The sequence below is a fragment of the Pipistrellus hanaki genome (assembly GCF_964339955.1).
Source record: "Pipistrellus hanaki genome assembly, chromosome: 17".
In the NCBI taxonomy this organism is placed as follows: Eukaryota; Metazoa; Chordata; class Mammalia; order Chiroptera; family Vespertilionidae; genus Pipistrellus; species Pipistrellus hanaki.
Window position 1 is genome coordinate 44,136,495 of NC_140519.1, and position 288,358 is coordinate 44,424,852.

The 288,358-nt window shown below is 40.5% G+C and overlaps 5 protein-coding genes and 1 long non-coding RNA gene across 8 annotated transcripts; 2 read left to right on the plus strand and 4 right to left on the minus strand.

Moving 5' to 3' along the window:
• Positions 1 to 2,324: 2,324 nt before the first annotated feature.
• Positions 2,325 to 22,457, minus strand: LRRC69 (leucine rich repeat containing 69). Its single transcript, XM_084864760.1, has 7 exons — positions 22,021 to 22,457; positions 16,136 to 16,262; positions 13,926 to 13,998; positions 10,602 to 10,797; positions 7,969 to 8,040; positions 5,991 to 6,092; positions 2,325 to 2,619 (listed from the first exon to the last, which is right to left on the minus strand). The coding sequence occupies exons 1-7, from the start codon at positions 22,240 to 22,242 to the stop codon at positions 2,500 to 2,502; spliced, it is 912 nt and encodes a 303-aa protein (XP_084720886.1). The 5' UTR covers positions 22,243 to 22,457; the 3' UTR covers positions 2,325 to 2,499.
• Positions 22,458 to 30,521: 8,064 nt separating this feature from the next.
• Positions 30,522 to 39,323, minus strand: OTUD6B (OTU deubiquitinase 6B). The gene is made up of 7 exons (XM_084864761.1): positions 39,187 to 39,323; positions 38,053 to 38,204; positions 35,560 to 35,640; positions 33,586 to 33,898; positions 32,421 to 32,482; positions 31,516 to 31,622; positions 30,522 to 30,747 (listed from the first exon to the last, which is right to left on the minus strand). Exons 1-7 carry the CDS (start codon positions 39,266 to 39,268, stop codon positions 30,663 to 30,665), a joined length of 882 nt encoding a protein of 293 aa, XP_084720887.1. The 5' UTR covers positions 39,269 to 39,323; the 3' UTR covers positions 30,522 to 30,662.
• Positions 39,324 to 46,361: 7,038 nt separating this feature from the next.
• Positions 46,362 to 150,100, plus strand: SNTG1 (syntrophin gamma 1; the record flags this gene model as incomplete). 2 transcript variants are annotated; one of them, XM_084864728.1, is made up of 22 exons in its annotated part: positions 46,362 to 47,071; positions 47,373 to 47,506; positions 47,917 to 48,673; positions 80,487 to 80,562; positions 87,585 to 87,710; positions 97,541 to 97,594; positions 101,480 to 101,614; positions 105,905 to 105,961; positions 106,438 to 106,495; positions 107,330 to 107,373; positions 107,465 to 107,506; positions 117,383 to 117,485; positions 121,023 to 121,105; positions 122,137 to 122,267; positions 125,531 to 125,660; positions 132,911 to 132,949; positions 138,469 to 138,585; positions 139,882 to 139,953; positions 142,649 to 142,801; positions 145,741 to 145,833; positions 147,800 to 147,910; positions 149,942 to 150,100. In XM_084864728.1, the coding sequence occupies exons 6-22, from the start codon at positions 97,568 to 97,570 to the stop codon at positions 150,098 to 150,100; spliced, it is 1,554 nt and encodes a 517-aa protein (XP_084720854.1). In that variant the 5' UTR covers positions 46,362 to 47,071; positions 47,373 to 47,506; positions 47,917 to 48,673; positions 80,487 to 80,562; positions 87,585 to 87,710; positions 97,541 to 97,567. The 2 variants fall into 2 exon arrangements, with proteins under 2 accessions (XP_084720854.1, XP_084720855.1); XM_084864729.1 differs by lacking the exons at positions 46,362 to 47,071; positions 47,373 to 47,506; positions 47,917 to 48,673; ... (6 more) ...; positions 107,330 to 107,373; positions 107,465 to 107,506 and adding an exon at positions 113,478 to 113,632.
• An 8,453-nt stretch (positions 150,101 to 158,553) lies between these two features.
• Positions 158,554 to 201,089, minus strand: PCMTD1 (protein-L-isoaspartate (D-aspartate) O-methyltransferase domain containing 1). Of its 2 annotated transcripts, XM_084864739.1 has the most exons (6): positions 200,846 to 201,089; positions 184,751 to 185,185; positions 176,772 to 176,874; positions 165,620 to 165,791; positions 162,802 to 162,925; positions 158,554 to 161,607 (listed from the first exon to the last, which is right to left on the minus strand). In XM_084864739.1, the coding sequence occupies exons 2-6, from the start codon at positions 185,055 to 185,057 to the stop codon at positions 161,243 to 161,245; spliced, it is 1,071 nt and encodes a 356-aa protein (XP_084720865.1). In that variant the 5' UTR covers positions 185,058 to 185,185; positions 200,846 to 201,089; the 3' UTR covers positions 158,554 to 161,242. The 2 variants fall into 2 exon arrangements, with proteins under 2 accessions (XP_084720865.1, XP_084720866.1); XM_084864740.1 differs by lacking the exons at positions 184,751 to 185,185; positions 200,846 to 201,089 and adding an exon at positions 170,668 to 170,858 and having other exon boundaries at positions 176,772 to 176,859.
• Positions 201,090 to 201,228: 139 nt separating this feature from the next.
• On the plus strand, positions 201,229 to 235,083 carry LOC311612051. The gene is made up of 7 exons (XR_014793205.1): positions 201,229 to 201,352; positions 213,572 to 213,672; positions 215,249 to 217,244; positions 217,864 to 217,898; positions 221,880 to 221,925; positions 222,484 to 222,586; positions 228,597 to 235,083. It is a non-coding gene; the product is annotated as an uncharacterized lncRNA (long non-coding RNA).
• On the minus strand, positions 208,639 to 211,825 carry PPDPFL (pancreatic progenitor cell differentiation and proliferation factor like). The gene is made up of 5 exons (XM_084864772.1): positions 211,666 to 211,825; positions 211,379 to 211,475; positions 209,964 to 210,029; positions 209,548 to 209,647; positions 208,639 to 208,807 (listed from the first exon to the last, which is right to left on the minus strand). Exons 2-5 carry the CDS (start codon positions 211,431 to 211,433, stop codon positions 208,795 to 208,797), a joined length of 234 nt encoding a protein of 77 aa, XP_084720898.1. The 5' UTR covers positions 211,434 to 211,475; positions 211,666 to 211,825; the 3' UTR covers positions 208,639 to 208,794.
• Positions 235,084 to 288,358: the final 53,275 nt, after the last annotated feature.

Consider the following 288,358-nt stretch of genomic DNA (forward strand, 5'->3'; position numbering starts at 1 on the left):
CATATATGTACACAAGGTCTTTGGTTGATTACTCCCACCCACTCATTCACCCACCTACCCATTCACCCCTGCCTTCCTTATGGGCTTCTGCATTCTGTTCCATGCTTCCACATCTGTGGATCTACTCCGTTCATCTGTTTATTTTGTTACTTGGGTTCCACATGTGAGTGAGATCATGGGATACTTACCTTTCTCTGACTGACTTATTTCACTTAGCATGATACTCTCCAGGTCCCTCCATGCTGTCCCAAAGGGTAAGAGATTCAAGAGGTTCTTTTTTTAAGCAACACTAAATTTCTTGATGTCAGAGTCATGATATTTTTTTTTTAGTACACATCGTTATTCAGTGCTTGCTAGCGTCATTCTGGGTGTTCAGCCTTTCTACACAAAAGTGGTTTCTATTCTCAGACCCAGATTGCCTTATATAAAAAGTTTTCCAATCATTCCCTCTCTCTCCAATTCTATTTTCCTTCTCTTCAAAGTACCTATCACCATATAATTTGTCTATTTTTAACTGTTCGCCTCCCCCATTAGATGTGTACGTTTTTTGAAGAGCAAGGGCCCTCTCAGTTTTGTTCAGTGCTATATCCCAGGAACAGAAATCGGTGGTCTATCCACAGTAGTCCCTCAATAAATATTCAATACATGAAAAAATGGGAAAACAACATTTTGTGAAGATGTGAAAGTGTTATTTCAAACATGCTAAAGTTGAGAAACTTGGAAACATGGGTTAAACATGGAGAAAGCTAGGATTTACCCACTCAGATGTGAAAAATGAAGCCCAACGAAACTGTGGGAGTAGATGAGTTCCTACAGGTAAAGAGAAAGTGCTAAGAAAGGAGAAAATAGGACTGAGTAGAGACAGGGAAGAACAGCCAGAGGAGGAGCAGGTGGGTTGGTAGGCACTCACGGATCCCCTCTGAGAAACCAGTCGTGGAGTAGTGGAGCAGAAACCAAGTCTCAATACCTTCAGACATGAAGAAGAGAGCAGGGTGAATGGTGTAGAGTCAAGATTCTCTTTCTGTGTCACCTGAGCTCCGAGGATCCCTGAAATAAGGGATAGATGAATAAGTGGATGCAATTTTCTCCCCTCAGTGAAGATGGCACATACATTTTGGCTGAGGTCCTGGGGTTCAAATGGTGAACAAAACACCCTCTTCCATTGCACAGGTCGTATAAAAATAGTTCCCTAATCAAAATCAACTTACTGCACAGTGTTTGCCTCCGCGGTTTATTTCTGTAACTCCTTTTTAATGAGCTCCTGTGACTTTCATTTTTACTCTTGCTTTGTGTTTTCGGTTTAAAATGCATTCCTAGTGAAGGGAGCTTTCAGAGAGTTGCCTGGAGGCCCTCATCTCTGCCTCAGTAGGAGCTGACGCTTGTGTCCTTTGGGGCTGAGGGCCTCTCCGCTGTGCTCCAGTGACTTCGCTTCCCAGGTATGCCGGAGGGAACGCTGATGCACACAGGAGTGGGCCCGAAAATAAACTAACGAAAGGCCCAGTTAGGAAGGTAACACGACAATCTATGGTCTATGAGAATCCACTCAGCTTTCCACCAGAAGAGCCACCCAATCGTGTATGAATAAGTATATTCCTAGTGGGGTTTAAATGTAAAGTTATGATTAAATCTCTTGCTTTTCTGAACACACAGCAGAGGGTATCAGCATGGCCTAGACTAAGGATTTCTTTAAAAAGATTGCTGGGCCACACACTGCCCCATTTGTGATCCAGTAGTCTGGGGTGGGGCCAGATGTTTTGCATTTCTAGCAATTTCTCAAGTGATCTGGGTGCTGCTGGATATACTTGCGAAAACTGCTGGTCTATGCAATCCATGCCATATATTTTTAATGACTTTTCCCCACACTTTTCTGTTGTCCTTCGCAGGAAAAGAGCCAAATTCACATTCCAGCTCTTTTGCTCTGGCTTCTGTCAGTTTCATTTGTGAGGAAAACAAAACAAAACAAAACAAAAAATGAACAAAGTGATGCCAGGAATAACCAACCCTGGATTTCTAGCCTTTTACTCATTTTTAAGTGGAATGAAGGTTTTATCTAAGGTTTTATCTTAGTCAATAAGATGTTAATGCCTTATTTTAAAAATAAGAGCTTACCTGAATTATACAAAGGTGATACAACTGTCTCACACTAAAAAGTGATTCTCTTTCAATTACAAAATGTTTCTCCATTGAAGTCTCTTAATACTAGAAAAGGAACATGGTGGTCATAAGATGACAGGGAAAAAATAAGACTCACTTCCCACAGAGATCGGAGTTATTTCATTTATTACTTTGTTTTTTAAGACAAAGACAAAACAGTGCATCCAGAGTGTAAATGATTTAGGCAGGTTGCAATACTGACATTGGGATGTTCAAAAGGAATTGTTTTTCTTCCTCTAGTTTAATGTATTGACAAAGAGACACAGCATGATATCATAATTAGGGCACAATCTGACTGTATGTAGAGCTGAGAGGGCAACTCCTGTGAAGCTCTAAATGAGCTTCTCACTGCTTTTGCACGTGAGCAATTCCAAACTGGTTAGGGCCACGTTGATTAAAACATGCGAAAGAACAAATTAATGTTCGAAGAGGTACCAGCTTTAGATTTCTGCTCGTCCTCCAGTTCTAAAAAGTAAAGATTAGAAATAAAATTAAGGCATTGCTCAACAAATAGTTTTGAATAAAATAAATATTAGTTTTTTTCAGAGATTTCATAACATTGATTTCTAAAGGACCCACTCTCCTATTTATGCTTAATCTGCTATTTCTCCCACACAAATAAACTTTGCTAGCTAATAAAGGCAGACTCAATATTAAACAAAATTCAAATGATAAACAATGACCTATGCTTTTATCAAACATATAATATCGTCCAGCCATAATGTGTTTGGGATGAAGGTAAATTATTCTATAGAATCTATCATCCTGGGTAAACCCCATCCACTGACCTGCAATCAAAACTTAATTACAATAAAAAGGTGCACATCCCTCAGCTGGGGGTGGTCATGGAGGCTGTGCCATTGGACCATAAGGATGCCACTACATTAGGCCATGCTACCAAGCTTAAGAGCCATAGCAGCTCTACCTACTACATAGAAAAACACACACAGGGAGGTGGGGAAAACGGGGAGACAAAGCAACATGGTCCAAATGAAAGAAAAGAATACTATTCCAGAAAAAGAGCTAAACAAGACAGAGACAAGCAATCTGCTAGATGCAGAGTTCAAATCACTGGTTATAAGGATATCAAAAAACTTAGTGATGCCGAAACCGGTTTGGCTCAATGGATAGAGCTTCGGCTTGGGGACTGAAAAGTCCCAGGTTCGATTCTGGTCAAGAGCATGTGCCTTGGTTGCGGGCATATCCCCAGTAGGGGGTGTGCAAGAGGCAGCTGATCGATGTCTGACTGCTTGTTCAGGTATGGTGGGATCAGGCCTAAATGGACAGTTGAACATCCCTCTCACAATCCAAGACTGCTGGCTCCCAACCACTCACCTGCCTGGCTGTCTGATTGCCCCTAACTGCTTCTGCCTGCCAGCCTGATCACCCCCTAACCATTCCCCTGCCAGCCTGATTGATGCCTTACTGCTTCCCTGCCAGCCTGTTTGCCCCTAACTGCCCTCCCCTGCAGGCCTGGTCCCCCCCAACTTCCCTCCCCTACAGGCCTGGACCCCCACAACTGACTTCCCTGGTTGGCCCGATTGCCCCCAACTGCCCTCCCCTGCTGACCTGGTCTTGCCCAACTGCCCTCCCCTGCAGGCCTGGGTCCCTCCCAACTGCCCTCCTTTGTTGGCCTGGTCATCTCCCAATGGCCCTCCTCTGCTGGTCTGGTCACCCCTAACTGCCCACAACTGCCCTCCCCTGCAGGACATCTTGTGGTGGCCATCTTGTGTCCACATGGGGCAGCATCTTTACCACATGGGGGTGGCCATCTTGTTTCTTAGAGTGATGGTCAATTTGCATATTACTCTTTTATTAGATAGGATTTTTGTCTTTAAATTTTTTAAGGGATCTATTGGGTTGACATAGGTTAATAAAATTATAGAGGTTTCATGTGTACAATTCTATAATACATCATCTGTATATTATATTGTGTCTTCACCACCCAAGTCAAGTCTCCTTCCATCACCATTTATCCCCCTCTACCCTGTTCTACCTCCCCCTAGTCCTTTTTCCCTCTGATAATCACCATATATTTTAATGCTCTTAAGACAGTAGATTTTAAGTATTCTCCACACGCACACACAAACACACACACACACACACACAAAATGAAATAACTATGTGATAGAATGGAGGTGGTAGCAAATACACTATGGTGGCAATGATTTTGCAATTTTTTGCAATGTATTTAATCACATCTTGTACACTTGAACATAATGTTATATATCAATTACGTCTCAATCAAGATAGTAAAAAACATTATACTTTGATAGAAATAAATTCTTATATACAAATCTAGTTATTATTGGGAGATTTATTCATAGATATGAATAAAGAATAAGAGGAAGTCTTATGCTCATTTTCACACACAAAAAAAGCACCATTTACCTTTGATGGAGGAACAAATTCAACACATTCTATCCACATGGCTAAAAATGACTTTCCACATATTGCACATAATTTTCCCTTAGAGATTGTATGCCAGATCTGCGGGTACCATGCCATGGCTTCCATTAGGAAAGGATTCATTTCTATCAGTTCATTCATTATAAATCTTGATGTTATTTCCTAGGTTAAAAAAATATGATGCCTCAAGATAATTTTCAAAATAACCATTCTTTATCATTCTTCACAGTGTCTGTTAAATTAATTTTTCAAAGTGTATATAATAAAGTATATTGTCAATTATTGGCATTATAAGTAAGTTTAAATGTGTTTTTTAATATATTTTATTGATTTTTTTACAGAGAGGAAAAGAGAGAGATACTTAGAAACATCAATGAGAAAGAGTCATTGATCAGCTGCCTCCTGCACGCCCCCTACTGGGGATGTTCGCGCAACCAAGGTACATGCCCTTGACTGGAATCGAACCTGGGACCCTTCAGTCCCCAGGCCAATGCTCTATCCACTGAGCCAAACCGGTTTTGGCAGCATTATAAATAAGTTTAGTTTTCAACAATGTAAGAAAAGCAACTTACTCTTATTTTATTATTATTATTTTTTAATATATTTCATTGATTTTTTTTTTTTTTTTTTTTTTTTAACAGAGAGGAAGAAAGAGGGATAGAGAGTTAGAAACATCGATGAGAGAGAAACATAGATCAGCTGCCTCCTGTACATGCCCTTTACCAGAATTGAACCCGGGACCTTTCAGTCCGCAGGCCAACGCTCTATCCACTGAGCCAAACTGGTTTCAGCAACTTACTCTTATTTTAATATTTCCATATTTTTATATACAGGAATCCAAGTTATAATACACTTATTAAAGTTTAGTTTAAATTTTGTACCTCTTATTACAGTAAACTAGGACTGTACACATATTCAGACTGACTTTAAAATTGTGTCTATCCTATCTACTAGTATCTAAATCCTTACTACTAAAATCGTGGATCATGAACCAGTAGAATTTGCATCACTTGGAAGCATATTAAAAATTCACTCTCACGTGCACTCCAGACTTATTGAATCAGAATCTGCAATTAACGAATTTCCTCAGATAATGCCTTTGCATGTTAGAGTTTGAGAAGCATTAGTTTAAGTTACCTACTGCATTGAGTGCCTAGATAAAACCATATTGGTAAAGAATACTTGTTTGTATTAACCAAATCTCTGAATTCACTCTGTATTAAACCTATCCACACAGGTATGTTCAGAAACTTCATTTATGGCAATAATAATATTAGAATATTTATATATATAAAAGGCTGACCGGCCGACAGGCCAGTAGGTATGACATGCACTGACTACCAGGGAGCAGAATTCTTTAAAAGAAACTCTTTAAAACTTAAATCAGGGCTTCATTTGGAGACATGTGTGAATGACTCAGGCTTCACCTGTAGGCTCAGGACGTCCAGCTTCTTGATGGCACCAACAGGATGCTTCAGGTACAGAGGGTTTCCCTCACAGTAGAATTCCTTCAGCTTCATATACTGAAACTTTCAAAACAAAATAAAAACTTCGTTTCACAATAAAATAACAAATTTTACTCCTGAAGGTTACATCTTCAAGAAAATTTGATTTAAAATGCTTTATTTAGGATTTACATTCCACATTAGTATTTTAACACCAGGACAGTTGTTAGAAACATAAGCAAACAAAGAAACAAACAAAAAATCCAGAGGAGAACTTCAAACTAAAATAACAGACAGAAACACAAGGGGAAAAAATAAAGTCAATGGGGACACAGAATTACCAGAAAACACAAATAATTGGATACAGGAAATCTTTATAGGCTAATAATCACCCTAAAGGTAAATGGGCTGAACTCACCAATAAAAATGCATATAGTAAACAGTTTGTATTAAAATCCAAACCCAAGTGAATGCTGCCTTCAGAGGACAAGTCAGCTGTAATAACAAATATAGATTCAAATGGAAGGATGGAAAATGATACTCCACCAAATGGTATCCAGCCATATTTATATGGCAGATAGATGTCAAGATAAAAATGTAGAAAGATGGATATTTTATCATGATAAAAGGGACACTACATAAAGAAGACATAACACTTAATTCATAGTCACCCAATCTGAGAGCACCAAAATAAAGACAGCAACTACTAACAGAACAGAGAGAAACTGACAAAAACACAATTATAGTTGGGGACATATCTCATTTAAAGCTGTGGATTGATTATCCAAACAGAATATGAATAAAGAATTATCGGCCTTAAATGACACATTACACCAAAGAGGCATAAATAACAATTACCGAGCCGCTCATCCCAGAACACTGATGATCAGTTCTCCTCTAATGCACATGGAACATTCTCAAGGATCAACTATGTGACAGAAAACTTCCCTATCATCAGCAATGGCTATAAGTAGAAAACCTTTTTAAACTAAAAGTATTCAAGGCAAGACGGGACATCAGGGTAAGTAGTAGGCAACATATTGAGTAGAGTGTCTATATGAAAAAAGGAAGGTCGGTAACCATGGGCCTTATTTTCAGGGGACTCTTGTGTGACAATCAGAAAACAAGTGGTCCAGGAAGTGGAGGCGGGGTGAGAGGAGTGGGTGAGACAGAAATAACCAGAATCAAAGGCCAAGATCCAGGGGACAAAGGACTGCATTCAGGGAGAGAGTTGTTGGTTATAATTTATTGCTTACCCAGGTAGGACAGAAGACTGTAAGTGGGTCTGTAGAGGAAAATCAGCTAACGTAGCAAAGAGCACAGGAGAAATAGGAAGCACAGTGTACTGCGAACAGGGACAGTACCCTCAAGTATACCTATCCATACGATTAGTCGTTACCCTGCTATTTGCAAGTTAGAATTATCCAGGTGCACTCACAGCTTTAAAAGCATACAAAGGTCCCTGTTTGGGAGATGAATTCAGTGGCAACTAACTCAAATAAAACTTGAAAATAAAAAGCAACATTTAGTAGCCAATCAATGATTCTCTCTCCTCATTGATGTTTCTCTCTCTCTCTTCCCTGGCCCTTCCCCTCTGAAATCAATAAAAATGTATTTTAAAAAAGGTATGCTCTGGAAAACAATATTTTCAAAAAGTCTGAAGTGGCCTAAGACAGTATATACTAACAATAAATTCCAACCATACAAGTATATTAAAATATTTGATAGCAATCATACTTCACTTAGTTCAAACAACTTCAGCTGGCACAGAACACAAAGGACAATAGGACAATAGAACCACAATAGGTTTTGAAATCTAGAACAAAAAAAGGTATTTGAGTCATTTGTATAACTCAAGATTCCAATTACTACAAGTTCTACTGGTTTTTCATTTTGTTCTAATCCCAGTAGCATAAAAAAAATATGTTTTTCAATGTTAACAGAAGTTGACTCTACTTACTCCTGATGGAAATATCTGAATGAGATTTCCAGCTACATCTAGGGTTTTTAGGTTTATAAGATGACACAATAACTGTTTAAAAAAGAGAGAGAGAGAGATTTTTTAAGAATCTGTAAAATACATAGAATCATAAATATGTCTTCTAAGTTTGAACTTGATGGTATTGGCCATCTTTTCTAATTACCTGATCGATTCTTTTTTTACATCCTCCCCAAAGAAGATCTCTGTGACATGAATTGTCAGATTCTCTGAATTTCCCATTTCCCATGACCACTCCAGGGCAACTTAACATGGTGGCCAAGAGTTAGGCTATTTGTAGGTTCAAATCTCATTTCTGACATTGACTATGGATAAATTTATTAATCTCTTTGTACTTAAATTTCTCCATTTGTAAAATGGAATTGCTAATGGCAGCCCCTACTTCAATGATTGTTGAATGGATTAAATAAGTTACTAAGTGCTTACTAAAGGACCCAATACGACACAGTTGGTGTGGCTCAGTGGCTAAGCATCGACCTACGAACCAGGTCACTGTTCGATTCCTGGTCGGGGCACATGCCTAGTTGCAGGCTAGATCCCCAGTTTGCATTGTGTGTGGGAGAGGGGCTGATTGGTGATTATCTTTCATCACTGAGGTTTCTCTCTCTCTCTTTCTCACTCCCTTCCTCTCTGAAATCAATACAAATATGTTTTCAAAAGGGCGCAGTACATAGTGAGCAGTAGGCAGACATTACTATCATTACAATGGAAAGAATCTTTGAGAAATGAAAAAGATGTTGAAAGTTGTCTCTAACTGACAATTCTACCACTGGCATATATTTCTTATCTCCCTTTTGCTTAGCACTGTGCTAAATGAACATTTTCCTTATACAGTAAAGAAAGATCTGTTAAGGTCTCTATCTACATGCCTAATGTGACTGATGGACATATACATTCATACACATGTGAAGATATACATACAATTTATAATGTACCAGAAAATGACTCATAATTTTTTTCATAACTAAAACAAGTATTTTTTGTAAATACCTACATTTACAAAATAATGATAGACTGAATCATATTAAATGTACAAGGACATAAATGATCGTAGGCATTCTTTATATAATAATTCAAGATAGGACTTATTAGCATTTAAATTTTTTTTAAATTTAAACTCCTTGGGATTTATAAAATTATAGAAAGAGTACTTTTAAGTTAGAGAGACATGGATTTGAGTTTCTTCTCTGATCTTTGCAAGTTGTTTCAAGTCACATATCTCTTTTCCTTATTCTAAAATGGATATAATAAAAAGAGCTACAACATAAAGTTGTTATAAACACTAAATAATATAATGCTTCACCATGATGATCATATTGCTGCTGTTAAAGCTTTTCCCTAAAAAAAAAAAAAAAATGAGTTATACTTTTATTAGATTTAGTCTGTAATTTAAAGATATTTTTACTTGTTTATAGAAATTAGGATTTTTAAAGAATTTAAGAATAGAATTTTTAAAAAATATTATTTGTAGCCTACAACGTGGTATATTTTCACATATTACATTACAACAAGCACAGAATTTTTTAAAGGAATATTTCTTTGAAAGAAAAATGAAAGCAGGATTTGATCTGCTTTTGTTATCTCTCAATGTACTGCATGGCATGCATTCCCTCCTACCAAGTTAATTCTAATTTGCATAAGAAGGAAAGGTAAACCCATTGACAGGTTCCCTGCAGGAAACAGTACCCTCAAAGGGAGAAATCTGAGGTGAGTTTAGTCAAGTCACTATTTTTAAAAGTTAGGCAGGATTTAGAAAAACCTAGACCACAAAATGCAGTTCCCTAAAACCTCCAAGTTCCCAGGAGCTGGGAACCAGCAGGAAGGTATTTTACCACCATAAGCCTAAGGAGCCAAGGGAGATGATAACAGCCCATGGGAATCACATGACTTCAGCTATGGCTTTCCAAAAAGGTGTGCAGGAAACTCATAGCCCCCCATCAGGCAGGGTACCGGGGAACTTCATCTGATACTCCTTCTCCTATCCTTTCTCCTGCTAGTGCTGCCAACTGGCCATGTCCAAGAGGAGATTTTTAAAAAATATATTTTATTGATTTTTTACAGAGAGGAAGGGAGAGGGAGAGAGAGCTAGAAACATCAATGAGAGAGAAACATCAACCAGCTGCCTCCTGCACACCCTCTACTGAGGATGTGCCCGCAACCAAGGTACATGCCCTTGACCGGAATCAAACCTGGGACCTTTCAGTCGGCAGACCTATGCTCTTCCACTGAGCCAAACCGGTTTCGGCCTCACTTAAATTTTAAACAATGAGTTTTTTCATATAGTTATGTACTATGCAGTATTAGGAACCTACTTATACTAAAAATTGTTCGTTGCTTATCTGAAATTCAAATTTAAGTGAGTATTGTATATTTGTATTTACGAACCTGGCATCCTTAACTATGTGAAATAAAAAAAAAAGTTAGAACCATCCTTTGTCACAGGAATTTGGGAACTGACTCAATCTAATCACAAGGAAGGCAAATGATGGTGCGCACTCAGCTACAATCTACAATCATTCTACAATCCCTCCGAATCGTTTTGTAAGGAGAGTTCTTCCCCAACCAAAGAAAATTCTGCCCCATGCTTTGCTTACCTCTGGCAAAACTTCAATGTTGTTTCTGGCCAGCAAAAGCTTCTGGAGGCTCTTCAAGTACCAAATATCTTCGGGTATGCCACTGATCTGATTGTAGTTAAGTTGAAGTTCACAAAGATTCTTAAGAAAACAAAGTTCTCTAGGAATACTTGTTAGCTGGTTATGATTTACACTCAAGTATATAAGGTTTTCTAATCTGAAAATTAAACAAGGAACATGAGTGAAACTCACACAGAAAAGGAAAGTCTATTGCACAGACACTGCTTGTCAGAAGCCATGTGTGAATTAATCTTCTTGAAGGTCATCTGAGCTTTATTTCAGTCAAATGTTCACAACTACTGTGAATAATCGGAGCATAAAAATTCTTGGTTGCAATCAAACTTTTGAAAATAATTTATATTCAGATAGCTTGCATTAAAAGTATTTTATGTAATCAAAACATAGTTGTTTTTTTAAAATATATTTTTATTGATTTTTACAGAAAGGAAGGGAGAGTGATAGAGAGTTAGAAACATGGATGAGAGAGAAACACTGATCACCTGTCCCCTGAACTCCCCCTACTAGGGAATGAGCCTGCAACTGGAATCGAACCTGGGACCCTTCAGTCTGTGGGCCGATGCACTATCCACTGCCAAACCAATCAGGGCAAAACGTAGATTTGAAAGAAAGAAAATTCTATTTTCATTCTGTGTACTTACACATTCACTATATTAAAGAGGAAGACAAAGACAAAGGAGGACATATACATGCAGAAATATACATATACATATAAACACATACATGGATATAGGTATTGGTATAGGTATAGTTACAGTTTAATGTATCGTGTGCTAAAAATTTGTGAGAACCACTTAGTTCCTGAGGAAGATGCAAAGATGGGTCAAACACAAACTCTGCCTTTATTTATATATCCTGGTCTAGAGCCAGTTTGCCGATCACAGTGCTAAGCCCATGAGGTGGAATAGAACTGGGATTCAGGTACTAGCTGCCCCCACCTAACTATATATCCCTGTCCCTTGTGGTGCCTCCTAGTGGAAGCAGCTAAGTCAAGCTGGAGTCGCTCTGACTACAGGGAGTGGCACACGGAGCACCCAGAGGATCCATAGCCTTCCCGCACGGGGAGGGGTTCCCGGAGTCTGAGAAAACAGCACAGTGGAGGGGGTGCCCAGCTACTGGGCAATGGGGAGAGGTCTGCACAGTTTAGGGACACTGCCCCACAGAGATCTAGGCAACCCCTGCAATAAAGGTAAGAGAAAATAAAAACTACCGCTTCAACGCCACCTACTGGAAAAGAAGACCTCTACGTTTAATTCTTTTTAAAAGCAGTTTACAATTATGCAAATGCCAGAGCAGAGAATTAACCCGTCAAACACAATGAACAACCAAAATAACCAAAGAAACCCAAAAGAAAATCTTAAAATCTCTAGAAATTGAACTTAAAGTCATGGAAATACCTGATTTAAATGTCAGAATAGTCAAGACTGCAGTTCTGAAAAGCTCAACAAAATACAAGAAAACTCAGGCAACTCACAAACTCAGAAATAATATCAGCGAACAAAAAGGACTATTTTACTGAAGAGGTAACAGCTATAGAGAAAGAGCCAAACAAATACTGTAGCTGAAGAACTCAGTAGGAGACGGAGAATGAACTAGCAAGCTTAAAAAATAAAGCAGACCAGGTGGAGGGAAGAATTTGTGATATCAAAGATAGACATCTAGAAATAAGTCAGATGGAAGAAGAGAAATTTGAAAGTAAAGAAAAAAAAAAAAAAGTGAAAGCCGAAACCAGTTTGGCTCAGTGGATAGAGCAGACTGAAAGATCCCAGGTTCGATTCCGGTCAAGGGCATGTACCTTGGTTGGGGGCACATCCCTAGTAGAGGTGGGCTGGCTGGACCTCACCCATGCACAAATTCGTGCTCCGGGCCTCTAATATACTTCTATGCATAACCCATGTACACAGGCAATAGGGTAGTGAAGACCTGGAAGGGTGGGTAGGGCCAGGGAGGAAGCGGGGAAAGGAGTGGAAATGGGAGACATCTGTAATACTATCAACAATAAAAAATATACTTAAAAAAGCCAACCATGTGAAATAGGCACTATTATTATCTTCATTTTGCAGATAAAGACACAAAAGTATAGGAAGGTGAAGAAACTTTCCCAAGGGCAGAAAACAGAACCATGCCTGGGGAGGTACAGCTAGAATACAGACAATCCATGGTCATCTGTAAAACTGTGTAAACCTATGCATTTTTCAATTCTGCTTTCTTTTACTTTTCTGACATATCACCATAGGTTTATACGGTTCCTTTTAACATTTTTTTTTTTGTACTTTAAACGGAGCTTACAAAATTGTAAAATCATAACATGTTACAGCTGCAAAGATTGTGGAGTTCATCTACTCAGATATCTTACTTTAGAGATGAGAAAGCTAACATATAAGACAGTTAAAGAACATGCCTCGGGTCATCAGGCTGGTTGTACAAATATACGTTCACAAGATCTTCCAAGTATCCTTTATTCATTCAACCAATACATCAATCAACTGAATAAGTGAAGAAGGAAGCAGACAACTATTGGCATTGTCATTGCTATAGATATTCCTCTTCTTAAAAATTAAATTGCTTCAAAATTTTTTTCTAGTTGCTCTGACTTAAAACATTATTTTCTTTTTTTAAATTTTTTAAATTTTATTTTATTGTTTAAAAGTATTACACATATTAGTACATATATCTCCCCCCCCCACTGACCTTCCCCCAGTCTCCCCTACACCCTATCATTGCTCTCATCCCACCCCCCAGTGTCTTATGCCCATTGGTTGTGCTTATATGAATACATACAAGTCCTTCGGTTGATTAAAACATTATTTTCTATGCAAAAAAATCTACCTGGAAAACAATACATTTGTTAGAGGTATTGGTAAGTGAATTAGAATAGACTTTTATGATACCTTTCTATCAATCTGAAAGTGATTTACAATACTCACATGAAATAAAATTTACTGTCACCAATTCTGTAGTGGAGCAACCTCTAAGAACTACAGAGTTGGGAGTTTAAAACACTTTAGAACTGTATGTTTCACACCCCCACTCTTACACTGTGACTACCAAGCCATGCTGTTTCTCATTTTTCTACAGTGTTTAAGGAATCATCTGCTTAAAAATGGCGGCTTGTCTCAGTTCTTTAGATGTCCCCTTTGCTATGTACAAATCCAACAAGGACTTGAAGCTCGGCATAAGATTTTCCAAGGGCCCTGGTGGGTATGGGGGTGGGCGGAGGGGTAAAGAGGTAGGGAGTAAACTAAATGTCGCTATTAACAAAATTACCTGCTGACTTCTTTAGGAATATATGTGAGCTGGTTGTTGTTCAGATTAAGTAGGGTCAAATTTTTCAAGCCATCTGTTAGAAAATAATTTCGGACACTTTAGCTATATACATGTTAGCTATAATTTTTAGCCATTTTCTGTATAACTTGATTTTTCTTCTGGTTTCTGGTCTTGCCCATGACTCTTGGGTTGCTGGTAACAGATAAATTCTTAAACTCGCTTCAACAAAAAGTGGTGAATTTACCACAGTCTCACTATGCTAAATCACGGTGCCTGAGGACAGAAGGTATAGCCTAGTTAACTGAACTCAAACCAGAAAGGCACTACAATAGGCACTGGAACACATAAATATTTGTGGAGGGAATGAATGAAGTCCAAAATTCTTCTTTACGGATGACATTCATCTACCCAACAAACATCCCGTGGGAGATCAGTCTGACGCCCCATGCCCCCTGCATCTGTGAAGCCCACACTCAGCTCTGACAGGCCCAGCAAGCATGTCCACCCAAGCAAACCAACACGGGCACACATAACACCATCTCTTGGCACTTGTGCACACCTATCCCTTTGGAGGCTCACTTCTCCTGCCCATGGTTCTGTGCCCTGTGCCCCACTGCTACACAGCACCTCTGTGAGACTGTCCATGATGACAGTTTCTTGAGAGCTGAGCAGGTTGGACTCCCATTCAGCCAGCTCCTAGCAATTGCTGGCATGTGGCAATGTGATTCCAGTATTGCCTAATCTTTCTTTTTTTAAAAGAGAGAAAGGTCCAGAAATTCAGCCTTTATATGAATTATCTTGATCTGCAAATCTTGATACTAAATTCAAACTTATATGTAATACTTTCAACAATAAAGATAAATTAATGCACTGGAGTGTGAGAGAGAGAGAGAGAGAGAGAGAGAGAGAGAGAGAGAGAGAGAGAGAGAGAGAAAGTGAGAAAGAAAAGGAAAACACAGACAAAATAGAACCAACCTATCTGTGACCCAGATTCAGCTCATGAGCCACCCATTTACAACTACTATCTTATGATTACTCAAGCCAATTAATTTTTTTTAGATTTTATCACAATCTCTAGCAAAGCGCGTATGACTGACCCAGCTTAGGATACATGTAACCCTAGTTCAGTCTGCTCTGGTCAGGAGACAGGGTCATGTAATACATGATGAACAATGCAGTTGAATAATCATGATCTGATAGAGACCATAATTTATGTCAACCACATAGGATTTTCAAAGTTCAACAGCCCAAAATTAAGATATACAGGAACCGAAGACATTTAGGGGCAGTGTACACAGATCAGATATATTTTTATAAATCTCACTTAAAGGCAACATGAGAAAATGATTCCTTACAGAAATCTAAATTAGCATTGAATTGTTTAATATTATATATATATATTATAATTATATATCAGATTTTACTTAAATTTATTCCCTCAGTATAGCTAAAAGATATTGTCTACTTTTTCCATTCCATAATTTTTTTCTTATGTAAACTGTTTTCTTCCTAATTAAAGTGTAACAGAATGCTGAATATGTAGTTTTGTAAATATAATGTGCGTAAATATTGATAAGTATTTGTCACTTTTTTTTAATCTTCACCTGAGAATATGTTTTTTATTGTTTCAGAGAGAGAGAAAGGAAGAGAGAGAAATGAAGAGAGAGAGAATCATTGATTAGATTGGTTGCCTCCCTTACGTACCCTAACAGGGGCTGGGGATCAAACCTGCAAACCAGGTACATGCCTTTGCCTGGGAATTGAACCCGACACCCATTGGTGCACATATCAACACTCTAACCCCTGAGCCATACCTGCCAGGGCTAAAGCTATCATCTTGATCAAAGACTGTGACTTAGTATCTGAGACAAAATAAAACGTATAAAGGAAAAGGAGAGCTGTGGAAAGCTTTCCTTGATTTGATTTTCCACTAGTTTTCACTCTGGCACAAAGGAAGGGCCCATAGATTCAGGAGTATAAACAGATACAAAAATTCACTACACTAATGCTTGCTTAGGTCTACATCTAAAGAAATATAGTACAATAGCTGGGGGAAAAGTACCCCAAATTTCATAATTTCAAGAATAGCAGGTAAATATCTCCCCCCAAAAGCAAAACATGTAACGTTCCTTTTTCCTTTAGTTATAAATGGTTAAATATAAGGGGATTAAGTTTGAGACTATAATACTGCTTTTCTTTGACTAACTTACCACATATTTCAGATGCAAATCTACTAATCCTATTTCCAAATAAATGGAGCTTCGTCAGGGATGTGAGGTATTTCACCTCTTCTGGAACTTCTTCTAAAAGGTTGTTTCCCAGGTTTAGTACTGTAAGCTGCAAACATAAAGATATTTAATGGACTCAGACATTATCTACCTTCAAATGAGAAAAAAGAAATAACTAAGTCCCTTTGCTGAGGTCCACGTAACCTAAGAAAACTTCCGCATGATCACAAACTATTATTTTACACATATCTAAAATAATTATTATAAAGTTCATTTACTTCGTGTTCAAACACTTTATGCTAATTAAAGCACACTTTAATTTTATCAATTACAGCCCTTCATTAAAATTTTATCACAAACTATTCCAAGGGTATTTAAAAATGCAGTTAACAGTTCTTCTATAACTCACTTGAACAGCTCAAGAATACGCTAGCATTGTGACCTATAGTTTCAAAAACCATTAAAAAAAAATCAACAAAGGAGCTAATTCCCTGAAGTAAGAAATGTTGCCAAAGATCTGAGGACCTCCTGTCATACTACTCCCAAAGGAAGCATTAAATTCGGATGGAGCAAGAGGCGAGGACAAGGATAATAGAGGCATGACTGCAGTGGGCCAGGTGGGAGAGAAGGATGGCTTGGGTGACATCTTAGATCCTTTTCCTTCTCTGCTCTACTCTGCTTCCTTCGCACCCTATGGGTTTCTCCTGATAGCACAGCCTCAATCAATTACAGAAATCTATGACTCAGGCTCTACAAGAAATAGAGCGTCACAGAAACCAAGAGAAATGAAAAGGCAGCTATTTTAAGAAGGTAACTATGGCTCAAATCCTGGAGAAAAGTTAAAAAAAAAAAAAAAAAGCAAAGAAATAACCATTGGAATTAGCAATATGAACATCAATAGTGACCTTGACAATGGTAGTGAAGTGTTGGAAAGGAAAAACTCTTTGAGGTGTGCTGTCAAGAAAATTTGAGAAAGCAGATAATTATCTGAAGAACTTTTTTTTTTTTTTTTTTTTTTTATATATATAAAGGAACACTGGAAAATTAGGAGGCAGCTGAAGGGGTTTTCCAGAAAATAAAATACACTTCACTTTGTTATATGCTGATGGATATAAACCTGTAGATAATGAGTAGCTACTAATACAAGAGAAGGATAATTGCAGAAATCAAAATCTTTTAGATTTTAAGATGATAGGATCCAAAGTGCAAGTAGGACCTTTTCATCTGGGGAGTAAGAAGGAAAAGAAAAGGTGTGTGCAGATCAGAACACTGGGTCGATTTGGTGACGGAAAGATAAGGAAGCTCCGACTGATAAGTGTTTGTTTTTCAATGAAATGTGAACCAAAATTTGCTGAGAGGAGAAGATGTAAGAAGTTTGATGAAGTGTAATTTTGAAGACCAATCTTGGGAAATATACTAGGATAGTTGACAGCCAACAGTTAGCTCCCAAAAATGATATAAAGTAGATAAAAGGCTAATATGCAAATAAACCGAATGGTGGGACAACCGGTCGCTATGACACAGACTGACTGCAAGGGGGCAGACGCTCAACGCAGCAGCTGCCCCCTGGTGGTCAGTGCGCTCCCACAGAGGGAGTACTGTTCATCCAGAAGCTGGGCTCATGGCTGGTGAATGCAGTGGTGGAAGCCTCTCCCTCCTTTGCAGCACTGCTAAGGATGTCCGACTGCTGGCTTAGGCCCACTCCCCACAGGAAGCAGGCCTAAGCTGATAGTCACACATCTGCTGAGGTCTCCCAGACTGCGAGAGGGCACAGGCTAGGCTGAGGGGCTCTCCCCTGCAGTGCCCTACACCCGCGAGTGCACGAATTTCATGCACCAGGCCTCTAGTTAACCATACGACTCTTTGGCTAGAAAAGGCTACCATGTGAAAATCTGAGCACCACCACCAAGCATATGACCCTAGATGATGAAGAGGGTTCAACTGATAACCTTAACATTTAAAGGATTTCAAAGTTAAAACTAAGATGAAGTCAATGGAACTGGGATGATTCTAGATGGAATAAGACCACTAAACAAAAAGATTCACTGATGACCTTCAAAGTCATAAAGGTATCTGAAAGATCAGGTGGTTACCCTCTCTCACCATGGCAAATATATCAGAGTTCCAGCGTAGATTATATATATATAAAAAAAAAAAAAAAAAAAAAAAAAAAAGCCGAAGCCGGTGTGGCTCAGTGGTAGAGTGTCAGTCTGTGGACTGAAAGGTCCCAGGTTCGATTCCGGTCAAGGGCATGTACATTGGTTGTGGGCACATCCCTGGTGGTAGGGGGTGTGCAAGAGGCAGCTGGTCGATGTTTCTCTCTCATCTACGTTTCTAGCTCTCTATCTTTCTCCTTTCCTCTCTGTAAAAAATCAATAAAATATATTTATAAAAAAAAAAAGAGTTGCCTTTGAGAAGTACCTCGGACCCAATCTAAATGTTCCATTACTTCAATTTGTTATATGTGTACTGTGTACCTGGTACTATTCTGAATACTACAGTTAAAAAAGACACATAAAATTCCCTCTCTCATAGTGCTTATACATTGGGAAATGAGACAGACAACAAATAAGTACACAATTTCTGTTACTGCTAAGTGCTACATATAAAGGAAAGAAAATAGGACAATGGAATGGAAAGTAACTCGGGCTGTTATTAGGGAGGACCACTCTGAGGAGGTGATGTTTGCAGAAAGGTAATGGGATGCCTTGGCAAGGCTATTCTCAATGGTGTTTTACTCACAAGGCTTTCAGAAATAGCAAGCATCCAGAATGAACATGACAGTGTTGCATTAGTAACACTCTCTATGGTTATGGGCAGTCCCCAAGGGAAGGCTTTAGTCATCTAAGAGACAACTACTTGGGTTAGTTTAAAACTTACATTACTTCAATAATTGTATTTAGAATGAAGTTCTGCTTGTGTTTTCAGAGTGTAACACTTCTATTCCTTGAATGTGGCATAGTGCTATAGATTGAAATACACCATGACTACTAAATAGTTTTTCATAGACCAGTAACACAGAGAAAAATGAACTTTTAGAAGTCATCTAGTATATCATAGAATGCAAATGGGCTATATCTTCCTCATGACACAATAATGGGTAGCTTTTTTTATTTTGCTAGATATTTTTATTTATTTTTCTGTATTTAGGCTCTCTGAAACATCTACCCAATTTTCCCCACAGCAATCATAAAAATAGTTTCATCCCCCATATAACAGACTTTCAAAATGTTAAAGATTGCTATTATATTTCTCCTAAATGTGTTCCATTCTTCCTTAAGCAATTTCCGCAGGACATAATTTGCATACCCCTCACCATCCTGGTCGTTCTTTAAGTTTTGTAAGGAAACGTGGCACTCGGCTGAGACAGAAAATGTGGTCTCAGCATAGATACTGATGAGACCACAGACTCTCCCTCAGGCAGATGACTACACTTATATTAATGCAGCCTACCTGGCATCCACTCTTTGATCAGCAGCACACATTGTTGGTACATAATCAATTTTGTGACAACAAAAACTGCTAAGAGTCAAGGAGATCACTAACATCCAAGACTTAGACAATTAAGTTATTTTCTTAACTTAAATGCAGTTATCCCTGCAAAAATTGCATCGTGATGGTTTGGGCTCAAAAGACACCTCAAGTGAATGTGATGTTGTCGCTTTAAATTCAGTCTAAAACTGGACAAGCCAGTTCTGTTTTTCCCATCTGCACTTTGGTTGATGCACCCATCGTTCTTGTAATCCCATGGTAGCCCCACTTTGAAATCACCTAGCACTTCTTTTTATCCACCTACATTCAATCAACAAATTCCATTCTCAAAATTCCTTTTAGATGCAACTTTCCAGCTATACCTCATTGCAATCACCCAAATAGTAGTAATCATCACTGCCTAATTATAGCATTATATAGCTGAAGAATGCAATACAATGGGATGTGCTATCATTTAAATTCCCTTTATTCGACCCTGTTGGATTACATATAAACAGCTGCCCAAATTATCAGCTGAGGAGCAATTTGTTTACCCAATATTTCCTTAAATGTTTCAACCTCTCTGTAGCCTTTTTGACATTTTTATATACTTGCCTTAAATAGTGTCTATCCCAAGTCCTCCTAAATTTGATTTATCTAATTACATTGGCCCACTCATACCTCTGGGTTATAACCTATCTGTGGCCTGCCTTGAAATAAATATGTGTGTTCTTACATCTTGGATGTGAGATAAGCATCTCAGTGTCCACTGATGCCTTTGGATAATGAAATCTATGTTTAATGTGTAGCAATCCTACCTAATAAAAGAGTAATATGCAAATTAACCACCACTCTACTACACTCCAAGCCACGCCTACCAGCCAATCAGAGCGAGTATGCAAATAAACCCAACCAAGATGGCTACAGCCACAGAGAGCAGGAGGAAGGCGTTTCCCTGGCAACGGAGGAAGCCAAGCTTTCTGCCTGCCCTTGCTGGCCTAAGCCTTCACTCAAGACTACAAAGTTTTAATTATAGAAGGTAGACAAATTCCAACAGACACGGCTGCTGCCAGGGAGCAAGCAGGAGGCTTGGCTCTGTTCCAGGTTACAAAGTTTCAATTGTAGAAAGTATTGAGCCTGCAACTGAAATATGTGCCCTTCACAGAATCAAACCCGGCACCTTTTAGTTCACAGGCCACACTCTGTCCACTGAGCTAAACCAACTAGAGTGTAACTTTCTCTCTTCTTCACCTCTCATCTGCCCTTTTATTAGCAAATGTGAAAATGAATGAGCAATATTTCTCAACTGTGTAAATAATCTATATTCATCTTTTGAGTGTTTCCAGCATATTTCATCCTAGAGGCCCAATGCACGAAATTCGTGCAAGAGTAGGCCCTTGCAGCCCTGGCTGCCTTGGGGCGCCATCCTCCGCCCATTGGTAGTTCCAGGTCATCTCACCATCCAATCTAATTAGCATATTAGCTCTTTATTACATAGGATGGTTCTAAAACTCTCATTATAAAGGGAGTATTTTTCTCAAGTTCCACAACTTTGGAGACTATATATAAGAAAAGTTAGGAGTTCATGAGCAGCTAAACAATGTCATTGCCCTAAGTAAAGAGCTGACTCAGCTTAGCCCTTACTTTTAAATAAGAAATCATACGTTACTTTTAAAAAATGAATATAACTGATTTGAAACTGCTTCAAAAGAAATGAATATCCCTTCCTTCCCATTCCCTGACACCACTCCATTTCAAAGTTCAGCCTGCTGTAGCTGGTTGGTGTAGTTCAATGGTTGAGCATTAAACCATGAACCCAGAGGTCCCCCAGGCCAGGCTATATGCCTGGGTTTGGGTTTGAATCCCTGTGGGGTGGGGGGTGCAGGAGGCAGCCAATGAATGATTCTCTCTCATCATTGATGTTTCCTCTCTCTTCCTCTCTAAAATCAATACAAATACTTTAAAATTTTCAGCCTGCTGTAGGAAACTAAAAAGAAACCCAGTTCCATTACCCCAAATGTCTCTTCATTCCATAGGCATAAGCTTCAGGAGAGTCCCCAGGATGCACAGCATTCTAGGGATCTTCAAATGCACTTCCAGATGGAGTCCCCAAGGTAGACAATTAGATCTAGACTCTTAAGCCTTTCCAGAAGACAGCCTTCAGAAAGATGAGTATGGCAGAGACCTAATCCTGAGTCTAGATGTGCTCCCAAGAGAACATGAACAAAATGTAACTTCTTCCCCTACCACATGGAATTCCTAAGGGAGGACACCTCCAGGTGCCTCTCTAACAAGGATCCATGGGAAGTCTTCAAGAAACCAAATCTCCATATATCAAAGCCTATTGTTCTCCCACCTCTTTGACCCTTAATCCCCAAAGATAAATTCTTCCTCACCTGGGTTAAGGCGATTAACTCTGAGCACACGCTGGGGATTAGGTTATTCTGAAGGTTTAGAACCTTCAGGCCAGTCAGGTTTCCTATAGTTGAGGGTATCTTTCTCATCTTCTTCCCATTCAAGGTGATGATCTTCGTGGTTTTACCACCCTTTACTCCTCCAAAGAACAACTTTTCTTCCATGAAGTTGGAAGAGTGATAGAAAAAGGGTACGGTACACATTATGGATTAAGTTCCTTAGTAGGTAGCTTTACAGACTCTCATTACAGAATTGTTGTCGTGTCATGGAAACAAAAACATTCTAAGATCTACCACGCAGAAGGTGGGAGGCAACTGACAGTTTCTTGAGTAAGAGGTAGGGAGGGGAAATAGCTGATTCCAGGCTTGGGGTAAAAAAAATGTACAAGATGAGCTGAGGATATCTTATGCCAGAGACATGGAAGTAAAGACTAAGGAGATCCAAGAAGATGAAAGCCAACTTACAAGGAACATCACTGGCCTGAAATCAGAAAATTTGAGGATCAGAAAAAATAATCAAGAGTGGCCTCGTACATGAACAGGTAAGGATTCATAAGGGTATTTTTAAAATAAAAGAAACTCATTGATTACAGTGGGGCTTGCTGGGAACCAATTCATAAATCTGAAAATTGATCAAGGAAAAAAATGGAGCATTTACCAGGTATCTTTATCTGAAGGCTTATGAACTAAAAGGACGTTACCTGTTCTCATATATCCAGAATTTAACAAAGGGCTTTCTAGTCATGCCCTTGGCATCACCTTTAGACTTTCATTTGGCAAGCTTATTTTGTGATTTAAATTTGCTCTGACTTGTGGTAAATGTTTCCAAACATGAGCAGATGCTTCGTGTATTAGAAATCTGTAGAAATTTTCTCCTGTAATAAGGAAGAATATTGTGTTTCTCTCGGTTTTCTTTTGAAATTTGGAAATGGAAGTTTTGATTTCAAGTGCTTTGGATCCTCAAAGACCCACTTTCTAGGGGCAGCCTCACCACTTAATAGCCCCATGGCTTAGTAAGTTATTCATTCTCAACCTCTTTGAGTCTCATTCCCATTAGCTGTAAAACAGGAATGACTATACCAACCCCTGCCTTCTGTGAGGAGTGAATAAGCTTGCTTATGTAAAGCATTTAGCACACTGCTTAGCACAGTAAATGCTCATTACATAAGAGTAATTATGTTTTCTTTTGTACCACCTCACAGACATTTAAATTCAGATTGCTGTTTTGTTAACAAATCTCAAGCGTGCAAGCATAACTCTATTCTCAGGATTAATACAAGGTGCTAACATGTTACAGAAAACCGAAGAACAAAGCAATACTTACAGAGATGGAGTTACATTTATTACGCACGGGTCCAGAGGAAAATGTATCTCAAATTCTGGGCCCCAACATACAGGAACTTTCCCCATTTATATGATTTTACCTTCTTTATCTCCCAAATATGGAGTGTTTCCGGCCTCTTTTGCAAGTTCTTAAAGAGCCCGTGTGTACTGGGCCTTGAGACCTCAACCAGAGGCCCAGCCTGGTGCCAGCACCGATAACCTTGTCTGGGGAAAGTTTAATGCCTAGCTGAAATGGGAGTAGTCTTAGCAAGCAAGAATTTACAGAAGCCCATTAGCAGGGTTAAAATTTCAAACAGCAGTTTTCATAGAAGATGGATGCTTCAAACATATGCCTACTGTGCTAAGTAAGGCCTTTTCTCCCTACGGCCACCCGCATTCACCATATTGTTATCAATCACCACTTCATCTGCTTAGACACCTGAGTGCACTCTCAATATGAGGGGCTAGGTGAGATCTATCAGAGATGTTCTTCCAAGATTCTCAGTTGGTCATGAGATAGAAATATGTTGGGGGGTGGGGGGTAATGGGGAAGTAAGGACACATATGTAACACCTTAATCAATAAAGAAATAATAATAAAAAAAGAAATATGTTAGGGGTTCACAGACTTTAAAACAGGAAGCAATCTGAAAAATACAGCTACCAACTTTTACTTTTGGCAAGTAAAAGCACTTAGAAAATTCTCTCATCTACCACCGCCCCAATTTTGTTTTAAAAAAAGACATTTTAGCCAGGACCGGTTTGGCTCAGTGGATAGAGCGTCGGCTTGGGGACTGAAGGGTCCCGGGTTCGATTCCGGTCAGGGGCATGTACCTTGGCTGCGGGCATATCCCCAGTGGGGGGTGTGCAGGAGGCGGCTGATCGATGACTCTCTCTCATCGGTGTTTCTGACTCTCTGTCTCTCTCCCTTCCTCTCTGTACAAAATCAATAAAATATATTTTAAAAAAAATTTTTTAAAAAAAGACATTTTAACCCCTCTGCTAAAAGAATATCACTATCTCATATTAAATTTTCTTATTTTGCCAGTGGTTTTAACTTACAGACCATATTTGATTACTACTAGGATGGATAAACCCTCTGAGATTCTACTTACATATACACTTTACAGTTTTTTGAAGCTTCTGCAAAAATTAAATAAGAAAACAGAAGAAAATAATTAAATAAAAAGTAGAAATAAAAAGTGAAAAATAGAGCAGTGAGGTAAAACCAGGTCCAATAAGATAAGTAATCATCTACAAAGTCTAATTAAGGATGGAATGAAAGCAAAAGAGGAACAGAAAAGGGAGTAGGAGAAGATAATGCCAACTGAAACCGGTTTGGCTCAATGGATTGAACACTGGCTTGCAGACTGAAAGATTCCAGGTTCGATTCTGGTCAAGGGCATGTACCTTGGTTGTGGGCACATCCTCAGTGGGGGGTGTGCAAGAGGCAGCTAATCAATGATTCTCTCGAATCGATGTTTCTAACTATCTCTCTCCCTTCCTCTCTGTAAAAAAATCAATAAAATATGTTTAAAAAAAAAAAAAAGATAATGCCAAGCAATACGTTAGCTCAGAAATTGGGCATTCTTGCCTGAGGCATAAAATGGAAGTTAGCAGACCAGGTAGGAATGGTGGGAAATGAACAGAAAATCTGCATGCTCTAATGACTGCAATGATGAATGCTGACAAGACAAAGTCCTGGCCCTGTGGTGCTGACCGTTCTAATTTTTTTTTTTTTTTTGAAAAACCAGAAATATGGCTTTTAAGTGAAATCTCCCAGTTCTTAAACACTACCAACTAACAGACCTTTTTTTTTTTTTTTTTTAAATCACTTGAACAGTCCAAATAAAATCCACCTCTGGGCCACATTCAGCCCTCTGGTTGGGAAGCTCTGGTGTAGAGTGAGAAAAAGATGATCCAGGGTAACAACCTGAAAGAAAGACAGAGGAAGAGGCACAGCCCAGAACAAAGACTAGGTCTATGGAGGAGGAACCAGCAAGGTGTGGTGTTATGAAAAGCCGGAGAATTTCAAGGAGCAGTCTGCTGTGAAATGCGGCGGACATTTCCAATAAGGCCAGGTAAGTGGTCACTGGGACTGGCTGTAGAAGCAGATTCATTGGAGTGGTGGGGGCTAAAACACAGGTGCTGGATGAAGAAGATATATAGTTACAACCACCAAGGTTCAATGAACGGCAATGTGTGGAGATATCCCCCCTCACATCTGCTGCTGGCGCTGAGCTGGTTCAGGACAGAAATGCTGCCAGCCATCTTATAAGGTGCAGACAGCCTCCACAACAAGGAAGTACCCAGCTCACAAAGCCAACACTGTGAGGTAGGTGTGCAAGACTTTCTGATTTCATGGGGGGAGAAATGCCTGTTTCAAGAACAGTTAGATAAAATAAGGTCGTTATTTTTGCTCAACAAACTCATGCATCCAGGTTCTCATTAGTCCCCATGCTGATACTGTATTTGTTAAGATTATAAACATAAATAGGTGTTTCCTTTTGTCAAGACAAGAGTGATAGAAGAGCCAAAACTGGTTTGGCTCAGTGGATAGAGCATCAGCCTGCGGACTGAAAGGTCCCAGGTAGGATTCCGGTCAAGGGCATGTACCTAGGTTGCGGGCACATCCCTAGTAGGGGGTGTGCAAGAGGCAGCTGATCGATGATTCTCTCTCATCGATGTTTCTAACTCTCTATCCCTCTCTGTAAAAAATCAATAAAATGTATTAAAAAAAAAAAGTGATAGAAGAAAAATCAGGAGGAGAATTGTAAGTCATTCCTGTTTAAAGAATCGATACATTCAACGATCTTGTAGAAAGGCAGTGAGTTTCAGTAAGACATACCATCATACCAATTATAATAAAATAAGACATCTACAAACTTCTTGGTAAGTATATTAATAATGCTTTTAATATATTTTTAGTATGTACACTTATTTTAAAGGATCTTTATATTTTACAGGTTCATTAAAATCAAATTGTCCTAACACACACGAAGGTATAAATTAACCATAACACACTATCAGAAGTTAAGAAAAAAGGAAGCTCCCTTGAGTTCCATTCCACAAAAGAACAAAAGTTTTAAGAATTCATCCAGCCCTAGCTGGTTTGGCTCGGTGGATAGAGCCTCAACCTGCGGACTGAAGGGTCCCAGGTTTGATTTCAGTCCAGGGCACATGCTGGCGGTGTGGGCTCAATCCCCAGTGGGGGCATGCAGGAGGCAGCCAATCAATGACTCTCTCATCACTGATGTTTCAATATATCTCTCCCTCTCCCTTCCTCTCTGAGATCAATGAAAGGATACACACACACACACACACACACACACACACACATATATATAATTCAACCAAAGGCAAGGTAAATTAGAAAGCAGCCCTTTTATGAAAAAGCACTATTGTCAGTCAGTATTTCTCTTTTCCTAAAAGTCCATTAACCTAATGACAATTCCTCAGTCATGTACTGTACTTTCAACTGATCATAAGACTGTCAACAAACATTTATTAAGCACTTAATATATAGTGCCAGGCAATGTGCTGAATATTATAATAATGAACAAGTTATGTCTAAGCATTTAAATACTAGGAGAAGATAACAGCAATAATAAACAGCAATAACAAACGAAATACAAAAACTAATTTCAAGTGAGTAGTCACTAGAAAAACGCATTAAGTGGGGTACCTACCCACCTGGGTGGCAGGATTCTGGGAAGCTTGCCAAGGTGGGTGCTATTTAAGCTGAAGACAGGAGGACAGTAAGCTAGATGAAGCATGTTGGGCTCAAAGGCCTCCAAGTAGGAGGGAAAAACAATGAACAAGACAAGAACTTTGCTTCCTAAATCTTACCTTGAAAAAATAATTAGAACCCCATTAGTTCTACTATTTCTACAAGATGCAGAGAGACTATTTTAAACAAGACAAAGTGGAAGAATTGATTATGTTAAAACATACTTGACAGGAAGAAAAAGACTCATTTGTTCAATAAGCAAAAGCAGTATAAAATTGCTAAATAAATCCTCAGAAAAAACAACTGATCTGCTCCTTTACCTAGTTCATGACAACTTGTACCAAGACAGTATATTAACAAATCTGTGCCAGCATTAATTTGCACAAACTCCCTTCTTACTGCTTCACATTCTTGCACACTAATTATTCATTTGTCTTTTCTTCAACACCCACCAGTCTGAGAATATTCCAAGTCACTTGCCCTAAGGCCTAAATAAACCTTCATTATTTTAAAATATCCAAAATTCCAACCTGATTTCCAAGAGCCATGCCTTAAGTGGCTATTATTTCACAATTTCCCTCATTCAGTTTGGGGCATAATATATTTATTCCAAATCTTTTAAATGCAAGAATATGTTGTTGCATTATTTTCAATTATCAATATATGTGAGGACAATATACTAGTATAGGCTGGATATAATTCTACAACAAACTGAGTTTTCTCTATTTCTATTATAGAAAAGTGTTAACGAATAACAATTTAAACAAATGTTTATTGAATTCATCTTTTATTCTTCTTTTGGCAAGCAGATAATATAAACAAAACTATACTGCTCGCTATAGTTATACACACTCTGTCTTGCTTTACACAGTTGTAAACATATTTAAGTGGATAAAATTCTTGACTTAACACATTCCAGAATTCTGACACTTTTTGAGTTAAAGCAAAAGAAAGCTTATGAAACTTCCATTGGATTATCATTACACAGCAAACAAAATTAGTATATCTGCTTTTAAATTAACATCTACCATTTTTTAAAGACTTCAATTTTAGGTTTGAGCTAAAAGGATTTTTATCTAAAGTTTTATGAAAAAACAGAGCTAACCATACAAATGCTATTCATAACCATATCAACCATTTAAAGATGACATATGTCAGAGGGGTGGTAGTGGGCAGAAATTAACCAGTGCAGTTATATGCACATATGCATAGCCCATGGACACAGACAACAGTGTGGGGAAGGCCTGGGGAGGGGGCATGAATAGGTTAGAGGGGGACAATGTGGGGAAGGGAAGGACATGTGTAATACTTTCAATAATAAATATAAATTTTAAAAAATTATACAAATTAAAAATAAACCTATAATAAAAAAAAAAATGCCACTCATTTTGTTAAAAAAAACAACAAGAACAAAAAAACCTACCAGTAAGGTATTTTCCAATGCTTTAAATGTAGATGGAATTTATAATAACTAGGTTTCATGATACCTTATTTTATTCTTTTTTAAAAATATATATTTTATTGATTTTTTTTACAGAGAGAGAGAGAGGGAGAGCCAAAAACATTGATGAGAGAAAACATCGATCAGCTGCCTCCTGCACACCCCGTACTGGGGATGTGCTTGCAAACAAGGTACATGCCCCTGACTGGAATCGAACCTGGAACCCTTCAGTCCGCAGGCCAAGGCTCCATCCACTGAGCCAAACTAGTCAGGGCTTATTTTATTACTACTTAATGGTTATCTTTTAATTTTAAAGCAATACCTTACTTCAAATAAAGGCAATATAATTAGTTTATAATTTCATTATTTTATAAATTTTAGAGCCTCAAGAAAACTTAGATCTCAAAACAGGCAGCCTTCAGAATGCATTTTGCAGAATGGTTTTTAATCTCTTTAAATGGAATACCTTCATGTAGTACTTACTTGCTCTAGTTGACCAGCTTCCCACATCATCAATGAGATTGACACCATATTTTTAATATATAAACCTGATATTTAACTGCAAAAATTAGTTGCATCCGTAAAGCAAAAATTCAAATATTAAAAACTTCATGATAAATTAAGCTTTTTCTAGTTGGAGAAAAACATAACTAATCAAAAAAAGTCTAATTTTCATACTTTCTTATCAAATTATCAGACATTTGTATATATGAGTATTATTATCTTAGAAGGAATACTGTTATGTGTAACTTGAAATCTGAGCTAGATATATCATTCACACCAAAAGGTATTACATACTCATTTCTACTACACCGTCTGGCTCCTAAAAAGTGGCTTTCAACTTGATCCATGTATGCGATACAAACATTCTCAAATACTTCAGGTTACATAAAGGTGACATTAAAAGGCTAACAAAATAACAGAAAAAAGGCTTTCTTTTAATACTAGAAAATGAAGCAAAAGAGAAAGGTTTTGAAAGATAAATTGGAAAAGAGGAAGGATTTGAAGTAATTTGGCCTTGGACACTTTTGAAATTGCTACTACTTCAACTTGTACAAGTTACAAGTTAACGGGTAAGAGCCAAAACCGGTTTGGCTCAGTGGCAGAGCGTTGGTCTGCGGACTGAAAGGTCCCAGGTTCGATTCCGGTCAAGGGCATGTACGTTGGCTGCGGGCACATCCCCGGTAGGGAGTGTGCAAGAGGCAACTGGTGGATGTTTCCCTCTCATCGACGTGTCTGGCTCTCTGTCTCTCTCCCTTCCTCTCTGTAAAAAATTAATAAAATATATTAAAAAACAAAAAACAAAACATAAGTTAATGGATAAGAGAGGTCACAAATCATTTCTTAGTGGAAAAAAGTGCAAGGAAAGCAAACCAGCTGAGCAGTGAAGGAGAAAACACCACAAAGAGTACAGAAATTAGTAGTTATGAAAATAAGAAGTTTAAGAAACAGCAAGTAGTAACAATCAGACATTAGTATGTTGAGACCTTTAAAAATTACACAAAAATAAAAGGCTAATCTGTAATTCTTACAGGTTTAAATCTGATAGGGAACACATATATATTTTGAATCTGTCTCATTTTTTAAAGTTTTAACAGCTGATTCCCATGAAAAAAAATTTAAAAATTCTTAATCATTAAAACAAGCTTCTTGGCTGCACTTTGATGGGGTTATAAAAAGCTTCACAGCATTAAATTCCCTAATACTAAGGTTACTGCACTCAAGTTTCTTTATCAGGATAAATTAAATTTTCTATCACCATCCCCACATTATTGCAATCTTCCAGAAAAATTACACTGAAGTGGTTACTAAAAGCTTTTAGTAAAACATTAAGATTTATTTCAACAGAATGTTCAGGATCCTAGTTTAATAAAAAATATAAGCAAACAGGGTTGCATCTTGGGAGTATGAATGATACTCTCCACAATGAACTTAGTGTTTAAAATACCAGAAAAGGGGATACTATGTTTATCTCTGACATTTTTATAAAAAAAAAAAAAACATTAGCAGCTATGCCATAAAACTGATGTAAAGTAATTGTTTTTCAGTAACATGTAAAACAATCCAGCACTTGTATAAATACTCATATCGGCACACGGTACTAAAACATAATAGCGCAACACTTTGTATACTAGCTGCAATTTTCAGTAGGTCTGTTCATCAACCACGTGACAGAATTGTAATGTTCTCCTAATCCATATGCGTGCCTCATATATCTGAAATAAAAAAAAAAAAAAAGAAATGACTGGTTTTAATGAAGGGAATTCTTTGTATATAAATGTTTATTATGCATATAACACCAAGCCCTCTGAATGAATCACTCCACAGATGTATCATTCAATAAACTGCATAAGCATATTACTTAAAAACTTCAACAGCATGTAAAAAGCATAAGATCTTTAACCAAGTCCAGTAAAACACAATCATTAGTCGGGGGAGAGGGATTGAAATTCTGAGTACTAAATAAGCTTAAAATTTACCTTAATAAATCCAAGTCATTAATGACCACCTTAGTAGCTTTATCTAATAAACACTAAAGCCGACAGCAAACTCTCCATGCTGTGTCCCAGATTTCTCAATCATGTAAAATACTTTTACAATACAAAGAAAAAGATCTCTAAAGAGTAAACAATCAGGCAACATGAATATATTTCAGTTTTTTTCACTTGTTGAAACTTTTAGCATTATTAATGTCAACTCAGAACAATGTTCAAACTAACCCTAAATCTTTCTAACCTTTAGAAATGATTTAATTGTCAACCTATATGCAAAAATAAATCACTATAGATTTAAATAATTATCTAAATCTTTCATTTTGGCAATGCTTTTAATTCTATAACTGCCTTTAATATACTACTAAATAAGCTTATTTAATTCTGCTAAGGATAGATTTTTTTAAATTATTAATCAACAACCTAAAATATTTCAATAATCCTTTGTCTTAATTATGAAAAATAAAACAGTAGATATTTCCAGATACTTACACAAGTATTAATGGTTTGTTTGGATATTCTTCACCAACTACAATAGGAGGAGAATCTGCCTGTATTATCTCTATTGGTGTTTGTAGAATATGAGACAGGGCTCTTAGCTATAGGAAGAAAATGTATTGGTATAAAAATAAATAAAAGTGTAAATCTTATTGAAATCATAAACTACTGAGGTATTCATGAATAGGGCAATCATTCAGAGCAGGGATTCTCTCTGTTCATCACTATACAGAGAACCTGGCACACAGCAGGCACTTAATACATATTTGTTAAAATAACAAATATAATATTTATTAAATTGAACGCGCAAGTTTCAAGCCCTGGCTACATAATAGCTTCTTGGAAAGATCAATGTCATAGTAAATAAAGTGAAGGAATTGGTAGACTGGGCTTATTGTATAGACTCTCTACTTTTGAATATAATCGAAAACTTCCATAATAAAAAGTTTTTTAAAAATCATTGTTAGACACCAGGCCAAATCAATTACAATTTTGGAGGGAAAGGGGGAAAAATAGGGAACAGCGGAGAATAAGAGGTTTATTTTTCTTAAAGCTTTTCAGATTATTGTAAAGTACAACCAGGGTTGACAGCCACTACTCTGTAATTTTCAAGGTGCAAACAGAATGAAATATGTATCTGAATTGCACTACTGTTTCATGGAATTTCAATCTAATTAATACACAAGTTTAAGTAATTTTATACCACAAAATATAAAATTAGAACTTCAAGTGGATGAATAAGTTAGTAATACAATCAATCTTCACATTATCTTATGGAAAATACTGTTATTTTATTTTTTTATTATATTTATTTTAAAGACCTAGAATTTGATGCAGAGAACATTTAAGAGGCCTGCCTAAAGTTATGCACAAGGAAATAAAATGACTTGCAAACTTACCTCCAGCTGCCCTCCCCATGCAGCTGTGTTTATAATATCATCACAGTACTTTCCAAACTCTTCTGTAGAGAATAAACAGAATATAGCAGTTAATAATTGTCACAACTCCTTTTATAAAATCTCTAGTTTCTACAATTCCTAAAACTACTCAAGATTTGAACTTCCTCCTTTTCTACCTGTACTCTCAGAATTTAGTCCACTTACAGATCCAAACTTAATTCACTACAATTTCCCACCACCTTTCATCCAAGAGCGAAGCATTTCTGCTTCTCTCCCTCAGTCTGAGACCCAAGGAAGGACCTTAACTATATAACAAGCCTACTTCCCTCTCCTTTCCCAAGCAATGACTCTCCCAAATCGTCAACTTATTCACTACTTGACATGTATTTTAAAGCCTAAAGCTGCATCAGAAATACACCAAAATAAAAATGCAGCCTCTATAAAATCAGCTCCACTGTAAGATCTAAAGAAATGTGTGAAGAGCCGAAACCGGTTTGGCTCAGCAGTAGAGCGTCGGTCTGCGGACTGAAAGGTCCGAGGTTCGATTCCGGTCAAGGGCATGTATGTTGGTTGCGGGCTGCGGACTGAAAGGTCCCAGGTTCGATTCCGGTCAAGGGCATGTATGTTGGTTGCGGGCACATCCCCAGTGGGGGGTGTGCAAGAGGCAGCTGGTCGATGTTTCTCTCTCATCGATGTTTCTAGCTCTCTATCTCTCTCCCTTTCTCTCTGTAAAAAACAAAACAAAAACAAAACAAAACAAAAAAACAACAATAAAATATATTAAAAAAAAAAAAAAGAAAAGAAAAGAAATGTGTGAGGAGAATCAAGAGTAAAAGCAGTACAAACGCGCTGAAACTTTCTCAGAGGTAGCATCCAATAGGGCCTCCACTTGTTATTTTGGAAACATTTACCTTATTTGTATCAGCATTGTATAGAAAACAATATATTTTAACTGCAGAATAATTAAATACGTAAAAATATTAACTACCTAGTAAAGCAACTTGTACTACAAAGTTATAGAAAATAATTCTACCTAAATTTTGAAATCTTTTCCCCATAAGGACTATACCAGTTTTTCTTATTCTCAGTCTCAGGAGGCACTTGATTTAACAATAACCACCACCACAACTGCAACACCAATACATAGTAAAGAGAAATAAATCACCTGGAGTATACATATCTCCTGTATTAGCGTTGGTTAAAAATGGCAGAAAGTCATCCATGTGGCTTTGCATATAGTTAGCAGTTTGGCTTCTTAAGGCAGCTACAGTCAGAGGGCACTCCCGCTCTTTCAGTTGATCTTCAATGGCTCTATACATACAGTGGCCATCCGAGGGAACCTGTTTGATTTCCAACTCTCTAGCTGCCAATATTTGAGCAAGTTTTTCACTTTCTACATGTCTAGCTCCATATAAGTTCTCAATTTCAGCTTCAGCTATTCTTTCTTTCTGCTCCTTTTCCAATGCAGCTTTTTTATCCTAAGAAGACAACATAGGAAAGTTAACTCATACAAATTAGGTCTAATTTACATTTATTAAGAAATTATAAAGATAAGATTCATAAAACATTTTGTCATTTTTCTTCCTTCTCTTATAAGCACTATCCTATTGTGACCACATCACTTGTAGAGTCTTCTATACTGGGAACTCCTCTGTTAGAACAAACTACCTTTCTCACTAGTGCTATACAGGGACAAAAGCCCTCAAGTTTTCCCTTGAAAAAATATAAAATTGGTAAAAACTATATCCCTACATGCCAACTTTCTAAAAACTTTACTTACTGATTTCAATGTCCTCTCTTAAGACTCGCTTATCCTAGTTCTTAAAACACGCCTTACCAATTTAAGTCCAGGCTCATACCAAGTTTTGTAACTTACCACTACACCAGTGGTACATTAACATGCTAACGCCTTTAGAAGGGAACAAAAATTCTACTTATATGTATCTAGCTTTAAAGGAAATGTTTGTGTGAACATAGACACAAATGTTTTATTCATTTAACAGATAAAAATATTCTTCTAGATAAAAAATTAAAATATTACAAATAAAACTAAAGTTCCCCTTAAGGACTGCTATCAATCCCAGTACCTGTTCTAGCAGTCTGTTGTATATCCTTCTAGATTTTTTGCCTATATGTTTTTTTAATTAATTAATTAATATATTAATTTTGGTTGATTTTAGAGAGAGAAGGGAAGGGGGAGAGGGAGAGAGACAGAGAAACATCACCTTGTTGTTCTGCTTGCTATACATTCTTCGTTGTTTGCTATAGTGCCCTAACTGGGGATCGAACCCTTAAACCTTGGCGTATTTGGGAGGATATTCCAACCAACTGAGCTATCCGGCCAGGGTCTCCTTTGTATTTTAATAAATACAGATGTACTTATAGAAAATGTGTAAAAAAAAAATTTCTTCTTTTTAGTAAAAATGGTATACATTACATTCTGTAACTTGCTTTCCATATTCAAATGGCGTAAGAAATCTTCCTATAAAAGTATATGCAAAGAAGGGGAGGGTTAATGAGAGATTTGTGATATGAAGGATGGTTAGGAGGTAGAATGAGAAGGTTGGAGAAAAAGAGAAAACATTCTTGACAGCTGGATTCAGAAAGATGAAAAACCAGAAGCGATATATGTCACACAGATTGACAGAGCTCATATAGCTAGAATACCAGAGAAAGGTGTCAAGAGCTGGGATTGGAGAAAAAAAGATAGTTACAAACAGTCCCGATTTACGATGGTTCGGCTTAGATTTTTTGACTTTATGAGAGTAGGAAAGCATGCACCTCCAGTTTCAACCTTCCTTCAAATTTTGAATTTGATCTTTTCTCAGGCTAGCTATATGTGGTAGGACACTTGTTCATGATAATGGACAGCGGCAAGTGACCATGAGGGTCAACCACCACACGCTACAGTGCAGTCATTGTTAGATGATTTTGCCCAATGTAGACGAATGTGAGTGTTCTGAGAACGCCTACGGTAGGTTAGGCCAAGTGGAAACTCAGCAGGTTAAGTGTGTTAAATTTCACTGGGTCCTTTAACAAGGAACTCCATCGTTTCTTTCCTTCCCTCTTCTTATATGACACATAAGATATACTGAGCACACAGCACTGACTTAAATACTTGGTGAAACGACTTCCATACCCGTCTCTTTTGTGCTCTTGAAATCCGAGGCGGCTGATTCTCAAGAACCAAGTTTGAAATGTTAACAGCATCAAAATCTCCCTAAAAAAAAAAAGAAAGAAAGAAAAAGAAACAGAGAGAAAGCATTAACTAGTTAATAGAAAAATAATTTTAAGTTAGTATTTAAAGTATCAGAGCAATACATTATTAAAAATCACAAATACATATAATCCCATAATTCAAATTTGAGTAACAGCAGTAGGTATTAGATAGTATAGTTCTGCTTCCTTTCTCTCTTTATAAGAGAAAATTTACCTGATCCTCAACAACTTTCCTTAGAGCTCTTCCAAGACGATGCTCTTCCCTACATGCTTTTCTTCCTTCTTAGTATGCCTACTCCATTAATCTAAATAATGCTTTTAAGGGCCAGTGCATTCAGCCCTCTACCTTTCCCTTCTCTAAATGTTAGTATTGCCCTAACCGGTTTGGCTCAGCTGATAAAGTGTCCTTCTGCGGACTGAAAGGTCCCAGGTTCGATTCTGGCATGTACCTTGGTTGTGGGCACATCCCCAGTGGGAGGTGTGCAGGAGGCAGCTGATCAATGTTTCTCTCTCATCAATGTTTCTAACTCTCTATCCCTCTCCCTTCCTCTCTGTAAAAAATCAATAAAATAAAAATTTAAAATCTTAGTACTCACAGGCTAGACAAGGTCCTGTGCTGGCTCAGTTCATTACTACCTTCTTCACCTCCAATGTGGCATTAGCATAATTAACCAGAACCTAACGAGCACTGCTTCTTGACTCTGGGTACAAGCTGAGTTTTTACTATCCCTTCCCATCTACACACAGAATCTAACTTATAAACATCATCAAGGCATTACAATGAATTTTAAACATTAAATGGGGATCTTGTACTTGCTGGAGAAAAAAATGTTAGACTCTTAACTATCAGGATTAGTAGCTAGTATTTTGCAAATAAGTGAAGCTAGCTTTTAGTATGACACATTCACACACCACATATCAGTGCCTCTAACAACTCTCCAATGACCAAAATATCAAAATCAGATTAAGATTTCAAGAGTGGTTATCACCTTTCGTGAAATTAGTATTCTTATGTTTTTCAGAGAAATCTGTTAAAATGTATAAATTGCCATACTGTCAATAGGCAAGATACAGAGAAGCATGTGGGGGGAAAAAGAGAAAGAAATGACATAATTCAGGCAGCTTGCAGAAAGGAAACAAGCTTAAGTTAATGAAAAAGTTAGTAGTCCCAAATAAAATGGCGGTTTGTATTTGAACAGTTGGTTAATATGTAGCTTAAGAATCGAAGATTTTTGACCCTAGAAACCCAGGAAAGAAATTTCAAAACGGAAAGGCCTGAGAGAACAAGCAAAACTATCTCACTAAAAAGACGGGGAGACGATTAGGAACACCCTGATGGTGACAACACAATTAAACACCGGGAGCACCAACCTTGCGGCTTGCCAATAAAATATCTAAGGGCCCAGAAGGCCAGGATCTCGATGACTGGCTAGTAAAGTTAAAGAAAATGAGACTCTGTTTAACAACATTGTAAGTCAGTACATACAAGCTGATTTCCCTGTCATCAGATCAAAAATGAACCAAACAAAATAAAAATTAATTTTCGCAGGAGAACTTTGCATAGACATGAAGAACTTTCTAACTACCAAAACGGAGTGAGGTTATGGAGTCTGGCCTTTGCTATCCAAAACCCAAGCAATAAATTACCCTATTATACAAAATTAGATATAACAGAATTCAACATTCACATCTGGCTTTGGCGCTTAATAAATGCTATGCATTCAGAACAATGTTCGTAACCTCGTGGAGTCTGTAGCCCACTTGAACATGGGGTCATCTGCACTTACCTCATAGGCAATACCTCAATGTGTGACTGTGAGAACCATCATGAGATACTGCATGCAATACGTTTATCACAGTGCTTGGCACACAGCACATATTAACTATTATGACAGTTATGCTCATAACTGATGAAAAAAAAGATGACAGTATGCTCGTTTACCCAAGAAGCCAGTACATTTTCATTCATTACAACCAGTCCCTAAAGCACTTTTATACCTTAAAAATGACTCATTGTCCCATGCGATGCATACAGTGTAGTGTCTTTACTCAAACAGCAGAGGTGTTTGTATTTGTATAAGGGAAGAAATTGATGCTCAGGAAGTTTAGGTAACATTACCCAGGTTACAACCATACTTAATAGCAATGTGGGGACTACATGGCTGTCCTTCCAGATGTCATTGGGCGGAGCTTCCTCTATCTTCTGGGCAAGTAATACTTAGGAGTGTCCTTCCTCTGCTGACCTCCCTTACAAAAACACATGCTACCACGTACACCTGGTCACAGGAAGAATGAGGCAATGCACCGGTGGGACTGGGTGATGCCATTTCCCTCCACAGGTGTGATTTTACACGGTGAACGGTTTATGCAGACAATCACTGCGGACAAGCACCGCGGGCAGAGAGAAACGTACCTGGCTGCCCTTGGCCGTCAGCTTCAGCTGCTCCAGTTCCTCCCGGTGTCTCTGCTCCATCTCCGCTTCCAGCTTCGCAACATCCTCCGTGAGTTGCTTCCTCCTCTTTTTGTCATTCTTGGGAACGGCATTCTTCATGCCTTGGATTTTGGCTGGAAATCCACCAAAAAATAAAAATGAAATTAAAAAATCGAGGTTACCAGTGGTCCTCAACCTTTCTCATGCCGCGGCCCTTTCATGCAGCTCCTCGTGTGGGGTGGTGACCCCCAACCATAACATTCATTTCGTTGCTACTTCATCGCTGTAATGTGGCTACTGTTCATGAACCGTAATGTAAATATCTGTGTTTTCCGATGGTCTTAGGCGGCCCTGCTAGCGGTTCTCAGCCTGTGGGCCGCCTAAGACCCTGGGAAAACACAGATATTTACAATACGATTCATGAACAGGAGCAACATCACAGTTAAGAAGTAGCAACCACGACTCTCTCATCGCTGTTTCTAACTCGCTGTCTCTCTCCCTTTCTGTAACAAATCAATCATATATAAAAGAAGTAGCAACCTCAATAATTGTATGGTTGGGGGTCCCCACCAACATGAGGACCTGCACTGGGATGGTGAAGGGGGAGGACACGGGAAATAACCATGTAAACAAGCCATGTCCCGGCGATCCCACAGGGCAGAGGGGAGCACGGGAAGCAGCTGCGTGGCTGCCCTGCCCCCACGTGTCCCACTGACACCCGGAGCCGGCGGTGGCGACCGAAGAAAAAGAACGTGACGGAAGTGTCTCCCTCCTTTCCAGCACCCCTTCCGAACCCCCGAACGGAGGGAAGGCATTTCAAAAAGCGCCCGAGGGCCCAGGGCGGTGACTGGGCGGGACCGGGACCAGGACCCGGAGGCCGGGAGGGAGCGGGGCGGCCGTGCTCCCGGGCGGCGTGGAGGGAATCAGACCCCGACACCCGCGGGGCGCGGGGCTGGGGCCCCAGAACTGAGGAGGGGGGACCCCAGCGCTGAGGACGGGGTGCCCCTGCAGAGGAGAGGGTGAGCAGCCTCCGGGGCCGGGGAGGCGAGCGGAGAAGCCTGGGACCCTGCAGACCGGAAGCCAAGACCCCCCCCCACCCGCCCACCCCCCGCCCACCTTGCAGCTCCTTCTTCTCTCTGCGCTGCTTCCGCACCAGCTGCTCCTCCTCGTCAAACTCCTCCGCCGCGCCGTCCTCCATGGCCACCCGGGGCCGCACGCCGAGGAAGCAGCCGGCGCGCCGGCGGGCGGGCGGGCGCCGCCCACCTCACCCCTCACCCCGCGCGCCATTGGCCAGCCGGCGCTGGCCCCGCCCTCCAGGCGGAAGCGGATAGGCCGCATCTCCGGAAGGAGGAGGCGGGGGAAACCGGAGTGCTCGCACATGCGCACTCGGGCGGGACACGCCCCCCTGGAAGGGGCGCGGGAGCGGGGAGCCGGGAGGCGCTGGGCGGGCTCCGCGGGCCGAGGGTGCACCCTGAGCCCCCGGGGCCCTGGGTCCTGATGGGAGGCGCGCAGGGATGACTCAGGGAGGACCATTTTGGAAATTTGTTTTTTGTTCCAATTGCTTTTTTTTAAATCTCACTTTTGGTTCCATGGCTAAGAAGGCCAGTAGAAAAGGTAAGAAGGAAAAAAAAGAGGAAAGGTAAGAAAGAAAAATCAAATGTCCATCAACCACTGCTAACTATCAATAGGAGTCTGTTCGTTAAACCAGTCCAACAGTAAGTAGTCAATATGTGTATTGTTTTAAAAGTGCTTAAGAGAATAGAAACAGAGGCACTTTAAAAGTGGAGTTTGAGCTGCCATCCCAGGGCAATGGCCTCGCAGGCCTTACTCCTCAATCCTATGGAATTTGTTAAAATGACCTTTGGGCCCAATGGATAGAGCCTCGGCCTGTGGACTGAAAGGTCCCGGGTTCGATTCCGGGCAAGGGCATGTACTACCTTGGTTGTGGGCACATTCCCAGTGGGGGGTGTGCAGGAGGCAGCTGATCTACCTTTCTCTCTCATGGATGTTTCTAGCTCTCTATCCTTCTCCCCTTCCTCTCTGAAAAAAAAAAAAAAATCAATAAAATATATATATATATATATATATATTTTTTAAAATGACCTTTGGACTGGGCCTAAAACAGCATTGCATCCAAACAGTTGTTTGCAAAGAGGACAGTAAAACCAGGCTAAAAATTAAACACATGAATTAGCATCACTGTGTTAGCTAATCTGCACCTACAGAAACTCCTATTCACGTAATTGCTTCCCTTCCTTTTCCCTGCCTTTATTGCCTGTGGGCCCTGACGATAAATGGGCTCAAATTTTTTTTATTAAATTATTATCTGTGTACATATTTTAACATTGCCCCCCCCCCATACATACCCTCCTTCCCCAGAGTTTTGTGTCCATTGGTTGAACTTATATGCATGTATACAAGTCCTTCTGTTGATCTCTTATCTCCCGCAGATCTCCTGGGCTCAAATTTTTAAGAATAGAGCTTTGCCCTGAACCCTGTGGCTCAATGGTTAGAGCCTCGTCTTGTGCACCGAAGGGTCATAGGTTCAATTTCTGATCAGGTGGCAGGTTCGGTCCCTTGTGGATGGGTGGGCATGAGCCAGCCCATCGATCTCTCCAATAACCCATCCCTTAGCTGAACTTCCCTTGGCTAGTTTTTGTATTTAGCACTGGGTATGTAGCTTCTGCAGCTAAGAAAAAGTCAATTCGTTAGTTCCCTCCTGTCAATTGTACCCGGGGCTCCTGTGTTGTTTTTGCTCCCATCAAAACAGCATTCTTCCTTGCCTGGGGACCATATTGAGCAGAACAGAGATGGGAGTTTTATGTTTAAAGGGAAGTGAAAATAATTGCACCAAAATTGGTCTTAGTGTTGTGGCGAAAGGAGGATTTCCCCAGTTCCTTGTAGACAAAGTCGGATTCTCCATTCAGCTCAGAATTCTTCATTTAAGCTTCATAGCTTCTCAATTAAGCCTGTTCTAGGATGCTTTAATAGATTTTTTTTAGCTGCTTTTTGCACTTCTAGCCATCTCTTACAAAAGAGATTAAGTGGAAATTGTAGAGAAGCACAAAGAAAGAAACAACTTCCCCGGAGGGTGCTTCTCAGCAGTGAAGCAGGCAGCCGGCCCAGAGCCTTTTCAGGGTAATATCGGAGAGAAATGAGAGTAATCCATTTGGAAGAGGCCGTAAACAAGTTGCAAATTTACCAGAATTCTACGAACCTACTGCTCTGCAGAGGAATGGAAACACATGAATCCAGACTGGCGATAAACTGAAAATGCCATCAACAGATTATGATGGTAATAACCTTCTCTTTGGTTTTCGTATCTGAGGATTAGGACAAAATGCCATTTTTAAGGTATCATCACAAATGGCTGGTTCCTTCTATTTAGGAGGAGGAAGAGATGTTTCCCTAAGTATACATTTAAATTATGTTAAATCACATTGTTGCCTTTGTTACAAGGAGGCTTAACTTACCATCGTTTGGGTTTATCCATATCCTATATAATAAAAGGCTAATATGCAAATGGACTGAACGGTGGAATGACTAGTCACTATGATGCGCACTCACCACCAGGGGCAGAGGCTCAATGCAGGAGCTGCTCCCCTGGTGGTCAGTGCTCTCTGACGGGGGAGCACTGCTCAGCCAGAAGCTGGGCTCATGGCCGGCGAGTGCAGCGGCAGTGTCAGGAGCCTCTCCTGCCTCCGTGGCAGTGCTAAAAATGTCCTACTGCCGGCATAGGGAGCGGGCCTAAGCTGGCAGTAGGACATCCCCCAAGGGCTCAAGGACTTCGAGAGGGCATAGGCTGGGCTGAGGGACTCCTCCAGGCCCAAGTGCATGAGTTTCATGCACCAGGCCTCTAGTTTAGGGGTGTCGAACTCAATCAGAGAAGGGGCCAAAATCTAAAATCAAGCCTAAATCGCGGGCCGAATGGTTTACTGAACAGTCATAAACTGACAATGTCATAAACTGACAGCGGAGTGCAGTGATGACAGCGCGGTGCGGGCCACATTGCAAGGCCTGGCGGGCTGGATTTGGCCCGCGGGCCTTGTGTTTGACACATGTGCTCTAGTTAAATAATAAATGTATTGAACATCTTTTTCCAAGGTAAAATATGTACTCTGATATATATGATTTCATACCTGAGAGAAGAAGTTGTTTTCTAATTGAAATTATTTAAAAAAAATTTTTTAATTTAGAAATAATTTATGAAAGTTTCAAGGTGTAGATGGCTTTTCTAGTTTTATGATAATTTATACTACTGATTTTTATATGTTCTTTTTAAGATGATTCAGTGCTTTTCCTTAGTGTGACTGTCATTGGCCTTCATGATTTGGGTGTGTGGGCATAATTCAAAGAATCTAAACCTAATCTGTAAATGCTCTTCTAACTGTTAATTGTATGATTGATTTTTCTTTTCTTTATTTTGCTTGAAGGTTATTCATACTTTTTAATTGGATAGAAAGAAAGTTTTTCCTGCTTATAAAAATAAATACATAAAATTATTTAAGTAAATGAAAGGTAAGGTCAGAGGTGAATAGGATTATAAAAAATTTTGCTATGAAGGGTATAAACATAAAAGGATCAAGACAGTGTACAACAGAAAAACAGTTTATTAGAAAACCCAGCAAAAGAGATTTAAAAATAGGATCTTTGTTCCAATTAAGAAATAACGGTTAATACATAATATCTCATGGTACTTAAACACAATACAAAATTAGCTCAAAGTAATGCTAAGAGATTATATTGATGTGGTTCCGGTGTGGGTATTGGATGCATCTAGCCTTATCTCTCACAGGAAATGTGACGTGCCCAGAAATAATTGGAAAAATGTGTCAATAAGAATGAAAACCCCGTCTAGCTGGTGTGGTTCAGTAGTTGAGTGTCAGCCTCTGCACCAGGAAATCCGATTCTATTCCCTGTTAGGGCACAAGCCAAATTTCAGGCTCAATTTCCAGTAGGGGGGCAAGCAGGAGGCAGCCAATCAATGATTCTCTCTCATCATCTCTCTCATTCTTTCTCATTTCTCTTCCTCTCTGAAATCAATCAAAATATATTTTAAAAAAAACACCAACTTACCTATCCAGTCTTGAATTGAGGTGTAGAAATAGTGACCGAGCGTTCAGTAAATGGGAGCACGGGCCCATTTCCATGCTCCACCTCTCCCTCCCACCCCGTGGGAAATATGACGAAGGCCATCCATTACAGACTGCATGACCTTGGAGTCTAGTCAGCTCCCGAGTCAAGAAAACAGCCAGCAGTTTTGGTCTTACATAGCTTGCTTGAAAGCACATCCCCCTTCCCTTGTACGACCAGTTTTTCTCTGTTTTCTGTGCTCTATAAAACCTTGTGTTGGGAAAGTAGGGGTGGTGGCAAAACAATGGCACAGGCCAGCTCCCTCAGTGTGGCCAGTCGGCAGGCCGGATGGGACTTGGTAGTTCAACTTCACTAGTGGCAGCATGTGTGGCGGTAACTTACCCACCTGGCCTCTATGGGGTCTCCCCATGTGTAAGTAATAAAGGCTGGTTTAATATTTCCCTCTGGTCCCTGCCCCTGATTTTTTGGGACTATCAAAGAACAGTGTGGTGCTCCCAGGAATGGAGCTCTTATGTTATATCAAGGAATAATCCATGTATATATGTATGTTGTGGATTTTTTAAAATTGATTTTAAGATTTTAAAATTGATTTTAAGAAAGAGGAAGGGAGAGGGAAATAGAAACACCAGTGATCAGAGAGAATCATCAATGACGAGAGAGAATCATTGATCGGCTGCCTCCTGTATGCCCCTACTGGGGATCGAGCCTGCCACCTGGGCATGCGTCCTGACTTGGTTCATGGGTCGATGCTCAACTACTGAGCCACATCAGCCAGGCTATATTACATATTTTTATAGAATTATACAAGTTTCTATGCACATGGTTTTGTGTGTGTGAGGATTCAATGAGGTTAGCAGAAATTATATTACCATTGTATATATGGTGTCAAAATGGCTCAAAATAGTTGAGTCTTGTGTAAGTTATACAGCCAGTGTCAGTTTCATATGCAGTATCATGACTCTAGAATAGATCATACTGTATGGAGGTTTTGCTTTGCATTTCAAATCCTCTCCTCCAAAGGACTGAAATTTGTGCTCAAAATGTTTCACAAGAGATCGAATGACCTGCTTTGGGATTCCCAGTAGCCACCCAATGGCACTAAAATTTCCAGTGAATATAATTGTTTTGATGTTTTACATTCACATTTTACTATGTTTACATTTTTAAAACAATAGTAATTTAAATTTACATTTCAATTTTTATTCTCATTGATGAACTTTAAAAAAAATATATATTTTTTTGATTTTTTACAGAGAGGAAGGGAGAAAGATAGAGAGCTAGAAACGTCGATGAGAGAGAAACATCGACCAGCTGCCTCCTGCACACCCCCTGCCGGGGATGTGCCCGCAACCAATGTACATGCCCTTGACCGAAATCAAACCTGGAACCCTTCAGTCTGCAGACCGACGCACTACCACTGAGCCAAACCAGCTTTGGCTCATTGATGAACTTTAAAAACTCTTCTTCTCCAAGAGTGATATTTCTTTATTTATCTCAGTTTATCTGCTCCCTAGTTTTGAGGTACTTTGTTTATATTCTTCTGTAGTATCAGTTGTTAAGTTGCCTTTACTTTTTTTTTTATCATCTTAGTTCTCATAACTAAGATGAGGAAAATAAGGAGTGGATTTTGTTTTTTCAAAGAAAGACATCAAACTAGATTATCTTCCTGGGACTGACAGTTCAAATTAATCAACTCTTTTTTTTTTTTCTTTTTTTTTTTTCCTTACTGGCAGAGGGAGAGAGAAAAAAAAAATGAGGGGAATGATTGAGAGAGAGACAGCTGAAGTCAGTGCTCAGGAAGAGAGGATGTGTTCCTCAAACTCTGAAGAATCATATGCATTTAATTAGTAACATCCTGGCACTCTGTGCCTCATTTACATGCTCTTATTTGGTGTGTTACATTTCTGTCATTGTCCTTGTGAAAGGAATTTTAGAGACAAAACAGGCAGACTTAGGGAGTTAAGAGCGCCCATGGGAGAGGAACACATATGTGAAGGACAGAGGTATCTCTGCCCTGAGCAATTAAAGCAACTATAAGGCAGATCAAAAGCAGCCCTGTCCTGAGCAGCTTGGAGAGCCATAAGGGGAAATAAAACTTCTCCAGCCAGGACAGCGGAGAGAGAGCCGTAAGGGAGGAGATCAAACGCAACTCCAACCTGAACAGATTGGATGGATATGTGAAGGATAGAGAAATGCCACAGGATAAGGGGGAAGGAAGACTTACATTCATGGAAGATTAAAAAAAAAAAAAGTGACAGAATGTGGGGAAGAAGGAAACATTTTCACAGGGGATAGAGGGAATGTTGCAAGATAAGGAGAAGGGGTAGGGGGCACCAAGTGGGTTTTGAGCTCTGAAGCTGATACTGTGTAGCAGAAGGACCAGTGAGGAAAGCGTGGGGGCCCTAAATTGAGGAAGGGTCCGATTAGAAAGGGTCAGGGTCAGACAAAGAGCATATAGAAACTGGAGACAAAGGGACATGAGCCAGACTTTCAGATCTTAGATATTTTAAGAGAGAGAGAGAGAGAGAGAGAGAGAGAGAGAGAGAGAGAGAGAGAGAGAGAGAACACCAACAGGCTTTTCCCCTTTGGGGATCCCCTGCCCAGCTGGAGTTTGTATATGCTTCCAATAAACTTCTACATCTTTTATGAAAGAAGCCATGAATTTATGCTTCCTCTTTGTCGGACAAGAACCCACGGGAAGAAGTCTGCAGCCTGAGCCCCACGCTTCACAGTGCTTCTCCACTTCGGGAGGAAATAATTGAAACAATCAATTGAGTCCACCGGACTAAGCATGGCGTGAAATCCTGGGGGGAGAAGCCTCTTTAACTCCAGGGAGAGTGGCACCAGAGAGCGGCCCCCACACCGAGGGGTTGTGTTAATCCTCCAGCAGAAACCCTGCCCTCTCTGAAACTTATCTGTGCAGATGCCAAGTCCTTGTCTGTGCAGCTCCGAGCAGCCTGCCTGTGCCTCCATGTCTCTAAGGGGAAAAGGGGAACTCCAGAGCCATCATCTATGTTCCCAAGGGCCATCCAGCAAGACACCCCCCTCCCCAAGGAGCCTCAAGTGACAGGTCCTGGGTGTGTGCGTCCCTCTGAGGTCCGATGGCTTTTATCAGACAGGGTGCTGGAGATGCCCTCACACCTTCTCCGGTGCTTCTGCCCCAGAGGCCTGCGGGAGAGGACGGGCTCCTGCCACGGCGGGCACGGCTGGCTGCGGTGGGTGCAGCCGGGCCGGGAGGCGGGCGCTGCGGGCTGCTGGCCAGCTGGGGATGCGAGGGCATCCGTGCGGCGGCGGCGGCAGCAGCGACCCGGCTCAGCCTAAGGAAAACATGGACTTCTGTGAGTACCTACCCCGCCTGCTGGGTTTCCATTCCCCCAAAGCATCCCCGTTGGGTGACGTTGCGCCTGGCAGCGCCGTGGCTGCCGCCGCCCCCACAGGCCTAGCTCAGCGCCGCGGGGACCCGGGAGGACAGTCACCGCCCCGGGGTGGGTGGGGGGCAGCGCCCGCCAAGGCCGGGCCCCCTGGGCGATGGGGGGACAGCCCTGCCGCTCCCCCCTCCTCTCGGGATCGGAGAGAGAGGGATGCGTGGGGAAGGGAGGCCAGAGCCACCGCCGGCCTCCGTCCTGCCGCCGCCTGGACAAATCCGTGTTTCTCTCCACCCTCTTCCCCCCGGCACCCCAGTCCTTCTTTCTTTCCCGAATTTCCTCACCAGTCTCTACCCGAGTCCTCCTAGACCTGATTTTGATCCGTTTCCCAGCAGTTTCAGCGTTGTGTGAGTGTCTCGATGCCAAAGATCTCACCCTACAGGCGTGTGCGCCCTGTGCCAGGGCGGGTGCGGAGCCCGGGGTGGGTGACGGCCCTGGGGACCACCCACCCACGCCCTTCCCTCTGCCGGGCAGAGCGGCAGGTGCAGGGGGCAGGGGTGGGGGTCTGCGCAGAGCTGGGGCGACGGGCCAGCCAGAGCCGGGAGAGCGCAGACTCCGGACCTGGGAGCTTAGGGGGTGGGATGGGGGTGGGAGCAGAGTCGTGGGGGGAAAGGGCTGAACCTCAGGCGGGGGAGAGCCGGCCGAGGTGCGGGCAGCTCTGGCTTTAAAAGGGCGGGATGACTTTATGCATTCCTTATTTGATCCTTTGTGAAAGCAAACTCCCGCCTCCTCCCCTCCCCTTTCTCCCCCGTCTTCCCCCCCCCTCCTCCCCGCTCCTTACAGGACCCGGGCTGTGGGCGGCTGGGGAGCGCTCCCTGGGACGCAGCCTCCGAGGCTCCGGCTCCCCAGCCCTGACCCAGCCGGATCGCTGAGCTGCTCTGCAAGGATCCCGGCCGGTTCAGCAGCCTTTTCACAAGGTAGCACCGCCGCCGAGACGCCTTTTCCCTTCCGTTCGTGTTGTTTTTATTTTGCCATAAGCTGTCGTTTCGGGCTTGGAGGGTCCAAGAAGAACCCAGGACCTCTTTGCTGCGTTTAATCTAGGAATTTGCAAGCGGGGTTTCTCAGGATTTCACTGCGGCTCCCCTAATTGGCAATCAGGGTGGCAGGCAGAGTCTTCCGGAATAGACCCTTTGCGTTTTCTGTAAGGAGAGACCCCAAGTGCAGCTCTGGCTTCTCTGTGATGCATAATCTGTATTCATTCCCTCTCTCCTCTCTCTCTCTCTGTCGCTTTCTCTCTCTCCCTCTCTCCCCGCCTCTCTCCTCTCTCCTCTCCCCCTTTCCCTCTCTCCTTCTCTCCTTCATTCTTATCATTGAAAAACTCGTCCAGGGCCACTGAAAAGTCAGGAAAGGTTTACATCGGATCCAACACGGATTCCTACTCGCAACGTCCAATAATCTCCGGAAACATTGCCACCAAACAAGTATGAGGATATTATTTCGGAGAAGCGATTAACCCCTTACCGAAACAGAAGGCGCCCGAGGGGAAGGTGAGCCCGGGAGACCAGGAAGCCCTTTGGAGGACAGCGATCTGGGGACCGGCTGGCGGCGGGGCTCCAGCCCCCGGGCTTCAGTACCCGAGGGGATGGACAGCGTCTCCCGCCGGGGCAGCAGCCGCCGGGACGGAACTGCGCGGCCGCGGGCCCTGCTGCTGTCCTTGCCTCCGGGGCTGCCTGCTCCTGGCTTCTAGAAGGCGGTGCCTCCTCCTAACCCCTCGTCCCCGCTCTCCTCCGTTCCTAGAGGGGACATAACACTTCTTCTCCACCTGCTACCACAGCCGCCGGGGCTCGGAGGAGTGCTCTTGTTGCACAGACTCAACTCCCAGCAGCAACTTCAAAAAATAATTTTCCTGGGGGCCTGGGAGACATGCAAACCGAGGAGTGAAGTCCAAGTTCTCAAAGGCACCAGGAAGTCATGGGCTCTGCAGTGAGGATCGAGGTGCTCAAAGGCCCACACTTTTTGGAATAAGCCATGTTCACGAGAGGACACCCCTGTGTTTGGATGTAGCTCCGTGAGAGGAGGTTCCAGAACTATTCAGAATCCCGCGTTAGAGAAACGGGCAGACATCTGATTCTTTCACTGGGCAGGTAAGTGATAAGGCTGTTTTTTTTTGTTGTTGTTGTTGTTTTTTTTTTTTTTTTTGCTTATTTTTACAACTCTACTTTTTCAAGGATTTCGTAGAAAGATATCTAAAGCATTCTATTTCCTTGTGGATGAAGTAAACAATTTGATTTTTAAATAATTGTTCCTGCATCGTGATCTTTGGAAATCTCTTGCCTGATAAGCTAGTTGAATATTCTTATTGTTGAATATTTTATTTCTATGAAGTCCCTTATATGACAAGAATATTAAAGAATTTATATTGGGTTATATTATTACAGTAAACTTAGTTGGGTATTTTTATATTGCTGGACTAACATACTTTTAAATTTATATATGTCTTGGTTTTCCAAAATCTGGACTTTTATTAAGAGGGTCTTTTTTTTATCTTATACTTGCAGTTTAAAGTGATCTTGTCTGTTACATAGTATGAAAAATTCAAAAAGTATCAAGTAGAGATTGTTTAACCACTCCTTCTATTACATTTTAGATGATTTTAGTTTGCCAAACAATGCACAGGAACAAACACAAGTATGCATACACACCTGATTCCTCTTTCCTCCTCAACACCCACGTACACCTACACCTGTAGATTTTTAACTAAAAAATACACACATTTTTACTTAGTGTGGTCTTTCCTGCCTTTTACAGCTTTTAAGACTGCTTGCTCAAAACACATTTGCCAGAAGGTAGAAAATGAGAAGCTTTAGTGTGCCTTTTAAATATATACTAGAGGCCCAGTGCACGAAAACTCATGCACTCTGGAGGGGGGCGTCCCTCAGTCTGCCTGCGCCCTCTCTCAGTCCAGGACTCCTTGCAGGGGTCCTCAAACTTTTTAAAGTGGGGGCCAGGTCACGGTCCCTCAGAGAGCTGGAGGGCCGGACTATATGAAATACTAATTCCTACTGTAACACCTCGGCTGCGCTCACTGCCCAAAAAACCTGGCGGGCCGGATCAGACTCCTCTGCGGGCCGCATGTGGCCTGCGGGCCATAGTTTGAAGACCCCTGCCTTAGGGGATGTCCCACTGACAGCCTAAGCCACAGTTGGACATCCTTAGCACTGCTTCGGCGGAGGTGAGAGAGGCTGTCACCACCTCTGTTGCACTCACAGCGGTCAGCCTAGCTTGTGGCTGAGTGGGGCGCACCCTATGAGAGCGCCCTGACCACCAGGGGCAGCTCCTGCAATGAGCATCTGCCCCCTGGTGGTCAGGGCACGTCATAGTGACCAGCCGTTCCTGGTTACTCTGCCTTTAGGGTCAATTTGCATGTTACCCTTTTATTATATAGGATGGATATATATTTCAGAGAGGAAGGGAGAGGGAGTGGGAGATAGAAACATCAATGATGAGAGAGAATCATTGATTGGCTGCTTCCTGCATACCCCTTACTGGGGATCAAGCCGGTAACTCAGGCATGTGCCCTTGACCGGAATCGAACCCAAAACCCTTCAGTCCACAGGCCAACACGAAGCCAATCCAGCTAGGGCTTCTGTGTGCCTTTTTGGAGAGCTGTGTTTTTATAGCAGTCTGACTTAGTTCTATAAAATAAGCCTGTCTCTAAAATCCAGAAAAGTGGTAGAGGAAAATAGGTTCTTGACAGACCATAAACTTTAAAGTGTTTATTAAATCTGTTTTTGTTGATTCTTATTTCTGGAGTCTTCCCCTGGAGCTTTAAAACTGCCATCTTTCATAGTGACCTTGATAAGCATTCGGCTTTGATAGAAAGGTTTCATTTAAGTAAAAGAAGTTACACAGATTTATAGCCTTCGCCCGACAGTTCACTGAGGGCTCCATCAACTCCAGCACTCACATTCAGTTCTGCGGAGCATGTTGACTTGCAAGGATGGTCTTTTACAGTCACGGAAGCACATGTGATGTTATATGCATAACCAACACTGTGGAAAGAGCTTGCCCCTTTGAAACACTACAGTTCCTTAGTTTACTTCTTTTCATGTGTAGGTCACATCTAAATGATAATGAAGTGCTCCTCATACATACCCATACAGACATACCTTCCTTCTCAGTCTCAGCACAGAAATCCCGAGCCAAGTAAGATAGTATTTGTTGGTAGATTGATGGACCCTTGTTTTGCATTGGCTCAGAGTAGCAATTACACTCGGAGGGAAAAAATATCATTCTTCACTGTCTTTACCATTTACCACGAGCCTGCTTGTTTAGCAGAACGGGAGCAGAGACATCTGTGTCATTGAGCTGCTTGGGGGCTGTATTGCTCTTTATAGGTCAGAAATGACTAGCCCTAGCCAGTTTGGTTCAGTGGAAGGAGTATCAGCCTGCGTACTGAAGTGTTCCAGGTTCGATTCCAGCCTAAGGTACATGCCCGGGTTGCTGGCTCAATCCCAGTGTAGGGCATGCGTGAGGCAGCCAATCAATGACTCTCGCATCATTGATGTTTCTGTCTTTCTCTCCTTCTTCCTTCCTCTCTGAAATAAGTAAAAATAAAAAATAAAAAAGAGAAATGACCATCATGTGAGGAGGAAATGTACATTGATTTGGATTCCTTCCTAGGAGACCTACGATGTGCTCCTAACACAACCTGATATATATATATATTTTCTAACCTGAGAGCTGTGAAAGTGAAACTGCCTCATGGAATAATTCATGATGCTTTAAGAGACGTAGGGTATATTTTTAGACTGATATTTTGGTTGTCAATGAACACAGACTCTCCTGGCTGTCACCTCAGAAAAATGAAAGCAGGAAATGTATTCTAGGAAGCATCTTGTGGGTGTGTGGCCACAGCTACCTTCAAGCGGTACAGAGGGCAGGCTTTCCTTAGGTGCGTGTGAAACGGCACAGAGTAAAAGGCATCTTTGCCTAAATCCTTTGGAGATTTAGTCATAGAAATTAATAACTCGAATTCTCCCTTGCAAGCTCAGGCAAAGTGCACGGAAGCTCATAACAATCATTATCTTTGCAGAGATGTCATTTACATTGAGATAGAGACTGTTAAATCAATTTAATGCCTACCTAGATGCTGATCTCTAAGTGCCTCCTTCCCAACAAGAGTGGGTGTTAATGTTAGCAAATCTTTTTTGCACATAATCACTGTGTTCAAAGATAAATCAATGCTTTCTTCCAGGATATTCAGGTCCCCGTAAAGGAAACTGCTTGATAGTTATTTTGGCCCATGAGGAAAACGGACCATGCAGGTCTGCAGATACTTAACTAGGCACAGTGATTCAACATCTCCTCCCCCTCAGAGGGTGAGGGCAGTGGTGGCGCTGACACTGCTTTGTTGGTAAAGGTTGGTGACCTTTGTTTACATTGAGATGCAAAGGAGAATAGGATTGCATAGACAGGAAATGTAAAGTGTATATAGGACCAGAGGATAATCAGAAATGAGCCCTGGGATCTGTCCAATTGCTTTTATTTACGTTTTTCATGAGAAATGGTGTGTGGCAAGTGGGACAGGGAGTTCTGGCCTGAATCTTTAAATCATCCTATCTAATAAAGAGGGATTATGCTAATTGACCATCACTCCATCACAAAGATAGCTGCTCCCACAGCTGAAGCCAAGTTCCCATAGGGAATCTTAAAGAGCAATCAGCAGGGACCTGCCTGAGGTTACACCCTCCCCCACCTGGCAGGGCTTGACAGGGGACATGAGGCCATGCTCCCTGCCCAGCCGGCTTGATGGGGGACCTCAAGGTGCATTTCCCATCCTGGTGCTAGGCTAAGGGACCTCAGACTGCTCCCCCACCCCCACCCCCATCTCAGCGCCAGGCCAGGGGTCTCAGGCCTCGCCCTCTACCAGGTGGGGCTTGACAGGGACCTTCAGGCCACGCCCCCACCCTGGCACCAGGCCAGGGGACCTCAGGCCACACCCCCTTCCCCAGCACAGAGTCAGGGGACCTGAAGCTGTGCCTCCCTGCCTGGTGACGCTTGATGGGGGACCTCAGGCCATGCCCCCACCCAGTGGAGCTTGACAGGGGATGTCAGGCCGTGTACCCCACTGGCAGGGCTTGACAGGAGACCTCAAGGCACACACACACACACACACACCCCACTCTGGTCTGGGCTGGGGGACCTCAGGCCATGTCCCCCCGTCCTGGTGCCAGGTCAGGGGATCTGAGGATACATCCCCTGGAGAGGGTTGGGGGGGGGGGAGGGGCTTGAAAAGGGTGGCAAAGGCCGGTTTGCATCTAGCCCAGTGAGGGAGGGGGCCAGCTGGGTCTGGGTCTCATGGGATTTTGAGACACATGTGGGTGGGCGGGGACTTGACTCTGGGTCCCGTGGTGTGTCTCAGACTCTGACAGGAAGAAGGTTTTCATATGCATTTTACTACTTTTCTTTCATCTCTGACACTTCTATTGTAGAGAAAGGGAAAATAGCAATATTACATTATTTCCTCTAATTAATCCCCTTTTAATGTGCATAAATTTCGTGCACCTGGCCACTAGTAAAATATTATTAAAAAAAATACAAAACACACTCTTGTTTAATGTTTTGTGTAGATCATCTGAATATTAACAGGATATCCTAATGTCATTACTGATACCTACAGATCATATTGGATTTCAATGTCCAGAGTTTGCCTTAGAAATTTTTTTTGGGGGGGACTTGAATCAAGGTATGTGTATATCAAAAAATATAAAAGTATGAGATGATTAGTTACTGGAATTGAAGAAGGCCCTCAGTAACTGACTTTTATTTGTATGTCATTTTAAAGCTGTAAATTCTGGGCAAGCAACTTGCTTATTCACCCAATTCTAACGAGCAAGGTAAAAGCCACTAGTGAAGAAGAGCATCTTGTAACCTGGAAATGATTTTTATAGTCAGCTCTCCAGAAACCTGTATAATGAGTCATAGAATAGCACTCACATGCTATTCTTATTTACTATCTTCTTCCTGTTTAGTTTAGGTGAATGAGTTATACAGGAGGCGTGCTCAAAGAGACAATGTGCTGCAGTGTAAAATATGTTACCTGTCATGATGGAGCAGAACAAGTGCTATTTGATAGTCCAAAGATTAGGAGTCTTAAATGCTTGTCATTAGATCTTAGGCAAGTCACTGGACCCAATGGAACTTTTCTTCTGTAAAAGGGGATACTATCTGTATGGATTAAGGTGCAATTCTAATGTGGTCGACATCTAACTCTTTGTGGGATGAATGAGTGATGCCTACAGGGTGAATTATTGGAAAGTTCCAATATAATGCTTTTGAGAGTGTTTTGAGACGGAAGTGCTAGATATTTAACTTGTAAGTAATCTTTAGTAGCATTCATTTATTCCTTCATCAAAAACCTCCCTACTAATTACAATATGTGGGCATGCCACTCTTCTATTTAAGAACTCTCAGTATAGATAATATGTTTTCTGTGCTAATTCAGCATCAATTTTCTTATATCTATTAATGGATTACATATTTTAATGCAGGTAAGAGCTGGTTAAAGGATATTTATTATTGCCCAGCTGGTGCTGCTCAGTGGTTGAGCGTCAACCTATGAACTAGGAGGCCAGGGTTTGGTTTTCCATAAGGGCACATGCCTGAGTTGCAAGCTTAATCCCCAAAAGGGGGCTTGCAGGAGGCAGTCAATCAATGATTCTCTCTCCACCATTGATGTTTCTCTTTCTCTCTTTCTCCCTTCTTCTCTTCCTACCAGTTACATTATTTGGGGAAATACTGTAAAAAATACTGACAAATGCTGAAGATTTTAAAAGAAATTGTTGTGAGAAATAAGCAACTCTATTACACACACTTTAATTATTTGTGTGAAAATTAAATTTCTTAAAATTTTATCCAAATTTTATTTTTCTGAACTTGTTTTCTTAAAAAGAAGTATAATCATAGAATAAACAATTGAATGAAGCCATTTACATTATTTGCAGAAGCACTGAAAACCCCCAATAGGCTATTTTTTTTTTTCTGAACAGAATTAACAAATCTCCAAATGGATGCAGTTTCTTCTCTCAGTGTGTAATTCTAGTATATTTTCTTTTTAAAAAAATATTTTATTGATTCTTTTACAGAGAGGAAGGGAGAGGGAGAGAGAGTTAGAAACATAGATGAGAGAGAAACATCGATCAGCTGCCTCCTGCACACCCCCCATTGGGGATGTGCCCACAACCAAGGTACATGCCCTTGACCAGAATCGAACCCAGGACCCTTCAGTCCACAGGCTGACACTCCATCCACTGAGCTAAACCGGTCAGGGCTCCAGTATATTCTCATAAGAACCTTACTTCATTGTGCTTAGCTGAGCCAAATCATTGTGCTTTACAGGTTTATCAAGGATACTTATTAAGAGATTAAATCCTAGGAGCAAGATGGCACTCAACTAGGTAAAATTTTTCTGAGTATCAATCTAAGACTATAACCATTCTTAATGAACATACAGGCTGAACACTTGAAACAAGGCTGACATGTGGCCAAAAAAATATTTGGCATTTGATGAATTACTTAGCATTTCTTTTTATAAAGAATAAAAGCTTTTTATAAAGGATAAAAGCTTTCTGGCTTCTAACAAAGAGTTTGTGAGTGTATGGCAGTATTTTGAACAAGGAGATCATTTATGAATGCAGTCTTTATATTTAGAAAATGATTACAGGAGGCAGCTGCAGGTTTTAATGTCTTTTAATAAAGCACGTTATGAAGTGAGTTAGCAATGAATGTTTAACAGATGATACTAATTAAACACATTACAGAACATCATTACATCTATATGTTAAATTGTTAAAGCAATACATATGTTTCTATAATAACGAGTTTTATATATGTTTCTATAATACCAGGGGTTTTGAAATTTTCTAGGGTATTTTGAAAGGAAGTTCAAGGCAGGTTAAATTTTAATGGATGGGATTAATGTCTCTACTAGCTCTGGGAAACCAATAACATTGTATTTATTTAAGGAATAAATAAGCTGAGAGCTCTCTAAGTTTATATAGTATATAGAATTATAAAACAAGATTCATGTGTGAACATATGAAGATACATTTCAACCATTTTAAATTCTTAAGTCTTTCATAAATAAAAATGAACTTTACTTTGTAGAAAAAAATAATTTGTTAGAAATAATCTGATTGAATACTTGCTTTGCTGGCATTGCCAGAACTCAGTCATAAACTAAATTTCAAGTCAAGTGGCCAGAATACCGATGGACAGAAGCAAACACAACTCATAACTCATGTGTCTGTTTGTGTAAGTAGGCTACCTCAGCATGCAGAACGATAGTTTAGATTACTTACCCCTCCCTCCTCCCCAGTATAAATTACTTTTTTTAAAATTTTATTTTTTATTTTTATTTTTTTAATTTTATTGATTATGGTATCACATCATTGTCCTCATCCCCCCATTCCCATCCCAAACCCCTCCCTACATATACCCCCAGCCCCCTGTTGTCCATGGCCACTGGCTAGGTCCATTTGCATGCACACAGTCCTTTGGTTGATCTCTCCCCCTGACTCCCACCCTCCCCTACTTTCCCTCTGAGGTTTGTGAGTCTGATCGCTCCTTCTTTTTCTCTGGGTCTGTTTTTGTTCTTCGGTTTATGTTGTTCATTATTTCCTCTAGATGTGTGAGATCATGTGATCCAAGAAATACACTTGTAAGAACCAAAACTGAGACAAGCCATAATGGTTAAGACTAAGCTTGGTCTCTGATCTCAAGAAGGCTGGCGTCTCATAAGACAAAGCTAGGATATTTAGAATCACAAGGTAAAGTTGGAAATGTAGTCACAGATGATCATGTTAGGAAATTGACTTTGAGAAAATTTGTGAAACTTGTTCAAAGATTCAAATTTAGTTTTTGACTGAGTTGAACCAGAATTGTAAATGATGGTTTAATTAATAATGATACTCCAAGAACGGTAAAGGATAACTGAATACTGTTCAATGAATATCTCTTTATGGATCCATAGTCCAGGGTAAAATAGTAAGCTAGTATGTTGAGTAGTGGTAGAGAAGTGGTAAGTTATAAGTCTTCCAGAATTTCAAGCAAATGAGATTGAATGCCCGTCATAGATGCAATTAGGGATAACAAGGTTGTGTGTATGTGTGTTTTTTTTTTTTAACTTTGCATTTATTTTAAAATATAGACTCAAAAGAAGTTGCAGAACTTTATTTTTTTAAAATTATCTTTATTGTTGATAGTACTACAGATGTCCACATTTCCCCTTCTACCATTGACTGCCCCCCCCATCCCCCCCTCAGGCCTACCTCGCTAACATGAAGCCTTCACTCAAACCCTCCAATCGTAACATTTTACATAATTATAGTAAGTAATATAACCAGGAATTTATATTGCCACAACATTGTCAAATAGATTATACATCTCATGAAGAGTTCTTCAGTTTTTATCTGAAGTCATATATATATATATGTCACTTTATGTACTTTATGCCATGCATAGATTTGCCATCACAATTAAGATAGAGAGTAATTTTATCACCACAATAGACTTCCTTGTCCTGACTCTTAATAGTATGGTCTACTCTCCAATTTCCTGGCAAACACAAATCTATTCTCCATCTCTAGAGTTCTGTTGTTTTGAGAATGTTCTTTAAACAGTTTCATACAGCATATAATCTTTTGAGATTGGCTTTTGTTTTTCCATACAACATAAGGCCTTTGAGATATATCAACATAGTTGCATGTGCCAGAAGGTTATTTTAGTTGCTAAACAGTATTGCGTGATGTGAATGCACTGTTTTGTGGGCTTATCCAACAAAAGCTGAAGGATAGTTGGGTTGTTTCCAGTGTGGGGCTACTATGAATAATGGCTTTTTGAACATTCACGTCTAGGTAGTTCGTTATGAGGTAATAGGTGACCAGAATATTTTTCTATAAGTACACATGAACACGTAACAGCAAAGGGCAATAAAACAAAGGACTTTCAACCAGTAATAATAGTTTTTGTGTTTTTTAAAATATATCTTATTAATTTTTTACAGAGAAGAAGAGAGAGGGATAGAGAGTTAGAAACATCGATGAGAGAGAAACATCAATCAGCTGCCTTCTGCACACCCCTACTGGGGATGTGCCCGCAACCAAGGTACATGCCCTTGACCGGAATCAAACCTGGGACCTTTCAGTCTGTAAGACGACACTCTATCCACTGAGCCAGACTGGTCTTGGCAGTAATAATAGTTTTAAACTTTGGTATTCTAATAATGAAGATTGTTTTATACCATTTACTTTTGCTCTAAGAGCACTAAGTACACAACAAAGGTTTTCTAAGAATTAAGGCAAAAGTTTAAACAATTCAATGAAGCTCCCACACAATTATTGACTTTTCTAAGAAGAATTTCAGTTAATGCCATATTTACTTGATTTTATAATCTTCCACACACTCCATAGAAGAACATAATAATATGGGTATACGCACGAAAAATCTACACACAATATATATACAAATATAGAATATCACTGCATTTTGAAATGGAAAAGGATGGGGGCCATTAACAGAGCTGGTCCAAATTTAAAAATTAATATGAAAATTGATTTATATAAAAGGAATGTTTTCTTTTAACATATGGTACCCTCGTATCATTTGCCTTAAAAATTCAGTGTACTGAAACTATGGAAGTCACTTTTGTTACAATGTCCCTGTTTTTACTTTGATTTTATAGTGAACTGAATAATCTTTTAAGAACTATTATGTAACTTGCAGTTTTAGAGAATTGTAGAAGTATCAGTTACAGGTTTGGTTATTAAAATATAAAATGCAGAATTGGTTAAGTGTTCAGTATCTTTTGTTAGTCCGCACCCAAGGATATTTTTCCATTGATTTTTAGAGAGAGTGGAAGGCAGGGGGAGAGAGGGGAAGGGAGGAACAGAGAGAGAAACAACCATGATCAATGTAAGAGAAACACATCCATCGGTTGCCTTCCACACAAGCGGCCCAACTAGGGCTGGGATGGAGCATGGAACCGAAGTACATGCCCTTGACCAGAATTAAACCCAGGACCCTTCAGTTGCTGACCAGTAATCTTTCCCCTGAGCCATACTGGCTAGGGCCAAGTGTTCAGTAACTTGATTTTGGTGCGAGTTTTAACTTGCACACTTTAAATACGTGCACTGCGTTACATATCAATTAGCTTCACTAAAGCTGTTATAAAAATTAATTCCATTCTCTGTACCTTCTAAAGATGAGACTGCCAGAGTATTTAAAATAACCTATGTGGCTGGTATTACATTTCTATTTGAAAATGCTAATCTAGATCTAACTGCCATTTTTCAGGAGATATGGAGGGAAAAAATATGTTAGCACAATGAGGATTCCATCATCTGTATTCAGAATGTGGAGCGTTTAAGACAAGGACTAGGCTTTTTCCAGAAACATATGGCAAGAGATACTATAAATAAAAAGGGACATAAGAAAAATAGCAATCCAACGCAACATGTGACTTTTCTCGGATTTTACATTTCTCTTTGTTTAGCTCCCTTGAAGACACTGTGTTCTCTCTCTCCCGCCCACTTTCTTTCACTACCTCCCTCTCTCATTTGAGTTTCCGCTATGAGACATTACTCCAGTCAGGCCCAGGAGCTTGTAATTCTGGTAGAGTCATTGGCTTTGCCTCTCTGCCTCCTATTTAATACCCTATCAGTAATGTCTGAAATTCTGCCTTGAGCTTAGCTTTGCCTTTGCCTTCTGGTCCCCTGACTATCGAGGACATTCTTAGGTTTATTTTCCAAAACACAAATCCTAATCTTCGCATGCCCTCAACTGCCAACCTTGGTTGGCTGTCCATAACTGCCAGGCTAACTCCTTGGCGTCCATTGTCGCACTGTTTGCCGGCTGAGCCCGTCTGGCGCTCTCATCTCATGTACAATCATTCTCCATGATGTGTTCCAAGGCAACAAAATACCAACTCAGCGTGTGCTAAGCACTCTGCATGTCACATCTAATTTCATCCGTACAAGAATCCTGAAAGGTAGGTAATTATAATCTCCATTTTCTACATGGAGAAACATGACACATGCTTATGAAATTGGATGCTCAAGATGAAAATCTTGGCCACGTCGTCAGGATCCACATTAGCTGCCGTGCTAATCTGCCAGTCCCTAACATTTAGTGGAATTCCTCCCTCTCGTCCTCCCTTCCTTCTGTTACGCTCTTGGACTTGATGACAGGAAATTAATTCGTCATACTGCTTCCTCCCAGTCAGTATCCCGACAGGAAACTACAATAGATCACTGAAGTAGGTGATTTGAAGAAGGTTTAAGAAAAAAAAAAAAAAAGTCTTATATGCCAAGTCTGAGTGAGATATGGAAAAACAGCAAGGACCGTAGTTTCTCAGTGGAAGGCCTCGGAAGGGGCAGGCTGTAAATGGGAGCACTCACCTCATCCCAGAGATGGTGATTTTATGCATAGAGCTGCTTGCCAAGACTTGTGTGTCCCTGGAGAGGAATTGAGCCACCCAAGGCCTTGGTAATGGGGGCACACCAGATATTTGAGGTATTTCTTAAACCTTAACTCTCAAGCTACTCAACAATTGCTGTCTTATTCCTCAGTCATCTACCGAATAGTTCAGTTGGAGTGTTGTACTTGAATCTCCTTTAAGTACTCCTTATATTTTTGGTTCAAATGCCCTCCATCTCCTCTAACAGCTGTAATTTGGTAAAACCCCATTTTGTTAAAATTTTCCTCCCTCTGGATTTTTATTGGATTCTGCTATTCGCGATAGACACTTAAAGCTCAGCTCTGCCTGTTAAGCAGAACCCATAAAAATGATGGAGCGCCTCTAGGCCAGAAGGTTGTCAGTCTTTTGTTGAAACATTAAAGAAGCCCTTGTCTCCACAGTTGCCATAACTACAAATTCTGAAGTACTCCTAGGCTCAGGGGATAGAGGAGACCGTTTCTTTTAAAGTTCCAGAGCCTCCCCTGGCCAGTTTGGCTCAGTGGATAGAGCAGAGGCCTGCAGACTTAGGGTCCCAGGTTTGATTCCAGTCAAGGGCACATGCCTGGGGTTGCAGGCTCAATTCCCAGTAGAGGGTGTGCAGGAGACAGCTGTTCAGTGATTCTCTCCCATCATTGAGTTTTTTTTCTCTCTCCCTCTCCCTTCCTTTCTGAAATCAATGAAAATATACTTAAAGCCGAAAAATAAAAAGTTCCAGAGCTCTGAGAACCATGCTCTCAACATTATAAGTAGTCTGATTCTCACTCCTTGGCCTTCACTCTCTGGTCCCAAAGCTTTCCCAGGCCAAGTAGAAAAAAAAATCCTGTGCTAGTCCTTATTCTAGATGCCATCATCATTTAAAGCCACAGTGTCTAGGTCTGATGCTTTTAGAATCTGCTCTTCCTAGGATAAGAGTGGGGGTTGGCTTGTGATTGTTGAGGAAGCCAGTTGGCATGCTGTTCACCAGAGTTGCTAATGAGTCCTTTGAAATGGTAGGACACATTTATATGAAAATAGATCAAGAAGCAATGTCATCATTGCCCTAGCTGGTTTGGCTCAGTGGATAGAGCATTGGCCTGTGGATTGAAGGGTCCCAGGTTCAATTCTGGTCAAGGGCACATGCCTGGGTTTCCGATTCAATCCTGAGTGGGGAGTGTGCAGGAGGCAGCCAATCAATGATTCTTTCATCATTGATGCTTCTATCTCTCTCTCCCTCTCCCTTCCTCTCTGAAATCAATAAAAATGTATTTTAAAAAAAAAGAATCAATGTCATCATGGTGTAGGAGAGGGGAGGTACTAATGAAACTATTTCCACATGCAACAAGGGTGATTTACAGCTTAATTACAAATTAATAATGAATACTCAATCCTTAAAAAAAAAAAAAAGAAACTCAATCCTTGTGTGTTGGATTGAATGTAACTCAGCCCTTATGCCTAATCCCTAATTCCCTGCATGAAGCTCACCTCATAAGATCTTAATTGTAATTTAGTTATTGTATGAATCCATGTGATATTAGTTGGGACAAGCATTCGGTTCTTTAAAAAAGAGCATTACATGTGACAGATGGACTTATTGGATGTCTATGATTGCATACATGCAATTTAGATCTCTCCTTATCACAATTGAAAAATTATACTATATACAATAGGAAACTTGTGTAGTCTAAGCATGCCATAGTTCCAAAAGCTTGAGGGCATACTTGTTAATGTACCCATTTGGGTTAATTGAGTTATCCTATTCTACTAATGCTTTTATGAATATAATTACCACTAATGTAATCATTAATTCTCAAGCATGTTTCAGTTACTATGGGGACATGTGACCTTGAATAAAAGTTCAGAGGACAACTAGTTTCATTGAATATTTATGACTGTTCCTCTCTAAGTAAATCTTAAGTGTTAGCTGCTTCACTTCTATTAAAACTGAGGTTAAACATATTACCGACCATCTGAAATGTCCCATACCTATAACTGATAAAATAAATAATTTATTTCCAGATTAAATCATAACGGTAGAGGTTTAGACAAGTGCTGTTTGCCTTGTATATGCTATTCCTCTTTCAGTTTCTATTTGCACTAATATTTAGGCTCTTCACTTTTTTTCTTTTTCAAATGAAGTCAGGAATTCAGGGGCAATGCTATTTTTACTTTTTTTTTTTTTTGCCAATCAAGTAAAAGGCAACTTATTAATACCTCAGTATTTGTTTAATGTAAAGGATATACTTTTCTTTCTCAAAATGATAAATTTATTTATGAAGTACATGTCTGGGCAGTTGGTTTTGATTGGCATGTAGAAAACTGTCAAGTTTCACCGTCACCATCTGCCTACTGTAGGCAATAATAATAATGCTCCCTAGGTTTCCTTCATTTCTCAAAGCTCTGAGATGTGAATTTCCCCCAGAGTTGCAAAAAATAGTGTCACTCTTTTGAAACTACATTTCTTCTCTTACAAGGTGCTCATATCACAACACCCCCTCAGTTTAAAATGATATTAATCTGCTCTCTAAACAATACCAAAGCTATTTTTCTTTAGTTATTCATAAAACCCTTATCATAGTGTTGGCAGGTAAAACTGACTTTATTCCAACACTTTCATTTTTGGGGACAGTGAAATTTGGACCAAGAAAGCTATGTCTTTTCTCTAATTTTGCGCAGTAATTAGTGGTCAAATTAAGAATGAAAATTAGGTTTGCTGACATCTAATTCATCATACTATTATGGCACAGCAAATACTTCAAAGATGAAAGCTGTGAAGTTTTACCAGTGAAAGCAAATATAATCAGTGAGCTTAGAAACAAAAAATAAAGTGTCATTAATTGAATGCTTACTATACCCAGGTTTTACATAACAAATCTAAATGAGTCCTCTGAACCCCATTTTACTTTGATACTACTGAAGCCCAGAGAGAGTTTACCATGGCTATGGTCACATGATCAGGAAGTGGCAATACTATTAGTATTAAAAAAGTGTAAATTTTTATTAATACCCATTTAATTTTTTGAGACAATTTGTGAACATAGTAGTCAAGAGAGTGTGTGTGTGTGTGTGTGTGTGTGTGTGTGTGTATATATATATATATATATATATATATATATATATATATGTAAAAAATAAAGAACAGACATAGTCCCTTTTTTTTCACAGGGCATGAGAAGAAAGAGAGGAGCCAAATCATGAGAAATTGTTTAAGATAAACATTTTGGTACTGTTATATCCAATAATGCAAATGTCTGATGAGAATGTGAGAAAACCTCCTTTGGGATGAAAATGGAAGAGAAGGAATCCGTTCATTCCACATAGGGGAAAATATTCACACCTCATTGTGGAAATGGGAAAAGATTTGGGCCTGTTCAACAAATTAGAGTAAGCTGGAGCTTAAGAATGAGGTGTCAGACTTTAGAATAAGGTGGAGAGTTGGGCAGGTGAGTGGCATACTATACTCTTTGTTGTGTTGTTGTTGTTATTTTTATTAGTGAATATCAAGGGATACTTGAAAGAATGAGGCACAGTTTGATGCCAGTGTAGTGGTCTAGGCCACATGCTATGTGGCTTGGATGAGGATCATGAAACTTATGTTTAGATGGATTTCGAATGTGTTACTGAGTTGAATATATAGGACTTGTTGATAGACTTTATTTGATGGGCGATAATAAAGAATGAACCAAGGAGAAGCTCCTAGGTTCCTACTTGGCCAACTAGCTGGGTGGGTCCAATTTACTGAAATGGAGGAAATTTGGTTAGAAATAAGTTTGGACGGTGGGGTAGGTGGGAATCAAGTGTTAAGTATCAGACATGTTCGTGTTGATGAAATTGTTACCTTCCAGATAGAGATGCCAGTAAGTAAGTGGCTGTACACATCTGGAGCTCAGAGCAGGTTGAATTGGATGTGTACATTTAGAAGGTTATAGAGGAGGATTATATTCACAAGAATGAATGAAACCAAGAGAGCTAATGAGAAGAAAGGAGAGGAATGAGCTTGAAAAACTCTACATGTAGAAGGAAGACAGAGGAGACTATCTGTCAGGGTTCCAACAGGAAACAATGGCATGCCAAATTAGGAGGATTTACATGTAGGAGGACCAATAACCAATATGTCACACCCGTCCTCATCCATAGGGGCAACAGGCCCGCTAACGGGGAATGCAGTTTACCCTCTAGGGATTCTGTCAGTCAGAGGAGACAACCAGAGGATAGATGCCCTGTCCTTATTCTTTGGCCTCCCTTCCTCCTGTCGTCCATTCCCACTACCTTCTTTCCAAATCTACTCAGAAGCTACAGAGCCTGCGAGGCTGCTGGTGTAGTTACACTAGGTCAGAGTGACAACATGGCAATATTGATTTTTTACAGAGAGGAAGGGAGAGAGTTAGAAATATCGATCAGCTGCCTCCTGCACACCTCCTACTGGGGATGTGCCTGCAACCAAGGTACATGCGCTTGACGGGAATCGAACCTGGGACCTTTTAGTTTGCAGGTCGACGCTCTATCCACTGAGTCAAACCAGATAGGGCGAGAGCAAAGTATTTCAAATCTAGGATTTGGAGCTCCTGCTCTCTCTTCTTATTCATAATGGTATATAAATTCAAAGGAAATAGAAAAGAGATCTGTTTTATTATCTCCCCAGGGTCTGATGAGAATTAAATTACTTTAGACATTGGAAATCACCTTGAAACATTTAAAGCCTTATATAGTCATTAGTGTTGCTATCGCCGATGCCAGGTCTCCCAAAGAGTGAAGGAATACATGGCATCATTCAGAAAAATAAATATAATTTTGTGGAGGCTCAGTTCATTTCCTAGAAAGTCAGAATCCTATAAATATGAATACTACAATGATGTGTAAGAAAAAGCATGAAATTATTTTATGTAGCATCTCTAACTTGCTGCTTTTTTCTCCTTGTTCCTTGTTTTACAGTCACCTGTCTTATATTTGTAATAAAAATTCCCTGTGATTAAAAATGTACAGGTAGAACTGCAAGTAACAGAACATATTTCACTATATTTCTTGAGTGGAGAAAGTTGATCCTTGAAATGATCTGTTATGTTTTCTGTTACAATAAAAATGTAGATGAAGAAGATATGATTATAAATGTAGTAAGAATGGTTTGCATAGACATAATTGTGACAATTTAACATCTATTTTCATGTTATCTTCATTTCCCTAATAATTGGTAACTAGCTGGGCGATTTGTAGAGGAAACCAAAGCAGAGAGAGAGACTCCCACGTGAGCAGAAAGAGAAATTTAAGTGATGGCTATTATCTTGCAATGTAGGACTTAAATTAGCACAGACCGCATTCAGAGAGATGTACAATAGCGAGATGGTTCCTACATGTGATTAGTAATTATGAATCAAACAAAAATGGCTAACAGCTCTCTTTAACAGAAATTATTGGAGGCTATAATGTCTAGTAAGTATCATAAGTTAAAGCCAATGGGTAAGTGGTGCTATTTAGAGGGAGAAAGGGGATCCAGTTTATATTTCCATAATTTTACTTTAAATTCTCACACAGAAAAATAGAGCCAAAAGCAAAACTTGAAATAATTAGCATGCATATTTTCTCTCTCCTTTCTTTTTGTCTTTAATTTATGGTTTTAATAAAATCTGCCACTTTCTTGAAATTTTACATAACACACCCCTTCATTAAACCATGAACTATCCAGCCAGAGAACAAATGACAAAAGCTTATTTTAGGTATTATAAGTCTAGAGTGGTTCTCAGACATAAGACCAATGTCTTACCATGAATGCTTGTTCTGCTTCCTTAAAAACAGACAAAAGCCTACTGACTTCATATGCAATATTCCTTTAAATAATACATGGGTTATTCACTGTTTACTTCAAAGAAATCAGAAAACTACAATGTTTTTAGTTATTTAAGATCCGTATATTGTAAATTCTTATGTATCCAGCATTCTGTTTAGCAGAAGCATTTATAAACTGGCATCTCTCTATTTGGTAACGTTATTCATAACTCCAAAACGTGAACAAACTTAAAGCATTTCCAAGAGCATCAAAAGAATAATTATGTCTGGCATCATTGTAATATCAGGTATCCTATTTCTTGAAGATCCTTCACCTACGTACCTATGACATCAGTGAAACTACTCTCAGCTAGGATATTTGGTATAGTTCATTTCGCTTTAAGACCAAAGACTTTGTATAATGTAGTTCAATGCATATTGTTATTTCAGAAACCTGTTGTATGTACTGATTAGACAAATAAGTGGGTTTTTTTTCCTAGCTAGTTTAATTTTTAAACTTAAATTCCGTGCTAGAATATATTTATGCAGTAAAGTGATATTCCCTGTTGGCACATTTCCACTCTCTTTGGATCATCATTCAGTGGCAGGCGTGTTTAATGTTGAGCTCAGTGTGTCCGTTGTCTTGAAGGATGAGGTGAGGTGAAGCTGCCTGCTTAGGGTGAGTCCCAGGGCTTTCACAAGTTCAAATGCACAAGCGAGAAGTAAGGCTCTTACAATTTCAAACCAACAGGCAAAAAAAATCACCCAGAAGCTTTTCCTCACTTACTATCTTTAGTGGGAAATGGATTAATGTGATTTATTTTTTATACTCAGGAGTATTTTTTTTGCTTGTGACAGACTTTCTGCTTTAAAATGTTGTGAATTTCTATTGGAATCATTCTCTTCTGTAAAAGAGTAAGACAAATAAATTTTGTGTAAGACTTTTGATTGGAGAGAAGTATTTTTAATTAAATCTATTGGGGTAATAAAATTCTATAGGTTTCAAGTATACGATTCTATGATACGTCATCTACATATTGCATTGTGTGACATAATCTTGAAACACTGCAAAATCACTGTGGTCACTGCTGAGCGGATTTCCTATGTGTTGAAAGCTCCAATTTTTCCACTATTTTATTATTGAGATATATGCCATGTATGAGCTTTGCGCAGGCTGGTAAGCTCTGAGAGGCCTTAGGCCTTGATTTCAACGTCCTTTGCAAAGCAATTCAAGGACCCACATATGTCATCTCATTTTCAGTGTCGTTTTTCTTCTGCTTCCTTTTGATTGACATACGCTCCCTTTCAATGCCAACTTTGTCTTCTTTCCAGCTGGAGAGATTTTCTCATCTGTGAAATCTGCAATGTTATATGTATCTGTTGCTGTTTACTTAAGAAGAGTCATCGGTACAAAGAACATAGAGATTTAAAATTTTTGTCTGTCTCTATATTTTGCAATCAGAAATTTTACTTATTCTTACATGCACAGTAATACAAGCATAAGGAGTTGGAGCAGAATACACTGTGAAACCAAACCAAAGGCAATCTGTCAGTCCAGAGGCCCATGGCTCTGACAGGGTGATAGAGAGATGATGTCTGTTGGTAGAGAGATGGCCATCTAAGAAACAAGCAACCCTAGCTAGTTGAACATGCCTGCTAATGGTGACATGCCTGCAAATGTTTTCTTTCTACTCCAGGCATTTACTAATGTGAAACCTAACTAAGATCATTCTTAAGTAAAACAGGGAAGTGTGAAATCACAGGTGAATTAGTGCTGGTTGTGGCGTAGAAAGATGATGTATATTATTAGAGAAATATTTCTCCATTTGGGTCTGCAAAGTGGCCTTCGTAAAAGTGCAAGTACTGTTTCAACCAGAGTTTAACTGATCTCCCTCACCCTGTGTGGGATGGAGTTAGAAAATGGCTCTTGCATTTCTGGACAGAAAGAGGAAGCCTTTAAATTAGAGAAATGTGGAGGATCTGTAGTCTGAATTTGACAAGGGGCTTTAACAGAAACAGCGCTATGTAAAAGGGAAAGGGTTGCAGGCATAGGAAAATATGCTTTTCTTAAAAGACCATCTTGGGGCCTGGCCATTGTGGCTCAGTGGTTGAGTATCCACCCATGAACCTGGAGGTCGTGGTTTGATTCCAGGTCAGGGCACGCGCCCAAGTTGTGGGCTCCATCCCCAGCAGGGGGCGTGCAGGAGGCCACCCATCCATGTTGATATTTCTCTCTCATGGATGTTTCTATCTTTCTCTCTCTCAAATGAATAAAAACATTTTTTTTAAATCTCAGAAATTCATATTTTATTTTAAATTATTTTTTAAAGTATTACATATAGTATTACATATGTCTCCTTTTTTCCCATTGGCCTCTTCCTGGCCATTCTCTCCTCCTCTCTCCCCCAGCACATGCCCTTACCTCCTTATTTAAGTCTGTGTTCATTGGTTATGCTTATATGCAAGAATACAAGTCCTTTGGGTGATCTCTTACCACCCCCCTCCCCAACCCTCCCCCGCCTTCCCTCTGAAGTTTGACAGACTATTCAATGCTTCTGTGTCTTTGGCTCTATTTTGTTCATCAGTTTATGTTGTGCATTCTATTCCACAAATGAGTGAGATCATGTGATATTTATCTTTCTCCGACTGGCTTATTTCACCTAGCATAATGCTCTCCAGGTTCATCCATGCTGCTGCAAATGGCATATTTAAAAAAAAAAATGTTTAAAAAAGATCATCTTGGACACTGTTTTTCTATGTTATCAGGACTGTCATTTCCCATGATGTTAGCTGATGGTTTGCTTAAGAAGAAATTAACTGCAGAAGGAGGAAGCTGACCTACCGTTACACGGGGTTAGCTACACGGGGTTCGTTACACAGGGTTCGTTATACAGGGCTGTAAGGTTCCTGTTTTCTGCAGTCTCTGCTTTAGAAACACAGCTGGCCTTTCCTCTCCCATCTTGAGAGCGATATCCCCTTTAAAAGAAATTTCTATCCTCTATTGTCTGCAAGGCAACAGCAGTTTTCAGCAACATGAACATTAAATATTGTACTTCAGGTTTACCAGCATTATCAACAGTGAAAAGGGAAGATCTTTCCTCTACAAAGAAGCCCACACCCCACTGTCTTTCATAGGCTCAGGTTCCACGTGGATAGAAAACTTCTGGCTGTGGGAACTCCTGTGGCTGGTGCTTTCTACTGGGTAGAAACATGGATCCCGTTAGTGCCACTTGTCATTCCTACATCCTGACCCACTTTCTTCCTGAGAGGGAATTTTCCACCTTGTCCTTTACTTTTTGCCGAAGGTCTGTGTTTGTCACTTTATCCTGGTGGGTGAGAAATCTGAGATAAAGGATACCTACCTCACTTCTAGTGGCATTCTTTCAGTGGGCTTTCTTGGAGTAAGACCTTCTGTCATCAGTTATTATAATGCAATTGGCTCACTCTGCATAAAAGAAAGCCACTAATAGCTCCAATGGACTGGACTCTGATGCTGAGTCATCGCCCTGTGGCAGTGCTTTTTGCTGTGGATCACTGGGCTCCCTCACATTTATCTCATGAGCCTGGAACCCCTATCATCTTCTGGTGGAAGGAAATGCTGAGGCTACGGAGAATCCAATCGCTTGTTGGAATCTCACACTTAATTACTACCAAGCTCAATTCTTTTAAAAAAATATATATATATTTTATTGATATTTTACAGAGAGGAAGGGAGAGAGATAGAGAGCTAGAAACGTCGATGAGAGAGAAACATCGACCAGCTGCCTCTTGCACCCCCCCCTATCGGGGATGTGCCCGCAACCAAGCTACATGCCCTTGACCGGAATTGAACCCGGGACCTTTCAGTCCGCAGACCGACGCTCTACCACTGAGCCAAATCAGTTTCGGCCCAAGCTCAATTCTTGATTCTTTTTGTTTTCTATCAACTTGTAAGGGGAAAAGGACATTGTTTCTACTCATTTGACAAAATAGTTTGAGATGGGATTTGAGGGAATCTGAGGAATGCAGGCAAAGCACACCAATGGCAGCGGGGCAAACACCTGTCTCCCCTCTATTTCTCTGGCCCTCTCAGAGGTTCTGTTTAGCCAGTTCTTGTAAAGGGCATGTGCAGAAGCCCATGGGAACCTCTTTGGTGGTGGTGTTGAGGTCAGAGGAAGAAGGACACACAGGATGGGGATGGCACTGAGGGCGTCTAACAACAGGACGTGCAGAGCTAGCCTCAGTGATCAGACACGAAGCTATACCTTGGAAGATGGATATGGCAGATGGTAGATGGACATGACTTTAACACGAATTAGATGTTGGTGAGGCTCGCCCTGGGGCTCTCAAGTAGCTGGGTGAGGCTCTGTGGCGGGATTCTTGGGCCCTGTGTGTGATGATGCAGGCAGTGTCCTGGAGGGAAGAAGGATGGTCTGATAGGAGCAGAGGTACACCTGGGGTTCCAAGGACCCTGGGTAGGGAGTGCTTGGGCCAGAAGCATCACATATGGAGCTGCTGATTTTTCGTGCTTTTATTGCGGCACCTACCATAGTTGTAGCGGGTAAAAACGAAACAGATGAATTAAAAGATTATATGAGAGGATGAATGAATAAAACCTAATTGGATGAATAACATATCCAACCGCAAATTAGCAACCCCGGTCCATTCTTAACCATTTTTACCTCCCTGGCTTTGCCTATCTCAGGATGCAAAGAGGCTGGAGGCATGAGCCCGCAACACTTGCTGTTTGAGCATTTCTCTGCAAACGCTCTTCCAGGAATCAAAACATAATAGATTAGCTACTATTGTTTGAAAGTGTTTTTTGGCACCTTGCCCAATTCTTACCTTGGCAGGCCTGTTCTTATTTGATTCGCATTTTGGATTTTCAGTATTCATTTGCATACTAGTCTTACAATTTTATTATCTTTTTTTTTGAGTGATGGTTTATAAGGGCTTGATTTATGTTGCTATTCAGCAATAGAGTTTCTTTTTAAATATTTACCATATTTTCCCAAAACTTTAAGGGTCATTTGCCTTGTGGGGAACAGTCCTAACCCAGTAGGCATTGCCTCTGTCCTTTGTCTCTTTCAGTTCTGTAAGCCAGGCAGAATTCAGGTCCAGTGCTTATAAGTTGGGTTTCGTATACTCTATCTTACTGGTTTTTGTATTGGACCTCTGGATGACTATATGAGCTGGAATCCATGACGCAGTGCTATAAATAGGTCCCAATTTATTTCAGTGAGTTCTAAAACCTGTTAAAAATAGGACCTTGTAGAGAGTTCATTTTATCCTCTGTTTTTCCGTAGATGACATGGCAAATCATGCCAAGGTAAATCTTTCCAATTGGAAAGAATTTTTCTTGGTCACCCCACGAATGTCTTACTTTTAAATCTCATTTCTAAAACTCAAAATGAGAAAAATGGTTTGACTCAAATCTGTTAAATTCCCACAATTTATTTTCAACCTAACACAAGTTTCCTTGAGCCTGTACTTCACACATTTCACCATGCTTTTTGCATAGTAAGTCTTCCATGTGATTTTCATTTTGTGTTTCAGGACCAAAGTCCCCAGATAATTGGGCAAATATTATTCTGGATGTTTCTGTAGAGGTATTTGTAAGTGAGATTAACATTTAAATCAATATACTTTGAGTAAAGCGGATTGCCCTCTATAACATAGGTGCATCCATCCAATTATTTGAAGGCCTTCATAGAAAAAGACCAACCTTACCTGAGCAAGAGGGAAATCTGCCAGCTAACTAACTTTAGACTCCCACTACAGCACCTGGACTCTGGCTTCTTGGCCTCCCCTGCAGACTTTAGACTTGCCAGACTCCACAATCTCTCTCTCCCATCTTCTAGGTGTTTGCGCACTCTCGCGCTCTCGCTCTCGCGCTCTCTCTCTCTCTCTCTCTCTCTCTCTCTCTCTCTCTCTCCATTCAATTGGTCTGTTTCTCTGTAGAACCTTCTCTGTAGTATGCTTAGTTACAATGGGGTTTGGTCCTTTTGTCTTTCTCTCCAGGTGACAAAACTCTGGTACAGGCGTGTCCTACTCACATTTGCAATTTTCAGTCCTGGCACAACCCTGGCGTAAGGAAGAGTCACAATTATGTTTGTCAAAACAAATTAGGCTTATTCTTTTAAAAATAATTATTATATTTTTCTTTTTCCCCTTTTCACCAGCATTTTTTTATTTACATTAAGCAATAAGTGTCCATTAGTGTTGTCTTTGAGATAATCAAGTTTTTAAAATTATTATAAAAATCTTCATGATAATGGAATTATGCCCAGTATAATCTTAAAGTTTTAGACATTTATTTTATACATATTATAGTCATCAGTGGTATATGAAGTATTAGCCACACACATTAGCGCCAACATTTATGTAAATTAGAGTTTATATGTACATTATTCACTGACACAAGTTGAAGTTAATTGCACATAAAGGAGGGTAGGACATGGAATTTCTGACTTTTATTTTTAGTTAAAACAAGAAGCACTACATCAGTCTGCTTTTAATGAAATGTCTAGGGCCACACACTGTTTTGTTGTGGTTGTTAAATTTGTAATTGTAATAGTGATACATTAAAAACCTGAGGTAAAAAATACCTCATCACTGCTAATGGAATTCTTTAAGGTTTTGACTGCTCTCCCGCATGTATTAAAATGGCATGGGTTTTCTATCATTAGCAGACTCTTCCTTGAATATTTTTTTACACCTATGGGAGTGATGGACTTGAACTAAGAAAATTTTGATAGGCCACACATAAAAAGGCTAGTTTTTTACTGCTGATTGTAACAGATCTAAAATACAGAGAGCAAGGGATTAAACAGGTGATGATGATGATGGGGGACTGATGAGAATGTTCTAAAATTAAATTGTGGCAATAATTACACAAATCTGTGACTATATTAAAAACTACCAATTTAATACAATTTAAAACATTTAAAAAATATATTTTATTGATTTTTTATAGAGAGGAGGAGAGAGAGTTAGAGAGCTAGAAATGTCAACAAGAGAAACATTGACCAGCTGCCTCTTGCACACCCCCTACCGGGGATGTGCCTGCAACCAATGTACATGCCTTTGACCGGAATCGAACCCGGGACCTTTCAGTCTGCAGACCGATGCTCTACCACTGAGCCAAACCGGTTTTGGCTTAATACAATTTAAAAAGGTGAATTTAATGTTATATGAATTCTCTCTCTCTCTCTCTCTCTATATATATATATATATATAGAGAGAGAGAGAGAGAATTATATATATATATATATAAAAGGCTAATATGCAAAGTGTCTCCTCAAGAGTTTGGCCAGGAATTCAGTCCCTCACTGTGACCAACAGGGGGAGGCTCAGAACGAATGAAGGCCCCAGCCAGCAGGCAGAAGGTCCCAATTGGCTCTGATCACTAGCCAAGCCTAGGGACTCTGCCCATGCATGAATTTCATGCACCAGTCCGCAAGTATATCAATTAAGCTTTATGTTAAAAAGGCAATGACATTTTATTTTTATTTAAAATTGAGGGCAAAAAATTATTTCTTTGTATTACTTAAAGTCTAAATGTTAATTAATATTAATTCTCCCCCCACACCCAAACAGTTGCGGAAGTTTTATGGAAAAAAACACGCTTTAGGAAAATTCTTCATGGAATCTAGCAACAATTTCCATGTTTTCATTAAGTACCTGAACTAAAAATAATTTTATTTGATTCAATTTAAAAGTACAATTTAGATTTGATAATAAAACAATACATTTCAAAATATTATCATGCAAATGTTTATTTGTCTTGCTTCAATTAAAATGAAGGGTTATTGTGTGAAATCTACTTTTTTTTCCTCTTGAAAGAAAATTCTTTTTAGAAGATAGCTCTATTTATTGCTGGAATTTCTTGATATTTTATTTTTATTTCCCACAGGAGGAGCTGTCCTTGTATATATTAGAAACTTGTGCTAATGCCTCCAGGAGGAATAAAAATGGTCTGTTCATTTTCCTTCTGGAAAACACCCAAATTAAATTGCTTGCTCTCTTGGCATTTTCAGTTAGAATTAAGTCATTGCTCTCACGAGTCTCCATCCTGTTCCCCAGAGTTTGGTCCTCCTCCAGGTAATTTGGTGAGGTTAATTTCATTATGGGTGGCCTAGAGTTATTGCTCCACTTAAAAGACTTTGCCAAGGAGCCAAAATTATGTTGGGATTTTTATTCCAGTTTGATTTTCAAAATTTGCAAAAGGGTACACATATATTATGGTAGTAATTAGCAGCATATATATTGAGATCATGTGATCCTTGGGGAATTATTTAATGTCTTTTAATCTTTTTACAAAATTTCTTTGTTGGTTAAGGTGTTACATGTGTGTCCTTATTCCCCCCCCCCCTCACCCCCACCCCATCACCCAACTCATGCCCTTACCCCCCTGCTGTCTGTGTCCATTGGTTAGGCTTATATGCAAGCATACAAGTCCTTTGGTTGATCTCCTCCCCTTACCCCCAACTTCCCCTACCTTCCCTCTGAGGTTTGACCAATGTTTCTCTGTCTCTGGAACTATTTTTGTTCATCAACTTATGTTGTTCATTATATTCCATAAATGAATGAGATCATGTGATATTTGTCTTTCTCATCTACTGGCTTATTTCACTTAATCTTAATTTTTTTTCATCTCATATTACAGTAATATGCATCTACCATTAATGATTTTTATAAGGGTTAAAAGTAACATTGTATGCAAAGCTTTAGCATGATAAGTAGTTTTAATAGAGAAAATACAACTGCTCAAGTCTAGCCTCTCTTTCTGCACCATGGATTTTACCTACAGGCCACGTCACTTCACAGAAATGGGGAAATGCTAAGTTCCAGTAGACATTTAGTCTGGAATTTGTACAGAATGCTTGTGGTTCCAGTGAATAAAACACCCAATTATGTGTCAAGATGGGAGGAGAATGGTCCAGGGCAGGCTTTGCCTAGGCAGCTGGGTTGAAGTCCAATATTGCTGTTGGAAGCACGCACTTAGCCCGGAAGTGTAGGGCAATAGCAATTGTCAAGCTCTGGGAAGCCAGAGACTGAAACAAGACAGATAAACAAATCCGTGAGAGCTGCATGTCCCTTCCAGCACTGATGGGTCTCCTCCAAGGCGGCCTGCAACTTGGTCAATACCTTAAACGTGTATTGAATTAAGTTGTCTGAAACTGGATTTAATTAAGTGGAATAGAGTAATAGATTACCTCTAGCCTGCCTGGAAGTGTGATTTGTTGTTGTTTTCATTAAAAGGATTTCTTTTTAACCTGTTCAGGACTATTTACTGTTTACTGTCTGCGTTTCAGGAAGAGTTATGGTGCCAGAGCTACCATGTTTCCTCGAAAATAAGACATTCTCCGAAAATAAGACCTAGCGCATGGAAAGATAAGACATCCCCTGAAAATAAGACCTAGCGCATCTTTGGGAGCAAAAATTAATATAAGACACTGTCTTATTTTCGGGGAAACAGGGTATGTATAGAGTTGAGGAATGGCGTTCATGTCACCCATGTTCCCATTGGAACCCATTTACAACTTGCAGTTTCTGGGGAAGTGAAGGGTTAAGGGGGTAGGGGGGTTAGATCTTGATCTTGTATTCATCCTTGTACAGTGCAATTGCTAGCGAGAAGCCATAGATGGAACTCCAAGATCTTCAGATTAAAGGAATATTTAGAATTTTTCCAATGGGAGGTAGGTACACAATCAATGTGATTGGACTGACAGCAATGGAAAAAAGTCTTCAATTAGTTCATGTTTCCTGTAAATAGATGGTAGGAAAACTATCTCAGCAGCAGCCTAAGAAATTTGGCCATTGATGGAAAAATCAACATGACTAAAAGTAGAAGAATAGTGAAGGGAACGTTTTATTTTTATTTATTTATTTATTTTTTTAAATATATTTTATTGATTTTATACAGAGAGGAAGGGAGAGCGATAGAGAGAAACATCGATGAGAGAGAGTCATCGATCAGCTGCCTCTTGCACACCCCCTACTGGGGATATGCCTGCAACCAAGGTACATGCCCTTGACCGGAATCGAACCCGGGACCATTCAGTCCCCAAGCCGATGCTCTATCCATTGAGCCAAACCGGTCCCAGCGGGAACGTTTTATTTAAGCTGGGAAAGAATTGGACTTGTTTGCTATCCATCAGGAAGGGAAAAAACATCAGAACCGCTCTAAAACTATGCTTTCACGTTGCCTTAAAAAGCACACCGCACTTCCTAATGGCTACATTGCTATTTTTTTTTTCTTTCATTGTTGCATGTTGCTGTACAGATTGCATCCCACAGGCTACAGGGAAGCAAATTATACGATTCCCCACCTTGATAAAATATCAGACCGGTGGTTACATAAATGAGCTTGCACCCCGCCAGCAGTCCTCCCGGAGTTCTGTATTTAGGTTTCTGGCCCAGATTTTGTCAACCATTTAGGCTGATGTATATTTAGACTAGAATACAAATGAGTTGCCGAAGAGCATAAATTATCTAAAATTGTTCCCTCCTGCAAAAAGAAGTTCCAATGTTTATTTGTAAAACCTTTCCTTGATCACTTGTCTACTGTTTTTGATAAACATGCATGCTACTTCTGATATAGTATAAAAGTGGTATTATATTGTTAACAAGTCCAGGCTTTAGATTATTTTTTCAGTATATATATATATATATATATATATATATATATATATATATATAATTTTGTTTTATTTGTAGGATTAAAAATGTCTTTGAGCCCTAGCTGGTTTGGCTCAGTGGATAGAGCATCAGCCGTGGACTGAAGGGTCCCGTGTTCAATTCTGGTCAAGGGCACATGCCAAGGTTGCGAGTTTGATCCTTAGTCGGGGGGGCGTGCAGGAGGCAACCAATCAAAGATTCTCTCTCATCACTGATGTTCCTAACTCTCTGTCCCTCTCCCTTCCTCTCTGAAATCAATAAAAGTATATTGAAAAAAATGTCTTTGAGCATGTGTAGAATTTTGGGCCTCTTGTTCTAGAAAAGCTTTGCTCTCTGAATTCTACATCTTGGACTACTTGGCACGTGTATGTGCATAATAACGTAATTAATTTTTCCCACTTTAATTGTAATGTACTTGAATGGCTAGTCAGGTAGTTAATCTGGTATAAGGGAATGGAGAATGTGATGAAGGTTATAGATTTGAAGTAGCTGTCGACCAATTACCTTCATAAGGAAGAGAACCCAGTGCCCACAGTCTTGTGCGGGTGACCACCGCATCACAAGAGCAGCGGGTTGCACAGGAGTGAAACCTGCGAGCTTAAGGGTGGTTTGACAGGAACAGAAAAGCACAAATAGGAAAATGGTCCAAATTAAGAAATCCCCAAATAATGTTATTAACATCTTCATTCAAAACCCATGGATACAGACAATAGTGCAGTTAGGCCTGGGGGGCAAGGGGTGGTGCAAGGTCATATGGAAACTGATGACTTAAAAAAGTACAGTTATTTTTCCCGCAGTTATTGAGGCTGAAAGTTACAGCAGTCTAAATAAGCTATAAAGCCATGCAACACAATTCATTGTATATAGCAGATGCTCAGAGTGGAGAAGAATTTTTATTTTTGTCCCTCGACCCTCGTCTCTGAATTCATATATTCTCTGGATGGATGAATAATTTTTGATACTTTTCATTTTGAAATAAATGTACATTTACTGAAATAGTACAGAAATATCAAGTTAACCCTTTATCCAGTTAGTACGGAGACATCCAGTTAACCCTTTGTCCAGTTTTCCCCTATGGTTATTTTGTACATAATTAGGATACAATATTGAAAGTAGAAAACTGACATTACGTATATAGCTCTATGTCATTTTATCATATGTACAAATGCCTATTACCACCACCACAGTCAAAACACAGTATTATTCCATCTATACCAATATTATATATAAATATATAAATCACTATTTATTATTTCACTCATCTGTGGGATAGAAAACTGAATGCAATAAATGCTTCTTTGTTGTAAACTTTTTTGACTCAAGTATATTTTTTTCTGATAATAGTATAATTTTTTTCACCCCTTTACTTTCTAGCTCTTTGTGTCTTTTGATCTTATGTTAGTCTCTTGTAGATAGCACAGAGCTGAATTAGACATTTAAAAATTTTCTGCTAATCTCTGTCTTTTTATTGAAGAGTTCAATTCACTTGCATTTAAAGTAAATGCTATGAAGAGATTTATTTTCATCATTTTCTGTTCCTTTTCTATATTTGGGTGCACAAAATAGGTTTATAGTTTATTCTTATATTATTATTTTTGAATTACTGCATTATTTTCCAAAAGAACAATGGTAACTCTACTTTTTGCCCACTCCTTTATGCTTTGTAGGGTTTTTTGTTCCTCATTTCTTACATTACTTTCTGCTTTTGTGCTTAGTTTATATTCTGTAGTGAAACATTTAAATGTTTTTCTTCATAGCATTTATGTGTATTCTCTAGCTATTTTATTTGTGATTAGCATGGAGATCACATTTAACATTCTATAATATGACACTCTAATTTGAATTTATACTAACTTAATTTCAGTAACAAATAAAAAATCTGCTTGTTTATACCTCTACCTCTTCTACTTTTGGTTGTTGATATCACAAAATTACATCTTTGCATAGTATATAATGCTTCAGATATAAACTAATAATTATTTTAAATGCATTAGCCTCTTAAATTAGGCAAAAAACAAAATGTGGAGTTATAGACCAAAGTTACAATAATACTAGCTTTTAGGCAAATAATTTAAAAATTTATTAGTCTCTTAAATAATGTAAACAACAAAAAATGGAGTTATAAGCTGTAATTACAATAATACAAACTTTTATAATTGCCCATGTATTTATCTTTATCGAGAATTTTATTTTAATATAACTTCAAGTTACTATCTAACCTTCTTTCATTTTACTTTGCAGAACTCCTCTGATCATTTTGTTCTGGGCGAATCTAGAAGTAATAAACTGCCTTAACTTCTGCTTTCATCTGAATGCCTTAATTTCCCCCCTCACTTAATTGATACATAATTCTGAATTCTTTTTTTTAAAATTTAAATTCTTTATTGTTTAAAGTATTACATAAGTCTCTCTCCCCCCTCCCCAATTAATTCCGAATTCTTAAGCTTTTCCATTAAAAACAACCTTAATTACATGGAGGGGCCCCAAGGCTGCAATCGCAGGGCTGGCCAGGCTGTGTTCTCCTACAGAGCTCAGGGACTTTCTCTGGGTTCATTTAAGCCATGGGCGGAATCCGCTTGTTAGTGTTTGTAGCGCTGATTTCCCCATTTTCGTGCTCCGATCTCCTAGCAGCGCTTTCTAAAGGACATAAGTGTGTGGCCATCTCCCAACAAAGCAGCTTCTTCAAACCCAGCGGGACCATCTGTCTCAGCTGGAATCTCCTTCCCTCTGTAAGAGCTCCCGCTTGACCATGTCTGGCTACTCAAATTGGCTTATCCAACACTAACTGATTTGGGAGGTTACAGCTGCAAAATCCCTTCACCTTTTATTTTTTAAATTTCTTTATTGATTAAGGTATTACATACCTTATCCCTCCATTAACCCCCCAACCCACCCACCCCACTCATGTCCTCACCGCCCCCCCCCCCCGCCCCTGGTGTTTATGTCCCTTGGTCAGGGTTATAATCTTGCATACAACTCCTTTAGTTGATCTCCTTTCGCCCAATCCCTTCACTTTTGTCATTTAATGGGACCTTATCCTAGTCACAAGCTCAGCCCATAGTCACAAAAGGGGATAATATGGGGTGTCCACCAGGGGTCAGGACTTTCAGAGCCATTCCTGAACTATTTACCACCGCCCAGAAGCTCATGTTCTAGTTTAGGTTCCCAACTTGGCTAAGGTTCAGAATTCTCTGGGGAGAGTATGAGAAGGCCATGTTGCCAGGCCTCTGAATAAATCTGAATCAGAGTCGGAATTAGAATGTGCTTACTGAGTCCTTTCTGGGTCTGATGAGTTAGTTACACAGGTACCTCCCGCTGTGTGCCTCTGGAAATTCTCTGGATACCCACTGTTCTCTTAAATATGATGTCTCACCTGGTTATTATTTTATCAAAGTATAAAAGTAGTTTCAAGACTACAATTGAGTTTATATCATAGATTATATAAGTATGATCGTTAAACATTAAGTGGCAAAGGCAGAAACATTATTCTAACCTTTAGAAATAGCAATCTGTTGCTCAAGCCTTGATTTATGGAGATCAGCCCCTCTCCTTCAGTATAAAACTGAGTTAATAGCTATGTCTCATTAAAAATAGTAATCACTTTTTGGCATCAAACATGAAGCGATTCCTCATAAGAAAGGCTTTTAAAGATTATTGATAATTTAAACTTGGCGTTACCCTCAAGGCTGAAGTATTGGCTGTTTAGATCTGAATGCAACTACTGGCACATACAATTTTGGGCAAATTATCTAATATCCTTTTGTGCTTTTTTCTTAAAGCCGATTTTCCCAAACCGTGTTCTGCAGAAATTAGTTTTATGACATTAGCCATATAAGAAATACTTACTATATTATTTCATCTTGATAATCCACAAGGTTTTGAGTTACTCCTATAAATTGACAAGAAATGGGATAAATTGAATGCGATACAAGTGTAAATTGGACGTGTCTCCTTATGGATGAAATGGGTTCGCTTCAGTGTATAGACTGTATTGCATCTATTTAGAATGTTTGCAAGACTTTTGTTTTGTTTTCTGTATCTAGACGATTCTCCAGAATGTTGTGATTGCCAGAGGAGTGACTTCTGATAAAAGCAAAATACTGCCCTACCTTCACTCAAGTAAGATCATTACTTTTCAATAAGCTATTGAGAGTAGATGAATGAAAAAAATATAACTCTCTACATTTTAATAAGCACGTAATTTTCTTCAGTATTAAGGTTTAGGAAGCCTCTTTATCTGTTTTAGAACAATATCAAACTTAAAAAAATATCCTGGTGTGGGGAGGGTAGCAATATTTCACATGCATGCCAGTGTTTATTATTTGGACTGTATTTGTACATATATTCCTACCATATTTATTTAAACAACTATATTGAATTTTTTGTTACTCTAATGAGCATCCTTCAGAGGAATGAAAACTAATCAATTTTCAAAAGCTTACTTTATGGTAAGGCTTCCATGAGTGAGTGCTGAACTACTGGAGAAAGGGTAGACAGGTAATAATTGAAAGGGGGGTCTTGGCAAAGTGTTTCTTTTAAAAAATATATATATTTTCATTGATTTCAGGGAGAAAGGGAGAGGGAGAGAGAGAAACATCGATGATAAGAGAGAATCATGGCTTCTTCCTGCATGCTTCCTGCTGGGGATCGAGCCCATAACCAGTGCATGTGCCCTTGGACAGAATTGATCCCAGGACCCTTCAGTCCACAGGCCAAGGCTCTATCCACTGAGCCAAACTGGCTTGGCTGGCAAAGTGTTTCTTAACATACTTTACCATAGTAGAGCCTAGGGGACTAGTACATCCTCTTTTGTTTATTCAGAACAAAGGATGGAAGTGTGAAATTATAAAAGAAATTCAATATTACTGGAGAAAATGAGCATGAGTCAGTAGAGTCAAATCAGTTAGAAGATGAATATTGTCTGTGACATTGGTGCTAAGATGAGTGTTCCTTTTGGAAGGATTCAAACTGTATTTGCTCTAAAGACCAGAACCTGGCTGCCAAAGTTTTGGCTGAAAATCACTAAATTTACTTTCCTAATAAATTGTTGCAGTATTTCGCAGTTTTTATTTTCTGGCAGAAAAAGGATCTCCAAAGTGGTTTTAGTGAGAATCATAAAACTCATTACCATCTATTATGCTTAAATGGATGCTAACACTTAAAGGTGTATTATGTACATATTGTTTTATTAAATCATATTTCAATGTAATACAGAAATGACAAGAATTCTTTAGAATGTTTATCTGTGTGATGTAAAAAACCATAGAATTGTAAGACTCCACACATCCTTGCAGAACGTTTGTTATTGGATTTCCTTGGCTGTCTTCTCAAAGATTATGGCAAAGATGATGACATTTAAGATTATAAACAGTTAGGTCTACATTTGTTCTTAGTATTACTAGATGTCCTTAGACTATGAAAGCCATTTTGTGTCATAATCACACCCAGATAGTGATGGGTTGCTAATAAATCTATTATTCTTTCCTCAACAAATTGTGATTCCTACCCACCTGAACCCAGGTACATTTTCTCTTATCATTACATTAAACACTGTTTTCTCATTATTTGAATAAACAGAAAATTCTAAGGCATAGTTTTCTAGGAAGCAGCAAGAACACATTCTAGTCCACAAAAAAAAAAAAATACTGTGTTATAGCCAATGTTTTAGAATAATTTTCATGACGAGGCCTATATAGAGTTATACCGTTCCTTCAATGAAAATGCTGTAGAGAAGCTTGATAGATAATAGAGGAAAATAACCTATTTTTAAAATTGAATCAGGAGTGTGTACTCTAGAATGACCTGTTGTCTCTACCATTGCATTTCCTTGCCTCTGCATCTATTCTTCATTCCCCCAACCATTCGAACTTGATGGACATTTCTGTTTCCTGAAACCCTGTGATTCCTTGGTTTCTCCTCCTTTCATTTTGAAGCTCATAAGAAGGAGTTAACTAAACAGAGACCGAGAGCAAGCTATGTACGTGGAAACTACCCAAATGACGGCGTTCTAGCCATAAATGGCGATGTTATTGCTCTGCGAGAGATGGTCATTTATTACCTACTTAGACTTTCCCAGTATCCTGCTCCATATCCTTTCACTTCATCCTTGTGCTAAGTGTCCTATACTGTAAGCCCTGACAGAGTTCTAAGGAAGGTGACATATAAATGAAGAAAGAGAGAAATCCATTTGTAAGGAGAGTAATGACAATTCATCTGAGAGTGACTGTTTTCATCCTCAAAGCACCTTCTTCTATAATCACAAAGAATACTTTTTATTGAAATATATCTGGATGCATTTCAAACATTTTCCCCTCTTCTTAGGTATATATCATTTCCTCACATTTTTTTAAAAAAAAGAATTCAACATACTTTTTGGAGAAGCAAGAAATTTGAATTGGTATTTTTTTGAGAGAAGATAAAGAGGAGGAATAATAAACAGTCTTAAAACACGTAGCCTACTATTTTCTGATACTTTGAAATAAGAAACATTTTAAAACTACATGCCTTAGCATGCACTATTAATGTATTTTTGTAGTCTCTCCCCTGACCTGTAGAATTTTACTTATGCCTCCCCTGTGGTTTATCCATGATCACATTTGACTATATTTAAAGCTAGGCTGGCTTCATACTCAAGTGGAAAATTTCCCATGAGCAAGAGCAAACTGGGTCTATTGTGTGAGCAGATGTTCTAGCTGCATTGCTTGCCACTGCTTTGTGCTTGCTGACCTCCATGCTTGGCTAGAGGACAGCTCTGTCTTCCTGGGCATTTTTTTATTATTATTGCCGGAACAAAATCACTGTAATAGAAATACTTGATATTTGAACAGGTGAATTTAATGCTGTTGCTGCTTTTCTGTGCTTTGAAGATGTTTGAGGCATCTGACCTTGCACTTTGATGAGTCTTTTCACGGTCTGTCCCTTCATTGCACCTAACCAGAGGATGCAGCTTCTGTTGGCCCATTTGCCTCCAGAATTGTTCATCAAATCCCCCTGTATTTTCAGGCATGTTTGAGGTGGGAGAGCCACCGGCTGCATTGATAAAACATTTATTTTGGGTCGAGAGCGTGGAGTAGGTAAAAACTGTGCTTGCCTCCTCCCCAGAACATAGACATCAAAATTACAGCTGAACTACATAATAACTATCATCGAGAACTGCCTGCAATCTTACTGAACGGAGTACTATAACTAGGGATGTACAAGAGAAGCCATGTCAGGACTGTCAAGAGGGATGCAGACATGGAACAAGCTAGTCCCACACCAACCCATGGCAGTTAAAAATCCTGAGGGATATCCTGGCTGCAGAGGTCCCCCTGAGGAGACAGGGGAGTTTGCCCCACACCATGCTCCCTACATCAAGGTTTCAAAGCCAGAAAGAGAAGTCAGCATAACTTTTGGCTGTGAAAACCATTGGGGATTGTGGCTGAGTGAGACAGAGGGCTGCTGGAGACCCAGGCAGTTCCTCTTAAAGGGACCACACACACACTTACTTGCTGATAGACTCTGGGGCAGCAGCTCAAAAAGTACACAGGTATATAAAGAAGAGGAACTGAATTGTATGACTTTAGGGTGAAGGCTGGGGGGGAGGTAACTTTCTCCTAGACAGAATTGCAGGCAGAAGTAATTGTTCCTTGGTTGAGTTCTCTCCCCACCCCTAGCCTGCAGGAGTAGGCAGGCACCATATCAGAATCTCAATTGACTTAACTAACACTATTCACCTTGCCTCACCCAATTTGTGAGCCCAACCTATGATGCTTCCAGTTATTTTTTCCATACAAACATCACATCTTGGTTTGTGCTAAAATCTCCCAACATTTCACAAACCCCATGTAAGGAAGGTGTCTCTCAGTTTGCTTAATACATTTTTCTAAGTAGCCCTAAGCCTAAGACCAATGGCAGCCAGCCTCAGTTTGCAGCTTAGCCCAGCACAAGTGGCAACTATCTGTAGATCATTCTGTAGCTCATACCATGATGGGCCCAAAGCAGTGACTGATCTTGGTCCACCTAGAGACCCCCTCAAAAGGCTCAAGAATCAACATACCTGGTGGCCAGCTTCAGACCCTACTAGATACTACAGCATCAGTTCCACATATTACACACCCAAAGAGCATATTCAGCAGACTCATGAGTCATGCTTCAATGAATCTTGTTCAGTAGACTCAGACCCTACACAACAACTTCTCTGTTGTAGTCATGGCCAGTCCTTCTAGCCAATCAGCATGAGGGTAATTCCCTCCCATTGGCATGCCAACAGAACTACAATAGGAGAGTATACACAGTCCACATTGGAGGGTGTACCTGGAGTGTCTGGCTCTAGTGAACAAAGAGGCTGTGCTACTGGGCCCTATAGGACATCTACTAGATTAGGCAACTCTATCATGCCCCAGAGATGTAGGAGCTCTCTCTTATACATTGAAACATACAGGGAGGTTGCCAAAATAAAGAGACAGCAAAACATATCTCAAATAAAAGAACAGAAAAATACACCAGAAAAAAGACTAAATGAAATGGAGACAAGCATTCTACCAGATGCAGATTTCAAAACATTGGTTGTAAGGATGGTCAATTAACTTAGGGGAAGAATTGTTGGTCTCAATGAGAATTATAATAAAGAGATAGGAATCATAAAAATGGAGATAAAAAACATAAAAAAAACCAGACAGAAATAAAGAATAGAATAACTAAAATGAAAACTACATTAAAGAATAGATGAAGTAGAGGAACAAAGTAGCAGGAAACTTCCAATTAGAACAGCAAAAAGGAGAAAATAATCCAAAAATGAAGATAATTTAAAGAACCTCTGGGACTTCAAAACATACCAACATTTACATCACAGGGGTACCAGGAGGGGGAGAGAAAGAGCAAGGAATTGAAACCATATTTGAAGAAATAATGCCAAATATTTCCCAAACCTGGTGAAGGAAGTAGACATACAAGTTCAGGAAGCACAGAGTTTCAAACAAGATTAACTCAAAGAGCCTCACTCCAAGACACATCATAATTTAAATATTAAAGTTAAAGGCCAAGAGAGAATCCTAAAAGCAACAAGAGAAAAGCAGTTAGTTCCCTATAAGGGAACTTCCATAAGGCTGTCAGCTGAATTTTACAGGCCAGAGGGATTGGCACAATATTTTCTCAGTGATGACAAGTATGGACCTGCAACCAAAATTACACAACTCAGCAAAGCTATCACTTAGAATTGAAGGGCAGATAAAGAACTTCCCAGACAAGAAAAAGCTAAGGTAATTCGTCACCACCAAATCTACATTTAAGAAATGTTAAATGGACTTCTTTAACAAGATGAAAAAGCAAAAAAGAAAGAAAATATCAACAACATGAATAATAAAATGGCAAAAACTACATACCTATCAATAGATACTTTAAATGTATATGGATTAAATGCCACAAACAAAAGAGTGGCTGAATAGATAAGAAAACAAGACCCTTACATACGCTGCCTTTAAGAGGCCCACTTTGGATCAAAGGAAAAGGAAACTATATTTCATGCAAATGGAACAACAACAACAACAAAAAAAAACAAAAAAAGTTGGCGTCTATTTCTGTGAGACAAAATAGACTTTAAAACAAAGCCTATAACAAGAAACTAAGAAGGACTCATCTATTACACTTCTGGGTATTTATCTAATTTGAAAAGACATACGCATTCATGTTTATTGCAGCATTTTTTACAATGGCCAAGATATGGAAGAAATCTAAGTGTCCATTGATGTGTGAATGAATGAAGAAGAGGTGATATATCATCTATATCTATATATCTATGTCTATATCTATATCTATATCTATATCTATATCTATATCTATATCTATCTATATCTATATATCTGTCACTCACCTATAAAGAATGAAATCTTGCCATCTGCAATCCTCTAACTGCACCAAATGTGCAGTTGGTCCTTTTATGTCAGGGTGTTTGAGGTGTTTATTGCTGAATGATGACAGTGCTGTCAGGAAAGAGCTCAGACACAGAATAGCACAGTTGGAGCAGCTGTTTTCCTCTGAAGTACAATTACTTTTTTTTCTCAGAACCAATGCGATCATTTTAATAGGTCCATTTCTTCTATGTACCAGGTTGTAAATGTATATCAATGTGTAGCCTCACACAAATACGTAAGATCTGTTATATTTGATGTCAACTGACAGCTTGAAGTTGTCTCAGATATAAAAATATTGCCCCTCAAATAAACTAAAGTGTTGGTAACAAACCTCTGAAGATTACAGAACTGAACAGTGATAAGAACAAAAACGATAAAAAGGAAAGTCAAATGAAAAAAACTACTTTTGAAAAGATACTGCTAACTTTGTAAAAATTTAACATTTTAAAGCTTTTGGAAGTCTTCCAACTATCTTCCTAATCCATAACTTGCAGAATGGCTGAGTTCACTTTCCTCATGCATGAGTCTGTGCCTAATTTAGCTATCTCACTGCGATATATCTTAAATGATGGTTAATGTAGCACACTTCCAGGAATATTTTAAGACATGAAACAGGTTAAGCTCTAGAGTTCCTGGCTTCAGATCCTGACCTCACCACTTCATAACTGTGGGACCTTAGACTTAATAACGTAACCTCTCTTTGCCTGTGCTTCATGGTCAACAAAGTGGCAATAGTAAAAGTGCCCATCTCACCAAGTTACTGTTGAGATTAAGCGAATGAATATTTCTCAAGTATATCTATTGTGTCTGACACATATTTTACACTATTTTAGTGTTTGTTTTGTGTTTACATTTCCCACAAACATTTTGCTTCTCTCATTTATCATTCCGCATTGTATAGCCTCGATTCCTAGCCGATTAACTGATAGCATCCTATAGTCCTTCAGTTTATTCTTTTATTTTAAAGATAGTTTCTGCTGTTTCTGTGTAGGATGAGCACACATTGCTATGTACCATTACTATTGGGAATAATATTGTTTCCCTCTACTCTGAGATTTATCCAGGGGGTTCTTCTCAACTTGCTGTCCTGTTCCCAGTGTTCTGTGTATTCATGTTCTATCTCCATTTATGTGTTTGCAGAGATGTCGCTCATTTGTCAGTGCCACTCATTTTTGGCAATGCTGGAGGCTCTGTGAGGTTCTCCTTGATTATCTGAACCAACTGGTTATTTTTCTTCTTGTCTTTGTACAGTAATTTGGTTATGTACCTCATATCACACGAACCCGAGTTATAGTCTGCCTCCTCAGCACGGATGAGTTTTCTCAGGCAGAGAGGATGTCTGTGCACCCCCAGCCTCAGCAGAGTTCCATGTACATGGTAAACCTATATTATGTTTGTTTGTTGAAGTAAAGGAATGATGTATAAATGATTGCCCTAATAAATATCAAAGATATTTATTAAATTCGTGTATCTTAATAATGAGAGTTTATATTTATATAGACCTTATCATTTGCTAGGCACACATATCCTGCAGTAGGAAGCTAAGACATGGGACAGTTAAATAACTGCATAGTGATGCCGAAACCGGTTTGGCTCAGTGGTAGAGCGTCGGTCTGCGGACTGAAAGGTCCCAGGTTCGATTCTGGTCAGGGGCATGTACTTTGGTTGCGGGCACATCCCCGGTAGGGGGTGTACAAGAGGCAGCTGGTCGATGTTTCTCTCATTGACGTTTCTAGCTCACTATCTCTCTCCCTTCCTCTCTGTAAAAAAATCAATAAAAACAAACAAACAAACAAAAAAAAACTGCATAGTGATGACCCAACGAGTGGTAGAAATGCACTTGAAACCCAAGCAAAGACTGAGTTTAGTTTGTACTCTTCCCTATTGCTGTCTCTTACCATAGCAACACAACTAAAGAAAATAACTGTGCGAACTACTTGTATTTAGTATGCGCTAGACATTATAAATGTTGCTTTGGGAACATTAACTCTTTTTACTAGACCTTTTTTTATTCTTCAACTTCATCAGATCAGAAATGTGAGAATTCACACTTCCGGTTTCTGTTCTGATATGTAGAGTTTAGAGGTCACCACAACCTTTCTCACAGCAAGGAAAAGCCAAGAAGACTGTAAGTCAATGTTTCTTATCCCTTAGAAAACTGTAGTCACAGAGAAAACTTCCATCCCCCCCCAAACTGAAGCAGAAAAATGGTAGGAAAATTGAAATTGTAATTAACAAATTCCTGGAAGTTCGTTGTAGACTAGCTTGAGAGTTTACTACTCCCAGGTTCAGCCTTCAGAAGGCCACTGGGAAATCACGAGTTTTATCTCCAGGAGCCCCACCAGTTTCTCAGAGTAAGGAACAGAGAAAAATGCTCATGTATTTCCTGCAGTGCAAGGGGAAAAGTAACTATTTTGAAATATACCAAGAACATTTTTTTTCTAACTAAAGTCTTCCCTCAAGAGAAACTATTTAGAGACTAAAAATCATAGAAAAAGGCAGATACCAACCTCCAGACCCCTCATGCTTTCCTATTGGATCTAAGTGCAGGAAGAGAAGAAAAGCTGAGAAGTACTTGTGAAGGTCACAGTACAAGATCACTAAAAGATTGCAACTTATTCAGAGGATTATGGAATGTTTCCACTTCCTCCAGAATTTATCACCATATCAACAAGGCTCCAGTAAAATAACAGTGGATTCAAGCTGAGAGAACGTCCAAAAATAGACTATACTTACGAAAAAAAGCTGTAGGGAAACCCCAAAATTACAGAAAATAAAAATAACAAAAGTAGAGGAAATTAATACCTTGGACATCTATAGCTATAGCTATATCAGTAAACATCAATAAACATTAAAAAAAAATCACACTAAATTTTCTTTTTACCTATCCGTGTTTCCCCGAAAATAAGACATCCTCTGAAAATAAGACCTAGCGTATGGAAAGATAAGACATCCCCTGAAAATAAGACCTAGCGCAACTTTGGGAGAAAAAATTAATATAAGACACTGTCTTATTTTCGGGGAAACAGAGTATATATCATGTCCAGCTTTTAACAAATACTACTAAAGGTATACTAAATGACAAAACAAAACAAATTATGTTTGATAAGACAGAACAAGCAAAATAATGCAAATCAGATATGCAGATATTTTTGGAATTATCAGAATGTGAGTTTAAAATTGCTATAATATGCCGAGGAATATAATGGAAAATAGTGGACATTATGCAATATCAGATGAGTGCTATAATCAGAAAGATGGAAATTATGGTAGAAAATCAAAAGTAAAAGCTAGAGATAAAAAACAACAACACTATGACAGACCTGAATAATGCCTTTGATACGCTTATAAGAGACCAAAAAGAGCTAAAGAAAAAACCAATAATCTTGATGATATGTCATTAGAAAATCTCAAATTGAAAAATCAATTTAAAAAATAGAACAGAGTATACCAGAACTCTGAAACAATTTCAAGATATACAACAAAAATAACAGGAATACCAGAAGAAGAAGAAACATAGAAAGGAACAGCTGAAATATTGAAGTAATAATGGCTGAGTATTTTCTAAAATTAATGACTGGCTGAAATTACAGATCCAGGAAGTTCAGAGACCACCAGATAGAATCAATACTAAGAAAAAAAAATCTATCCCTAAACCCAACACATGCAAACTGTATAAAACCAAAGATGAAGAGAATTTTTTGAAAGAAGCCATAGGGAAAAATAAGACTCAAAACACCAAGAATTAGAATGACACCAGACTTCTCTTCAGAAAATATGCAAGCAAGCAGACAGTGGAGTAAATATAGTCTCCAAAAATATATATATATACACACTTTAACAGCTGACAGCTTGTTTGAAAATGAAATGTATTTTAATAAACATTGCCTTTATAATTATTCAAAGTGTGTATACATTTTTGGGATGCCCTATACTTAACTATCGAGAATAATGAAAACACCAAACTAGAGTTGTGTATCCAGTGGAATTTTCCAGTCTGAGTGAATCGTTACTGCATGAGCTTCCTATAAGAGATCGACACCCTGGGCTTTGGCACATCACACCCCTCTCTCTTTAGGCAGCTTTCCTTTCCTAGTCTACCAAGATGCTACTCTTCCTTCAGGATTTGGCTTTAGCTTCTAATTGGGATTCCCTCACACCCATTGCCTTTATCAACCATACTCTGCCACTAGCAAGTCTCTCCCTTCTCTCAGCAACCAAGGCTCAGGGCCCTGTTCCATCACAGCCCACAAGGCTGGGCGATTGTGTTTCTCTTTGGTGTCCTTCACCAGAACCCTCAGAGGGCAGGGCTTTCCTATATTGGTTGCTATCTGGGCATGCAGACGTAAATCAATAAGTGCTAAGTTAAATTGAATCGCAATGGCAGACTAAGTGTGCCTATTGTTTCTGAGACATGCTTTGTTATGACTTTCAAGCAATATGAATTTTTAAAGCATCGGACACATTGCTGTTCTAAAGTGAGTTCAAAATGACATTGCAAAATCAATATAAATGTTCCTGGCATTGGGGAATTATCACTATTATTTTATTACCAAGATGGATATATTTTATGTGAAATCAACATTATTCTCTGTGCAATAAGACTGGACTTAAAAGGAAATTGACCAGCCTTGATATTCAAACGCTATCATTACTGAATGCCATAATTGCTTGATTGTTCTTGTCAGTCCATTCATACGTATCTGTGTTTCTAGAATGATTTTCTCTTGTCATCTGTGATTATTTCCAGTACATTAATAACTGCTGAGTGATGTGATTTTAAAAACTATATAGGAATTTTATCTTATAGTTTTTAAAAATGATGAAACAGGATTAATAAGAAAATATATATATATATATGATGAACTCTCAAGCCAACTGTAAATAATTGCTGGACTACAGTGATCATCATTTCCTTTCAATAACCCAGATGACTGATATTTGATTGTGTCCACATTGAGTGTTTTATTATTAGAAGTTGTTTTTGTTTTCTCTTTTTATGGTGTTTTAGTACTTCCTTACTCTTTTAGAATCTTACCCCATTTTATTCATAAAAGCCTTTTGTACCCATCTTATTATAATGTGATATCTCTTTAAATATGTATTGTGTGCCTACCATGTTGCAGGAACTGAGGATACTATGCTGATTAGTGAAGAGCAAGCTGCCTCTAGGGGACCCAAGAACTATTTTCAGAAGCCCTTTGAATTTTACTGGAATGACAGTTAAAGAAACATTGAATTGCTATATAACTTATGCTTCAGGTCATTTTCAGTTTCTTTGGAAAAATTCTCACACTCTGTAGAGTTCATTAGAGTAAGGTAGGTGTGTGTGTGTGTGTGTGTGTGTGTGTGTGTGTGTGTGTAAGTTAATTGACTACTAGAGGATAAAGCAAAGGTCAGGACCCTTATCTTCATGTATCTTCAGGAAACACCTTAAGACAGCATGAGAGAAAGAGTTCCATGCTTTCATTTGATGAACTAAAAGAGAGATTCTAATAAGTTTAGGGATGGATAATTCCAGAGACAGTTAATCCAGGACCCCCATTTGCATTTTAAGATTCCTGATATAGGCTTGCCATGATATGGACCCTAGAAAACCTTGACCAAAATAACGCTATGTTCAACTATCATAACTTAATTCTTAAAGAAATTTCCTTATAATGATTATTTGAATAATGTAAATCACTATAAATTACCAAATGGCTTTACTGTAAGTATAAAAAAGATAATTCGTTCTTATCAGCATTGAGTTTAATGCTTTGTTAGTTTTCACAGATTTCAAATTCAAAAAATAAACGTATTGTACTAAGGAAAATGACCACCTTCTGTAAGATAGGGCAGTGTTTTTTAAACCTTGATTAATCATTCAAGTTCAAACCATCAGGTGTGACCATAGAACATTTTCCAGCCTGCCATTTTTCTTATTATTATATCTGCGAATTTGTACATGGTTGGAGATTCCTTTGACTCTCAATATTTTAAGAGCAATATTAGTATTCTGTGACCTCAGAAGGGGCCTCCTGACCTCCTCATAGGTGATTATCCACAGACTAATCACCACAATGTACTGCAATGTCGGTCAAAGTAATAATTTTTGCCTTCCGATTACAGAATGTCCTATGTTTATCCTTTTGCCTTTGCTTTCATAACTGAAGCTGTCAGCTAGTTCTTCCCTTGCATACGAACATCCAAATTACTCAGATTCATCACGCCTTTTATTCTGGTCTTTCCTCAGCCTTCATCTGAGTTCACTGCCTTAGTCCATAAAAGCACTCTCCCCTCGGCAGAGTCTTCAGATTTCCGACAGTTACACGCTTCATACTCTTTCATTCACAGGCCCCCTCTGCACTCGGCTGATGTCCCAGCATACATTGGCCATTTGGACTGGAGCTGAACGTTTCAGTGCTCTGTGCCGTTTGCTTTCTGGGTCAACGCATTGTAAACTGTGGCATTTAAGTGGTCCTAAATTTACTTTGCCTTGCATATTATAATGCCATATAACTCTGGCTTATCTCCAGTTTTTATCTCTGGTTTCCTTATTGTTCCCAATGTGATCATCTTTTTCAAGAAAGCTTGCTTCGAGCTAGTCTTGCACCAATGATAGCAATAATGTTTTCCACTCTTAAAGTGAATCTCTTCAATAAAAGATGCCACTGTCTTGCAAATGAAAAGAAATCTGTGCTAAACTAAATGTGCGGGGGGGGGGGGGGGGGGAACTGCAGGGGTAGCTCAACTCTCCTTGTCCTCACCTCTTTTAAAACTATCCGTCAGCACGATGAGAAAAAAAATGTTAAGGTAGAAAGCATCCAAATTAAGAAGTTAAAAAATATTTCAAGTTATCTTTCTATAAAGTTACTTTTCTCCATTCTGTTGGCTTCTTTCAATCCTTTTATATTTAAACCCATAATCTTTCGTTCTCTTCTACTTTTCCAGTATGATGCCTTTCTTCTCTCTTTTCATATGATTGTATTATGAATATTTTTCTGACTACACTGATACCCAATTAATTCATTGAATGTTTACGTTTAATAACAACAGACTGTTGAATCTCAGAGGGAAAGCAGGGGTGTTTGGGTCGGTGGGAAGAGATCAACCAAAGAACTTGTGTGCTTATATGTATAACCCATGGACATAGACAACAGTGTGGTGAAGGCCTGGAGTGGGGGAAGGGTGGGCTAGAAGGGGTCAATTTCGGGGGGCGGGGGAAGGGGATATGTGTAATACTTTTAACAATAAGGACTTAAAAAACTGAAATAAACAACCACAACAAAATAAAAAAAAGTTTTTTTTAAAGAAATGTAAGCCTTTGTGTAGAAGAGTTAGTAGGATACATTCATGAATGACTCAATTCTAATTTTTAATCAGTGTCATAACAAACAACTATTATTAGCCAGTGTTTCTATTCATACAGAATATACTATACACACACCCACACAGCTAGGTCATCACTACTGTAGATATTTCAGTTTTCCCTCTGATCAAACTAAATTAGGCACAGACTTGGCAGGTTTTATATATACTCTACAACTCATCACCATTTCCAAAATATTTACTACACAGTTTTATATGTGGTTTTATATATTACATAGGAATCTCCCAGACACTCAGCATCTACTCGATAGTCCATTTTTCTATCAACATCTGGCAGATCATGGGTTTTCTCCTCCCCGCCCCCCTTTTTTTTTCCCTCTTGAGGAAAGGCACTTACCAGTTTTACTGTGGTTGCTGTGTGGTTTCCTGGAAAGCTTTGCAAGGTTATAATTTTTCCTCCAACACGTTTAAAAAATTATGGCATTTTGCTTTTTATTGAATCCCAAGTGCATATCCTATGCTTTATCTCATCTACCTCAAGGATACTTGGATACCAAATAGCCATAAGAAGAAAGATATATCATCTCCCTCCACAGCAAAGGACAAGCATGCTTCATGGATGTTTATCACCTACTATAAAACATTTGGGTTCCTTGAGCTCAAGGTTCCTTTACTATAATGCCACCCACTCTGTGTGTTCTCACCCATCTGGACCTATCTGTGTCACCTCTGTGGGACATGGGGGACAGGGAAAACTGACACAATGTGACCATGCTGATGCTACTTGCTGTGCTGAGAGTAAATTCTTAAAATCTGACCAGAAATGTCATGTTCTGTCAGAACCTCAACACTCGGTCAGGCTAAATTTAACTTGCAAATAAGTTGTGCGTTTATAAAACTTCAGATTCTTTCAAGAGCCAGGACATGGATTAATGATTATTATCTTACAATTATCTTAGCCATTGTTAATAATTAAGAAGCAATTTATAAGATATTTAGAATTACAGATACTTTAATATAAATTGGATTGTTTGCATAAGAGTCCTATTTCTGTTGCTACTAATATAGTTTTGCTTAAAATGAATGACATCTATTCACATTTGCCTCATATTGTTTACAGGGGATCAGTAACAAAAAAAATATCTATATATCTATATATCTATATCTATATCTATATCTATCTATCTATCTATCTATCTATATATATATATATCTTTTTAGAGGTGTCATGCTTAGTTTCTTCCAACAAATAATTAGAAAATTATTTATAAACATGTGAATTATTACCAAATTTATAATTTGAATTTAATATGTAGGTCAGATGTCATTAAAATATTCATTGAAAAAAATATAAATTGCTAGACAAAACAAACAAAATCAAAACACACACACACACACACACACAAAAAGATTTTAAAAATCCATTATATTTCTGCATGGAAAAAATAAGGAATAATTGTCTTCTTGTCATTAATCGGTGACCTCCCAGAGAAAACAATTATTCCCTGCTTTTTCATACTACAGAAGATTGTTCATGCATCTCAGAAAAGCAATTGTTATCTAAATTTAATAGGGGTATAACAGGAAAGTAAAGCAATGCTCTCAAATGTTTCAAGTAAAATTACAATGAATTATAATGAAAATGAACACTTTGAAAAACTGGCACTTCCTCTATTTTTCTTCAGATAATTTTGTTCGCAGCTTTATACAAATATTAAAGATACCTGATGTTTATGTTTACTTTGAGAATGTAATAGCACAATGTGAAAATGCTTGGGAAAATCACAACCACTTAACAAAAGCATGACTACTCTCCTTTACTCTTTATTGATAATTTATTTACAATTTAATCATTATAATGTAGAACTGCATATTTGTTAGCAAGCAAACTCTTTAATCCAACAAAATGTTCTTTTAATGATTTTCATCAAAAGTTACTAGATTCACCAAAACCAGTTTGGCTCAGTCGATAGAGCGTCTGCCTGCGGGACTGAAAGGTCCCAGGTTCGATTCCGGTCAAGGGCATGTACCTTGGTTGCAGGCACATCCCCAGTAGTGGGTGTGCAGGAGGCAGCTGATCGATGATTCTCTCTCATCGATGTTTCTAACTCTATCCCTCTCTCTTCCTCTTTGTAAAAAAATCAATAAAAAATAGATATATTTTTTAAAAGTTACTATAATAGATTAGCCCTAGCCAGTTTGTCTCGATGGATAGAATGTTGGCCTGTGGACTGAAGGATCCCAAGTTCAGTACTGGTCAAGGGCACATACCAGGGTTGTGTGCTGGATCCCCAATAAAGGGTGTGCAGGAGGCATCTGATCAATGATTCTCTCACATCATTGATGTTTCTCTCTCTGCCTCCCTGTCCCTTCCTGTCTAAAATCAATAAAAATATAGTTTTTAAAAGTTGTGGACTCCGCTTTCCTGCACCTGGCTGCACCTGGCGGTGGGCCCAGGGGGCCTGCATGGAGCTCCTGCCTGGACCGGTCGTCCATCTGGTCATGACAGCCCTCGCCTATTATTAGAATAGATTATGACGTCATGTAGTCATATCTCCAAACCACTGCATTGTAAACATGGATATTCTTATGGATCTATTCAGGTGGATCTAGAGACTTACTACTGTCATCCCACTTCTCATATAATAGAGTCAGTTTAAATTTGGGGGGCGGGGGGGTAGAATGTGTTTTTTCCTCCTAGGTGGGTATGTTTAGAAAGAATCTGAACTCTAATTCAGATTTAGAGTTATTTTGGGGCTTGTCAAATGTTTCTTGCCTTTGGACTTTATAAAATCATGGACTTTAGAAACTCTTGAGGAAATAAATGTATAAATAATTTTAAGAGATATATCTGGGCATGAAATTATAAGAATGGAAGCAGTAATTCAATTTAGTTACTGTTGATAAGTGATCAATCTCTTTTCTTTCAGAGGCATTAGTAATAATCCAGAGACAGTATAAGTGAATGTCTTACTCTGTTTCACCCACAAATACTTATTCCTTAATATCATGCAATAGAAAATTATAAAGAAGGACAAAATAGCGTACTGTTGTAAATACTAGAGGAGGAGTTTTCAGGAGTATAAAGTTTTATCTTTCATAATCCACCATATGCTTTACTTTGAAATCTTATTTCCACTCGCCATTTTATTTTGGCTCTGCATTTTCATGTGTTAGAATGTCAATTTTCTACGATAACTCACTTTTATTAAGTTATCGTATCATTAAACTCCCTAATAGCACTTAAACACAAACTTTAAGTGTTATTTTTATACATTGAAGTGCATGTCCACCATTTAGATACCATGGTGACCATATAATGAATACGTGGTACAGATTTCATACATCCATTATCTTACTATTATTCATTCTGATAAATAGCTTGTTTCCTCATATCATACTGTTTGCGATTAAAATGTTAAGTTCCAGAGAGAATTACTCACGCGTGTCACTTTTTAATTAAGAAGAGAAAGATTAGCCAACCTTTTTCCAAGAGATAAAACCACATGAAAGTCAACTTGTAATTACTCCTTTTGAAGTTTCCGTCCCAGTGGCTCACTGAGGTCCAACGTGAAGGTTGGGAATGAGCCACCACTGGAGAGGGGAGGTTTCTCACATGTAGATCATGTTTGAATGCTGAGGGGAGCGGGGCAAGGAGGCAGACATGCTCCACCACACCAAACCAGGGCAGGGGGCTGATGCTTCCTTCAAGCAGGGACTCGGACGTTTCCATCCTTCCTTCTCCCTTCATTGTACCCTGGGACCCTTTGGTCCACACAGGGGACCGTGAGCATCATCTGCCCACAGCATCTGCTTCATCTTCTCACACGTCAGTAACGGTCTCTCCTCTCACACCGGCTGCTGTGCTCAATGGCAAACCATTTCTCTCTTTGCAGACAGAGTCCTTTGCGGTGCCATAGCACATGGATTTCAGGACTGCCTGTGAGGAGGTAGGTGACATGGCTTTGTGCTTTTCCGGTTTTTCTAAACAGGAAACCATGGGCCTTCCTTTGACAGGAGTGGGACATCGTGTTTGGTGGAGGGATGTGTGATGGGTTTATTTTGCTTCCGGGGTAGGCTCTGTGTCTGAAGACTGGAAAGCCAAAGAGAGCCCGGGGGAGGCGCAGGTCTTCCCTCTTCCTTTAAGAAGGAGACGGGCGCATATTTGGCTTGTGATGTCACCTTGCTCCATCAACGAAGCACTGCAGGGTTTAAATAGTGGCAGGGTTGGAAGTAATGCTTTCACATAAATGGTTATAACTCAGAAGACTTCGAAGGTCCCTTTTCACACTAACATTCTAGGATTTTATAACGTCGGTATTCTATAAGTATCTCAATATAATTTCATTGTTAATACGTAGCAATTCAGTTTCTCTATAGAACTGCCATCCCACCTCAGTCTGAGTTAGTGATATGACATTGCTCTTCCAAGGATAGGAAAGGGCACACAAGTGTGCAGTGAAAAGAACATGGAGGTGGCCTCCAGGGACTGTAGCTGTTCTATTTTTGGAGGAAATACTATCTTTTCTACTAAACAAAGGGCATTCAAAGCATTGTTTTTTCATTCTTCGGGTAAAATGCTAACATTCACAGGTGAAAATATTTCACACATTTGCCTAGAAGGTCTAAAATATTTTTATTGTGTTCAACTAACACAAGACAAAAACAACCATAACTAGGTTACCTATGATGGAGTGGAAAACAAGCCACCAAAAGCTCCAGTTATTAACATTTATGAAGATTTTTTTTTTCTTTTAATGAAATGTCATGTGTTAACATTCTTGCAAAAATATCTTTTTAAAAAGTGTCCCAGTTTATTCATGGCTCAGAACCGAAGTCTTTCAGAAAACGAATTGCTTTTATGTTTTTCATACTCATGTGCCTCTTACATTCTAGTTATTGGTTTACAGACCTCTCAATGCACTGAATGCTGTAACATATGTTATTATAACAAAAGCTGCCTTATTCTCCCAGGACTGAAGCATAAGCTCAAAGACTGGATTTTGCTTCCCAGGCAGCTAATAATGAGGGGACATTTTGCACGTTATTTGAATGTGGAGTGAATAAAATTTTGCCTACATCAAGGTTGCGATGAGAAAAGCTTCTTTCTACTGTTTTAGTCCCTGAACTTTCCTAGGTGATCTTTTATGTCCCTTTGATGTGTAAAAACAATGTATGGAAGGCCTCTCAGAAAAGGCCCCCCTTGAGATAGAGCATTATTTGTGAACGCTATTTCTTCCATCACCTTTGGAGGGGAGAGCTAGGGGAGGGAAAGGCCTGATGGTACTGTGCATTGAAAAATTAATACATGAGAGTTCAAACTGTATAACACTGTTCAAAACTGAAGAACATTAGGTGCCAGTGTCTTTATTCTGCTCCCTGTGATCCTGCAGAGGAATTACCCTTCGCCACGGCTCAGCGAAATCATCATATATGCTTAAGGCTTAATCATTACGTCTATTATTTCATTTTATTTTTTTTCCAGTTTCCTCTCATGGGAGTGTCTGCTATTGGTTTTTAAGAGCTTGTTTATGACTAAAGAGATGTTAACCATTGCTCATGCATTGCAAATGAAATACCTTGTTTTTTGTTATTATTTTGCTCTGGTTGTATCAAACTTGTGTATTAAAGATAATCATGTTCTGTTGTTTTTTGGTTTTTTGGGTTTTTTTTTTTAAATCAACAGATGTGCTCAACTATGTTCACATGCCTTTGATATTATTTATGCCCCTCCCTTCCCCATGCAACCTCAGTGTCTGGATGTTGGCTTCTGGTTGAGATCACATTGTAAGCATGAGAGACTTTTCTATGTGAAAAACACAGAAAATTATGTTTTATTGGACGAAACATGTAATTTGGTTTTTTTTGGAAATATTGTCATCCTCCAGACACATCCATCCGCATGATGCTTTAGGATAGATTAATGGACACAATTGAGGGAGTTCCTGCTGCATACTCGTCTCACAGAGGCGGAAAGGACATGGTCCTTGCTCCTTCAAAAGCTTCATTTTCGTTGAAGTAGATGATAGCCCTTACGAAATAATTACAGGGTAATAGCATATCATATGGGATAGAGGGCGTAATGATATGCATTAGTGCATGGTGTAAAGCAGTTTACAAAGAGAATTATCTTGGGAGGCTGCTTTATCTAAGCGCTAGAGGCGTGATGCATGAATATTCCTGTGAGAATGGACCTTCCTTCCCCTCGCTGCCGGCACCTCCTCCGTTCCGGCCAGAGCTGCCTTTTCACTCTGGACCAGAGCAGCCTTTCCACCTTCCCTCACTGTCCAGAGGCCCAGAGCACCTGGGGCAGTGGCTGCTTATGCAAATTAACCTGCCATCTTTGCTTGGTTAATTTACATATTCATTCCTTATTGGCTGGTGGGTGTCGTGAAGGTATGGTCAATTTGTGTCTTACTCTTTTGTTAGTGTAGTTATTCTTATCAACATTACGAAACATTCTTTTAAAGAAACACACCTCTAGCAATTTACATTAAATGTATATTTCAAGAGAAAGCCTGATATTATTTTGCATGGAATTGTGTGTTCATTAAATACTAAGAACATATATGCATTTCTATGAGCGTATCCCCTTCTCTAAATGAACTCTAATTCAATAATTATTAAATTAAAACGCAATTGCCCAAAGTAGTCACTCTTCCTATGGATTTGGTGCAGAATAACAGCCGGAGACTAAATGTTGTCTCAAAAAATGTTTCATTTTGTATCTCTGACCAATGGGAAGGCTAAGGGCACGTGCTAGTGAGAATCTGCTTATTTATCGGGGTGCATAGTATAACACTGACCTGCTTCAGGAGGCGACAAGACTCTTGCACTTCCTCAATGATTACTAGGCTGCTGGTTTAAAGCTACGTGGTACAAGTTTGGAAATCATCACCAGCTGTTTCAAATTCCCAAAACAGTGTGAAAGCAAAATAGTGGATTGCGATTTAAGACTCTTGGGTCTCAAACCAGGCTCTGTTTTTTATTAATTGTATTAATTTAGGCAGTTCACATTGCCTCTTTACTTTTTAAATTTATCTTTATTGCTGGAAGTATTACAGATGTCCCATTCCTCTCCCCCCCTCCCCCCGCCCCTGTTAACCCTCTCCACTCCCCACCCAGGCCTTCACCACACTATTATCTGTCAGTGGGTTTTGCATAGATTTTTTTGGTTTATATCTTCCCAGCCTCTTTATCCTTGTTCCCTTATCTATACAAAGTGTGTGTGTGTGTGTGTGTGTGTGTGTGTGTTGGTGACTAGAAATGATGAAATAGCGAAGGTTAGAGAAGATGTTTAAGGAGTTTGTTTTCAGATTTAAAATTTCATGATAGAGACAGAAAGTAGATTAACATGGTTGCCTAGGCCTGAGGAAGGGGCTAGGAAAGTAGTGATAATAGATTCCTTTTTGGAGAAAATGTCCTAAAATTGATTATTGCGGTAGCTGTATAACTTTTAATACACAAAAGTTCCCACATTGAATTATATAATTTAAGGGTTAAACTCTATAGAATGTAAACTGTAAGTCAATAAAGCTGTTACAGAAATTCTATAATTAATAAGTATTAAACAAAATGTTCTTTAATTTTCTAACATAGTATAAAAACTACACTCTACTCTCCAGATGTTCATGTGGATTTTCCGTTACTGGGGGGTCCGGGGACTTGATGTGAACTGGTTATCCTTTTCTCTGCATTTACGTTAGGTGTTGAGTCTCAGACTCCCCAGAGTGCATTTTCTGTCGCTATGACGTGTTATTCATGTTTTACAGGAAATGCACCATGCAGCATCATTTATAAGCTAAGCATAATATGTTCTCTGTTTTTGTCTGAAGACAAAGACAGGGATTTGTTTGCTGCAGGATGGCAATCAGGAGCCTTTCAAAGTCCGGCTGCACCTGGCCAAAGACATTCTGATGATCCAGGAGCAGGATGTGATATGTGTGTCTGGTGAGCCTTTCTATTCCGGTGTAAGTAGCTCTTCCTTCCGTTGAAGATGTTTGTGTTTGTTCATGAAAATATTTACCCACAGAAGATTATTAGTCTGTTTTTCTTTTATTGTAGAGCCTAGTAGGTCATCCTGTGTGAAATTTCTGTGTACATTATGAAGGGAGCAGGGTCCTGGTATAAGTACCCATACTGGCTCCACGGCCACCCATTTAGGTGCTGTGCTCAGTGTGGCGTCTCATTGTTAAGTCTGTGAGGGCTTTCTGTGGACATTATCATGACATCTAACATAAAGCCATTTTCCCGCTTCCTTTCCAATTGTTATGTTGTTTATTTCCATTTCCATTACCAAGTTAGTATTGAGTAGAAATGAAGCAAGTCATGATCCTTGACTTGCTCTCAAACTCTGAGAGTATGCTTCATGTGAAATATCATGCTAGTGAGAAGAGATGTGGTCATTAGATGCTCAGATTAAGGAAGATCCATCCCATTCAGACTTTGCAGAAAGTGCTTCTTATAAATGAGGGTCAAAGTTCATCAAGTGACTTTTTTTTTTTTTTTTTTTTGCATTTGCTGAGATTATTATGGGATATTTCTCTTCAATTCTATGCAAGTTCTTTTTTCAAAAGAGAAATTAGGTCTGTGTGTATTCGTTATTCCGACTGCCAAATTTAGAAGTGATAATAATAGTTCAATGTTGAAATACTGAATTTTACAAATTACAAAATTTTACTGATCTAGATCCTGTGTAATACATTTATGCCAGATTTACACAAGTCATATTTCTTTAGTAGAAAGAAAGAATGAGAGAGAGAGAGAGAGAGAGAGAGAGAGAGAGAGAGAGAAGGAAGGAAGGAATGAAAGGAGGAAGGAAGGGAAGTAGGAAGGAAGGAAGAAAAAAAAGAAAGAGGAGATACAGCACTAGTTTTTCCTTAACTAAAAGAGAGGGTAATCCCATAGGAGCTATTTAATCTCACTTGGCAGCAAGACCCGTGGTTCAGGATGATTTAAATAGTCTGTGACAAAAGAATGATCAGCAGTCTGCAAAAAGGCCATTAGCTTTGGTTAGTGAGGGCCATTGATTTAGGACCTGGTGTGACTCCCATTGGATGTCAGTGAGGAGTGAGGTGGAAAGTTCAGCATTATTCACCACCAACAAGACACTCCAAGGTAAGTCTATTAATAAGCTGAAAATTAAGTCTTCAAGCTAAAGAGCTACCGTGTCTGGGGAATCCCGGAAGCCAACTGTTTGTTACTTGCTGTAATTTTCTTCTCAGATCACATATGGCAACAAAGTGAAGGTGATGTCTTTCATGTTATTGCACAACAAATGATAAGTTCTAAAACTTGTCCTGTTTTATAATAAAATTGCTCTTCTTAAACGAAACTAATTTCACCTAAGGATATCTTCCACAGTGGTATTTCAGTGCTAGTTAGAAGAGCAATGAGTGTGATTGATAACTCATGGCTCTTTCTGAGGCTAAATTATAGCATTAGATAGAACTTTCTAGAACACTCAGACATATGGTGTTAGATAAAAGTCCAACTTCATTCTTACAGATGGGAAATGATATAAATATTGGAAAATTTAAATCCCATTTGCTCAACCCAGCTCCTGATTGAGTGTGGAGTCTTCGAAAGTGTGCCTTCTAGTGAGTTATTTTTTCTTTATAGGAAATCTGTCCCTTCTGTCGGATTCCTTTGGAGATTTCAGAGTCTCTGCCTGTGTTGACTGCAAGTTCACTCTGATGCATCCATCTAAAAATGTTTGCTATTTGCTTTGCTTCAGAGGCATACGGCTTCTTAAATATGAGGATTTCTGCATTTCTTCCATTCAAAAAAGTGATCAGTTATTAACTTGTTAAATGTTGCTTATTTCCCATTCCCTCTGTCCTTCCCTTTAGTAATTTTTTTACGTATATTTAAAAACACTCCTTTGATTCTTCACTCTCTACTTTTTCTCATATTTTATACCTGTTTGTCTCTCTGTGGAGTGCTAAAGTAACCCCCTCAGTCTTTCTTTCAGTCCACTAAACTCTCTTTGGTTAAATTTAGTCTTTTGTTTGAACTATATATTAAAATTCTGACTCTGGTAATTATATTGTTTGCTTCTAAAAGTTCCATTCTGTCCCATTCATTTGCCTCATAATATTTTATATTACTGTCATTCATTTGACATCTCTTGTTCTAGTAAGCATGTTAATCCTATTTCTAGGACTGGATCTGGAACTCTAGTATCTGCCATCTTTGTAGATCTTGGTGTGTTATTTGGCCCTTGTTTGTTTGTTCGTTTGTTTATTTGTTTGCTGATTCATTCATTGTGCTCTATTTCCTCCTGTGACTTTTCACTGTGAACTCATGTTATTTGATTCTGTGGGGGAATTTTTTGGACTTTAGCTCTATAATGTGTTACAAAGACTATTTGCATCCTTAGACAAGTGCCTACGGATCCTAGCAATTCAGATATCCTTTAAACTTAATGCCCAATTTGGGCTTTTGAGGCTTCCTAGATAGAACAAAATTAATTTCAAACCCACCTGTGGACCAATTCATTTACAAATTCTCAGAAGAACTGGTTTTCAATTCTTATATTTAGAGCCAAGTTCAAAATGGGCAGGTCTTCTACTATTGCTCTTTTGGTGGTTGGAATCATTTTTCATCCTTACACTTTACGATGGGGCCACGTCTCACCTTGCCCCTGTCCTGCTAGCTGTGGGCTCCCAGTGGATGCCCTCAGGGCCAGAGGTCATGTGAGCCTTCTTACCTCGTGGTTCCTCTTACCTTCAGACCACTTCAACCTTGTTTCTGACAACTTACAGTTTTTTCTTCTTTGTTATTTCCCTGACATTACTTTTTGTTTGTTTTGTTTTGTTCATTATTTTATTGGGTTTTATTGTGCTGCCCTGGAAAAGGATTTCAATATATTTGACTTAAGAGTGTCAGACCGAAGGTTAGTTTTGTGTGTGTTGTTGTTGTTGTTGTTTTTTTTTTTGTGTGTGTGTGTTTTAACTGTAGAAAGTCTATTGGTTTTTAAATTAGACAGACTTGACTTGTAATCTCAGCCTCACCATTTGCTAGCTTTGTGATTGGAAGTGAGTTCATTACCCTCTCTGAATATTGGTTCTTACGAGTGAAAAAGATGGAATACCTGATTTTCATAATTCATGTGACAGCATTAAATGAGATTGCATCACCATGGTGATTCCTAGCAGTGAACAATGAAGATTGTTCCCTTTTGCTCATTTTCTGATTATGTGCTATTTATATATTTTTGTGTTAGTTTTACAACCTTCATTTGAGGTCACAATTGTTTCCTAAAATAATGAATGAACTACAAATCTGGATATTTGTTCCTTTCTACAGGAACAAATTTTGTGTACAGTTTTGAATGCTTCCTCTGGATGAGCAATTTGAGCTGGAAAAATAGTCTTTCTGTATAAAATTAGAAAATGAATCATCTCACCTCAAATGATTTGAGTGAATCTTTTTAAATACAAGAGTTTCATTATTAGTGCTTTAAGTCAAAGTATTCTTAATATGACACAAGTAAAAGGAGCCTTAGATTATTTTAAAAATTATAGATTGCCCAGGAGGTCACAGTTCGATTCCCATTCAGGGCACATACCCAGGTTGCTGGCTTGATCCCCAGTGTGGGGCATGTAGGAGGCAGCCGATCAATGATTCTCTCTCATTGATGTTTCCATCTGTCTTTCTGTCTCCCTCTCTGAAATCAATAAAAATATATTTATTTTTGAAAAAGCAATTCCTTTGAACCTGGTTTATTTGCACTTGCAATTCCAGATATATACATGAATCATTTATGTGCTGGGACATGGCAGCCTCCCAGCTCTGCGCTCTAATCTTCATAACAATATGACTTGTGGTGATAAAGATAAGAACTGAGTTGACAAAGATAATATTTACCGTTGACAATGAGTTACTTTGATGCAACCAAAACATGGTCATTCCTTAGACAACAAGAATGCTTAATGTGAAATTGAGAAGAGATTTAAAAGTTGATCCCAAAATATGTCCAAAAAATCATAGGAAAGAATCAATCTTTAGACATTTAGCTATTTAATAACTCTATAGGCCTTTTATCTTGACAAATAAATTATTAATGTTCGATTTTAAAATTACAAAACACTCCATTTATTGCATGATTTGGGAGTCTCTATTCGGACACGGTGTGTGTTTGTGTGTGTGTGTGTGTGTGTGTGTGTGTGTTTGCATAAAATAAAACCTAGAGGAGGAATATGCCATGTAGATGTAGTTTTCTAAAAGCTAACCATTTTTAACATCCTTTCTTTCAGGAAAGAACGGTGACCATTAGAAGACAAACTGTGGGAGGATTTGGATTAAGCATAAAGGTAACCTGCGCTTCCAGGCTTAGCCTTACAAAGGTTGTCCTATAATGCTGTATTTTTGTGTGTTTTAATTTTATCTGATTAATAATTAGACAGATGTGGCTATAGCAAACTCCTCAATATTTGGATTGAAATATAAGTTCAGTAGGTTCTCAAAGACCTTAGTCACCTTTTGATTAAGAAATTTTGCAAAAGTATTTGAAACTTTTATTTCCCCTGGCATTGAATATAGCAAACTTTCGTATCTGGTTTCCTCTAAATTACCAAATATAGTGTTTTAGTGTGCATATCATACCTTAATCAACCAGAGTAGGAAATCCTGACTTATTGGTGAAGGGAATAAGAGCAGGTTCTATGTTAATAAGATCTTAAGTTAAGTATTGGTTGAATTCTATTGTAGCCTGTCCAGTTTCTCATTAAACACTGCATTTTTATCTCTTCCAATTAAAAAAGCACAATATATGATTTTATCTTTACAGGGGGGAGCGGAACATAACATTCCAGTTGTCATTTCAAAAATCTCCAAGGAGCAAAGAGGTAAAGAGTTAAGAGGATAGTACAGTAGCCATTCCTTTGCAAGCTATTGTTTTTGAAGAATAAGATGGCATTTAAGAATCATAAGTTAGTATGTCATTGAACAGCTCCAGCTTCCCCAAGACCAGGCAGGAAGTGACTTGAGCCTGATTCTTGAGTCTGTGCCCTTTATTTCCCCAGGGAAGGTCTTCTCTCAAGGGAGAGCGAGAAGGAGAGAAAACAGAGGCTATGACTGCATATGAATTGGGGGGTGCATCGCGTTTTAATTCTTTCATTAAACAAACACACAGATAAATGAAATAATAAGTCACGGGGAGTATAAGTAATTTTAGACATTTATTATTTACAGTTCTCAGATGCAAGTTAACCCAGTTATCCCTCCACCTAAACTATTATCTAGGAAAAACACTGAAGGTATAAAGTGACTGAGATGTATACAATAATCAAATGTTTAAAAAGAAAGTTGGAGCTGATTCAAGAGCCGATGGACTGAATGTCTAGATCTAAACTTTTCCTTAAAATGGTCAGTACATGGTAACATGTAGTCATCCATCCAGAAGAGTGACTGTTTTTTTTTTTTTTTAACAACTGTACGATCTGAAATGGTAGGACTAAAGAGAAATATCACAGCTTGTGTCTCAGTATTTGGGCTGAATCATGTGATAAATGTATTTCCATGGTGCATCTTTTAAGATAATATTTCCATGGTGCATCTTTTAAGATAATATCCAGAGTAAGCATGTATTTTTTCTTTTATCAGTTTGACTTTAAAAAAAAAATCTTATCTGTGTGAGGAAAGTAGTTCATGCACAATCAGCTGTCCCTTTGCATTCACAGCAGAACTGTCAGGGCTGCTCTTCATCGGGGATGCCATCCTACAGGTATGCATTTTGCCAGGATTGTTTTATGGCAGCCAAAACATGAAGTCAGTCATGATATACCATAGGAAACTCTCCTTCTCCTTCATTGCAGATAAATGGAATCAATGTGAGGAAATGCAGACATGAAGAAGTGGTGAGTTTTCTTTAAATCATGATTTTCCCCAGGTGTAAATGAAGGTTTAGTACATTGCCAAAAACTACTCATTTCATTGATTTGAAGGATGTGACATGGGAATAAGGTGCTGTTAGATTTACAAAGGATCTCTTGATCTCTTAATTGGTGTTTGGGGTTTGTTTGTTTGTGTATTTGTTTGTGTTTTTTTTTGTGTGTGTGTGTGTGTTTTTCATATTTGAAATAGATCAGGGAGTACAGCTGAATATGAGATGTAACTCAAAGATTACATAAGGAGGGTCATTTGCTATGTTTTTCCTAATTTTTTTAAATTAATGCCTACTAATTAATGTCCACTAAGTATATTTCTATTGGAAATATATCTCAAAATGTTTGCAAATATTTTAAATCAATGAAATGTATGCCTGTAGAATCTCACACAGTAGCAGGTCAATTGGATAACCATATAAAGACTATGGGGCAGGGCGGGGAGAGAGAAACAGAATTTAAGGGAGCTTACTTTCAAGCCAAACAGGCTTAACACTAGGCGGATTGGTCTTCAATTTTTATTGTGGTGTTTTATTGCCTTTTGGTAGACCTGCCGATCTGAAACTTGGCCTCAGATATTCTAATCCAGTCAGCTTAGGCTGGACCAGGAATTAGATTTTAAACAATCAGCTCAAGTGGTTCCATTGCATGTGGCTTCTAAGCTATACTTTGGGAGAAGATAGGAGGTTAAGAAGCTTCTGTTTGAGATGCTGAGATGCCATAACAATCATGCAGAAAGGAATGGGAAATGCCCTAACTGGTTTGGCTCAGTGGATAGAGTGTCGGCCTGTGGACTGAAGGGGCCCAGGTTCGAGTCCAGTCAAGGGCATGTACGTTAGTCTTGGTTGCGGGCACATCCCCAGTAGGGAGTGTGCAGGAGGCAGCTGATTGATGTTTCTAACTCTCTATCCCTCTCCCTTCCTCTCTGTAAAAAATCAATAAAATATTTTTTTTAAAAGAAGAAAAAAAAGAGAAAGGAATAGGAAAATGTCAGGGACTTTGGAAAAGGCTTGCCATGGTTGATTAAACAACACTTACAGAGCATTTGCTGAATTTCTGTGTTACTTCATGTGGGAAGAAATAGAGGAGAAATGATGGTTAATTGTTTAGACTCAAGGGTCCAACAAAATATAAAACATTATAAGCCTTTTGCTGCCTACAGCTCTAATTTATTTGGTTGTGTAATGCATTTCTCCCCTGCTAAAAGGGATTTAGAAAGCACTCTGATACACTTACTTATTTCAAGCCTCAAGTGTCTGTGAAAAGCTGCAGTTCCACAAGTAGTAATATTTATTACGGAGAGATTTGATTATGAGCACTCAGGATAATTAATCAGTATTTGTCACTTGTCTTTGTTTTCTTAAAAATCTTACTTGGACTACCCCTGTTGCCACTCTGTGGTGGATTTTATGTAAAATATGAATCTGTCAAGTCTCAAGCTTCCTGCAAGTATGCAGAGAGGAAAGTAGTGTTTTAAGCAAGCGAGAGAACAGCGTCGCAAGGAGCACTGTGTGTGCAGACTCTTGTTAATTTTAAATATGGTAGTGTAAGCAAAGATATTTTCACTGTAGTCTTTCCCCCCAAAAGTACAAAGTGATTTTGAGCTCATTATACAGGGAGCAAAAAGACGCGCCTTCTCTTTTCCAGCCACCTGCTGTTAAATGGAATCGTTTTTGCACTTTGCTCCTCAGAAGCAGGCAGCGTGCTTAACATAAATAGTGATGGACCTTTGATTAAGCAGATGCACGGGGCTTGAAAGTCTAGAACTGACTAATATTGCTACTTGTTAAGGATGTCCACTTTCTTTCAAAGAAAAGGACTTTAGAATTGCATTACAAATTGTGTGCGGTGCCCTAGCTGGTTTGGCTGAAAGGATAGAGCATCAGCCTGCAGACTGAAGAGTCCCGGGTTCAATTCTGGTCAAATGGCACATGTCTGAGTTGCAGGTTCGATCGCCAGTAGGGTGGCGTGCAGGAGGCAGCCAACCAATGATTGTCTCTCAGCATTGGTGTTTCTATCTCTCTCTGCCTTGCCCTTCCTCTCTGAAATAAAAAATATATATTTTAAAAACCAAGAAATTATATGTGGTCCTTCACAATAAACTTTTATCTTTAAGATGCTTAACCTTATCAGCTTTGAAATACAGATACCGTATTTTCCGGTGTATAAGACAACCCCCTAATTTTACAGTTAAAACAGAGGTTTAGGCCTATATTCGCTGTATAAGACTACCCCCCACTTCCAAGGCAACACCAGTTCTTTTTTTAATAGACCGCTTCTCTGTCTCTGGCCAATCTGAGCAGGCTTTTTTTCGTTTCAAAAGTCGTCTTATATGCAGGAAAATACGGTACTAACGTTCTTATTTAATTTTAATCTTTTACTTCTAACAGAGATTTGATGCTTGTGTCCTCGCTATTAATTACCTGAACAAATAGACGTACTACACCTCAGTGGAACTAAGATGTTAATTAAATGTTTTAGAATGGATTTACATGGGCAAAAAAAGCACACGCATCTCAGGGGATGTCGATGGTCTTAAAATAGCATGCTGATATACCACGTTCCTTAGTCCAAGTCAAGTAATTCACATAAAGTTTCAAATTCAGAAACAAATTTTGTAGGCATGACTATACACTGAGTGGCCAGATTATTATGCTTTCTGAATGCATAATAATCTGGCCACTCAGTGTATATCCTATATAATAAAAGGCTAATATGCAAATTGTCCCCTCGACCGGGAGTTCGACCAGCAGGCAGGCCAGCCAACTGCACATGTCCCTTTCCCCTGGCCAGGCTGGCCGGACCCCACCCATTCATGAATTCATGCACGAGTTCATGTACCGGGCTTCTAATTATACACACACACACACACACACACACACACACTCTGAGTGGCCAGATTATTATGCATTCAGAGATCATAATAATCTGGCAACTCAGTGTATATTATTTGTGCATGTAACTTTTATTAATCTACACTATTCAGTCACATTGTTAGCAATTCTGCATTTAGCTCTGATCAGTTTCACTTTTTATTTTATTTATTTATTTTTATTTTTTCCACCCCCATTTATCCCTCCTACGCCCTCTTCCACCTCCTCCCCCACCCCACCATACTGTTGCCCATGTCCATGATGATCAGCTTCACTCTTTTTTTTTTTTAAATTTAATTTAATTTTTTAATATATATATTTTTTATTGATTTCAGAAAGAAAGGGAGAGATGGAAACATCAATGATGAGAGAGAATAATTGATCAGCTGCCTCCTACATGCCCCATACTGGGGATCGAGCCCACAACCCGGGCATGTGCCCTTGACTGGAATTGAACCTGGGACCCCTCAGTCTGCAGGATGATGTTCTACCCATTGAGTCAAACTGGCTAGGGCCAGTTTCTCTCTTAAGAAGCCTTCAACAGTATAGCTGTTACTTTTGTACTGAAGTTTAAGGTTTAACTTTTGTGGGAGGGGGATCCCTTGTTGTCTGTCCTGGGTGTTCAGTAGAATTGTTCTTGAAATTCTTTGTGCAAATGCTTCAAGTTAGGTTAGATCAGTGTTTTTCAACCTTTTTTGGGCAAAGGCACACTTGTTTCATGAAAAAAATCACGAGGCACACCACCATTAGAAAATGTTAAAAAATTTAACTCTGTGCCTATATTGACTATATATAAAGTAATTCTCTTGAATAGGAATCAAATAAACACAAAGAAAGTATTTTATAATTACTTTATTATGAAATATTAAGTAAACAAAATAGTGAAAAATTATAAAATTCTTGTCTTGTCTGCACCTACGGCACACCAGGCAACAGCGGTTGAAAAACGCTGGGTTAGATGATCACAGTGCTTGTATCTGTACGCTTCTGTCTGGGGGTATAAGTCAATCCTCGGCTTCCCCGACACCATACAAGACTTTTAAAATAAAACAGGTCATTACAAGGAACAATAGGTAGATGATTTCAGAGATTTTTCTTCTAAATGAACATTTCTGATTTCAGGTTAGAGGTTCGTGGGCCCTAAAAAAAGAGATTCACCTGCTTTTTTCCTAATGTTATGATCTTAATAATAAAAATATTATAGCTCTGATCTGTGATTTTAAAATCAATTCTAAAAAACTGTAATTCTTGGTGGAAAACCAACCAAGACCAGACTGAGGGTGAGAGTGTGAGTGGGTGTGAGTGTAGTTGGAAAACTATAGGAAATTGAAGAAAGAACTAGAGGAAGATGCAAGCAAACTGAAGCACCTTGTTCATGGATTAGGAGAATTAACGTCATTAAAATGTATATACTACTCAAAGCAACCTATAGAGTCAATGGAATTCTGATTAAAATATCTATGGCACACTTCACAGAACTAGAGCAAACACTTCTCTGATACTGTTCCTTATCAACAGTTAGAATCAGATTATATATATCTTCTAGTTACATCCTGTTGAGTTTGCTAATTAGTTTGGAAAATGACTAAGAACGCCTTCTCAGTTGCTTTCACAAAGCAATATCAAAAAGAAGGCATACTTGATTGCCGCTATTGACTTCCTTAACAATGCAAATATTTGTTGCTGTTCATTCATTGTGTGATTCCTGCACACTGTAGCGGAAGTGAGCTTGTCAGTTCCAGCCGTGAACAGAAACAGTGCTGGGCCCATCTTCAGACCTGCAAGCTATGTGTTGGAGACATCTTTATTGTGTCACCAGTTTATGAAGCTCCGATGGGACCAGAGTCAGCGGCGGGGTTGTAGTGATTTCCCAGGCCAGTGAGCTGACAAGATGTTGCCCCAATCAATCTGTCAACATGTCTCTCCCATCTTTTCTCTCGCTAAGTTGTAGCTGTGGACCAGCACCACCTGGGGTTATGGCTGTCCCAGGTTGCCATGGAGACGGAGCAATAATAGAGATGGAAGTAAAGCTTTGTTTCCTCCTGTTATTACTGGCACACATGCTCTTGTTGTACTCAGCACTTCACATAGAACCAAGGCAGGTGGCATGACAATAAGGGAATTTCAAAGACATGCGCGTCTAGTGTCTTTAACACTCCATCCGGGCAGGGAGTCCGGCTTCCCTGATGCTCACCTGCTTTTCAAGGGAAATGTTTGTGGGAATTACAGTCAGTCCTTCTCTCCAAGGCTGTTTCACTGGAAAGTATTCTCTGTGAGTTTATATGCTCTCAAAAAAAAAGAAAGAAAGAAAACATCCTTCTTAAAATCTCTGTCTGAATAGAAATCATTTTTATTTTATGTCCCAAGTGAAAAGTCTATGGATGGCATTCATTCGCTTCTATTCCATTAATGGGCTAGAGCTTAAATTCCCTGTTACTAAAGCATTGCTAGGAGGTCACAAGACATACTCAAGACTCTAGATGTTCTCTGACAAACTGTGGCTTTATGTAGAGGCTAATCTAAAAACAGACTGGCCCGGAACTATTTTTAGCAAATTGTCATTAATGTGTTTACCCCTTTCCTGGCAGTGCCTTTGGGTTAAGATAACACATGCAGTTTGGGGAAGAATGAAGGTGCTAATGAACCCTGAGTGCATGAGCAGAAAGTTTTCCTAAGGAGTGTTTTTTTGTTGGTTGGTTTGTTCTTTTTTTTTTTTTTTAATATTTTTTTTTGATTTTTTACAGAGAGGAAGAGAGAGGGATAGAGAGCTAGAAACATCAATGAGAGAGAAACATTGATCAGCTGCCTCCTGCATACCCCATACTGGGGATGTGCCCGCAACCAAGGTATGTACCCTTGACCGGAATCGAACCTGGGACCTTTCAGTCAGCAGGCCGACACTCTATCCACTGAGCCAAACCAGTTTCGGTTGTTCTTTTGTCTTTGTGGGTTTGTTTGTTTTTTTGGCATTAGGGAGTGTCCTTAAGGACTTTGTCGGAATAGAAGTAGAAAACTAGATGAGAGAGAATGTTAAGAAGACAATAAGTTTATAATTTTGCTAACAATCCATCCTTATATATTTTTAATAATTTCCATACAAGTAAGATGGGGACATATATGGCTTCCAAATAAAGTAAATGCCTCTCATGAAGTATATGCATTATGCATAATTCCATAAATATCTTATGGCTATACAGTTGTCATCTCTCCAGTATTGTTGTGCATGGTAAGTTTCTTCATGTATTTAGCAACATATAAGGCAAACTATTTTCTCCCTATTCACTTAATATATTCTATTTGGGATATTCATTTACTATATTATAGTTGAGGCATACACATCTATTTTTAGGTATTTGAAATGATCAGACTCCCAAAGAAACTACTATTTTCCCCTGGCAAGTACAGCTGTGTTTCCCTTGTGCAAACTTCTGTAGCCAAGGAAATGCTGGCATAGGCTAATCTGGTGACCCCTCAATGATGCTCATGGTATCAGAGGATACTACACTCAATGAGTGTTATGGAGGGGGCAGGGCATTTAAAATAAGTAAATCGACTTACACAATAGATTGAAATGACAGAATATGGCAGGAAACAGCACAAGCAACTCTAAAATGTTTACTTCTTAGGTCTGTGTTCTGTAAACATGTTAATATACACAAACAGATATTTAGTAATTGTATGCTGCAGCTGCAAATCTAATGTGGATGTAACAGTGTTTGTTTTTTCAGATCTTGACAATTCATTTTATATGAGATAATCATACGGAATCTAAAAAAAATAAGGAAGGAGAGTTATGATTTCCCCATTTTCCTTCAAAATTCTACTTAATTCTGTACACTGTTTACAATCTAGATGTTCATGTAGCTATGGTTTTTAATATCATACATTTAGAATAAATATGTGCATTCGTTATTTCAGTCAAGTGCGATTATACAAAATACTTTCATCCGTATGAGGCTATTTTAATAACTCTGTATTTTCCTAGATAAATATGGAGATGTTTTGTACCTCACTATCCTGCCTTAAACATATCATAACTCTATATAAAAGTACAATAAAGCATGTCCAACCTTAAAATATGCCTTTTTCTCCCACCTTCCATTACTTTTTAATATTTACAAAAGTAATTTCATTTTCCTATCCTGTATTTGTAAGAACTTAAGAACTATTTTTAAAATATAGAGAAGACAGCATCTTTATTCAGTGCCCGATTTTAAAAGACATGGTCTGATTCTTTTAACATTTAAGATAATTTTATTGCTTATTAAAATTAACTTATTAAGGGTGTTCATTCTAAAGTCTATAATGATTATATTTATGGGCCAGCTGCCAGGCCTAGCTGTTTGAATTCATCTGTGAACAAGATATAGCTCACTGCCCCTATGCAGCACACCATTTCATAGAGCAGAGACAGACTACATACATATTAGCACAGTATTCGATAGATTACAAGGTGCAATTGACCATAAAGAACCATGGGCAGAGCAGGTAAACAAGGCAAGAAAGGATTTGGAGAGCTCTAATTTTAAATAAGCCGATGAAGGTAGGACTCATTGGAATGTTTTTGGAGCAGAGAGTAGAAGGAGGTAAAGATTTAGCCATGCAAATGTGTAGAAAAGGGCCATGCTAGACATAGAGACGGTCATATTAAAGAAATATCATGAGTTTTCTTATATTCTTGTTTTTCCTAACTTTTTATTAGGAATTGCAGCTTAGTTTGACAAAATGTTCTTTGAGAATTTCCAATGAAAAAGAAAAAATCTACTTGTATCTATCTAATCTCTCTATCATCTATGTCACAATAATAGATAATGTATGTACATTTAACTTGATGAAATTAATTATATTGGCAATAATTTCTTGGTTTTTATCCAGATTTGCTCTGTTGAAATAAAGGCTCATAGAACAATTTAATTTGTCAATTGTTGGATTCTGTATGCTAATGGTGAATTTTGAATTAGTTCATCCATATTCATATTAATAATAATCTCTTATTTATTTTCTTCAAGCTAATTATGTAACCTTTTTGAATTAATTTTTATTTATTTTAGTTTGACTTAATAATATGGATTGAAAAGATCAGTAATTTTATGCTGGAATAATTTATTCTTTAAGAATTAGATAAAATAAAGTAAAATATTGCTTGAATCATTAAGGTAACCATTTTGAGATTAAAACAAATAGTGGGAAAGTATTTCTATTATTAAGTCAACTAACGAACAAAGCATTCTGCTTGCTGAGTTAAAGTTCAACTCGTCTAGGATGTGACTTTTCACGGGCTTTTTGCATAAAATCTTATTTTAATGGGGCCTTTGAAAGTGATGGAACTATTTTTAGTTTGAGCTTTAAAATTTTTAACAAAATTCAAGCCAGTATTTCAACATTCTTGCATTTGCCAGGGTGGCTAGGGGAGGCTAAGGGAAGGTCAGTTGTGGGTGCTCCGGGGGGGGTGGGGGGGGAGAGTAGATGGAAACATATGTTCTACTACTTGTAATACTCTAAACAATAAAAAAAGAAAAAGAAATAAAGGACTAAAAAATAATAATAATAAAATTAAAGTGACTGGCTCTTACCCATACTGCAGCACACCCATACTGGTCTAATTCTGTGGTTGTGGTTCCATTGCCAATGTAATTCTTAGAGGCTCTTGTTGCTCCTCTGATCTGATTCCCTTATCTTGCTCCTATTATTACCTGCTGGTGCTATTTGAGGAGGTGAGAGGACCTATCCCTAGTGTCTCAGTGGATAAAAGAATGTTTTACTTAGCTGTGGTAGAGGATTCATTGGGTAAAAACACTTAAAACATCTCTCCCCTGTTCTGGGGTGCCTACTCAATTCTTTTTTTAAAATCTGCCTTTGAAAGTTCTGTTTTGGTTGTCTTTTTTGGGACCAGAAATTAACTTACATTATTTTGACAGCCAATTCCTTCATAACTTGAGGTTGAGCATTGTTTCATAACAGTTATGTTCCTATGTCTAGTAACTACTTCTTCCACTAATTATTCTTTTTTTATAGCTTTATTTTTATTGTTTACACTATTAAAGATGTCCCCACATTCCCCCCGACCTTTGCCCACCCCCACCAGCTCTTGCCTCCCCTTCCCTCTAGCCATCACCACAATGTTGTCTATGTCCACCGATTATGCAATACATTCTTTGTTTACTAATTATCCTTATTTCTTTTTTTAGTTTACACAAGATTTTTAAAATTATAAGTATATTTATATCTTTTCCAGGTATGTTTGCTCTAAGTAAATCCTCTGCTTCTTGTATTTCTTTTGATGTACCCTGCACTTGTCCTGGAACAATTTTTTAAGAAATTGCCATTCTTTTAACTGGTAGATTGAGACCTATTGATTCCATGATTTAGGAAAGGTTGAGTTATTGGTAATAATAGTATTGTTTTTGTTTTAAATATCCAGGGAAAATAAAATAAAATGTACAATGGTATAATGGGAAAATAATACCTTTTTTTTTTCTTTTCTTTTTTGGCAAAGAGTTTGAGTGAATTGGAGCCATTTTATTTACATAACATTAGCACTCTGGACAACATCTACAAGGTCATTTATTTGTAGATCTCCAAATGTTGCATATATGCTCAGTAAATATTTTTGACTTAATAAATATAGTGGGTTGAGCACTACGTTTTCCTGTAAACTTTGTGATGGTTCACATTTATCTGATGTAGACCATAAGCTCAAGATAACCTCCATAAATATGAATGGAAGATGATGATATTGTGAGCGAACAAGGGACCACAGAATGGTAAAAAGAGGATGAATATTGATGGCTGTATTTCTGCGGAGTTAGACTATTTATTCCCCTCTGTCTTTCATAGCATATTTCTGACCACCAGGGGAATAGTGAAAGGTGGAAAAGGCAGCACATCATTTCAAGATTTTGCAACCATAAAACTTTTGTGACCACTCTGGTAATATTGTAATCTTTTTTTTTTTTTAATTTTTTTTAAATTTTAGGTTCAAGTTCTTAGGAATGCTGGAGAAGAAGTGACCCTAACAGTGTCTTTCTTAAAGAGAGCACCTGCTTTCCTCAAACTCCCACTGAATGAAGATTGTGCGTGTAAGCATTTATGAAGAATAGGTCTAATCATCACATTTACTTTATAAGTATTATTTTCTGACACTAATGAGTAATAGGGATTTCTTTTCCAATGTGGATTTCCGCCAGGATACTTTTAATACGTATGGAAAAAGAACAAGTGTTATTTTTACTTCAAAATATATTCATTGAATTTATAGTTATCTTCCAATATTTAATTGAAGAAGCATTGTTTATTTAAAAAATAAGTATATCAAAAATATGCATTGTGTATTTCTAGTAAGTATTATTAATAATATTTGATTAATGTAATTTTCTAACGAGAGAACGATGAGCATTTATTTGACTGCTGGACTTGCTAAACAAGCATTGACAAGTGCTTTCCGGATGAAAATGTGGAAACACATTAATTTTTGTAAGAGTTACTTAAAAATGTCTATATAATTTGCATACTATGAAATGTATATTTTCTAATATTTTTGCTAAAACTATCAAAGAAGAATACACTTTTAACTCAGGCATAATTTGCATGCAATGAAATGCAAAGGCGTTAAGTGAATAGTTGGAACAGTTGTAGCAAATACACGTTTGCTTACTCCACATCCTGAAAAATCACAGGATGGCTCCTCTGTGCCTTCCCAGTAAATAACATTGCCAGAAACAACCATTGATTTCCCATTTATCATCATATCCTTGTTTCTTTTAAGGCTGGGTAGAGTAGAATCATATTGTATTTACTCTTTTATGTCTGGCTTCTTTCATTATGTGCAATCATTGTTTTATCTTTCAGTAGTTTGTTCATTTCTATTGCTGTGTAATATTGGATTCTATTATATGAATATAGTACGGTTTGATATTGCATTATTTTGTTTATAGACAACAGAGCTGTTTCCAGTATTTTGCCATTATAGATTGAACTGCTATGAACATTCTTGTGTAGGTGTTGGAAGTTTTACAATTATAAGTACATAGAAATGGAGCAGCTGAGTTACAGAATATTATAATTAACTTGTTAACAAACTATCAAGCATATTTCTAAAATAAAAATATATTTAAAGACCTCTTACTTTCTACTCCAGCAGTGTATGAATGTTCTGGAGGCTCTACATTATTCAAATACTTGATGGTCAAAGATTATTTTTATCCATTATATTGGTGTGTAGTGGTGTCTTATTATAGTTTTAATTTGCGTTTCTCAGAAGACTAATGATGATTAGCTCCTTATCATGTTCCATTTGCATATCTTATTGTCCATTTGCATATCTTATTTTGTAATTTGTCTACTCAAGCCTTTTGTCCATTTTTCTATTATTATGTCTTTATATTATTGCACTGCAAGAGTTTGAAAAATATAATCTGTATATAAGACAACTTTAGATAAAAAAATATAACTATGCACTCCATCTGTGCATAGCTATATTTTTTTTTTTATCTAAAGTTGTCTTAGGTTTGCAGTTTTAAATTTTGATAAAATCTAATTAACTATTCTTTTTTGTTATTTTTGTTTTATATGCTTATTCCTTTCCTGTATATTCTGTGAAAAATAATGGCTGAACCTGAAACCAGAGATATTTTCCTAGCAGCCTTAGAACAGTGGTCAGCAAACTCATTAGTCAACAGAGCCAAATATCAACAGTACAATGATTGAAATTTCTTTTGAGAGCCAAATTTTTAAACTTAAACTTCTTCTAATGCCACTTCTTCAACATAGACTCGCCCAGGCCGTGGTATTTTGTGGAAGAGCCACACTCAAGGGGCCAAAGAACCGCATGTGGCTTGAAAGCCGTGGTTTGCCGACCACTGTCTTAGAGCATTGAATTTTATATTTCATCTTACATTGATTACTTTTTTGTGCCTGAAGTAAGAATCAAGGAATCACTTTCTTATTTTCATTAATTTATGTCTATGCTTGCAAAAAAAAATCACACCAATGGTTACTGTAGCATTGTACAAGCATGCTTATTTTATCGCATTTCTCTTTGTTGAGCCTTGAAGATGATTGTATTTTTTACAAAGTGAAGGTTTATAGTAACCCTGTTAGAACAAGTCTATCGGTGCCATTTCTCTAACAGCACTTGCTCACTCCTGTTTCCTGAGCTGACATTCATGTTACCTCATATCTATTACATAAAAGTTACCTGCAATTATTGGTGCTGCAAATCGGGATAGGTTTTTTCACAATGGTTTTTGTCTATTTAAACTAAGTTGACAATTCACAGAATTTAATATGATTTCATTTTATTCCATTTAAAATGGGTAAAAGTTTTAAAGTAATATGTGAGTGCATTACAAATATTATCTCATAAGAGAGTTGCAGATAAACATCAAGAGGAAAAGTAGCTAAAACAAAGTATAAAATCTTTAAGATTTAAAGAGTGGAAAAACCATATTCAGGCTAGTATAGGAAAAAGTGTATGATTCCCTTCTGAGCACCAAGACAACTCGAGAATCTTAGAGTAATAAAAGTTTATGTATTTACATATTAACAAATCAGTTAATATATTAGGAGTGTTACTTTTGACAATGATGTTGAAATTTAAATGTAATATTACAAGTGAAAATTTGGAGTCAATTACACTAATAGCTCATGTTTATCAACATTAACCATTCCAAAAAGCATATTGTCTTTAGAAAAAACAAATAAAACAGAAATCAAAAAATGTTTCTAGGCCTAATTTTAAAAATGACCAAACTGTGAAATCTTGAAAAATGAAAAATATTTAAGATACCAATAGCTCATCTTTAAAAAAATAGATATTAATAGGCCTCAGTTTTTTGTTGCAGTTTTGCAAAAGTAGATAGTGGCAATAGGGTACTTCCAAGCATAGTATTTACTAAGAGATCTTACAAAAACATAACACAGAAAAACTTTGTTTGCATCTAAAGGTAGGATTTGCCAGGAGGCTGAAACGTGACATTATATAGAACTTTGATGACAAACAAAACCCTGCACTATTAAGGGTAATAAATATAGTTCACTTTGGGAAGTGGGGGTGGGGGGCAGTGGAGGGGGGGTGAGGACACATATGTAATACCTTAATCAATAAAGAAAAAATTACATGTTACTTTTATAAGATTGTTTATTTTCCTTCATAAAGCCTTCCCTTTTCTGAAATCGAAGACCAATATTGGCGGGTCTCTTTTAGTACCCCAATATCCTTAGCCAATGAGCTAACTTGCAAAACTCCGACTTTGGTATAAGTGAAAGAGAAGTTTATTTCGCCACCTGATTTGCTTGATAGAACTGAGCATAATAGAATATAGCAGTGTAGAATGCATTCGCCTAGAGCCGTGGTCGGCAAACTGCGGCTCGCGAGCCACATGCGGTTCTTTGGCCCCTTGAGTGTGGCTCTTCCACAAACTACCATGGCCCTGGGCGAGTCTATTTTGAAGAAGTGGCCTTAGAAAAAATTTAAGTTTAAAAAATGTGGCTCTCCAAAGAAATTTCAATCGTTGTGCTGTTGATATTTGGCTCTGTTGGCCAATGAGTTTGCCGACCACTGGCCTAGAGCTCTCGGACACTCTGACCAGTGGGGTGTTGTGTTTTGTTTCCTGCAGGTGCACCAAGCGACCAGAGTAGTGGCACCTCCTCTCCGCTTTGTGACAGTGGCTTACATCTCAACTATCACCCCAATAACACAGTAAGACGGCTGCAGCGTGGTTCACACATGTGTATTTGTATTTTGCAGAACCTGATAGTGAATCTGGTTTGAAATCCTTGGTGGCTTCATAATGTAAGCATTATGATAAGCTAGGAAGAAAAACATAAGTAGGTCAGGTATCTTTCTCCTCTGAGGTCCGAAAGCTGTAGAGACTTTTAGCTTCAAGAGGTCGTGCATAACACCTTATAATCATTTTATGACATTAAATGTTATATGTTATGTCATGCTCTAAATGATTTGCCACGACTTGTATCGTTTTTCTACTGAAATTATTTTAGCTTAAAGAAGCTATTTTACTTGCCACTTTTTAGGTTTTCTTAACAATCTTCATGCATATCAGGGAATTAATGTAAAATGAGAAAATTCTAACCCATACATTATGTTATAATGAATGTTAAGCTGTACATACATTTAATGATTGATAAAATTGGCATGTGTGTTTTTTACATATTTAATGAAATGGATTTTTAAAAAAATTTTTCACGTGTATTTTAGAATAAAGTTTTGACTTTTACAATTTTTTAAACCTTTTAAAACATTCATGCATTCTAAATACAAAACAATTCTTTCTGGTTATATGTAAAACTAACAATTATCCTCTGTGCTCACAAACATGAAGGCTAACAGAGCTAACTATAAGTGGCTATTATTTTTTTTACTAAGGTTTTTATTAAAATGTGAGAGGCACTGGGAGAGGGGTCCCTCTCACAGTCCGGGGACACTCGGGGGATGTTCCCCTGCCAGCTTAGGCCTGTGACCATCCTTAATCTGAGTGATGTACTCCTGCACTTTCTGTTAGAATTCCATTAATAAAGAAGTTAAATATAATCTTATTGTCAATGAATATGGACTTCTCCTTGGGGTAATCTGTAAATACCCTCTGATTATTTAGGGGGAAATATATGCTTTCCCCCCCCCCCCCAAAAGGATTTGTGAAGTAGAAACACAAAACACAAGAAAAAGAAAAAAGAAAAAAAAAAGACACGAGTGAATGTTGGGATTCTTTTCAGGACACGCTCTCATGTTCTTCATGGCCAGCTTCTCCAGGCCTGAGGTGGGAGAAGCGGTGGTGTGACCTGAGACTGCTTCCTCTGCTTCATTCCCGCTTCTCTCAGTATGTGCCCGGGACAGATGTGAGTCGGTGAGTTCATGTTAACCGAGTTCTGATTTTTTCTTAATTCAAAATGGGAACTTTAGTCAAACTCTTAATATAGGATACCTTCTGGTTCTTACTTTCATACTAGAGGCCCACAGATTTGTGTACCAGTGGGGTCCCTCTGCCTGGCCTACAGGGATTGGGCCACAATTGGCCCGGTGAACAGATTCGTGCACCAGTGGGTCCCTCGGCCTGGCCTGCACCCTCCAGCAACCTGCAAGTCAGGCCGAGGGATCCCACTGGTGCACTATCGGGCCTAGGGAAGGATTGCTAGAGAGCTCTAGGGCATGTCCGGCCCCTCTTGCCCAGTCCCAATAGGACGGACCCCAGCAGCAAGCTATCCTACCAGTCGGAGCATCTGCCCCTGGTGGTCAGTGCGTATCATAGTGACTGGTTGAAGAGACATTTAGCATATTAGGCTTTTATTATATAGGATATTGCTGGTAGTATGAAGAAGAATTAGGAAAGAATAGTATAATACAGTAAAATATTTATTAATCTGATTAAAATAAAACAGAACTTAACACCCTGACTCTAATAATTTTGTAATGGATTCAGTATCTTTAATAGATAAAGTTTTATTGAATTTTTGTATTTCTTCTTATGTTCATTTTTTCATATAGTTATAATATTATCATAGTATTAGATTTTTAAATAAGTATAGAACACTAGTGATATCTTACTTTTCATTCTTGAAATTTATTTTTTTTTCTCTTTTATCTTGGTTGTTTTGCTAGGGGGTTGTAAATTTTAGTAATTTATTTTTTTCAAAGGACTAATTTGGGGCTTTGTTGAAACTATTTGTTATGTGTACATATTGTAACTCAGTAGTTTTGGCTTCTTTTTTTTGTATTGTTTTCATTCCTTAAATTCTTTGGCTTGCTTTTCTGTTCTTGCAGTTTCTTGAGATGGAAGTTCTAGGGGCTTAGAAAGTTTTCTGTAAAGAGTAAATATAGTAAATATTTTAGGCTTTGCAGGCCTTAATGTTTGCCCTTTACAATAAAACTGTTATACATAGTATATAAATGAATGGGTATGGCTCTGTTCCAATAAAACTTTATTTATAAAAACAGATGACAGGCTGGATTTAGCCCATAGGCCACAGTTTTGCCAAACCCTCATTTGATCATTAAATTTTCAGATTATTTTCCTAATATATATTATAATCAGAACTAAACATGTCCATCAAAGTTTGCTTCAGCTATACCCACAGTTTTAGGGTTACATCTTAGTTTATTTATAGTGTTTTTGAATATAACATTTTCCATAGTTTTCTGAGTAGTTGTTCTAAGTTCTTCAGTATACATGCATATCTTCTGATTCTACTGGTACTGACAATTTGTCACTTTGAATGAAGTACAGAAACATTAATTCCATTTAGGCCCTTTGATCCTCCCTAATTTGTAAGTATAATTATCTTAGTTTCCTATATATACATCAAGCTTTTAGCAATTGAATGAATTACACTCAATAAACAATACAGTAATAAGCAGTTATAAACATGACACTATTCAGAGTGGATAGCACAGCATTTCAGATTCAAGAACAAATTTATTGCACACTCCTTCACTCAATAAAAGTTTATGACATGCTTGTGATTGGGAGATGTTGTGTTTGGATCCGTCTCTAAAGAAGCACACAGGCAGTGGACATAGTATGGATCAAAAAGAAAAGATAAATAATTGTTCACGATGACAAGTATATCCTTCTTATATCTCTCTTCCCTTATTAAGTTTTCCACCTTTTTAACCACCACAGAGATATCATTCTAAAACACAAATGAGATCCTTTCATTCCAAGGCTTCAGGCTTTCAAGATTATATAAAAATGTTACAGCATGGCTTGCAAAGTTGTGTGTGTGTGTGTGTGTGTGTGTGTGTGTGTGTGTGTGTGTTTTAACTATTATGGATTTTTTTGAGGTGGGAGAGGGAGAGAGAGTGAGAGCAAGAGAGCAAGAGAGCAAAAAATCTATTGGTTGTCTTTCGCATGTGTCCTGACTGGAGATCAAACCCACAACCCAAGTTATGTGTCCTGACCAGAACCTGCCACTTTTTGGTGTATATTATTCTCGAGTTCCTTTAGGGAAAATTGGGGCCCTGTGGACCAATTAATCAATATTCGAATTCATTCAATAGTAGAGGCAAAATCTCTCCCCAAGCAGTAATCTTTTTAATCAGTCTATTTTTTGCAACACCTTCCCAAATAACCAAATAAGAGATCGTATGTAAGTAAAGAAGCTCTTCAAATACCTCCCTTCTATTTATGGTAGGGTTTCCACCAAGCCAACCTGGAAAGTAGAGACAGAATGTCACAAGTGATTTATGTTAATATATAGCCCTGGATTTATGAAAGGTTCATCCTTCAGAATTATTTTATCTGGGACTTATGTCACATGTAAGATTACATAGATTGCAGATTTGATCTAAGTGCATTAACTCCAATCAGCTAAAAATATCAAACTGCCATGATTCATTTAAAACAGAATGAACAAATATGCCCAAGACACACTTTAATTCATGGTACATGAAGCAATAGTTAACAATCATCAGAGAGTGGAAAGAAATGTATATTGCTAAACTCAAATTAGTTCTCATTTCCAAGGATGGCTGAGCTTCTGTCTAGATATTTCAGTCATACGCACTGTTGATTCTAAAATTAAACCTAAGAAAATCATGTAACATTACATCCTTTTTGTGCCGTGCATATTTTTGTCACAAATTCAAAAGAAGATTGCGCAAACAATAGTTGTAGTTATCTAAAGGCTTTTCATGTAGTTTTAAGGTAAACCAAACATCATGGGTTCGATTCTAGGTCAAGGGCACATACCTTGGTTGCGGGTTCAATCCCCCACCTGGTTTGGGCTATGCAGGAGGCAACCAGTGTATCTCACATCAATGTTTCAAATAATAAGTTTCTATGTATAAGAAAATTATACATGGTAAACTGGGAAAGAGTCCTAACATATCATAGATGTACTTCTATTTACATAACATATATTTAATAACTCAGAATGTCTTCAAATGTATCTGAATCTCCAGGTGCTTTCTGAGAATTCAAACTTACATGCTATCTAAGTTTATCTTTAACCTTCTATTTAAAAACAGATATTAAGAGTTGCAAACAAGTCTGAACTTGAGGCTCAGACTTTGTATAGTTTGAGAGAAGAATTTTTCAACAGGCTTGATTTCAATTTGCAAATAGACCCATGAGATGATGTTTTGATCTGATCTGTGCTGACACATCTGCAGGCAGAATGCTTTCCAAGTCATTGCTGTGGACGGGGTCTGCAGCGGGATCATCCAGTGCCTCTCCGCTGACGACTGCATTGACTGGCTACAAGCAATAGCAACTAATATTTCCAACCTCACAAAGCACAATGTGAGTAGTGATTCAATACCTGGCCGTAGAGTTCTTCACTTTGGTAAATCTCTTTAAAAAATACATACACACGCACGCACACGCACACATAAACACACACACACACACACACACGCCTATATAAGTTTACACCAACTAGTCGGTGTTCATCTAAGAAAATCCATCATGAAAGCTTTCTGGAATACTGACCAAAAGGAAATCGGGTTGTCCTGTGTAGCCAAATAAATGTATCTGTTCAAGAATACATTCACTCAGAAGTTTCCATCCAGTAACCTACTAAATTTCTGCATTGATTAAATAAGTGAAAATATATATTTAGCATGTAGTCACTTTCTATATAAAATATATAGAGATATGTGTGCATGTGTGTGTGTGTGCGTGTGCGTGCGTGCGCGCACACATGCGCCTGTGTGCGCATGCATGTATACAAAAGTATTCTGGGATGAAACAATATTAAATTTCGAGTATTGTTGGTTTTCTTTTAGTGACCTTCGAATCGCAGGAGTAGAAATGTTTAAAGTGGTTGGAGGAAGGATAAAAAGAGTTGGCATGCAGACTGAAGATCTTGCCTAAGACTGTACTGGCACAGGAAGTCAGTGATGTTCTTGTGGGAAATGCTAATCCGCCCATGAGATCCATGCCCATAATTATCAGGACTGGCTTCTCTGCTTTTCCCGCTGTCTTTCTACTTCAAACTTTTTTTTCTTTTCCCATTCCTGTCTCTTTATTATTGCTATCTTATGATTATCACTATTGATTAACGAACTTGTCAATCCTTTCTTTCCCTTACTTTTCGGGAAAGTATGGTTTAACAAAATATCTGAGACTATGAACCCTGCTTCATTGAGTATTGGTATAGAGCATTTAACTTATTTGATCTTAATTACTCTTTAAAAATATATATTACACAATATCCATGCCTTAAACATGCTCCTTTTTCCACAACTCTTCATTTTGAGCATTTAAGAAATCTTAAGAAAAATTCAAAAGTCAAGCAAAAGTATGTAATTTTTTAAAACCAATTAAACATGCAGAACTCTTTTCACATAAATTACTCTCCAGATCCAATCATATTTGCACAGATTTTGCTTTGAAATCTGAAAAGGACTATGGCAAATATTTCTTGAAAATAGGAAGACCATCATCCATTGAAGGCAATGATGGATGTCATAGGTTATCATGCATACATCTCCTGTGTGAATGATTAGGGATTATCTAGGAATGAAATCGATAGTCATGGGGTATGTCCATGTTCAGCATTTTCTGGTAATGCCAAATGTTTTCCAAGGTACTATGAAATTTATGTTTGAGCCCTAACTGGTTTGGCCCAGTGGATAGAGCAACGGCCTGAGGACTGAAGGATCCCAGGTTCAATTACAGTCAAGGGCATGCACCTTGGTTGCAGGCACATCCCCAGGAGGGGGTGTTGCAGGAGGCAGCTGATAGATGCTTCCCTCTCATTGATGTTTCTAACTCTATCCCTTTCCCTTCCTCTCTGTAAAAAAATTAATAAAATATATTACAAAAAAAAGAGAAATTTATGGTTGACAGGTCTTTTTTCCCAGGTTATATCAATACTTAGTATTATGCTACCTTTTTAAATTTTTGGTGATTTGGTGTGTTTAACCCATGTCTCATAATAAAATTAGGTGATTTTTTTTTTTCACGATGCCGTACTTGGGATATCTCTAAACAAGGAGGCCTGGCTTGGTATGTCTGTCTTGTGCAAGAAGGACCCTGCAACGCTCCATCTTTGTTAATGTGGTGGTTTCATCATATTGGAATTACAGATGATAACAAGAGGCATCAGAGTGACAGAGAGAAAAAAAAAAGATTTCGAGGATTACACTTCCGATTCTCAACCCTTATTCCTTTGTAGGGATGTTCTAGGGTTAAAGAAGAGAGAGGCATACCTTGTGAGAGTACGAACTCTGTATTTCATTGCATGCTACAATTAATTCTCCAAACGAGCCACGATCTTATATTTATTAGGAAAACATTGAAGAAGAATAGAATGTTAAGCTTTTTCTCTTCACCTAGATCCAAGTTTACACTGACCACCCCACACCTAGGAGTTCTCATCAAAACCGTTCCATGGGAATGGATGTGTGGTTGGAATGCTATAAACTAGGAAACAGGCATTTGAAAAGACAGTGCTTTATTGTAGACAGAACGTGAAGCTATAAGTGTCTCTCTCCTCTGTAAGCACCAAGCAGGAAAAGCCACATTTTACTGCCTGTTTTTCAGCCCTGTGCGCAGTGCTCAGCTTGAAACACGGGAAAGCAGACAATTGTCTTGTCTGTACTGTTTCAGCTGCTGAGAGAGCCACATGCCTATGATGATAATGTTGCTCTTTTTTAAGTCCCTTACTTGTTCTTTAACCTCCCTGTGATTATACTCTAATTGCATGTCCTTTTGATCTTGTAATCAGTTCTCATTCAAAATAATTATAAAATAAGTTAAAAATAAAATCGTGAGTTTGAAATGATGTACTTGAAATGTACTTACATATAAATAAGTGATGATTAGAATAGAAAATGGAATATTAAAATAATAGCTTTGTAGGATTTTTTTTTAATGACATACTAGTAGTTACCTGGCCAGTGTGGCTCAGTTGAGCATCAGCCTATGAACAAAGAGGTCAGAGTTTAGACTGGGATGTCCCTTCCTGAGAAAGCCAGGGCTGCAAGGGAATCCCGGGTCCCGGGTGCCAGAGGGAAGCCAGTGCCCGCAGCCGGGGGAAGGAAGGCCTGCTCTTGCACGAATTTCATGCATCGGGCCTCTAGTTAGATGAATAAAAGTTATTAAGAACAGGTTGAGCTTTGGCTGGTATTGCTCAGTGGACCTGTGGATTGAAGAGTTGTGAGTTTGAATATTGGTCTAGGGCACATACCTAGGTTGCAGGCAACCAATAGATGCATCTCTCTAACATCAATGTTTCTCTCTTTCTTCCCTTCTTCTCCTGCTCTTTTCCCTTCCTTCCACTCTGTAAAAAATAATTTAAAAATCAATGGAAAAAATATGTTTGGGTGAGAATTAACAACAACAAAATCTAACTCCAAAACGTATGCGATATTAATGGAATAAATTAGAAAACTATTCACACACACAAGATATGGTAGAAAAATAAATATTTATTGAAGATTTGGGTAATAGAAAAAAACTAAGATCTGTATGGCTGAGTTGGGAATATAAAATATAAAAATTAGTAAAAATATATTTGCCAATGTATCAGACCTGAAACTAGACCAAAGTATAATTTCAAACACTCTCTCATCTGATGAGCCATAGGCAACTGAAGTGATGCTTTTGCAGAGGTGCCTTGCAGTGTTAAAAAGTGGTAACAGAGTTGGCACATATTTACTACTTATGTGACTTCAGCTTTTCATAAACAGACACTGAATTAACCTCAGGCACAGTGAGAGTTGAATGAAGAGAGTACTTTAAATATTTTGGTCTTTCAATGATGCTGAAAAATTTGCTCTTAATGTCTCTCCAGTTTCATTCTAAATGCAAAGATTTAATCCATGAACCACCGGTACATGGCAGGATCGATTTATTTATTGTGAGGTTGCACATCTTTGTTTTGTCAAATTGTCACTTGAGATTTTGAAAGAGTTGTTTGGATAGCAGGGTGTTGGTGAAACTGGACAGAATGTCTGATGGTGTCTAGACCATTCAGTAAATATAATTTTTGATAAGCCAGAGAAGTGGGTCTCAGTTCCATCATCTTTAAGAGACAGAGGAAGCAGATAAAATGCAAAGCTACATTTCAGCTAGTGTTTCATGAATCCCACTTTTCCAACCATTATTTACTGCGACAACACTAGCATAATCTCCTCTGATAGTCTAAATTCTTCCATATATATCGTATGCATTCATTTTCTTTATTAGAATGAAATGTGTTATTTGAAATGTAATGTGTGTGTGTGTGTGTGTGTGTGTGTGTGCATGAGAGAGTAGATAGATAGGTGATAGATAGATGATAGATAGATAGATAGATAGATAGATAGATAGATAGATATTTAGTGCTTCTATCCTTAAAGGTTCATTGAAAATTGGTGTTATCTGAAATGAGAATGTGTAATTTGCATATGTCCGCAAATATATAATTCATATTTTATTATGTGAAAGAGAATAGACTCTCTTTCCCATATGTGTGTATCAATTAAGAATGTTTTCAATGACAAATAAGAGAAACCCTAAGGACTACTGGAGTTAATAATTGGGTTTTGTCCTGAACCGACAAGAATTCTGGATGGTGGCATTTGCTGGCTTTCCTTCAGTGGTTCTGTGAAGCCACAAGCACCCATCTTTTTATCTGTTCACGTCATTGCCCGCCACTACCCTTAGGATGTTGGCTTTCGTCTTATGTTTGCCACCTCATGGCGACCCAGCGGCCACAACACTTTGAACATCACGTCAGTGTTAAGACCAAGAAAGAAAGTAAGTAAGAATAAGTAGCTTCACCTACATCTCTTCCTTTTTATCAAGCTAAGATAAAAACCCTTTCATGGCCACATTATGAGAAGTCTCTCATTCTTCTGAACGCAGTCCTGTGACAATCCCAGCAGGAGGGAACTCAGGGCAGTGAAGGTGGCTGGTCTTCACCTTCTTTAGCTTTTATAGCAGAATATAATCAAGAAAAGAAGATGGTGAATAGCCTTTGATTCAGATAACCAACAATATCTACCACAGGGCTTGATACTAAAGACGTATTAATCCTAAAGAAAATGCATAGATACTCAATACCCTCTGTGATCTTTATGGGGTCATCAGAGTCCCTCAGGATTTGCACACACACTCATACACAACACACATTTAATCAGTCCTTTGAGTTCAGTCAGCAAATATTTCATCTATCTTTCTATATCTTACTCATCTATCTTCAGAAGTGAAAAACATTTAATCCATGGACATCTGAAACAATAGATGGCAAAGACTTGCAAGAGGAACAAATGGATTATTTTTTCCAGGATGTGCTGGTTGTGAAAACTAAAGAAAATAAATTTCTGTTAGATCTGCCACATTGAAAAGACTTGATACATCTTGCAGTCGAATTGAAAGTCATGAAAAAATAATACCTCGCAGAAAGGAGATTTATGGAAAATAAATGAAGGCCTGTGGTTAGAGGTTGCAGAATGTGTTTCTCACAGGCATGCGTGTCATTCCAGTAGGTTTTTTCTTTGATTGCTACTGACATTTCTGAATCCTCATATCTGCTTTTCAAGGCTAGCATGTTGTTCATTTCTGCGCTGTTTTTCCTCAGACACAAAAATGTGAATGTGAGCCATGCCGTTGTCAACCAAAAATGGGTAACGGGGTAAAATCAGACAGCTGCAGTCTGTTACTTACGTAGGGATAAAAGGAAGGGAAAGTTTGGGAATTAGATGCATATTTGGACAACCATAGGTTTGTGATTTGCATATTGGAGTTTATTATTGGCAGTGTACGTCAGGAAGCATTTCAGTAAAATAGCTACCCTACTCTGCCTCTTGGAAAACTACTCCCTGAAAGTTAAATTATGTTTGAACATTTTCTTGATATTGGCAAATATTAGCTGGTTTGCACTTGCACAACCTAAAACATCTGCTTTGATATTAACTGGATAATGCAATCATAATAACATGAGGCAGTTTTTTAACTGTAATAAGCTTTTAATCTTTTTATTGGTTTGTTTGTTTTTAATTCTCACCCAAGGATATTTTTCCATTGATTTTATAGAGAGTGGAAGAGTGGGAAAGACAGCAAGAAACATTGATGTGAGAGACACATCCATTGGTTGCCTCCTGCACACGCCCTGACCAGGGCCCAGGCAAAGAGCCTGCAACCAAAGTATGTGTCCTTTGATTGGAATCAAACCTGGGACCCTTTGGTCTGCAGGCCGACACCCTATTCACTGAGCCAACCTGGCTAAGGCTACATGAGGCAGCTTTAGGGGACACAATTCACATGCAACCTTTGATCCAATAGGGTTTGCTTGCCTCATAGCAGCCCTCTCTTCCCATTAGACCTCATTCTTTCTTTCTGGCCAATTCTTCATGTTCCACGGTCTCAGTGCTACAGAAATTGCGCAAAAAAGCATACTTCCACCAAGTATTCAATATAGACTTTTTGTTTGATTGGGTAACAGATGTTTGGGGGTCTGTTCTTTCTGTCTCCTTCTCTACACTGGTGACACGTGTAGTTTTAGATATTTCCTTAGCTGATTTCTCACCAAACAATTTTGAAGTGATTCTTGCCATGTGAGAGAGACATGTTTTTTCCCTTGCTGAAATCACACACAAATCTTGTCATTTTTTTTCTTTTATGCCAAGAAGTCTGGTCTTATGATGGGCCATTTGATGATTCTCCAACTTTGTCTACAGTATTCATTAATTTCCCATGATCTACAACTTTAAAAGGAAAAAATAAAATAATTCAATAAAACAACGTATAAACAAAAATAGTCTTCATTAATCTGATGTACGATTATACCACACAGAATTAGCACTTTGTGTTTCTCTTAGAAAAGCAATGAGAAATTACAATTAGCTTTAACTAACACAAATTCTGAACAGTGACTCTGAGTAGCCTAAGCTCATTTTTCTCAGTCTCCTCTTCATGTTCATTCCCTTCTTAGAGTATTTTACATCACCTAGGTCAGAAGGAATTCTTGTTTTGAGGATTTATTTTAAATTCTAATAAAATGTCACTTACTACATTGTCTGAAAGTCAATGTTATGCTTTTTATGGGATTCTGACTAAAAATATTTTGACACATTTTCTTATCCTTTAGTGCTTAAGTACTCTGTTTTCTCTGTTCTCGAGTGTCAAAGCAAATTGGAAATAATATGATTTCAAAGGGAAAACACAAACTACAGAATATTACTCTTTTGTTCTCGGGAGGTAATTATTTACCAGTGTGTGGAAACATAGGCATTTGGTTTTTCATACACAACAACAAAAAAGAATTAGATGGGAAGCTTTTTCAAAACCGACAGAAGCCTCCCCTTTCTTTTTTGTATGACTTCCTGCACAGATGGTCTGTTTGGTCCTCTTGAAGTGGTATCCTAATATTCATTAAGATTTTTCATATGAAATTTGAAAAAATGTTGATAGCAAAAATGCTTTTTCTTTCATAATTGCTGTTTTTGATGCAATGACTTGTGTCAATGTATATTTACTCACTAACTATTGACTCTCAGAAGACTTAGGCAATCTTGTGTCACCTTTTAGTTCTTACTTTTACTATTTATTTATCATTGCAGATTAAAAAAATCAACAGGAACTTCCCTGTAAACCAGCAGGTAAGATGGAGAAATACTTGAAAAGTCAAATTATATATTTCTTTCATTGTTTCTATTATAGAAGATCATATTGATTAAATTTAATTTAATGTGGAAATTATGTGTACTATTATTATCTATCTTCGAGAAAATGCATAGCTTATTAGATTTATTTCATATTATGTGATATGTCTATTTATTTAATCACATTAAAAGCAGTCTGTAATACCAACAACAATCAAAAGTATATTAAAAAACTTTTATCTAAGTAAACTAAGTGAACACTATGTTTTACACAAATTATATTTCTTTAAATACAATGTCAAAGAGCACGGAGAGCAATTTACATGAAATAGTTTTACTTTACCCACAGTTAGGAGTACTTTACATAAATAATTTAAAAGTTAAAGAGGATTTTCACAATTTGCTGACTGTATTTCAAATGAGTCTAAATTAATGCATAAATAGAATAAAGATAATGTCTGATTAATCAAGCAAATAATTTAGTTGACTTACAAGACTAATAATTGATTATAAAATAAAATAAGTTAATTATAGAAAATAATAATGGATTCCCCTTCCCATTTTATTATGCTAGAACTAAGTTTTGTATTACTTTCATAAACATACTAAAAACACTAACTCAAGTAGTAAGAAAAGTGAAAGCTCAGTGTTTTGACTCATGTCATGGGTGCATCATGTTTGAGCTCATGTCTTCAGCGTGCCCTCTTCCTTCCTCGCCCAGTTGTGTTATCTTAGTAACTGGTTCCAGTTCTACTTCCTTCCCCCTCCACTCATGGTCCCAATTCCTGACTACCTAGCTTCCTTCTGTCTCCTCACCTCTGCCTAATTCTCTTTCTCCAGACAGAGATAGGGGGGACTTTCAGTTTGGTTAAGCCTGTTCCCTCTGTGAGACCTTGCACAATCTCATCTAGAATATCAGACCCTTTGCAATACTCTGTATCTCCCCTTCCCTGTGCTCTTAAAAAACACACACACACCTGTTTTCTTGGGACTGCTTATTCTTTCTTTTAGCCTATATTCTAGTTTTTTCTTTTTTTCTTTTGAAATGCAGTCACTCAGAGTGGAATCTAAATTACATTACTGCATTGTATTGAATTCACTGCTGTATCGCCAATGAGCAGAACATTAGGGAGATAGCAGTCCCAACGTCATCTTGTTCACGTGAGAAGGAAAAATGTCCAGGTGACCAGTCACCTGAAAACGTTGCCTTTATAGTCAGAGAACTGGGAGGCCATTATCTCTGAGATAGCTCTTTGCCAAACAACCGACATCTTTAGTGTGACTCTTTAAGTGTGAGTCAGGATGGCCGAGGGCCGTGGTCAGCAAGCTGTGGCTCTCGAGCTACATACGGTTCTTTGGCCCCTTGAGTGTGGCTCTTCCACAAAATACCACGGCCTGGGCGAGTCTATTTTGAAGAAGTGGCGTTAGAAGAAGTTTAAGTTTAAAAAAATGTGGCTCTCCAAAGAAATGTCAATCCTTTTACTGTTGCTATTTGGCTCTGTGGACTCATGAGTTTGCCGACCACTGGGCTGGGGTCATTTCATTTGTCAGAGTAATCCATCCAAGAGGAACAGTGCTTTTCAGATCGCACCGACCCAGGTTGCTGGACAATCGCCATCCCACTTCCTGTTAACACACTGGGCCCCTGCTGCCCAGTCTGCCTGCTTTCAGGCGCTGCCTGCGGCGCCTCTTCTTTCTCTCCTGATTGCCGCTCTGCAGAAGGCCCTGGCACAGGCCCAGCCTGCCTCATTGCAGCGTCTTGAGAAAAAGCCTTTGGAGCCAGGCCTCGGGGGTGGCCAATCAGAGTGATGGATTGCCGTGGTCCCCCGTGGAGGGCTTTGTGCTGTGGCAGTGGCCGGCTCAGCAGTGGTTTGCAGGGCAGCAGCTGGCAGGAGGAATGAACGGAGAGGGTTTTCTGCAGCTGATACACACAGGACAATAGGCTCAGCTGTCCACGCCTCGCCACCTATGCCCTGCACCTGCAGTGAGGAGGGCCTCCTGCTTGTCTCAGAGCCCTCGGGTACATTCAGCTCACACTGTCCCTTCTCTTCCATGGTTAGCTTTCCTTTCAATTCACTCTCTTGCGGTTTTCTTAGAGAAATATTAACAAAGCAAAAGTCTTGTAACTGCCCACCTTCCTCCCCGCCCCCCCCCTCAAAAAAAAAAATCACCTGATGAAACGTTTGATTAAATAGTGGGCGACTGACATTGCAATGCCATGGGTCTGAACAGAAAAGAAATTTCCCCCCGAAAGGCCTGGAGGGGTGGTTTTGTTTGCTTTGCCCAGGAAAAGGAAGCAGGCTGGCCTCCTGGTTTGAGGGGGAGGGTGAACTTGATGCCAAATAATGTCGAAGAAGGCTGTCAGGAGACATAGTCTGGCCTGTTCCTTAAGCTGAATGGCCCACCTTGTGGGAGTGGTGTCCACTGAATGCCAAGAACAATGGAAGGAGAAAAAAGAGTGCATTCCCATAGGAAGTGGGTGAGCCGGTCCACAGGAAGGCTGCTCAGACTCCCAGGGGTGACGGAGTGGACACTGTGGGAAAAGGCCCTCCGGGTGCACTGTGGGGCCAGCCAGGGACCACCTCGGGCCACCCACAGATGTGTAGAGGCATGGTTTTGTCAGAATCCTCCCGGGAACTCCATCAAAAGCAGACAGGTAGATTTGTTAGATGCCGTGGAGGTCGCTATGTGAAAGAATAAGAGGCCAGGTGGAACATGGAGATGATGGTAATTTGGGTGGAACATGGAGATGATGGTAATTTGGGTGATATCGCGTCTCCTCTCCCTTGGTTTAGGGACTTGAGATTAATTATGAAATTCTCTCATCTCACAGCAAGGTCAGGGGTGCTGTGAGATGAGAGAACCACTAAGCCAGAACTCCTTGGTAAATATATATATATATATATATATATATATATATATATATATATATATATATATATATATAATTTTAGTCTCTTGCCTCTTGTAGGCATTTCAGATTTCTGTGGCCTTGAGAAACAGCTGTTACTCCAAGATGCTTTTAGTTGTAACATTTTAAATTCTACTAATTATCTGTGTATACAAACACATGCCTGCCATAAGTGTGTGTGCATACATATCAAGAGGTAGAAAAATGGTCTTTTTAGTATGGAACTGCAGTTGATTTTTATGCTGATTTTGTATACAGTGACTGTTAAATTCACTTAATTCCATGCTCCTCTTTTCAGCTGTATATAAACTTCTGAAAAATCCTTACATTGCATTGCACTTTCATTTCTATGTATATGTTTTATTATTTCACAATTTCCAGTTATCTGCTATAATGTATGGACTAGTCATCTAAATTTTGAATATATATTGAGTTAAGTAGTAGTTTCAATGTTTGGGTTTGATACCTCCAAAATCTGAATCTCTTATGTGTGTGTTCCCTCTCCCTTTGTCTGTTTTATTCCTTGGTTTTCGGAATTGTATTTATGTTGTCCCCTTATATGGCTTCTAAATAATGGTTAAATACTAGACATTGTACATAAGAGTCACAGGCATAACTTGAGGATGGGAATGATGCTACCTTGCCCCAGAGAGAACTTACTTTTATTTTAGGCAAAATAAAATCAGAAGTACAATTTAGCCCTACCTGGTTTGGCTCAGTGGATAGAGCATAGGCCTGCGGACTGAAGGGTCCCAAGTTTGAAACTGGTCAAGGGCACATGCCCAGATTGCAAGCTCAGTCTGCCATGGGGCACTTGCAGAAGACAGCCAATCAATGATTCTCTTTCATCATTGATCTTTCTCTCTCTCTCTCTCTCCCTCTCCCTTCCACACAATACAGTGTACAGGTGATGTGTTGTAATGCCTGAACACTGTATAATTTTGTTATGAGTGTCACCCCAATAATTCAATGAAAAGGAAAATAAACCATCATGAATCATTTCAAGGTGGACGTTTTCTGAATCATCTGGATGTGAGCTCTTGTTCCTGTAAGAGCTAAGTAGCACTTGCCTCAACACTGCAGTTAGGAAGCAGGTACCTGTGACTTGAAAACCAGAGTATGTTCCTAAGGCTCACCCCCTGTGGAGGGCCCAGGACTTTACCTTATGCCCCAAAACCAAGGCTGAAGAAAGCATCTCAATCTTTTATGGCCATTTCTGTATTAGAAAGTCCCCCTCTGGCAAAAGCTGATTCACATTTGGATTCACTTTTATCAACCACCATATTGCTATGAATTTTTCCCCCTGGTAATGGTTTATTTAATATGTTCTAAAATATCTAGTGATTTAAGCACATTTGAAAAATAACATTTTTTGTTTTGTTTTCTGGCGTGACTTCAGTAAGTGTTGTCTGATGACATAATATAAAACAACTGGAAGTGAAAAATAATTATCTCCTACTTTTATTTTTATCTCAAGTAGTCTGACAAGTTATACTAGCCTCCTCTAGTCAATCTAATCATTTTCTTTCCTCCTTTATTGTATTTCCAGCTAGTAAACTTTATTGCTCTTTTACTCTTTAAATTTATTTTTTACAAGTTATTTTTCAATTACAGTTAATATACTCAATATTATTTTAGTTTCAGGTATACAACATAGTGATAAAACATTTATTGCTTTATGAACTGATCTTGATCTTCACTGGTTAGTAATAATATTAGAACAACCAGCTATAGTAATTGGTTATTTTCTAATTGCTTATATGGCCAGGTAGATACTTAATCAAATAGCATCATATTTTTAAAAGAGTATAAAAAAAGAAAAGAAAAAGAAAGTCTTGAAGCAGGAAAGAGCATTCTGCCAACACTAAAACCAAAGTAAGTTACCTGATGTAGAAAATATATTCTCCCAGGTACCTCTATCATGTAGGCTGTGGTCAGAGGTAAGTAAAATGGCCTCTGAATATGTTTTCAAGAATGTAAAATATTCGTTTAATAAATGCTTATGTACATGCTTCACCTTCACCTCAATGAAATGACGAAAAGAGAAGCAACCATTTAATTTTCTTTTGGAAATTGATCCACTTACATTTAAGAGCTAGAAGCAATAGTGGTTGCCAGTGCCATTTGACATATGAATAATGCTTGAACAGCCTTTAGTCATCTTAGACCAGTGACTAAAGCAAGAAAGACGCAGGGGAGATGCGGCCCACCACATGAGCGGTGATAACACCGGGTGTCTCTCTTTGGTTTACTTCGTTACCACCTGATTGTTTTATCCTGGGATCACTTTCCCAGATAGCAAGATGTAACTAACCGGTAAACAGATGGTGTAAGTCAATGAATTCTATTACAAACAAATATTCTCATAGTGTGACTGGTAGAAAGTGAGAGATATAAGGCATGCCAGGTTGGATTACGTAAAAAATAAACACTTGCAAATCTTTGTTAGTGGTTTGCATAGTCTTATTGAAGGCAAATCTGGTTCGTGTACATTTGCATCAGTAAACTTGATACTTTCATTAGAGCATTAAGGTATAAAAATGCACAGAATGCCTCTAATCTGAGGCTTTAAAAAAAAAAGTAATTACGTTCCCTTTCCTTCCAGATAGTCTACATGGGTTGGTGCGAGGCCCGGGAGCAGGACCCCCTTCAGGAGTCGGTGTACTCGCCAATATTTCTAGCCCTGAGGGGTTCGTGTCTTTACAAGTTCCTGTCACCTCCAGTGAGTGTTTTTGTCCAATACTTATTGTCCTATGCGATCACAGCAGAGTGATATCGACTTAACACTAAAAATAGCAAGTGGCCAATATTTTTTGAAAATCACCTACAGAACAAAAATAGAACAACGCCCAAATGTTTTTGAGTATGTCTTGCTATCTATATGCATTCTGTCATTAAACATTACTTTATAACCCTTGAGAAATCTAGAAGTCTTTTCTATTTAGGCACTTGTGTTTATGGGGCACAAGTCTGTCTACATCAAATCAGCAGTATTTTTTATATCCTCTATGCTAGTCATCGGGCTTTTTATTAAATATGTATGGGTATCTCTTGCACCTAATATCTTGCTTTTGAAACAGATACCTTCCATAATTGTCATTCTCAATAAATATTTATTGGATATAAATATCAAATGTCAGACCACTTACAGGTCTAATAATGAAGAGGGTCTTGGAATATCAAGTCTGACTTGCTGCTATTTTGAATATCTCTGTGTATATGAAGTTAATAACACCAGGGAGGCAGAGAGAAAAGCAATTCATATGTATATCCTTTACTATATTACTACTCTGAATGATTTCCTGTGATTGGAAGTATAGGTGTGTGGTTTACACTTCAGTAAGTGAAACAATTTCACCTTCGTGTTTGTACCTTCATAATTTTCTAAGGTGTTCACAGCTTGGAATGACGACTAATATAAATTATGTCTTGTTTTGAAAATTCAAATCCGTGTTGCTATCTGGTATTCCTCTTTGTAGGTAATCATTGGTAAACTTAAAAAAAAAAAAAGGGGGTGTGAAAGGTAAATACTTATTATTGATCTGTAAAGAATACACATATTTAAAATATGGAAAGATACTGGGCACGTTGAGATCGTTGCATATAACATGAGATGTTTGCTGAAAGAGGAAAACAAATAGTAATAGGGCTGAGAAGAGAGGGAACCACAGCATTCTACATGAACACCTATAAGAGTTACAACCGAGAGACTCTCTAGCCAGTGGTCGGCAAACTCATGAGCCCACAGAGCCAAACATCCACAGCACAACGATTGACATTTCTTTGGAGAGCCACATTTTTTAAACTTCAACTTCTTCAAAATTGACTCGCCCAGGCCGTGGTATTTTGTGGAAGAGCCACACTCAAGGGGCCAAAGAGCCGCATGTGGCTCGCGAGCCACAGTTTGCCGACCCCTGTGACAGGTTCCTCTAAGCCCCATACTATGTAAATAACTTAACGAGGGAATGGGAACTGTCTTTCTAAGACAAATGGCACATTCCTTTCTCATCTTTTAAAGGTGACAACGTGGGATTGGACCCGCGCAGAGAAAACATTTTCCGTTTATGAGATCATGTGCAAGATTCTCAAGGTATGATCAATCGGTAGTAAAAATGTTAATTTTCCCTCAGACAGACAGTGGTTTAGCTCATAAGTGAGTCTGAAAAGCAATGATGCATGATTATAACAGAAAACAGAAGACACAGGCAGATAAATTATAGGTAGGGTGTCCAAAAATGTGTCCATAGGACTTTGAATAATAATAAAGGCGATGTTTATTGAAACACAGTTTATTTTTAAAAAAATTGAGCTATCAGCGGTTAACGCTGTGTATACAATAGAATGCAGAGAGGTGTGTGGGCACCCTCAAATTGGCTTAAATAATTGTTAAGCAGGTTTTTCCGTTTCTGAAAAACAAGGAGGAGCTTGGCAGAAATCCACTGAGGAAGAAGGAGAAAGTGCAATTGGAAATAGCCTGAACTTAAACATCTGTTACTGTCATTGTTTTTGGCTGAGTAAAATATAAGAGAGAAACATTTGGGTATATTTGTTTTAGAAAAATGTAGAAAATATAAAGGCATGTGCAAAGCAAGCTAATTTGTGTGGGGGGTGTTTTTTAATTATCAGGGTTAGGTTATCTCTCTGAGTATGCAAAACAATATACAATTACTTTTTATTTAAATTTCTGTACTATTCATAAATTTGCTGTGATAGCAAATCATCCATAATTCTTCATAATTTCAAAGGGTTTCTGCAGCCATTTTTAATAAAGGAAATGGGAATACTTATAAAAGCTAAATAATAGACTATCTTTAGTTTCTATCTTCAGTTTCTACTTAACAAGTAGGCTTGTTAAGGTTGACCTTGTTTGTGTAATCAAGGAGAACTGAGTTCCCTGTGCTTCATGTCAATTATTTCTCTTCCAGTTAAAGACGCAGTAGATTAGAAAATGCTGGAACATTTACAACACAATGAAATGTATCAAATGTGTCGGAAGGCAGAGACGAAGAAACATGATTACCTCAAAAGCATTCATAAAATTTCCCCCTACTGAATAATTCCAAATGAAAGCCGACATTTACAATAGCACAAAAGCTAAATAAAAATATAGGTCATTGTTTGATCATCACTGTGCATGGTTTTAGTTTTATTGTGGGATTAATGGTAGAACAACTCTGATATGCTTGAATTTATTGTTAATAAGAAAAAAGTTCTGGAAACTTCTAAAAGATGTACTGGTATCTGAAGAAAAAGAGAGATCGTACTCAATTTCCCTTAATAAAAATAATTACCACAATGACTAATAAGATTGCTTTCTCTCTTCTCTTTTTTTTTGGGGGGGAGGGTTATCGTTGATAGTATTACAGATGTCCCCCAATCTCTCCACTCCCCCACTCCGTTTACCCTCTTCCTCTCAGCCTCTGCCCAGAATAGGCCTTCACCAGACTAATGCCTGTGACCATTGGATATACATATATGTATATAAGTTATTTAATTAATCCCTTCCCATTTCCTCCCACCCTGAGATATGTCAATCTGTTCCACATAACCAAGTCTCTGGACCTGCTTTTTTCATCAGTTAATTATGATAATTAGATTCCACATGTAAGTGAGGCCATGTAATACTTGTCTTTCTCTGACTGGCTTATTTCACTCAGCACAATATTCAACAGGTCCATCTACGTCTTTGCAAAGCAGAAAATACCCTCCTTTTCTACAGCTGCGTAGTACTCCATGGTGTAAATGTACCACAGCTGTTTTACCCACCATCTACCGATGGGCACTTGGGCTGTTTCCAGATCTTAGCTATTGTAAATAACGCTGCTATGAACATAGGGGTGCGTATATTCTTTCTGAATGGCATTTTGGGGTTCTTAGAACATATTCCCAGAAGTTGGATTGCTGGGCCAAGAGGTTGTTCCGCTTTTCATTTTTTGAGGACACTCCATGCTGTTTCCCACAGTGGCTACAGTGGTCTGCACTCCCGCCAGCAGAGTGCTGGGTTCTCTTTTCCCACATCCTCGCCAGCACTTGTTTGTGGATTTGATGGTAGGCTCTCTGGCAGCTGTGAGGGGATAGCACATTGTAGCTTTTATTGGCATCTCTCTGCTGACTGGCACCGCTGGGCATTTTTCCACATGTCTGTTGGCCATCTCTGCATATCCACTTTGGCATGAGGTTGGTGGTGGTGTCTGTGCGGTGGAGAGCAGATAAAATAACATGAGAAGGAACAGAGGAGAGCCACGGAAGGATTGCAAGCATGAGGGGTGAAGCTTTTGCCTTTCTAGCTCCAGAGCTGAGATAGGATTGGGAGGGTGTAGGAGGAGCAAGCCAGGGGCTTCCAAGTGTGCAATAGGATAATCCATCATCTGTGTAAGTCCTTGTATGCTCATCACCCCAAGTTCAGTCTCCTTCTGTGCAGTGGTCATGTTTCATGAAGGCTTAGTGATACGGTAGAGTAGGGGTGTCGAACTCAATCAGAGAAGGGGCCAAAATCTAAAATCCAGCCTAAATCGCGGGCCGAATGGTTTACTGAACAGTCATAAACTGACAATGTCATAAACTGACAGTGGAGTGCAGTGATGACAGCGCGGTGCGGGCCACATTGCAAGGCCTGGCGGACTGGATTTGGCCCGCGGGCCGTGTGTTTGACACATGTGCGGTAGAGCATAATCTTTCTGACTGGCATCTCCAATCGCGCATTCGTAGACACTGAAGGAAGGTACGAGCATGTTAGCAATCTGAATTGATGTTTGCCAGCCCGGGTAACTCCAGGTTTCCATCAGGACAGTGACCTCCTGGACCAGCGGAAGCACTGTTTCACTGTGCAGTCCGAGGCCGGGGAGGACCTCTACTTCTCCGTGGAGTCAGACTGTGACCTTGCCCAGTGGGAGCGAGCCTTTCAAACAGCCACGTTTCTGGAAGTGGAACGGATCCAGGTGAGAGTCTGCGGAATGTTGGGATCTGGGACACGGAGACGCATGCCCACCAGCTTCGAGTTCTCATAGAAATTCAAATGAGCACAACAGCACCATTTTGGGAATCTTGACCTCCTTCTCAAACACGTTCGGTAATCAGCCATTGTGATTGAACGAATAGTAGCGCAGCTCTGAAAACACATTTTTAATTTCTCTACAATTGGATCTCTCGAGGCTATTTCCTATCACTCATCAAAAATACATTGGACATTTTAATTAGAATCCGTTCCACTTTAAACCTAAAATGAACACGCTCTGATTTTAATTATACTTCACAAGACTGCTTCCTGTTCTGCAATCATGACCACCTCATTTTCAGCCAAATGGCTCCGTTCACTCACAATGCTTTTTCTTGCTAGAAAGCCTTTGCTTCCTTTCTACCCAGTCTTTGAAACTTTCTTCATAGGTCATCTCATCTGTGAAGATTCTGCTGATTTCCAGTCTACCCTGCCCCCTGACTACCACTACTCCTTGCACAGGAGTGCTGTTCAGTATGACTTGATTTTGTCACCAATATTATTTCCTGAGCTCTGCTCACCGTCTCATAGCGGAGTGAAGTGTGCTTGACATTGCTCACGCTGAGTTATAGTTTGCTTGGAATAGTCTATCCATCTACCAACATGTACAATGATGTACAATGCATGTTGTACATCACAAGTATTCAACAGATGCCTATTAATAAATGTTATTTCTTAAGCATGACGTTATATCTAGATCAAACTTCCTAGATCCTTCAGCCTCTCCAATTTATAGAACCGTGAGGTGGAACAGGCTATGAAATATTGGGCCTGCCTCTCACAGCCACCGGAGATGTATGGCAAAATGTAGTTACCGTGCAGTTGTCACATTCAGAACCTGGACACGAATAAACACGAAAGTAAATAGTTACTTTGGAAATAGATACCTGATGAAGATAATAAAGCCTTGAATAATTCTGGAATGCTTGTCTACAATAAGAGACTTAGATGCATATTTTTTTCAATATGTTAAACAGATTTGTAACATATATTAATTTTTTTTTCTCCTGACTACAATCCTATCGTTAGGACATCAAGTTGCACCAGGATGACAATTCAGGGAAGAGGACAAGGAGAGACTCCTATTTCACTTGTTTCACTTATCAGTTGACATTCTCTAGTAGCTTTGCGGATCCGCCTATATTTAAAAGCATTTAAATAACTGAGAAATGTTGTCTTAACAATTTAACTGGATAGAATTAAATTTCATATTTCTCAATTTGTATTACATCTATTTATATCTTATGTCATTTCTAACATAATAATTATTGAGACAATGTAATTTAATTAGTAATTCTGAGCTTAAAGAAGTAAAGTTAATGTTCCATAATATTTAATGTTTCCTCCTCACATATTCTTTTTAAATGATAGTACTGGAAAGTACCAAACAATTATGTCTAAATTAAAGGAAACAAATGGCTTTGAACTTTACTTAATGTTCCTAGTAGTATTAACAAAGTAGTAGTGGATGGATCTGAGCAAAGATTATGTTCAAGTGGTAAACCAATAAAATCACACCCAAAATGAACTTAAGTTTGTTTTCTAATCCACCAAAACTTAATTCCAAATGAATAACTTGGCATAAGTTACAACTTTCCTATGTAAATTAGACTTAAATTTAGGAATATAGAATATAGCTTTTTTGTGAAGGCAAATGCATTTATCTATTATTATAGTGAGATGTGATTAATTTAATGGACTTTTATACACAGTATTACAAAACCTGATATAATGTAAGGCTTAAGACAGATTTCTCTACTTCCTTTTCTTTCATCTTGTTTAATACAAGTATTTTTTAATTTTAATTCCCACTAAAGTTTGCAACTGAATGCAAATGAAACTGGACTATAGACATAAAAAGGTACCCAGTTGCATATAACCCTAAGTTTTTATTTCATATATGCTATTCTTGTATTTCAGTATCTCAATTTTATTTATCTTTCCAAAATTTTTTTATATAAGTGAAATTATAATTTAGTCTCTCAATTTGAAAAGTCACCAATTGTTGATTTCTGAAGAATCAATCTGTTTATACAAATAATAGGTGAGTGGTAAATATCTTTGGGAAATAGTTTGTGTCACATGGGTGAACAGAAAGAGACTGTTGAAGGCCAATATATTTTTTCACTGTTGTTTCTGCCTTGGTTACAGAATCTGCGTTTGTGTGCCTGAAAATTCTCTTTAAATAACTTGTATAAAATAAATATACCAAGAATTTAACACCTTAGTCTTTAATAATCCACTTTTGGCTCAATGAAAATACAGGGGTAGTTAGCTGAAGGACATGACAACTTAATCTTGCCTACACCTAAAAATGTTTGTTCCAGTTTTATTGCAAATACAGTAAAAAGAGTCGGTGTGGTACATGATAAAAACAATCCTTTAAAAAAGATTGGAAACTTGGTCCTGCATACCCTGCGGCAGGTCAAAAATCACTTGGATTCTTTTTTTAAAAAAAATTATTTATTTATTTATTTATTTATTTATTTATTTATTTATTTATTTATTTACAGAGAGGAAAGGAGAGGGATAGAGAGTTAGAAATGATGAGAGAGAAACATCAATCAGCTGCCTCCTGCACGCCCCCCTCTGGGGATGTGCCGAAAACAAGGTACGTGCTCTTTACTGGAATCAAACCCAGGACCCTTCAGTGAGCAGGCCGACACTCTATCCACTGAGCCAACTCGGTTAGGGCAGATTCTTTTATTATTATTATTAACATTATAATGTTGATAATACTGTCTTCCTTACACAATTACTGCTGAAAATATTAGCTATCAGAACACATTACAGAAGCTTTCACAGTGTTTGGTAACTATTAGCTATTAATACTGATCTTGGATCTATCGCACAAAAAGTAACAGTGTTTTCTGTTCCATCTAGTGCAAGACATATGCATGTGTATTAGAAAGTCATCTGATGGGACTCACGATCGACTTTAGCACAGGATTTATCTGCTTTGATGCTTCGACAAAGGTAATGAGTTTGGGTCAGCTCTGAGAAATGTTCTGCAGACATTTTAGTTTAAGAATAATTGAAATAACTTTGAACTCCTGTCAGCATTTTAATTATCTTATGTCAAATATAAGATTCTCAGTTTTGTTAATAAAAGTTAAATTGTGCTTTAATCTTTATAGAAAACAAAAGTTTAAAATTGGAATGAAACAAATGGGTTGGCACACAACTTTAGAACTATATAAACTGAATATGTATATATGTATTCTTTTTTTTTTCTCTTTTACTGAAGCTATGGCCTTATGTTGAGGAAAAGTTTTCCTCCTCAAAAACATTTTTTATCAAAATATTCCTTTGATTATTTTTCTTTAGCAACATCTCTAATATCAAAATGGGGAAAATATATTTTTATCTTTATAGGTAAAATGTTAGACTTATACCAGTAGAATGGGGGAATTTGAGTGTGAAGTTTCTAGCTGAGGAGTATAATCCTTGTAAATACTTAAAAAGGTTTTGTGCTGTCTGACTGTATGCCCTTTCCACAGAGGTTGTGTCTCTGGCAGAGACGTGTACTGAATGATGAGGGGCATTTTCTGAGCCAGGCGCATCTCAGAGCTCTTCAAGATAAACTCAGCCCTCCCCACCGCTAATCTCCTCCCAGAACTGGCCTCACTGCTGCAGACTCTGACTTGGGGCTCTGATCTCCACATAAGCCATTCTTCTTCTTCCCATAGGACATATAAATTCCTTAGCTCCACCCCACTTCCCTCTATATCAAAGAGTCAACACACTGATGCATTCCTTCTCACTCATTTTAAGGACTTAATGGCAATCCTCTACTAATAAGAAAATTATAAATAATTCTAGAGGCCTGTTGCACAATATTCGTGCAAGGACAGGCCTTCCTTCCCCTGGCTTCACACCCCGGCCAACTGGAGCCAGCAAGTCCTCGCTTCTGCCGCAGCACCACTCCAGTAGCTCCCTCCACCGCCCCCCTTCCCTTTCCCCTTCCCTGCTCCATGCCTGCATATGCAAAATAACCTCCATCTTTGTTGGGTCAATTTGCATACTCATTCTGATTGGCTGTGGGCGTAGCTGAGTGATGGTTAATTTGTATGTTTCTCTTTTATTAGGTAAGCTATTATAATGAGTTTACATAAAATGAATTTATGATAATGAGATACCATGAACTTGTATAAAATGAACTTATATGATATGTAATAATGAGGTATAACAAATTTATATAAAGTGCCATTCACTTGTTATCTATTTATTATTTTTCAAGGCGAGGTCAGTCACCACCTGTGCCCTGCCTCAGGTCAACCAGAATGAGCTGCAAACTAATCTGTAGATGGCTGCTGTTTATGCTGCCTTGGAAGTGCCCCGGAGAGGCCACACTGCAAACTAAGTCGAGATGCAGCTAGTGCTGGGCCTGGGGCCACTGAGTGAAGGGTATGGGGCACTCTGAGGCCAGATGCTGCCTGTTTGATAAATTTTAGAGAAGTCCGAAACATGAGCCAAGAGAGGCCATTTGTAGGGACTTATGATTGTTTTATTTTATACTTTTTAAAGTGTGAACTTTTAAATTAATATTTATTTTGAGTGGCTTCTGAAGATACAATGCTTTCAGAATTTTCAAGTTTTTTTTAATTGTTGTAATACATTTTAATATAAAATTTTCTGTTTTAGCCATCAATAATTGTACCTCCAGTGACATGAGTTAATTTGCACTGTTTCCAAAACTTTCCATAACTCCAAATGGAAACTCTTTAAATCACTAAGCAATAACTTCTATTTTTCTCAACCCTGCAGAATAGCAAAACAAAAACAGCCAGGATCCAATCATATGCTGTCTACAAGAGGCTGACTTTATATCTAAAGAAAGACACAAATGGGCTGAAAAAAAAAATGATGTGAAAATATATTTCATACAAATTGAACCGTAAGAGAGCTGGGTGACTTGTGTATGTTTCTTTTTTCCCTTTAGGCTGTACTTTGGAGGTATAAGTTTTCTCATCTTAAAGGCTCTTCAGATGATGGCAAGAGCAAAATCAAATTTTTGTTTCAGAATCCAGATACTAAACAGATTGAAGCAAAGGTAAGCCCAAGTTCATCATATAAAACATCTCTAACTACATTAATACTGTTAAGAAGCAAAGGAGAGAAAATTTAGAAGGATCAAAATACATTCCCTGTTTATCTTATGGCCAAAAGAAAACAAAAATTTTAATGGCTAGTTTCCACTGAAAAGCATAACTTAAAATAAATTACACTCAACAATTATATTTTATTTAATTCCTTAGGGGCTTTTTTTGTATCATACTACAACAACATTATAGGAACTAAAAAAAAAAAAAATCATTATTTTGTAGTTTCATTCACTAAATAATAATTTAAAATGCTTAAAAGTTTCTGATTCTCTTTTATCATTATTTATTCCATTTTTGAATATGAATAAAAATCTTTAAAGAATCTTATTTTATGTCAACTCATATTTTCTCATGTTAGGTATTGAAATGCATGCATGAATGAGTTTTTGCTTTTCTTCATGCAAATGTTTAGTATTTTTAACTATATTAACTATGTTGTTTTTAACTCATCAAAAAGATTCACTACTTTATTTTTTTAGGAACACATATATTTTAAATATTCAAATTTTGAATTATTTCCATTATTTTACTATGGAATTCACAATAACAGTGTTTGGGTCGGAATGCATTATAAGTATAGTATTCCATTGTGGAAGAATAGGTAAGTAATAAATACCAAAGTGAAGATGTAATTGTTACCTGTGGGCTCGCCACACAATAGCTGTATTATGATGAAGTGCATTCTCTTGATACCTACTTTGTAAAGGGTTTTTATCATAAATGGATGTTGCATTTTGTCAAATGCTTTTTATGCATAGATTGACATGATTGTGCATTTTATCTTTACTTCACTTCGCATAATGTTCTCAAGGGCCATCCGTTGTGTTGTAAAGGACGCTCTTTCCTTCTTTCTTATGGCTGAGTGGTATTCCATTGCGTATTAGTCCCACATCTTTTTTATCCAGTGTCCTACCGCAGGGCACTCTGGTTGTTCCCACGCTGTGGCCACCTTGAGTAATGCTGCAGAGAACACAGGGGTGCATACGTCTTTGTGTGTAAATGGTTGCGAGTTTTTCAGGAGTATACCCAGGAGTGGAGTTGCTGGGTTGAATGATAGCTCTATTCTTAATTTTTTGAAGAATTGCCAGACTGCTTTCCACAGTGGTTATACCAGTCTACATACCCACCAGCAGTGCATGATTTTCAACAACCAAGTTCAACAATTAAAATTACAGACATGTAAAATTCATGAAATGCATTATTTTTTGAAACAGAGCCATGTGGCTCCTCATGTCATGACCACTCGTGTCCCTTTTCTGTCAGTAATTCCTATTCAGTGTCCTACAGCAATGAATAACTTATTCTGAGAAAGGAGTAAAAATGTTTTCTAAAGTCATTCCAATCCAAATTTATCATTTGAAGTATGTACAAAGCAATAAAAATACTTTTTAAAGTACACCTGTGGTTCTCTTGAGTTATATTTGATCAAGAATAAAATTTTATTCAGGCCAAATACACTTTTATGCAGCATTTATCAATACTGAAATGACTTTAGTGAAGGATAGTATGCGTATTCTTTCATACTAGTTCTTTTTTGTTTCCTTCTTTTTATAATATATTTTATTGATTTTTTTACAGAGAGGAAGAGAGAGGGATAGAGAGTTAGAAACACCAATGAGAGAGAATCATCGATCAGCTGCCTCCTGCACACCCCCTACTAGGGACGTGCCCGCAACCAAAGTATATGCCCTGGACCGGAATTGAACCTGGGAACTCTATCCCCTGAGCCAAACCGGTTTCGGCTCATACTAGTTCTTAGATCACCATGTCTTATAGTAAATCTGCAATATATATATTAACGTTACGTATTAAACAAAAATTAAACACTAGAATTGCCATGTATTCGATATAACTGGTGACAGTTAAGTTTATTGCACTTGAAAAAAATGTCTATTGTCCACTCTTATGGTTTATTATCGAATTTTTTAAGTAAACTGTTTATATTTATTCCATCTGACCCGCGTCTTTTCTCTCTGCAGGAGCTCGAGTTCTCAAACCTGTTCGCTGTTCTTCACTGCATTCACTCCTTTTTCGCGGCCAAAGTAGCTTGTCTGGACCCGCTCTTCTTGGGCCATCAGGCTCCTGCCTCTGCCGCGGCCAGTTCCACTACCATGAGCAAAGCCAAGTACACTACCTGACGCCCTGAGCTTTGGGTGGCCGCTTCCCAGGACTCTATACGTAGGGGAACAGCTTCATCATTGCAGACCTTGGAGAGTCAATAATATCCTCAAGTCAAATGGAAATTGCATCAGGAAAAATAAATAAAGGGATCTCCGAAGCACTTCTATTTTGGAAGGGCTCAGTGAATAGCCCTAAATGAACAGAACAGCTCGTTCTTTCCCTCAGCTGATTTGTAGCCAGTGTACTGCTTTTGTCAGAAGTGGAGAAGAGCAGAAGGGACGATTTGAATTATGTAAGTAATGTAAAAAAACTGTACATTCTCTATAAATAAAATAAAAAATACTGATCCAAGGGTTACTCCTGTATTTTAGGATATTTTGTATACAGAATACAACATGTCAGTTCAGGTCATGAACGAATGCCCCATGATTACATCATGAGGGAGCGAAAGGAGGCAAAAAACGTATGGCAGCAAGGACACTAGCATGTGGGCGAGGGGGGCGTTGCTGGGGGGGGGTTCTCATCAAAGGAAAAAATACACACTTTCATTTGCTGCTGTAGATTTCTCCTCCTGTTATCATTTCATGGTTTGGCACTGGCACTCCCATTTCAGCTTATTGTAAGACGTTTTTAAGAACTGCTAAAAGCTAGTAACAGGGACCTAGAATAGAAGGATTGTGAAATGGACCGTTTCCTCCTCGGAGCACTTATACCCAAAGTGTCATTCACGGCCAGTGGCAATCCAATATGCCAAAATGTGTTAATTTAATTAGGAATGAAGGCAACATTCCCGAACATCTTGGTTTGTCTTTCGATTAAGGAGATTTATATTTTACCTCATGGAATTTATTTTCCAAGTAAAGCTTCCTAAACTTTCTAGAAAAAAATAATATGAACAACTGTGGTGAAAGGAACAATTCTTTGTAATCCTAATTCTAGCTAATCATAAGCTAAAATGTTTCTAGAAAGCAGTCTCAAAGCTATTACTCATGTTCATTAAATATTTTCCCCATTTTTTAGTAACATTTAATGATAAAGTAAGATTTGAAAATTAAAAATTTAAACTTCTAATTTACCATGTCATGACTTACCATGTCAAGTTAGTATAGAATTCTAAACAATGTGGATTCTTTCAGGTATATTTTCTTGGGAATATAGATATGAAGAGGCTGGAAATTTTAAATAACTGTGAGGGGAGCGGTAATTCATGACTCAGATTTTAGATCTTACGTACCAATTTGCATCATGTGGAAAACATTTTTACCCTTCACTACAGCTCTACCGAGATCTGCCTTTAAACAACCAGCTGATCATTAAAAAAGGAAAATACGCTTTTTAAAATTCACATCAATATCCCCAACTAAATAAAAATTGGATTATTTCTACATGAAAACAACCAAGAATCTAATAAGGGAGTTTGATTAATTTTTTAAATAAGAGAAAAATATCACTCAAGAGGGGAAAATAATTTGTAAAAAGGCACTACCATTATAATTAAAATTTAATATCCAACTATTTCTATCATAGATTTTCAATTTACTTTTTATCTAATCAGTTCTAAATCACATCAAACATTTTTTTTACATGATAAGTTTCATAATTATACATGGGCAAGTGTTAAGCTGGGCCTACAACACATTATTAAGAGAACTGAGGGAAATTCAACAATAATTAATATAATTTATTTTGATCACAAAACTAAATATATATCCATAATGAGGGTAATGCTGTGGAAATACTACTCATTATTTATCAACTAGACCCAAGGGTCATTCAAAATAAGAAGCCCACCAAAGACAGGCTTGACTGGGGTGCCATTGAAGTTACCGAGAAAAACAGGAAGGCATCTACCCTAGAGGGAGGTGAAGCAGCAGAGAGCAGCCAGTTCATTACGCAATCTTGGCTACTAACTAAATGTTACCCTGTTAACATCTCTGTGACATCAGTGTGATAATCCAGTCTACATGGAAATATGAAATGAGCAAGATAGCGAAATAGAAACGTGTAAAACTTTATGTTAGGGTCATGTAATTATTGAAAAATGAACGTTACATTTCTAAAAGCTCCATTTGAAATATACAAAAGGCAATTTATTTAATATCTTTTTTGTTGCACTATAACATTAATCTAGCCTGTGCCTATGGGTATGGTGAAAGAAAAGTTGCACAGTGAGGTATGTATCTCCTCATGCCACTAACACACACAAAGATACAAACACCTATATGTATGTATATACATATGTATATATAATGAAATGTTAACCACAGATTATATGAAAAATATTTCAAAGATGTATACGTAATATCTTTACATTTGCATTGTAAATTGTAACTTGAATTAAAATTTATGATGATACTGCGTTTATTTTTGATACTATTGATAAAAAAAGGCCTAAATTACTACATTACATAATTGGGAGAGCAGCCACCTATTAAAAATATTATTCTACTTTTCACTGGTTAGCAAGTAGCAGGTAACATTTTCTTTTACAATGCAAATCGTAGCTACTGTCATTTGTTATAACTTGGATTCCTGAATGAGAGAGTTTAGACATGAAAAAACACTAGGGTAAATCTCGACTTCTCATGGAATTTAGTTTCAGAAGCATTGGAAGTATTCACATTAAAACCTAGTTCATACTAGAGAATATTTTGACAGCAGAATGTTTAATTTTGTGTTAACCCCTCCAGTGCCTTGGCATGTGTGTGTGTGTGTACATGATGCATGTATACATATGTTTGTATGTATACATGTGTATGTATTTATACACACTTTTAAAGGGTTCCTTATAGTTGTACATAGTGCAAGCTCAAAGGGAATATTGTATTACAGATACTAAGGTCAGATAAGGGAGTTTAAGTATTTCCAATTTTGCTAACTACTATAATAATGTACTTTGCCTGATTAAAAAAAAAAAACAATTAATTTAAGCTCAAGTAAATGAAAGGGGCATTTTATATTTGTTATATTGGAACAAATCTTTATTTAAAACTACTTTCGTAGATAATGTAAGTATAATGTGTAGCCTAACATACATCATCCAACACTTTTTAAGGGAGAATAATCAACTAGTAATTTATTGCCCATTTTCCAGGCTTACGCCAACTTATAGTTTGAAAGCCTTTGCTCGCAGAACTGTCATCTTAGCAAGTAGAAAAGTAATTACTTAAAAGTAAATGTCAAGTCCATAATAACCATGGAAGCAGAGAAAGCATTAATTTGTACATTGACATTTCCCTCATGGATGACAATGCTTGCTCATACACTTTTGTCTACTTTGAATGCTGGATTTGAGAAAAGCTTGATTTGTTCTTGTGAAAAATACTGATTTCAGAATTCAGAATTACTGCTAGACATCAACAGAATGGAGAACCTTAAAAGCACAATGGCAATCTTGTGCTTTCCTTTTTTTAAGGTAAGTGTAGATGCTTTGACATTAAAAACAAGTAGTTTGCCACTCTTACCTCTTCTGTACTCATGAGCTCTCCTTAAAGAATCACTTTGTTCCTCTAAAACTGTGATTTATGATTTATTCTGATTCCTTCATACTTTACAATTATGACTCACTTTTTTGCACATTGGAAGTTACTTTGGAAGATAGATAAAATGTTGTAAATGTTATATATTTTATACATATGAAAATAAAAGGAAATACCAGAAATATGAAATGTAAATATATTTATTTCATTTTTTATTGTTTTGGTGGATGTTTGTAAATATAAATTAATATCCGTGGCAACAACTTGTCACCTTGTTCTTTAAGTTTATTAATGTAATACTAATAAAACTGTATCTTTTTTAATGGAGCATACGAAAAAAATAAAAACGAACACTATTTACTACATGTATCTTTTCACTTCTTGGGCGAGACTTGCATGGTTTACAGACGTGAAGAGCAGGATCCTGAGAGACAGAGCTGCAATGAACAGCAGCAGATGTGAGCTGTCTGCCTTGGGGGCTGACCTCTTGGGACATGCCCTGTTCTGGCTCACCAATATTTAAGAAGATAAACTATCTGACCTCTAGTCTAGAGATTGAAGAAAGTTGTTATGTGACCAATTACTATAACAGCCAGAGTTACAACTTTGGAAAGCATGGACAACGTTGATCTCATCATGGTCCATTATAAGCTAGGTCTATAGTGAGAAGACTGCCTGACAGGGCATCGCGATCTGGTCATTGGTAACTGAGAAGCGCTCATCACTTCATGTCATACAAGGCCGCCGCTGTCTTTAATTACAGTTCTATCAAATATTGATCACATAAATCATTTGAAAACAAGTGTAATAACTATATTGTTTTCTATTGATAAAAATTTGAAGAGTATATGCTCATCATAGGTAATTTAAGCACTTAAGAATACAAGACAAAATAAAAAAATTATAGATATTATATTAAATCTCCTAACCACAAAATTATGCACTATTCATTTTAGGTAAATGTCATCCTACACATATGTCTATGTTTATATAGAGGTAAAAAATCAGTTTGTATACAAGCATATGAATTTAAATGCTTGTGAAAATATATTCCCACAAAAATACAAAATAAAATAAATAGATAACTATGCTTGGGAGGGGGGTATATATGAATAAGAATCGCAAAGTATGGATTTTTTTTAAAAAAGTTAACTACATACAGTTGGCCCTTGTCTGATGTGAGGGTTGGGGATATTGACTCATGTTGAAAATCTCCATATAAATTTTGACTTCCCAAAATCATAATTTCAGCCGTTCCTTGGTATCTGTGGGGAGGGTTAGTTTCAGGATCCCTGTGGATACCAAAATTCCCTCATGCTCAAGTCCTTTATATAAAACTAGAGGCCCAGTGCACAGATTCGTGCACCAGTGGGTCCCTCGGAGATGCGGCTGAAACCAGCTCTCTGACATCCCCAGCCTCTCCCAGCTCCTCTCATAGAAACACACTGGCTGCATCCTGAGGCCCAAGAGGCTATGGGGTGGTAGGCCCCCAAGACAGGGGACATAGCTGAAATAGTCCCCCCTTAGCTTATGAAGCAGGTGTCAATAGGAAATGCATTTCAATCCCGTTTCTCTCCTTGACAGATCAGTAACCGAAGAAGGTGTGAGTGTGTGTGTGTGTGTGTGTAGTTCAGCTGGGCCCCCTCCTGCTTTGCTTCAATCAGGCCAAATGGGGAGACGTTTACGGAGTTCAAGCCTTTTCACTGCTGTCCAGCCATAAGTCAAAGCCAACAAGTTGTCAGTTATAGAAAAGTTATGAGAAATTCTGTTTCAAGGTAAAAGTAAGCCCTGGGGGTTAAATTAAAGGAAAAAGGAAATCTAGCTGAAATAGAAACTGGTGAGAGCTAAAAGAATCCTATTTTCTTCTTGAATAAGATGAAATTTTTATCAGCTGGATCCATTTTTTTTTTTTCATTACTGAGGTTAAACCGTTTTCCCATCTCCTGCCACTGGCTTTTTGCTCTAGAGGGCAAAGCCAGGTTTGTACATAAGGGAAGTGCCGTAAAATCAAATATTTAAAACTTCACACTCTACATACTTTTGAATTTAAAACAAGGAAAATTATAACAATATAACACTCATTAATATTTACTAATCACTTTGGCCATTTGTAGTGTTAAATATGTTATTAATATTGTTTTCACTGTTATAGTGACAACACATATATTTTTAAGTATGGTTTAACAAAATCTCTGATTCTCCTGAAATTTAGCCACATTCCATTTGTCTTACCTTAATGTGTTTAGTTGTGGTCCTTCATGCTATTGCTTACCTGAAAATGTAATCCTATTCAAGGATTTTTGGTCCATAAGAAGTAGGGGGCCAATTTTTATAGACTTTATTTATATTTCTCAGCTTTTATACCATCTCTCTAATAGAGGTCACAAACTCAAAGTCCTGGGCCTTTCACTTTTAAAAATTTAATAAGCTACTAGTATTTACAAGGTAGAAAAAAAATTTTTTTTTTATATCCCCATTTATTTAAAATTTTGGCAAGTTATTAACAAGCCCAAATTTCTACAGCACAGCAATCAGCTGAGGGACCCATTGGATTCCTAAATTCTGATGGATTCTACTTCCCACCATGCCTCCTGGGTGCGGGTTAGTTACTTGTTATTCAGTAAGGCGTCTATGCACCCGGTATTCCACTGGAGGACGTACCTGGAGGGTCTGCTTTGGAAAACCAACAGTGTCTCATGGGCTTGAGTGTGAGAACATCACCCATGCAGGACAAGGCCCAACAACGAACAGAACAAATGCCGTTTGCCAACTTACAATCAACTGGAACCACACTCTGAGCTTCAATTAGCGCTTTCCTAATAACAGGCCGCTCGATGTGGGGAGGAAGCTTTGACCTCCGGGAGCTCCCAGTCTTGAGTGCGGCTGCCGGCCAAGCTAGAATTCGCCTTCTTTAATCAGAATAAAACGATCATGGTTAATAGAGCATGATTAGTATTTCTCACAGTTCTAGCTGGTTCCCCAACCTCCTGTTTCTGCCCCTTTCAGAACCAGGCTGAGCAACCTCAGGACACAGCACCGGTGGCTGGACTCTGCTTTTCCTGAGCAGCCTGAGCTGGCTCTGGGGCCCTGGGGTGAGCGCCCCAGGCCCCCCTTTGGGGACACACATCAGCACATCGCAGTTAAATGCATCTTTTTTGGCACACTCTAAGCAGTTATCTAAGAAGGGTTTTGGTTTTATCTTTAAAGACTGAAATTTTCAAACGAATTTCACCCTAAACCAGCACTTTAAAAAATGTAGAATAGAAAAACAAATTGAAACATGGATGGTCCCAGATGACTGGACCGGGAGACAAATCTAGTGAGCAGAGAGCTGGTTTATGGAATTGTATCAACCTCATGGGGAAAATAAATTCATGGGCCTCCTTTCCGGTCATTTTCTGATCCCTTTGCGTTCCACTGTAGGTGCACACTGCCCTCTGTTGGCAAAGTGTTCAAACTTAAACGTGTGGGGCTTTTGTTAAGACATGAAGATCAGAAGAAAAAAAGTTAATCATGAACAAGAATGATTTATTTTAAAATAAATCAAACTTTCAAGTACTCTGGACATTGTTCGTGTGTCTTTTATTGTCTAAGTAGAGCAATAAGCCATAAAAGCCAATTTCTTCCTTTTCACTCCCACTCCTACAATTACTATGCGAAACTTTAAAGAAAACCTAAAATCAAGGAACACTTAAAGAGATTAAACACACACACACACACACTCACTCCTTCTTAATAAGTCACATAGCCCCTGCCAAAGAGGCAAAAATCAGTACCAAATGTAGGTGAGGAGATGGAAAAATGGAACATTTGAATGTTGCTAGAAGGAACATATACTGTTACACTGGGAAACACATTTGCAACATGTTCCATGACCCAGTATCGCCTTTATGTACACACTAACACTCTTGCTCACATACAGCCACAAACACGCTGAAGAATGCCCTCAACAGAATTATTTGAGGGAACAATACGTGCCCATCAACAGATTAATTAAAATGTGAGATGTGAATGTAAGTAACCTAACTAGGTACATCCTAGTTGAATCTCGGGGTAAATGTGAGAAGATTGCATTGCAAAAGAATGCATGAAGTATGATTCCACTTACACCATAAAGTTCACCGATACAGGCACATGCGACGAAAGGACTACAGCAAAAGCAAGTCCCTGATAAACACAAAGGGTTACCCATGAGCAGGCAGGGATTAAGGTGAGGTTGTGAAGAAGCACACACCTAATGGTAAATCAAGTAGGCCATCCTAACAGTAGGACCACACACACAGGGCGTCCTTGAATAACATATTTTTCTTCCACATCGTTTCGTTACGCTGAGGAGGAAAAATAAGCCGACTCCTGGTGAGGCCACTGTGTGTGGCGTTTCCCACCCTCCCTGTGTGGGTGGGCTTTCTCTGGTTTCCTCCCACATCCCGAACATGTGCACAGGAGGTGTATGGTGTGCCTAAATCTCCCTGTATGTGTGCACGCACCACGCTGCCAGGCTCCTGGGACAGGAATAAGTGGGCTAAAAAACAGTGGTCTTATTTTTACTCATCTTTCTTAAATGGATGTGTAACTCACATGTACCTCAATGTTTAACAAAAAATGTGATTTGAGGTCCGTTTAGAAGTGTGGTGATGTTTTTGTGATAAAAAATAGAAGAAACTTAAGTTTTATCAATTAGCCTAGGATAAAATTGGTTCCGTTGTACACTGTTTACCTTGAGACCAGTTTCCAAGAACCTACCAATGACATTGTGAGGACTTGCTGTATTTACATGTACACTGAAGTATTCCTTGTACTTCACACACATTTTATAAACACCCTTCAGAGCTACTAGTTTTTCAAGTACCCTACACTTTCCAGAGGTGGCAACAGACAAAGGAAGGTTAGATGTCCAAATACAGACCACGGTAACTGTAAGGCAGCATATACCCATGGGGTATTGAATTTTCCTAAATTAAAGAAGAAAAAAAAAAGCCAGGCCACTGAAACATGGTTTCATTATATGCCATTGTTTATTTAAAATAATTTTCCAAGTCTTCCCACAATTTAACAGATTTTGCTCCACTTTTATGCCCACAGACAGCTAGAAACCAACACACATTTTTTATATTTCATTTTAACCACTACATGTGCCATTTTCCTTTATTAATACTGGAACCAAATATATAGACCAATGAGCAGTATAGATTTAAATTATCTCCTTAGTAGTTATGGTGCCAATTGACAAATTCCTTGGAATTTATCAGATGCTGGATGCTATTTTGAGCCATCTCCAACTAGCTGTCTGATTTAGGAAAACCATGCTCCCTCCCCTACGCTCTCTTGCAGAATAATTTACTGGGTTAGCTTATTCCTATTGTTTTATCTGGCTATAAAAACCGCATGATACACTCATCATTTCCAATTAACTTTACTTCATCTTTTACTTGCTACTTCTCCACTTATAAAGCATAATCACCTATATTCAAGTAAACATGAATGCATTGAAAAATAAACACAAACCCAACATATTGTTAATCACTCTACTATATTCCCATTGATACATAAAAGGGCTTTCAGTTGCATTATCAGTTTTTATTTCTATTTCTTTCTTTAAAGTCAATAATAAAGTCACAACTGTAAAATGAATGCATTTAAAAACAAAAAGGATACATTTGAATGACAAAAATATGCAATCATGAAAATCTGGTGTACACTTTGCCAAGGTCAACAGACTAAAATATGTGATGAAAAAGCCCATCTTCAAAATCAGCCTAGATAAAAACTCTCTCCTTACAGCGAAACCATCTGAACAAAATCATCACGTCTGCCTATCTGAATCAGCTCTGAAAACAACAAATGTGTGTGGAGAGGTGCTGGGTAGAAATATGTAACAGGAACTCAAGATTAAACTATTCTAAAACTAATATTTAATTCAAAATTAAATAGATGACAATTGTATAAAACGATTTCCTTGACAGAAGTGGCCTGAGGCATTTAGAACGGTTCAGCCACCATCTGAGAAAACTCATGGCGATGCCCCTTTCAACCCTCTAGCCTCTGTCACTGTGGAACACAAACACCTCCCATGGAATTATCGAACTAAAATGTTCTCATTTATTTAGCATCATTTATGCATAGGATATTTTAAACACATGGTTTTAGACGTGGAATTTCCAGAACTGAGATTTTTTTTTTTTTTTTAAGCATCTGCGTATTCCTAATTGAACATTCGCAGAGGTGATAATCCTTCCACTGCACACTGACTGGGCTTCCTTCAGCATATTTGATCAACTATTTTAACAATGATGCTGGTGGTAATAAGTGATACTCTCAGACTTTTCCTTTTAAATAATACATAATCCTTGTGACACTCATGACTAAATAGGCTATATGGTATACCTTAAGGAGGATGACTGATTTCAGGCCCTAGTATGATGAAAAGTCACTAAAAAAATGGCATTTACTACTTGTGTTATCACTGAAAAGCTATAACTGTCAAATGATAGTGTATGTGACATTCAGCGAAAAAATGAAAACCATTATAATTTTACCAAAAGAAATAACAGACATGGGAAGAAATTAAATGTGCACAATGTGGGTCCCAAAGATTACGCTATGACTTGGAACTTGATTTTCAAAGCAAAAGGCATCTATATACAATTTCTGTGACTATTCCTTATACTACGAAAATGAATTTCAAAGCAAACGCAGACTAGCTCAGCCAAAGAGATACTCAGATGAACTAGAAGTTCCATTTGCTAAAGTGCACCTGCTATGACCGACTCTGCTCAGGCGCTGCCACCGAGCAGGATCCAGAAGTGGCCGTCACTCATGCTCTTCATTCACTCACTGTACTATCCACAGTCATTCAGAACAATGGATTTCTTTTTTTAAACCAAATACCTTACCCAGTGGCCTATAGAAAAAAAAAATCCTAAATATACTATCTTCTAAAACTCCAGAGTAATATAACCTCATCATTTTTAAATACTGAAAATGTAAAGGGTCCATACAAATTATGAGTATTAAGCATATATGTTTTACTTTAATGTTCACTTGATGTATGCTCTTTAAATCTCTATGAGAGAAGCAGGTATTTTCCCGTGTCTTTTGGCAATAGATTCAAAAGCAAAAGGAGCAGTGCTGTTGAATTCCGTGAAGCTTTTTTTTAAAGCTAAATGACTCAATGTCTGTATTGTTATTGCACTCATATATTGCCCGGAATGCGTCTACAGTAACTCAGCAATAGGGATTGCAAAAAACAGGAAGGTAAGTGGGTCTACAAAGCATCTGAGTTTCCATAGAGAAAAGGCAAACTGCCATTCAAATAAGGTTGTATTTGCTTAACCATTGTGTAACCTTATATAAAATGAAGTCCACCCCTCACTACTACAAATCTGTGGGAATCGGAAAAAGATTTACAGTACACAAAGTCTTGACTATTGTTGTATCCCACTCTTGAAAGTTACTGGATTAAAACAGCAATTTTCCCAAGATTTAAAGAAAAATATATTTTATAAAAGGGATTATTTCTAATCACTGAATACATCATTAGTAAGACAGAAACGTTATACTCCCCCCGCCCCTCCATAATTTGCTGAGAGAAGAGATTTCTCTCTCCTTTAACTTCTAACCAATGCTACGTGTTCAAGACTAAAGGAATTATCAGTAGGCATTCTTTCTTCGTGGCTTAAGTTATTTCTCTCTGAAATATGTCAAGTAAGCTTTTAAAGATTCGGGGAGGGGGAGCTTCATGATTTTCTCTCTCAGCAGATTCTGAGGGGGCTCCTCTGGCTTCATGGCGTCCCCGTCATCTTTCTCTTCCTCTTCTTTGTCTTCCTCCATTCTTTCGTCCTCTTCGCTGTCTAGCGGCTGAGGGATAAGCTGATTACCCACAAACACGTACGTGTTGATCCTCTGTTTGACTCTCTTTCTTTTCCTTTTGGGGGGAGCCCTCGGAGGAATGCCCTTGGCCTGCATCTCGTCATTGATGAAATTTCTAAGTGTGCGTCGGATATAAATACGAGCCAAGTCCTGTAGGTTCCTGACAGCACAGGGGGCTATAAAAAAAAACAGCACACACACAAAAAGAGCATTATATACTATTCATCGCAGAACAAATGTATTTCTTGGTGAATGCTAGGAAACAGTAAGTATAAAAACTCTGACTTCCAACTAACAGATTTCCATATGTTTACCAACTGCCAAGCACCGTTCTAAGAACTGAGAGCAGCCCTGAACGGGTGGCTCAGTGGGGTGGAGCGTGGCTCCATACACATACATCAAAAGATTGAGGGTTCGATCCCTGATCAGAGGTATGATGAACATTTTTTTAAATGTAGACTCTTCCCCCATTTTATCCTCTTCCATCAAATTCATACTTTGCATTCACAATTACAAATGTCAATCAATCCAACCAATGACAGTCTTATTAACTACCTAGATCTATTTGTGTTGACATCCTTAAAATTGAGGGAGAAAAAAAATCGCTCATTTAAAGCATATCACCATCCATGCTGTTCATAATAAATCCAATGTTACTATAAAACCACATTTTTAACCAAAACTCTTCGAAAGGAAACTAAACTAGAAAAACTGTCAGATAAAAAGAGAGATGCGGAGGGTTATATTAGTGTCTGTTACTAAAATATGTTCAACCTTTTGTAATTCTGAAAGCATTATCATTTTTTTAAATATACCCGTTAACATCTTAGAAAAAGGATTTGAGTCAAACTATACACAGATATTTACATTACGATTCATAACATTAGCAAAATTGCAGTGATGAAGTAGCAACGAAACTAATGTTATGGTTGGGGGTCACCACCACATGAGGAGCTGTATTAAAGGGTCACGGCATGAGAAAGGTTGTGAGCATGGCCAGTGAGCTTCAACTACCCTAAAACTTATTTCTGGTCTTGGAATGACCAAGCTCCTTTCAGCCTAAATAAAGGCGTTTGTGTTTGCTGTCCCTCTGTATGGAAAACGCCACCAAGTTAATAAATTATAATAATCTCACAACTATAATTAATAAATTCATTTTTGTTTCACTTGCCCCTTCTTTTCATGTTTCCACAAAGGCAACTAATAGTGTCTGGTGCAAGATAGGGCTTTATTAAACAGAAAAGTGAATAAATCCAATGAATATATTACTGCATATCTATTGTACTTAATTCTTCATAATGAGAGAGTCCATTAAATCCCGAGCCTCGGAGTGGAAGTCACAGTTCAGTTGCAAAGGACCAGTTACTTACGGAGTCCCACAGAATCGGGCTTGCCATTATCATTCTTACTTGGCTGCACAAGTGGAGCAAATGAAACAGCAAGAATATTTTTACTTTCCCAAGTATTTTGTCCAGTTCGCATAATTTGTGTTAACTATTAGAGGGGGGAAAAGAAATAGAATAGCTTAATTCTGGAAATGTGATTTCCTTACCGTCACCATTCTGTTTTAACAAAATAACTGCCAATCATGGCTATACAATTACCTATATATGAATGCAACAAATTACTTTTAAATATTTACTGTAAAAGGATAAAGAAGGAATCATAAATGCTGTCTGTTGAAGACAGGCATTTCAATGCAAATGGAATATCCCGATATGGCCAAAGTGTCACTGCATGTTACATCTGGGGTCTGATGGCTTCTAGTGGTATAATTCCAATCTGTACCTGCCACTGGTTCTCAAAATACGTCTCACACATGTTTAGCTAAATAAAAAATTATATTTTAAAAAACATGTTTTGAATACTATACCAATGAGTCAACTTCATGATCTTCCATAATGGTAATAAAATATATATCCTAATTCTAATCTCAATTTGATATTTCACTAATAAATGTAATTACTCATAAAGGGTTTAAAAGTTATACCTACTCAGTAAACACCCATCATCAGTCCTTGGGGAAAAAATGATTAGCCCAGGACATAGGTTGATCAAGCTAGTATCTTCAATTTATACGATAAAAATCATAATATGTTTTACATCAGTATAATAGTGTATAATAAATGTTTAACAAAACACCAATGGGAAGCCATATTTTAAATGTCCGAATTTGTAACTGTAAAGGAAAACAGAAAAAGATTGTTCATCTGGGGGTCTCAACTCTAGAAACATTCAAGTAACATTTTTCCAAAACATTTTTCAATGATTATTTTTGTACTCTGTCTTTTTAATAACCAACAAACAATGTGCACAGTGCATAATGACGGTGAACTTCACTGAGATGCAAATAACATGTTGTGATGAGAAGGGACTCCCACGTTATACAAACTCCAGAACATCACGCCAGGTCCCAGTCATCTCAGACCATCTATCGTCTCCCATACAAATCACACGGTGTATTAAACACCTCAGATTCTGGTTAATATGAATATTAAAGATAGTTTTTGAAATGCATTTTTATAAATTTTTAAAGTAACTTGCTTTTGAAAGATCCACACATTTCCTGAATAAATGAGTATTTCATACATTTGTTATACCTAAGAATTACAAACCACAGGCAGGCAAATAGCTGAAAAATATGTTCAAATGAGTCTATGAAGTACCAAATGAAGATTTAAAAATCTAGTTGTTTCTTTAGTGGAGTTAAGCAGTCCAAACAACCCCCAGATAGGATTTCTTTCTTTAGTTGTTAAAGGAATTTTAAAATGTTGAAAACGGAACAGCTGGTGGAGAGCATCACATTCCACGGAACACCTCTGGGTCAGGAAGATGGAGGAGGGAGCAGCTAGGGAGGTGCAGCAGCACCCACTTACCCACAGGGTATGTTTCAAGACTCCCAGTGGGCACTTGAAACCACGGGTAGTACTAAACCCTATGCAGACTATTTGTTTCTTTTATATATATATATATATATATATATATATACCTATGATAAATTTAATTTATAAATTAATCACAGTAACAGATTAAGAATAGCTAATAATAAATCAGAATCAGTTGGGCCGGTGTGGCACAATGGTTGAGCGCCAACCCATGAACCAGGAAGTCGCAGTTCCATTCCAGGTCTCCAGGTTGGGCAGGACACATGCCCAGGTTTTGGGCAAGATCCCTGGCAGGGGATGTGAAGGAGGCAGCCTATCAATGATTCTCATCATTGGTGTTTCTATTTCTCTCTCCCTCTCCCTTTCTCTCTCTGAAAGGAGATCAGTAAAATAAATAAACGCTCCAAAAACAAGAGAATTATAACAATACTAGAAGCCCGATGCACGAAACTTGTGCAAGGGGCTTGGCCCTCACAGCCCCAGCTTCATCCAGAAGGACGTCTGGAAGGTCACTCAGCTGACCGGTCTAATTAGCATATTATGCTTTTATTAGATACTATAATTCAAGTTACATAAATGTGGTCTTCCTTTCAAAATACCTGATGTTACTGTACTCACCATTCTTGTTGGGATAAGGTGAGCTAATACAATGCCTTATTAATAATAGTCAAGAGCCTTCACCTTTATCCTTAAAGGCTTCTCTTTGACATACACAAATTGACAGCATCTCTGCTCTTGCACTCTGGGGCCATTGTTAAGTAAAATAAGTGGAATACAGGTTCTGCATTACCTCCACAGTCGCTGTGATAACTGAGATGCTTCTAAGTGACTAAAGGGCAGGTGTGTACAGTGTAGATATGATAGACTAAGGATGAGTCACGTCCCCAGGCATGACAGAGTGAGAAGGCTCAAGATTTCATCATGCTTCTCAGAATGTGGCACACTTTGAAACTTAGGAATTATTTATTTCTGGAAACTTCCATTTAATATTTTTCAGACCATGACTGACCAAAGGTAACTGAGACGACAGACAGTGAAATCAAGGATAAGGGGGGATTATTGTAACATGAAGATCGTAGCTAAGCGTGGGTGAAAGACCAAGTCTCTTTTCTAATAGTGGTGGAGAGAGCTTGTCTATACCTCCTAATTAAGAGTCCATCTCAAATTTTTTAATATATATAGATCTATGAAGACTATTTCTTCTTTAAAAATTACACTGTACCTTTACTGGTGTTAGACACTTCCCATCCTAAACTAATGCATATGTTTTGTATGTCATTAAGCAAGAGGATGGTGAGGTTACCTGATCTTCTATAGGCATGACTAGGATGCCTCCAACTTTCAGTAATATTTTCATGTAGTTCTCATGGTCTTTCTGGACTCCAGCTCCACAATAAATCCGATCATACTGATGACTGTCAGATGCTATCTGGAGGCAATTGCCAACCACAAATGCAGGTTCACAGAACTCAAATCTGCACGGAAAAACAAATACATTTTAATTCATTTACACAAAATATTAGGTAAAAAATGTAACATAATCCAGTTCTTTGAAGTAGTGAAGTTGCCAAAATTAATTCAAAGGATAAAACATGAAATTTGATTTAAATATCATACTTATGAAGTTTAACACTGATTAAATGTTATTATCCATGTAATATAGATATTTTAAAAACATTAACCTAAACTTTTGCCACTGAAACCTCACTTAAGGCTTAAAAAAAAAATGGATATAATGAAAAGCCCATCACGACACCAATCCTGTGACACCACACACATGATAAAGAAAGAGAGAGGGGCAAAAAGGCTTCACTTTCCACTGCCCTTTAAAAACCACCTGAGGGGACACTGGGAATGGAAGGGCTGGTGCAGTGTGCGGTGTGAGTGAGTTTGTTACAATTAACAGCAAAGCTTTGTGAGGAAGACACCAGTGTGACCATGTAATGTTGCAACCACTAAGATCAGGGCGATTTTCCTAATACATTTTAGCAGAACTGTGTTAAAGGACTGGGACAGAGAGCAGAATGAACAGTGATGTTCCTTACTGCTGCTCTGGCCCCATGAGAAATGGTTTCAGAGCGAAGGCATTTTATCCTGACCACCTGCTCCTTGTTACAGTGTTGGTTCATGGCACAGAGCGTTGTGACTTTACAGACATTCCTATTTAGAATTCTACTTTATGCCTTAAGTTCTGACAATCCTGAAAATGATCTCTAACATAACAACATAATTACAACCTCAATGCACTAAAAACACGTCATCATTTTTAAGGTTAATTAATGAAATATCCTTTCACTCTTAAGTAAATTAAAGTTACTATGACCACACAGCAAAATCAGGCTATCGTTTAAGGAAGAGGTGATTTACATGAAAAGTTTCAGCATGCAGTGGAAAATGACACTGCTTGAATCACAATCATTTATACCCTGCAAGCGTATCCTACCCTTTGGTAATTAACGGACTTATTACACGGTAAGTTTTCATTAAAATACACACACATTAGGATCCCTGACAGTTAAAGAATTTGCCAGAATGACACCCGGTCATCTCGGTGGAGTAGGGTGGGAGTGGGGCAGGGAGGGTTGAGAGTTGGGAGGGGGATGAGTACACAGTGTGTACTCTATAATCTCCACATCCCACACTAAGGCAGTCTACGCCCCATTATTTCTTTTACTGTAACTGCCCCCTCACTGCTCACACTTTTAAGGTCCCTCTTCCACTGTTTGCTGCCTGCAGGACAGGCAGGAGAGGTTCAAGCTCCTCAGGATGCCATGTGGGTTCTGTGTGACGGTACTGGCAAGCTGTCCTTCAGAATCATTTCCGGGCTCTGCCCTACCCACACAGACTATGTTCAATTATTTGCTCCTAATTGCTTAGAGGAACTATTATAAAGTGTTTTTGAAACACTGTATCTGTGCTGTTCCTTTGATAAATGCCTACAATCCCTTCGAGATACAGTTCAAATATTAGCTTTGCAATGAAATCTTATCCAACTCTTTAAGAGTACCTCATTTTCCACTTGCATAGCACACACAACAGTGTAAATTTAGTTACAATAGGGACCATGTTTACTTTCTCTTTTATATTCAAGACTATATTACAATCTATGATTATCTAAAATATGGCCAAAATATAACTTGTATATTATTTGTTGGCTTTCAAGTAATTAAGTATTGTGGATCAGGTGGTTTAATTATTTTATCAGACTCATAGTAAGCATTCTTAAAAAGAAAAAGTTAGACTATTTTCAATGAAATTTATCTAAAATCTTCATTCATTTTAAATATTTACTTTTATAATAATTTAAGTCAGTCAATTTTCAACATGAATATGACCATAAGACTTAAATAAAAATTTGAGTCTTTTACCATTAAGTTTTACCATTAAGTCTGTTTTAAAAGCTTCCTACTATTTAAAAAATGTGAGCTATCATCTAGAAAAATATCCTTACACGTGAACAACTTATAATTAAAACTATTTCTCATATTAGTGATATTTTATACATTATCATCCCAGCAAAATTAATTAGCAAGATTTTAGTGCTTGGTCTAAAATTAAATTTGTGACTCTGGTCCAAGTTACCTTATAGTAATCAGCAAAATTCATTATGTCAAATTCTACTTATTGAGCTGTGTATAAAGACTGGAAATACAATGGAAACATCCATTCCTGTATTTGTGGAAGAGACAGGCATCAAACTGTCTGACTAGTTAAAGATTAATTTACAACGATGATAAGTGCTCTAAAAGGAAAGAAATATGGTTCTACAGGACTGAGGATGAGAGGAAACCAACAGGCCTGGGGAAGGACAGAAAGATTCCCTGTGAAATGAGAAGCCATGACGTTAAAAATGAGACAGGACAATCTAGACACAATACCCACAAGAGTAGCCACTAGCACGATGTGGATACTGAGCCCTTAGAGTGTGGCTAGTCCATACTGAGGTGCAAGAATAAAATTAACCTGGGATTTCAAAGATTCAGTACAGAAAAAGTAAAATATATCAATATATATCTTATATTCAGGTGTGTATTTATACGACAGATATATTTCAATAACCACATAAATTTCAGCAACTGTCCTTCTACTTATCACGTGCAAATAGAGAAGCATCAAAGACTTTCTCCTTAACACAATCATGCCTTTGAAATATTCTCCTGGTGTTTCTGCTGTCTTTGAATATTTCTTCTGAATTAATTGTATCTCATGACCTATTCCAGTACTTAAAACATTTACTAAGCGAACCATATAAAAAACATAAATATTTTGTCAATTTTCTACCTACCAACTTTGAATATGAACCCCAAGTTGACAAATTAAATGTACTAATCACAAAAAATTCAGGACTAGAAGAGAAACTTGCCCAGATTTAAAAAAAAAAAAAAAAGGTAAAAACATAAGTGCCTATGGCACTCCCTCTGTCAATATGATAGTTCTTCTTTTACTAAATTTGTTACTATAAATAACTGTAGCTTAAATGCTTCAGAATGCATGTGTGTGCTTTTTCCAAAAATGCCAAAAAAATTTAAAAAGCAAAACTCAAATAATAAAATAAACTCTTTCCTTTTATGAATAAGTCAGCTGTTCTATATAACTGAAAAGCATTTTTTGGAGCCTTTCTTAAGATCTTAAATAAGCCACCCTTATCCTAGGAGACAATTTGATGCTTTCCCCTTGTAATCAGATGAGAACAAGTATATTTGCTTCAATGTAGAAAGTATTACAAAGGATCATTAGAGAAAAAACAGATCCCTAAATTTATAAATAATTTCCTTTAGTGCAAATGGAACATATACTTCTAACATGCATATGGGGTCTTTACACTTTTATGTGACATATTTATATTAATTTCCTTTACGAGAATACTTAAATTTGAAAATTTAGTTGAACTTGAGCCAATATTTCAAAAGGATTGAACTATTTCTAGATATAAAATATTAAAACTTGAAGGATAAAGTAAAATTGGGGAGAAAAGCATAATATTTTTATTATATTAAAAAATCTAGAACATAATAGTGAATTCATATAACAAACACATTACAAAAAGGTTATAACTACCAATTTAATAATTATAAAGAAAATGTCTGCCAGAGTATCCTATTTGGGGATTATTTATTATACTTACAACTATGACCTTTTCCACTAAATACCAGAATCCTTCATATTAATAAAGAAAACAACTCTCAAATTGCCTATATTTACATATTTTTTCATATATTAATAAACTATTGATCTTTCCTAATAAAAAAAACTTATAGATGAGTTGTATATTTCTGATTAGGTATAAACTTGAGGCTAATACTTAAGACATTTTGTATTCTGATACTAAAATTATGACTTTGATAATAGCATTTCATGTAAATGAAGTCACACCAATTGAGCTAATAATATTTTTTCCAAAGTCTATGATGAAAAATTTTCAGGCAAAGGTTTATAGATATGCTCATATCCATAGCACATATTCGTATCATATATGTAAAGAATAAATTATTACTTTCAGACGTAGATGATGGCATGTTATCAGAGTAAATTGCAAATCCTATTAATTCTTCCAATGTAGAGAAGAAAAATAAAGAAAACATTTTCTTCCTTAGGCTCTTACTATCTTCTGAAAGCTACATCTTACCTTAAGTTTCCATTGGCCTCTACAGGCAAAGGACATTTAAATCACAAATACATTTTCCATATAATCTGGAAGACTATAGCAATAAACTAACTAGAAGTTTTCAGTTCATTAGAAAAGAGTACTATACTATTTATAGATTTACATATAAAAGCTAAGCTAAAAAAAAGAGAGAAAATTCAAATTCAATCTTTTCACAGTAATTACACACTAAATGAAACCTTAAAAAGAAAAAAAAGAAAAAAAATGGCAAGAGGTCTATCAAAATATTTCTATTTGGTTATAATTTTACTCATAAAAGTATGGTTCATGCATTCTTTCCCTAGTTTTTATGTTTGATTTAGGAAACTTCATTAAAATTTTATGTTATTCAAATGAAAAGCAGCAATCATTTTTATTCTTCGAAGAACATTTCCAAAACAATTCCCCAGATAAAAATGACTTACACTCCTAAATTACACTAAATTATATCTCCAACAATGTTATCTGTATAAAAAATAATTCTGAAATGTATGTTAACAACTACAAATTCACTTACTTTAGACTTATTTATTGACTTAAATATTAATTACTGCTTTTTACTCTCTTATGCAGAGAGGAAAACATATCTGACATACTCTTACTAATTTGTACAATAAAAATCATTTGTAAGAAAACAGATAACACATATATGTTGGTTTACAACATGAACAATTGCTCAAAATAACACCAGGATGCTAATCACTTACCTTGGCAGTGGTTTTCTTTACAGGTGCATGTTGGAATATCTTCCTCTTGAGATGACAGATGATTCCGTTCACAGCAGGGACCTTGCCAACTTGCCCATATAATTCTTTTGATAAGCTGCTGGGAGATCAGGGTGACCTAGCCTTGCCCTGCAGCTTCCCTCTTAGACGGATAGTCTAGGTCTAGGAGCTGACTGAGAGTAGAAAAAACAACATTCCCCTTCAATACACTGTTGAGTGGGGCTGACAATTTGCACACCTAGTTTAAATGTGCCACAGGATGCTGTCATTGAAATTTCAGACTCTTTTTCAATGGAATCAAGGATTTCAAGGACACGGGGGGAAAATCCTACCTTGTTCTCAGACCTCATCCAAAACAAGCTGCCAAATAAATCCCAGAGACTTCTCTTTTGTAAAACACTTTGCCCAAGTATACATTTTGCGTTGTAAGGGCTATAACCATTTCATTACAGTAAGATGAAACAGCAGAGCTTTCCATTGTGAAGGAAACTCGGGGATATGTTAATCTTTTGATCTCCACATGCTGTTAAACCATTTGAAACCTCTTACAATAAAAAATGAAGCCACTGAATTAAAAAAAAAATTTAGACTAATGATTTTAGCTTTTCAATGTTTCCCTTCCAAATGCATCAAAATCACCTCAGAATAATTCAAGCATTATGTAAAGTAAAGTGTTAAAGGTAAATACAATCATTTTTCATCGCCTGAAGGCTTAGGAAAAAAATAAAAATATCTGAAGATTTTATAGGAAATATGACAAGTACCTCATACAAAAGTGAATCTTCATGTATTTCAACAATAATATTTTTCTCCTAATAATGTATTTGAAGCCATTAAATTTTTCCCCATGCCATTTAACTTCTGTTAAAATATATCACTAACAGCCATAAGGACTATTTTTAAGAATATCTGTCTCACCATATGAATGCTTGTCATGATTAAAATTTTTGTTTACAACCTGTAATAATTATGAAACTATTATCTGGACATTGGCACATAAAAATCTTCAAATATCTGAGAAATATTTTGAAATACTATTAATATGTATTTCTAGATAGTGAAACCACTTCAAGTATATTATAATTCTCTTCAAGACTAATCAGGACTACTCTAGTGATAAAGTTGGCAAAATATTGAAGTCTTAATTTTCCAAAGCAAATCGGAGCACAGGGAAAATAAATCCCTATCACTGAAAATTATGACACACACTGCCATATATCAATTACATTTCCCATAATAAAATACTATACTTGCTCTGACATTAATTTAAAACTTACGCCTCAACCAAATTTGAGGCACACATTCTCTCTTCCGCTCATCTCTGCCCCCAATAGTAATTCACAACATAGGAACTACTGTCTTATAGGGAAATGGCACATCCCAAAGCATGCACACTTGGAAGCCAGTGAACTACATATACATGTTTACATATTATATGAATATATAAGTGAGGCTATAAATAAATGCTATACTAATTCCTAACTCACTTGCCAAGTATTTCTAGGGTAAAGGTTTACTGCTCAGGCTCCTTTAATTGACTTACTCTTCCAATTAACCACACTTGGAGAGATGATTTTGCTTACTGCGCATGCACAAAACTGATTCATATCATCGGACCTTTCCCAACCTTCTCCTTCTCTCATGAAAGCCAGACAACTAAGGGCTAGACCCAAAGACTTGTCTAGATCATAGAGGGCTAAATAAAATGTTCTAGAAAGTTTGTGTGAAGAGTAGAATGGGGATCACAAACTATGGGTAGCAGTCCAAATCCTGCCGGCTGCTTGTTTTTATACAGAAAGTCTGTACGAGATACCCTGGACCACCCCAAAGATGAACAGGAAGGTCTCAGAGCAAATCAAGCCTGAAACATGGATGGAGGCAAAAATGACAAGCTGTCCTACTGCATGCACGTCACGAGAAGGCAGGTGCTTTGGGAAAGACAATAATCTGAGAAAATAACAGGCAGCAAGAAAAGGGCGAGACTGAATCTGAGATGGACTGACTGTACCATAAGCCACAGGAGGGAGTCTGCAGGAACGGTGTGCCACAGGGCATTGTGGCCATCACTCATTCAGAAGGTCACCGGGGGCTGGAGCCAACTCAAGGGTACACGGCACACAGCACACAGAGAACGCCTTGTGCCCATTTGTTCACAAAGTGTCTCTGGCTGCTTTTGCTCCATGATAGCAGCGTTGATCAGTTGCAACAGAGACCATTTAACCCAGGAAAACCCAAAATATTTACATTTACCTGGTCCTTTACTGAAAAATTCTGCCAATGTTTTAGAGGATCCTTGAAATCAAATGTCACTTTTAGAACAGTATTACAAAGGAATACTGTTAGGTAGAGCAAAGGAATAAACCATACAAGAACGCACCCCCATTTCTCCCATCTCCAAGTACAGTAAATTCAGAGTAGTTTCTCCAAGTTATTTCATCTGCTGCTACAGGTCTAGAGCATAGGAAACAAGTTTGACAGTACATGCATTATAATGTTAAAGTTTTTAAAAGAAGGAATACTACTGTGAAGACTCAGGAACCAAGCTTGTTTTATAAAATAGCACACACAAAAACACACATTTGTATCTTTCAGAAGGTCATCTGACATCATATACTGTAATGTTGAGCAGCTCATCAATTTCCCCCCCTCACCTACTATATTTGGAAGTTCACTATGGATTCCAAACGACATATGTAAGAAAACTTTAAATAGTTGGTTTAAATCATGACATGACAATACTTTCAAAAAAGGAACTGATCCAAACCAGGGTAAACAAGATTGGAAGACTATTATGTTTGAGATAGCTATTCTCCATGTTACATATAATTGAATAATGTGCACTAAGGAATGCATAAATAGCAATCAATTTCTCGAGTTACTTTATATTATTTAAATTAAAATATGTATTTTGATGACACAAATAAATATAATGAAACTGCTTAGAAATCAGATTTTCAAAAGCACTTTGTATAACAACTTTTTTAAAATTTAAAATAAGAATTATTATCCATAAACATCAAGAAAAATTAGAAGGAAATCATCAAACACTAAAAGAAAACTACTTTATAATTTCTGTCCCTAAAATCAAGTGATATAAAAAGAAAAGCCAATGAATGACTCAGCAACTCTTGATTATTTAATTTCCAACCACTTACTGTCTTATGCAAAGTGAAATATTTTCCCAGTACCTATTGCTCTTTTTGCTTTAAAAATTTATATATATATATTATTGATTTTTTTTTTTACAGAGCGGAAGGGGAAAGGATAGAGAGCTACAAACATCGATGAGAGAGAAACATCAATGAGCTGCCTCCTGCACACCCCCCACTGGGGATGTGCCCGCAACCAAAGTACATGCCCTTGAACAGAATCAAACCTGGGACCCTTCATTCTACAGGTTGACGCTCTATCCCCTGAGTCAAACTGGTTAGGGTCCTACTGCTCTTTATAGGCAAGATAATTTTATAATCTAAAATGCTTAACTAATATTTCAGAATGCTCTCTGAAAACCAGTTCTAGAATAGATATTTCTAGAACTAATTTTTTCAGTCCAGTTAATTAATATAAGAATCGGTTTTAAATATTAGTTGTAACACTTCAGTAACAAATATAAAATCTTACTGGTTGTTTCAATTAAAAGAACTAGACATTTAGAAATTAAAAAGAGACATTTAGATCAGTCACTTCACATTTTATGATTCATCATTTTATATATAACAAATTTACATACTGCAATAATATGAAATACAGCCAAGGAAATTTGATCATTTTATAATTACACTGGAGGCCCTGTGCACGAAATTTGTGCACAGACAGGATCCCTAGGCCTGGCCGGGGATCAGGGCCTATCGGGGCCTTCCAGCTGCCAGCCAGGGCCTCCCTTCCCCAGCTGCTGGATGCCAGCCAGGAACTTCCTTCATTTCGTACCAACCCTGGTGGTCAGTGCATGTCATAGCGAGAAATCGAACTCCCGGTGTGTCGGGCAAACTCCCCAGGGGGCACTTTGCATATTAGCCAAATATAATACACACACACACACACACACAGACACACACACAAATGAATAGTTTTAGAAAAATTTTAAAAGTTGAGACCCCTCAATATATATAATCATCAAACTTATCTGTGTTACAGATTATTTGCTATTTAAATTACATCAACACAAAAATGCTTTAAATAATGACATTTTACTGTTTCCTAGAAGCACACCCACTTGACAGCTGAGCTCCAAAAATACTTGTACAGAGATGCTTCAGTGATTCAAGATACTTCCTGAAGTTTGTTCCTCTTGTTTAATAATTGCATTATCTGTGTCATTATATATTGATACATAAAATAAATGTACTACTATCACACATATATAACGACCTTATAATAGACCTTAAACATTTACTTTTACTAACATTACTTTTATGTATATACAGTTTCAGCATCAAAACAAAAAAAAATCATACATCAATAAAAGTTCAGTAAGTTTAAAATAAGTTCCAATAAATTATATGTTTCAATAAATGATATAAATTTTAATAGGAACTACTTAAAATATCCACATTTTAAGCACTTAACATGCTACTAATCTATTCATAAGACAGAATTACAACAGGATGCTAAAATTGAACACCAATTTCTTATAAAATTACTTGGGCTAAAAAAAAAAACAAAACCTATTTTGTTGCTAACAATATGTTATTCTCGGAAACAGAATATGAACCAACACGGTAAGCACTTGAAAAATAATTCAAAATATGAATTAAATGTTCATTTATAAAGGCGAGTATAAATAATTTAAAGGATGGCATTCGGCAAATTGATGCAGAGAATTCAAGTGGCTTGCTTAAAGCCACTGAATGAATTATAGAACAAGATAAACTCTGAGCACTTTCAAATTCTCCCAAGCTTGCCTGACTGTGGTCTTGGGTAACAGTTACCACCACATCTAAGTAGACACAAACCCTCCCCTTCCCTCGACCACACTGAGGATTTTACTGAAGAATATCAGTTTTCCATTCTTCAACCAATCAGTGCCTCTTCAAAAGTGGCAATGGCAAAGGGGAATGAAAGACAAGGGCCAGGGTAAGCAAGAAGAGGGGCAGAGAAAGGGACAAGGAAGAAAAATACACTCCGGCAGACATGCACAGGGCCTCCTTGGCTTCCTTTTTGGCACTGTTCCCAAGCCTGCACGCTAGGAAAGAGCTCTCAGCTCTGATTCAGACTTCTCCAAGTTTCTCACCTCCAGGGTCATGGTCAGGACTACTCCCAACAAGGCGAGTTGGAACTCTGAATGGTTTTGCATTAAAACTTGGTTGTATAAAAGGACTAAGTTGCAAGTTTGTGATTTCTATCCTTTTAAATGTTCTCTGAAAATATGACTGGTTGGGAAAAATAAATGCCCTCCAAATTTTACTTGATTTCAGAGTTCGTACTTTAGCATAAGAAGCCCTAGGTCTGGAATTATCATTACTGAATGTTAGAAATATTACGCAACCAACAGACTTCCCTGTTGGCAGAAGAAGGAAAGACCAGTGTTTCTTCAAAGGGAAAGTATGAGCTCCAAATGATGGTTTTATAAACAAATCTCTCAAACACTACCCTATCACAAGATAGATCAATGTGTTTTTATCATAATTCCCTCTAGATATATTACCAAGTAATGGAATAGTTTTAAGTCCCTTGTATGCTAACAGGTGTCATCCTTGTGTAACAATGAAAGAGGGCAGAACTACTAAATTACTATCCCAAAAGTATAAAACTAGTTCCATAGAAGTATTCTAATCCAAGCATCTCTGTATCTTTAGAAATGGGGCTTGCATTATGTTTAATGAATGATAGTTAGCTTATTAATAAGTGACAGATGCATAATATTAAAAAAAGTTATTTATTTATAACTTACTATAGATTTACAAAAAATGAAAGTTATACCACAGAATAATTTTTATGTTAATTTTTTTTTCTCATTTTATACCACATTGACGTTTGCTGCCTTCAATGGGAACAATTTAGGGTCAATAAATACTATTGAGGAACAGACATGTCACATATCTATTTATAAGTGCTTTAAAACCAAAACTACAGATGTAAATACTTACTTATCAAAGCTATCACTATTTTTGATGAAGCTCTCCAGTTTTTCCTTGGCATATTCCACCACATCTGAATGAAGCTCAATCCCATGATTTATTCCAAAAGGACCTGCAATCGTAGCAGCATTTTTACTTAAAAAATAAATGATAAGTCATTACAGAGCTTAATTTCTGCTCATTTGTCACAGGAACACTTAAAGCGGGCTTGAAATATGTGAATATCTGCTAGCCACAGATTTAAAAAGCTAGATGGAAATCTCCGAATTTATACTGTCTTAATTAAAAAAACAACAACAAAATAATGCTTATCTGTCAAGATAATACTGACAAAGTCAGATACTATATGAAGTTTAAAGTTCATCAATGGTTAAAAATGTAGTAATTCTAAAATCTCAAAACCACGGGCTATTAGATACTATAAACATATCTCCCAGGATCCAACCACTACCCAGTGACCGCTAACTTCAAGGGCCAAGACCACATTCTGTCTTCTGGAGCTCTCATTGTCTAGTACAGCGGTCGGCAAACCGTGGCTCGTGAGCCACATGCGGCTCTTTGGCCCCTTGAGTGTGGCTCTTCCACAAAATACCACGGCCTGGGCCAGTCTATTTTGAAGAAGTGGCGTTAGGAGAAGTTTAAGTTTAAAAAATGTGGCTCTCCAAAGAAATTTCAATCGTTGTCCTGTTGATATCTGGCTCTGTGACTAATGAGTTTGCCGACCACTGGGCTAGCAGAATGTAGCCATCAAAGTCAACTCTTTACAGAGCAGATTTTCTTCTCCTGTCCCCCACTTCCCACTTCTGACTTGGTACATCTTTTTAAGGAAAGCCAAGGATGAGTAACATCCCAGGCATTAGGAAAGTGGGAGGGCTTTCTCAGCCGCTGAAGATTTGGGGATGGCTCCCTTCCCGCCCCTGGTTACCAGCTTACTGACAACATGGCCTAACTGGATTCACATCTCACAGGCTACTGTTACTGCGCATGCTGTCTGCTCCACAGTCCACAAATCCATCTGGTTACACCAGCTATTTTCAAATTTCTGAAATTGAGCCAATCAGGTTTTCTACTCTACATTCATTATATTAGTTTAGAGATTGGTCTCCCAGGAGAAAGTGTATAGCTTGTATTTGTGTATGTGCTATTTATTTTTTCTATCTTATATAGATGTGTGTACTGTACCTTAAATCTATCATAGGAACTACTTAACTCGATGTGCACCCTACTGACTGTCATTAAAAATACAACATATACTAAAATGTTAAAATAACAATAAAAAATCAGTCACCAATTATCATGCTTGAATGTTTAGAAGGCACTTAAAAATGGTTTGTGATCTAGAAACTACCTAAACTATAAAAATTAAACCAAAATGTTCCTAAGCTATCTTAGAACCCAAATGAGATCAAGATAATGCTTTAACCTACTATATATATGTTTTTTATTTAAATATATTTTATTGATTTTTTACAGAGAGGAAGAGAGAGATATAGAGAGCTAGAAACGTCAATGAGAGAGAAACATCGACCAGCTGCCTCTTGCACACCCCCTACCGGGGATGTGCCCACAACCAATGTACATGCCCCTGACCGGAATCGAACCTGGGACCTTTCAGTCCGCAGAACGATGCTCTACCACTGAGCCAAACCGGTTTCGGCTAACCTACTATATTTTTATCATAGTGCATTTGATTATTTAAAAAAACAAAACTGATTCTGCCAGGCCAGTATGGCTCACTGGTTGAGCATCAACCCATGAACTTGGTCAGGGTTCGAGTCCTGGTCAGGATGCATAGCTGGGTTTCAGGCTCCATCCACAGTAGGGGGTGTGCAGGAGGCAGCCAATCAATGATTCTCTCTCACTATTGATATTTCTATTTCTCTCTCCCTCTCCCTTCCTCTCTGAAATCAATTAAAAAATATTTTTTAAAAAGCACGAGTCAAAGAGAAAAAAGGTAAAAGATTTTAAAAATAAACATAAAATAATTCTAATAGAAAGCTTCAAGCTGTCAATAGAAAACAATGAAGCAGTATCCAAAAGAAGTGTTAACACTTTCTAACATTAACAGATGAAGCATAAACTTGACTTTGTATTCAATAAATTCCAGTGTTATTCTGTATTTGTCAATGTGAGATATTTTCCTATGAAATAATAAATGCTTAATTTTTTGTAAGACATATTTTTAAAAATAAGACTTGTAACAGGTGACCACTATATCTTTAATGGCTAAATATTAAAGAGAAAATAGAAACATTACAGAAGTCAAAGTTTATTATGACAAATATACTTATTAGAAAAATCTAGGTATCTTATATGTTAGAAATGATTTTTAAGGCTGGAAATAGCCTGTTTATTAAAAGCAATAACCAATATAATAAAATACCAATATAATAAAATCTAGTGACTGTTTTTCTTTTATAGTGGTTGGATCTAATCTAACTCATTTATCACCTTCCAGTTAGTCAATAATCAAGGCTTATTATACATGAAGGTCAATAATTATTAGGTATAGGTATGAAGTGTCCATCAACATTCCTTGTTTACATCTATGCTGGCCCCACACCACACACAATGCCCTGGTTTCCCCTACTCTAAGTACCTCGAAAGACTGTGTGAGTGTGATGTGCATGCCAGATGTCTTCACTGGGAAGACGTCTATATAAGAAGAAATCTGAGAGCTGTGTTCGACACTGGGATGCAGTCCTCAGTACCTTTAGAATTGTCAAGCTAATTTACAGAACGAACGCGGCTACAAGCAAAAAGTACTTTCTAACATGAAACTAGCAGAGCTCTACAGATGAACTATAATAATTCAAGATCCACCATTGCCACGGAGGACGCAAATCTGAACACCGTGGGTGGTGAGAAAGTGAATTTAAGGGCAGATGTCTAGTGTCCAACCTTGGTTCCGCCTCTTAACAGTTGCATAATCTGAGATCAGTCACTTGGCATTTGAAGTCTTTCCCACAGTATAAAATGGGCCCTGAGGAAAGCATGTAAATTATGTAAAAGTGCTTCATATACTATACAGTACAAGATGGGTACACATCGTTAAGACTTAACATGTGTGCCCTTCTCCTTGTACTATACTGAACTTGTTAGTTGTGGAAGTCAAACCATAACCTACATGTGGTTCTCAACGCTGATTTCATATTAGAGCTAGAGGCCGATGCATAAATTCATGCACAGGTGCAGTGCCTCGGCCTGGCCAGCGATCAGGGCCCATCTGGGCCTGTCTCACCCAGTCCTGATTGGGCCAATCGGGCTGGGGATTGGGGCCCGATTGGGGCTGGCCAGCCAGGGGGAAGGGACCACAGAAGGTTGACTGTGAGAACACACTGACCACCAGGGGGCAGCTCCTATGTTGAGCATCTGCACCCTGGTGGTCAGTGCACATCATAGTAACCAGTCAACCGGTCATTTGGTCATAACGGTCGCTTAGGCTTTTATATTAGTATATAGTATAAAGCGCTATTTTTATTACACTTGAATCTTAGAAATTATTACACAAAATCTGGAAGTCCAGAGATGGACTCAAACCCCTATGTAAACTAAATGTCTAAAACGTTGAAATACTGTCCTAGCCAGTTTGGCTCAGTAGACAGACGTTGGCCTGTGGACCAAAGGGTCCTGGGTTCGATTCTGGTCAAGGGCACGTACCTTCGCTGCAAGCTCCTTCCCACCCAGAGCCCTGGTCAGGGCTCGTGCAGGAGGCAACCAATCGATGTGTTTCTCTCACATTGATGTTTCTCTCTCGTCTTTCCCTTACTCTTCCACTCTCCCTAAAAATCAATGAAAAAAATATCCTCAGGTGAGGATTAACAAAAAAAAAAAAATGTTGAAATATCAATCAAACTGGATTACAGTAATGCTTGCACAATTCTGCAAATTTTACTAAAGCTCACTGAATTGAGTGGGGCTAAAGTGAAAGCAAAAACACGAGTATTTGAGAACTCTGCCCTGATATAAAGAGATAAAGTAGAAAGATCAAACATGATGGCAACATATAGCTTAACTAACTAGCTCTTTTGGACAATACAGCAGTTGTTGGGATTTACATATGTTGGCAATAAGTTTCCTGTTAAGCACAAAGCTTATTAAGTGTTTCACCTTTAGGACTAGTATGATAGTGCTGAGGCAGTGAAATATTCAGTGTTGGAAAGATTCAGGCAGTCTCTCCACACTCATTCCTATTACTAACTCGGCAACTAGGGAAAGAGATTAAGAAAGTCATTAAGCTGGATGAACCTTGATATTTTAGGGAATCCCTAGGCAAAAAAGATCGGAATAGAGAAGAAGCATACCTACCCGAATCAGAAAGATTATCAGAATAATTTGCCATCACAGTTCTGATATTTAACTCAACTCTGGGAAAGCAGAGGACTTGGCAAGGTTCTTTTCTTGTACCCTATTTTTCAAGGGGGTTCCCTAGGTATGATAAGATAGTACTGAGAGAATCAATGAAAAACAAGAATCTTTGTGAAATTCCTAGTTCTATATATATGTATTTTATTAATTTTTTTTTTTTTTTTTACAGAGAGGAAAGGAGAGGGATAGTCATAGAAACATCGATGAGAGAGAAACATCAATCAGCTGCCTCCTGCACACTTCCCACTGGGTATATGCCCACAACCAAGGTATATGCCCTTGACCGGAATCGAACCTGGGACCCTTGAGTCCGATGGACCCCAGCACTCCATCAACTGAGCCAAACCGGTTAGGGCTAGGCAGACTCTTAATGAGAAGAGAGTGGAAACAAGAAGAATTTATCTTCGATTTGAAACTCAACAAGCTGTCAAAATGAGATGATCCATTCTCTAGGACTGGGGCAAATATGAATTTATGAATAACTGCTTTAAACGAACTCCAATCACAAGAAATTTCCTTAAGATAAACCTTCCTTTCCCACACTGAATAACAAAAGCTCTCTGAAGATGATAGCCCGTCCTTTACAGGTGTGCTTCTGGATGCTCATGGAAACTCCTCAGGAGTATCTTTCCCATCTGCATCATCACAGCACGGACGCCCTGCTCTCCCTCCGCAGCGCACCTGTCATCGCGTCTTGTGACTGGGAGAGAAGCGTGGCTGAGAGCCAGGGTGTTACAGTTACTTAATAAGGAGAGGACTCTGCTAACAAGGTCACTGTGAAGCAACACAGCCACCTCCGATTCACCGCACTCACACAATTACGGGAGCACACAGCACCCTTTTGTGGGTTTAGTTCTGAGTGACTTTGAGGGATGAGTCCTCCCTTCCTTGACTCAAATGCTCTCAAAGTACAAACCAAAAAAGGGAGACGGTTTAAAAAAAAATAAAACTTCCTCAGAAGTTGGACAGATCTAATATTTATTAGCTGGAATCATAGTTTTACAGACTCTATTCTTTCTCCCTTGCCTTCTTTAAGATGTTTTTATTTTATCTTTCTTGCAAAATAAACTATTTCCCGCCGAGACCGGTTTGGCTCAATGGATAGAGCGTCGGCTTGGGGACTGAAGGGTCCCAGGTTCGATTCCGGTCAAGGGCATGTACCTTGGCTGCGGGCATATCCCCGGTGGGGGGTGTGCAGGAGGCAGCTGATTGATGACTCTCTCTCATCGATGTTTCTAGTTCTCTGTCTCTCTCCCTTCTTCTCTGTACAAAATCAATAAAATATATATTTTTAAAAAATAAAATAAAATAAAATAAACTATTTCCCATCCAAAGGAGAGAAGCTGTATCTTGGTCTTCACTGTGCAGGATCACACACAGTAAGGCTTAGATTATCTAGTAACTATAGTCATACATGTAACTAAAGACTCTTGGCTTCCTGGAGACTTGTAACAGGAGGAAAACACCTAGTGCGTTGTGGCTCATTGACACCGGGGTCTGCTTTCCCACACTGGTCTGTGGTATGGACGGAAAGGCATTCAAGGTACAATGAAGTTTGAGGTTACCCTACAAATGCACCTGGTCCCAGGTATCTAATCTCTTGGGAGACTGGGATAAGAAAGGGAGTTTAAGAGAGCCAACCCAGCAGTAAAGTGGCAGGGTTACTAGTAACTAGTAACTAGTTACTAGTCACTCCCCTTTCTCCCCAGCCAGGCCTCTGGCTAGACTGACCTCCTTCAGCAGAAACTGGTCTACAGGGTTGGAGAAGTGGAAGACAGGGTAACAGCTGCTCTGAGGCTGGCAAGACATGGTGTGAGGCCTGGACTCCGGCCTAAAGTTGCCAGAGCTGGCCAAGAAATGCACTGATTCAAAGGCAACTTTTGAAAAGAAACTTACCTGCTCTCCCCACTCACTTGCTTTGGAGACTGCCTCAAAGCCCAGAGGTTCCTTTGCCAAAGAGGCACCAGTGATACAAGAGAGAGATGCCTGGCGTTCCAACCTACAGACAAACTCCTGTCTCATGGAAGCTGCTAAATTTCTTTCTCAGTAAAACTTAAATTATTTGCTACACTTTTGAGGAATTATTACTTATCAAAAGATCAACTGTGGGAGGAAAATGCTCTATTTTTAAAAAATTAAATAGATTGTAGGTTCCATGATTAAGAAACTAAAGAGTGAGCCAGTGTGTAGGAAAGGAAAATTTCAGGACTAAGAATGCCTTAAATGTCATATGTGACCACATAATTTATTGTTCAAACGGGGATACTTTGGGGGGGAAAAGAACATGGTTGATGATGATGCTTGCAGGGATCAACAAGGACTGGAACCTGGTTACCCTAGCAGGGATGGGGAAACTTTTTCCACCAAGGACCATTTGGATATTTATAACATCATATTACAAAATTCTCAACTTAAAAATTAGCCTGCTATATTTGGGTCAAACACTTAATTATCTCACCCCTGATGCCTTGGCAGGGCCAGACCAAATGATTTCAAGGGCCTTAAGGGCCCATGGGCCGGGTGTTCCCTACCCCTGCTAGAGTGTAATCAGAGATTCTCTAGTTAAAATCTTGCAATGATTCCCCATCACTTTAGAGCACACTGTAAACCAGTCTTATCCCTAATATTTGGGCATACAATACACTTCAACTACAGCACATAGCCCATTGGATGAGAAGTGCTGGTTTTGTCTCTCCTCTCCCCTTCTCTCCCCCCAAGCCTGTGAATTCAAGGGCAAGAGGCTATTTATGGGCCTTCATGCTCCACCTAATTCTTGCCTCACAGCAGCTCTCAGTAAATACTAGGTGGCTTAGTAAAATTCATGGGTGTTCGTTCTCCATCCAACACCATAATGTCCTAATAAATTTTCCTCTAGCCACGCGTTTTCCACCACGCTCCATATTTTCCATCTGCCACTTCCTAGCGATGTGACTTTAGGCAAGATATTTAACTTCTGTGCTTCAGTTTAACTCTCCAATAGACACGGAAATCTATTAGCCCTCGTAGTAAGCACCCGATAAACTTCTCCCAGACAGAGCTGTCTGTCCCTTTTGATCGCTGCTGGGTACTCACACCAGAAACAACACCTGGCAGCACAGGCAGTTACTGAAGGCACGCTGAATCCTTAATGACAGGTACTTCTCTCTTCCGCGGTGTATTTCCCAGCCTCTGCTCTGTCTGCCAGTGCCACATCCTCTGGATCCCACATACTCCTGTATCTTTAACAAAAACCTGGCACCATGCCCTTGAAAATGATAACTATCAAACTCGATGCCCGCAGTCAGAACACTTTACCTGAAATAAGTTACTTTATACTCCTCAGACTCCTGCCTACCAACTGTTCCGTTTTAAGTACAGACAACGACCGGGGGTTGGAAAACAATTCTGAGAGCTCTTGAAGTCCAGGACTGAATGCAGAAGCCAACTATGAGTGTCCACGCCGGGCCTAAGCAAAGTTTACTATTACTTTGTGCTCCCATTGAAGGAAGACAGCTACTTGGAGCATAAACATTCAAACATATACTGTACACTAACGAAGTTACGGACAGACCCTGACAGTCACAAACAGTCATACACACTTAGCTTACTTTTGAAAGAAGAATTTTACAAAAATAAATTACCTAAAATTAAGCCCACCATTGTACTTAGATAGCCGGTTCCACTCCCCAGGTTAAGGAAAGACAGTCCTGGCTGAAGTTTCAGTGCTTCCATGACTTCAGAGTAAATGCACGGCGCCGACAGGTGTATGTTCCCGTGCTTCCAGGCCAGGTCTTTGTAAGCGTTGTCCCTGTAGCCCTCCAGGTAGTAATCGCCGCGGTCAATGGCTCGAAAGGCTTGCTCCACTCTTTCCGTGCGGATATACTGAGCTTCCTTCAAGTTATCGATTAAGTCATCGTTATCTTCCCCAGCGCTCACCGCTCCTCCCATGATAGCATTCAAATCAAACCATCAATTTTAAAACGTAATAAAATTATAGCAGAAATGGCTTCAAATAATGTGCGGTACAGTTTGTTTTCCTCTTTTTATTGCACTTGATTTCCAAAAGTAAGTTAACCCTGAAAGGGAATAAAAATAGACAGGTTTAAATTAATGCTCAAAAGGAAAGTAAGTCCAGTTTATTAAATATATCATTATTATAACTAACTACCATTTCTCAAGGACATATTCTATTCCAGGTACCGTGTGAAGCTCCTTAAGTACATTCATGTGCTTATTCTTACAACATCTACAAAAGGTAGTTTAAGTATGGCCTCATCTGAACAGGTGGGGAGTTTGGAACACAGCAAAGTTAAGTCTCTTCATACTATGAGACCCAATATGGTAGCCACCAATCACATGTGGCTACCTAGACCTAAATTAATTAAAGTTAAATGCAATTTAAATTCATCAGTCATACTAACCACATGTGATGTGCTTAATAGCTATGTGTGGCCAGTAGCTGCCTTACCAGACAGTGCTGCTCAGTATGGGAGACCCTGCTGGGCACAGTCCCAGGTCGTTCAGACTCCAGAAACCACGCTTTTACTCACCAACCCCTGCGGCCTCCTTCAGAGGATTGCAGTCTAATCTAATATGCATGGATTAATTTAAAATCCTAAACTTAGAAATTTGCTAACAATTCCCAAATGCACCAAATAAATTAATGACAACACAAAGAATATTGTACCCAAACAGCTACTTACAAACTGTATAAACAACAGACACACATTTTTAAAGAATGTATGTGTATAAAAAAGTGTTTTGTCTGGTAAATGTTGTCATGATAAATAAGACAATAAATTTTATTAACAACCTTAATAGTTTAAGCACTAGAACACACATTTTACCATTTCCCCGAAAATAAGACAGTGTCTTATATTAATTTTTGCTCCCAAAGATGTGCTAGGTCTTATTTCAGGGGATGTCTTATTTTTCCATAAAGAAGAATACGGTACACATTTATTATTAAATGAAAATAAAGGAAATTTATTACCTGTATACGGTACGGTAGTACAGTAGCTGTCAACACAAACCAGACAAACTGTGAAACCTACAGTATCAAGAATTCACTCATTTATTCAATGACAGTCATGTCATCATCTTCTGAAACATCATCATAACAATCCAATTCCTGAATTTCCTGGTGAATTTCTTGTGACTCCATTTCTTTCAGAATCAGTGGACCAAATCTCCCATGTTTAGCAATAGCATTCTGAGACAGAGCCTAGGGGGGGCCTTATTTTCAGGGGGATGCCTTATATTTCACTCAGAAGGAAACCTGTAAGTAGGTCGTATTTTCAGAGGATGTATTATTTTTGGGGAAACACGGTACATACATACACAAAGAACTTTTTTAATAAGTCAAACTCAGTATCTCTGAATGAAACATAACTGCATCTTAATGAAATAAAAATGTCAATACATATTACTGAATATACAACTTAAGTTTCATTAAATTATAGTTAATAACTAAATTCATATATCAATTTCTGAATTAGTAACTCAGGAGAGAGGGCAGTGAGAAATGAAATATCCATGGCCAAAAACAAGTTATGTCAGCCAACTCTGGCAAAGCCAACCCTGACTCTCGACTTGAGAGAAGAAAAGCAATCGGGTCTCGAACTTCTCAGGATCCTCAGACCCTGGCACCAGGTGCGCCAGCCCTCCTGGGGCGGCCTCCTTACAGAGCCTGCCATGTCTGTCAGTGTCGCCCTTTCTCTTTTCTTAGGATCCCCTTAAACTTTCTGCGAGGGAATACCGTGAGTTGGCATCACATTCCTATTTAACTTATTCTAACTCACACAAACTTGGATGACTTCAATGCCCTCATAATCAAAGAAAGAAATCACTTTAAAAGCACAAGGGCTTACGGCACCATTCTCCTGCAGGAGTGTTATTTCGTGGCACACCGTGCCATCGGAGGTGCCAATCTGCGGGTCCTTTAAGAGGTCCTTTTGTAACTCAAGCATATCAACTCCCTGAGTGCCAGTCTGGCATTTAAGTGTTTTCTGTGTGTGTGTTTTTTAAAGACGGGGCCTCTAACCATTAGCTTTTTCATCTGTTACTCAGAGAATGAATGTCTTCCTGAGATTAAAGAAAAAAACGCTAAATAGATTGATTCCTGCCAGTCTCCAGTGTGGCGCATGCCTGAGGATTTTATAAGGATTTTATAATTCTGACTAACCACAAACATTAAACAAATGGCTGTACGGGAAATGCCATAATTTTACTAGTTTGTTTTTATTTTTATTTATTTATTTTTTTAATTCTCCCCTGGGATATGATTCTAGAAAGAGATGAAGGGCGAGGGAGGGAGGAAAAGAGAGAAACATTGATGTGAGAAACATCCATTGACTGCTCCTGCACACGCCCCAACCGAGGGTTAAACCTGCAACCTGGGCTTGTGCCCTGACCCCGGGAATCGAACCCTTGACCCTTTGGGACATGGGATGATGCGCCGACCAATTGAGCCACACTGGCCAGGGCCATAATTTATTAGTCTGAAAAACTATCCCTCTTGTTTGGTTCTAGGACTGAAGAATGACCAGATCTTTCTCAGGTTCCACTGAATTCCTGAACTCTGATCTATCCAAAATGATCACAGCAAGACAAAAAACACTGACTTTACAATACAGAGGCTCGCACACTGGGTGACAAAGGCAAGAGGAGGAATCAAGCAAACAAGAACTACCACCACTGGCTGGCAGACACTGTACTAAGCCTAAAAGGAAGGCTCACATGCCCGTTTTCAAGTGAGAAGCCACCTGGAGCGGTAGGGAGCGCCACGCTACACTGCGTGTGACCACCGCCACAGGAGCCCAGAAACCCAAAGCAGAAACTGAATCCAGGAGTCAAGGATGCTTCCTAAAGGCGTGATTGGTGTAATACTTTTAAAGGATTAACAAAGTGATGGGTTGAGAAAGAAACTGGTATTTAAAGCAAGAGAGCAGATGGTATTTTTTTTTTGGAAATTATAAGCATTTGGGTACTATTCAGCACCTTAAGAACTTTCTCCTAGAGGCCAGTTTGGTTTTTGTTGTTGTTGTTGTTGTTGTTTTGTTTTGTTTTTTTGGAGTGGGGGAAGGGCTGGACCCTTTCTAAAGTCTGATTATATTACATCCCCTCTCTCTATCAAAAGATAAATCAAAAGTTTTGCATATAATTTCAGAACGACACTGAGTTCTTAGAGATCCATGAGTCTCTTCTAATTTAAGAACATCAACTATGGGCAGCAGAGCGTGGCCAGTCACAGATGTTAACGAAGGAGGGAATTACATTTCCATTGCAGAAAGTGCAGTGTACTCTGGGTTTCAGACCTGTTACAACAGACCTGAGGCCAGGTACTCAGAGGGCTGGGAAAGAAAATCACCTTGTCAACAAGGAGCAGTGCCAAACTGTGAAACCAGTTCTCCTGGACTTCTGGCTAGCCTCGGAGGAAAAACAGATCTCAACAGAAAGCTGTAAGGATATGCAGGAGGGAGGTGGTTGGTCGGGAAGGGCTTCCTGGCATAGGAGGCACAATCAGCTACAAGGCATGTTTCTTTAACACAGATTTGCTCACGTATTTAGTATATAGGGTAATGAGGTGGAGATAATGAGGAAGTTGTGGTGGCTTAAAATACATGTTCATGTGTTGCAAGTGATAGGAAAGAACAAGCTTCCACTTCTAAAGAGATACCTTAGCCTGGAAATTATGTATGTATGCATGTATGTATCTATCTATGTATGTATGTATGGATAGATGATAGATAGATATGGCAGTTAGATGCAGGTACAGTACAAGTAATCTGGAGGAGCTATAAATGCAGACAGGAAAAAAAAAAGCTAAGACATTTTCCCTGAATTAAAACAGACTAATAAAGGCTATATCCAGGTTCAGATTTTAAAATTTGGATGAAAATGATACCTATAGGCAAACTATTCCAGGGCCTAAATCTCATATGAAAAAGATGAGCCCAAGGGTTTAGGGTTGTGTAGGAGTGCAAATCCCAGGAAAGGTTTAGCTGTGCTAAAATTTTCATTACGATTGCCTCTGTTCTAGCTGCTAAACTGCTCACACACTTGCACATGTGTTGAGAGTAAGTCCCAGGGCTGTTCTCCTCACAAGCCCTAATGGTTTGCACAACATTAGCTGTTTTCAGATGTTACAGTAGAAAACCCAGTCCTTGACCTCTATTATTTTAGGAGGCCTCCGGGACCCTCGGCCACATCTGGAGAACAGTTAACATGAATAATTACAAAACAGGATGAGTGGAGCCATGATAGAATTGTATGAGGCTGTTAAGGGGTACCTAGCCCAAACATGTGGGAGGTGGGAGTGGGAATGAAAGGACTGAAAGACTTTTCTAGAGAAAATGAAGCCTTGGTAAGCACAGAAGGAAGTGTTCAAGGACATACAGAGACACGGAGGCAAGAGGAAATATGCCCATTCAAGACACTACAAACAGGACTGCGAGGGGAAGCACAGACAGAAAGCAGTGGTTGCGAGGCTGAAGAATGAAGCGGAGGAGCCAGGTAAGCTCTCGGCCTCATGCACACTGAACTTGGACTTCCTCTAGGAGACAGCCAGCGGCCAGAGGAAAGCCCGGGTCCCGGTTTCTGGGGCGGCTGGAGGGAAGCTGGGGTTCAGGTGCCAGAGGTAAGCCGGTGCCGTCCACCAGGGGAAGGGGAAGGGAGGCCTGCTCTTGAACAAATTCCATGCACCGGGCCTCTAGTACTATATATATTATTTCCGTCTTCCACTTAAATGCATTACTTCATGCCATCAAAAATTCTTCCAAAATCCAGAGGTCTGATATCCTACCACACGGGCACACCAGGATAGTGTAACCAGTCCCCAGATGCTGTACAAAGGGAGTTTGAATTGATATATAATCAATATATACGAGGAGTTTGCAAGTTAAAATCTAGAGTGAACATTTTGACAATTCAACAGTTGTGAAAATGATTTCATTTTCTATGAAACTAAAGCAAGCAATTATTTTAAAAACCAGCACAGCATTAGGTCATGGAAGTGTTTGCCATTTGTGAATTCTGCGATAATGCTATCTCCGTTACAGAAAAGTACCGAAAACAAAACAAGGGACCAAGGTCTGGCCTTGCTCCCGCTGATAACTCTGCTGTGTGGCCCTGGGCAGCTCTCCTGGCTGCCATTTCCAACCCTGTGCCCTGAAGAGCTCAGTTCTGATCCCATGGGCTCCCTGTGGCTCTGCTTTCCCTCTGATTTCAGCATCAAACGCACATTGGAATACGGCTGAGTTTGTTATCTAGGAACCGCCTTGTTGGCATTTGTTATTTCTGCCAATTTTTTTTTTTTTTCCTGCCACACTCCTGCCATTTCCTCTAACAGAAAAGAAAAAACTGTGAGGGGTGTGAAGTCCTGCATTAAGCAATAAAAGCAAAATAGCGAATCTGAGGAAAACAAGAAAAGGGAAAGCCAGAACAAGAAAAGGGGTCAGAATAGAATAAAGGGCAAGGGCTGAAGCAGTTGCTATTATGTCTGAGAAGGAAGTTGTCATGTTTACTCACAGAACACCATTTCATGGCTTGCCATTCTCTCTCTCTTATGTGTGTTTGGAGTGGAGTGACAAACAAAAGGCGTATTCACATGAGCTCACTTGAAATGATGTGAAGTGTTCCAAAAATTGCTTGCTATTCTCTGGAAATCAGAGGTGTGGATTTAGCCTTTGTTTTAGGGAAGAACTACCGCGGGCCCAGTTCAATCTGACACTGTCTTTCCAGCAGCTTCGGGAGGTTGTGTGGAAGGTTAAAGACCAGTCAGGGGAGGTGGGAAGCAAGCAGATGGCAGGCAGATGTCCCGGAGCAGAACAGAGCCAATGCTGACTGACTTGCCTTCCCTCCTAGCAACCAGCGGCGGGCAGCCCCCTGCTCCCAGCTGCTCCTTTCTCCTTAGAGGTGAGGGCAGAGCTCACCAGCTTTGGGGGAAAGGGACTGGTGGCCCCAGGAGAACGCACTGTGTGAGGGCACGGCCCCAGGGTCTTTCTTCCTCATCCTCCAACAGCCCTGGCATGGGAGCCGGGGAGAACCAGGCAACTAAGAGGGGGACATGTTTCCTCGATGACGACAAACATAAATGGTCAAACATCAATACAGGTGACATCTGAACCCAGAGGTGAGGGGGGTTGACCCCCACCTCACTGGCTCCCACAGTCAAAAATCCACCTGTAACTTTTGACTTCCCCCAGATTAACTACCGATAGTTTACTGTTGACCAGACGCCTTACCAATAACAATCAACACATATGTTGTATGTTATATGTATTTTATATAGTATTCTTATAAGTTAAGCCTGAGAAAAGTATTATTAAAAAATCATAAGGAAGAGACAGTATATTGACAATACTGTATGTATTTACAGAAAAAAACACACACACACCACATGTTAAGTGGACCATTCACTTCAAATCTGTCTTGCTCAAGTGTCATCTTTATAGCCGAAACGGGTTTGGCTCAGTGGATAGAGCGTCAGCCTGCAGACTGAAAGGTCTCGGGTTCGATTCTGGTCAAGGGCATGTACGTTGGTTGCGGGCACATCCCCAGTAGGGGGTGTGCAAGAGGCAGCTGATCGAAGATTCTCTCTCATCGATGTTTCTAACTCTCTACCCCTCTCTCTTCCTCTCTGTAAAAAATCAATAAAATATATATTTTTTAAAAAGTGTCATCTGTATAGAGTAACGAAAGAAAAGGAAAGAATGGGCTGAGCTAAGGCCCACTACTCACATGCCAATAGCTGCCAAGACTGACCTCCAGTCAAGATGGCAGCGTGGGTAAGAAGAATGTCCGAGTCCTCCCAACACCACATCAGAATGACAGCTAAACCACAGAACACCCGCCCTGCAGAGCGGCCTGAAATCCAGTTGAACAGAAGTCCTACCACTAGGGATGAAAAGAAGCTACATGGAGACTGGTAGGAGGGACAGAAATATTGACCAGGCTGGTCGCACACCAAGTGGTGGATAAAAAAAAAAAATCAAAAGGGTTTTCTCAGCTGTGGAGATCCCCCCTGAGGAGCACGGGGTCCCAGCCTCACACGTGGCCCCCCAGACCAGGGTTCCAAGGTCAGGAAGAGAAGCCCCATAACTTCTGGTGGTAAAAACGAGTGGAGACTGAGGAAGAAGGAGGCAGAGGAGCTGCTGGAGGCCCAGGCAGTCTGTCCTAAAGGGTCCACGCAGACTCACTCCAGTGCTCAGGCGGCAGCCTAAAGGGCATCAGAGACACACGGGGAGGACTGAGTTGTCCAGCATCAGGGGAGAGCTGGAGAGCAGCCTTCTCCAAGACAGAAGTGCTGGCAGAGACCGTTGTTCCTTTGATGAGCCTTTCCCCCGCAGAGCTGGCAGGCGGGGGCCGTATCTGAGGCTCCATCAACCTGACTCATCCCGTCTGTCCTGCAGCTCCCAACGCTCAGGCCTACCCAAGCTGTTTTCGGTGTCTTTTTCGTGCAGTGTGTGTCTTGGCTCACACTTCAGCTTTTCCTAAAATCTCTCAAACACAGCGCATCTGGCCTCAGTGTGCCCATGCCTCTCACTAAGCGGCCCCAGGCCTGGCATAGTGGCAGCCTGCCTTGGTTCACAGTGTGGCCTCTCTGGGCACTTCCACGCCAGCCAGCACAAGTAGTAGCCATCTATCTGCAGACCACTCTGTAGCTTATGCCAGGGGCCCAGGGAAGAACCAAGTCTTCTGTGGGTCTTATCCGGCACCCCCGGGAGACCCCAGAACCAGCATCCCCAGTAAACAACTTCAAATCGTGTCAAACCACCACCCAACCACCCCCACAAGTGACACCCTCAAAGGGCGGACTCAGGGGGCCCAGAGTACCAGTGCAGAGAGTCCTTGCCTCAAGTGCCCTGGCTGGGTGATTGAGGAGGACACCACTACATTAGGACACTCTACCAAGCCTTGGCGAGGTAGCAGCTCTACCTAATATACAGAAACAAGCACAGGGAGGCTGCCAAAATGTGAAGACAAAGAAACATGTCACAACTGAAAGAACAGAACAGAACTCCAAAAAAAGAACTAAACAAAATAGAGACAAGCAATCTACTAGATGCAGACCAAGTTCAAAATACTGGTTGCAAAAATGTCCAATGAACATAGTGAGAACTTCAACAAGATGGGAGCCCCAACAAGAGGAACCCAAAGAGACACATCATAAATAAAATGCAAAAAGGTAAAGACAAAGAGAGCATCTTAAAAGCAGCAAGAGAAAAGCAGTTAGTTACCTGCAAGGCAGCTCATATAAGATTGTCAGCTGATTTCTCAACAGAAATTTTACAGGCCAGAAGGGGGTGGCAAAAACTATTCCAAGTGATGAAAAGCAAGGACCTACAACCAACATTACTCTACCCAGAAAAGCTATCACTTAGCATTGAAGGTCAGATAAAGAACTAAAGGACAAGAAAAAGCTGAAGGAGTTTATCACCACCAAATCCACGTCATATGAAATGTTAAAGGGTCTTAAGAAAAAGAAAGGGAAAAAAGAGTAGCCTGGCCAGTATTGCTCAGTGGTAGAGTGTCAACTTATGAATCAGGTCAAGGTTTAATTCCTGATCAGGGTACAAGCCCATATTTTGGGCTTGACTCCCAAGAGGGCTGTGAGGGAGGCAGCCAATCAATGATCCTCTCTCATCATTGATGTTTCTCTCTCTCTCCCCCTCACCCTTCCTCTCTGAAATCAATAAAAATATATTAAGAAAATATGAACAGAAAAATGGCAATAAATACATATCTATCAATAATTGAATCTTTAAAAAAACCCAAAATATTTACATTATCAGTCTTAATTATTCGAAGTGTTTTAATACCAACTCATATAATTTCATAATTACCCTGGTATTTACACAGGACAAGTGATATTTTCTGCCCCATACAAATGAAGAAAAAAAAAGACTGAGAAAGAGTAAAATACTTGTTCAACATTTTCATATAACACAGAGCTATTGTAAACTTATTCACAGATCTCATGTCATGCACTATAGCTAGTATTCGCATTATCAGAAATAAGAAACCATAAGAACTAGAATTGTAAGTCTGATACCTGAGAAATGCATGACTGTGCACACAATGATACTACAGTTTCATTCATTTACGAGGACCGATAATTGTTATCCTTATTTTTACTCACGAGCCAGAGAAAGTTTAACAAGTCTTTAAACATGAATTGCTATCAGATCATCATCATCATAATGCTATAAACTCTGAACTACTAGGAGGCTTTCCTTAAGTTTACAGGATTAATTTGTCACCAGTGCTTCCTTGAGTCAATAAACCTCATTTGGAGAAAACAGTCCAAATTGAATAACCAAAATGTCTGTGAAAGCTTCTTAAATTATAGCTTAGCACCTCCAGGCTGCACTGAACTTCTGCAAGATAGGCCCGGCAAGGATCGGACACAGGCACATTGAGGAGAGAATGTCAATGGACAGCTTCAGTTCACATAGATAGTCTTTGTTCAAGGAAATTAGTCTCTTAAATGGTTAGTGTATTTGCAGACAAATGTCTAAAAATTACATTGAATTTGGCTAAAATGAATTCATAGAACCAAAGGTCTTTAATAATATAAGGAATTATTTCTTGTTAGCTAGATTGCTCTTCAAATTATAGTCAAACTGTGAAAGTAAAATTGCATTTACTAACAGTACGTGGGTTTTTTTGTTGTTGTTGATGTTGCTAATCCTCACCGGAGGCTATTTCCCCATTGACTGTTAGAGAGTGGAAGGGAAGGAGGAGGGAAAGAGAGAGAAACATCCAAGTGAGAGAGAGACATTGACCCACTGGGCTAGGGACTGAACCTGCAACCCAGGTATAAGTTTGGTCAGAAGTCAATAGGATTTATACCAATAGAAACATAATTTTACTTTACTCATTTATTCTTAGAAGGATCATTTGTAGAAAAAATATTAGTCTGTATAAGCAACCAAAGGTGAATCAAAGGTGTTCAGAAATGAGTCAGTGGAAATAAACCGGTATAAAAAAATATCTAAACTATGTGGATCCAAGTAACATATACGGTACCAGCATAAAAAGAAATGACATATCTATCAAATATCTAAAAACTATTTTTTGCTGCCTATCAAAAAACACTCAAATCCCACTTATAGGCAGACTGACTGAAAAATGACTAAGCAAAGATATATACACTACTAAAAACAGCACCACTTGGTAAACCTGAAATGACTCTGCCAGGAGAACCTGCTAGACGAGGTACAGAGCCTAAATGGCTGTTACACTTCAAACAATAACACTCTTGTTCACAGCGCCTGGCCTGAAGGAGTCCAGAGCATTCACTATCTGCCCGTATCCCATCATCACCTCTTCCTTATCTTATAGAGTTCTGACTTTTAACATCCTTACCATATATTATTTTTGTTAGTGTATAAAAGAATGAAAGGATTCACACCACACAGTTAAAAAACCATTACCCACGCAACTAAGAGGAATGGATGTGGATGGAGGAAGTTTGCTGAAGGAAGAATTTGCTTAGCTTTATTTATTTGTTGTTGTTTTTAAATTATTTTTTTTAATTGATTTTAGACAGAGGAAGGGAAAGAGGAAGGGTGGGAGAGAGGCAGAAAGGCAAAGAGGGAGAGAGGGAGAGGGAGAAGAGACACATTCCCGCATTAACCCTGTGGAGGAATCAAACCCATCCCCTTTTGGTGTATGGGAGGGTGCTGCCACCAGCTGAGCCACATCAGCCAGAGCTATTTCATAGTTTTAATAATGTCTTTGAACATACAATATTACAAAAATAACCACAGAGAATGTATTACCTCGTAGGCCATGACGTTTCCTTCTAGATACATAGGGATCTTAGTCTTTCCCCTGCACAGGCTTCCTATGTTAAGTACACTAACACAGGACGGAGTCCCAGGGACCAGTTTCCAGATAGCCAGTGTCCTTCTCAGCACAGAACTTCCAAATACGAGCAGGCCTGACCCTTGCCCAGAGCAGACCAGGTCACATGAGCTACTACCAACCACAGTGCCCTCCCCCCCCCTCTTCCAATGCAACTGCCAAGTAGGATTCCAGCATCTTCCAGGATAATCCTGCATTTAGCACTCCAAAATAAACCACCCCGATGTCTCCTCCATCACATCACCAAGATACACAACATTCCCAATTCCTAACAGCAAGGATCCTATTTTTATTTAATAAAGCAAGAATTAATAAGTGGCTAAACTATAATAGAACACAGGATGCAAAAATAGACATAATAGAAATACATAATTGTAGCCCCTGGGTGGTAACTATTAACTTTGATAGATTCAAATAAGTCCAAAACTTCACATGGATCTTTTAAAAAAAATGTTTTATTGATTTTATAGAGGGAGGAAGGGAGTGGGATAGAGGGATAGAAACATGGATGACAGATAAACATCATCGATTGGCTACTGGGTGTATACCCACTACTGAGCCCACAACCTGGGCATGTGCCCTGACTGGGGATCGAACCTATAACCTCATGGTTCAAGGGTCAAGGCTCAACCACTAAGCACACTGGCTGAGTCACATGAATCTTTAGGAAGCAGACTTTCATATAATCTGTGTGAGAGCATTTTAGCTGACCATATTGTCGGGGCTTCCTGATATTGCTAAAAGGAATAAAATGACACTGCAGTATGGGCAGTTTTATTCTTTCGTATCCACATTAGCACAGAAGAAACTGTGAGAGCAGAGCTTATGAGTATTGTTAAACTCAATCCCCAGCGAGACTCAGCTAACACAGTGATAATGAGCTTATTTTTCAGTATATCAAAATTCAAAGATCTATGATGTTTAAATTCTCATATTCCTTGGCATTCATCCTCACATTTGACTCTATTGACGACCCATCTTTTGAAGAACCATCCTCTCCTTTTGTGTATTTTGACAGCCAATTTTGATTTTTCTCCCTGTCTTTCAGCTTCTCCTTCACCTTAACCAGTTTCTCCCTAAAAAGAGAACCATCAAGAAACAAGTCCTTTATGAACTATCACAATAGCTGGTAAAACATCGCTCTAGATTAGGGGTGTCGAACTCAATCAGAGAAGGGGCCAAAATCTAAAATCCAGCCTAAATCGCGGGCCGAATGGTTTACTGAACAGTCATAAACTGACAGCGGAGTGCAGTGATGACAGCGCGGTGCAGGCCACATTGCAAGGCCTGGCAGGCTGGATTTGGCCGGCGGGCCTTGTGTTTGACACATGTGCTCTAGATCATACCTGATGCTACTCCTAATTACATGTCCCCAAAATAAACTTTTTATTTCTTCCCATCAGCCTTAACAACCTCTCATTAATTTCTGAAAATATACTTACACAGCATTGGTTTCCTCGCCCTCCAAAAGCCAAGTCAACAGATCTTAAAATATTCTAAAGACACCTCTTTACATTTCTGTGTCCTACAAATATAAAATCCACTCAGACCCAGTGGTAAGCTTTCCAAGAGACAAAGGATGGCAGATATGCCAGTTAGATGTGAATCCAATTACCACCCTTAGCAAATGCAAAGAATAACAAAACAAATATTTTCCTATATGTGGATTTTTTTTTCTCCGGTACACATTACCACCGATCATACTTTATTAAACTTCGGTATTTGCCATATATCTTTAAACTACACAGTTGTCACACCTGCTGGAAAACTGAAACAATAATCCATCATACTATGACACATCCTCTATTGTCTGTCATGATGCATTTTAAGAGACATTATTTGTAAGGCCCTCTTTGTTTTCTTTTCATCGGAGTAGTTCACACTTTACCAAGAGTGCAATTGGGTCCATAAAAAAAAAAGGCTAAATGCAATGAGATTATCCACACTGGCTGAGATTAGCTCAGCCAGTGTGGACCAGTGGTTAACCCTTGACCCATGAACCAAGAGGTTACTGATTCAATCCCCGGTCAGGGCACAGGCCCAGGTTGTGGGCTCGGTAGGAGGTATGCACAAGGTAGCCAATCTCAACCCCCATGATGTTTATTTTATTTTTTAATATAGTTCATTGATTTTTTACAGAGAGCAAGGGAGAGGGATAGAAAGTTATAAACATCCATGAGAGAGAAACATCGATCAGCTGCCTCCTGCACATCCCCTACTGGGAATGTGCCTGCAATCAAGGTACACACTCGACCAGAATCGAACCTGGGTCCTTTCAGTCCGCAGGCCGACGCTCTATCCACTGAGCCAAACTGGTTTCGGCTCGATGATGTTTAGTAAGGAACAAAAGTACCTGTACAAGATACAATTTACTATCACACTCAAAATTTGCCAGGGCCTCAAGCCAAGTGACTAAAAGTAACCCAATCTGCCTTCGTCTTGGTTAATGGCATCAGCTCAAGGAATTTAATATTTTACAAATACACCACCAGAAACCTCATCTAAAAAGATCATGTGAATTTCACACTATCCTTTGGGTTATTATTATTTTTTTCAATGAGTATTATTACTAGCTTATTCATGAGTCCGTTTTGTAAGGAACATTTACGACCAAAAAAAAAAAGAGGGAAACTTGGAAGGTACTCTTCATTATCTTCATTAACAGGAAGCAGGTTGGCATTAACAGGAAGAAGGTTGGCAGAGGGAGAACATAGGTTCTTGGCTGAAGTATGCCTAAGTCTAAGGCAGCCACCACCTGAACAGGCAATGGAGCCAAAACCGGTTTGGCTCAGTGGATAGAGCGTGGGCCTGCAGACTGAAGGGTCCCGGGTTCCATTCCGGTCAAGGCAGCTGATCAATGACTCGCTCTCATCGACGTTTCTAACTATCTCTCTCCCTTCCTCTCTGTAAAAAAATCAATAAAATATATTTTTTTAAAAAGAAAGAAAAGGCAATGGAACCTTGAGCAGTTTAGTCTCTCAGAGCCTGTTTTTTTTTTTTTTTTTTTTTTTTAATCTAATGTGGAGAATACCGCCTATGCTTTTGTGGAAAATACTTATAAGAATGTATTACCAGCAACAATAACTGAAATGTCATGGATATTTTTGGTTCCTTTTAAAAACAGTTCCCCAAATAACCAAAACGCTACACCAAGGAGCCTAAGAGTTCAGGCTGGAACCAGGCTGTTCTTTGTGATCATCCTACTCAGTTCTGTGTTCTCTCTGAAGGCCAGCACCAAGATGCACACAGTACATTTTTAATCAACTCCCAAGTCAGTGATTGCATCAAGAAAATCTCCAGCTCGTCTGCACAGAGAAATACAATATGTAATAGGGGAGTTCCTAGCTTTCTGTGTCATGGGAAGCAGTGTTGTGTTCATCCTTCCATTTACAGCTTACTCCCTAGAAACAAAATATTTAATCCCCGGCTGTTTTTCGGCTGTTTTTTTGAGGTTTCTGTTTTGTTGTAACCTGCCTGAAATAAGACTTCCGAGCCACTGGCCTTCCAATTCACCTCTTCTTCACCCATGATCCAGTCCATGTTGAAGGAATTAAAACTTGTTTTCAACTGACTACAGTAGGAGAAACTTAAATTTACTCTGGAAAAAAAAACCACAAAAAAACAAACAAACAAACAAAACCAAGGTAAGTCATCCAAGCCTCATGCAAACTACACCTGCCATTCAGCTCGGTGGCAACCTACTCCTCAACTTGCCGAATATGTAAATATCCCCCATCTGGCCTTAGACATTCTGAAAGTTGTACCACGTCACGATTCAAACTATTGGTTTACAGTTTCTTCTTTAAAATAAAAACTTTAAAGATTAGGGGGAAAAATTGGAGACTCAGCAATTAGAAAAACACAGCTTTACAACTTGTAAAAAAAAAAAAAATGAAGTATGTAGTAAAATGGCAGAATATCTGCGAGGATTGTTGGCTACTAAGAACCACGTAGTATACAGGTGCCCAGTTTTATTTTTAAGACATATTTATCATATGCACGGAAAACCCCCGAATGGCTCCACAATGCACTTGAAGTCTGGTTACTCCGGGGAAGAGGGGGGTAAAGACAGGGAGAGAGGCTTCATTGTCTGGCTGCTTGACTTTTTCTTTTTTCTTACAAAGCACGTAGTAGTACTTCTGTAACTTAAAAAAAAAAATGCCAATAATAATCGGGGGTGGGGGGAGGATAGAGACTATTGGTAAAGCCCTCCTTTCTCCTCTGTACCCACATAGTCTCATGTGTCATTTTTTAAAAAATGGGTCTGATTTCTCAGTTTTTTAAAAACATACTACTGCAAGTTAAAAATATCTTCAATTTGGCATAACTACTCCCCCGCCGGTTCTTCCCCTGACTGCTTCTCTCTACGCCGGCTTTCAAACACCCTAAGGACGGGCACCAGATTTCAAACAGCAGCAAACGCTCCAACAATCAAAATCAAAAACAAAAAAAACAAAACAAAACAAAAACGGAAAGTAAGGAAATGTGAGTGCCTGCCCCAGCTCTCACATCCCGTCCCGGCCCCCACCCCCAGCCTTCCCGGGCCGGATCCGCTCGCTTCCAAATCAAAACAACAGAAAGTCACGGGGCGGATCCGAAAAGGCCCCGGAGGAGGGCCCGCGGGGGTGCGGGGTCCGAGTCCCCCGGTGTGTGTGTCCCGAAGCGGATCACTCAGAGGCCACCGCCCCCGACCCCACAGCCCCTCCGACACCCCGATCCCCTCCTGGACACCCTCCCCGCACCTCCCGGCCGCCGACCTCCCCGCCGCCCCCGCCCCGGCTCCGCCGCCGCCGCCGCCGCGCGAAGCACCGGGCACCGGGACACGCCGACCCGCGCGGCCGAGCCCCCGGGAGGGGCGGCGTTACCTGCGGCGAGGCGGCCGGTCCGGCCCGCCGCAGCGGCGCACAGGCTCCGGCACCAGGACTGCGCGAGCTCCGCGGCAGCCGCCCGCCGCCGCCGCCGCCAACCCCGCCGCCAACGCCGCCGCGCCGAGGGGCGGCGCCCGGACCTGCCGCGGAGGAAGCCAGTCCGCCCGGGACTCCCGAGCCGCGTCCCCGCGACCTGGGCATGCGCCGCCGACGGCCACTCGCTGAGGGCGCCGATGTCAACAAGGCCCGGGGACGCCCCATCCCGGCCACGCCCCCTCGGGGCTCGCCCCGCCCCCTCAGACCCTAAACAACGCGAGGCCTTGCGAGGGGGGTCTGGGGCGGGCTGGCAGCGCGGTCTCAGGGACAGATCTCGCGAGAGCAGGGGCAGCCTCGCGGGTTCCGGAAGTGCGGAGCTCCCGGCGGAGGGGTCCGCGGGGGAGCCGGCGGCGGTGGCGGTGGCGGCGCGGCGGAGGCGGAAGAGGTCGCCCTCCCGCGGTGGGGCAGGTCCGTCTTCACGCCGCCGGGTGCGGAGCGGGCGGGCAGCCGGTGTCTGTCGGGGGTTGAGCGCCGTGGCGGCTGGAGGGGAGCGGGAGCCACAGGCCGAGCCTGATGGGCTCCGGGAAGGCGTGCTGGCGGCCCGGCAGCCCTGAAGGAACCGCCCAGGATGGCGAAGGGAAAACTTTTTAACTAAAAGTTGTTTCTTGTGGGGAGTTCGGTCCTGGGCTAGACTCTTCCTGGACAAAGCTCCATCGTTACCGTAGCTAAGCCCGCCTTACTGAGGTTTGCATCCACAATAACTTTCCTTTGGGATGTCTGAGTTTACTCCCCTTTCCCCATGCCCTCTGGCACAACCGATGCGCCGGCGTGGAAACCATCCACCCTCTCATCGTTTTATCTCCTTCATGGTGGACTGTTAGCTATCCTGTACTCACCTATGTCAAAGATGTATGTTTCTTTCATATATATATATATATATATATATATATATATATTTATTGACTTTACAGAGAGGAAGAGAGAGGGATAGAGAGTTAGAAACATCGGTGAGAGAGAATCATCCATCAGCTGCCTCTTGCACACCCCCCCACTGGGGATGTGCCCTCCACCAAGGTACATGCCCTTGACCGGAATGGAACCCGGGACCCTTCAGTCCGCAGGCCTAAGCTCTATCCACTGAGCCAAATCGGTTTCGGCTGTTTCTATTATTTTACTTTTTACCCAATCGCAGAGGTGTTCCCGCTTTGCTCTCTCCCACCAGAGGCTCGGATGTAATCCACCTGGGTCATCTCTCTCCATGGTGATGTGTAAATGATGGAAGGCGCGATACCGTTCGGACCATTCTCTCAACCCCTTGAGATTGCGCTTCCTGGCAGTGGTCCAGCGTTTGGCTCGAAGAAACTCACAGAAATTCTTCCCAGTTGGAATGTTTCTCAGGTTGGCAAGGCTTTTGTGGGAAGTGTTCACCAGTTTATCTAAATATTAGAGGCCCGGGGGCACTGACCACCAGGGAGCAGCTCTTGCGTTGAGCGTCTGCCCCCTGGTGGTCAGTGCCCATAATAGTGACCGGTCATTCCGCTGGTCGGTCAATTTGTATTTTACCCTTTCATTATACACGAGGTCCTCAGGTTAGGGAAAGCATCTACGTCACTCACATGGAGCCCATACTCAGCAGGAATGAAGTGAAACAGTAAAAAACATTTAAAAGAAAGAACAATTCCTGACCTTGTAAATAATAAAAAACATAAACAATACAAAACATCAATAATAAAAAACATGTACATACTTCAAAATGATGGGAACTTTTTTTTTTAAATATATAAATGGGAGATGGCGAGGTAATCACGAAACGACGTATGTCGAGTCTGATGTAACCCAAGGACTGTCTGTATAGGAGAGCCAAGGATCTTGCTCAGTTTTATCTTGAGTAAGTTGTGCATCTTCCTGCGTGGCCTCAGCTTCTTCACAGCCTTTATGTGTATCCACTGGGCCCGGGTTCTGGCCTGGCCCTTGGCCCTTGGCCCTTTTGGCCTCCCAGCTAACGTATGTTCACCCAGTAAATTGAGTACTTCTGGTCCATGAAGGTGGTGTGTACCGAGGAAGTTTCTCGCGGCTTGTTTAAACATCCCATAGACGGTGACCAGAAGGAAAGGTTTTTGAGGAGGAGGAGGGACAGAAGGGTGAGAAGAGGGATGAAGACATAGTGTCAGGAGAGCTGGGAAAATGCTGCGCCAGTGAACCTCGTCAGTAAACGGGCGGTTCGTACTTTGAAGAGTGAGTGGTAGTATGCATAGAAAGCAGGATGTCTTCCTGTAAAGTACTGTAACTTAGGGGTCAGCATAATGGCTCTCCTATTCCCTAATGTGTTTGTGGCACTTAGTAGGGTTGCGTTACTTGCATACTGTTGGGTTTTGATTTTCAGATGTGTTAGTGATTATAGGCTAGCTGCACTCAACAGGTTGTGTAAGGTAAATTAGAATTGGTTACCACATTCTTGATGCCCAGGTTCCTGATTCTCACCATAGTTGGTTATTTGCAAGTGTTTAATTCATATATTCCTAAAAGCACAGGCAAGCTACATCAAAGCTGAAATCACAAAATCACTTGCAAACAAGACAGAGTTGCTGCTCACTGCAAAGGCTTGTGGATTAGAGCTGGTGATCTTGGATTCTTTGTCCCTTTGCCTGGTCCCAGGGCACTCCTAACCGTGACGGGGTCATATAACAATTTTATTAGGATTATAAGGATTAGCAGCTTTCTGCTATTCCAAGCAGACATTTTAGCCCTTGAAAATATCTTGCCATAAGCACAATGAGTAGAAATGGTTAAACGAGGAAACAGCTAAACTGGACCGCTGCAGCCTTTCCCCGGTTTTCTTAATGTGTTTCTTTTCTCCATTCTGCTATAGCAATTTTTCAGAGTTCTAAGGCTTTTTTCTCTTTTTCCTCCATAGCATTAAAGTTGACCACAGATCATTTTTAATGAGACTGTGTTAATAAGTACTTTGTTAATAAACAGGATTAAGTACTGTTCTTGTGTGGAAGTAGTTGAATAGCAAAAAAGCCATCGACTATGTATCTTCCAGTGACACATCCCATGAGGCCACCCCATCTCCACCTTCTGACCGTTTATGATTATGCCTCCATTTAGCATCTTTCATGCATGATTTACTTCTGGTGAGTGCGTGTCTCCTAATTTGTAATCTACAAAGTCTGGTCATGCTTCTTGTGTTCACTGATGCTCTCCAGTGCATACCGTGTTTCCCCGAAAATAAGATATCCTCCAAAAATAAGACCTAGCACATGAAAAGATAAGACATCCCCTGAAAATAAGACGTAGCGCAACTTTGGGAGAAAAAATTAATATAATAATGTCTTATTTTCGGGGAAACAGGGTAGTACAGTGTTTGCCACATTGTTGTTACTTTGCATTTGTTGAATGGAAATTATTCCATAACCTAGAGTCGCTTAGAGATTTCTTTAGACTTTGATTCATTTAGATAGCCCACAGACAATTTATTCCTATAATTATCAGTCCATCGTTGCAGCAAGTCTGGTCCTTGCAACAGCACTAATACAACTTGCTATAATAACTTCTTCATTACCAAATTTCCTAAATTTTAATATTAATCAGAAAATACCCAAAGTGAATGCTTTGTGAATATAGAACACTGTGTAGGCAGTAGCCTTGTAAAGTGGAAATGTTCTATTATTTCAATACATAACACATTCAACACATGCTGATTAAAGTAAATCAAATTATGCATACAAACTATCACCATCCTTGGAGTTCACATTTCCCAGAAGCATGATAGAGTTGTTGCATGTTTTCTTCAGCCTCAGAATTGGAGGTGTCCATGTATTGCCCAGATTAATTTTAAATTATCTAGTTATCTGATTATGGATTATAGTGCCAAGTCTGGTCTGAGAGGCCTGAAATAATTTCTTTATATCTTTCATTTGACCTACAATGTCTAGGGGAAACTCAGAACTAAATTCTGGTCAATATGGAACTGTTTTGTTCAGCAATTTTATTTCCTTATGTTATTGTCAGTACAGTTATAAGACCATCACCTCTTGCCCTCCCTCATGAAAAACAACAACAAATACTTCCTTCTCAAAGAGAATTTGTTTCACTGTACTTACTTTTCTATTTGAAAAACAAAAACAACACACCAGCATTTCCTTATTGACTTTAAAAAACAAACTTAGTTTGTTAGGAATAAGGTAATGTTTTCTGGAATAGGACTGGAATTTGAAAACGAAGGAGAAAGCTTAAGACCTTAGATTCCAGAAAAGTGATATCTATATAATTTACAAATTGGGAAAATATAAAGCAGTCTTAGAGATGACAGAAGTGAAAGGGAACCTTCTAACTTACATCCTTTATCAAAAGCCTTTAGCACTTTTTTTTATTACAAGACTAGAAGCCCAGTGCGCGAAATTGGAGTCCCCAAACCCACTGTGCCAGACGCACCACAGGAGGTGGGACCTAGCAGTGCGCCTCCTGGTGACTGGTTGTGTGGGCATTATGACCATGGGCTTTTTATATATATGGAGATGTATAGATATCTCCTTGTATTGTGTTCCTCTGTTACCACTTATGATTACTATACATATTAAACAGTATTGTCAAAATTAAGGATCAAGAGCTCTATGATAACATTAAAATATCTATCCAGAGGAAAGTGAAAAAGACTCTGTTTAAACCTATTGTTCTAAAAATTTTTTCTGGGAAAGAGGCATCCAACTTCTTCACACCAAGTTAACAAGTCCTCTGGGCAATTCTGATGAATGCTAAGGTTTGGTTTAAATTACAAAATAATTTATTTTCCAAAATATGTGTAATTGTAGATATGACATTGCATAGAAAATAGGCTTCTTTTGGAGAAAATACTCCATTCCTGGTATTTCCAATTTCTATAATATTATGTCCTATCTAAGGAAATTATACTCATTGTTCATGAACCTACTCCAATATTTATTCCTCTATGAACCTCTCTCAGTCCTTTGATCCATAAAGTGATGTTTTCTTGCTGTCATTGTTCTCGTTCAAGGATGCTATTCATGATAGTGTATATAACCAGGCAGTGAAGTAACAACTAGTATTTATAGATTCTTCATGCTCTAAATAGGTTGATAATCTTGAACACAGTAATTATGAGAAATTGGCTAGAACCAACTGGTTTTCAAATAGAGTATTTTTTTTTTAAATCCCACTAATATGAATAGTTTGCTGAAAATATTAAAATATTAGAAACTTTGGCAACCAATCCATTATTAGGGTAGAAACTGTTAAGTGAAAAATCCTAAAACAAAACCTTGGCCTAAATAATCAACATGATTCCTCTTAGCAGAAATGCTGGCTAAATGAGATTTAAATTCTGTGTCTTTTCAAAGAGATATTTACAGAGCCTGATTCACGCCAAACACCCTGGAAGAGTGTTCACTGTTGCCTAATTTGAAGGTCATGCTAAATGATAAAGGCAGTCCAAAAAGCATAAGCAGTTGTGAAACATGGGGTGTGGGGAGCAGATCTCCCCCCTTGCAGGTTCTTGCCTCACAAAGTTTGACGAATAAAATTCTCAGACTAAATGGACTTGTTAGTAAAAGGGTGGACATTAATTGGAAGCAAATACAGACTCCCGCATAGGGAGGAATTCCCAAGGGGATAACCAACTAAGCCCCTTTTCTAAGGTTTTAAAGGCTGGAAGTTTTTTGTCTATGCTTCCTTCTGATTGGACCCATTCCCCATTTTGTGACCCTGTGCTTTCCTAATTGGTCACTCCTTTGTAGGATACCAGTTTCGAAGTCCAAAATCCACATGGTGCCCTCTTCTTTATCTCCCCCCTTATCTTGCAACATTCCTCCATCTCCTGTGAAAGTATGTCTCCCTCTTCCCAGTATCTGTTGACATTTCTCTATCCTCTGTGAAAATATGTTAAGCATTTTGGAGCTTGGACCCTCTTTATTCCCTAAAACCTGCCTGTTTTGTCTCTAAAATGCCTTCCAGTCGGATCAGACTGACAAATTCTTTCAAAGCAGCTGTCACCTGACAACCGTGATGGCAGTGGCACTGGCTATTTTATCTGCCTCGAGTACTTTTCACAAATTTGGCTCCTTCCCTTTTTTTAGGACTCAGTCCGCATGTCACCTTCTCAATGATGTCTTTCCTAACCACACCAAGGAAGGCAGCCTTCCCTCAACCTCTGTCCTTATCTCAATCACTCTTCAGCAGAATACCTTTTGTTTGCTTTACAGCATTATCACTATTTGAAAAATATTTTCTTTATTAATTTAGTAGTTACTATTTTTTACTGAAATGTAACACTTCTTTTTAAAATATATATATATTTTATTGATTTTTTACAGAGAGGAAGAAAGAGGAATAGAGAGAAACATCAATGAGAGAGAAACATCGATCAGCTGCCTCTTGCACACCCACTACTGGGGATGTGCTCGCAATCAAGGTACATGCCCTTGACAGGAATCGAACATGGGACCTTTCAGTCCACAGGCCTATACTCTATCCACTGAGCCAAACCGGTTTTGGCTGAAATGTAACACTTCTTAAGAGAGGAGCCAGTTCTCCCTAAAGACCATTGTCCTTCATTTGACAAATACTTGTTGATGTGTCTGAATCTGGGTATAAACTTTGGAGAACAGATAAGACCCTGGTCTCAGGTATTTTGTGGTGCAGTGGGGAAAACAAGTAGCTAGACAAACAGATGTAAGATTATAATTGTGATAAGTGCTAGTCAATCTTCAATTAATGTAATTTGATGTTAGAACTAAAGCCAAGTGAAATATATAGTCCAAAACTTTAACTGGCCTCTACAAATGTATAAAATTTATAAATGCAAACAACCAGGGGGAAAAAAACCACAACCAATGATGTGTAAACAATGATATGCTTTTGGGCCAAAGTGATATATGAGTCTCCTTCATTGACAGCAAAGTGATAGATGGTCACCAAATTGAAGGAAGGCATTTCCCATTTAGAAAGAGAAGTAAGTGGTCAGTAGTGCCCACTGCTGAAAATAGTCTGCTGTTTATCATGGTTACGTGATGGGAAAAGAAGACAGTTGGATAATAAACAGTATACTTTACGGGATGTTTAATGCAACATCTGCCTTGAAACATCATATGATTATCTACCTCAGAGTCAGTTCATCATCCCTAATTTCTAATCATTTGTTACCTTACATTGAAAAATATTTGTAAGCAGTATACAGAAACTTTTAAATTGAAACTGCTTAGGTATTATCCACCCAATATTGAGGAAAGTAGGAAATACTCAAACTAATGTAGGATATATTTACATTCAGAAAATTTATTCCAGTGCTCCTTTTTTAACATTAGAAAATTAGAGTTATAGAAATATATGAATAAGGAAATGAAAACTACCCATAATCCTACCTCCCAAAATAGCCACTATTACTATTTTGTTATATTGCCTTTCAGTCTTATGCATATATATTTTTAATATAACTAAAATCATCCATATATAGATTATTCTACAGTTTTCACTTAACATTGTATCATAATTTTCTGTGTTGTTAAATATTGCTAAAATTATAAATTTTAAAGTCCACACAATGAACAGTTGTTTAGATGTATAGCAATGTATCAAACAGGTAATGTATTTATGGGTAGTTTGCTGTTTTCAATGTTCATGATTCAAAATAAAATTTTTACAACTCTTCTACACATTTGAATCCATTGACCTTTAAACCATTTTATTAGGTATCAATACTTCCGTTTTAAGGCATTATAAATAATTCAACAAACATAAAGAGTCTAAAATTTTTTTAATTGAAAATAATTAAATTTTTAGAAACATAGATGGATTTTACGATGGAAAAGAGTTATCTGGAATAACTTGAGAGCTGAAGGGTGTTGTTCGCATTTGTAGCAGCTCAGCAGGTAGAGGCATTTTGATTGTCAGAATCAACAGGTAGTGCTGTATAAAATAGACAGTTGTTACAACTATGTTCATTAAATTGCAGTACAAAGATGATTAGCTGAGCAATGCTTATCTGTAAGTTGTCTTTATAGTCCAACTAAAGTAGAAAGTAAGTAAAATACTTACCTAGGTAATTCAAATCAATGCACTTAATAGAGTAAAGAATGTGTCTTTTTGAAAATTGTCTTCCTTTGATTTTAAAAAGTATCAATACTTAATTGATTCTATTTAAAAATTATATTAGAAAATTAATCAAAACTTTAATTTTAATATCAGAATCTATGAATGTCATCATTATTTTAATGCAGTTTAGTGGCTGGTCATCAGTGTTAGTATTAGCCTTCGTCTAAAAGACAAAATAAATACTTTTAAAAACCTAGTGGGACTAACCTAGGTTGTTTAAGACAGCAACTAAATAACTGTGATTTGTTTTCTAATGGTATTAATAAAAAATCATTTAGAACCTTGCCTCTGATTCCCAATCTATCCCTCTTAAATAATAATAAAAATTGACATATGACTTTTCAGTCACACTTTAGTGATAGAATGAAAGTGCTCATGATCTGACTTATGGTTAATTAACGAGAATAGGGAGCAATTGTCCCTCTCTATCCCACAATTATGCTTTATACCAAAGCCTACATTGTCCTCAAGAAACAATTTTATCTTATTGGTTAAGAATTACTACCTGCATTGCTTCATTCACTATTAGTAAGTAAGAAAAGGCTGAGACTTACCCACTAGCCAACAGTTCTTTTCTTATTTCAGTTGAAAGCACAGGTTCAGAATGAAAGAAGGATTTAAGCCACCAGGTGGATTCTGCCATATCAGGTAACCCTGTCAAATAAAATTTATATTACTTCCTTATAAAAAACATTTTTATTGATTTTCAGACAGAGAAGAAGGGAGAGGGAGAGAGATAGAAACATCAGTGATAAGAAGAGTCATTGATGGCTGCCTCCTGCACACCCTCTACTGGGGATTGAGCCCACAACCCGGGTGTGTGCCCTTAACAGAAATCCAATCCAGGACCCTTCACTCCTCAGTCCAATACTCTATCCATTGAGCCAAACTGGCTAGGACCTTATCAAAATTTTTGAGAGATTCAAAACAAAAATAATGAGGGTGATGCTATAAGAAATAAACTAAATACCTTGAAGGTGCTTGTCTTCATCTATGAAGTTAACAGAGTCAGAGCTAACTGAAGAAATACTGGGCTCTATAAAAGAAACAATAATGAATGAACAAATACATAACAAGCAAACAAATACATATTTATTTCTAAACTCTCAAGTAGTATGGTTTGAAATTATTTACTTCTAGGTCATACATTTATGAATTTAAAAATTAAGTAAATTAGCAATTGCAAAGTCTTCCAGAATAATAAAGCTTATTACATTTTTTACTAATATGATATATTCCTTTCAATGGTAAACATTCTCTTTCCAGAGATATAGATATAGAATTTAAAATATGTTTTAAATGCTATAAAATTAAAAATTTTAGGAAATATAAAATAAAAAATGAGTATTATTTTATTGCATTAAAATATTACATGTGTATATATTTAAATAGCATTCAAAGGCCATCATATTTAAAAATAAAGGAGTTACTTTTAAAAAATATAAAGTTTACTTGTGTTATAGTTGTATTTGAAACATGTAAGTCTTTTAAAACCAGAATATAAAAATAACTTCTGTGACTATAGTAAGTAAATGAGCCTAACTTAATCTTAATGTAAAAAGGATAAATCAATAGATGTTTCCAACACAGAGTTAGAATCATCTTGAAATAAGAGTGTTTTACATGTTGCTGGCATATTTTCAATAAATGATAAGTTGTTTTTTTAAATATATTTTTATTGATTTCAGTAAGGAAGAGAGAGAAAGAAACATCAATGATGATAGAATCATTGATTGGTTGCCTCCTGCATGCCCCCTGCTGGGGATCGAGCCCACAACCCAAGCATGTATCCTTGACTGGAACTGAACCTGGAACCCCTTAATCCGCAGGCTGACGCTCTATCCAGCTGAGCCAAACCAGCCAGGGCGATAAGTTGGTTTTAAAGTGCATTATTTTATTTAATGAAATTTCTGAGTTTAAGAGCTACAATTTTCTATTAAGCTATAAATACAGATGGATAGAAAAAACTGTCATGATAGATGCTAACCTATTATCCATAGCAGCAAAGTCGAAATTAGAAAACCCATGAAGCATAGTTTTGATATCCCTTCTTTTCTACAAAAATGAATATTTTATTTTTATAAAAGTATTGGTTTTTAATGTATCCTATTAAAGGCAACGTATTGAAATAAACATTATTTTGAAATGATAACTGATCATTTATTTATGTGTTAGAGGCCTTATTAATACAATATAACATAGTTAAAGAAATGAGCCTTCCTTGGTAATACTGATATGGAGAGGTCTCCAATGAATTCTATTCCTATGTCCTTCACTGTCACATCAGTCTTCCTTCTACCTTAAAATGACCAGGGTTACTAATATCCTTCAGACATCCCTTCGTACCGTATTCTCTAGGGGTCCTCTAGTGATGATATTACTTACTTCGATAATACTGGTTTTTGGCCAGGAGGCAACCAACAGAAGGTACCGACGCCATCGTTGATTCCGTGAGCAAGTACCAGAGTCTGTGAACAGCAGTCTGAGTAACGGGGACAGGGAAAGAGAGGTTGACGTCAATAACATGGAGCTTCATTTCTTCCCCCCCACATGAATATTTTTTGCAAAGCAACATAATTTCATACCACGTAATAAATAATTTTAGTCTGAAATAAACCTAACCTAAAGGTAAAAGAAAAAATACGAACACAGCCGTGTTTATAGTCACTTACCTATTTCTTTTCTTCAAGTTGTTCTTTTAAAATAAGTGTGATTCTAAAGTGTTCTCAGAAAATGCATAGTTTAAAACAATTTGTAGTGATCCATGATAGACTGCGTTGCCCCCAAAGGCCCAGGGACACTGTGCAGAGTCGGGGACCCCTTATATTTAGAAGGATGAAACCTGAGCTGTGGGTGAAGGGAGGCCAGGGGGGCACCCAGCCAGCCAGCGGCAGCGCGGGCAAGCTCTCGTCCTGTTTGCTCTGCGATCGTGCCAGTGTGCCAAGTGGGGCCGCCTGCGGCACGGACAGACCTGGCTCAGACATTGTTTTGCACTTGCCCTCTAGAAGGTCACCGCTATGATAGCTGCCTTCTGTAGGGAAGGAGGTAACTGTCACACACCTTCTCAGCAGTGGATACCATCACACATTCTGGGGGGAAGCACTCTGCTGGCCTCCAAATGGGGCACAACAGACAGGCAGCGGGCCAGCTGGGGGATTGGGCATACCCACAAACACATGATGCAAGGCAGAGTCACAGGATCACAGAAAACAGTGAAGAACACGGAACACGGAAGTCTTTGTGCGAAGGGACATGTACTGTAAAACTTGACGGACCATGAGTTAAGAATTCTAGTGGGGCCGAAACCGGTTTGGCTCAGTGGATAGAGCGTCAGCCTGTGGACTGAGAGGTCCCAGGTTCGATTCCAGTCAAGGGCATGTACCTTGGTTGTGGGCACATCCCCAGTAGAAGGTGTGCAGGAGGCATCTGATTGATGTTTCTCTCTCATCGATGTTTCTAACTCTCTATTCCTCTCCCTTCCTCTCTGTAAAAAATCAAATATATTTTTTTAAAAATTCTAGTGGGGATGATACAAGAAATGGTAATCATGGGTTCAGGAGGAATTGTATGGTTATCACATTATATCAATATTGCTTGTTGATACAAAAGCTAATGTACTATTCCAATTTTACTAATATTCCTTATATAAACTATTCTGCCATTATATAGACTTAGTTTACCTGTGGATCAAATGTGGCTCCTCTTTACATTGAGGGGATTCTCAATTTATTTGGTGGCTCAGTTTAACCAGCTTAAATTAATAATACTTGTAATGCAGCATTACTATAAAATTACCCAAGTCAGCTAGATTCAAATTTATTCAAAACATTATTTTTTAAAAAATATATTTTATTGATTTTGTACAGAGAGGAAGGGAGAGAGATAGAGAGCTAGAAACATCGATGAGAGAGAGAGTCATCGACCAGCTGCCTCCTGCACACCCCCCACTGGGGATATGCCCGCAACCAAGGTACATGCCCTTGACCGGAATCGAACCCGGGACCTTTCAGTCCCTAAGCCGACGCTCTATCCATTGAGCCAAACCAGTCTTGGCTATTCAAAACATTTAATTCTAGAGGCCCATTGCACGATATTCGTGCAAGAATAGGCCTTCCTGCCCCTGGCTTCGCTCCCGGCTGCCTGGGAGCCTGCAAGTCCTCACTCCCAGCCTGAGCACCACTTTTGTAGCTCCCTCCGCTGCCCTCCTCCCCCTCATAGCAGGCGTCCCGCCCCTCCTTGCCGATCCAGGAATGCATGTGCAAATTAGCCCCCATCTTTATCCTGTTAATTTGCATACTCACTCCTGATTGGCTGTGGATGTAACGGAGGGATGGTCCATTTACATGTTTGTCTATTAAGTAAGATGGCATTCAACATCTCCACCTGGTATGGCTCCTTTATGTTGCCAGTATTATTTACTTCTGCCATTTTTTGCTTGATTAGTAGGAGGTGTTTTTTTAATTTGGTTTTTTTTTTGGTTTTTTTCCTATTCTTTTATAGAACTATTTTTGTTTCTTGATTGTATATTTCATTATTTTCTGTCTTTTTAAAAATATATATTTTATTGATTTTTTACAGAGAGGAAAGGAGAGGGATAGAGAGTCAGAAACATCAGTGAGAAAGAAACATCGATCAGCCACCTCCTGCACACCTCCACTGGGGATGTGCCTGCAACCAAGGTACATACCCTTGACCGGAATCGAAACCGGGACCCTTGAATCCGCAGGCTGACGCTATATCACTGAGCCAAACTAATCACGGCTGAAATAGTTTTTTAAAATGGATGTTAGTATACCCAAACCAGGGAAAAGCCCCTAGACTAAAAATCTACCTCTTTAAGAAAGAGACTGGTCACTTTGGCCTGGAAATTAATAGAGTTTATTAAGAAAAGCTTACATCTGAGGCATGTCTTGGGCAGCTACAAGATGAAATGGATCCCCTCACCGCGTGGCAGGCACCAAGAATTATACGGTGTGAAGGGTCATTGGAGTGGTAGTCATGGGTATGAGTACGTGAATGGTATCAGGTACGGAAAGTACTTTACGTGCTTGCCCAGGTCAGGACAATACCTATTTCAGGAACCAGCACACAGCAGGAGAAAAAGCGTGGTGTTGATTTCTGTAAGGATGATCATCAATTATGATCAGACAGTCTCTAAAGGGGTTTGCAGAAAGCAACCTCCATTCTGTCCTGGGTTCAGCTTCTGGGACAGACAATGGCCACATCTTCCTCAATGGCTTTCTGTATATCTATTATAATAAAAGCGTAATCTGCTAATTAGACTGGTCATCCTCCCAGATGTCCTTCCAAACGAAGCCAGTGCAGGCAGCCAGGGGAAGGAAGGCCTCCTCTTGCAAGAATTTCCTGCATCGGGCCTCGAGTTTGAGAATAATAAATATTCTTTTATTTATTTCATACAATCATTAAGTAGGTCCATTAGGTCTTGTTACCTAATTTTGTTAAATAATGTTACTGCTTAATCCACCAGTTTCTAGTGTGATACTATCTAATTCTATTAATTTTTATCTTATATTTGTAGCTATATGCATACAAATAATGATTGTAATATCTTCTCTGTAGGTCGTTATTAGCATTAACTCTTTTGCCCTAGATACTAATAGATTTAATATTAATATTGGTGCACAAGTTTTTTTTGGTTTTTTTTTTAAATACAGACATGGGTACTTTTTTGCATCTCTTTATTTTTAACTCACTGTACTATTTCATTTTAGAAAGTACTTATAAGTACCTTATCTGTATGATTTTTTCTAATTTTACATACAAATACACACTTGTTAAAAATATGGGTTTAATCCATTAGCATTTAACCCATTTTTATTACCATAGATACTCAACTTTAAGTCTTTTAATAAGTCTATTCTGCAGTTGTACCGGATTTGTCTAAGTATAGAATTTGCTTTATTAATTCTGTATTATACTCAGGATGTACATTTCACCCACAAGCTCATCTTTTTCACTTGGAGAATTTTCAGTTATTTTTCCTTCAAATATTGCTTTTACATAGTATTAATTAGATCTTCCTCCACTAATTGATCTCACACACACATAGCAGTTGGTACAAACAGTGAATGTGCTTACACATTTGCAGATTAATTGAAGAGGCTAATGTTTACCTGATTATTTTCTGATTCATGTTTTTTATTTAATATCTAATGGTTGGAATTGGTTACAACCACATCTTTAGCGTCTTTTTTCCTAGAATTGAGTTATGCTAACATTTCTCTTTGATTATAGCAAGAGGAGAGTGAATACTCGGCTGTGATGACATGCTTCAAACCAGCATGGGAGATGGAGCTATCATTACCGTGTCTCATCAGAGAAGTTGCAAGATGCTCCCAAATGACACCTCATTACCTGTATGCACGTAGCTTCCAAAGAGAGCAGTAGATTGAAGGAGTGAGCACTAAGTTAAATCAACTACAACTTTTCTGGCAGGTGATCTCTTTACCACATATAAGATACTGTTACTCTTCTTAATTTAATTGACATTGAGGGAAATAGTAAATACACATCAGGTTGCTGTTTTGTAGAGCATGGAAATCCATGGCAAGAAAAATGGTTAAGCTTGAGATAATTCATTATGACCCTGTATTGTCAGACGATTCGCCGATTGAGCTGTATAAGAAGATCAATTCTTACTGTCCTGGAAGGCTTAAACTGTCTAGATCTAATAGTTATAAATACAAGATGTCAGGTATTTGAAATATGTAGTAATATCCACACCAGTAAAAGTATCATGTTAAGTACAGATTGGTCACCTGTAATAACCAAGACTGCAAATGAACATGTGTACCAGGTGCTTTCAAAGGCATGGCAGTCTGCATTAAACCACTTCCATTTAATAATTGTTTTAGGTAAAATTACCAATAAATAGTGACTATTTCTGGGCTTCTACACCTAATATATAAAATGGGAACAATAATATCTTACTTTATTTGAGATCCAGTCCCAAAATATATAATTCATTTGCTTGTTTGTTTTAAATTTCTCTGGGTTACAAATAGTCTGTTAGTCAGTTGTCATGGTTGTATACAACAGAAACTAATTTCCTCTGGAAGGAGAGAGAAGAGTGGAAAATAATTCATAAAAATCAATAGGAAACACAGAGAGCTAGATCTGAGAAGCGAAATCATCCAATGAGATCCCAAGAGCCCTCATGCAGTTGTCTGATCGCTCAGTCATTGAGTGGTGACTGGGGGGGAGTGCAGTCAAACTGAGCTTCCCTGTGGCACAAGGAGCTAAAATGGCCCAACCTCACATTCCAAGAGCTGGGCTACTGGCTTCCCTGGACAATTCCTCTAAAAAGTGGGCACCCCAAATATAGTCTGCCTTTTTTAAAAAAAGTAAGTTTTTATTGATGTTAGAGAGAAAGGGAGAGAAACACCTGTGCTGCCTTTTGCTCACCCCCCTACCAGGGATTAGGCCTGTAACCCAGGCATGTGCCCTGGCCAGGAATTGAACCAGAGACCACTCAGTGCATGGGGTGAGGCTCAACCAACTGAGCTACACCAGCCAGGGCTACGGTTTTTTGTTTTGTTTTGTTTTGTTTTGCCTTCTAACATGCAGTCTGTTTAGTTCTCCACCGAGAACATTGTATCACCCTCTAAGAAGGGAGAATCGTAAGAATGAAGTATTACAGCACATTCTCCAGGAAAGCCTGCCCTGTGTGCCTCCTGGGGGAGTAATGGGAATCTGGGGTTTAGAGTGCCTTCTCTTGTTGAACTCTGGCTCATAAGCTTTCCCAATGAATCCCGTGTTTCAGCTGATATATGAAATATTATGCATGCTGTTCTGAAAGCTGTTACACTTCTGGGGAGCTACCCAAGAGGAACCATGGTTAGAATGTGGCAGGAAGCAAGTACACTCAAGCAGGAAGGCACCTACTACTTAGGACACACCCAGGTAGAATATGAGGAAGATGCTGCTGTCAGCTATGACCTAGTCCAAAGCACCCAGTGGAACTGATCTCATTGGCTAACCCTCGGTCAGCTTATATGTACCTGCATAGTTAGAGGACACATCCTTGTAGCAACTATTGCTAACAGTCCTTCAGGATCTATTCTTTTCTTTTGAATTCAGTGATCACAGTCCATTTAACCAGAGACTACATATCTCAGCCTCCCTTCCAGCTAGGAATTGGCGAGGGCCAGTGAAATATGTGAAGTATGAGGTTCATCTTTAAGGTCATGTATTTAAAGACCAATCCACTTGCCCAAACTTCCTGCCAGAGGTAAGTGGTCAAAGCTCATGGGTGGGACAGCTGTTCTTACATAAGAATGAAATAAAGTTCTCTTTTGAGACATTGTGTTCTAGTCTTGTTACACAGCCTAGCCTGCACTCTGACCATGAAAATCACTCTGACTTCCATTATGAGAGGTTCAAATTGTGGGATCCACCAAAGAAAATGGATCTCCAGATGCTGAATTGCTAGGAGCAAAAGCTTATATCACCATCATGTTCCAGTGTCCTCATTTCTGACATGTACCTTTTGCTTTATTGAACAGTCTAGACATCAACTTGTGACCTTAGTCACTACCACCATGTGCCCTTACTAACATTGTTTACCTGACCTACACATCTTTCTCTTCTTCTCTCTTTCATGGTCCCTTTGAAGCAAAGAATTAGGCCCAGTGCCTTCCTCATTTCTGTATTACTCTTGAATGAAGAAAATGAGTCAGTTGCCCACTCTGCAAAGAGTCAAACACTATAAAAATCAGCTCCAGTTTTTATCTTCTCTCCTCTGACCCACATCCTCCCTAAAACAGTTTCCAAACAATAATCACAATATAAAACATTGTTTGATGACTAGTAACAAGCAATGGTCTTGATTCTTGAGATTTTACCCACAGGTCACCTCCGCACCATCTGGAAAGGCATCATGGAGGTGAGTAACCACTTTGGCAGCCAAACCTGTAAGAACAGTAACAATGCTAATTTATAGCGTGGGGAGAAGACAGTTTCTCTCCCTGTGCAAAGACCATTTCTCAGTGGATTCTCCTTTCAGGAGTCTCTCAGTTGCCATTTTTTAAGTTATACTGTTCATGTTTTCCTGCTTTTGGCAAAGCATCTAAATTAGCATGGTAACTGGCCGAACGCCTCATGAAGTTGACATCCTACATTTTCTAGGTCCAGCAGGGCAGGGTGTGGAGAGCTTGTGAGGAATCCCCAACAATTATTTCACCAAATAAATTTTCTTTCTTAAATGCTGAGATGGATAGGTAAGAAAATGCATTGAAAGTAATAAATATGCTAGAGCCAAAATGATTTTACTACAGATTTCTCTTGGTTTTATGATTTTAAACAGAGCTAAGTATTCATCATTATCAATGAGAGTGTTTCTGGCCTGTTAGTCTTATGCCTGCTGAGTTAGATACTTACTTTTGACATTGATCAATATAATGACCATTTTGAGACCTGTGAAAAAGTTTGGAGACATGGATGCATTTTGTCTTTCACATCTTCCATAGTACCTGTAAAAGCAAAGGAAAATTCGTGGAATTATTTTCATTTAAAAATTTTAGATTGCATTTATTTATTTATTTTTCAGATTGCTTTTAAATGTCAGGTCAAACCTCGAAATGTTTTTCTTTTCTTTAATCTAATCAGATCCATTCCCCCATAAATCCTCAGTCTAAACATGAAATGGTTGTTTATTTTGATATTCCTCAAGATCTCAATCTGAAATGCGTATTGTATCTGGTCATCTGATTGCAGGTGTCCTGGCTCTCTGTTATCTAGGAAACAGATAAATTTCCACAGTTGTTAGGTTTCTCTCTGGAGGTGGGGGAACAAGGGCAAACACAGAACAAGAGTGAGGGAAGCAGAATTAGAAGTTGAAGTGCGATGAACTTGCCTCGGTGGATTGTATAAAGGGCTCTGAAAATAAAACGGTCTTTTGAGTTGTTTGAAAGGAGGCAAGGGATCAGGCCATTGTCACTTAAATAAACTATGGCTGTCCCCGGAAGCTCCACTTCGCCTTCTGACAGATTTCTTAGACGACAGATTTCTTAGACATCGGCTATAAACCTGCTAAGAATGAGCATTCGTCATAGTTGGAGATGTGCACCTTTGTCCAAAGCAGTGCTAATGACTATTCGTCATAGGTCCCCACAGTCCATTATTAAAATCAAATGCTTTGAGGAGTAAGTCCATCCTGTTTGGGGAAACTTCTGTGGAGACTCAAGTAAGTTTCTTTTCATGGGAACCCTACAAGGAGAAGGTGAGCTAGATCAAGTGTAATTCCTGCCACTGCAGCTGGACTCGTGTCACATCAGATAGCCATCCTCTCCACCCTTTACTGTGCATCTTCTGTTTCCCTCACCCTTGGCTCACACCGCTGCTGTCCCGGTGCTTTATCGAAAGGACTGACCTCAATCTTTATCTTGATTTTTTTTTTTTTTTTGAGTCAGTGATCATTTTGCCCTTCTTACACTTGAAGGTGTTTGTGTGGGAAGGCACATTCTCAGGAAGGCCTGTGTTTATCACTACACCTTGGCTGACTCCCATGCAGCGATAAACAGCTCCTGGAGTGTTCTGTCCCGTCAGAGTGTTTTGCATCCCAGAGTTCTGGAGCCAATGTGTCCCAGCTGTCTAGATGGTTTATCCTGACAATGTGATCGGTGGCGACCTGGAGCAGATCAGGCCAGTGTTTTGGAGTGTTAAGAGAGTGGGAATTTTTGAAACATGCTTCCTCCTAGCTGACTTGGCCTTGCCCATTCCAGAAAGGCTGTGGACTAGGCCCCAGATAGAGTTGCCAGTGCTGACACCAGGCCAGGCCTTGAGATACGGTCTCTTCCCACGTGGGCCTTCTCTCACAGAAGAACAGGATAACCCTGTGAATAACATGGTCGTCAATTGTAAGACCCTCACATTACTTGGGAAAAACTGTTTTGTCTTGGGTTGCCCTCTCTGAAAAATAGGATGTGGTTAATGTGCTTAAAAGTGGTCCTGCATGAAGGGTCAGAGCTGCTCTCTGGACTCCCTGTGTGGAGAAAGGCAGAGCAGTTGCCTGCTGGCTAATAAAGACTCCCTAAATTTTAATTTGGTCTGGACTCCAGTGGTTGTTCACTCGCATTTGCTCCACAACATGGAGTAAGATGACTTCTGAGATTAAGATTTCTTTAAGGCTCTCTACTACAGAAACTATGATAACCCATTGTCTTTCTTTCTGGCCTCTTCTGTCATGAAGAGAGAACAAAGTCTTTCTAAGTGGGTAATTTTTATTTTATTTTTTTTAGATATCCCATTTTAAGCAATGTGCTAAGTATAATAAAATCAAGCTAAGGGAGATAAAATTATTCAATCTTTGTCTTTGGTTCTGAATGCATTTAAGCGGTAATTAAAACAGTTTTGTTTAAATGCACATTTAATATGCTCAGTATGATTGATGAAATACCTTCAGAAGCTGATCTTTTACCTTTTGGTTTCCAAGATGACATAGGCATTGATTCAGTATCTCATGGAGGAATCTTTCACTGTCCTCATCTCTCTCATATTCCAGATGAGAACGCCGAGCAACCAAAGAATGTCTGAACACAGAATTTGAATAACAGATTATAGAATAGCAAAGTTTAATATCTTATGACCTTTAATTATAAATTGTCAGTTTTTTAAATAATACTATGTTTATTTCACAGAGTTAGAACTAAATGTAATCCAGATTTCTGAATTGAAAATTGGATATCAGAAGTCCCAAGTTATACATGAGTTCGAGTTAACCACACAAACCACTACAAATTTCCTTGTATTTGTTTTCCACACGCATACTTTTCACTTGCATCTGTTGGTTAATGACATTCAGGAGCCATCCATTTAGGTCCAGATTTTATCTAAATGTACTTGGGTAAGCAAGATGTCATGCATCTCCCTGATGTCTTGATTTTATATTATCAAAACAGGGCCTTTAAAATGTAAGGATTCTCCAAAATATTATATATAGGAATCTTTAAATTCTTGTGTGCACTTGAAAAAACATGACACAGCATACCACTTGTTACCAATGTAACCAATTAATGGTCTCTTTTTACTTTAAAATTAATCTCTTGTTGTGCATTAGGCATCTGTGTAAGATCATGAACCATTTATAGCCTTTCCAGCAGATCCCCAGGGAATAATTCTTCTGGAGCTGGGTTACTGGAGGATATAATAATACTAGAGGATGTGAAGGGCTTTCTTCAGTGAAATTCATTAAAACTAACTCCCCTTGATCATTAAAATATAGTTCGGCTGAAACCGGTTTGGCTCAGTGGATAGAGCGTCAGCCTGTGGACTCGAGAGTCCCAGGTTCGATTCTGGTTAAGGGCATGTACCTTGGTTGCGGGCACATTCCTGTTGGGGGGTGTGCAGGAGGCAGCTGATCAATGTTTCTCTCTCATTGATGTTTCTAGCTCTCTATCCCTCTCCCTTCCTCTCTGTAAAAAAATCAATAAAATATATTTTTAAAATAAAAATAAAATATAGTTCGCCTTTGTAACAGTTTTTTCTGGTGAATGTAGACCTTTTGTGAGGTGTCATACACTATGATATATTTAATTTCAGATTTTATTAGAATTGCTAACAAAATTAGCAGTGCTTATGCTATCAACACAAGCACATACAATGACTGTAAATTCACTAATGTTATTTTATGAGATATAGACTGTAGTGGGTTTAAAGTGAGTATGACAGAACCCACTCTTTCATATCTATTGGGAATACTCTGAGTTTGCTTTAACTTTTAGTTAAATTTTCCACACAAGACATTAAGTGTTTATTATATTACAGTGAGTATTTATGAAAGTTTATTGTCCAAAATTCAAAAGCCTCATGAAATATATTTTATCAAAAACTGAGATCATAAAATGAAACACTTTATAATTCTTTCTAGAGCTACATAAAGAATGTTCACAAATTAAAACCACGTGTAAATGTTGGTAAGCATTAGTATTTTTTTCCTTCAAAACATATATTACAAATGCTTACTTAGAGTCAACAATACTTTAAATATCATCTGTCATTTTGGGAAGCAGTATTAATTTCCTAGTAATTTACACATATGACAAAATCCTTCAAAAAGTTGAGGGAGCCCTAGTTGGTTTGGCTCATTTGATAGAGCATTGGCCTGTGGACTTAAGGGTCCCCAGTTTGATTCTGGTCAAGGGCACATGCCAGTGTTGCAGACTTGATCCCCAGTGGGAGGCATGCAGGAGGCAGCCAATCAATGATTCCCTGTCATCATCGAAGTTTCTATCTCCTTCCTTTCTCTCTGAAATCAATAAAAATATATATTTTTTTAAAGTTGAGGGGAAAATACAAAGTTCTAATATCAAGTTTACAGGTAATCAATAGCATATTCTGGAATGATACTGGGAAACTAATTTTATTTAAAAATCAAGGATCCATGCATCATCAGCTGACTAAGTTAGATGAGAACAAATGTTCCAACAAGTATTGACGTAATAGTTATTTATAGAGTGGTTACTATGTTTCAGGTGCTATGCTGCTATTTTTATTTCCAAGAATCATGTGGACTCCAATGAAGAATACTAAAGTTTCACTGAGTGTAATATCTCTTATGTACAACAGAATAGAAAGGTAAGGATTGAAATCATAAGTTCATCTTCAAATGTTGTGTATCATTCACGAGTATTAGCTTTTTATGGATGTTGTTCTATAAGTATGGTGAAAATCAACATTCTATCTCGAAATTCTCAGTTCTATTGAGTAGTTGCTTGCTTATACACAGATAGTAGTGATCCTCCATTCATTCATTCAAAAAAGGTTTTTTGAATGTGTACTATATAACTGGGCCTGTTATTATCCTTGATCTAGTGGACTCAAGTGAGCAAATATGTTAATAATAGAATTTCCAGTAGGGAAACACGCTACAGATAGAATAAAGATAGCTAAGCAGAAAGAGGGTAAGGGCTGGGAACCTAAATTAGCTATGGTCATACAAACAGCTTCACTGAGAAGGGTCCATTTGGGCAGAGTCTGGAATGAAGGAGCAAACATACATTTTATCAGTGTGAGAAAAATTCCAGACAAGAGCAGCAAGTATGAATGCTCTAAGGTAGGGCAAAGCTTGACTACAGAAAAAAATAAATAAATAAATAAAGGCCATTTGTAGATTCTCAACCAGGGGAATGAGATGGAGAAAGGGAAGGGGGTGATAGGAAATACAGTCAGAGAAGTGAGTGGAGGTCAGTTTATATGTGCACTTGTAGGTCTTGTAAGAACATTGATGTTTTATTTTGAACATAATGAGGACCTATTTATTGATGTTTTATTTATAGATAGCTGTTTATACTTTCAATGGGAGCATGACATACCTGATTTTCATGTTTGAAAAATGTTTGTAGCTGTTCCAATATAATAAAGAGTAAAGTTGGCAAAGTGGAAGCAAGTAGATAAGTTAGGAGGTAATTACAGATCTCTTTTTCTCTTAGAGAAAGACAATAGGAGCTTGGAAAAGAAGGATAATGAAAAATTTCATATTTAAAAGGAAGAACTGATAAGATATGCTTATTAGCATTGTGAGAAAATGTAAAAAATAAGAATGACTGCAAGGCTTTTCATCTGAGCAGCTGCTGATGTCATTGACTGAAATGGACTAGACTGACAACAAAATGAGTTTGGTATCTTGTGTGTCAGCAGGTTCCAGTTTGGGAAATGTTAAAATGTCTATGTATTTGTGTAGGTAGTCTTATAGGTAGGAGTTAGCAATGTTCCCTAAGGTGGGATACGTGTCCTTCAAAATCCAAATACATACCCACCCAACGTTGGCCTTCTTGTTTCATCCTATGGGTGTGCAATGACAGCAGCTTAGTGCCAGCCACTGGTGGAATATCCTGAGTGGCCCCTGCCCAGGCTATTCCTAAGAACTGTCCTGTCTGTCAGGCCCTTGTTTCTTCGCTGGGTTTATTACCCAGTCCCAGGTGGTCATGCCCATTACCATTGAATCCCAGAAAGCACCAGACAAAGATAAATCCTATCCGGCACAGACCACCTCCACTAAGGTGGCACTTAATTTTCCAAACTCTCCTGACTTGTGTACACCCTACCTGATTGCCGCATTTGCCCACTCAAGAAAGGGGCCTGTTAGATTTCCTCCTATCCTGAAATAAGTTGTTCTGAATTTGAGAGTTTGCCCCCTTTGGCAATGATGTAAGTGGTGGTATTACATTTCTAAGTTTGAGAGTTTGCCCCCTTTGGCCTAGGAGATATAAGTGGTGGTATTACATTTCCAGGCCAATCCAAGAGTAACAGAAAATTTTTTTAAAAAGAGAATTCATGTTAAAGTATGAAGTCTTGAAGTGGTGTCCCAGGAAGAAGCCGTCTGTCTTGGTGCTGGTTACTTTCTTCCTGATCCATTTAATTTGAACAGAACCAGATGGCAGATGGAGCCTTTTTTCACTGTGAGATGTATATCCAAGGTTCAAGTTACTGGTTTGGCTGCCATCTGGGTACTGAGTAGGACCTGGTAGAGTCCCTTCCAAGGAGATTCAAGGACATCCTTTGTTCTTAATGATTCCACATCGAAGAGTGGGAGAAAATTGGACATGTTCACGGGCAGAATTAAAGTCAGATATTTGAAGAAACTAGAATTGAGGATCTAATCTAGTTCACAGGTATACAACAAAACCTCAAAGAGAATAAACATGATTAGAATTTAATATATTCGAAGGTGCAAACATGATTTTCTCTCTATAATTACCCCACATTTTATCAAAGATGGGGGTAATTATAGAGAGAAAAATCACAGTAAAACTAATGTGTTTGCATTGAAGTTGGCCTGATTATTTACATAAGTGTACGAGAATAGTGTTCGACTCTGCGAACTATTTTTAAGACTGCTTTGCTGGAACTTTTTATGGCACTCTGGGGTCAGGACACCAGGTGGTTTCCATCAATCCCTTAAAGCTGTCTGAGTCTGTGCATCTCTCTCTAAATATCTCATTTCTGTCCGAACCATAGTAATAGAGCCACCATTTCCAATTATTACTGTTACAATGAGAATCATCATCTCCAGGTATTTGATCTTAGTAAACCTATAGGGTGTTCTGATCCTAAATTTCTAACTGGAGAGGTCATCGTAGGTAGTCAATGTCCAAGGCCTATAATTTTTTGGTTATAAAACCTGGGGTCATTATAACTAGGATTAAATTTAGTTTTAAACTCTAGTTGATCTGGACTGAGCTTGGTTAATCGTGACTGGGCTCGCTTATGCTTTTGTGGTCAGCTGAGTTAGGTGACAGCTCTGCTGACCTTGGCTGAGCTTCGATATCGCATGTTAGAGTGTGGACTGGTCCAAGAAGGCTTTGGCTGTGACAACTCATCTCTGCGCAATCTCTCAGCCTCCAGCAGGCTACTCTAGGCTTGCTTCCATGGAGCTGCTAGGATTTCATGTTCAAGAAAACTCAACCATGCAAGATAAGTAGAGATACTTAAGGGATTTCTAAGCCTCTACCTGTGGCATGTTTGCTAACATCCTAATGGGCAGAGCAAAATACACTCTTCGTCCAAAGCCAGAGGTGGGGAAGGGGCTTCAAGTTTCAGGATAAAGGCATGAAGAAGGAGAATCCATTCAGTGGCCCATCAGTGCATTCCTGGCGTATCGTTTTCCAAACTCTCCTGACTTGTGTACACCCTACCTGATTTAATCACTGATGGAAATAACATCATTGTCAAGGACAACATCAATGACTACAACCAATAGGCTTCATGGACCACCAACCACTGTGCTTAGCCTATAAATAATTTCTTTTTTAAAAGAGTTCTTTATTATTGAAAGTACTGCATATTTCTCGTTTTTTCCCCATTGACCTCTCCCCACCACTCCTGTCCCCCAACACAGGTCTTCACCCCACCCTTTGTCTGTGTCCACTGGTTATGCTAATATGCATGCATACAAGTTCTTTGGTTGATCTCTTACTCCCATTTCCCTACCCTCCTTATTCCCTGCCCCACCCTCCCTTGCCTTGCCTTCCCCGTAATATTTGATGGTCCCTTTGATGCTTCCATATCTTTGTGTGTGTGTGTGTGTGTGTGTGTGTGTGTGTGTGTGTGTGTGTGTATATATATATATATATATATATATATATATATACACACACATTTGATTTTTTACAGAGAGGAAGGGAGAGGGATAGAGAGTTAGAAACATCAATGAGAGAGAAACATTGATCAGCTGCCTCCTGCACACCCCCTACTGGGGATGTGCCTGCAACCAAGGTACATGCCTTTGACCGGAATCGAACCTGGGACCCTTCAGTCCGCAGGTGGACACTCCATCCATTGAGCCAAACCAGGCTATGACTGAATCTATTTTTTGTTCATCAGTTTATGTTGTTCATTATATTCCATAAATGAATGAGATCATATGTGTTATTTTCCCGACTGATTATTTTCCTTAGCACAATGCTCTCCAGGTCCATGCTGTTGCAAATGGTAAGAGTTCTTTCTTTTTTAAAGTAGCATAGTATTCCATTGTGTAAATGTACCACAGTTTTCTAATCCACTCATCTGCTAATGGGCACTTAAGCTGTTTTCAAATCTTAGCTATGGTAAATTATGCTGCTGTGAACATAGTGGTGCATATATTCCTTCTGATTGATGAGCAGTGCAAGAGGGTTCCTTTTTCTCCAAATCCTTGCCAGCACGTGATGTTTGTTGATGATAGCCATTCTGACAGTGTGAGATGGTACCACATTGTCATTTTGATTTGCATCTCTTGAATAATTAGTGACTTTGAGCATTTTTTCATATGTCTCTTTTCCTTTTGTATGTCTACCTTCAAAAAGTGTCTATTTAGGTCCTTTGCCCATTCTTTGATTGGATTGTTTATCTTCTTTTTGTTAAGTTGTATGAATTCCCTTTAAATTTTGGAAATTAAACCCTTATGGGATGTAACATTGGCAAATATATTCTCCCATGTAGTGGGCTCTCTTGTTGTTTTGTTGATGGTTTCTTTTGCTATGTAGAAGCTTTGTATTTTGATGTAGTCCCATTTGTTTATTTTCTCCTTAGTTTCCATTGTCCTAGGAGATGTATCCATAAAAATATTGCTATGAGATATGTCTGATATTTTTTCCCTTGGATTCTCTTAAGATTTTTATGATTTCCAATCTTATGTTTTAAGTCTTTTATCCATTTGGAGTTTAATTTTGTGTATAGTGTAAATTGGTGGTCTACTTTCATTTTTTTTTTTTTTTGCATATACCTGTCCAATTTTCCCAACACCATTTATTGAAGACACTGTCTTGACTCCATTGTATGCTCCTGCCTCCTTTGTCAAATATATATTAATTGAACATAATGGCTTGGGTCAATTTCTGGGTTAATAAATATTCTTATTTAATTGATAGAGCAACCATATAAAGTAGATGTTGTTATTATTTCAAGCCAGATTTTTTAACTCCTTAAGCATGAGGCTGTAAAAGCAGGTTTGAATTTATGTCTCCTGTAGGAACATCATGACGATGGCCTTTTGTTGTAGGTTGCTCTCTTCTCCCTGTAAAAACTTTTTGGTGAATGTTTATGCACCACATCCCTCCTTATATTACAAATTATTTGAATGGCCAGAGTGTGTGAATATAGAAGCATGTATAAAATTTAGAGGTGCAATGAAAAATATAACTCGGGTCATTTCTCAATAATGGCTCACAAATCATTTTGTGCCAAGAACTTCTTTGGCCATTAGAATCTCTCTTGCTCCTCTCACATTATTGCTCAGAAATAGCAATAGTGTCATCGTGTGGACATTTTGAGAACGGCACCCTGGTAAGGGATTAGTCACAAGAGTGCCCTCGTGTGGACGCTAGGGTTCTGAGAACAGCACCCTAGTAAAGCATTATCTTCAAATTAGTATCTGCTTCTTTTGTGAAAATACCAACCCAAACTAGAGATGGCTAATTAATAAATAAAATGTTTTTCTCCTGGCCGGAGGGCTCAGTTGGTGGGAATGTCGTTCTACCCACCAAAAAGGTTACAGGTTCAATTCCTGGTCAGAGCACATATCCAGATTGTGGGTTCAATCCCCAGGTGGTATGGCCACAGGAGGCAACTGATAGATGTCACTCTTTCTTTCTCTATTCCTTCCTCTCTGTCTAAAAAACAAACAAACAAACAAAAAAAAAAACAGCTGAAACCGGTTTGGCTCAGTGGATAGAGCATCAGTCTGTGGACTGAAAGGTCCCAGGTTCCATTCTGGTCAAGGGCATGTACATTGGTTGCGGACACATCCCCAGTAGGGGGTGTGCAAGAGGCAGCTGGTCGATATTTCCCTCTCATCCATGTTTGTAGCTCTCTATCCCTCTCCCTTCCTCTCTGTAAAAAGTCAATAAAATATATTTAAAAACAAACAAACAAACAAACATATCATTGGGTGAGGGTTAAAATAAGTAAATAAATAAAAATGATTTTTAATGTGTCGAAATTGAGGATGCATTCTGACGTATTTCCCACTGCTTTCAGAAAGGAAGTCTCCTGGAACGAGACCCACCTAATTCAGGATAAAAATAACACAGCTACATTTCTGGGAAGGAGCATAAGAATTCAAAGGAAAAAACTATTCAGAAAAAAATAATTGGTTTTCTTTCTCTAGAGCCATCCTGGGCTTCCTGGATGCTGGGTCAGCTCATTTGCGATAAGGACGGCTGAGGAAGATGCTGTTATGGTTTTAAAGTACGTCAAGGGCCAGAACTGGTTTCTAAAGGGAAGAGTGGAAAATCATACAGAGAAGATCATGGGCGAGCAGGAAGCTTTCACCTCGCTCTGATGCTGTGCTTCGTGGATGATTCAGCCCCGGGTGATAGGGTTGAACAGCTCAGCACCACCCAGGCCAGAACACTGGAAATGCTAACCCCTTAGCAATGTCCTCAGCATTGGAAAATCCAAGCAGTAAGGAAAGTGCTCCTGAACCCCAGGCTTGCAGCACCATTGTGAGGGGCAGGTTGTGCAAGTGAGTCAGAGCTAGTTACACAGAGCACTCCAGTACGCATCATTCATTATACAAGAATGCATCCTTCATTGTTAACGCACACAGTTCTGTCTTGAGACATACGATGAGCCATGCATGTGGTATTAAAGGTTCCACTCATCTATCCATTCACCGAAGATATTGAACCAGATAATGAGATAAACTCAAAATACAAACATGGAAAAGAATATGGCCCTTGTCTTCTGGGAATTTACAGGCGCAGGAGAAGAGACAGAAAGAAACTGGTTCTGACTATACTGAAAACCATCCTGAAGGAGGTGTGAAGCATGGCCTTTTGCTATTTCTAGGTCTGAGTCCGTTGAACGTCACAGGGGAGAAACACACAGCAACAGGTGGGTGATATTTGTGATAAAAACTGCATTGAAGGGCCTGGTCAGCTTGGCTCAGTGGTTGCATGTTCAACCTATGAACCAGGAGGTCATGTGTCAATTCCCAGTCAGGACACATGCCGGGTGGTGGGCTAGATACCCAGTGTGGGGTGTGCAGGAGGCAGTTGGTCAATGGTTCCCTCTCATCATTGATGTTTCTATCTCTGAAATCAATAACAATATATTTTTTAAAAAACTGAATGAAGAATGTGGTACCAGATCTGTCACCCAGAGGCCTCACTAAGAACACTTCAGGCCAGAGCTGAACTTAACGCACCCACATTGGTGTAATGGTACAGCTAAGCTTCTCCCATAGAAAGAAGCTCTTACCACCTGGCAGAGAACAGGCCAGAATGCAAGCATCCTCAGGCAGTGAAGCTTTCAGGGGTAGAAGAACGGGGAGGGAGAGAACAAACGAGGCCTTCATGACATGTTTCCTCAGCTCCTCCTCCCAAACCCGGAATCCCATTCCTCACTCTTCCTTCCATGAGGCAAAATGAGCGAGGAACTGAGAGAGAAGCCAGTTGTCTTTCTCTCCCAGTGGAGTCTTCATAGGAAGGACAGAGCCAGACACAGGTGGAGGTTCTTCTCTAAAACGATGAGCTAGCCCAGAAAGAATACCTAACCTAAACTGGACTGGAGGGTCAAAGGACGGTTCTCCATTCTCACAGCTGGAGGAGGAGTTGTGTAGGTGAGAAAACAGGGTGTTACCGGGTTGCAGGAAAGACAGCCACTAAGAGTGACTCACAAAGACGGAGTGTCTAAAAGGAACTTTGGTGAAGGGATTAAGAAGTACTAATTGGTAGTTACAGCATAGTCACGGGGATGTAAAGGACAGCATAGGGAATATAGTCAATAATACTGTAATAACCATGGTGCAGGTGGAGATTGGAAACACCAAGGAGAACCCTTTGTAAAGCACAGTATGACTGTCTCACCACTATGCCATACACCTGAAAACCAACACAAAATAATTGAAAGTAGCCTGGCCAGTGTGGCTTAGTGGTTGAGCGTCGACCTATGAAGCAGGAGGTCACGATTCCAATCCCAGTGAAGGCACATGCCCTGGGATTGATCCTCAGTGTGGGGGTGTAAAAGAAAACTGTAACTGAAAAAAAAAAAATGCAAAAAATAAAATGGACCTTGACTGGTTATTAAGTTGCAATAAATAGAGTGACTTAGTAAGCTCATTCAAGACAGAATAAAAGGGTTAGCAGCCAGTCAGTGACAGGGAGGCCCATGTTCAAGGAGACTGAGCAAGTCTGCAGAGAATATGCAGGGCAAGAAAGAAGAGCTGCGGGCCAAGTATGAAGGCATTTAGGAGGCCAGGACACTGAGATGGGAGCTGAGCCCATATCCTTATCCTGATGGCAGGATCCCAGAGAGGTAATGAGGGCCTGTAGCTTGATGTCTGGGCAGTAGTAGGCATTTAATAAGTAGTATGAGAAATGATTGTTCCTTTCTACTGTTTAGCACACCCACGTGCTAACCAGGGGTCTTTGCAAAAGAGTGAAAGGGCTGGCATTCGGTTTGGGGTCATCTCTGCACTCCAGTCTCCACTCCCATCTCTCAGAATCTTTTTCTGGGTCTTTTCCAACCAACTTTAAATTGGGAGGAAGGATCAGAATCTCATTTAGACTAATAAATGGCAGATAGAGATGTCATATGTCATGTCTCTTATAGACACTGGCTCTTTAAATGGTTCCAGACCTTGGCCTGGGATGTCATTCCTGCAGAGGGGTGGGTCCCCTGGGGACAGTTGAAAGAGAGACTTCAAATGAGACAGCAGTGGCCCTGGTTGATGTCCAGTGTCCTGCTTAGATGAGTGTCCCTGCATCAATAAGCCTTGCCTGTGTGCAGAAATCTTCATGGGGGACACAGACAATCCTCTCTTAATTGCCAAAAAGGGAGGGAAAATCTATTGTAGTGTTAGAGTTTTAAATTTCCACCCTAAATGAGCAGCTTTTTTAGTTTTATTTCCTTTAAGTCCGGTTCCATTGCTTCTTCCTTGTGAATGAAATATCACACAGGCACGGGTTCCTGAAGGTTATCTACAGCTTTGCCTAAAATGGTTATAATTAGAGAAATGGGATAGTGCTAACTGCAGAGCCTGAATAACATTATGCAAAACGAAGGCACTTTAGAAGAATAAAGAAACGATGACAATGCAAATCAGAGCCAGTGAAGGTCAGGTGTTTTGCATAAAGTGCCTTGCAATCTAATTCATGTGAACTTAGCCCGAGGAGAGAAAAGTGACTTATGAAAGCACAATGCTTTTTCAAAGAGCATTACTGTGGAGCCCTGGCTCTGCTTACTAGTCCCACTGGCAGCTGCGGGGATTGGGCTGGGCGAGGAGCTGCGGGGGAGGCATAGCTGGGCTGAAATGACAGAACCTTTGTTGAGAAATAAAATATTTCCACCCCTGATTGCACTCAGGCTGGCTTTCTTAACCCCTAGATGGCTGACCTGAGAGGCTTTTGCTCAGGGTACAGGACTAGGTGGCTGCTTACAATTATTTGCAGGTACCATGTTGATTATCTCAGCCACTTGAAGCAGATGGTTTTAATTTATTTTTCTTGTAATTGAGGGGATTGTGGCTCGGATAGTTAAAGGCATTAGCTTATGGGCTCCTACACACAACTGTTGGAGCTAGCATGCCAACTCTGTTAGACTCTGGTCCACTGTGTCATACTGCCTGATCGATCATGTTGCCTTGGGAACATCACATCCTTGCATGTAGAGCGAGGTCTTACCCTTGGTAGGATGATCCTTTAACTTGACTTCATGACTCTCTGAGTAGATGGGGGCCACATTTTCTAGAGGAAGGTGGCTGCTTGGTCCCTTCTGGTCTAAGCTGGTATTCGTGTGCACTGTAGTGCACTTAGCCCGAGGAGAGAAAAGTGACTTATGAAAGCAACAATGCTTTTTCAGAGAGCATTACTGCGGAGCCCTGGGTCTGCTGACAAGTCCCACTGGCAGCTGCAGGGATTGGGCCAGGCGAGGAGCTGAGGTGCACAATTGGCTTCAATCAAGTTTTAGGGAATCAAAGGGCATGAGTCATTTTTATGAAACCACCATGTATTTGGTATAACACACTGCCCATTCTTGCTGAATAGTCAAAAGAGCTGATACCTGCTCATTGATCATGAGTTCCTGTTTCTATAACTAAGGATATGCAAGAAGGGGAGGCAACATGACCCCCATGCGGCTCACCTAAAATAGTTGTGAATTTCTAGTGCCACGTGTGCCCAGACCAGACTCAGATGTCCTCACCTGCCCCAGACATTTCTTTCATAGCTACTTTGCTCAGAGTGCACACAGCAGCACTGCCCTGGTGTCTTTGGTGGCTTCTTGAAAGGCATCGGAAGGGCATCAGAGTCAGGAGGGCTCCTCGCTCCCAGGTTGGAGAGGCAGTGATGGCGAAGGGCCTTGCTTTCCTTGGTGATGGCTTTGCCTGACAGAGGCCAAGGCACTAGGCATTCTTGCTAAATGACCGAGAACCAGAACAGAAACAATCCTGCCATTACTCACTGACGTGAGATTGGGGTTGGGGACCAATATGGAAATCACATGCAAATCTAAGCAGACTTGACTAACTTCCCACAAAGGCCTCAGTGAGAAGTGAGGAGCATGGGGGTTAGGGCATCCCTCAGAGAAGAGAATATGTTCTTCAATGTGTTGAATCGAGGCTTTGTTGGCTTATAACATTTTTAACTCTTATTTTCCCTCTCCACAAAAAGGATTTTAGCCACTTAGCCACAGCTTTGTGCTTAAATGTTTACAGTAAAATTATTTGTGTTGAGCAGCAAATGTCCTTAGCTAATCAGTGTGTGTGCTGCCCCTCGATTGTCCCAGGAGTCCCAAGTTCAAATCCAGATTGAGGCTTGGAATCTTGCAAAAGAGACTTCTAAGCAGTAGCCTTGGGAGCCGATCAGTGCCACAGAGACCCCTGTCCATGATGCAACCTGTTTGCCCCTTTCTGCTCCTCTGTGGTCAATGACCACTCCAGCTGGTAGCCAAGAGCGTTTTGTCATCATGATCCACTGGTATTTGGTCCTAAAATTTCCTGACCATGAAGGCAACCTTGGAAAAAGGACAGTGACCTTTTGCAAGAGCGATTTGGTCATGAACTTTCAGAGCTGGAATGAAGTTTGAATGCCATAGAGACAACAGTCCTTATTTCAGAGAGAGGAGGAGACCTACCCAAGGACAAACAGTCAGCTGGAAAGAGATTTGGGCCCAGAGCTGGCCTTCTGCCAGCCCTGTGTTTTCCTGGCCGTTAAAGGAATGCAACCCGCAGGTTTCTATAATATGCTCTGGGTGTCCTTAGGGGACTGCCATAAAGTAAAATAATACTCCAGCCTGAGAAACACTATCTGCATATTCCAGCTGCTCCTGAAGGTGTTATTTTATTTATTTATCCAGGCCATGCAGTTTAAAAATAAACTCCCTAATACCTATCACAAGGTGGAATGTTGGCATCATTGAAGACACTGGCTCAGAGAGCTACTTGCCTTCTCCAATCATCTGGGGGGAGAATTGGGCCTGGTTCCCAGGAACCCGGGCTGTCATTTACTCCAAGGACACTAAACACGGAGACGTGCTCGCCAGCCAGGTGAGACTAAGGAGAGGCCGAAAAGAAGGCAAAAACACAGAGAGGAAGAGAGAGAGACTCTACCATGGTTCGTGGCACCATGGAGAACTCTAAAATACACTCATTATCCTTCATGCTTCCCATCTTTCCAGGTCCCGTACTTTGCATGGAATTTGCATTCTCTGGCACATCCAGAGCTTTGAGAATATTATTACAGACCTTAAGACAGAGAGAAGGAAGGAAGGAGGAAGAGTCGGAGGAAGGAAGGAAAGCTTACTGTTTCTCTGTGAAAACTTGATGAACACATGTATTATCATAGACTACGATTGGCCTGTACTTCTTCCCATGAAGTGGGGCATGAGGATAATCTGGACAGAAAGCTGTGCCTTCTCTTCTAGAGTCCGAGTCTCATGGTGAGATGATCAGATTGACTACTCTCCTTGGCTTCTCCGGATAGACTGTGGGCCAATATATACTATTCAACTGATTTGCTATTCGGGGGCATAGAGGTTGTCATAGGAGGGACACATGCACATTAAACATGGAACCCTGGCTCCAAGCATGGTGAACTGTCTCCTGTGAGAGAGCTGCCAGAACTGTAAACATCAGGCATCTCCTTGCCTTGTCGCTGTGCAGCCAGGCATGTCCCCCTCCCACCCCTCCTGGACCTCAGAACCCTCTCTCCTCACATCGGATCTCACCCTGCCTCTGCTCTTCCTGGCTCCTCACCCTGCTGCTGGCTTCATCCTAGCATTCATCTTAGTGCCCAGGGCAACTGTTCAGGCTCTTCTCGTCTTTCTCCTTGCCGTGTCAGGTCACATTCTCCTTCTGGCTGCACGACTCTGGGTCATCTGAATAAACTATAAATCAACATTGTCCCCAGGAGCTCCCATGTTGTATAACCTCGTGGGCCCATGTATCTATTTCCTACGGCCGCTGGAACAAATGACCACCCACTCCGCGGCTTCTAACACAAGTTCACCATCTTCAGTGTGGAGACCCGAAGGAAGTCCAAGATGGTCTCATTCGGCTCCAGCCAACGTGTCAATAGGGCTGGGTTGCTTCAGAAGTCTTGAGGGGAGATTCTGTTTTCTTTTTTTCTTTTTAATATATTTTATTGATTTTTTACAGAGAGGAAGAGAGAGTGATAGAGAGTTAGAAACATCGATGAGAGAGAATCATCAATCAGCTGCCTCTTGCACACCCACTACTGGGGATGTGCCCGCAACCAAGGCACATGCCCTTGCCTGGAATCAAACCCGGGACCCTTCAGTCTGCAGGCTGATGCTCTATCCACTGAGCCAAACCGATTTTGGCTCCCTTTTTCTTTTTAAAAAATATTTTTATTGATTTCGAGAGGAAGGGAGAGGGAGAGATTGAATTATCAATGATGAGAGAGAATAATTGATTAGCTGCCTCCTGCATGTCCTCCACTGAGGATTGAGCCCACAACCCTGGGTATGTGCCCTTGATTGGAATTGAACCTGGAACCCTTCAGTCTGCAGGCTGCGCTCTATCATTGATTCCAGAGAGGAAGAGAGAGATTGAATCATCAATGATGAGAGAGAATCATAGATCAGATGCCTCCTGCACATTCCATACTGTCAAGCCTGCAACCCAGGCGAACTGTGATTTTCTGGTTCCTAGATTGCACTCAACCACTGAGCCATACAGGCTGGGCCATTTCTCTGCTTCTGCCTCCCTCTTTCTCATTTAAGGACCCTGTGATGCCACTAGGCAGCCAGGTATTCCAGGAGAACCTCCCTGTCATAAACACACCTGGTTAGCAACCTCCTTTCATCTGCAACCTCAATTCCACAGAATACACCCCACTTACAGGATTCACTTTGTACCTGGCCCTCGGAGAAGATTCTTCCCAGAGGATCTTGGGCAGGTAATTGTTTGAGAAGGCTTAAGAAACATTCTTGGCCGAAACCGGTTTGGCTCAGTGGATAGAGCGTTGGCCTGCGGACTGAAGGGTCCCAGGTTCGATTCTGGTCAAGGGCACGTACCTTGGTTGCGGGCAAATCCCCAGTAGTGGGTGTGCAGGAAGCAGCTGATTCATGTTTCTCTCTCTCTCAATGTTTCTAACTATCTCTCTCCCTTCCTCTCTCTGTAAAAAAATCAATAAAATATATTTTAAAAAGAAACATTCCTGCCATAAAACTACTTGTTTGCTTTCATCTACATCACAGTTTTGTCAAGAATCATCATATCTTGCTGTAAACATATTCATCACTCTGAGACTACAACCAAAATTTAATATGTAGCCAGTGCCGTCGAAAAGACAAAACAAACATGCATTACACAGTTAAATTACAGCACAAGGAGCAACTATTATTAAATACGGCATGTCACCAGTGCCATAAATAATGTTAAATATTTTGAAGACAACCGTGTCAATAAGCCGAGCCCCCTTTATGCACATTCTCTTTTCATTTCCAAAACAGCTCTATGAGGTGGGGTTACCGCTGTTCACATTTGCCAGTGGAAATAGAGGGCTCACAGAGGCGTATGCGTTGCCGAAGCACACACAGGAAGTAGTACATGGAGTGGAGGGATTTGAACTTGGGTCGGATGCCATTGCTCAAACTCAACCACCGAGGAGTTCAGAGGGGCCAACTGGAGTGAGGCATGATGTAGCTAAGAGGCATTTCTTAGAGGTGATGATGTGTGAACACACATTGAAAACATTGCTCAGTGAGAAGGTAAAGGGGGATGAAAGGTGATGAACATACAATATACAGATGATGTATTGTAGGATGCTACCCCTGAAACCCACACACTTTTATTAACCCATGTCACCTCAATAAATTCAACGAAAAAAAGAATTCAGCTTAAGCCCCACTTTCTATCAAAATAAACATTCACATCTATCAATCAATCAATCAATCAAAGGTTACTCTAAGGCAGTGATTCCCAAAGTGGTCTATATCGACCCCCAGGGGTCTATGACAACCTGCAAGGGGTCTGCGTCAGCGAAAAAAAAATTTGGGGGTTCATGAAATGAAAATGGGGGTCCACGATAGTGGATCTCAACATACACTGATAGTACCTATTTACTTACATCATATTATCTTATAATATAAAAACATATAAATTATTTATAAAAGTACCTATGAAGTAAAAAATTTATTATATATGTTTATAAAATTGTGTAAGTTGTAGGATAAAAACCTGCACATAATGATATACCAGTATCATCTTGTTACAAGCATACGCGCAGTAAACATTCTTGCCAATTTTTGTCTCAAAGCTTCGCGAACTTGAACCGACTTGTTCAATTCGTCACGCTATAAATATGAATGTGAGAAAAATACGTTCATTCGTTTCCTGAATCTTGAATAGGAAAGTGCTGAGAAAATATTTAAAAAATATAAACTGGTAGTTTATCATACAAATTATAGTGAATCAGTGTTATTTTGTTTGAGAATGCCGGAGAAAAGTAGGTACATTATTTTTTATTAAATTTTAACACTAAACTTCACTACAGTTAGAAATTTACAAAAAAATCAATATCAGGTAAGTAGGGGGTCTACCCAAAACTGAAAAACATGGCAAGGGGTCTATGGGACAAACAAGTTTGGGAACCTCTGCTCTAAGGGAATCCCTTAAAAATTCAGCTAGCAAAACATTCTCCCCCAGGGCTTGCCTAAGCTCCCTGCACAACACTGTGTGTTTGTAAACCTTATTCCTTTCATTCCAACTTCCCATTCCCACCTGGGTCAGACAGTTAACGCCAAAACCACCTTGTTTTCTTCAGGTAGATTGGCCTCTGCGTCCCCCCCTCCCCCCAGGGAGCATTGACATGGCCAGATGAGGGCTGGGTGGTGCTGGGGATGGGGGTGTGGTGTGGTGGGTTTCAGAGGCTGGACTCAGCTCCCTGCGGGCTCACAAGGTCACTTTGGGGAGCAGGGGTCAATATCAATGCAGGAGTCCACTTGTCTGTGGCTTCCCTTCTGGGGGTTTCAGTTGCCCGCCCTCAACAGAGTGGAAACAGTAAAAGGGACTGTCAGAGATAAAGAGCTCATTAGTGTTCAATTGAGCACACCTTGCTGAACAGCCTCTGGCTGTTTCCCCGTGCACCCCGTGGAAGGTACATTGCCCTTGAACCTGCACCTGCGTCTCCACGTGGCCCACGCTCCTGCCCTCAGTCAGTGCCCAGCCCCCTTATGACACGGACTGTCCGGTGGCCAAGGGACCCTAGTTTCCTTACGAATGGCCCCGCAGCGCAAGCCTGGTGGTGCTGGCAATTCGACGCATCGAAGAGACGCCAGACAGGGCTTCCCCGAAGTGAACAGTGAGTACAGCACAATGGGGTATTCTGAGAGAGAAGACCGCGTTCACACAACTTTTGTAATGGTCTCTTGTTATAATCGTCCTAGTTTATTTTTAGTTATTGTTGTTAGTCTCTTACTGTGCCTAATTTATGAATTAAACATGCCCATAATATGCATGCATCGGGAAAAACTGTATATGGGGTTGTGTACCGTCTGTGGGTTCAGGCACACCCCTTGGTAAGGTGACCAGACGTCCCGATTTTTAACAATTTGTCCCTCGGCGTTTTAAAAAAGTCCCGATTTTTGGAAAGAATCATGGAAAGAATCCCCCATGGATAAGGGGGGACAACTGGATAAGAGGTGGGAATGACCCTTGTATCCCGCATGGATTTGGCAGACCACGTCAGTCAGTTATTTGCAGACCACGTAAGTCAGTTATTTGCTCATTCATTTGCTCCTTACCAAGCATTTGTGTGTGTGTGTGTGTGTGTGTGTGGCGGGGGGGGGGGGGTGTGAGTGGTTATAAAGTCAGTGCTTATTAACTAACAGTTCATTTTCATAATTAAGGGAGTTATCCACTGTGAAAGCATGTATACATTTTTTTTAGGAACATCCTGTGTATAAAAGTGAGCAAGCCATGCCCCTTCTTTTAAAGATCTAAGAATTCCGGGGGAGAAAAGAAGTAAAAATCATTCCCTCTGAACAAATAAATCCAGACTCGATGCAGTCCGTGAATATTAAGTGCAGAATCAGGAGTCTGTCTGTAGCCTATACAGCAGCACTTTCTCATGTATGTGCGCATGGGTTGCAACTTCCACTGAGGTGAGAAGACAAGGACTGTTGGGACACCTCGGCTGGGGAAGCACCCCATTAATTCCCACCCACCGTGGAGCCTAATGATGAGAGTGTGGGGGCCCGTGGGGGCTGCTGTAACCCGCCACGAAGACCCTGCGGGGGTGGCTGTGCGTATTCTTCGATGTATCTGAGGGGGTGTCCGTGGTGTTTGTTCTGGATGTACCCGCGTCGTAATTCTGAGACAGGAGAAGTCGGAGAGTTGCTTGTCGGAGTGGTTTTTGAGGGGCCCTAGGATTTCAGGGTGAGCTTGGTGTCCAGGCATCACAGCTCCTGGGCATGGGGAGTGGGGCAGACTAATGTTTGCTTATTTGCTTATTTTTATTTTTAAATCTTTATTGTTCAAAGAATTACATATGTCCCCCTTTTCTCCCCTCCATTGACCTCATCCAGCCCTAATTTATAAATTAAACACCCCCCGCCCCAGGCCCTCCCCACCCCACTGTCTGGATCCACAGGGTATGCACATATGCATAGCAGGTCCTTGGCTGGTTCCCTCCCTCCCCCTTCTTCCCAGACTAATGTTTAAGATCCCGAGCTTCAGAGGCAGGGAGAGGTCTGGCTCCTCGGTTGGCTTCTGCCACTTTTCCTTTCTGGGAGACCACAGTTCCTGGGTAACAATGGATCCATCACAGGAATGGTGATGTTGATGATGGGAATGATGAGACATTTGCGTTCACTGAGTTCCTACTATGGCTGGATGCTCGTTCTAGAACTTAGATGTGTCCGGTCATTTCATCCTTATACCAACTCTCAAAGGTATGTACCCTCAGGATCTTCATTTGTTAGAAGGAAAAACGAAGGTGTGGAGAGGTTAAGGAATGTTCTCAAGGTCGTACAGCCAGCAAGGGGCAGGATGGGATTCAAATCCGATGAGCTGGTTATGGAACCTGTGCTTTCTTGTTAATCAAGTTCCTACGCTCTTTGTGACTTTCTCGGGGAAAGGACTAGGATGGGAGTTGCTCACAGCTGAGCTTGGAACCCAGGGTGGCTCTGTCTTTTGTCTCCTTCTGAAATTATGAGCCACTTCTTATTGAATTCTTTTTGATTCTTAAAAAAAAAAAATCCACTGAGCAGGCGGCTTGGGGGTGGAATTCCTCACCACATCTTTCCATTCCTCTGAGCAGACATGTCGCCCTCTGTGTGGTATGAGGCTGTGGTTGGAGAGGGATTAAAGGGAACTCTGTGCATTCAAAGGACAGTAGCCACCATGGTGAGACTCTCTGAGACGGTGGTTCTACACAGGTGGTTAGTGTGCAGAAGAGAAGACCAAGGCCTGGGGTTGGGCCCTCAACCAGTGGACAAGCGGATGTGCCATGAGGCCGCTGAGCACCATGGTTATGGTCCTGGTGCTGGTGCTGGTGTGATGGAAGTGAGGATGACCTGAGTCTCACACCCACCCCCAAGCTTCTGAGCTGGTACCCCAAGGGAGGGACTTAGGAAACCCTTCCTTTCTTTGTTTGCAAAGTGGAAATGGTAGCACCCATCCAGAGCGCCTCATTTGCATTGCTAAAATCAAATCTACCTGAAAAGGGGATGTATTTTCATAAGCCAGAGGCAAACTGGTTTGTCAGCTAAGCCCAACCTGAGCTGGTGCGAGGCTGGCTATGGTCTCTTTACCCAGCTCTGGCTGAATGTACGTATGATTCGCTACAAAATAGTCACATGTGTGACTAAACCACATGATCCCAGCCCTGCTGATGGTATCAGGTTAAACACAGTACACAGCCATATTACCTTTCTAAAAGTAGAAAAATAGTTAAGAATTTCAAAATGCATCTTGCCTCAATAGTTTTGGGTAAGGGGTGGTGTAGCTGTGCTAACTACCTCATTAGGTTTCTCAGTGGGTTAAGTGGAATGAAATATGGGAAGGGTTTAGCCAAGTTCCTAGCACATCATAAATCAACAACAAATATTTATCTCCTAAATAATTATTGCATGCATTGCATTAGGCACGTGAGTTGTATTGTGCCATCCATTTTATTCTCTTTATAAGAACATTGTAATACAACCTTGTTCAATCACGCCCCACTATTATCTGCAGGACTTTTTTCCCCCTGAGATGCCTTCTGAACATTTTTATGCTGGTGTGTTTTGGGTTTCCAGAAAGTTCTCACTGTTCAGGTTTTTTAGGATGTTGGGAGTTATGTTTCTTATTCCTAAGGCACCCAAATGGCTGGGTGACTGACATGTTGAGAGGTGGCCTTTGGCACCACATTGCCAGGGACAGCCACACTCACATCTGCACTCACACAAGTCACCTCCACGGCAGGGCAAACACGAGGCCTCCAATGGTGAAGGGAGATTCCAAATTCAGAGATAAAATGTTAACACATAGGCATCTTAGGATTGAAGAATGGCTCTATTATCCCAAGAAGAGAATTTTAGCTTTTTTGAATTTTCTTATTGATTTCAGAGAAGGAGAGCGAGAGCGCGCGCGCGCGCGCGCGCGCGCGAGAGAGAGAGAGAGAGAGAGAGAGAGAGAGAGAGAGAGAGAGAGAGAGAGAGAGAGAAAGAAATATCAATGATGAGAGAGAATCATTGATCGGCTGCCTCCTGCAAGCTGGACACTGGAGATCAAGCCCACCACCCAGGCATGTGCCCTGACCAGGTATGGAACCGTGACCTCCTGGTTCATAGGTCAACGCTCAGGCACTGAGCCACGCCGGCCTGGGCCACAATGAGAAGAATTTATGTGGAGTTTGGGGAGACCACTCTCAGGATGCTGTGAAAGAACCCCCCCAAAACAGAACTTGCCCTCGAGTAGGTTTGTTAAATATGGGATGGGCTGCCTTGGTTTTAACAGATGGCAGTGCTCTGGCAGTGGGAAGTCCAGCCTGCGTGGGTGATTTCTTAGGATAGCGGAGCAGAACGTGGAGGTCTGCAGAGTGGTTTGCATGAAATTGTGTAGTCTTGTGTCTCCACTGGACACATCTCGTGGACTCCCCCAAAATGTCAGATCAGGGCACCGGACCTCAGAAGACCCTACCTTCCTGACTCAGGGATTCTGTGAGCCGCTGAGGACGGGTGTGTGTGTGTGTGTGTGTGTGTGTGTGTGTGTGTGTGGTGTCATTGGGGGCCTGGAAGGGGAGCCCAGGAGACCTAGACCCGTGATGGGCAAACTGTGGCTCGAGAGCCACGTGCAACTCTTTGGCCCCTTGAGTGTGGCTCTTCCACAAAATACCACGGTCTGGGCCAGTCTATTTTGAAGAAGTAGCGTTAGGAGAAGTTTAAAAAATTTGGCTCTCCAAAGACATTTCAGTCGTCGTACTATTGATATTTGGCTCTGTGGACGAATGAGTTTGCCGACCTTGGCCCTAGACCTTGTAGGTTTTGCTTGGTGCTCAGACTATTCTTCTGACAGCTGAGTTAAGTTCTCGTCACTCAGACTTCCTGCTCTGCTTCTGCCCGGAGAAATTCCCATGAAACTGGGATCAGTGTGACATTTGTAGAAGCCACGAGGAGGCGGCTCTAGTCCTTGGATCGGCTCCTGCTAAGGCACATTGAGCTGCTCTGTGGTGGGGTGTACAGCACGCCCCCTCGCCCTGTCCAGCTCTGAATCAGAGGGCGACCCCCACCCCCGGGGGTGAGGGAGGGAGAACTCAATGCCAGCTTCCTCACCAACAGGGAATCCTGGAGATCAAGGCCCCAGTGAGCTTTCTAAAGCTGTCTGTCCCCCCAGATTAGGCTGCCTTTTATCCTCGGCCACTGACTGGGCTAAAAAAAAGACACTTGCTTTTGCGGGTGGCAGATGACAGACAGCTGCTCTGAGCAGTGGTGGGCTGGTCAAGGGAAGCGGCAAGCTGTGCTGTTAGTCCCTGCTTTGTCCCAAACTCTCCCGGATGATGACTTTGAGGCTCTCTGTGAGGGCAGTAGATGGAAGGACAGGAGAGTTTAGGGAAATGTGGCTTTAGAGAAAATTGTATTTGGGGGTGGTGAGTCTATATCTATATATCTATTGATATATGTATATCTCTGTATATCTATATGTATATCTCTGTATATCTATATGTATATCTATATGTATATCTATATGTATATATGTCTATATCTATATCTATATATCTATACCTATACCTATATCTCTATATATGTGTGTGTGTGTGTGTGTGTGTGTGTGTGTATCAGAAACTCTGGAAATGGAATTTTATATTTGCAAACTCTCACCTACAAAAAATAATAACCCTGACCTTGATGTTTGGTTTGAAAAGAAGGAGTGGGCCTTGACCCGTTTGGCTCAGTGGATAGAGCTTTGGCCTGTGGACTAAAGGGTCCCAGGTTCGATTCCAGTCAAGGGCATGTACTTTGGTTGCGAGCACATCCCCGGTAGGGGGAGTTCAGGAGGTAGCTGATGGATGTTTCTCTCTCATCTATATTTCTAATTCTCTATCTCTCTCCCTTCCTCTCTGTAAAAAAATCAATAAAATATATATTTTTTTAAAAGAAGGGATGGATGGATTTCATCCAAAGGAGACCTTGACTTAATTGCATAATGAGGTGATGATGGAACATTCTTAAAAAAGTTTCTTCAGCTCCATCTCCACAGAGCGGATGAGCCGTGTGCGTGTGGCCCGGCCCTGTCACCTGTCCGGGCCCCTCGCCCTCAGGGGTTAACGGGTGGCCTGTTGGAGGGCCGCCCACATCCCTTCCTTCCCTCGCAGTCCCTCAGACCGCACTCTCCCGTTTCCAAGAACAATAATTACCGCAGAAGAGTATCGGCTTTCCCTCTAGATTGTGATCTTCATAACTCGGTCTGCGCGGACAGACAAACATCACGGAGCAGCTGAAGCAGAACACAGGATCTACGGCGGCGGTGTCAGGGCCCCTCCTTGGAATGTCCATCCCTCTGAGATAGGCTTTCAAACAAGCAGCGTTTGTGTGCGGGAGGGAGGCGGGGGGAGGTGGGGCTGAGTGAAGCTGAGTCTCTGTTCAGGGCCTAAGCTCCCCTTTCCGGGCTCAGGGAGAACGCTGCCTCCTTCGGGAGGCCGGCCCGAAGCGTGTGCCTGGCTGTCGCTGGAGGACAGGGGAGGAGAATGGGATGGATGTGTCTGAGCTCCTTCCTTCCGAAATCCCGCAAATCCCTCTCCTCCACCCAGTTCTGCAACCTCCTTGGCTTCTGGTCCGGCTCCAGGGCAGGGCAACCGAGCGCTTACACACATGAGCATGTGCGTGTACACACACACACACACACACACACACACACGCACACGCACACAAATGCAAACATAAGAGGAATCCCACATCTTTCTAGCAATGAGCTGAGGGAGGACAAAATGCCCTGAGGATGAAGGGACCCTGACATAGTGTCCACTTGTCCCAACCACATCCTTGTCCCACTGGGGGATGCATCCGCTCCTCCCTTAAAGCCATCACAGTGCAATACACATGTGTCCATTGCACCTTTTTGCCTAGCAGGGCACTTATTTTTTCTTCACATATGTCTACCCTTTCTAGTTCATGAGCTCTTTGAAACGTAAGGTCTGTAACCAATTTATTTTTGATCCCCCCTAGTCCTAAACCCTGGCACATACACAGCAATCAGCCCAAGAATTGGGATCTAAGGAACATGGTCAATGCCACGAGGGTCTCCGCCCATCTCACAACCACCCCCATTTCCTGAGAACAACCCCTGCGCCCGAATAGGGTGGAGACTTGGACTCAGTGTGGGCCAATCAGATTCCCTCCGGCAGGTCATGGTGGGCTCAGCCTTCCGGAGGCGGGGACTGAGAGGGAGGCGGTGCTCTCCACCAGGTGCCCTAAGAAACTACGGCTCGGGAGATGGGACAGAAATTAAGATTTTTTTTTTTTTATTCACAAAGCAATGTTTATTTACTGTAAAAAACCAAACAGTGTATGCATACTGATATGCTATAGCATTTACTGTTAGCGAATGGCTAAGAATATCTTGTAAAATAAAAATAGGAAGCTGAAAACCAAAGTTAGCACCCTTGGTTACATTAAAGATCCATATTAATAATAATAAAAAAAAAACCCCTCTAAATGTCAAATTCCATAAAGAAAGGAAGCCAATAGCTGATGAGGAGAAAGCATTTGCAACTAAGAGAACACAAAAAAGGATAATAAGTCCAGGATGCAAGCAGCACCTGCAAATTAGGAATCGGAAGACAAACAATCAACAAAACAAAGGATAAGGGCATAGTCTTAATGCTTTTTTTGTTTTAAATACGAATTTTCCCTCAAAGCAGTAGGTGAGCAAAAGGGGAGGGGAGACGGATGCAATGGAGCTCCTTGGTTCCTAAATCCTCCTGTGGGAATCGGCTTTTCTTAAGTCCCAGTGACTCAGTCCATGGATTCATGCACATTGAAAAGAAATTAATTAGAAAGTGGCCAGTAGGGTGGGACTGGGTGAGATGGGCCAGACCCGCCCTGGAGCCAACCTCCGGCAGTCCCTCCTTGGCACCTGCAGATTGAACGGGGTCTCTCCAGCTGGTGGGGTCCCTCTGCCTGGCCTTCGGGGATCGGGCCGGAACTAGCTCCCTGACATCCCCTGAGGAGTCCTGGAGTACGAGAGGGCACTCTACAAAGTTGCTGTTGTACAGGGAGTGGAACATAAACAAGTGTGCAGTGAGTCAGATTCTGGGCCGACAGTGCCCCAGCAACAACATAACCCACAGCCGAAGGTGGAATCGCCCGGCCGCACGAGAAATTTGGCTCCCTCCTCTCTGGTTTCAGGGTGCATCACCTCAAGAACCACCACTGCCAAGTCACTCCAGTTTGGAAGCTCTTGCATCGAGTGCCTGCCCTCTGGTGGTCAGTGAGCATCATAGTGACAGGTCGAAAGGTTGGACACTGAGCATAGTAGCCTTTTTATATAGATACTAGAGGCCTGGAGCACGAAATCCGTGCATGGGTGATCAGGGCAGATCCAGGCCTTCCAGCTGCCTGTCGGGTCTTCCTTCCCCAGCTGCTGGCCGGGGCCTGCTTTCATTCCACGCCGCCCCCTGGTGGTCAGCACATGTCATAGCGATCTATCGAACTCCCAGTCTGCTGGTTGAACTTCCAAGGGGACAATTTGCATACTGAGTTTTATATTGATAGATAGATAAGCTGCACAGTTTTGACATTGAAGTCACCTAACCTATATATATTTTTAACAACTGTTAGGAAGGATGTGTTGAATGATCACATTCATTCTAGACTATTTGTCAGGAGCACCTTCTCCCACAGGTGGAGGTGAGAATTAGAGTGGCAATTCTGTACCGGTGAAGCCCCAGGGGCCAGGAAGGGGGTGCAAACAGTGGAACTTAATTATTGGCATCCCACATTTCCACTTCTCTTTCTCCAGTTCCTTTCTGAATCCTTGTATCTGTCAAGGTGTCAGAAAGGAGGAAGGAGCCGAAACCAGTTTGGCTCGGTGGATACAGCGTTGGTCTGCAGACTGAAAGGTCCTGGGTTCGATTCCGGTCCGGGGCATGTACATTGGTTGCGGGCACGTCCCCAGTGGGGGGTGTGCAGGAGGCAGCTGGTCGATATTTCTCTCTCATCCTTTCTAGCTCTCTGTCCCTCTCCCTTTCTCTCTGTGGAAAATCAATAAAATATATTTTAAAAAAAAGAAAGAAGGAAGGAACTGAGGGAATAAGGAAGGGAGAGGAGGAAGAAAGAAAGGGAGAGAAAGAGCAAGGGGGGAAGGAAGGAGACAAGACAAACCCATAAGAATCCATTCCCGGTGCAGTACCGCCTGCGGCCACATGATGGCGGCATGAGCATTGCCGCGCTCGGGCGCCCGCCAGCCTGTCCCTTTAAATGCCCTTCCTTTGAATGCAGCCCGGGGCACCTGGGTGGGTGGTGTTGGTGCCTGTGAGTCAAAGCTTCGCCCAGCCTCAGCTCTGTCAGCTGAGCTGCAATGCAGGCGAACACGGGAACCTTCAAGGGTCTCAGGGTCTGTCTTTCTAGAAAAAAATCCCCCAAAAATCCCAACAGAGGTTGGATGGTCAGAAGGACTCTGCGGTCCTGTTCAGTTGGGGAGCATTTCCTTAAACTCGCCGCCTCGGCTCCGCCCGGCCCTGCAGCCCTTTGGTTAGGTGTGGCAGGCCCTGAGCCACCGGCTGGCTGGCTGCTGCCAGGGCAGGGCTGGGGCAGTCAGCTGGCGGGAAGCTGGGAACCGACCCAGGCGATCGGCGCCTCTGCCGCAACTTGCCCGATGGAGAGTGTGATGTGTGACACAGCAGCTTGGGAATCATCGCGAAAACGTAACTGCCCCGGGCAGATGGCTCTCCGCAGAGCGGCTGCACCTCCTCGGAGGAGGACCTGTGTTCCTCAGCCTTTGTTTCCCCGGGACAAGCAGAGGCACACCCAGCAGCTGTCCTGCTGCCCCCGGTTCCTGAGAGGCTCCTTTGAACCCCGAGGAAGGCTGTCCGCACACCGGGAAGAGGCCCGCGGCCTGTCTGTTCACGCAGCAGCACCGCCCGGCCTCGGACCAGGCCTAGAAACCCGTTCTTCCCATCCCAGTGGCTCTGCTTTGTTCTTTTTTTGCCTTTTGAAAACCAAAAAGCAATTCCTTGCGTGGGCGCGTTTCTTTTAAAAAATATTTTTATTGATTTTTTTACAGAGAGGAAGGCAGAGGGATAGAGAGCTAGAAACATCGACGAGAGAGAAACACCCATCAGCTGCCTCCTGCACACCCTCTACTGGGGATGTGCCCGCAACTAAGATACATGCCCTTGACCGGAATCGAACCTGGGACCCTTCTGTCCTCAGGCCAACGCTCTATCCACTGAGCCAAACCGGTTAGGGCAGGTATGTGCATTTCTTGATAGTGCACAGGCGGTTCTCATTTCGTCCTCATCACGGCTCGATGAGGAGGCAGAGGCTAGTGAGTGAGTGCTGTTAGGATGCTGAGAGTCAGAGGCCCCCATGGTCAGGACCCCCGTTCCCAGCTCAGTGGTGGGGAGCAGAAGGCTCTGAGCGGGGCTGGGACCCGGGTTGAATGGCCCTTAGCCACTGGAAGTCACCCGAGGTGTCTGAGGTCCAGTGTCCTCATCTGTAAGAGGAGGAGACGGATGCCAGGCTCCAGGGGGGTTGGGCAGGACCAGGTGAGATGGTGCCAGGGACACCTGCTGAGTCGGCGAGTCCCTGGGGAAGCTGTGGACGAAGCGCTTTTCGCACCGCGCCCGGCCCTCCCAGCTCCCCATCCGTGCCCAGGGCTCCGGGCAGCTCCGCCGGCTTTGCCCACGGCCGGGCTCCCTGTTCGTGGTGCTTCTTCTCTCTCAGCGTTTGGGGGTGGGTTATCCGAGGGGTTCCCGCTGGAGGGTCTCTCCTGTCCAAAAGGGGAGCAGGGCTGCCGGGTAAATGCTGTGGGAACGAACGGTTCTGAGACACGGAGAGAGGGAGCCACAGCCGCTCGCCACCCAAGGCAGAGCATCTTTTTCTGTCCCCGGTCTTCCTCCCTGTTTCGCTCCTGGTCCCCGGGGACCACCTCCCACACAGGCTTCTTTGGTAGAAGCTCTGACTCCGGGGTTTCATCTGGGACCCCCGGCTGGGACAAGACAGGAGAGAGGCCGGAATGCCGCCTGGAGGTCAGGATGCTTGTTTAATAGACACACACACACACACACACACACACACACACACACACACGTGCATGCTTTGGTCCTGTCCATGTTTAAGCAGGGGGAGCTCCGGAGTGTTTGCAGAGCATCTCACAAATCGTTGGGTGGGGAGGGCCCCAAAGAGCAGAGAGTGTGTGTCCCCAGGCCCCTAACGGACACGGGCCCGGTGCGTGAATGGGCCCTAAGCAGGCGGCCGGGGCCCTGCAGTCATTTGCCACAGGCGGGTGACACGCTGGCCTCGGGCCGCCGGCCACGCAGCGTGAGAGGGAGCTGGCCGCGGGGAGGAGTCCGAGGCAGCACCACAGGCCGCCCCACGGAAGCCAGAGCCCTGTTCTGAGTCATCGTCCCGCAGGCACCGTGATGATGCCCATCTTCTCGTCCTAACATCCCCGGGGCCAACCGGGGAGATGCCAGTGCTGGTCCCCGCTCTCCCTCCCCTTGCCTGGCTCTGCGGGCGTGGCCTGAGCATCCAGAAAGTTCCTCGGGTAGCTTCCTGTGCAGTCAGCGTTGGGAGCCATCGGTGCAGGTCTGCCCATCTCTGAAACAACATCCGTGCAGAATTCCTCGGACACCCCAGCCCAGAGGGGGCAGCGTGTGCTCAGGGGCCAGGCTCTTAGGGGACCAACCGCAGAGGGGAGTTTTCTCTTTTCTTTCTTTTTAAAATTTCTTTATTGATTAAGGTATCACATGTTTGTCCTCAATCCCCCATCCCAATCCCTCACCCTTCCCCACTCGTGCCCCCAGCCCCCTATTGTCCTTGACCACTGGTTAGGCTCCTATGTGTGCACATAAGTCCTTTGGCAGATCTCTCTGGGAATTTTCTTTGCGTTCATTATAAAATGCTAAGGTTTTCCGCAATTTTCTATAAAGCGGATACTTCAGGAAGACAAAATGGGGTTGTCCACACCCCACTGTGGTTGCTGGGAATGGGTTGTGGGGGAGGGTTGCAATCTGGTTTGAGCCACTCCGCCCTGGACAACACGCCGCCTCCCTGAATGGACCGCAGAGACTTAGGGGTCACTATGAGGGGGGCGGGAAAGGGGGGATGGGGACGGAGGAGTGGGAGTCGGGGCTTCTTCAAGGTCAGTTCTGTTAGTGTCTCATCGCCCACCAGATCGGGAGAGGGTCTTCAGCTCTGGGGGATTTGGGCAGGAAGGACTGGTGTGGGGACACGAGCTCACTCCCCTTTGCTTTGGGGTCAACACACAGTCTCCGTGAAGGCCCGAAAGGCAAACGTTTCAGGCTTCTGGCCCACCTGGTGTCCGTCCCAGCCCCCCAGCTCCATGGTCACAAGATACTACAGAGATGCCCAGGCGTGCCCGCCGTCTGAGGAACGTCCTTCAACAGAGCAGGCGGCGGGCCGGACGGGCCCGTGGGGAGCAGTTTGCAGAACTCGGCTCTGCTGTGCTTCCGTGCAAGCATGACTGAGGCCATTAGCTCAACTCCTCCTTGATCCTCATTTAATTCACCTGGAAAATCTCAACGTGAGCTCTGGCCCGGGACAGCTCCCTGTTTTGGCTTTCCGAGCACACACGTGCACACACACGTGTCCACACACACGTGCACACACGCTGTTCACCTCCCCCACCTGGGCTTGGTTTCTGGGTGAGCACAGTGCATCAGGATAACTGGCTCTGCTGCCTCCTCACACGCAGGGTGGAATTTGCACCGGGGCCTTAACTAGCAATTAAAGCTGCTTTTCTCGGCTGTCCCCGTGCTTCTCGGCACAGGTTTGGCAATGCTTCTAGTCCCCGCAGCCCTGAGACCATGATTCCCTTTACTTTCTCCACGTGGCTTTTTGCTCAACCTGTAGACAGTGCAAAAATGTTCCAGCCGGGCCATTTTTATTTATTTATTTTTAAAAAAAGAAAGATAATGTACTTGAGATTGAAATATATTCAGTAGAGCATGTTGACTTGGCATCTGGTAGTCTCGTGGTAGCAAACTGTGGCTCTTGAGCCACGTGCGGCTCTTTGGCCCCTTGAGTGTGGCTCTTCCACAAAGTACCACGGCCTGGGCGAGTCTATCCATGTGTTGAAGAAGTGGCGTTAGAAGGAGTGTAAGTTTAAAAAATGTGGCTCTCCGAAGAAATTTCAAGCGTTGGATTGTTGCTATTTGGCTCTGTGGACCGATGAGTTTGCTGACCACTGCGATAGTCAAAGGCCAGGAGACCCATTTCTATCGGACCCGCCTCCTGCACCAAGGAAATATTAGGAAATGCCTCGGAAGCGCCCCCCTATCCGTGACCTCCCAGCTGTGTTTGTTGTTCTCACGGGGCCCTCGCAGCACTTAGACAATCCCATCCCGGTGGCCACTCTGCTCAGTGCACTGTGGGCGCCTCTGTATGTCACTGCTGCCGTGGCCTCCTTGGAAAGCCCCAAGAGGCCGGAAGTCACTCTGGCCCAGATGCTGTTCACCCCGTTACCACTCACCTCTCTTGTGCCCAAAGCAGCCCAACGTGTGGGCAGGTGTCCAAGGATTCTAGGTTTCACATGAAGAGTAAGAAGGCGGTCTCTGCACTTGCCCTCCAGGGGTTGCGGAGTCAGGGCCTTTGTTCGATGCTTGAACTTGTTACATATGTTTGCCATTTGATTCTCCCCACAGCCTTAGTGGCTAGAGATGGTGATCTCCATTTCACATGGAAGGAGGTGTGTGCCCGTAGAGAGCTGGCTCAGATCCCGACCCTCATGGGTGGGGCGAGTCCTTGTCCTGCCCCGGAGACGGCTGGGGGGCTGTTGATGGTAGAGCCTTCCTACTTACTCTGTGGGCCACTCTACAATGTTTAAAAATATATATATTTTATTGATTTTTTACAGAGAGGAAGGGAGAGGGATAGAGAGTTAGAAGAGAGAAACATTGATCAGCTGCCTCTTGCACACCCCCTACTGGAGATGTGCCCACAACCAAGGTGCATGCCCTTGACCGGAATTGAACCTGGGACCCTTCAGTCCACAGACCGAAGCTCTACCTACTGAGCCAAACTGGTTAGGGCAATATTTTTGAATGGACCAGAAGGAAAGGGACAAGTCTGGTGTTGGATAGATTTATATATCAGTGACTCTTATCTCTGTGGGGGTCCCCGATGCTTTTGAATGCTGGATCCTCTCCCCACAAAATGTGAAATTACCCACAGTTTATATAGCGTTTCAGAGGGTTCCTGCACAAGAGCAAGTCCTGCTAAATGTAGGTACTGTTCTCGCCCCTGGGCTATTGCTGGCATAGAGTGTAAGTTTGGAGCAGATGCTTCTGAACGCTGCCCTCCCTGTGTCAGGCCACATCCCACCCTCACCCCTGCCATGCAGACCAGCCCAACTGCCAGCTGTGGTTCCTGCATTTCTGCCCTTCAGCCTTTCTCTTTGAGCTGGCATTGCCACCCTGGAGACCGCCTGAAGAGCCAGGAGATGCGTGCCCGCTGGGAACAGCCCTTGATCAATGATTGACAGGAGTGTAGCTACCCCAGCTCCCTGCCCTCTGGTGGGGCCAATCAAGACACGTGCTCTGTATTCTCTCCCAGTTTGCTCATTGGGATTCAGCTCAGGTGCCCACGCTGGTGGCTGTCTTCATTTCCCCACTTCTCACAAGTCTTCTTTGTCAAATCCATCAGTTGGCACTGGAATCTTTATTTCAGAGACTGCTTATAGCGGACTCAAACTTCAGATTATGTTTCTAGGTGTAAGTGACCTATTCCTTATGATGCCAAGGTGGGTCTAACCTTAATGGATATTCATTTTACCGATGGGAAAGTCTGACGTATAAACAGGCTTAGTGACAAGCTCAAAGGTCCCTAGCCAAGGTTGATCTAAGCTCAACCTGGATCGATATCTCTTTGTCCCCCTTTTCCCCCTCATTTATTTAGGCGATAAAACTGCTATGTGCCAGGCATTGGGTGAGACACTGGGGACACACAGGACAGGAAGTCAGATAAGGTCCTTCACTATATGAAGCTGGTATTCTAGGAAGAGGAGAGAGACAACAAGAACGTATAACAAGAAAATAATTGCATGCTGTGAGGAGGACTATAAAAGAACTACATAGCATGGTATAATAAAAAATAATACAATTGGAGGGAAGGTCAACCGTGGACAAGGTTTGGGAGAGTCCTCATCCTGGGATCTCCATCTTGGTTCCTTACCCTCCATTATTTGCCTCCAACAAATACTGAATGTATGCGATGTACCAGCAAAGACAATGGACACAGACACTGCTGTTAAGGAGTTTACCTTCTAGGAGAAGAGATAGGGAATAAATAAGTAAGTAAATGAGGGAAAATACCAGTATGTAATAGCAATTTTGGAAGAAGAAGAAGAAGAAGCAGAAGAAGAAGAAGAAGAAGAAGAAGAAGAAGAAGAAGAGGAGAAACAGGTTATGAAAGATCATATTTTGCCTTTTCAATAGGGGTCCGCTAGAGAATTAAACCCAACAATCCCAAGGCATATCATTGGATAGAATCAACTCGCTTCTCTCCTATGCATTTAGAATAATACGAATCCTGTACAGTCCTTAGGAAAAGTGAGTGGGTGGGAGGAGTTACTGAAATCAATAAAATATATATGAAAGGCCCCAGGATGATTCAACAGTTATAGTTTGAGGGAAAGGAGATGAGTCCACAGAAGAAACCGAGAAAGGATAATCACTGAGGTAGGAACTAGTGGTGTCATGAAGACAAAAGGAAACACATTTTCTGAAAGCAAGGTGGTCGGTGATGGCCATGTTGCCAGAAGGTCAAGCAAAGAACATCCGTGAGATCCTTAGGTGTCACCTGCTGGAAGCCATTGTCCCGGCAGATGAGATAATCCTCTCTAGGACACAAAGCCACCTGCTCCTGGAGAAATCCAGTCTAGGCTTCTGAAGTGGGCTAAGAACGTTGGAAGTGTCCTTGGAAAGACCACAGCAAGCTCAGAACAACTTGGACACATTGAAATTCCTTGAGGTGAAAGAACAATGCCTTGCCTCGGACACTGACCGATCCTGAGCTCATAAAACGTGGCCATTCATTTCAGAAAACAGAGGGTCTCCAAGGGCCCTGCCTTCCTCCACGGCTGCCCTGCGACAGTTATTAATACGGTCTGCTGCTGCCACCACACAGCTTCTAACACACCATCTCTCCCGACTCCCAGGCCAGCACTGTTTGCTAGCAGATCGTGCTGCCTCAGCAAAGCTTCCTGGCTGGTTATATAAAAAGCAATGTGGGAAAGAGTTAATTGGCAAACGGAGTGACTACATTTGCAACCCAAGAAGGCCTGCTGCGACTTGTTATCTGCAGAGCTAAGCAGCTTGCTGTACAAGTGATATTCGAAGCTCATTGCTCTTAATGCCAACGGGGGCACTTAACACCTATGTAAATGGTCTCAAGATTAATATCTCGCCATTTATTTCATGTTATTTTTTTTTCCCCTTTGGAGGGAAAGCCTTTCCTCATCTTTTGCCTTCGGGAGCCAGAGCTGAGAGAAGGTCAGATCCAGCAGAAACCGGGGCTCAGGTGCTAACGTGACATTGCCATACTTTCTCCCTGTGTAGCGTGAATCATAAAGTTGGAGAATTACTCAGCAGAATGGGAAGATCGTGGGTTTGTGGATCAAACACCTGCTTTCAAAACAAGATGAAAGAGCTACCTAGCTCACTTAGCTTTTTTATTTTTATTTTTTGGTGTTTGTTAAAATCCAAAAAAAATGAAACCTAGATAACAGACTTATTATGAAAACATCTTCTAATCTGGCTTCTGTCCACTCCCTGGACTGAAGCTAGTCTTGAGTGCTAGCATTGCAATAGTATATTCATCACCACGGACCACCTTCCTCCCTGAATCGTACTCTGAGACCTCATCCATTTTGGGTTTTCTTTCTACCACTCTGGCTGCACCTGCTCAGTCAGCCTTCTGTGCTGGCTTCTCCTCCTCTGTCTGATATCAGAACCTGAATATCTCTCCTCTCTTCTCTCTACAGTCTCTCTGTAGATCAGCGTTTCCCAAACTTCTTTCATGATGAGAATCACCCTGTGGAGTTGTTAAAATACAGATTCCTGAATCCCAACTAAGAAGTGCTAAACTAGAAATTTTGGGAACATATAGGTAAAATTGTATACGCTAAGAGAACTCCACCAGGTGATTCTCATCATGAGAGAAGTTTGGGAAACACTGCTCTAGATCATCGCATTATCATCTAATTAAACAGCGCCTGTGTGCTGACAACCCTTGAATTTAATCTCTCCAACTTAGCTGTGTCTTTGGAGATACTGTCTCGCCCATCTACCTGCCCAGCTGGCATTGCCACCTGGGCGCTTCTCAGATACCTTACACTGCATGTGCTCATTCATTTTGAGCTTCTCCTTAAAAACCCATCCTGCCCCAAGTCTGCCACATATTAGTAAATCATCATCAACCCCATGGCTCCACACAGAAGCCTAAGACTCATGGTTCACACCTCCTCCTCCTCTGCGCTCCATGTAAAATGCGTCTATTTGCCCTTCATGGAAATTCTATGTCAAGGATATTTTGAACTCTTTATTTACCTTTTATCTCCACTGACACCTGGTGGCATATTTTCCATTTCGCCTTCCGATCTAACACCTAGCCATGGTCTGTTCTGTCTGCTCTGTTCCTCAGCAGGCTGGCCTGAGGAAGCAGCATCCGGAGCTTCCCTGCTGGTAGGCTCCTGAGGGGACTCAGGTAGCGGGAGGCGGAGCAGGGACTTGGATGGAGAAGTGTGAGGGTAGGTGTGAGTTCGGGGACTACCTCCTTCCAGGATTGCCCAGGCGTGCTGGGGTCCCCCTTGGAAATTCTCATTTCATGTCAGGAGGAAGCCTCATTTTTTTAAAAAAACAACATATTGACTTTTTACAGAGAGGAAGGGAGAGAGATAGAGAGTTAGAAACATTGATGAGAGAGACGTCGATCAGCTGCCTCCTGCATACCCCCTAATAGGGATGTGCCCTCAACCAAGGTACATGCCCTGGACCAGAATGGAACCTGGGATCCCTCTGTCCACTCAGCCAAACTGGTCAGGCCAGGAGGAAGCCTTTTGTCTCCATGTTCCAGTCACCTCTCCCTTCACTAGCCCCTTTGTGTCAGGTGTAGTAATGGCTGCTACTGTCCCTTATCTTCAAGGACACACAGCTGGAAAGTGACAAAGGAAGGGCTTACATTGTGGGCATGTTGACTCCAGGTCTTATTACCTTTTTGCTTCGGGGTGCAAAGCCAGTGGGAATGGTATGGGGTCCTTTCATTCATCATTCATTCATTCATTCATTCATTCATTCTGTTTTTGTGTTTAGGCAACACTTTTTTTTTTTTTATACCTATAACGAAAGTCTGACATCCTTTCTTATTTTTCCCCAGAGGCCAAAGGGTGGCACCCACCTCTGGTGGTTGCTGGGGGCAGTCATCTGTCACCTCCCGCTTCTGTGTGGCGCCACCTACAGGATCATAAAAGAATTTATCCCAAGGGCCTTCCTCAGTCAAGGTGCCAAGAAAAAGGAAGTATTATAGAAGGCAATGGGGCTTTTCTCTGCCGTCTTTATAATTACCTTTTTATGGGCGATGTTACAGCGATGTGTAATTACAGGCAAACAGTAGTAGCTCTTGTTCTCAAGCCCAGGATTCAGGCTAGAGGTTTCGCACAAACAGAATCCATCTCTCGCTGCTGGGAGGTACGGAGGCACAAGCACCGGCCAGGGAGGGCGCGGATCTGGCTCAAGAGCACAGCTTCCTGGCCTGCTGGTTCTGGGCCCTTGGAGAAAATACTTAGCATCCCTGACCCTCACTCTCCATATCTCAAAGAGGGAAGCTGACACTTACCTCAGTAAGCTTCTGGAGGCTTACCTGATGAAATATATAGGAAGTGTTCACTGTTTCCTTTCCCTCCTCTACCTGACAGGGAGCGGAATAGACTTCTCCATGACATCTGCCAGTGGCCACGCACACTTGAGTGCAGGTGGGCAGGTAGGGGTTGCTAATGGTAGTGATGAAGTCAGTTCACCCAGGGAACCACGGGCCAAGGAAGGAATATGTGAGCCGAAACTTAAAGGATGAGTAAGCCAGAACCGGTTTGGCTCAGTGGATAGAGTGTAGGTCTGTGGACTCAAGGGTCCCAGATTTAATTCCGGTTAAGGGCATGCACCTGGGTTTCGGACATATCCCCAGTGGGGGGTGTGCAGGAGGCAGCTGGTCAATGTTTCTCTCTCATCGATGTTTCTAACTTTCTATCCCTCTCCCTGCCTTTCTGTAAACAATCAATAAAATATATATATTTTTAAAAAGGATGAGTAAGAGGCAGGAGAAGAAAGAAGAAAGTTTGAAGCCAATGCCTTGGTTGCCTCGCCAGGGATTGTGGGTTTCATTCCAATAGCAAAGAGAGGCCTTTGCAAGTTTTGGTAGGCATTGCGCATTGTGGTTCCCCCAACTTTAAGAGGTGGATACAGCTGAAACCGCTTTGGCTCAGTGGATAGAGCGTTGGCCTGCGGACTCATGAGTCCCAGGTTTGATTACGTTCAAGGGCATGTACCTTGATTGCGGGCACATCCCCAGTGGGGGGTGTGCAAGAGGCAGCTGATGGATGTTTCTCTCTCATCAATGTTTCTGACTCTTTCTCCTCCCTTCCTCTCTGTAAAAAATAAAAAAATAAAAAAATAAAAAAAGAGGTGCATACAGTTGAGTAGATTGAGGCCCAAGGAGATTAACTAACTTGTTTAAGAATCCATAGGTAGTAATGGCCTTGGCAGGGTTTACTCCGAGGCTAACCTCTCCAAGGTCTTGACCGTGACCATGGCAGGGTCCAGTTAGGGGTGCACCACACACTCTGTGTGGTAAATCTCTCGTCTGTCATGATTCCGCACAACCCCATTGCTCTCTGTGCTCTCCCTGCCTTTGACTTCCCCGGGTGCGCCCAGTTATAATCGTTCCTAAGAATGCCAACTCCCCTGTGTACGTGGAATCTCCCCTTGGATGCTCATTGGACCTCGAGTTTAACACGTGAAAAAGGTAACTTCTGGTATTTTCCTCCCACAGCCTTTCACAACCTGGTAGATGGCAGCTTTGTCCTGCTATTGTCCAGGTTATAACGTTGATACTAATCCCTCACTGCTCTCTGCCATGCCCCAAATCCAGTCTGTCCTCACCCCCTCCTTCTCTGTTCTAGCCACACTGTCCTCCATGCAATGTCAGGCACTTTCCAAGCATGTCTCCACCTCAGGGAATTTTGCTTGCCATTCCCACTGCCCAGCTCAGCCTTCACTCACCTGTCCATCTGCAGAGCTTCCTGCCCACAACCAAGGTACATGTCCTTGACCAGAATCGAACTTGGGACCTCTCAGTCCACAGGCTGACACTCTATCCACTGAGCCAAACCAATTTTGGCTGAAATTTCTTTTGAGAGCCAGATTTTTTAAACTTAAACTTCTTCTAACACCACTTCTGCAACATAGACTCACCCAGGCCATGTTATTTTGTGGAAGAGCCACACTCAAGGGGCCAACATAGACTCACACCACGGCCCTAAACAAATGAACACCCTCCTTCCCTCTCTCTCTCCCTCTCCCCCTCTTACTTTGCTCCTCTACCTTTCCTCTTACCCTCATCTCCACTGGCTGTGTGTTCTTCTTTGTACAATATATTCTCTGGCCTCCTATTAGAATGTGAGCACCACGAATGCAGAAAGTTTAGTCATTACTTGATCACCTGTGACTTGTGAAGAGCCCAGTACATAATTAACACTCAATTAATGACTTTTGGAATGAGTCTGAAAATACCTAGAATGTCCCTCCATTGCCTGCGTGTGCCAGGCACGGGCTGAGCACTTTCGCAGACACTGATCTCCTGGGGCCACTTTCCACACCTCAATGGGAGGGGCCCTTGCTCTCCCCTAAGTGTTCCATAAGCAGAGGAGGATGTCCCCGAAACAATGCACAGGGGGCACGCTTGTTACAGCGGGGCAGGAAGGGGCCGTGTCTCTGGTGTGTTCACCACTGGCCCTTCCTGAGGCCTGAGCCACTGCTTCCCTCCAGGTGGCAGCTGAGGGAAGCGCTATCTCTTTAAAATAACTCCTATTGAGATGCTAATAATACATCGGAGTTATGCGGTTTTTCCTAAAAAGATTAAACCCAGGTATCCTTCCCCAGAAATCCAGTTCCCGCCACGATGGGCATCCTGTTTACTGTGCCCCTGATAATAGAGCCCTAGCCCGGAGATGTCGGAGGGAGTGAAAGGCCAAAGTCCACAAGGTGTGGCACTTCCCTCTTTGCTGAATACATCTCACACCACTGCCTAGCATCAGTGCTTTTTCACCGTGGTAAAATATTGATAACATGACCTGGCCAGTGTGGCTCAGCGGCTGAACATCGACCTCTGTACCAGGATGTCACGGTTCAATTCCAAGTTAGAGCCTGGGTTGCAGATTCGATCCCCAGTGTGGGGTGTGTAAGGAGACAGCCGATCAACGATCCTCTCTCATCATTGATGTTTCTCTCTCTCTCTCCCTCTCCCTCTCTCTCTGAAATCAATAAAAATAGATTAAATAATATACGCACAACATGAAAGTTATCATTGTAACCACTTTAAATAGCTTTGGTTTAACACTCTGTGGAGTTCAGTGGCAGTAAGTACATTCCCGATGTCGTGTCACCATCACTACCATCCGTCTCCAGGTCTTTCTCTGTCCCAGGAAACACGAACAGCCCGTCTCGCCCTCCCTGCCGAGCCCCTGGCGACCACCATGCGTTCTCCGTTCTGCCTCTGACTTGGCCTCCTATGGAGAGCTCTCCTGAAGGGAAACCATGCGGGATCCGTCCGTGTGTGTTGGGTTGTTTCACTGTGTATAACGCCTTCGAGGGTTAGCCATGCTGGAGCATGTGTCAGGATGTCTCTCCTCTTTTGGGCTGAATGGCACTCCATAGTGTGTATACACCACATCCGGCTTTGGCATTCCTGGGTTGCCTTCCCCTCTTGGCCATCCTGAATAGTGCTATTAGGATCAGGGACGTGCTAATATCTGTGCAAGACCCCGCTGTTAATTCTTTGGGGTATATATCCAGCAGTGGAATTTCTTAGTGGTAATTATATGTTTAATTTATTTGAGGAACTGCCATACCGTTTCCCAATCCATCCTTCATTCAAGTTCTCTTAACATTTTAGAATCTCATTTCAAAGACTGGTTTTCAGAAACGTTCCGAAACAATAAGAAGCGCCGGTCTTCTTTTTGTTATCCGGTCTCACAGGCAGTCACTGACTCCTAGGCGGCCCTGGAGGCCACTCTATGGTCATCATAAGGCACAGGCGGGCGTTCTGTGTTTTTTTCCTGTGTTTTGTTCCCCACATGAGTCAGCTGAGGAAGCTCGGAGGCTCAGGGAACAATGCCAAGCCTTTTGTATTTCCTCCCTCCCTGTTCCCCTAAGCCCACCCACTCCATATCACTCCACCTGAGCCAGTGAGCCACGCATCCGGGCTATTTCCTTACAACCCATCTGTGACCCCCTGAACTTCCACAGGGGTGTTCGCAGACCCTGCCAGAACCACACACGCTAACTCAGCACAGGGTGGGAGGAGCAAGCATGTGAACGCCTGCACATCGGGGTCTGAGCACAGTCCTGGACATGGCAGCCAGAGGCGGGCTGGTTCCCATTCTGTGCTCTGCCCCCACCCCATGTGGCGGGATCTTATCCAAACCTAAGTCAATCTGCGGGTGAAATAGTCCTTCTCTCAATCCCGTTTTTAAATCATTAGGTTCCCCAAAATCAAAATATTACACAGAATCTTAGTATATGAAACAATAATCAAGGTGCTAAAGGAATTTCCTTCCTTCCTTCCTTCCTTCCTTCCTTCCTTCCTTCCTTCCTTCCTTCCTTCCTTCCTTCTTTCTTTCTTTCTTTCTTTCTTTCTTTCTTTCTTTCTTTCTTTCTTTCCAATACTTCTGATACCCAATATGTGGGATTTTTCCTCACACCAGCAACTAATTTTTCATCTCCGAGTATCAGCTGGGTGTCCTATGGCTTACTCAGCTGGACACTCTCTACCGGGATGGAGTTAGTGCAGGCCTCACAGGTGAAGGGCTCAGTTCCACAGCAACTGCCCTCACTGGACGTGCAATCACAAGTCTACAATGTCACCTGAAATCTGACCAACTGGCTATAAAGGGGCGTTCCCACAACCTCCTCCCCAGGTTTGATCATTTTCTAAAACAGCTCTGAGACCCCAGGAGGGAAGCCCCTCTCATTACAAACCGAATTTCTACCTGCATTTCACAAACACAGCTGTTCGTCGTAAGGATGAGGATGCGGTCATACATCAGCATGGCACCTGCCGTCTCTGGGCGGTGAGCAGAGCTGGTGCCAATGTGCTCTGACTCACTGCTTTGTTTGTGTTTATGCCAGTTTGTCAGTATTTGGAGATGGACAAACGGAGGCTGAGAGAGCCCAAGCGGCTTTCCCAACGCCGTGGGGCCAGTGGAATCTGGCTCCCGGGGTCTGTACTTCAGGAACGTTCTGCATGGAGCCCGCCTTTATTTTATTTAAAAAATATATATTTTATTTATTTATTTTTTACAGAGAGGAAGAGAGAGGGACAGAGAGTTAGAAACATTGATGAGAGAGAAACATCCATCAGCTGCCTCTTGCACACCCCCTACTGGGGATGTGTCCGCAACCAAGGTATGTGCCCTTGACCGGAATTGAACCTGGGACCCTTCAGTCCACAGGCCGACGCTCTATCCACTGAGCCACACCGGTTTCGGCGAGCCTGCCTTTAAAGCCGTCAATGGACAGGCAGGGACGCTTCCGTAGACAGCAGGCGTGAGAGATAAGAGCGGCATCCTTTGTCCTGCCCACACCTGTTGCTCTACTACCACCGTGAGAGGTGCCTGTCTCTGACCAAAGCCACCAGCCGTCTTCCCTTCAGAGAGCCCGTCCCCTGGGCCAGCCCTGGGCCCATACCAAACACCCATCCAGCACTCTAGCAAGTTCCAGAAATCACAGGGACTCAGGTCAAGGTTCAGAGCTACAAAACAGTTCTTTGGGCCCACAATTGGGTCTTTGGGATTGAATTTCCCATCCGTTTCTTTGTCTCCTTTGCTCTTTCTTTTCACCTTGTAGGAGGGGCGGGGGCTGGGACACGTGTCCTTTTTAATTATGCAGGTGCTCCCTCTTCGTTCTAATTTTCTTCCTTGGGGCTCCCCGCAGAGACCCGGCTGCAGCTGATTGCTAAGGAGATTATTGATCCCAGGGGCAGAGTTCAGGAAGATCCTGATAAATGGATCATGTTGTTAATACAGGGCTGCCCCCAAAGGGCTTCGGGGCAGAGACGTTGCTGAAATCAGAGCTCTCGGCTGGGGTGGCAAGAGAGAGGAAGTGCCCCCATGACCCATAGTCAGGAAGGGAGATTAAGAGAAGAGAGAGATGGGATCAAAACGACCGTTTATCCACACCTCTGGGGGGCCAGAATCCTGGCTCTGCAAACACCAACGCTGTGACCTTGAAAAAGCTTTTTAGCCTCGTAAATCTCAGCTTCCTCAATGGCAAAGGGAGAGAAATCAGGTCTTCAGAGCCTGTTGTCGGGACTCTGTGAAATAAGGACCGTAAAGTGCTTTGCGTAGATGCTGCCTCGTAATAGGGAGCGTAGACAGAGTGCTTGTCACGGCTATTATTACTGTTATTATTTGTGCTTTTGTTAAGCCCTCACCGGCCCCTCAAAGTGTTAGGAACCCATTGGAATCTCGGGTTTCAAAGGCATAAAGCGAAGATGGTGCTCAGCTCATGCCATTTGGGTGATAGGCTAGCCATGAGCGCCTCTGTCCATGGCGAACATGTGAATGAGGAATGAAGCCAACTGAGCAGCAGAACTTGTAGATTTTGCAACTGTCCTCGGTTGACTGTTTGACACTCAGTCCTCCTTACTAAGGGTGCATGGCTTCGCAGTAAATTGGGAAGTGGCTGTGAGATTGATACAAAGCCAAATTGAACCGATAGGGAATAATTGGCTTAGCCCACCTGACAAGTCCCACCTGTAAATGACACAAAATGTTTGACTCTGATAGTAAGTTAGTGTTCTGGGCATCTTGACTCCTCCTAGCATTTCATTGCAAAGACCCAGTGCTTTCTGACTTTCCCACCCAGCAAAAAAGTTAGATCCTGAGCTATTCTCATGTCATCCTGCCATAATCTGTAGGAAGTACGGTTCATATTAATTAAACTCTCAAGGACGTAAGGATATATATATATATATAGTCCTTTGATGTAGGAATATATTTCATTTGGCCTTTACTTAGTCAAACTTGAGATATATTTGGTTGGATTCAAGAATGATAAAGTTTACCTGTTTTTTGGAATAAAGTAAAATAAGCAACATAAAATAAATATAAGATAAACAATGTTGCAAATCCCCTTGCCAGTATCTGGGTACAGTACCTGCCATTCTCGAATACAGCAAAGGAAGCCTCTATTTCCAAGCAAGGCATTCCAAGGAACGGTGCAGATGAAGATGTAAGCGTTTTCCTTGGGCACCCTCTCCCCAGGGGCTCCACGACTTACTGAGGGCTTAGCAAACAAGAAGCAGAAGCCAATGAAGACATTTTAGGATCCGTCTTTGTAGCACTCTGAGATCATGGATCGTGGGGACTCAAAGTCTCCTTGAGAAATAGATGTATCATCCTGGTTAAACCCGTGATGATTGATTCAGTTTCACTCAATAAACATGTAATGAGCTCCTAGAATGTGACAGGCATTGGGCTGGGCTTATTGGTGGGAGCACGTGTGCTTGGGTGGGGGTGTGGGGGGAGAAGGAGTTCATATGCTGGTTACAGAGCTGTTTGGACCCCCATGGACTGAGACGGCGCCCTGAGGTGATGTGAAGGAGGTACTCCCGGAGAGCGGAGGAGGAGAGGCTAATGGATGTGGCTAGCCTGGTCAACAGATGACCATTCTTAAATCTGAGCTCCTCTTCACTTCACTCCTTCATAAAAAATCCATTGATCATCTTCTCTTTACCAAACCCCTGCGCGGGTCCTCGGGGATGCTGGGTACAGTAATCGTTCTGCTCTACCCACCAGGCATTGTTACATGGGCCAGGCAAACACCCGGTGTTTTTCCCGGTGACGTGGGGAAGGGTGGCTTTCCTGATTTCACCCCAATGCTGCCCTTTCCTCAGTGAGAAAGTCTGGGCCTGGGAACATTGGACAGCTGGCCAGAAGCCCCTGGGAAAGGGGGGTCTGAGCCAGGACCCCTCCCGCCTCCCAGGCCCCAGGCCAATGTGCTCTCCCCCACCCCCAAACAGAAGGGCCTTTCAGAGGGCAGGAGGGATCTGTCTGTCAGATGCCACCGCCAGAGGATGGAGGAGAGGAAAACAGAAACCAGACCAGCGCGGGGCTTGGGCAGGGGGAACAGAAGCGGCATTTCTGAGTGGGGAGGGGTGCGGGGAGGTGGGCCACAGAGCCCTTGCGATGTGGGGGGGCCCCACCCAGGGGTCTCCCCTGCCTGCTCGTGGCAGTTCAAAGGCTGGTGCATGAGACAGACGTGGCGGGGCCAGTGCATGCATCGCTCATGCATGGGAAAGACATTTAGGGGCTGGAGGATTTGGGGCCCCCTGGGTGGGGGAAGGAAAGATGAAGACGGTGCGGAAAACGGCTGGCCCGATCCTAAAGGCCTGTGTGCAGTGCTGCCCGGTGCGGGGTGGAGGTGGGGGGGATTGGGGTCACTGAAAGGTCACTTCCCGCTAATGCCCTTGGCTGGCGGCGGGTCAGGTGGGTGACCACTGCCCTTTGGCTGCCGGGATCCACAGACCACCGCTTCCCTCCCCGTTAACCCATCCGCAGTGTGAGCAGCTCCTTTCTTTGCTGCAGACGAGAGAGGCAAGTGTGGGGTCGGGATGCCCCCTTCTCCCAGCCCCTGTGCTCTGCGGGGAGCCCTGGGGGGCCTGGTCCCCTCGGCCGCGGGGCAGAAGGCTCCCTGCACGGGAGCAGGGGGCTGGAGGCCTGTTTTGGGGTTGCCAGTTTCTTTCTTTCTTTCTTTCTTTCTCTTTCTTTCTTTCTTTCTTTCTTTCTTTCTTTCTTTCTTTCTTTCTGTCTTTCTTTCTTTTGGGGTTGCCAGTTTCTTTCTTTCTTTCTTTCTTTCTTTCTTTCTTTCTTTCTTTCTTTCTTTCTTTCTTTCTTTCTTTCTCTCTCTCTCTCTCTCTCTCTCTCTCTCTCTCTCTCTCTCTCTCTCTCTCTCTCTCTCTCTCTCCCTTCCTTCCTTCCTTCCTTCCTTCCTTCCTTCCTTCCTTCCTTCCTTCCTTCCTTCCTTTTTCTTTTTTTATATGTATATTTTATTTGTTTTGTTTTTTTTACAGAGAGAAAGGGAGAGGAATAAAGAGCTAGAAACATTGATGTGAGAGAGAGACATCGACCAGCTGCCTCTTGCGCACACCCCACTGGGGATGTGCCCGCCACCAAGGTACATGCCCCTGACCGGAATCGAACCTGGGACCCTTGAGTCTGCAGGCCGACGCTCTATCCACTGAGCAACACCGGTTTTGGCGGGGTTGCCAGTTTCAATCAGGACTCGGGGTGCATGGGCATTGCACATGACCAGCTAGCTCTCCTGAGACATACTTCCCCTCGTCTGTTCCCGTCGTTTCCATGAAACTCCATTTACCCGGGTGTCCTACGTTGTCTTGGCTGGGCCTGGATGCATGGAGGTTGGCAAGGGTGAGATCTACATTGGGGAGATGAAGAACGTCATGGCCAAGGGCGAGCAGGGACAGCAGCGGCGACAGAGCCCTTCCATTCCTTCACCAGCGCTTTCTCATATTCGGAGATGGAGCGACTTAGAAGCTTGTACTGAATTGAATCCCGCTATGCGGGCCAGCATTATGATGGGGACATGAGGATGAATGAAGCAGATGAGTGTGGTTCAGGGGAGAGAGGAGATGTCTACTTCTAGTTTTCTCTAGATGAGCGGCCCCAAGGCATCTTATTAACATTTACTATGTTTGAATTGCGTCAGGCCCTCTGCTTGTCGTTTTATTTTCTGTGAGGGATTGCAGTACCTTCCTCACGTGTTCCACGCTGTCTGTGGAACACACACACACACGCACACGCACACACACACACACACACGTCACACGCACAAATACCCCCTTCTCAAAGCAGAGTCTGAATGATTGAGACCCCGGACCCCCAGATACCAGACCCAAAGAGTAAAATAAACAGATACAGGCTTAAAGCTCATCTCATAGCTCAGCTTCCAGTACAACATCCTTAAAAAAAGATAGAAATTAATATGTGTGGACTTGATTTGAATTGCTTTGACTTGTCTATGTGTTGAATCTACTAACTCATGAGCTGACCGACCAGTGTTTTCTTTCTCGACAACCGTGGCCGACCCGCGGCGTGCAGGTGCTGCCCTGTGCCAGCTTGAAGAATTGCTATATTTTTAGAAAGTTTGTGAGCCAGCTGACCTCACATTGGAAGTTTGTAATTGGTGTGGTGGGAATATTTGTACCATGGAGATTGGCAAATACTACAAATCCAGGATTGGTTGATTTTTTTTTTTTCATCGCAAAACTTGTTTTTAAATATTAAGCATTGAGCAGCATACCATGGTCTGTCCTTCCTTCCTTCCTTCCTTCCTTCCATCCATCTCCCTCCCTCTATTGTTATTTTATTTTCTATCTTCTATTTCTATGTATTGGGTATTTTGCCCTTTACGAAAATATCTCATTTCATCATCATAACAACTCTATACCATGTTAACTCAATTAAAAAATAAATAAACAGAGAACTTGTGGAATGCCCAAAGGGGACACTACATTAAGTCCGTAAATAGTAGAAGTAGAATTGAAACACAAATCTGTCTTGTTTGAAACCCCAATTCATTCCTCAAACCCATACTAACACTCACACACACACACACACACACACACACACACACAAAACAAAAACAAACAAGACCCTGAGTTGGTAAAAAATCACCCTGCTCTGTTCTGGATCTTGCCTTGAAAGATCTCCTACTGGGTGACCACCACGTCTTCACATTGGCACCAGGCTTCTGCCCCCAAAGTCAGGCATCAAACCCAGTCAGTCCTGAGGGCAGGAGGTGGCACCGGCCTGGCATTCTCTGGGGGTGAGGGACTCAGGCAGGTCTCACCAGCCAGGGGAGCACACGTGGCTTTGGGGTGGGATGAGCCCCGGGAGGCTGGCCTGTCCCCACAGAGAAAATGAAGGGCATAGGTGACAGATACCCCCACCACCCCGCCACCTCCTGTCCACATTCCAGCTCGAGAGCCAGTTTAGAAATGCTTAAGCTCCCTTTCCCCTCTCTTTCATCCTTTATCTCCGGGGGTGGCTTGTTTCGCTCTCTGGACACTGGCTTACTGACGGAAAAGCGACAGCCCAGCTCTTACAACACCCAATTCTGGGGAGTCTGGGGCGGGTGACTCAGAAACATCTGGATCTGATTTCCTCCGTTAACAGACACGGGGATTAGAAATTAAGGGAGAAGGTTATTGGCAAGTGGTCGTTGGGGAGACCGTCAAGCCCCGAACGGAACGCACAACCTAAAATAGAAAGGGATGAATTCATCCACTCCTTCACTCCACGCCCGTTCGTTCAGCAGGCGCCTCTGCTGAGGCCGGCAGGGTTCTGTGCTCTGGAAAGCCTCAGCGAGCTGGGCAGGGCTGGGCAGGAAGGGAACCTGTGAGCCTGGAAAGGAACAGGCCGCTTTCAGACTGCTTAGGTGCTGTGAGGAGAGCAGAGCAGGGTCTGCAATGGTTCCCGCGTCAAGGAGGTTGGGAACGGCGTTGTGATGTTGCTGCTTGTGTTGGGTGTTTCTGGAGCACCCTCACGCCCAGAAGGGATGATGGGAGCTGAAACCTCAAGAAGCTTTGGAGGTGTGGGAAAGTCAATGATAAGCAACCCTTCGGGGCTCTCATTTTCGCCTCCCCGCTCTGCCACGTGCCCTGGTTTTATGAGTCCCCAGGCCAGGGCCTTCTCCACCACTTCATTCTTCCTCCTGCACGGCGGCTCTTCCCTCACGCTGCCAGGTCTGGTTCAAATGAGGCCAAAAGAAGAGAGAAGCAGGGCAAAGAAGCCCATGGATTTTGGAGTCAGACTGGTTAAAATATTAGCTTTGCCATTTAATAATAGCGTTAACTTATATACACTGATGGCCAGATTATTAGAGGCCCCGTGCACGAATTCATGCATGTGTGGGGTCCGGCCAGCCTGGCCAGGGGGAGGGGACATGGGCAGTTGGCCCGCCTGCCTGCTGGTTGACCTCTTGGTTGAGGGGACAATTTGCACATTAGCCTTTTATTATATAGGATATACACTGAGTGGCCAGATGATTATGCATTCAGAGATCATAATCATCTGGCCACTCAGTGTATACTGTACATGTAATTGTGTGCAGTTAAATTAGAGAATTTTTTAAGTTTTAACGTGTATATACCTGGTAAATCATCACAGAAATCAGGATAATGAGCCTATCCATCATCTTCAAGGTTTTCTTTTGTTTTTGAAGTCACTAGAACAAGTGTAATGAGAAAAACACGCAGTGTTCTTACTTACATTTGCCTTCTTCAGAATTCATTTAAAGCATAGCATTAGTTGTTCCTGGGAAATGATGTGACATCCTTACTCTCCTTAAAATATACCAGTTCCTTTTCTATCCCTTCTTTTTTTGTTGTAGTTAATCCTCACCTGAAGATATTTTTTCCACTGCTTTTTAGAGAGAGTGGACTCAAAAGGAGAGGGAGAGAAGAGGAGAGAAAGAGAGAGAGAGAGGGAGAAAAGGAGAGAGAAACAGGAATGTGAGTGAGGCACATCAATTGGTTCCTACTAAACGTACACCAGCTAGGACCAGGGATTGAACCTACAACCCAGGTACATGCCCTTGACCGGGAATTGAACTGGAGACCCCTTGATGGGTAGGCCAAACACTCTAACTACTTAGCAACACCAGCCAGGGCGATTGCTTCTTTTTTAAATTCAACTTATTGGGTGATGTTGGTTAATAGGATCATGTGGAATTCAAGGGTACATTTCTATGATCCATGATATGTGTGTTGCATTGTGTGTTTGTCACCCAAAGTCAAATCATCTGCCGTCACCACGCAAAGCTTTCTCAGGACCCTTTGCAATGACTCCCTCACAACGCTCTCCCCCTCCCATCACCAAGCAAAAAACAAGATGCTTCCTTTCATTATAGACTGACTCGCACTTTCTAGACTTTTGTGTAAATTGGATCATACACTTTCAGGGCTGCCTGGTTTCTTTCATGGAATGATGTTGAGATCTAGCCAGGTAGCACTCACTGCATATTTACCAGTCACTCCATTAGGATCATGACAGCTAGGATCGTTTCATTCTCAAATCAACCCACGGATGTCTAGAAAGTTCCACAGGTGGGGACGCAGGGGTGTGCAGAGTTCTAGCCTCCGGCCTGACACCGCACGGCTAGCAGTTGGCAGGGTCAAGATCTGAATCCGGGACTGCCTGGTTCTCGAGTTCTTCTGTCCTTTATGGTAACTCATTGTGCCAGGAGTGGCGGAAGTCTGCCAGAGAAGTGTCAGGAGAGGGCTCACGCTCAGGCCGGGCCACAGGAGAGAAACGGAGGCATCTTCCATAGGTTTGAAAAGAAACATGAAAGGCTGAGAAGGCTGCCGGGAAAGTGGGTAAGAACACCATTGGCCCAGACAACCCGTTGGGCTCAGAGGTTCACTGCTTGGAGGAACTGGAAGGGTGTCCAGCCCTGGGATCTCAGACAGAAGGTGAAGCCACTGGATGGGCATGTTCACCTAGGGCCGTGGTCGTCAGCAAACTGCGGCTCGAGAGCCACATGCGGCTCTTTGGCCCCTGGAGTTTTTAGCAAAGGCCAGCTTAGGAGGACCCTAATTAAGTTAATAACAGTGTACCTACCTATATAGTTTAAGTTTAAAAAATTTGGTTCTCAAAAGAAATTTCAGTCATTGTACTGTTGGTATTTGGCTCTGTTGACTAATGTGTTTGCCGACCACGGACGTAGGGGATCACTGAGGAAGCTCTCACAAGATTCCCTCACACATAGCCCAGGTGGTGTCTCCACATGCCTTGAGGTGGAGGCACACCTGATTCTTTTTGGTAAAAAAATAGGGAGATCCTACTTCTCCTTAGACTGCATGGCAGTTGTGCTTTCACACTCTGGATCTAAGCTGATGCAGGTGCTATGCCTACATTAACCATTTAATAGCTATGTGACCTTGGACAAATTAGTTAGGCTCTCTGAGCCTCGGTTTTCTCATCTGGAAAATGGGGGCAATATGAAGACTTCCCTCATCATTACAGATCAGTTGGAAGGAGACTGGGATAAGCAAGGGCTGGGGTAAGATATAGTCTCGACAGTAGATGCTGTTTAGTGACCTTTCTAGTTCTAAGCTTTTCTGATACAAAATTTGACCAAGTATTAAATCTTTAATGATGGAAACCTGGGGTTAAGGATACTAAGTATATTGCCTAGCACCTCTCAAAAAATGTACTACCCAGGCAGTTGTATCTGAGACCCATGGTTTTTGCACTCAGAGAAAAAAAAAAGAAATCTAAGTTCATTGAGTATTTGCAATAAGGCAGTGTACTTTCCACTTTATGTTCATGATGGTATTTTAAAACATATATTTTAATTGAATTTGGAGAAAAGAGGGGAGAGGGATAGAGAGATAGATATATGGATGAGCGAGAAACATCCATTGGCTGCCTCCTGCAGACCTTCTACTGGGGATCGAGCCTGCAACCTGGTCATGTGCCCAGAGCTCTGACCTCTGACCCCAGGCTGGGAATCAAACCTTGACCTCCTGGTTCATGGGCTGATGCTCAACCACTGAGCCACACCGGCCAGGCCCTTAGGGTATTCCATTTTGCAAAAATACATTTGGCAAATATTCATCACATTGTTTTGCACGTGAGAGAAATAATATAAACCAGACAAGAAATAAAGTTTCCCTAATTCGTGAAGCTGAGAGCTGGAGGATCCAGGATCCTAACCCATTTCTCTCTAACTTCAAGGTGTGTGTGAGCTACCCTGGCCTCCCTTCCAGGCTGGAAGCGAGAGGCTGGGCCAAACAGACCAGTTCCCAAAATAGGCCCACTTCCCTCCTGCGGCCCCTGCCTAACTGGTTCCTGTGTCTGAACTTGGACAAGTCCAAAGGAGACTGGCCTGCTCGGGGAGCTGGGCATTGTTTCTTAGCAGCCCATAACTATTTCTAACTGCCCAGATCCCGCATCCCGGCACTCCGGCTGCCTTCCCCTGGCTGATAACTGGGCGGACTGGAAGCTGCAGGCCCAGGCCTCACTGGCCTCCTCACCCCACTGATACCGACCCCTGGCAGGAGAGATTGATGGCCCGCCTGCACTTCCGAGGCAGCACGCTCCAGATGGGGAGCACTGCTCTGTAAACAACAAAAACAAGAACCCGTAAATAAATACAGCTCGGCCCACACCCGGGGAGCAGACACTTCATGCTCTCCTGCCCCCTGGCAGGGACTTCCCTTTTCCTCCCCTCTTATCGATTTCCTTTAAAGTGCGTCTGGAAGCTGCAAAGGGAAAGTATAAACAATGGCACGGGTGGTGCTGGATGGAAGGGAAATGGAGGCCCCGCATCCTGTACTTCTCTCCGAAAAACAAATAAACGAGCTGGCCAGACGGTGCAGTGCGTTCTGTGGCCCTGCCTGGGGGCGCTGGCTAATTTCAAGGGTGAGATAAGTCCTTTGAGCCTGTAGGCAGTCTCAGGGCCCACTGTCTGACTTTCATGTGGGAATGAAAGGCTCCGGATTTACCTCTTAGCACCCTAAGAGCTGTTCTTTATAATTCCAGGGATTTCCCTTCATGTTCCCCCGCAAAAGATAACATGATGGGGTTTGGGTTAGAAAGGCCGTCTGAGGTGGAAATAGAGGCAGCGGGAGCAAGCTGGAGACCCAGGTGTGACACCCTCTGACCTGTATGTTTTACTTTAATGATATATATTTTTGGGAGATGCGAACCAACATTTAATAATTGATCGTTTCGTTTTTTAAAAATAGGACTTTTGGGGTGATGTTAGAAAAGTGACCGTGATGACGAGGCTGGGCGGGCAGTGCCCTTGGGTCACTGTGAGATGGAGTTCAGTGGTCACTGCCTCCTGTAGCAGAGGCGAGCCGGGCTCATTATCTGGCCACCCCTCCCGCTGTGTCCCCAAGGATCAGTTGTCCTTTGTGCCATCCCTCCGCCTTCTCTTTCTCTATCCATGCATCTGTCATAAATAGGGCCCTAAGCTCTGCACCCGGCTGGCGTTTTCTTTGCCTCCTATTCAGTGTCGGAGAACATATCCTTGGTAGGTGGTAAGACCTCGCTATGAGGAGAGACTCATTAACGACATCCCCGGGTAAGAGAACAGGAAGAAGGGGCAGAGATGTGTGGTTTAGGCCAAGGCCTCATTAACATAACCGTTAGCATCCAGGAGCCCTGACCTCTGACCCCAGGCCCATTAGTCATCAGCTGTGAGTATAACACAAACCAGCTTCTCAGCCAGCTTGTCACTCATGAATGACAATTTAATCTCCTAGCTGGGACTGTCATTCATAAAACGAGGGGAAGATAACACAATTCCGTGTTGAGTTCCCCAGAGTGCCTTCACGGAATGCTGTGTTCATGGGACATTAATGGACGGTATCTGAAAAAGGCATCCTGCAAGCAAATTAACCGAGGAAATAGCAGCCAGATGAAACCAAACTGGATTATTTAGGATGTTTAAACTAAACTGGATTATTTAGGACATTTTCGATTTTTTAATATGCAAATAATATTCTGAATTTTATGGGAGAAATATTATATGCAGAAATGTCCAACTTAATTTGATTACAGAACCTTGTTATACAGACGATCATGAGGGGTTGGTGTTGATGTGTGGTTGATCCTGATAATCATTTTCCTCACGCTGTGCAAGGCTCTGCAAAGAGCTAAAAGGAGTCAGGAGTGTGCAGATGGAACATGGATGGAGAGCCAGCCACGTGGCCTGGCTTTGAACCTGAAAAAGCTTGCTTATCCTTTTGAGACTAAACTTTCTTGTCTATCTGACAAGGATAATAAGACTACCTTGTGCTCATTGTTAGAATATATGGAGACAGAAACTATCTCACCTGATGGCACAGTTGCTGGAACTAAGTAGGTGCTTAATAAATGTTACATCTCTCTCTCCCTTACTACCGAATGGTGCTGTGCTTCAGTAAGGGCTAAAGTAAGTGACCAGACATCCCGTTTTTGGTGGGACATCTGGTCACCATAGGCTAACGGGCAGAGTGGCTGATGGCACGTGGTGTGCAGGACTGGTGAACCTCACGCTTTCAAACGTTTTGCGTAAGGAATAGGGAGGGGAGAATCGGCATTTTTATACCAGAACACTACCTATCTGGAAGAGCAAAAGGAACACTTCTGCAGCACAGTGTGACCAGATGTTTACACACTTACGCTTTCACAGGATCACAGACATTTGTCTGCACGCTTGTTTTCGTGTCTTTGAAGTGGCCATAAGAGGAAAGGACTGGAGATCTGTTCTGGGCTGAGGTTGCCAAAGAGGCCACAACTGGTTTGGCTCAGTGGATAGAGCGTCGGTCTGCGGACTGAAGGGTCCCAGGTTCGATTCCGGTCAAGGGCATGTACCTTGGTTTCGGGCACATCCCCAATAGGGGTTGTGCAGGAGGCAGCTGATCAATGTTTCTCTCTCATCCATGTTTCTAACTCTCTATCCCTCTCCCTTCCTCTCTGTAAAAAAAAAAAAAAAATCAATAAAATATATTAAAAAAAAAAAAAAAAAGATTGCCAAAGAGCTGGTGTACCAGGGCAAGCTTTCCTAAAGTCTTACCTTTTCCCACATCTCCTGCCACTTGAACTTCCCTGCCCATGATATTCTTCTTTAGACAGAACCTCCAGACCAGCTGTTGCCAACCGGTGGTCCTTGGACCACTGGTGGTCCATGAGGTCCGAAAGGTTGGTGACAGCTGCTCTTGACCACACTTGGTACAGGGATGGCCAACATTAGATAGGCTGGGCAGCTCTCAATAGCAGCCTCTATCTAATAAAACGTGGGTGGATGATTTCAAGGGTGAGTGACAATTACCAAGCATCCATCAAGCTGGCTTCCTGAGCTAATATAACGAGACATTGGCCAACCAGAGGCTAGTAGAGCAGATAGAAACAGAGAACACACCTGGCCATTCTCTTGCGGCTCTGGTGAGTTTCTGCTCCTTAAATAATAAAAATCCAAGCAGCTTATGGAGTTCACGAGTCTCTCTGCCTCAACAACCCCATTCTGTCTCCTACAGAGGCCTCCCAGCTGGGACAAAACTGACATATCCGCTTGCTTTGGTTCCTTTCACACTTACAGCGTTACTTCTGTTCTCTCCAGTCCAAGCTGAGAGGTGGAGAGGTGGTCCCTAAGCCGATTGCCTGGGAAGGTGCACTTCAAAGTGACGGAGGGATGCAGAGTGGCACGAGTTAGTGCAGATCCGGCTGCTCCGAGCTTGGGTGGACTTTCTCTCTCTGGCTTGTCCAGAGCTTTGATGCTGTGCCAGGTGACGCTGTCCGCAGCCATTAGCCGCTTTGATGACATCAGACAGGTATTCGCTTGCAATATCAGCCTCGCATTCCTGTGGGAGCTCAGGTTAATCCCGGAGGATCCTCTAAGAAATCGTTTTTTTGTAGGTTTTGGGGGCTTTCTTAACAATGTGGCTCTAAGATTTCTCTTCCCAGATGAGGTCAATAGCTGCATCCTAATCCTTTCCTCCTTTGCAAAGCCACAGACCCTCCCAGCCAAGGACCCGGGCCAGCTATTGTCTCTTTTTCTTTTTTCTTTTTTTCCCCCTTTTCTTTTTTTTGCAGGGTTTTGTGGGGCCCCACATCACAGTGGCTGTTGAAATGGAGAGGAGCAGGCACTGGCCCGGGCGTGCTGGATCTCCGGCTTCAACCCACGCTCCTCCTCCAGCTCTCTCTGCCTTTGGAGCTAATGCCGCCTCATCTCCCAACCCTCACTTCCTAGGCTGGGTAACTTTTAGACAACAGGAGGTAAAGGCTTCTCTAGCCATCCTGCTGTCCCGCTGCCTCAGTTTGGCAGTTGAAAAAACGTAGTGTTTGTGCAGAAGGCTCTTGCTGGGGCCAGAGCTGCTTCTGAGCAAGCTTGTCACTGGACATTCAGTGCCTGTTCTTCCAGGGAGAGCCCTCTGGCTGCATCTGCAGGGGCTCTGCTGCCCCCTTTCCGCCCCCCCCCTCCCCGCCCGTCCCTTTAGGAGGAGCTGACCAGCCCAGCTCCGGAGTGAACGCTGACCTCACAGTCTGAATGATCTGCTGAGGGATGGCTCATCAGAGACAATGCACCTCAATTAGATAACTTGGCACTGGGAATTGTTGGGAATAGAGATGTCGTTCCTATCAGGGAGATTGGTAGTGAAAGGTAGAGTGAGAGGAGGATTGAGTCCTGCAGATACGGGTTGAGTCTACACACCCAGCCATGGGGCCAGACTGCCCTCGTTTACATATCAGCTCTGCCACTAGCAAGCTGTGTGCCCTCCTGAGCAAGCCACTCGCTCTGTGTATGTCTTGGTCACCTCATCTGTAAAGGAGGCTAACGGATGGAAACCTACCTCATACGGTTACTATGAAAAATGAGTGATTGTGTGTGTGTGTGTGTGTGTGTGTGTGTGTGTGTGTGTTTAGAGCAGGGCTTGGCATATAGTAAGTGCTACATGACTGTGTGCTAATATTAATATTATTATTCTGGTTGTTACTGGACTTTTTAGTGTTATATGAGTCAGTAAATTTCATCCTTTGTTTAAGCCAGTTTGCTCTCTGACAATATTGATTAGTCATCACATGAGTGGCAGATCTTAAAACCAGGTCTTCTGACTCCAATTTCAGACAAATTAGTGTCCCATCACTACAATCATGCTGTGAGGTACAGGACATAAAACCAGAGTATTGGCCTGCACCGAGGCCCAGGCTGTACGGTCTCTGAGTTCATTGTGTTACATGTCAATTGATGTTAAATGTGGGTATTCAATACCAGGAATTGTTGGTTTGGTGTTGTTAGGTGTCATAGTGTTGTGTTACACCGGGAAATGTTCTATTTTGGTTTAGAGAGATTCACACTAAAGCACATAAGGTCCATGTTATAATGTCTATGATTTACCTTGGAATAATTTAGCAAAAGCCACAAAACAAGACGAGACAAAAAAAAAAAAAAAAAATGCCAAAATGCTAGCAACTGCTGTCCAATTGAATGATGGCTAATTGGATAGTCATTATAAAATTCTCCAACTTGTCTGTATGTTTGAACATTTTTATAATATAAATGTTGGTTTCAATTGCTGGCTTAATTATATGTCTTCCCTCCTGGACTGTAGGAACTGTAAGGGTAAGGAACATGTCTGCCTTGTTTCGTGTTTTATCCTGATGGCTGTAATATGGTTCATGCTTACTGAGTCTATAATCAAAGAGGGACAGGTTAGACCTTGCCAGATGAGGCGGGCCTTTAGGCCAGGTGTAGCGAGGTTGTGGGTGCTCTGCCATACCCCTCATTCCCCAGCATTCCCCAGGAGTGCCGGTAGCTTCCAACGACAGGTACATGGGACTCCCTTCCCATGGGTTGTCCTCTGGGCACTTGGCTTCTGCAAGAGGCTGGCCAGGAGAACTGAGAAGCCAGCCTCCCCCAAGAGTAACCCTGAACAGAAAATTAACAGAAACTGGAGGATAAATATTTTAGCTTCCTTGCCCCTTGAGTGGAATAACTCTGAAGTTTAGTCTACATTATCTCCCAGAAGTCCTCAGTGTGACTGAGCCCACGATAGCCTCTCGCAGCCACCTGCTCATGAATACACCCTTCCCTCTCTTACACCTGCCCTTCTGACCAATGCTTGTTGGGGATCACTTCTGAAGTAAACAGTTTGACTTTAAATCCCAAGATGCAACTTCTGGGGAAAAGGTAAGGCAGAAAGGGAAAGAATTTGAGCCCAAATAAAGTAAGGCAGAAAGGGAAAGAATTTGAGCCCAAATAAAGTCACCAGGTAGATACAGAGAATAGAGACTGACGGGAAAGCTTTCTGGCTAGATGGAGCAAACGTTGGTCTCCTGTTAGCGTGGGGTTATTAAGAGGCAGGTATTTCTCTCTTGGGACATTCCTTGGTCTATGCTCAGGTCCCCCGGTTGCCTGAGCAGTAGACATTGGGGAAACCCTGTGTTCAGCACCAGCTCTACTCTTTCTGGAATTAAATTACTCAGTTATCCCACTCTTACCCTCCCCTCTCTCAGCTTTCTCCATGGAGGTATTTCCTGGTGCTGGTTTTTGAATCACCAGCCAAATATTCTTTTCCTCTCTGCATGGTGACTTTGCAGTACAGTAAAGACATATGCTCTTTCCCGAGAGCCAACCCTAATTCCATCCTGGCTTCTTCAAACGCCCTTGGATGAAAATAGACATTCCTTTCCCCTGCAATCTTTGTGTTAATTCTTATTCATTAGACATGCTATGTTAAATCCATTAATGGGAGCTCTGAATTTGTAGCCAACTCAAAATAAAGCCCTCACAAAATGAAACACAAAGAGGAGGGGGGGAAAAAATACAGTTCTCTTAGCTGCTCCTGGTCTCTGGGGTGTAATATAATCTGCTCAGTGTGACAAGGAAGGACCTCAAAGACTCAAAGCCCCCGCAGTAGTGGAATGGATCAAGCAGACCTAAATGCGATTTCGGGCTGCCCCACCACCCTTCCGGGTGGCTTGGGATCTGTGCCCCGAGTTTATTATCTCTCCAAACAAATAGCAGCACACACATTCCGCCATGGCGGGTCCACTCGCATTTCCCCTGGCAAACGAGGAGCTTGTTTCTCATGAGAGAACCATGTTACAGGGATGAAGGAGTCACATCATATATTCTTTATCTTACTTTCCATTTCCAAATGCTCCCACTGGGTTTCTGTAAAACCAGTTACCTGGGTATGAAAATGTGAAGTATTTGGTGATTCAAAATACCCAAACCAAAAAAATAGTCTAGTTTTTCTCGCTTATACTTTCCCCAAAGATCTTCCTACGTCCCTTTGGCACTGTGTCCACAAGGACCACTCAGACAGTCACTGTCCTTCCCACTCCCACCTCCCTGCCCGTGAAGAGACCCCTTTACCCACTGGCTGTAAAATGCCAATGGTTTTCCAACTGCTTCCCACATCACCTCCCCATCACCCCCAGGTGCCCTCACTCCCATCTCTTTTTTTACCCTGCCGCCATTCTGATCGTCCTGAGCGTGGGTTTTATCAGGTTAGTGTCTGGTTCTCAGATATTCAGCAAACCCTCCCCTTGATTCTGCTTTGTCTCTAGCTAACTACCGTGTTTCCCCGAAAATAAGACTTTCTTACAGGTTTCCTTCTGAGTGAAATATAAGGCATCCCCTGAAAATAAGGCCCCTCCTAGGCTAAACAGGAGAGATTTGGTCCACTGATTCTGAAAGAAATGGAGTCACAAGAAATTCACCAGGAAACTCAGGAACTGGATTGTTATGATGATGTTCCAGAAGATGATGACATGATTGTCATTGAATAAATGAGTAAATTCTTGATCCTGTAGGATTCACAGTTTGTCTGGTGTGTGTTGACAACTACCGTACTACCGTACCGTATACAGGTAATAAATTTCCTTTATTTTCATTTAACAATAAATGTGTACCGTATTCTTCTTCATGGAAAAATAAGACATCTCCTGAAAATAAGACCTAGCGCATCTTTGGGAGCAAAAATTAATATAAGACACTGTCTTATTTTCGGGGAAACAGGGTAGATCCAATGTTTTTCTCCCTTCGGTACCTGGAATCCTATACTTTATCCGCACAGATCCTGGATTGTTCTCTTAATTTTTCTGCCATTGTGTCTTTGTGCAAGCTGCCCCAGCTCTGTTGCCCTTCTCAGCTACACATTTTTCAAAGTCCCTCATATAATTTTATTTCATCCCCAAATAGTCATGAATTTCTTTACTCATAATGCCACAGTACATGGCTTCCCTATAATAATATGTACCATCTTGTTTGTTTTCTTTGTTTGTGAGGGAGCTTTTAGAAGGCAGCCGCTGTTTTATTTATTTCCAAATTACCCTAAGAACTCTGTAATGCACATCGGAGGGGCACAATAAATGAAGTCCCTAGAACAATCATCGAAGGAGATGGGGTTTTGTTCTTGGAAATGCAAATGAGAATGAAGTAATGCACTTCGGTTGATAGTCTCTCCTTTAAGATATGATTTAAAGAAACAAAACTGCCAGGCATCCACTCCGGTGGGCAGTTGCTGTTATGACCCAGGAGGTAGGGATCACTTAGGGCCTAAACAATCCCCACTTCCTGGTTCACGTGTTTGGGTAATCCTCCCTGTTTGAGTATGGAATGGGTCTCAGGATTTACTGCCAATGAAGAAAATCTGGCAGAAGTGATGGGCTGTCGCTTCCATAATTAGGCTCCCAAAAGGATATGATGCCCACATGGGCAGCGCCTTCTCATTCCCTGGCCCTCTCTTTTGCCCTCTTGCTCACTCGCTGCCATGTTGTAAGATGTTCTACGGAGAGCCACATGGCAAGGAACCCAGGGTGGTTTCTGACCAACAAATCGCAAGGAACGGAGGCCTCAGCCCAAAAGCCTTGAGAAGCTGAGTCCTGCCAATAACCCCATGAATGAGCTAAGAAGCAAAGTCCTCCCTGTTGGGCCTTGAGATGACCGCAGCCACGTGAGGGACCCAGAGCCAGGGAACCCAGCTAATCTGTCCCAGATTCCTGGCTCACAGGCTGAGATAATAAATACTGTTGCTTCAAGCCATTATGTTTTTGCGGTAATTTGTAATGCAGAAAGAGATAACCAAGGCATCGGTCTTTGAAGATTCTGACCATGCTCAGGCTATCATGATGGATTTTCTTTCTGATAGATGGCCAGTGGCGTCTGTTTAAATTTCCTTTCTATCTTCTCCAAGTCTTTCCATTTTGGGGCTTTGTATAAAAATCATGAACTCCTGAGGGCATGGCTTATACATTTATCTGCATCGAGCTGGTGCTGAATCCCATAAAGCCAGCTCTTCAGTAGATAAGAACTTAAATCTTAGTGAGAATACATCAGTTATGGATCGCCTACTCATTTATGCATTTACGTGTTGTCAGATACATTTTCAATTCTACAAATAAGGAAAATGAGAATTATTTTAAGACCTCTCCTCAAGGGCCCACACCCAGTGAGTGCTGAAATCCAATGGCAAGCTGAAACGTGCATACTGTCAAAGCCAAGCTTTCCCCCTTAAACCAAGGTTCTCAGCTGTAGCTGCTCATTGTAATCACCTGCAGAACAGGAAATAAACTTTGAGAGATTCTGATGAATTCTTCTGGGGGCACAATCTGGACATTGGGGTTTTTATTTTATTTCATTTAAAAATATATATTTTATTGATTTTTTTTTACAGAGAAGAGAGAGGGATAGAGAGTTAGAAACATCAATGAGAGAGAATCATCAATCAACTACCAAGGTACATGGCCTTGACCAGAATCGAACCTGGGACCTTTGAGTCCGCAGGCTGACACTCTATCCATTGAGCCAAACCAATTTCAGCGACATTGGGTTTTTTAAAGTCTTCCCAGATAATGTAAATATGTAGCCAAATGTGAGAACTACTAGACTGTACCATAGGCCCTCCCAAACGGTGTTCATTCTCAGTGAAATCTAGCCACACTGTGATTGCTCCCGATTCTGCAGCTTGAAATGACACTCAAATCCTTGCAAGAAATTACCAAAATAATCACCCAAACAGAAGCATCTGTTGAGTCTGAGCTGCAGAGAGAACTGTTCTAGGCGAGGAAGAATAGAGGGAGAGAAGCTCTGACCTTGAGGTGCTCTGACACTGGACGGAGGAGATTTTATTACACACCAGGAGGCTGATCAGCACTTTTCCCTACATCTTATAAAGCTGCACTGTTTACTCAGATTTCCCTTGTCCTTGAGGAACGGCTAGTTCCCTTGCTTCAATGATAGTGTATTAGAGCTAGAAGGGAACCTAGAATTTAATTATTTTATATGCCCCCAAAACCCTGAATTTTAGAGAGAGGAGGTTTTTTCCAAGGCCACACAGTGAATTAGTGACAAAATTCGAGTTCCACTTTATTATTTAGACTGTCTCTGCCCGAATGTCTCCTTATCAGAGTGTTCTGTGCTGACCACTGTATAAAACAGCATCCATCTCTTGCATCCTCTATTCACTTTACTCTATTTTCCCCATAGCCTTTACTACCAATTACTTTGATCAGTTATTTATACCTATCTCTCTCCATTACCCCACAAGAATGAAAACTAGCCAAAACTGGTTTGGCTCAGTGGATAGAGCGTCAGCCTGCAGACTGGAGGGTCCCAGGTTCGATTCTGGTCAAGGGCATGTGCCTTGGTTGCGGGCATGTCCCCAGTTGGGGGTGTGCAAGAGGCAGCTGATCGATGATTCTCTCTCATCGATGTCTCTAACTCTATATCCCTCTCTTTTCCTCTCTGTAAAAAATCAATAAAAAATTTTATATATATATATATATATATATATATATATATATATATATATATAATGAAAACTGCATAAGAGCAGGATCTTTGTCTAATTTATTCACAGCTGCACTCTTAATGCCTGGTGGCCTGAAGGATTAAGTATTAGCTAATTAAATACAGAATAGTCAAATGCTTTTTAAAAACTCCTCACCCAAGGATCTGTTATTACTGATTTCAAAGAAAGGAAGGGAGGGGGCATTAGAGAAATATCGATGTGAGAGAGAAACATCAGTTGTTTCCTCCTATATGTGCCCTGTCCAGGGATTGAACCTGCAGCCTGGGTATATGCCCTGACTGGAAATGGAACCCGCAACCTTTCAGTGTACGGGACAATGCTCCAGCCAACTGAGCCACACTGGCCAGGGCTAAATAGTCAACTCTTTAAAGGTGACTCATCATGAGATTTAAATTCAGCATCAAGAAATACAACCCATTAAGTGGGTTACTTGCAGACTGCACCATTTCACATTTTCAGCAGCAATGTATGAAGAGTCCAGTTTTCACCTTTTTAATCAATATTTGTTAATATGGATCTTACTATAGGCATCCTAATGGGTGTGAAGGGGTTGGCATCTCACTGTGGTTTTAATTTTCATTTCCCTGATAATTAATGATGTTGGCTATCTCCCCATGTGCTTATTGGCCATTTGCATATATTTTTTGGGGAAATGTCTATTCATATCTATTGCCTATTTTTAATTGGGTTGTCTTTCTATTCTTGAGTTGTATTTGGAATATAAGTTACTTGTCAGACATATGATCTGCAAGTATTTTTTTCTCAATCTTTGGGTTGTCTTTCCACTTTCTTATGATATATTTTGAAGTACAAATATTTTTAAATTTTGATTAAGGTCAATTTTTTTTTCTTTTTGCTTAATCCATGGAAATAAATTTTTATTCCTATGTCTTAGTTGTTGTTTTTAGGTCTATGGCCCACGTTAAGTTCATTGTTGTTTATTATAGTGTGAGGTAGGAGTCCAAGTTCATTCCTTTGCACATGGATATTCAGTTTCTCGTCATCATTGTTTTCAAAAGACTACTGTTATCTCATTAAATTGTTTTGACTCTTGTTGAAAATAAATTGACCATACATATAAGGGTTTGTCCCTAGACTATTGCTTTTTGTAGTTTCTTTAGGATTTTTGATATAAAACATCATGTTATCTGCAAATGGATTTGGATTTCCTTTATTATTTACCCTAATGGCCCTGGCTTGAACTGGCAGTACAGTGGTCAAGAGGAGTGACAAAAGTAAACAATCATTTCTTCTTTATCTTAGGGGGAAAGCATCCAGCCTTTCACTATTAAGTATCCTGCGAGCTGTGGGTTTTTGATAGATGCCCTTTATCAGATTGAGAAAGATAGGCCTCTTCTATTCCTGGATTGTTGAGTGCTTTGCTATGAAAGAGTGTTGTTTATGTGTTTTAGAAAACTGGAACACCGAGAATCTTATGTCATCTCCACCAATACCCTGTAAATGGAGATGACAGTCATTATTCTGTGGATCTATAAACTGAAGCTGAGAGTCACACAGGCTTTCAATAGTTAATAGCAGAACTGGAATCAAAATTCAGATCTCTAAATTCAGACCTAGTGCCGATAAACAAATAAGTCAATACAAGCACGTCAAACATAAGCCAGAACCTCATTTGTCTTATTCTCCCTTTATTCTTGGCACCTAGAATAATACCTTGCACTTGGGTGAAAGAAATGATTGAGTCTTGCCAACCACAATCTGCTTAATGAGTGGTCAAAAATCCCTTTGGCTTCCACAGGGCTCAGCACGCAAATGGCTCCTAGGAGCCAGAAAGTTTTAACCAAGAGCAGATGTTCGACCTCAGCTCCCCAGCTCCTTGCACAAGCTGAATCAACTCCTTCATTGGGAAGTTTCTGTTTCAGAAGGCACCAGGGACTGGGCTCAGCAGAGGACTGCTCAGAGGGAGGAAAACTGGCTGCCCTGTGAGATGGTGGTGAGGAGGCTGAGCAGTGGGTAGGGACTGAGGTCATGGTAAAGGCAGTTGTCACTTGAAAAACATGCTCTGTTTCCAGTCCATCCCAGTAGCTCTATAAGATGCGACCATGATTTGTTTTGGAAGGTAAATTTGTCCCAAACCTTATACCCTCTGCAAAGCATCCTTGGAAACATATCAATGTATCAGTTCCTAAGAGAGCATTTGTGAGTCATTTATAAATTGTTTGATTTAGATTGTGGCATGATAAAGGATTGCAGAATCTTCAAAACCCAAAACATAAAAGTTATTGCATATTGTATTTTATTCACTCATGTGTTAATAGACATCTCATCTACATTTAGCTTGGTTTATAGTGGGGAGAAACAGGAAATCTAGACGCCCCATTATTATATCCAATGGAGTAACCCTTTATCTTTGAATCACCAAATCCTTCTCTATAAAAACAGGGATGGGTAATTATTAAGAATCTTCCAAGTTTACAGTTCATTTACTCGAGTTTTGCAAACTGAGAAGCTTCAAGTTCTGTGATTGATTTTGTTGTTACTGTTGCTCCTAATTCTAGTTAAAAAGAATGAGGATTAAGTTACATCTGTGACATATTTTTACAGTGATCTAAAATGGTTTCAACCAAATTAAATATTTGCTCTAGCAATATTTTGTGTTTGCCTATCATCTTGTAATTATTTAAAATAACATGGATTATTTTATTTGTTTTACCTTTTCCGCAGTAACTCTTACGGAGAGCAGAGAGGCAGTGGGGAGTTAAAGGAAATATTCCCATTTTAAACAGGAGAAAACAACCTCAAATAATTTCAATAATTTAACTAAAATATTGTGACTAACTAATGGAAGAGGTAGAATCAAATACTAGGTCATCTGATGCATGTATCAGACCTTTTAAAATTATAATTGAACTAGAGGCCCGGTGCACAAATTTATGCACGAGTGGGGTTTGGCCAGGGGGAGGTGCCCTGGTCGGCTGGTGGCCCAGCCCTACCCCCAGTCGAACTCCTGATCAAGGGGACAATTTGCATATTAGCCTTTTATTATATAGGATAATTACTTATGTGTAAAGTATCACATTAGACACTGGACATGTCTTTAAAATAAGACATGTTCCAGCTTTCCAGGAGCTTCCAATATTGTAAAATTATAATTTGGTAAATTTTTGTGGGAATTGACATGTGAATGTGGGTTAAGGAGATTCATAACAGGGAGGAGCACAGCCCAACTCAGGGGGCTCATTAAAGGTTTATGTAGGAGATGCCGCTTAACTGTGGTCTTAAAAAAATGAATGAATTAGCCAGGCATAGAATGGAGGAAGGACTTTCCTGGTGGGAAGAACAACATGAACAAAGGTACAAGGATAGAAATCAGCATTTCTATTGAAGGAAAGATCAGCACAGATTGGAGAGCAGGATTACAGTCACATGAAGCTGGAAAGGTAACTGGGGTCAGGTAATGGAAGACTGTATTTGCCTGGCTAAGGAGCCAAGACCTTTGCTAGGAGGATTCGAGTGAAAAGCTATTGAAGGATTTTATATGGTGGCATGACTTGGTCTCATTGAAGGGGAGCCGCCGTGTGGCTACATAGAGTTGTGAGATAGGGACAGGACAGGAGGCAGGGAAATCAGATTGGAGGCTTTGGCATGGGATAGACTTTTCTCAGATGTCCTTTATGGGGCTTTCACAGTTAAAAAACAAAGGCAAGTAAATGAGTAGAAAACCAAATGGAAGCAATTATCTAAGCAATTATCCAGAGGAAAGTGAGCTATTTTAGCTCAGTCCTTGGGTGCCCATCAATTCTCTTAGAGCTGTGAATGATTACCACATCTCATTGGACTAACCCCGTGGTCGGCAAACTGCGGCTCGAGAGCCACATGCGGCTCCCTGGCCCCTTGAGTGTGGCTCTTCCCCAAAATACCACAATGTGGGTGAATATATTTTGAAGAGGTGGCATTAGAAGAAGTTTAAGTTTAAAAAATTGGGGTCTCAAAAGAAATTTCAATCGTTGTCCTGTTGATATTTGGCTCTGTTTACTAATGAGTTTGCCGACCACTGGACTAACCTAACAATGTGCAATAAATAAGATAAAGCTGCAACTACTAATAATACATAAAACTGATTGACTACTGTAGTGTAGGCAGAGAACTGAGCCCGGTAGATACATATTCCCCACAGCTTTGTGAAGTACATATACTTTCCACATATGGGGAAATTCAAGCCCAGCAAATAAGTTACCTGCTAAAGGTCACAGAGCAAGGCTGTGATCAACTAGAATTCAAATCCAGAGAGGACTGTTTCCTTACGTGTAGTTTGTAAGTGCTCCAGGATCTTAATAATAATCAAACAAGAGAAAGAGTGGAGGGAAAGAGGTATTGTGCATTCAGGGACACATGTTCCATGAATACAGCTTGTTGGCAGTTCTGAAACTCTATGGCTTATTGGTGTCAAAGATCCCGATGTTCTCACCAAGGAATAGGCGAAGACCTTGCATAGTTGCTCTCTGAGCCCTGCAGAAATAATGCAAAACTATTTTGCAGACTTGGATGACAGATCAGTGGATGGGGTTAGAATTTCTCTAACTGCTACTGTGGTCCTTCCCATTTTTGGTTTCTTACATCGATTCTATGTTCCCAGTCCCTCATTATTTAAAACATATTCTGGGAGATTTTCCAAATGGTTGGCTGTAGTTCATTTTTCGTGACTATTGTGTTTGCTGTGGGCTAAAAAGTCCACTTGACATGCCCTGGCCGATGTGGCTGAGTTGGTTGAGTATCATCCCATACACAAAGAGGTATCCAGTTTGATTCCTGGTCAGGGCACCTGCCAGGTTTCAAGCTAGATCCCTAATAGGTGGTATGCAGAAGGCAGGCAATTGATGGTTCTTTCTCTCCTCCCTCCTCCTCCTCCTCCTCCTCCTCCTCCTCCTCCTCCTCCTCCTCCTCCTCCTCCTCCTCCTCCTCCTCCTTCTTCTTCTTCTTCTTCTTCTTCTTCTTCTTCTTCTTCTTCTCTCTCTCTTTCTCTCTCAGAATGGCATGTCTGTCATTTTCACAGCAGTATCCCCAGTGCCTAGAATCGTGCCTGGCACACTCGAGAAACATCTGTTATTTGAATAAATAAATTAATAAATAGTTTTTAACCAGTCTTTTCCTCCTTGATTTCATATTACAGATGACTCTATTAGTTTCCAGAAGCCCCAGTACCTGTGACACTTAGGTAGAAGGGGTGCCAATGTAGGGACATAGAGCTAATTTCTGAGTGGACAGTCTGCCTTTGGAAGAGGGAGTCAGTTGGTTCAGCAATGTCTGAAAGTCAGAACTGGGACCAGTTGGCACCAACTCCAAGGAAGCAGTTTTCAGTTCTCTAAGGGAAGTACTCTGGCAGCTGGAACAACCATACAGTCCTCTGCCTTCTGGTCTTGTAAGAGATCACATTAGATGAGGACTGAGAATGATTCTTGGACTTGCCAAGATGGAGCTCACCGATAACTTTGATGAGATGGTTTCAATGGAGCAAAAACCTCCTGGAAGTGAGAAATAGAAGATAATTGGAGATGGAGGGTGGGTTTAAGAATGTGTGTGTGTGTGTATTTTTTTTTTTTTTTTTTTTTTTTTTACTTTGGAAAGTAGAATAACATGATTATATGCTGGAGGGAATAATCTAACAGAGAAAAAATTTGATGATAGTGTTGATTTCTGGAGTGATGCCCTTGGGTAGTGAGAACTGATGAGCTGCCCAAAGGGGACAGTTGGCCTTAGCCTGGGGCATGTCCAACTCAGCTGGAGTAACAGGGAAGGTAGCCGTCCCGCACTGAGTACATGCTGATGGGTGGGTGAGTGTGGGGTGGGAGATGGTGGAAATTCTCTACCAAACTTGTTACATGTTGTATTTGGCTTGTAATTCTTTCTCTCACATCTGGATGTAAGGTCTTCTTTGAGACAGGACTTAGACTTATTGTCACTGTTTTTAGCTATGTGGCATTTGGTAGATACCTTTAAATAAGTAAATGAAGAACTAAAAGATGCACGTTCATTTTCTAAATATCAGTGTAATGCCGGAAGTCTCCAGGAAGCGGAGGTGGTGTTCCGGGGTAAAGCCTAATCACAGCAGTGTTTAATGAACAGGAGGAATGTGATGCAGCCATGAAAAGGCTGTGAAGTGATCATTAATGAATGGGTGGAGCGCAGAATTTATGGCATCAGTCAGCGGGTTTTATTAAGATCCTCCCAGGGCCCAGCCCTATGGCCTGTACTGTTGGGACTTGAAGAGAAGAAAGATGTGGAATGACTTTTGAAGACTTTATAATCGGGTGTTGAGTCAAGACCAGGTTAAAAATCATATGGCTCTGACTCTAAGCCTTCTAGCACATTAGTTAATAGCACAGGTTCTGATGTAAAAAAAAAAAAAATACCTGGATTGGGCCAAGTGTAGTCAGTGGATAATCCTGGGCAAGTTATTTTCTGTGCCTCAGTTTCTGCATCTTTAAAATGATGAAAATAATTATCCCACAGTGTAGGCTATTATGTGGATTGAATGACTCAATATATTTAAAATACTAAAAAGCATTTGACACATAGAAGTGACCCCTATGTGTTAGACACTATTATATTAGGAGATAGAGAGGGCCCTTTCTGGGTAGCTGCTTATAGGCAAATTAAGTGCTCCCCATGGAAGTTTCTTATACGCCTTGATGTGTGAAATGTAGATTTGCTAGCTGTCTTTCTAGGTAAAATAAATTTCTGGAAAGGAATGAGGTGATACAAGCCCAAATGGAGACACTAGGAAGGAAGGATGAAGAAAACAGATCAGTTGAGACAACCCACCAAAAACACTCCCATGACTAAGCCAACAATAGGAAAAGGACAAGTCAGAAGCACAGGCTGGGTTCCAGAGGCAGTGACCCAAAGTAACAATGTATGACAGGTCGGTTCTCCAGAAAGCAATCTGACATGGAGATTAGCCGGCAGATGTGTTCGTAGGGAGTGTGTTTGAAATCAAGACACAGGGAAGGGCAGGGAGGGAAGTAGGATTGGGAAGCGGGAGATGTCATGTTGCAATGCGGCCTCAGTGGAACCCTCAGCCGTCCCTGGGGGGAATTCTGAAGATGAGATGGCCCTTCTGGGTTGTCCTGAATTGGACCAAGTGGGATTGGCCATCAACCTCAGGCACCAAGCAATCTCCAG

Excerpts from the sequence above, each read along its gene's own strand:
- LRRC69 (XM_084864760.1), bottom strand. The coding sequence starts at position 22,242 with ATGTGTACCGTACCCTTTTTCTATCACTCTTCCAACTTCATGGAAGAA. Across the intron at positions 6,093-7,968 it reads TTCAGATATTTCCATCAGGA|TTTCAGTATATGAAGCTGAA; the intron begins GTAAGTAGAGTC and ends TTGTTTTGAAAG. Across the intron at positions 2,620-5,990 it reads TGGACGTCCTGAGCCTACAG|AACTGGAGGACGAGCAGAAA; the intron begins GTGAAGCCTGAG and ends TTTACTTTTTAG.
- OTUD6B (XM_084864761.1), bottom strand. The coding sequence starts at position 39,268 with ATGGAGGACGGCGCGGCGGAGGAGTTTGACGAGGAGGAGCAGCTGGTG. Across the intron at positions 35,641-38,052 it reads TGACGGCCAAGGGCAGCCAG|GGAGATTTTGATGCTGTTAA; the intron begins GTACGTTTCTCT and ends TTTTTTTTTTAG. Across the intron at positions 31,623-32,420 it reads CATGGGGAGGGCAGCTGGAG|CTAAGAGCCCTGTCTCATAT; the intron begins GTAAGTTTGCAA and ends TTCTTCCTATAG.
- PCMTD1 (XM_084864739.1), bottom strand. The coding sequence starts at position 185,057 with ATGGGAGGAGCGGTGAGCGCTGGGGAAGATAACGATGACTTAATCGAT. Across the intron at positions 162,926-165,619 it reads TCATGCCTATAGAAGATCAG|TTAACACAAATTATGCGAAC; the intron begins GTAACCTCACCA and ends CCCCTCTAATAG. Across the intron at positions 161,608-162,801 it reads GCCCGATTCTGTGGGACTCC|CCCCCTGTGCTGTCAGGAAC; the intron begins GTAAGTAACTGG and ends TTTTTTTTATAG.
- PPDPFL (XM_084864772.1), bottom strand. The coding sequence starts at position 211,433 with ATGGCGTCGGTACCTTCTGTTGGTTGCCTCCTGGCCAAAAACCAGTAT. Across the intron at positions 210,030-211,378 it reads CAAAAACCAGTATTATCGAA|AGCCCAGTATTTCTTCAGTT; the intron begins GTAAGTAATATC and ends TTTCTTTTATAG. Across the intron at positions 209,648-209,963 it reads TGAAGACAAGCACCTTCAAG|GGTTACCTGATATGGCAGAA; the intron begins GTATTTAGTTTA and ends TTTATTTGACAG.